Genomic DNA, 273,985 nt, shown 5'->3' with positions numbered 1-273,985 from the left:
TTGGGGTGACAGATCAGAGGTGTGGGCTGAGGTCGGCGGATCGGATCGCAGCTCTGACACTGAGCACTCAGGGTGTGAGATGGGTTAGGCTTGTACGCCACGCCTCCTCTGCCCGGGCAGCCTATAGCGGGCAGGGAAGAGTGCCACGTGACCGAGGGAAGGTTCTAAAATGTAGCAAAATGTGAATGGGAAATAGGTGAGGAGTTTGTAGCTGCAGAAGCCCGGAGAGAGCAGACAGCGGGTCAGCCGGGACAGAAACTGGACACAGCCGTGACAGAGCCGGGACAGAGCCGGGACAGAGCCGGGACAGAGCCGGGACAGAGCCGGGACTCAGCACTCAGGGATCCCCAGGAGAAGTGCCAGCAGACTATCGGTGACTCCCTGCAGCCGTTCAGCCAGCGATCCCCGGAGTGATGGCAGCGAGTATGAGGATCTGAGTGTCCGGTGTTGTATCGGTGTGTGCCCGGTCAGGGTGTGATCTTCTCCCGGTGTGAGTCCCCTCCGGTAGCTTATATGAGTGCAGCCTTCCAGCCTCCTCTCATGATGATGCAGCGTCCCCTGGGCAGCAGTACAGCGTTCAGCATAGACTCTCTGATAGGAAGCCCTCCTCAGCCCAGTCCCGGCCACTTCGTCTATACAGGGTACCCAATGTTCATGCCATACAGGCCTGTGGTCCTGCCACCTCCACCCCCTCCCCCTCCTGCCCTACAACCTACCCTCCCTTCTACCCATCCCCACCACCAGATCCCCAGCCTGCCCAGCGGATTCTGCTCCAGCCTGGCACAAGGCATGGCACTTACCTCCACCCTCATGGCCACCCTGCCAGGCAGCTTCTCAGCCTCCACACAGCACCAAGAAGCAGCCAGGAAGTTTGGAGCCCAGAGCCTGCAGGGGGGCTACAAGAGTGATGGGGGCCAATCTGATGGGGAGGACACCGGCAAAACTTATGTCACCAAAGAGGGAACCTTATTGCCTTTTTCTGCTTCAGAAGCTTCTCTGGGTAAGTGGCAGCTGTACCATGCTACATGTCAGACATTTCTTTTATGGGGAACTAATCCCTAAATATCACTTACCTCTTATTACCCATCACTTATTGTTTGGGGGATTGTTACATTTGTACAAGTCAGAATTTATTATAAGGTAATAGGACGATCGGTGTATAACTTTATATTCATCGCTTAGCAATCATTTATTTCCTACAAATAATAAACTAGAAAAAGAGGAAACTAGAAAGCAAAATAGCAATAATATAAATGATAATCTACGAAATAATAATAATGATTTCTACACGGATTCCTATTAATTCCACAACTAGCGGCAATTATTTATTACAGAACATTTCCTCCGGGACTGCAGGGATCTATAGGGACTGTTATGTCTACAATTCACGAATACTTACAATTTATTCGCACTTTAATCCGATCTTCCCTCCGGCGAGGTCACACATACACCAACATCTTACCAATTCAAGCTCCGAGTGTTTGATTCGGGGAAATAGAAGTTTGCTTCCTAAATGTTTTTATGGGTAACTTTTTAATGAAGTCCAGGACTTATTCACCCGATATTTATCCATATATTTATTTATCTGTTTAGATATTGCTTTTTATATATTTATGTATAGTTTTTGTGTTAAGGATTTACAGACATTTTATGTAATTCTTTCTTTTTGATAAATATATATAGAAAAAGTAAGAAGCAGTTTATAATAATAGAGATAGAAGAGATAATATGAAAAGAAAGAAATAATAGAAGAATAAAGAAAGAAGCAGTTTATAATAATAGAAATAGAAGAGATAATAGGAAAAAATGAAGAATATTGAAAGAAGCAGATGATAGATAAATAATAATAGATGAACGGATGGATGAAAAAAGAATTATAGAATGAAGAAGAGAGAAAGAAATAAAAAGAGAAAACAGGGAGAAAGAAACAGATGAGAGATAAATAATAATAGACTGATAGATACACGGATGGTTGAAAGAAATAGAAAAATAAAGAACAGGGAGAAAGAAAAATAAGTATACAAAGGAAGAAAATAAATTATAGATAATTAATAATGGATTGAGGAATGAATAGATGAAAGAAAGAAAAGAATGCAGATAATAGATACATAGTAACAGATGGATAGATGAATAGATATTTGGATATAAATATAAATGGATGGATAGGTGAATAGAGATATAAATGAATAGATAGGTGAACATATAGATATTTGGATAGAGATATAAATTGATGAATAGGTGAATAGATCTTTGGATAAATATATAAATGGATAGATAGGTGAATATATATTTCAATAGATATATAAATGAATAGGTGAATATATATTTGGATAGAGATATAATGAATGGATAGGTGAATTGATATTTGGATAGAGATATAAATGGATAGGTAGGTGAATAGATATTTGGATGGATATATAAATGGACAGATAAGTAAATAGATATTTGGATGAATAAATAAATGGGCAGATAAGTGAATAGATATTTGGATGAATATATAAATGGACAGATAAGTGAATAGATATTTGGATGGAGATATAAAGGAATAGATAGGTGAACATATAGATATTTGGATAGAGATATAAATAGATGGATAGGTGAATAGATATTTGGATGGATATATAAATGAATAGGTAGGTGAATAGATATTTGGATGAATATATTAATGGACAGATAAGTGAATAGATATTTGGATGGAGATATAAAGGAATAGATAGGTGAACATATAGATATTTGGATAGAGATATAAATAGATGGATAGGTGAATAGATATTTAGATGGATATATTAATGGATAGGTAGGTGAATAGATATTTGGATGGATATATAATTGGACAGATAAGTGAATAGATATTTAGATGAATGGATATATATTGTTTGTCACATGATGACACGCAGCTCAGCACACAATAATTCTAGTAATAATTTTGTACAATATTTGCATATCCTTAGACTTTACACTTTTGATTATAAGTTATTAATAAAAGATCTGATAATTATGGGCCCCATGAGGGTCGGTGTTGTCTCAACCCGTTGCATGGTTTGTAAGTTTGATGTATCTCTCATTGGACAGGTGCTGTCCGGGGACAGGGAAAAGACGATCCGGGGAAAGATGAGGACGTGAAGGGGAAGGAAGACTCGTACCTGATGGACAGTGACCTGGACTACAGTTCAGATGACAACATCTCCTGCCAGGCAGCCCACAAAGAGGAGGACACTCCAGAGGAGAGCCCCCAGAACCCCAACCCTTCCAGTAACAACACTTCTACCGGGAAGAACCGGAGGCGGAGGACGGCCTTCACCAGCGAGCAGCTCCTGGAACTGGAGAAGGAGTTCCACTGCAAGAAGTACCTCTCCCTCACCGAGCGCTCCCAGATCGCACATGCCCTCAAACTCAGCGAAGTGCAGGTGAAAATCTGGTTCCAGAACCGCAGAGCCAAGTGGAAGAGGGTCAAGGCAGGCAATGCAAACTCCAAAACAGGGGAACCCTCCAGGAACCCCAAAATCGTGGTGCCCATCCCAGTCCATGTCAGCAGGTTCGCCATCAGGAGCCAACACCAGCAGATGGAACAAGCTAGACCCTGAACTAAGACTGCAGGTTTGTGGTTCCCATACACACTGTATAGACTGAAAGCCAGAAGCTGTACTATTTATTATTGTGGCAGGACAGCTGTGTGGACAGAGGGACCCCATGGCAGGTCTGAACGTCCTGGCAGGCTCTGGGACATTGAGTGGCCTCCAGCCATGATGGGACAAGTTTGGGGCACTTACCTTCTAATGGGGGACTAAAGTCCCTCCTGGAGAAACTGATAGTCCTCATTTAGCTCCCTGGAGCTTCAAAAATTATGTTGTGATTAATTTATTAAGTGTCGCATATTTCTCTTAACTTATCCTTTTTATTTTATTTTATTTTTTTCAAACAAAAAATCAGTCTTGTGAAATCTGAAAATGTCACTAATAAACAAACCCACTCGGCCAGTTTAGAAGATGTGGGGTCATTTAAAAAAAAGGGTACATGGCCAGGTCCTAGCTAATCTTCCTTCATCCCCTCCGAGACTCATTTTGTCAAATCTGATCTGTGTGATGAGGACGAGAGCGGTCGACAAATGAGGGGCTGTGTGGGATTTAATAGGGCAGGACATGTGGGGTCTGTTGGACGCGAAATAAATGAATGTACATTTTTTTTCTTTCGAGACATTATTTAATTGTGGAAGGTTGGAAGTGTCATCTGTGCAGTAAATGTGTCTGCCACCCAGGGGACCAAGTCCTGGCTTCATAATTAGGACATGTTTCCTACACTCAGGTTTGGAAGTTTGCAATATATGCATTATATATATATAAATAAATAGTTTTACACACACATATTTAGCTATATATATATATATATATATATATATAAATTTATCCTGGGTAATTTGCTGAACCCGGCAGATCAGACCCTAGAACAAAGCCTTTGGATGTTGAGGCCTGGGATCTGTCAGGTTATTTGTGGCAATTGTACAAAGTGAGCTGGGATCCCAGCAAGAAGCGGGCAGGGTCATCTCTCTCCATGTCACTTCATGCCATTGCTTGGATGTGTTGCTAACCAGCTGAATGGCAGATAAAGAGAGGAGAGAATGAGCTCTAGTGTGGAGTCTATTTTATAACCATGTTGTTAGGGGCTTTCTTCTTACGAGTTCTGCAGGAAATCCTCTGTGCAGGATCTTTCATTTTAGTAATTAAATAACAGGAGCAGAATACGATAAAAGAAAAGTCACGGTTTCATATATATATATATATATATATATATATATATATAAATCTCGAGAGGAGCAAGACAGTTGACACCCACCTAATATAAATTATTCTCATGGGAAATCATATGCACAAAATGGAATATTTACAAACCACACAGGTACATATGTGATTATGTACATGAATTAGTTAATGATTTTAACAGCAGTGTTAATGAAACTGCATCATATACATTGTGTGTCAATATATTTTTACTATGCAACATTTGGTGTCTTTCTAACAATGTTGTGCTGAAATCGGAGAAAATTGGTGGAGTATATGGTAAAAATAATTTGGACATCACGCAATGCTCTTTCGTACTGATTCCTCCATGATCTTCATCCAACTGCTTTATGTGAATAATATATATCCAAGTATTTTAAAAAAGTCATAACTTACTAATATTTAAAAAACAGGCAGCAATGATTTTGGTTAATGGGCAGTTTGGTTTAGGTTTTGCCTTGTATATTGTTTTAAATTTACAAGGAAGAAGAAAGAACAAGCCAGGCAGATGCACATATATAGCTAAAAGTTCATATTCACATACCAACCACAGGTTATTCCTGAAGATTTCTTGAACATAAGATGTTCACTCGCATACCCTTAACTCTTTTAGTTGTTATTTACAATAATACCTAATAATTTCATCCTTGGAAATGTGCCTGGAGGTAATAATCCCATTATAACACAAAATTATACCTAGCACACAAATCTTGGAATAAATACATCATGGTGAAAAAAATGTTTTACAACTTTTAAAATAAAATTGTAAAATAGTGACTAACCATTATATCTTGCATGGTAATCCCAAAGTTCTGTGTTTTAGGAAGGATATAGGGGATAAAAAGTGAATTGATAGAAGATTTTCAGAGAAACATATAAAATGAATGTAATAACATGTATATACATGCTATGCTCCATAAATAACTGTTTATACTCACAGATGTTAAGAACAGTCAGAACCTTCATTTCACAGCCTATCCTAACTTGAACAATTAGCGCACATTTGTTAGCGCAAGTCGTTCAGACTTCAACAGACATATTTTTTGTTTTATACCGTATTAGCTTTAGGCAGCACAGATATTCGTTCACTTTCTTCGAATAGATTTTATATAGAAACAGCTCTGTGATTTTAGTTAAGCAAGGAAAGCCGAAGTAAGTTTTTACGTTTTTCACTTTTTTCCCCTCTTTTAGGCACTTATATTACAACAATACAGGCTGTGGAACATTTCATACATGGTTTCAAATCATATTACTTAATTAAACAAAAACTTTTTTTTATATTTCCTAGCAACGCAGACATCTGGGAATTGTATACATTTTAGTAGGTATGATCTGGCTAGGAATAAATTATAGACATATTATAAGGACTGATATATATTCTATAAATGGTTTCGTAATTAAATATTTGTGCTGGTAGAAGAAAAACCACAGTTACCACTTAGTCCAAGCACTGCTTTACTCAGAGGTATAGCTGTACACAGAAAAATGTGTGTTCATGTATGTATATACAATCCCATGCACAATACTAAGTTCTTATACAGAGAGCCACAAAAGTACAAACAGGTGTCACCGCTTTAGAATTAAATTGCAGAGTCAAAACATTGATTGGTTAATATCGCTAAATACGGGCTTATTGCAAGTCTCATCTTTATTATTAAGAAATATCTTTCACTATCCAATTTCCTGCCTGCAAGAGGCAGCAGCAATACTTTGAATTTACCAAGTGATAGATACAGAGATCATTTCAGCAGATGAAATGTAATATCATAGACAACATAATGAAATAAACTGACTTATCACACAGGTCAAGGAGATCTTCAATTATGTCAAAATTTGTGTTGAACTTGAGGATGGAAGCAGCCATTTATAATTACCAAGTATTATATTTCTGCAAACCTAAGTAAATTTTAGTAAAAGGGGGAAACAGATATGTGTGTTCTATATATGAATACATGTAAGTGTGTGTGCTGTGTGTATGTGTTCAGTAACAGTATGCATATATACACGGTGTACATACATAAAGGCTTTTGTGGTACACAAATCTGAAATTCTAAAGTGGTTTGTAAAACAGCTGAAAGGAGGGTAAATGGTAATATAAAAAAAAAATCGAATTGTGTAATGATATAACAATGAGCCGCAGAAGTGGTACTGGTGGGAAATTTCAGAACACTCAGAAACCATTGGAAAAGGCCATTCCATGGGAGGCTGGTCTTACTAAAAGTTTGAATGCACTTTGACTTTGAGCAATAAAAATTAGGAAAAAAAGAACATGTTGGTTATCCCATCTAAAAACATTTCAGTTTTAAGTGGGTTAAAGAAAATTTGTATTCCTTGGGGAAGACGAAGTATCCGCACTCTACATTCTCAGCTTTGCTCAAATATTTATTCTTATAATGAGAATACAGCAAAGAAGTGAGGCTCCACCGAGAGGGGATCCAAGCCAAAACTATGACTGGAAAGATCTCATACATTGAGTTTGTAAGGGATGAATGAAGACAGTGAATGATTCAACATCCTGACCGAAAGTGAAACACCAGCTGACTATCCCTTAATGAAGCCGTGAAACACCCTCAGGTAAATACGTGTAAAGGGAAAACCACACAAAATTCATGGGTAGATTAATTTTACTTTATTTGATCAGCATAAGGTGGCATATCTACTCCACATTTCTTGTATGTGCATGATGGAGCGCCCTGTATGAGAAGCAGTTCTTGCAGAGAAAGTAGCCGCTCTGTCCAGGGCAGGACTGATGCCAACTTCCAGAAAGAAACATGAAGATGTGCACAGAGACAGTATGTGTGAAAAATTTGGGTTTTGTTTGATGATAGATTGCCACATGGGGCTGCACTGGGTTATAATTCCCCTCTAAAAGAGAGAACTGAAGAGCAGCAAGGTGTTAGGGGAGAAGCAGCGGGAGAGGGGGCAGGGAGTGGGTGCTGGAGAGGGCCTTGATCCTGCACTGGAGAGGCAGGGAGAAGATAAACAAGTGGAGGGGTTTGATTGCAGCCATCATCACAGCTTTCATTTGGCTGCCTAATGAGTCACATCACAGGCAAAGAGAAAAATTGTCACTGGCCCAGGCGCTAATGAATTTTTTTGCAAATTGTAATCAAGGCAGGGCCGTCTGAGGCTGCTGATTAATGGGACTCGGGGGGTTTGGGCTCTCCCCATCCCGTCCTCCCCGCACTAAATTAACAGCAACTTGTCTGAGCTTCAAATTAACTCTCAATGATTAATCCTGATGGGAGCTGTGAAGAATAGCGCCTGCTAATAGCTCCTGGCCCCTGGTGCTGCTTTCTATTAATTCCCATCCCTTTAGCTGCTCCAGCCCAGGACTGGGGCTGCCTGCACTGCACCATATTTGTTGCTCCCATAAATTATTATTTACATCTGCAGATCAAATCAAGTAGGGGGGTCGAGGGCAGCTGCTGATCCCCCCATAAGAGCCTTAAGCTTTTTTTATGACCAAGAACTCATTTCAATGAAAAGGTCATGCATTTTTTTTTTTTTTTGCAAATTTGCTTTGGTCTTTACAGTGTCAAAATGTGACCTATATAAATATGAATTCTGTAGATCTGAGAATTCAATATATACAGAACATATTAACTTACACATTACTGAATTGGTCTGTAGAAACCAATTACATACAGGCGGACGTAGTTTGTCTGCAGCTCTTTCTATGGCTTTTCATAGACAAGCAGATGTCTCAGCAACATCAATGTGCAGTGAGAATGTGAACACCCCACTAAGTCTATCAGTCCCACTATTCTGATGGTGTTAGTGGGTGATGAATGATTTATTCACTTTCCTTCACAAAGTGGAAGTTGTAGTGACACTGGGTAAGGGGGAAGCTGAGGAAGAGTTTGAGGTTGGAGTGGACATTACAAACTTTCAATGAGCAAAAAACAGTCAAAAACTACAAGTGAGATTCTCTAAACATAATCTGAAAATCTGTAATTAGTCACATCATAATTTAAAGTTTAGTTTGCTAATATTTTGCCTCCCCTAGTTCCCCCGTATCAAAATGCTAATCCTTTCCAATTTTTTTTAAATCTTTATTTTACACCCAATGGCATCATTACTTTTTCTGTGCAATACAGGAAGATCCTGACTGCTAGAAGAGACCAGTGGGATGTTATATAAAGTTTCTGAAAGCATGAAGGTCAGGCTGGAGTTCAGCTTTAATGACCTCTCATAAAAGTCAACCTGAACATTGGACATGGCAGACCACTGGGCAAACAAACATTTTTTACATAACAGGGTCAATAACCAAGACCACTAGGCAGTTATGCAGCTCTCTAATCATTAATACATATTTAAATGCATTTTTAGATGCAAACAGTGCATGCACCTACTTTTTACCTGGTGTTAGCCTTATGTAGAACAGGGCTGGAGTGTAAGAAGAGGAAGCAGCACAGGGATCCAATCAGTTCATGTTCTGCATAAGAATAATGACTGGTAAACAGAGCAGACAGACATCAATATGCTGCTTGTCTTCTTATTGTCCATTCACATGCCAAGACCGGTCTAGGCTAACCTGGGTTCAGAGGAGGAGAGTTGAATGTTGCTGGCTACCAGGCTGTGGACATCTAGAGGCAGAAAAATGTATCGCAGAGTAATCTCTGAAATGAAGGTGAGTTTTTTGGCAAGTTATTAATATTTTTCTATGAAATCCAAATGAATCTATTAATTGATATCTAGTTATTTTGCACTGGAGTTATGCTTTTAAAACTACCATATGACAGAGTTATAATTTTAGAGAGGCTGTGACCATTTCATGTGGTTGTAGCAGCCAGGTACATGTAAGTAAATCAGAGTGTAATACTAAAGCTACGTACACACTTCCAATTATTATCGTTGGAAAACGAACGACGAACGATCCTGCACGATATATATGAACGATCGTATAGCACCGATCCTGCACATAGAGATAACGACACGATTGTTCGTAGATATTGTACACACAATAGATACGATCGTTTGAGCGATAGAGGAACTATGTGCACGACAGGAAAGTGAACGAACGTTCGTTCATTAAGCATGCTCAGATCATGGACGATCAACGAACGATCGTACACACGAACGATGTTCAACGATCGTCGTCCAATCCGATCCGCCGGTCCGGTCGTTCGTTTCCAACGACTTTCCTCGTTCGTCGGCGTCGTTGGTTACTTTTTTTACGAACGATTTTTGCCCAATCGATCGTTCGTCGTTCGTTTTGAACGATAAAAATTGGAAGTGTGTACGCACCTTAACACGGTGAAATCTACAGAAGTGTGCACTCTTATCTCTTCCATAGAGTAAGAATGAAGGATTAGTGTTCTAGTATAATCCCCCTTCACTGCTCCACATAGAGCCATGGATATCATGAAGGATTATGGTATTAGAAGTCACCTCTGAGTTTAGTGAATTACCCTCATCTTATTGTTGCTTCATGGTCAAGAAACTCCCATGGAACCTTTAATGTTCATGCAACAGGGAGACCTCTTATGACCCTGTGACCTCTGGATTTCTACATAAATGCCTCCAACAATTAAATATCATCCGAATTTCATATATACCAAAATAATAAATGTAGCCTATTAGAAAAACAATGCAAGCAACAAATTGAACACATTCAGGTTGGGCAGTAAATGTTAACCTGTATTGCCAGTAATAGGTGAGGCTTAGTTTATCAGAAAAAACCTTAAGCCAGGGCAAGATTTATATTATGGATACCAACAACAGGCAGAGACAAAGGGGTTTCCATGGATAGTTATTGGCTCATTTTCTATCACCAGCTGAAATAAAAATGAACAGGCACATGTCCATATGTCAAAGAGGTGGATTTCCCTTTGTAATCATTGGCTGTTTTCTATCATCACTTTAAATAGTCCTCTCCTATAAAGTTTTTTACAAGTTATCACTGTATTCCTAGCCAGATCAGAACACAAGGAACCTTGGGGAGTAAAATAGGTGGGCTGGTGCTTAGAGTGATACAAATCCAGTCTTGAATTATCTGATCTGTTCTAGAGTTTCTTCTTTTTTAGATATCTTCCTTGAACAGTCTTCAGCTCATTCTACAACATTTTAATGGCGTTTGGGTAGGACATTTGATTTGCCCATTTTTAAGCAAAGCATTTATTTTGTTCAATCTACTTGTTTTGTTGATTTAATGTTGCAATATGAACTACAGTAATGTTGCATTACCCAACTTGATTGAGTTTTAGATTGCAGATGCTTAGACCAATGCTGTATAAATGCTGCTATAACATTTCATGAGGTTTTGGGGTCAGTATGTAAAGTTTTGTACATCTATCCACAAAACATTTTTTCAATACTAGTGTGGAACAAGTGTTTTCTCCTTGGTAATCTCCCACCTACACCTCTCTTGTTCTGAGTTTTATGTAATATAGACATGCAGATCTAAACAGATATTCAGCTGTAACCTTAGTGTTCATTCTCCTCTGTCTGGCATGCCTTGCACTGTTCATTGCACGGTGATCACCAACATTTCATTTCTTGTAACCATACATACCAGACTGTGGACTAGTGGAGGTCCTTGTAGTTAGAAATATTTTTTCACCTTAATAGTCTGATCAGCTCAAACAATTCTTCCTTTTAAATCCTCTGGAATCCCTATTTATAGGACCATGCTGCCATATGTACATTATCAGAATAGGTATTAAAAGCAGGTACTATAATCATTATTGTTTTTTATTAAATACAACAGGTGAAGCCTATATCTAAATTGTCTGGATCACCTGGTCCAATGTCTGCAAAACCTGACTGTAAGCTGTAATTACTCTATCTAAAAAAATCACTTTTTTGCATCAATTACCCTGATTGTTTAACAGTTCAGTTAAGAAAGAAGAAAAAGCTTGTATGCATAAAACTGAGATAAAGCTACATCCCCTATCGTGACTTAGATGAAGAGAGGATCATTTTAGGACCTTTTATGTGGAAGCCAAAGAAGCGTATTCTTCTGGCTGTACATACAGTCATTGTATATCTATACATTAATCCTATGACATGCTTTACTTTAGCAGCAAAATCAGGAATAATGAAGATTCCAGGGAAAAAATAAATGCTTATTTGGCACTGTGTTGTCTGAAAGTTTACTGCACCTTCCATACAAAAACTGTTAATGGGCAGTGAAGGTCTGCCATACATATTATTATTATTTTTATCTTATGTTTATAGAGCGAACATATTACACAGCACTTTACGTAGTACACAGTCATGTTACATACAAAGGGAACCTATCATGACACATATAGGAGCTGCCATTGCTGAGATAGTGGCCCATATAAGAATCATAGTAGCTTCTCTTTAAAAAATATTACAAAATGAAATATTACAAGAAGACAATGAAATGCCTGGAACTCAAAGCATTATATAGAAGAGGAAGATATTGTTTTATTTGTCTGGGTCTGCAGGTGGTATTGGTCTCAGACAATTTCCTATATTTTGGGTAGTACCCCAGCTCACAATTAGAAAATGGCATCTAAAGCCAATGTGAAGCTGACTGGTGACGTTTTGTCCTGATGTGCATTCTCCTTTAATACCCGCCATCTAGCAGCATTGAATGTATGTGGATGGCCTCTGGCACAATGTCAGGGTTTTATTAGAACAAACTCATAAATGGAGGAGTACCAGCATCGTACAGCTGATCAATGCTATGTGCTACACGTTTTACATGAAGACATTGTGCCTTCACTTCTGTTCCCCTTTTTTTTTACAATTTATCTGAAGAATGGAGACAGCGCAGCCTCTAGAGAGACAAAAAACATCATTTATGAACCATAGTAAAAAACATGTACAGCACACAGAGTCTCATTTAGCACAATTTCACATGGATCAGCTCCTTTGCAATTTCTTGGTCACAGCCCAGTGAACAATACATTAGCCAATTTGTTTTGCCTGTTCACTGAGCTTTGCAGTATGCAGCTTAAATGTTTGCATGGTTGCAGATGTAAAAATATCATGAAAGCATTACTACAGATTGGCCCAGTTTGAGTGGCCCCCAACCAATTTTTATGTACCGTGCTATGCAGGAGTTAAAAAGATGTTTATTAAAAACCCCAATGTCCCCAATTCTCCTCATTTCCTGTCAATGAGATGCAACAGGAAATAAGGTTAACTCCCTCCAAAATGAGCAGAATCTTCTCTAAGGGCCTATTTACACCAATGCTGGGTTGTAGCTGCACAAAGACAACCAAATTATCTAAATGGGCTGAGATTGTACAAAAACTGTTATGCATCCTTTTTCCAAATGTTCACTGCAGTGCATGGGCACAAACTATGGTAAATGGCTGTTACCACAACACATACGTGTGAATAGTACGTTGTCCCCATTGGAGAATTTCCTCCCTCTTCCTGTTTCAGATATGCAGAATGGAAGAAATGCGATAGTAGTAAAATAAATTGGGGACACAGAAATAAAAACATGATAAAGGGTCCACTCATTCCCATTCTATCCAAGTTTAAAGCTGATCCATACGCAGTGTAAAAAAAAGCATACAAATTTCCGAGTAGCCAATTAGAATCTACCCATAATTTCCTAGTGATGCTTACTGAGAATAAATATAATTGGTCCTTGTGGCAAACAAAAATCTCCTTTCTCCAATCTCTGTTAATGACACCTTGGAGCCTATTTATAAAGCATTGAAGCTGACATTCACTGAAACATTTCCTGGTGGGGAATCAATTGGTGCCATTAAATCACATGGACCTGAAGGATTCTCCACCAGGGAATGTTTCTGTGAATGTCAGAGTCATTGCTTTATAAATAAACCCACTTGCTGGAAAGAATTAGATGATTTTGGCTGGTTTTGGATATTGCCTGGAATTGCTCTACAAGAAACAAAAAAAAAAGTATAATTTTTCTATTATGTTTAAATGATTGCTACCTTACATTGGACATCATGTTATAACATATACACAGAGCAATTAATTAATAGGTTTATATTAGGAAATAAAAACTTTCACAAGGAAGAAATTCATCCAATAACATCAATAGAAGTGACTTCCTGAAATGAAGTGCCAGCAGAGATCTAACCTTTATTTAGGTGTTCCAGTAATATTAAACACCAGCTACACACTCTTACAATGGGCCTGATTTATTAAAGCTCTTCAAGGCTAGAGAAGATACACTTTAATCAGTGAAGCTGGGTGATCCACAAAACCTGGAATTAATCTGATACAAGTTTTAAAACATTTGTTAGCAAACTGCAAATTACGTTGAAGAAATCCATTTTTCAGGTTTGCTGGATCACACAGCTTCACTGATGAAAGTGTATCCTCTCCAGTCTTGAGGAGCTTTAATAAATCAGACCCAATGAGTTGGTATAGATGGTATCGTGATGATCAGTTGATAGACATTATATACAGAATGAATGGGCTTTGTATAATATTCCAGTATATTATAGACATCTTATTTCATGGCATAATAAATTAATTACTACAAAATGTTGCTGTCCAAGTATATGCATGCGTTTTACCCAATCCTGATGTTTTCTACATACAAATGATAATGCGGTATGTAGAGGGGGGTCAGGGTAGGGATTCTTCATTGTTAGTAGCTGGGGTGAGAGGGAAGGAGAGTGAAGGGGGGAGGAACTTTTTTTTTGTTTTTATGGATATGTCTGCTGGTCTGTGGTGCAGGGCCCCATCCATTAACCCTGTCCTGTTCTAGCACCAGTATCATTAGTTGGGTGGGACAAGTTAGAAATGTTTTGGATAAAAGAGCTTGTTTTTTAAATATTGGATACAGTTGTATTTTGTTATCCCTTTACCAGATACAACCTATCAAAAATAACAATCAAACATTCAAGAAGTTCATAAAGTTATAAACCCAATTCTTTAAAACATGCAGAAAGTTTCATATCTACAGATTTCCCTTCTAATCACATTCTGTAAACATTAATCTTGGTAACTAATCATATGCTTAATAAATGTAGCGATGTAACAATCTTGTAATATATTCACCAGTGACACGGCAATAATCTGGCTATTTGTTAACAGAGCCAGAAGTGAGTTGTACAGTAATTTGTGAAGTCTGATTGTTTCACAAATCAGACGCAGACCGGACCAATCAAACTTAATTACTGATTGCTTGCTGTAAGCTACTATATGTATTCCATCTTTTCCAACAAATTATTATTAATAAGTGAGTGCATTCTTCTTTTACCAAACTGTTATTTTCAGAATGTCACCTTGATCATGGAAAGTGGCTGTAGAAAGAGGCTTCAAATTACTTTGTGGGACATCTTCAAATTCAAGGATGAAAGGTACATTATAGTAAACTAAAGCTGCCTGTGGGGGAGAGTTATTTGATGATTGATATTTGTCACCCACGATCATTGAGTTTGGAAAATCTGGTGTTAATACATTTGTAACCCGATTTCTATTCGTGATCTGCGGTATGGGGTCACTAAACATCCAACAAGAGTGACAGGTATTGTAATAGGGAGGATGGGACATGGGGTGCTTTCTGTTCCCCCTGCCATCATAGAACAGACAGGCTGCCAGGCCAAGAAACATTGTAGTGAACCTTCCACCCAACTCCTAAAACTCTATACCATGGTTATCGTATGGTGATGAAAAGATGTTCCCAAACACAGCCATACTGTCTCCTATGTCTGAAAAGCTTGATATAAATGAATCGCATTCATTAAAATATTCCCTGGCGGAGAAATAATTAATGCTATTTAAACACGGAAGATTCTCCACCAATGAATGTCAGGTTCACTGCTTTATAAATAAACCCACTTATATGGTTGCTGGATAGTATTAGCTGGTTTTGTGTATTGCCTGGAGCTGTTCTATATATATTGGAAATCGACACTTTGAAATATTATTGTGAAATCGCATTTCCTGTTCTAATGACACCAGTGCAAGAAATAGCAATAATGGGTGTCAGGTGGACAGAAATGTAATGCCACCTACTATAAAACATAGGTGCACTTTAAAAGTAGTAACGTTTTCAGAATATTACTATGGATTGGCTGCTAAAATAAAATCAGTTATAAGGTAGGTCAGTGCTGTATGGAGTTTGTATGTTCTCCCTGTGTCTGCATGGGTTTCCTCCGGGTACTTTGTTTTCCTCCCACAATCTCAAAAAAACAAGCAGTTAGATTAACTGGCTTTTCCTTAAAAATTGACCTTAGTCTGTGGTAATGACATATGATTATGGTAGGGACATTAGAATGTGAGCCCCTTTGAGGGACAGCTAGTGACATGACTATGGACTTTGTACAGCGCTGTGTAATATGTTAGCGCTATATAAATACTGTGTAATAATATTGTTAGGCCAACTATAGATTCAATGTGAAGTCGTCCTGTAAGTGGGGAATCTGCTGATAAAATTGGGTTGTATCACATTAAAGGTTGCCTCTGTTGGCCCTTCACATGAATACTTTGGGCAGAGTTCTCCCTTTTTCCTGAGAAAGGATAATACCTCCCAAATGTATGTCATAAAAACCAATATATATTGTGTCATGCTACTTATTTAGTAACTGACACGCAATGTATCCTCAGGGGGTAGTAATGATCATAAAATGATACAAATACAACTAATCATTAAATTTTATTGAAGATTTCCTAAAATGTCTTATCATAAAAAAAAACTGGATCTTGCCAAAAGATTACGCAGAATCCATAAAATGTTCATAAACTGAGAGTTTTACAGAAAATATTACAACGATATAAGCGACATCCCAGTGTGGTTATTAAATGAACGCTTTATTATTTCTGTAACAGTATGCAGTCATTTGGGACGTGTTATGGAAAAGGAAACAGTTTCAAACCGCTTATTTAACCAATTTGCACCTTTTGATGTTAAATTAGCACCAAATCAGCTGCAATCTAGGTGGATGGAAATATATGGGGGAGCTGCACTATAGTATGCTGCTTCATTCTCTACATGTTCAGACAGCTAGGAAGTCCATGGAAGCCGGGGTGACCACTTTATAAGTGTGCATTACCCAGATGAATATATAATATTGGCACATCAGCAGCAGAAAAGCTTTCATAAGATAGATATTCATATAACTTATTTTGTACATATGTATTTCTTTAGTGCTAAATAGATGATGGGAATTATGGTAAAGGAGATTCAATCTGTAACTGAATGGCATTAGGGCCCCTTGCACACTTGTGGTGGAAAACGGCGCGGTTAGCTGCTCCCAAGCAAATTTTGTCAAACCGCACCACAGGTCATCTTGTTTGCACATTACATAGGCAGTGCTGTTCTCACACCAGAGAAAGGAAAAGGCATCTGCACAACCAGCCGCTACACGTTATTCCAGAAACCGCATTACAACCTCACCACAACCGCATGCAAACTTGTGCAGTTGGGAGCATCGTGCAGCCTACATTACAATGCTGTATAAAGTTAGTTCGATTAGTTTGATTTCCAACTGGGGATTCTAACATCTGGGGCCACTATTGGCCCTGTTCAAGCAAGAGTTCATAAAACCCTTCTTTATGTAGTCTTTAATAGAGTGGGTTAGAGTCAGAATATCTGACATTGCTGATTATCTCATTCATTGTATATCCATTGTATATTCATTGTATATCCATTGAAACAATTACCAAACATATCCTGTACTGAAGGGACACCAAGGGACATCTTTGTAGTGACAATAAAACATTACCACTTTAACCCTTCCTTAAACTTTTTGGCTATCTGTAAGAGTGACATTCTTCCCACTGACCACCATATTTATGCACTGTGAGCTGTGGATATAGTAATTGTGGAAGGGGTTCCCTAAAGACATGAAAGTGATTTCAAGGGGTTCCCCTATGATAAAAAGGTGCACTAGACATTCTTCTGTAAATGGATGTGTGGACCCATGTTGCATTATCCCATTTCTGGGGGAGTGAGGAACGGTTGCTGTACCCCCTAGGTACATGATGGCCCTGTATTTGGGGATGATTACTAGAGAGAGAACAGTAATGTGCAGATGTGTGATAGATACCCCATATCCTTGTGTTTATTCCATTGGTACTGATTTGTTTCATGAATCTTAAAAGAACTTCATCCTTCAATTTAGATGTTTATTTTTAAATTTAGCTGGATGGATATTCTCTTATAATAATCTGGGCTAAATTATGTTTCCTGTGGAAGATCCTTCTAATGCTAATAAAGCTCTGGCAAATTTAACTCCGAAGTGAGTTTCAAACTGGCATATGGGACTGCCGTGGTCCAAAATCTGCAGTAGCTTGGAGATTGTCTGATCCCTCAGAAACCAATTTGCTGGATATTAAAGAAATGCAAACAGGTGAGTTTGACCTGTAGACCCTGAGCCTGATGTGGAGGACCCTGAAAGACATAAAGTCTGCACAGATATCATGTGATTGTCACTGGAAATTATTATTTGTGATCCAACGACAGATGAACAAATAAGTGCTGTTCTATGTAAAGGGGGAAGGAGGTGGCACCCCACTGTGCTCCCTGCCATAGGAATGCACAATCAATGGTTCAATAATCCACCACTGAACATCCCGAGGATCACTGTACACATGGTAGATTTCCTTCCAAAACAAGCAAGACCGGTTACCCTTGGCCTTCTCCCTATTTGTTTAGGGTTATGGAGATATGTTTGTAATATGTTTCCTGTAGCCTATTCTTTAGAGCCAGTATACTGCCTATGCAGGCAGCTAGGAGATGTTACATTGCCATCACAATAATATTTGTTTGTTTTGCCCTGTTGGACACTTTGTTTTTCACTGTGAAGAAACCCACAGGATGACTGTTTATATTTGTATATTGTGAGAAGGTTCTCTTTATACTGTATATGCCTGCTTACGATTTTCTGTACCATCTCTTTTTTTGGCAAAATTTAATAAAAACCTATTGAAAGCAAAACAAGCAGGACTGTTTGTCTTTGGTGATAATCATCTGAAATGTGTATCAAGGTTTATTCTAGTATGGTGGTCTTTGCCAACTTGTCCTGGGAGCACTATGTTGTATCGTTTCTTATATGTTTTGCTGTTGAAGAAATCCATTCCCTTCACTCCACTATTACTATGAATAAATTAATGTAATAATATAATTTATTATTATTGATTATTTAAAAAAAATACCTGAACAAAAAATCTCAGGTAAAAAGAATAAAAAAATGAATATAATAGACCCTGCAAAAAATTAATGTTCCTAGTCTAACACAATATAAACATAAATATTGGCCAACACACCATAATCTATCCTTCGTCTTTGGAATACAAATGTCTAATTCCACATCTTTTTGGGACATTCATGTTCCATACAAAGGTTAGTAGCTGTTCTTATAACACACAACTGACTCATTTGCTCATCATAAAGTGTCTGTGTTTGGTCTGTGCACCATTTGCAGATAATTTCTCCCAGCAATGTCTAGGGAGAGCTGGTTGTACAGAAGGAGGTGCCAGCATGCCTGATGTCCTGTCACCGAGAAGCATGTTGGAACACAAACGTGCATAATTGAGTAATCAGCAGCATATAATTGGGTGCCATAATTAATTTATTGTTGTGTAAGCAGGAACCATTCCTGAGCGATTCTCTGCTCAGCTCTTGACACCTTTCTCCTGCAGATAGGAATCTGAATGTCACACATGTAGGGGAAACACATTAGCACTGGATTTTGTATATGTATATGTAGGGCAAATGCTACTGTAAATTAGCCTGCGAGGTGCAAAAAAAAAAAAATGTACAAAATAAGACTTGGTGAAAAGATAAAATCATGGGAGATTTTCAACATTAAGTTGAGTTTAAAGGGGTCCAATTCATCTCTACTTTAATGCAACATTAAAGGCATGAATATAATTTAAAAAAAAGAAAAATGTGAAGGTATTAAGGTGTACACATTTTTTTTTTACAATCAGAATGGGCTGCCAAATACCCACAAATTAAAAACCACACATAACCATTTTTAAGAATGCTGTGCAGCGCAGCATGCTGCATTGTGTTTGTGTTGTCCTATACTGTAGAGCAGCAGTCGCTAACCTTTTGGAGCTCACGGACCACTAAATTTACAGACTCGGGACCGTGCATGCCCAGGAAGCCATGTGAAACTCAAAGGGGAAGAAACTTCCCCCAGAGTGAGGTCATGATGCCAGAACCCATCCACTTGCTTATTCCAGGTCTTAGCCAGTGTACAGACACACAACCCACCCACTGCCCTTAGCCTGCAATGCATACGGGAGACAAGGTCTGCAGCTTTGGCCGGTGAGCCGCCCCAGCGGGGTCCTTCTCCTGAACTTGCTGGAGGGCGCACCGTCCAGAGCGGTGGACCAATCGTTTGGTGACCAGACCACTAGTTGGTGACTGCTGCTGTAGAATGCATTGGGGTGTCATTAAAATACATTGGCACCATGAACCGCACGTAGAGTAGTTGTATTGTGTTCATGCAACAATGCATGAACAGGAGATCTTCATTTTTATCTTTTCGTTTTTTTTTCTTACAGCCTGATGGCGACTGGTGGGTGCTGTGAACACATGGACACCTTTCATTGCTTCCATCACCTAATCTGTGTGGATATGATAAGATGGGTGCTCCATACAACTAAATACAGGCATATACTGGCATATAACCATCAGAAGGGTCTCATCTTCTTCATTGGGACTTAAAGGATCTTTGGTGCTCAACCCCCTCTTCTAGGGCCGCCCAGGACACTGGTCCTAACCAAGCTTAAATATTTGTGATAATATGTAAGTAGGGTTATTATAAATGGATCAATTTCTGCTGATGATGGAGAAAACTGTATGATGGAAAACTATTGGTACTACTTTGTCTCTGTTGCCTGTACACGTCTACTCTACAGGTATCAAAATGCCCGGGAGTCAACAGTTATTAGTTAGTAAGGTCATTCGCTTTACTACAAGAACAGCCATTATACCTTTAGTAAATCAATTCCAAACACTGCATTCACATAGGCAAAATATTTATGCCTCAGACTAATATTGTTTGCACATATATAAATTTCTTGAGTCCAAATTTTTTACCGTCTACCACAGGATGTCCGCAGTCAAAAGACTTTTTTATTAGTGAATAAGGGATAGCAAATGGTAAATTGAATACTTAATATGTGATTGATACTTAGGTAGACTACTGTGCCATCACAATGTAGTTATTTGAGTAGCAGTATAGACTTGTAACAATACAATATATTCATGTTATATATTAGCATATAGAACATACCAAGAATTAAAATACACAGGATTTCTTTTTTAAATGTTAAACTGTTCTTATAAATAGCAGAGGTAAATCTCCTAAACCCAATATAGACAATACTTTAACACTGTGTTAAATGCAGGATAATGGAGAAAACAGTATTTGAAATCCATGTTTGTCTTCTGTCATCTTTAATATTGATATTATATATTATTGATACTGTAAATTCATATTACTGCACAAAAAGGGCTTTCTTTATATGCAAAGAACTTTTATAGACATGTCTGCACACCTTCAAAGCATGAAATCGTATAAATACTCAGCTGACATGTTTTAATGTATGTGTTTGTTGAATAAATGAGTTTTTATTATTTGGGGTCTGATTGTGTCCTTCGCCTGTCCCTCCCTTCTTCCCTGCCTGGGGGGAAGCCACAAAGATCTCTGTCAGGGATATGCAGATGCTCTTTCTCCATCCAATTACATGAACTCTATTGTGAAGGAAAACTGGGATAAAAGGCAAACTGGTCACTTTCTACAACTGGGGAGGGCAGAGTTTTTGTTATGGAAGGGTGTGAAAGGGGGAGGGGGGGGGGTCCTGGGGCTGTTTTGAATTATTTTACAATTATTGTCTTAGTAGATAGCTGGGGAGGGATCCTGAATGAAGTATTAGCTTGGATACTGGTCCTACCTTGACTATAAATCAAATCCTTCACTGCAAATTTTCCTGCCTTTCTTACAAGAAACCTAATATATGATTTGTGTGAATAAATACTTTTAAGAAGCACAGTGATCTACAAAACAAAGTAGTACACATATCTTCCAATGCAGAGTACCTAAGCCAGCTCAACTCTACAAATTTGATTTGATTGATATTTTACAATTGACTTTTAGAAATGATCAGACATTTTGTTTGTTATTTTGACTTTTTGTATTACAAATATGATGATAAACACAGCGTATGGTACATGGAGTACTTGTGATTGATTGGATTAATAAAAATAATTGGTAATTGCAATATAGATGGAAAATGACCAAAATAAAATATAGTGATAGCAATATAGTGATTTAAGATATTGATATATTTCTTAGGAGAGGCCAGCAAATGTAAATCTACCTTTGAAAACACAGAAAAAACCTAGGAAATGTTATCTCCAAATATTGGTCCAGAGTAAAAGAAAACACTTTCATGGATATTTCCTGTTCCCCTTCAGTAGTAAGTCTTTGCACTTTTAGTTTTGTTTTTTTTTTAATGTGTTTTAAGCAGGTAAATAAACTCTGATTTGTTCAATGATCTTCAGTGATCAAATCCTAAGATCTGAAGTTAAGAGCAATTAGGTCAAATTAAAGCATTTAAGGCTGGGTCCTTTAATTGGATTAGCATCTAAACTATTCCCAGATCAAAGGGGGCATTATCAGCAAGGGGTCAGTTACAGTGCAAAGGATAGGACATCACCTGTCACTTCAGTCAATGCAGCATTTAAAGCCCAACTCCAGCCAAAAAAGATGTTGTGTGTGTCCTCATTGGAGACATAGGGAGTTCTGCTCATCCGTCCTGTACTTTGTATATTTGGTGGACCTGGACCAAAGTAGGGGAAGATATACAACCTTTCCAAGGTTATGACTGCTTTCTATTTTATGTTGTGGACACGTACCTTCATTTCCTTTATGGATGTTAGAACAGAGCGGTTTTAGACAAAATGGGGCCCTGGGCAAATATGAAGTAGGGACCCCAAATGCCCAGAATTCCAGCTTGCTGCATCCCACCAATAGTATCGCTCCTTCTGCTTCTTGTGTGAACACCAAATAGGAAATAAGGATAAATCCCCCCAGTGGGATCAAAGGCGGGCTCCCACTTGCACATTGTGAAACCTGTGCATTAGTGTAATGCTGGGAATAAAAATCTTGAACAAGCTTTTACTGCTCTATAGAAATTTCTCTTCACTTCTTGCATGGTCATTGAAAAAGGAATTGAGGCCTCATCTCATCTATGGAGAAACCACAGGAACAACTATAGTTCTTACATTTGGGCATCCTAAGGAGAATGGTGCCAGCACAAACCAAGGCTTCTAAAGCTTCCTCCTCTAACTATCATCATTGTCCTGAATATAACATGGAGATATTTTTTCTGTATCTCCATTGATCTATATGGCCAATCACTAAAAGCACCATGCATTCTGCTACCCATACTAGCAGGGTATTTTAACAAGAACCCCCACAAGTAGAGGTGCAGTTTTCAAGGTGGCAACCCACTGTTTTACCCCAATCAGTAGCTGATTGGGGTTACCCCTAAACATGGGCATGGTCTGGGCAGGCTTTATCAGACATTACCAAGTTATCAGAGCAGGCAGGTAAATAATGAAAAGCCGATTCAAGAAGACTGGCGCAGTAACCAGTATATCAGCGGAGGTTGATGACACCCGGGCACCTCAACGTATCAGGTGGCACCTCAGGTGGCAACAGCTTGGTCACTGTTACAGGGCAATTAATATTTACCGCCTGTCTTATGGCATGTTTGGGCAGGTTGTGTGTGATATCTTTTATTTAGCTCAGTGTCCCACAGTGCTAAACTCCAAATAATAGCAGTTTCAACTAGAGATAAGAAATGGTCGCTATGGAGATGAGCTTTATATGTAAAATTTAAAACAAGGCCAGAATTAACTTGCAGGTAACTTGGGCCTAGTTCATGGAGACCTCAATTTGAGACATCTAACCTGAAGAGCAATGTGAACAGCAACATCTTTTTTGCTTGGCAAACTTCTAGAAAACAGAAAAGCTTCCATTTTACAAGTATTTCCATGTAGAAGGTTGGGCCTAAAGCAGGTCTTTGCCTTCTCACTTATTTCAACAGCCCATTGTTTTTGTTGTTACCCTGACCCAATGGAAATTATAAATACCCAGCTAGTATTATTATATACAGTATATATATTATGTATTGTAAAAGAGAGCCCAGTCAGTAGCTTAGACATTGTATATGCCCCTGAATTCCAAACATTCTAACCAAATGACAGCTGCAGAGGAGTCCTCATCAGACTGCAGGGACAGATGCAAATCAGTTTAATTGAGAGAAGCAATGCTATCATGGTTGTTTGTAATTAGTGAAATGAGGATGTGGTGCCTGGGTGTGTGATAAAAATGTGCACACTGGAGGAATCACAGATTTTTCCCGTTTCCATAACAACTAGTACCTGTTCCAAGCTCATCCTCTAACCCCACAGGATCTGTTTTTTGGTGCCTTCAAAAGGAGCGAGAAGGCTGTGGAGTAAGGTGCCGAAAATGTGTGCGGTGCTGCGGAGTATTCCTGGAAAGAAAGTGCAATGAGTAAACCCGTTGGTGTCCTCGCTTAGAAGACAGTGTCAATAAACAGCTGGGATTGGTTCCAATGTCTTAATATTAATTCCCAGAGCTTCAATGGGATCTGTCAAACAGACAGAAAGGATTAGGACTGTGGGAAGCAATTTATTTGAATTCTTTTACTGCCAGAGGGGCAAAAAGAACTACTCAGTGACTCTGCCTACTGCTGATCTGCAAGTGACATTTTAGCGGATTAACCCCTATATGCCCGTTCATTAGTAGCAGTGTCCAGCCCAGGTATTTGAAGATTTTAAACCTCAGTTGAAGTTTTGTGTTTATGAATTACCTCCTACCCCCAAAGCAGAAAGAGAAAGCTAAGTACCCCTGGGGCAATAACTGACCCTCTGTAGGCCCTTCAGGGGACATGCAAATTGACATCTTCTTTGGAATTTTCCCAGATTGTCACTTTGATTCCTAATTGCAAAGAAAACTACCGCTAGAGCTTTCCTAATCTGATTTATTGTGCAAATCCTTTGGCTGTTTGTTTGCCCTGCATAGGTGGTAGCTCAGAAGTGAAATGGGATTATAGGGAGGCAGAAAAGCATTCTAGGGTCAAATGGAGGGTAAATTTCATAGTAAACTTACAGAGGATCCAACTGGAATTACTTGATGGAGGAGAGTAAATGTTGGACCTAAAAGAAAGTCTTTTGTAGCTGACCAGTCCACCATTTCTGTCGCTATGGTCAACTGCATTCTCCCAAATGTATTTTTTACCTTTAAAGCAAACGTATGTGCCCAGCCGAAGCCAACAACCCCGTTCTCTGTTAGGTTTGGGTTCCTCGGCCAGCTTGATTGGCCAGGATGGAATGTGATAACTCCAGCATGCTAGGATCATTTTATAATAGTACTGATCTTTTTACTTGGTGAACTTCACTTTTTTTCATTTGGAGTCTTGGAACTTATTGTTGGTTGGGCCAGGTATGATACCCTCTAAACATCATAATGACTCCTTAAATATAATCTAAAGCAGCCATTCTCTGCCAGGGTCTTCCAGAGGTTGCTGGGGGTTCATTAAGCTGTAGTTGAATGACCCCCTATATGATGATGTATGCATAGTTTTTGGGCCAACACCACATGTTAGAGCCAGCTGTATGGCACTTATGATCTGTATATTGGTCTATAAGGGTGGTATTCTAGCCATTAGTGTTTACACCTGTATTCTTCATGCTTGCTACCAATATAAAAAGCTTTCTCCCCCAGCAACCTCCAAAAAATACATTTTGGCAGGGGCTCACAGTCCTCAAAAAATGGGTTTTAGTAGGTTTAGTGGGTTTTATTATATCAAAGGTTCCTCATGGTTGAAAAGCCTGCTATACAGTGATTCTAAGAAATCTGAAAACCTTCCAGGTTCTTTACAACTAAAAACAAAAATGCCCTCTAAACTTTTTCACCACAAAGGCCATTAATACTCTTGGAACAGACTTGGGATGTTCGAAACTTGTGTATAACCCAGTTTTATTCTTTAAATGTTATCCCAAATACATAATATCATTAGTAGGAAACTGAAATTGTCTTGCTTTACAATGCTACAGACATGAAAAATTTCCCATGACTTCCCAGCCATAAAAATATTGCACGAGCCAAGTTGAATGTATTGTTCTTTAAAGTTGAGATACTTTGAATAGACGGTAAAGTAGAAGGCATGATCCGAGCAGGAACTAGGGAGGAAGGAAGACAGAATTTAGATGGGGCATGGCTGGGAGGAGGGTGAAGCCCAATCTGTGATATCTGGATGCTCTCTTTCCTGCTGGATTTTGGCCCAGAAGAGGATTCTTTTTAATTGATTTTCTGCCACTTGATGCCTTTTGTTGTCCCTGCCCCCTGAGCGGATAAAAGTCTCTTTCCTCTGGTTTTCCGTCTCCTTGGCTGCCTGAATTACAATGGATAAAACAGGATTACACTGAGCTGATCCTATTAAACTCACCCAATCCTCACACACTGCCCTCCCTAGTGAGCAATCTGCAAACTCACTTAGACTTCTCCTTTTCTCTTCACTGAGACTTCCCAGAGACGCCTTCTCCATGAGCAGGGACTACTGCACCCCTTCCCTACCAGAGCCAACAGTAACTGTGGCCGGACCTATTATACATAGGTCAATGATTAATTATTACTATCACACAATCACATGTTAAAGTAGAACACCACGAAGATATTTAAATAAAAAGTCTTGGAAATGATAAAATGTATTTACAGATACAGCTAGTACAATTATTTTGTCTTGATATCAGCCTGTTGTGATTCCCCAGCAGAATTCCAGGCAAATACAGGCTCTGGCTGAGATTTAAACTTGGTACCGCAGTGGTGTAAAGGCAAAAGTGCGAGGTACTGGGCCAATGTGCTGCCCATATACCGTAATATTCAATTGCAGGAAAGACGGGTGCCTTCCCATCACAGTGGACAATTTAGGTAAATGATATAGAACACTATTTAGTATTTCCCTTGGTCCAGTGACTTTGCCTGTTTACAGGGTTTCACAAGCCCCATGTGACATTTGTAAAGAAGTATACTTGGGGTCTGACATTTTTGGGCTCCTTCTAATAAATTCTATTTGCTAGGTAGTGTCATACTCAAATTTCTAAATCAAAAAAGGAAGAAGCATTCAGCAAATTACAAATAAAACGTCTAAATTGCTTATCTCTATTTTTTTCCAGATTAGTGGAAAGTATTGAAACCATGTAAATGGAATTCATATTCATTATTATAAGGAGAGCCAGAAAAATCTAATCTTATATTAAAAACCTTCCCACCAGAATCATTTACACATCCGTAATACAGTATATGTAAAGGTTTTAATTAATTATGTCCAGGGCAGACGTAAGCAATTTTTTTTAAAGGTAAACTCTTTCCAAATAGCTTTTTTTTCTGTTCCCCATTTGTGTTGGGGGAACAGGGGGTCTATAGAAAAGCCGACCTTTTGTTTGTCCTGGAACATCCTGCTTTAACTCTCTCATGCTTTAAATGAACATATAATGGTTGAGTTTTCATTTTATTAGAACAGTATTTAAACATCTAATTAAACTATCCAAAAAGGAATTCTGAATTTCTACATTTGACCTCAATAAGTCATCAATTTTACTTATTTTTAGACGAATCTTGGTTAGTTGGATGGGAATATTTCCATAGATCCAAGGCAGCTTCTTGGCTAAAGAGAAAAAAGGTTTATGTTGATCATCCATATCCTGATCATGGCAGTGCTGAGGGGCTGTGGCTGTTTGGCATGGAAGCAACATGTTGGGCAGCCATAGGGAGCGATCCTAAAGGACACACATTGGCCCCTAGTGTACTTCGGGGCCCCCTACTGGACCTGGTGGCTCAGGCGGTCCCTCACCCAGTCTTAGAAATGGCTTTCCAACAATTGCCTGAAATGTTTTTGTGACTTCTGAATTTTAGAGCGTGGGGAAAATGCTTATCCACACTTCTCTTATGTACAATTAACCCCTAGTTTGTACACCCATCTGTATTGCACCAAAATCCACTGCACTGACTGTCACAGATAGAAACCAGTGCTAAGTTCTCATAATTTGACTTAAGTTGAGGACAGCTGAGGGAAACATTCACACTGATTTACTTAAGTAGCACAGAATATTCACATAGTTGTGTGAATTTTCAGTACAATTACCCAACTATATGAAAATAAATTTCCCTATGAACATAGTTGATCCAGGGGAAGGCAAAAAAAAAAAACCCCGGTACAATTTACTCCTACAGGGGAAAAAAGTCCTTTCTGATTCCATGAGGAAATCAGATGTTCCCTGTTATCTTTATCTGTTGAATATTGTTAATAATAATGTGTACATATATATAAAACAGCTATTTGGTTTAAACATGAAAAATTGCATATTTGGACTGCAATAAAGAAGTTATTAAACGATTACTATCTCCAAAGATTTTTTTCCCCTGATTCCAACAGGGGTGAAAATATTCTTTTTACTTGTCTCGTGGCAACACCATAACAGATTAAGGCATTTTTTTTCAATAAAATACACTCATATCTGGGTATACTCTTTGGCCTTTCAAAAAATCATGTGTGTAACAATATGTATGGCATAGTACATAAAACTAGTTAATAAATGTGCGATGAAAGAGTATAGGATCTTTTCCAAAAGCTACCAATTACATATTTCAATTAACATGGATGCCACATCCCTGAATAGTAGTGGAAGAAAGGAAAAAACTTTGGGTGTCTTAGGAAAAAACTTAGGGTGTCTGAGCAGTACATATATGAAATATCTCATACAGATACAAATTTTATATAGTTAAAATGGCAGCAACTTTATTTCAACAAGTTAAAATGTGAAAAACAGGCATATACCATAAAAACATGACATTACCCAGATTTACATCAATGGTATTACAACATTTTCCGTAGTGTGTCTTTCTAACATTTTGACCCATTTCGTGAATAACATTGTTCACTCTTCTAGGAAACAAGAAAAGACCTATACAATGAATACAATGAATGGCATCAAACACCAAGAGAAGCAGCCGGGCGGAGACTATCCACAGACTAATTCCATGGATAGGGTATGGAATGGTGAATCACTTCCATCTAAACATGATATATAAGTGTATAAATATACTGTTACCCTTTGCAATGGAGCATTACAGAATCTTTAATTATTTGTAAGGTATAGTAAAAGTAAAGGTAACTCCCAAATCCCCTTTCCTTTCTCAAAGTTAAGCTTGGGTCAGGTGCAATATTGCTGCATAAATTTGAGACAGCACATGTCCTGCTGGGCTACACATTCTCTGGTTGATAGAGGATGGCTGAAGCACACTGGATTTACAAGTGTAGTCAAAAATGGCAGAGCTGCTAAAGTCTGTAGAGGCCCAAAGACTCATTCATCATCTCCAAAATGGAGGCCAACAAAAAAAGTCACACGAAGCACCCTGATCCCCAAATACTTGGAAAAATTTGTCCAAAAAGAGGGGTTACCAGTTATTGGAAATATTGGAGAATGTGAAATAGTTATCACCATAGTATATCACAAGAATGAAAGAAAGTGAACAACTGCATAGTATAGAGACATACCTGGGACGCTAAAAACATGATTTCTCATCTGCATGCTTGCACGTCAGAGGCCGTTAAGCCGAACCAATAAGTACAATATTTTAAATGATGGCATATTATCAAGTGTATGTACACCCTAACAATAAACATCTTTTTCTCTGTTAAATCAACAGCATAATCAACAGCATAACATTCCAAGTTATATTTTGAAGAAGAGAAGGTTTTTTGCAGTTCTGTCCTAGGGCGACTGCTGCTCCTCCATTGATACAGAACAGCGAGTGAGCAATGGCAGATAAATCCCCCTCATATAAGGACTGACATACTATATATATATATATATATATATATATATTTATATATACATATATACATACATACATTTTTTTGGTTATTGCATTTAGGTATATTTTAAATTTGAATAGTTTATTGTGTATCAGCTGATTTTGCAGGTTTTTCATCTGAGAGAAGCATACAAGTCGTTAATGATACAAACTTTGTGAAATGACATTTTGTATTTGTGTGTAAGTTCTTTGTGTTTGCTGAATATCATTCGGTTTTATTCGTTAAAGGCCTTGTTTCTAAATCCTCCTCCTTTCCACTGATATTGTTTGTATTTACACATTTACAGACTGTTTGTCAATGTCTTCATTTTCAAAATTAATACATTGGTTAGGAAATGTAATTGTTCCCAAATTAGCTGTGATTCAATAGCTAAAAGCAAAATATATTACTGTCAGCGTAATTGTTCTCACATACCTCATCCAGTACAAAGGATCTTTGTGGACCCTACATTATGAATGAAAGTAGCTTCTAGCCAGTTTACATGGCAGATGAGTTGTCTTGTGTGGGTGACAATAATTGATGTGTAGACAAAAATAGGATTTTGTTACTGTAAATCCTTTTGTTTGAGTCTATTGAATGAATTGGAAAATACTCCTCTTGGGGTTATACAGGAACACTGGACACCGGCAAACAATAACATTGTAGCCAAGTGAAGGATCACCTCCTACTACCAGCATGTCTCAATTTTGTAACAAAGCAGCACCAAGGACATGATCTCAAACACATATTAGAGGGATCAGTTCCCTCAATGTACTACAAGAAAAGATTTTTTTTTTTTAATATGCACAAAAAATAATTTCTTTGTCAATTGAAGGATCTGAAAACTTGAAAGTGTTTCACAGCTACCTTAGCCACCATGCATAGAACCTGGTGCCCCAGACGGTTACTTCCAAGCAATTCCCACCACTTCCAGTTCAAGATCAAGATATGGAACTCTAAAAACCAGGCTGAGTTTGGCTGCATGGGGCAGAAACAACCAGATGCCACCTCCAGAGGACATATAGGACAAAGTGTTGATATAAAAATTAAGATTAAAAAAGGACCTTGGCTACAATTAAAAACACATTCTGGGAAAAAGGATTCTTTTTGGTAGTAGGAGGGATTATCCTAGGCTTGCCTACATTAGATCTGCATTAGAACCCAAATGTCATAGACTTCTTGTGCCCTTTATGAGACCAGAAAAGTAAAATCAGCTTGGTATATCGAAAACAAAAGCTCAGATTAGTGTTTAGTGACCAATTATTGGAAATTTACATGATGCTAAAGAATTTATTGCTTTAAAAGGTTTGAACAAGACTAAATAAATATTTTTATTATTGTGTTAGCTTTGTGAATTGAGTTCCCTAGGTTGGTGGTAGTTCTCAGTAGAATCCTCCATGGTCAAGTTATGACTGTTATCATTCCTGAATCCTCACTATCTAGGTGATTTTAGAACGGACAAGTCACAATAAGTTATGTGAGTTACTAAATACCTCTATGGTCTATTCTATACTTTTGTAGCAGCTATAGCAAGAACTGAACTTTACACAAAATGCTAAAAATTTAGTTGTGATAAAGTCATTATCTGCAGATAAAGGTGATATATCTGAATAATAACAACACAAGGAGTTTGTATGTTCAGCTATTTATTCAACAAAAAAATCAATAGATGCAATGTGTACTGTGAAAAAAGTAAGGACATCCCTGGGCTCATACGCTGGTTTAGCCTTGTTTCTGATATTGACATTTGTGACTACTCCTCTATGTAACATTCCTTCATATCCATCATATTCCATCATATACATTTCAATAGGGTGTACATCTGGGCTTTGACTATCTATACCTGTCTACTACCCTTCAATTTATTTTACATTTATTTTAGTAATACTTTGGTGGGTTTGTTAGTGTTAGAAGATCCACTTAGGATTCAACTTCAGTTTTTGAAGAACTAGCCTCGCCTTCTGATGAACACAAATTTATATCATGCAAAATTGATTGATTACTCCAAGGTGCTCAGCCACTGAAGAAGCAAAGCAAACATAGCACTGCCATCAGAATTATTTAAATTTATTGGTATGCGATTTTTTTTTTAAATGTAGTCTTTGGTTTATACTAATGTCAGTTGTTCTTTTGCCTCTATATTTCTCAGCAAACTGTAGTCTTGCTCTAATGCTCCTTCTGGACAGCAAAAGCCATTTTCTGACACATCCCCATATGTATATATATATTTTTTGCTAATTTATGAAATCTTTTAAAAATTTTATACACAGGCACTAACTATAGCAGGAGCTGTCCCCAAATATCCCATTATAATTTTGTGGTTCATGGATACAACCTTTAAACCTGGACAAATCAACAAGTCAATTAAATGTATGCCACTTGTGGAGAATTTCCTTACAGTGGAATAATTTAGTTGAAATAATTTTGTGATCATTATAAATCCTTTACTAGGTTCATCAGCATCCTTAACTTCCCTTCTGAGGACACTAAAGAGGATTTCTTTAGATCCTGGCATGAAGACAAAATAAACATGAATAGCAATGAGAACCCAAGACCCTCCATATCTGAGTTTCCAGCAGAGTTCTACCTAAGGAGGTTTTTGTCATTTGCACCAAATCTGTAACACCTGATTCTACTTTCATTGATTTTATGACCCTGATTTATGAAAGCTCTCCAAGGCTGGGGAAAATACACTTTCATCAGTGAACCTGGGTGATCCAGCAAACCTGGAAAAGATCTGGTCCAGGATTCAAAACATTTGCTAGCAAATAGCAAAATATTTTTAAAAATCCATTTCATGTTTTCTGGATCACCCAGTTCACTTCTGAAAGTGTATTCTCTCCAGCATTGGAGTGCTTTCATAATTCAGGGCCTATGTGCTGATAAATGTAGGGCTGTATTTTTTCTATGTGGCAAATTTGCATTTTAATTGATAATGAATAAATAAGGTGAATATTATGTGTCATTTGTTTAAGTTCCTCTACTTAATCAATAGGCAATTTAAGAATAAACGTAACAATCTCTAGTCAAGTATGTTTGAATGTTGTCAGTTCCCATGGCATGAACATACTTTTCATATAGAGCGGTTTTACCTGCCAAAAGATTGTAATTCTGTCCAACCAGTCTGGAGTTTGGAGCAAAGCGTACTGACCTGACTTTTCTTTTTGGACGCTTTTTTGTTATTTTAAAGATTTCCCCCACTCCCTGTCCTGTCTTAGACAGCTGTAATGAAAATATTTTAATACTTTCCTGGTCTATCCAAAACTAAAATAAGTCCTTAGAGAACTCATAGGTCCTTGCCAGCAGATGGAAGTCACAAGGAACCCAACCATTGAATCATATCAATAATGTAAGCACATTACATACATACTCTGTCCTCTCTTCTCTACTGTGTCATGAGTGGAGCAGAAATCTGCACTTTCACATAAATGATGAACTGTCATTCCTATTTAATAGAGAGAGGAACAACAGTTCATATATGACCGTGCTTCAGCGATCTGCAATGGAGTAAGGAGAGGAATATTTTGTGAATTGTAAATGAACTGCTGCACTGTCAGTATGAAAAAGCAGATTTTGTCTTTCCATGATTTCAGTTTTAGGATTATTAAATCTTTATTATCAAAAAGTGGCACTGATATTTTATCACTTCACTATAGTCAGTAATAAAACTAAAATACCATGTACTTCTGCAAAATATCACATTTTTATTAAATATGTGTTTAAAAAACTCTCATACAAAGCTTCCCTTAAAATTAGGACTGCACTTTTATTACAGGAGTCTTACCTTGAGTTTTATGGCTATATGGAAAATATAACAAAATCTGGCGCTAAATATTTATTATATTTATAGAAAAAAATCTACGTGCAAGGATTGTGCTTATTTAAATTTATGCAAATGAAAAGCATCTATGCAAACTAACTAACTATCAAAGTTATACATGATCGCCTCTATTCTTTAATTAGTGTTAACGTGCTGGACAGCACAAGCCATGTTAGATTTACATTTGCTGGATGTTACACAAAAGTATGTGCACTGAGAAGAAGCTGTTTGCTTTTAGAACCTTTGGGCATGATTTATTAAATCTCTACAAGACTGTAGAAAATACACTTTCATCTGTGAACCTGGGTGATTCAGCAAACCTGGAATGGATTTCTTAAAAAGTATTTTGCTATTTGATTCCACATGGTTTCAATCCTGGACCAGATCTATTCCAGGTTTGCTGGATTATACAAGTTCACTGATGAAAGTGTATCCTCTCCTCTTGGAGAGCCTTAATACATCAAGCCCCTGGTCTCTGATTAAAACTTCTTCCACTCCAACAGGCCACACAGAGAGGAAGTTCAGCAGCAATAAAGGCCTCCTCTGACTACTTCAGTTCTTTGCATTTTAGAGCTTCAGCTTTTGAACAACAGGCTTTTCAACAAAGCAGATAAGAAAACACGGTAAAAAGTTGGGAAAATAACAAAAGAATTATTGGATCTTATTTTTTACCTGTATTGTAATGACGGTCATTTTATATCTGGCTAGAAGCACCTCAGTCTTTCTATATCACTATTTTACTGTGAAGTTATATTATTAAGAAATTATAAAGGATTAGTCTTTAAAATGATGAAAAGTGTTGGGACAGCGGCTACAGGAACATGAAATGACATTACTGCTCTTGTTTAGATTTCACTGGTTATATTCAATTTTTTTCCTTCTAAAGGCCACAATCAGGACCTAAAAGTTACCAGGCCCATAAACAATTCTAAATGTAAATGTGTTTTTACTTTTTATTAAATGTTTCCTTGCCATTTCCCAGAATAACCAAAAACGAATATAATGCAAAACAGTGTTTCCTAACCAGGGTTCCTACAGAGGTTGTGGGGGTTCTTGAGCAAAGAGCAGTTTGTGAGTTTAAATGGCACCAATTATCTTTTTGGTGATCTGTAATAATGATTCTTTTTCCCACAATCAATGTAAGAGGCATTCTACTGACCAGACCACCAATGTACTGTGAGCTGTGAATATAGTAATTATAGAACGGAATTCCTTAAGACCTGAAAGTTATTTCAATGGTTGATGCATGTTATACAAAAGTTGAGAAATACTGAACTAAAATAATTTAGGGATCTGTTCATTATATTCTACCCTAACTAAATGGTATTTAATTAGCTAAAGAACCAAGTATCAAACTTATTGTCATGCTTTGTTGCATCTCAATGCTACCAATCACCCGCAGTCTCTTCTTGTCTATATGCATGCACTCCAGGGCTGGCTGCATGGCATTTCTCAGGTTGGTGGTTATGTGTTTGAAACGGCTACTTACTGTAGTGTCTACTGGCAGCCATTGTGATTGGATGACAAAGCAGAAACACAATAGGGTTATCACCCCGTAATAGAAAATTCATAATCAAAAACCGGGCCCTGTTTTAATAAATCCTACAGATTTAAAATGATTTTAAAAGTTTTGACATGACATATTAGAAGATTTTAGTGATTGGGTTTACATCTTCTGCAATAAACTCAAGACCATAATTAGGACATCGCTACTATGTTTTTGTTTCCAATATTCTGGCCAGTTAGTGGCCACCTTTTCTCTGGCGAGTAGACAAGAAACACTGACTTGTAAATTTTGCACCATGACCATGAAATAATTGATCCAGCTGTGATTTTCTGCCCTCTCTCATGAGAGGGGCGCTCAGTGGGCTAAGCTGACTTCACACAGCCGGCCTCATTTCATGTAACGTGTGGAGAATGGCGGCACTAAAGACAGGCAGATAAATGTGGGAGCAGTGACTCAGTTCCCACCTTCCCCGAGCACTGTATTTTACAAGGAGAATCGATGTCTGCAGAGGATCCGTCATTTCCACCATTAAGCTGCTGTTAGTTTTTAATGCACTCGTCAATAGTGCATTTAATGGACAGGACGAGCAGCTGCAATTCCTCCGATAACTCATAACGCTGCAGTTGAGCGGTCGCAAGGGAAGAAGAATCACCTCAGATTTAAAAGAGAAAATTGTTAATTTGGGATTGATAAAGGACTTTTCTAAATGAGGAATAGCGAAGATAAATGGACTTGTCTTTCGCTCTCATTTTGCAAAGTAACATTTGTGAAGTCAGAGCATTTAAATGATTTCCCCGACATCACTCTTGTTTCCTCTCTATCTTCGAGACTGCTGGTACTCTCTTCTCTTTTTTCTCACTGTATATTCATCCTAAAATAATCTCTCCCGTCACCTCTCTCATGGTCCTGCTGTCTCCTTCCAGCCCTTTCGCTCGCACCATCTTCATCTTGTTCCCTTGCTCTTCTCTTTCATATTTTGTCCTCTAGTATTTCCATTCTCCACTTTTATCTGAGCATTGTTCTGTCAGCCCCCGGCTTCTCTAGAAGATTAGAGAGCAAGCTGTTAGGATCAGTGATCCCCAGCCTTGGTCAGGAATAACCGTGTTTTACACTCGTTGCCTCCTGACTAATGTAAACGTGTGGACAGACTGCAAGCAGGCCTAAAAACTGGCAGAACAATCTTAAAGTGTTCAGTCATTAAAATCAATTTATAGAGGGAAAATCATTAAAAGGTGTACATGGTCCAGGATAAAAAAGAACAGCAAATGAACCAAAAGAGGGAAATTGGTTTTGCTGGTCTTTTAGTAGATAAACACCAATCAGCCAAAATATTCAACACGCTGACAGGTAAAGACAAAAGCATTGATTATTTTGTTAGACTGGCACCAGACAATGGGATGGGCAGCATTGGGCAGCATGTGTTGGAAGAAGGAAAAATTATAATATGGAAATATCTGATCAACTTCAAGGAGGGCCAAATTGTGATGAATAGATGACAGATGGTTTTGAGTTTGTCAGTGTAACCCAAAGAACTAAAACTTGAAATAAACTTTGTATATAATATTGTTTTTTTTATAAATCTGGGGCTTTTATTAAAATTTACAACTGGAGATCTTGTCATGGTCTTTATGGAGTGGCAACTCCACTGTCATTCTGTCACATGGTGTACTACTGTCATTCTGATGAAGCAGGTTCAGTGCAACAAAGTACAGAAGAGAGTGCAAACAAAAAATAAATACATTTATATAAAATTATAATTATATAGTTATATATAATAAAAATTATTTGTTAAACATAGAAATAAAATAAAAACTGCAAAATAATTGTTAAGGGAAATAAATTATTTAGGATTGCTTAGGGTATTTATGAGTTAATAAAACCACATTTTAATATATTTTTTTCAGGTTGTTTTCCTTGACATTACATGCAGATGGAAGATCATCCTGTAGATTTGTAATTCTGTGCAGAGATTCCACAGATGTGGATCCATTTTTAACACTTTAATCAGACAAGTGTTGTTTCTAAAGAAGTAATGCATCTTCCTAGTTCAGAAAAGCTCCTGCCTCCGGCTTTCTTTTTTGGACAATAAATTTGCATCATCACCTTTTGGTCACGTTTTTACATTTTACTTCTGAACAGTTCCCTCACAAGAATAATGTTAGATTGCTGCTTCTCAACAATATCTGTGAACAATTAGAACAAAATGTTGATTTCTTTGGTTCAGTTATTCTCGGAAATGGTAAATTATTATTAGACTCCTGGGGCCAAACCTGCAACTTCTTGCAAACAATCTTGTTGCATTATTAAGGCAAGAACACAAATATTCTAAGGTGACTTCTATGGTTTATTTAATTTACACCATTATCTTTTTTTTCTGTGCTGTCAATCCCTTTTTTCTTTACATGCTTTTTTTTTTACCTATTCTTTTAAAATGGATCCTGTTGAAATGAAATATATAAAATATAGCACAAGTGAATTGTAAGCAGTCGTAGAGATGTGGAAGAACTAATTTGTAAACGCACTTTAATAGCGGTGATATCCAAATATAACATATCCCAAAGTCTTCAACATCTCCCATGTTTATGGTCTCTGACTACCTACCATAGTATCTCTTCATCATAACAGCATTATATTATCTAAATCAGAGTTTCTCAACCAGGGTTCTACCAGAGGTTGCTAGGGGTTCCTTGAGCAATTTGTGCCTCTCAAGTCAGTTTAACTGGCACCAATGATCTTTTTGGATATCCATAAGGGTGACATTCTTCCCATTGTGGGTTGTGAATATAGTAATTATAGCTGAGGTTCCTTAAGACCTGACAGTTATTTCAAGGGTTCCTTGTTAAAAATATTGGGAAAAGTGGCTTTAAATAATGTGTGTCTCTTTGATAATATCAGTGTCACATGTAAGGCATGTGTGTATTTGTGCTAACATATGAAATCTGGTAGGAACTGATCAACATGTATACAAGCTATTATGCTGTCTTGCAGGTCTTCTCTCCAGCTCTCCAAGACTGGAGAGAATAAACTTTCAGAAGTGAAAATGGGTGATCCCAAAAACATGGAATGGATTCTTAAAAATCATTTGCTATTTGCTAGCAAATGTTTTGAATCCTGGACCAGATCCATTCCAGGTTTGCTGGATCACCCAGCTTCACTGATGAAAGTGTATTCTCTCCAGCCTTGGAGAGCTTTCATAAATCCGGGTCAAAGAGTAATCTTTCTTGGTTGTGCATTGTGGCAGGAGCGTGAACAAACTTCAAAGGTAAAACGTGTGTGTGTAACTCTCTATATAAATTTCAGCTACTTATTTAGAAGTTTGCCTGGATGCCTTTTTGAAAGATACTTTGTCACTTCTTTACCAGTTCAGGGCAAAATGACATGGAGAGTGCAGTAAGTTTGTATAATTGGTTGGAGAATAAACCTCTGACTTTGCCCTGACTGAATATCTTCCAGGCAATGGTTTGGTTATCCACAATTGTCCTTAGCACCTTAAAATGACAGCTGGTACAAGGGACAGTGGATGTAACAAAGTAACAAATCGAAATGTTGGCTGTCACAAGATTACAATAAAAAAATTTCTAAAAATGTCTGTAAAGAAATTGTGACGCTTTGTTATTCCAAAAGTCAAACAACACAAGATTTTCTTTCTATTCAAATATTTTTTGTCCTTTTTTATTTTACATACATTTTGCATCCTCTAATAAGACACGATACAAAAGAATTCTGTATAACTTAGACAACATAATCAATAGACACCGAAAAATAAAAACGAGAACTCCGCAAAGTCCACCTTGGGAACACAGGTGGTACAGAGTGGTGATCGGAAATAAGATACACTACTCAACTGGGCAGGATCTGGCTCCACATCCGGTCAGGACATAAAAAAAAATTAAATAAACGTGCCCCTGTCCAAAGTTCATGGGGTGGATGTTTTGAAGCTGGAATCTCTGCCGGAGGAAGATGGCAACATACTGTACCCATCTTGTAAGTCTTCTAAATGTCAGGACACACATTCCCTTTTACTGTAGTACTCGCACACTCCATTCAGAAAAACGTTAGCACTCAGGCTTCATGGCGATAGGCATCTCTGTGCCACAATTTGGAAGCGCTGGTTAGACTGGAAAGGGCTGCAGGCAAACATTTCTTTGATAAATAGAAATGTAGACTCTTCTTTTTTTTCTGTAGTGTAGAATTTCTCCTTGCAGAATGATACTTGTGAGCCAGGTACCCCATCATAATATCAATGGCGGACATGTTTCTTGAGGAAAGTCCATTAGGTCCTTGGATGTCATGCTTTAAATGGCTAGTTGGTCCCACCCCTTCTGAAGACTGGTCTCTCTTTGTATTGATCACCGATATAACCTAGCATGCTTTGTACAATATGTCTGTTCACATTGGGATGGTTTCTCATGTGATAGTCAGGAGACAATCTTTACTTGTAATGCCACCTTTGGATGGTGTGAATGCTCTTTAAATGATAAAAGTGCTAATGTCAGCTGAATACAGCTGAAACACAGTGGGGAAAGAGAGAAGTGTAGATATTTTGTATTGGGCTGTGTAGCGCAAAGAACTGCTTCCCTTGAGCCCTACCCCTTTACATTCTACACAATTTTGCTGACCCTAGACCGCAAATTCTACCTGTTGCATGTCATGACTACTGATGTAGTTATTAATTATTTGGGGGATTTCATTCTTTGTATATACTTATCAGGGCACTTTGTAATCCAGTTATAGACCAGCATTCCTGCTCAGTGTTTCAGGCCTAGCTCTTGCTTCATTCGTGCCTCACTATTGGCCATAAACTCTGCCTATCACAGTGATAGGTCGATACTAAATCAAATGTGGGAGCATGGTCAGGGCCGAGGCCAGGACCAATGACCAGGAAGTTCTGCTGGTAACTGGATTATAAAGTGTCCCAAACAGGATATTTTGGGGCTCAGGACATCCTAAATAGGAGAAGATATGGCAGTTTACTGATGTTTACTGTGAATGCCACTTTAAATATTTTCCATCTCTCAGGTTTGCATGAGATTTTTCTATTTATTCCATTTGATATGTAGTGTTAATTGTGTTAAAGATATTTGAGAACATGTCAAATATTTGGAAGAATGTAGTGTCAAAACTACAGAGACAAAATATAGCCCAACACTGAGCTCAGTTACTATTTACAAGTCTACCAACTATTTTAAGACAGTGTAGGAGCAATCTGCAGACTACACTACAACCAAAAATCCTTTCTTTTATAGAGGACCTAAACTGCACACTAGTAGACATTTCACTGTAAGACTGAATGAAGAGCAGTGGAGACATACAAAGTGGATTTGTCCAGAGGAACCAACCAATCTTTATTCTATGAACAAAAGAGCACATAAAGTCGCTGGATTTTTGCTGCCCAAGACAATCTATTGTTGACATCTTGGGTGAAAATCTAATGTCAGTACAAGTGTCCTACAAAATTGATTAGCAATTCACTGTGCCACTAGTTTAGCCCCCACAGTAGGGTGTTTACTGCCTCTACTCCCTCCACTGTTTGGCAGTGGCGACCATGCTTAAAAATGTCATTTGGAACAGTCCTTACCAAACAATAGTGTACTTTGTACATCATCATTGCTCTTCATGCTGTTCTACTGAAAAATGTCCAAAAAGTACTGAAAACCAGTGGTTGATTGGCGAGTGCCTTTATTCCAGCTCCCCAGCCCACTGGCCCTTTTGATTCAGCAAGATAAGTGTACAATCATAAAGAATGTCAACTCTTTATTCCCAGAATAATGATGACATAACTGATGATTTGGGGCACCCAGACTGAAGTCTCGACTGACTTTCCGCAATTCAGCTTTCCTAAAAGGACAAACTGCAGTGAACTATGAGCTGAGAAGCTAAAAGACATATGGTAAAATGGCAGGTCTGATGTTCCTTGTATTATTATTATTATTACTAGAGTTAATGATTTTTAAATCTTAAAAGAAAACCAAACCCAGGAACAAAAATATAGAAAATTGCTTCTTACCAGACCTTATATGTGGTGGCCACTTTAGTTTTTATTTCTCAGGCAAAAAACACTTTCAGCAAGTACACTGAATAGCAGATGATCTAACTGGAAATGCATTATACAAAATAAAATTAATGCAGCCACCTCATCTAAGAAGTAGTAAACTGCAATGTATTATATGTTTGATATTTGGTTTTATTGCTCTTTTGTAGTTTTAGTACTAATTGCACACTAGAAGATTTTCTGCATAACACATACACAGCAATGATTTAGGAAGTACAGGGTATGATTTAGGTACATTTACAACAGGTATGATGAGGTCTGCCTTGAGAACTACTGGCAGGAATAAGGCTGCAGCATCAAAGAAGCCAAACTCTATAAATTAATGTTTTATTAAATTGGCTTTGCTATCTGTATTATTTGGAAACATCATACAATGGCTGTGGGTCACATTTTGGGAAAGTACTTTCAGAGCTCCCTATAGGTGCCTTCGACCTGCTTGAAACCTAAATATTTTATTAATATTCCTATAGATAACAATTCTAGAACAAATATAACCCCTCAACAGCTAGCAGCCACAGAATAGTTTGAGGGGTAGTCAGTCTTCATATCCCATTCCTGGGAACTTTGTTTCTACTAATTCTATGTTCAGAATATGGCAGACCCATATGCTCTAACGAGTAGAAGAGATCTGTTCCCTTTTGATATGCTAGTAAAGTTAAACAACAGTTACATGTTAAAAGTTTACTGAAGTCCAGATTTATAATCATTTTTTTTGGACTGAACAGAAAATTCACACTGTTCCACTGACCTGTTACTAGATATGTTTACTTGTGGGGAAAGTACTATACATGATAGTTCATCCCCTTGTTTTCAGGGGATGTGTGCCGGTAATAAATATTTAATCAGATCCCCCCATTGGCATATTTACACAACTCAGGCAATTTAGAAGAACGTAGTGCATTTCTTCTACAGCCCCCGATCACATGAAATGTTCTCTTAATCAGTCTATTCAGAAAAGTTGTAGAGTGCATGGTGAAGTGACCCCCTATTGGGGCTATACCCACCAACAGTCACAAGTTATACAAATTCAATAAGACAGTGTTCTGTACAATACTATGTGCAGTGTGCATTGCACATGAATATACACAGCTCTGTACATGCATATACACCCAGCTCTTATCTAGATGCCCCAATCTTTAGAGGAGGCATTCTGTATACAGAGCTCTCCCTGAAAAATATGTTCCCTCTCCCATAGTGCAGTAACTAATCCTAATTAGTGTCTCTTATGTAAGCTTTTTAGGAAAAAAAAATAAATGCACTCAACCATATAACCACCTCAATTATGATGATTTTTTTTTTTTATCTTTTGCATATCAGCTAGTTGAAATGACCCAGATGCACAGTTGTACGAAGGAGGGGAAGGGGTGCACAGAGCAGTGTGTGTATTCATTATAGGAATGGAGTCAAGTGACAGAGGTGACTCGGGTGGCTGGCAATAGTTTCATAAAATAAATAATTTCTGTAAATTAAAAAAAAAAAAAAATATGTATATATATTTATATATAAAATCTCACAATGCATGATGCAGCAAACAGCTGGTCAAACTCACCCTGAAAATGCATTTATGGAATATTTTTGTTCCTATATTTTTTGGGGGTTACATTTAGAGGAACATACGCTTTAAAGCGCAGCAAGATTATGACAAGGAGTCTGAAGATGGGGCCTAGAATGTCTCTCCTAATATGATTCTTGTAAGAATATTGCAATCACATCCCTGTAATCAGCGGAGCGTGGAGAGAGCTTCCTCCTCAGCTAATATGCTCCCTTCTACATGATGAGTAATCATGTCCTATTAAACAGCGGTACAGGCTGAGGGAACTCAACTATACAAGTGTAATGAAGCCAGCATTCTCTGAGGACAGATTAGCTCCAAGTGATTTGACACATAGCATCATTGGAGCCTCAAACCTGACAAACTCAGTGCCTGCGTGTGATTTATGTGGAGCAGTGCTTGTCAGATGAGAGCAGAGCCTAAGTGTTCTGCTGGGGTAGAGGTGAAATGTGCACATAACTGACAGCTCTCTACCTCCCTTTTTTTTTTTTCTTCCTGCCTCCCAAAATGCGAGTGAAGGCTCAGTCTTCTCCCCCTTGTTCTGCACTCAGTGCTTTTACACCTCCCATGTCATTCCTGACTCCTCCCCTTGCGGTGCGAAGAGTGAGCGGTGCTCGAGTCTGTCTCCTTTCCATATGATTTTTTTTAGATTAGGGTGGGCATGAGACCTCCACCACCTGCATTGCTGTTGTTGTTGCGGTTGTTTTTTCGGGAGAGGTTTGGCGTGGCCATAAGCACAAACTGTTCGTCAGGGCAGCCATATTGCAACAGGAGTTCTCGCACCTCTGATGTGACAGCTTGTTTAGCATACGCTAATGCCGTGTTCCCATGGAAGTCCCGTGCCATCACATCCACACCGTACTGGAGAGAGAGGGGGAAAAAAAAATTAGGGACAAGCACCCAGATCAATATTGATATTAATATTTCACAATGTATGTGTTCATCTGGTACACTATGCAATATAGTTGTTGTATACATAAAATATAAAGACTGCAAATTTGTGATAGGTTGGGTAGTTATCGCAAACATTTTTGACATTGTTGAGGACAGTATGTTTATGAACACAAAAGAAACCCCAAAAACTGGCTGATTAAACATTATTTATTAAATTATTATTTTTAGAAGTATGCAGAACATGGTCCTTCATATTTAGATTTGGACAACATAGTCTTGTAAGGCTTTGATTATATGGAGACGGCATGGTTACATTGTAAGACTGTACAACCAAACTGCAATGTCTATGGTCGGTTTCAGTATTAAAGTATCTAAAGGGAACTTAGAAAGGCTTTATAATCTAATGGTTAGATATTATGTATCTATGGCAAATGGATCTGTGTGTGGACATTTTTAGATCAAGTTCAATTGATTTTCTTGATGTTGAATTGTAAAGGAAGCAATCATGGTGGAAACTATTTGCGTGTATTACATGGCATTTTAGCTTGAGTAATACATCAGACATTTCATTTTAATAGGATCTCGCATGGAATGAAAATAATAATAATACAAAAAAAAAAAAAAAATGTATTTGAAAATAGTCACAACTAAGACTGTAATTTCCATCAAACTGGAAAAAACAGCAAGCAAAGCCAGTCAAATAGAAATATTCCTCATACAGAAAAAAAGCATATTTGATTTGTGCATGGCCAGCTTAAGGAAACAATAGTAATCAGCTGTCATCAGACTATTTCTTGCCAAGAATGTGCACCCGAGAGTGACCACAGGCATGACAACCCTCATCTGAAAAGCCTTTACCTAATGCCTTCATGCTATTTAACCATCAAATGTTAGATTTACCATCACTTTTTGTCCTAGCAAATGGTCACCATCACAAATGAAGAGGATGAATCTTTTCAATGTGGGGACATCAACAATACAAACCTGACAGAGGCTGTATCTCTCGGTGGCCACTCCTTGTCCAATCCTTTTTGTATAACTACAGCTAGTTTAGTCTATTCTCTTCATCCAGCACTCCGGAGATGAAGGGTGATTTACATGATTTAGGGAAAATGCTTACAGCTTAGGTTTCTGAATTTTTGCAGAATTCGGTGCTCTTCAGACTGCCTCTCCTTAAAGAAATGTAGACAGCTATCCCTTTCCCCATTTCTTCACCTAAACTAATCCACCCTCTTCATCCACAAAGTCATACATACCAAGATCCAATGACCCCGTTTACGTCCAGAGTTGCACTCTTCTAGGTCCTGGTCATGCCTACACATTAAAGCACAATAGACATCTATAGGGCTTTGTCTTGAGGTTGGATAAGGTTCTGAAGAAGTTTTTGGGTCAATGAAGTGCTGATGTGACCAGGACAGTAATGGTTGGGGATTGAATGTAAACAAAACAGTTGAACTGTGGCCATCAGCTCTTGATGAGCATCCATCTATGGAGCAGGAGGGTGGGTTTAGCTCAGGAAAAATGGAAAAACGGCATAACTGCACTTTCTATCAAATCTCTTAACCTTCAAATTGGTTGTAATTCTTTTGGTGTAGACTAGAAAATCATAAGGAGCATCTTCCTGGCTGGTATAGGCAACATCCTATTTGCTCACAAATACGGTTTTCATATACAATAGGAAAATGCTATTTAACACCTCTCTGTTCACTTATGTTGCCATGATAATGCGGCCTTCTACATAACAAGTATAGTCTGTATAGCGTGCTGATGATCATCCTAACCCCCTAGCAGTAATCCAGAGTGTGACTTGGGGTGGATTTTATCTGCAAAAAGAATTTCTAAGTTACACTCAGGGTTGCTTGAAACCTAAAAAAAACCCCATTTACCTTGCTCCGTCAGCGCCCCCCGGCGTCTTGCTGGTCCCTCGCAGGTCCTGGGGACACATAACCCTCCTCGGATCTCCAGATGCGAACTGCAGATGTCAACCCCGGTTGACATCGATTCATGCATTGGTGCGGGCGGGAGGAGCAGCGGGAAATTAAAATAACTTTGAATTGGATTTAAGACAAAATAGCTGTATTGAGTTCAATACAAAGAAATCTTCATATAAGATATATATATATATTTATATATATTAATTATAAATATATTAGATGTGCTTCTGTACAGTTATGTTTCACAATTTTTTTTTTTTTTTTTTAACAGATTTTTGTGTTTTTTTTAATTTAACCTTTGTTATTAAATTTAATAAATATTGGACATATTTTGTTGAGTTATGCCTAAGAATATAGCCTACAATGTAAAAAAAAATTCCATGCAAAAAAAAAAAAAAAATGTAACACTTTTTCAATGGAAATACGGACAGAATTAGAACGCTAGGGGGTTAATGGCAATACATGAGAAACTTTTCTTTTCTGTACTCACCCATATAAGCAGCTGCACAAGTACCACGTTGCCCTTGCGACATGCTAGATGCAAGGATGTACGTCTGTCCCCTTCGCCACAGGTTTCATTCACCTCCTCACGGGAACCATGAGCAAGGAGCAGAATTACTGTTCGCAGGTCCTCCTCCGCTGTGGCTCGCAGTAACTGTTGTCCTAAGGGCAGGTCTCGACAGGGCAGAGGAGCCAAAAACAGCTTCTGTTCGTATTTTGCACGAATCCAGCGTTCCTTCTCTTCCCTGAATAAAGGACAACAGAAAAAATTAAATAAAACTATAATATTGAATATCAGTGATGCAAATACTGAAGTGATACAAGCAGTGAAAGGTTAGACACTCTTTAAGGTTTTACTGTTGTGAAATTCTCTGATCTATTTGTCCTGGTGACCATTGTCAAGGGAAAAGCCAAAACATAAAAGTTGTCACAAGAGCAATTAGAGAGAGGGGAAATCTTCCATTGGATACATTTGTTCCGGTGACAATGAAGGTGGCAATCCCCTTTCTTTGGAAAGAGTTCCTGTAATTTCCTGTTGCGTCACCAAGGCAAAACAAGACACGTCTCTGCTCTATTGAAAAAATTGTTTGGCTAGAAATCACTTTGAAAGTTCCAAATACATTTTAAAAGGAAGCCATAATTGTTGAACATATACACTGATCATTTATTGTAAAAGATGTTTTACCACAATCAGTATAATCCCGTACTAATAATATGAAATGGCCCTGTTCCTGTGCTCCATTGACTCTCAGTTTATCAAATGGTTGTTTGGAGTATTGCTTTTCCAATGGTAAAGGGTTGTTTTGGCCTTTAATTTTGCAAAACTGATAATGGAGATTTTTCACACAACATAATGGGTAGCCACAGATATGAGATGACAGTTGACTGATTAGGCCAAGTTGGAGTGGCAGTCAAAGGTCTGTGAATGGCCACAAATCTTCTAAGGGAGGGATGACAATCAACCAGTGGGATATAGGAAACTTCAGGAATGGCTGTTATTCCCCCCAGATAATTTGGTGCCACCTTCTTGTTCCCTGCTCCACTCACTGTTCACTGAAACAACTAGTAAACTCAACAAAGGTGACCAGAAAAATTAATTAGGTATCCTGGCATGAGCTTGCTTCCATTGGTAGGAACAAATCTCAGCAGATCCAAGTGTTTCCAGCAGCCGAGGGCAGTCAGATGTTGCCCATTACCTATGTTTGACTAAAAATAATACGAAGATCTAAAAAAATATCTTTAAACTGTAGGGATATACAGGAATTCGAACCAGAATACCATTGGACATGTTTTGGCTCCAGGACAAACACTTTTTACCAATCTGATCATACATTTTTTCAGTTCCTAACTGCAGAATTAAATTACAGACAAACTTTCAATAATTGAACCTATGTAAATTTTAGCAATCTATTGTGCAAACCCCAGATCTATGAATTGCAGAAAAAAGTTTGTCCTCATTCATCATGTCATTTTAAATCCCTCATGGCTGAGCCTTACACTTTGCAGTATTTGGGTTAAATAAAATAGTGCTGCCTGCAGACTTCTAAACATTTTCGAAACTTTTCCTACCATCAAGCTCAGTTCTTTGTTTTAGAACTACAATTCCTGCCGTGTATCAATACTGGCAGTTTCCTTGTCACTATTTCTGCCTTCTACCATTCAATTACCCATTTCTGTTCTAACAGTAGTCCATGGGCTAATCCTTTTCTCTGTTATTAGTGAAGCTCCTGCTGAGAAGGGAAGGCCTCTATGTCAAGACCCCTGGCTGTGTTTACACTTCTGGAGGTAATCTAGTGTCAGGTTAGCTTTAATCTGCTTCTAATCCTTCTGTGTAAACAGTTTCTCCAGAGAGTAAATCTGGATTATCCTTACATGGTTTCCTGTACATACAGAGTGACCCAGGAGCGACCCCACAACTCCCCTGGCAAGGAATCACAATGAGCTGTTAGCACATGAGATAGGAGCTATGGATACATTACAGACCACTGCAGGTGGGAAGGCCTGTAGAACAATCCATTAAAGACCATCAAAGCATTTCAAGTGTGTTCTTTCAAACTTTTACCTAAGTGAGCTGAATGAGCTGCCAGTCTTCCCTTAATCACAGGTCATTAGCCAATCAATTGCACAGGTAGATTGAAAAAACATTTGTTCAATTGTAAAGCTTTTTTTCTTCTTATTCACAAAATGAAATTAGAGAAGGCGAACAGGACAGCTAAGCAAAGAAAACTGGAAGACCCCTTCCCCCCAGGGTAGAAGCACCCAGTTTTACAGCTCTACCTTATAATTACCTTTAATGTAACAGAATTAGTATCCTTACTAGTGAATAGGGTAAAGCATTTCTGTGACTACAGGGGCGGGTGTAGATAAATGGCTTGGCTTGCATCAAAATATTTATACACCTCGCCAAACGCCTGAAGCCATTACTGAGGGCTCAATCACAACATAACGCAGATGGTAACCTGCTGTGTGTGTTGCCATTCAGTCTAAATTTCAGCTAAAAAAAAAGTACCTAGATCAGACCGCACAGATATAAATACTGTGTGTTCAGTACAATGGCAAAATAAAAGCAGTACAATTTTGCTTGTGATTGTGAGGTACTCAGATGTCCCATTCAAAATAAATTGGCTGCCTTACCTCAGCTTGGGTAAACTCAGAAAGACATTTGCACGTTATAGTACAACAATAATAATACCTGCTTTCATGCCAATTAGGCACGGATATTCACCAAATGATTTGATTGTATTTATTCACAAAGGTTTTTGCCTTCTGTAAAAGTCAACCTACAATTAGCTGCAAGGTAATGGATACAAAAAGTCATCCTGGCAGTCTATGATCGAGGTACAGGCACACCAAATGCTTTACAGCATTTACCGTATTTTTTGCAGTATAAGACGCACTTTTTCTTCCCCAAAACTGGGGGGGAAAAGTTAGTGCGTCCTATACGACAAAGGTGTGATAAAATAACTAAAATAATATACTCACCCGATACCCGATCCTGCGTGTGTCTCTGGCTGCAGCAGCGTCTGTCTCCTCTTCTCACTGGCAGCAGCACGTGTCTTCTCCTGTCTGTAAAGCAGAGCGAAAGAAGCTGGCACAGCGCCACCTGCTGTTCCCTGTCCTAACTGCCGTACAGTGGAAAAAAAGCACAGAGTGATCAGAAGGGGAATTTGAATGACAGAGTGATCAGAAAGGAATTTTGAATGACAGAGTGATCAGAAAGGGAATTTGAAAGGCATAGAGTGATCAGAAAGGGAATTTGAATGGCACATGAGTGATTGGAAGGGGAATACCGGTATGAATGGCACATGAGTGATCAGAAGGGGAATAATTTTTCAGAATCTTTTTTTTCTAGATTATCCTCCTTTAAAATTGGGTGCGTCTTATATTCCGGAGCATCTTATAGGGCGAATAATACGGTAAATAGGCTGCATTTTTGGATGGCATTTGGTCCTATTGTTTAAAAATGGTGTTAATCCAGCATTATTTTAATTCATTTGCATTTAATTCATTTGCAGTAGCACTAAAGTCATATTGGTTCCATACTATCGTGTGGTTGATCATTTAATCAGTTCAAATGACTTTTTGGCATTTTAAGAAAATTATGGATGGAAGCAAATGACTACATCTAAGGTAAAGGCTATTCGATTTATTCAAAAAAGAAAAAAATCTTGTGTGGTAACCCTTAGCAAATAAACACAGCAGATTACATTAATGTTTACTGTAGAAAGAAAAATAAAAGCAGGCTGAAGTCTTTAAGTGTGATTTTTACTGTACACGTGAACAAATTTATTATACTGTACATATCTGATGATTGATAGGCCCAATTTATAAACCGTCAGACTGAATATGACTACATTACATATAGAAGTATCTCAAACACTTCCGTCACATAATTTATTTTACTAGTTTTAGATAAAATATTTAGAGGGAAAATGGAGTGAAAGACTGAGGCAAGAATAGGATACCTAATCTCTCAACTCGGTCTATGAGGGAAGAGATAATTTCTTATGGGTCAACACAATTTGATCAAATTTTAATAAGCAATACATAATATCTGTATCTATGAAGGCTTCACCTGTGACTGTTCACAGGAGAGGGTTGGTGGTCCTAGCTGCAAGGAATGTGGCCCCAGACCCATCCTGTCTACAGCACAGTGGAAGTGGAGCAGGAAGAACAGATGAAGACAATGTATACAGAGAAATCTTTCTCTGCAGGGGGAGACCCTAGTCTATGGCACAGGAAGTGCTTTAGCAGCTGGCTGACTGGGGACTGCATGCTTTCTGAACTGGGTTAGGTTGCTAAGGGTGGAAGAAGCAGAGAAGCAATAGCTTTGACATGGGGGTGTACACGCTACACTGAGCAGAAAGAAATTTAAAGTCTGGTAGGAAAAGTGTGTGTAGTGTGTGTATATATACACACACACACATATATATATATATATATATATATATATATAAAACACACACACACACATACACACACAAATAAAAATTTATCAAATATGTAACACAATGAGGAACTGTAAATGAAAACCTTTTCAGCTTACTGATCTGTGCAGACAGTATCTAAACCAAAAAGTTGTCATAGGCAGAATGATGGCATGTAAGAGAAGTACAGGAGCAGTGTAATATTGATGTGTTGCTGACTCCACTCAGCCGCTTGCCCCGCAGCAGTGCAAAGCTCACTGACAGAGCACGCAGGAAGGTGGGAGGTATCGGTGGATTTATGTACTAACAGGGGTTCTGCACATAAATATCCCAGAGGTGCCTGATCAATAGGATCAGTGTTTTGCCAACCTGCGGAATGTTTTATGGAGCACAGAGAACAGCAGAATCATTGATGATTAAATAAAGCCAATCTATTAGCCTTATTATGTGATAGTCGGGGTCTTCTGACACATGCTTACGCTCAATGACTGCTACAGATCACAGACAATGAGATGAAGAAGCCACTCCGCACACCAAAGGATAGCACTTCATACAGGCCTGGAACACACAATACACAAAGCAGATGCATTTAAAATGTGTAAAATACTGATAGTGTGTCCTCCAAGCTAGTTTAAGTAGAAAAATGCTTTTAAAAAAAAATTATTTTTTTTAAATGGAGACTTGTGCACATGGTAAAAAATATACTGGAACAGTCGATATGACAAGATTTATATAAAATGACAACTCCCACATTATGTAAAAAACATCTTTCACATAGTCCACTCATACCAAAAAACAAAAATATACTTGTCTTTTCTAGCTTTTTTCCATCATCTTTTCAGCCTGAATGAACAGTTAAACCAGAAAACTGGTCATAAAAAAAATCATAGACTACCATTCAGAAAATGGGCTTCAGTACACATGACTTCCAGGTCTTTAAATCTCAGATTTCTATGGAAATCCAACTGCTGCCCACATTCTCAAACTTCAAGCCTTTGACAGTTCTTTGAGACAGCTTCATTTTGAGAAGCCTTAAAATTGCAGGAACACTGCCCGTGCAGTGTGTATGTATATATATATATATATATATATATACATATACATACATACACACACACAGTACTGTTTCAGCCTAATGCTCATTTTTGTGTTGGCCTCACATGCTGGCAATGAGCCTAATTTACTAAAGTTTAACATGATGTGAAATGGAGTGAACCTGTGTGCACTTCAAGCATCCAATTACATGAAGCAGAGGCTCTATTAGTGTTTGAACTTCCCTGTTTGAATGAATGTTTGCAGAGAACCACTTTGCCTTACTTCACTAAATCAAGTCCAATGTGTCAGGTCCATTGAAGTCATTGGGTTAGTAAAGATTAGTATAGCTCAGAAAGACATATGCCAGTTATGAATGAAATTATTGTATGAGGTGCTGAAAAGAATCATTAAAGAAGTATAGTGATAACTATGTAACATTAAAAGCCCCCTCAACACCCTTTCATTTCATTGTGGTACGTTGGTGTTTTTTTTTGTATGTTGTGTTAAACCAGCACCTTAATTTAGACTTTGGTGCCAACAAGCACAGCAGCAGCATGCACATCTTGTGTATTGTGGCTATCTTGTGCATCTGTCATTGGTCATGAGGTGCCATTCTTTATGTCTGTATTGTAACCTAGTTTCTATAACTGGACAGCATTGCCAGCAGATGCATTTTCTTATTTTACAGCTATAGATGGGCAGAGGGGTAGGCAGATGAGGCAGCCACATTGGGTGCTTCAGCAAGAGGAAAGCACAAAATGAGCCAAACCTGCAACCTATGCAGTAAGGTAGTTTACCGCTCGTCTTATAGCTTCCACCTAGGGTGCTAAAGGAGCTATCCCCAAAACAGTAACTTCTATTTGTTTTGTTTCAGCTGACCAGCAATGCACCTTTTTACTACTCTAAACCAATATACCTCTCCAACACCTGCCTGAATGAAGGGGCTCATTTATGTCCAGACATTTCTCTGCTGCCCACTCCCCCCCTTCCCCTGGTAATAACAGTGCGAGAGGCTGCAAGGAATCTCTGCGGCATTATCGAGAGAGCGCAGGAAATTGGGCAGCTCGTTAGAGAAGCACAGAACCAATCAGGACAAAATTATGCAGTCATGTAAGAAATAATATCTATTAGGCTAATTTAATCAGTGCATACTTTACAGATGGATTAGAATGCAGAATCCAATTATATCAGACATTGCGGCTACACTGGACTTGCAGCTCCTAATATGGGAGAAGGGGACAAAGGTAGGGGGGAGACAACAATCGAGAGGTCTGGAACGCACAGTCAGGAGTACAACATGCAGTAGATGCATATTAACCCCATACATTGTGAAGAATCTTCAGTTATAGCACTGAACTGCTCCACAGAGCCCCACAACTTTGTGTTCTGTTTTCAAAGCAAAAAACAAAAAAAAAAAAAGAAAATAACAGCAACTGAAAGATTTAATCTCAACAAATGGTGTTGTAATCACTGAATGGGCAAAAACTTCAAAATAATGCTATTATCCCAAAAATAGGTCAAATAAGATGAGATTAAAGTGCTAATACACAATATAAATTATGTCATCTATAATAATGTTTCATTAGACATTAGCTGCATATACTATAATAATTGTAACAGCTTATCATGTCCGATGACAGTGATCACATCTGTAGACTTTTTAGCATAGACACTGCTGTACTGGAGTGAAGTGAAGCTGATTGCATATTCTGAAACTTGCAAAGTATAGATGGACAAAACAAATATTATTTGAGGGTCAAAGTGACCGAATTTTAAAAATTGGAGGAAAGAGGTATCATGCTATCATGCTCTCCAGAACCTCTTCCAGAAGTTATTTTATCAGCAATGGTGGCCTATCATACCTCAACAATTGCATTTAAAAGTCCCACCTACCATTAACTGGAGTACAGCATACATTCAGGCTGCTAAATATTCTTGTGGACAGCATACCAACAGGGGAACAGCAAATTATCTCTTCGATACTGATTTCTCAATCACATCTAAAACAATGATTTGAAGTTGGAGCACAAGGCAGGATTGCCTTCTCAAACTGAATTTACTATTTGTGCATGTATAAGAAGACTGATGTATATTTGGTGAGAATTGATTCAAAAGGAAAAGAATTAGAATAATGTGTTTTATCTTTCTATTATTCTGACACATCTCCTTTGATCATTGCCATTTTCATAGCGACAAATCTAATTCATATAAGCACAGATGTCGATTCCAACACCATGAAAAAGTTTACAGTGACAAAGTTGTCATTTTAAAATGTTTCATTAGGTAACAACTTTCAAAGCTCTGAAGTGAATTTATAAAACTGTCACCTGTGAATAAACCACAATGATAGGAAATGTTTTTCCTGTCCTTGTAAAGTTATGTACCAAAGAGAGGGAACAAATATCCAAAGAGAACTGTCAGCCTGCTGTAGTGTCACTAGAAAATGTAGAACTTGGAGAACTAATTGTGGCCACCAGATGGCTCCTTCCTATTCTTCCCTAAAATGAAGCCTTACTATTTTAATCTGTAAACTTCTAAGAATGAAAAAAATAGGTTTCTTATCTGTTTTCCTTTTTTTTTGTTTTCATTCTTTTCCAGGATTTTTTCTTATAAAATATCAATATTTCCTGTTTTTAACATGACTAAAACCGAAGATGAGGGCACATTAAAGCAATGAGCTTGCAAAATACTGAATAACTTGTAATTGCTTTCTAAAAGTTATTCCAATCTTCAAGGAGGGTAAAATTACTTTTTTTTATTACATGTTTATGGGTTGTAGTTTCTGCACATATTCCTGGCATAAAGTATGTTTATTGATAAAGATTAAATCTGTTTAAGAAGAAATGAAATGGAACTTGAGAGACATGCTTTTTGTACAGTGTTTTGGGTGGGGATTTAATCTATTTGGGGTGGAGGAAAATAAGAGTAGATGAAGAAATATAAAACATTCATCTCACCAAAACAGCAAGGTTTACACCAGCCACGTGCAGTATTGAAGTAGAATGGTATTTAAAATGGAACTCCAGATAAACTGCAAAATAAACTGTATATATTATACTGTGGACTACAATAACACCCCCTCCTCATGTACCAAAACACTTCTCCAGCCTATCCAAGGTATCCACAGTTCTACAGGACTCCCCAAGCTCCACCTACTGCAACCACAATGTTGATTTTGCCATAATGTTCTCCAATGTAGCATAGTACTAGAAACACTAGAATATGTTGATATTTTAACTTGGGTGTGCACCCATCAACTAGTGCATAACCAGATTCTGTTGTATTGCAGCCTACGCAATGTTTGTACATTTTTCCCCCAATGTGTATTACAGTAGAGTCCCCATTAAGAAAAAATAATCTACATTAATTATTTATAATTCACATATCCCATTTAAGAAAATTATTTTATAAAGAAGGATAGTTAATGGAACCCCACCCATCATTCCAATGGAACATTCAGAACCAGTGGAGTATAGCACAGTAGTCTAATATTATTTAGCCATTTATCCCAAACTACATGCAGCTGTTTCACGCTTGTTGGCCATTATTAGTGCAGTGGATATAAACAATGGCTTCTGTATAGTAGGGCTTGGGGACAGCGCATAAAGGAAAGACATGCGTAACTCTAACCACTATCCTAAAATACTTATAATTAATACTAATTATCTTTTGGATACATGATGAAAGAAGACCTGTGAATACCACTTGTCTTAAAAAAGCTCAGCTGTGCATTGGTATGTTATGTGGAAAGATGGGATTTTATGTGGTTATCTATTCCTCACCTTAGGGTTGTACAGACACTACATTGTGGATACAAATCAGATGGCACACTGAGTCCTATGTACTGATGTCTTCAGATACATCCAGAACCAGCTGTTATACATCGACAGCCCTTTCCACTCACTGAGTTCTGTACAAACTGTTCACATCTATCTATTGACTGTACGTCTCAACCATTTGATTTTGAAAGAAAAGCAAGAACAAATGCCAAATTAGTCGCTGATGTGTAAAACTTTAAAAGTCGTATAAAAGTTAAGCAAAATATTAGGATCTATGCATCTTTGTAGTGCTGATCTCCAACGGCCACTGTAGCCACGTGCTTCCTTTCTTGTCTGCATGCACTTGTTTCAATATATGCTGCATGTCATTGCTAATGTACCCAGGAGAAGACGGTTACAATTACTTTAATTTTAAACTCCTATAAATGCCCATACAGCTTTTAAATGAGTTTTTAAGCTTTTATAAAAAAGACGTTTTAAACCAAGATACATGGCAGAGAAGAGGGGGGAACAACTCCCAAATGCCCCAGCATGTGTTTTCTTTACAGTGCATCAAGAAAATGGTGGCCAGTCCTGGTTTGGACTGGCCCATTGGAATGAATGTGGATTTCAAACATTTATGTTATTGCTCAGGGTAAAGACTGATGTAACAAACCGTGTGGACTTAACTTAAGGAAGGTTTCCTGATAGCGACAACATAAGTATAGGCCACACTAGTATTCATGTACACCGACACTGAAATTCTTCACTGAAAGTGCAGGAAAGAGAATTGGGAGACAGACACAAACCATATCCTATAAGAAGTAAATGCACAAGGGCCTTTACAGCTAAATCACAAGACTGTATTTTAAAAGAAAGCCACAGATTTATATTGATTGAAAATTACATTTAAAATCACAATAACATATTAAAGTTAGTATGAGATATTAGTGACTATGTGTATATCTACTTTAGTGTTTCAGCAATATATAGCTATATGTCTGATGATGGAATCCTTCCAATGCACTGGTACACAGTTTGCTGTACACAGTCAGTAAAAATTATGACAACAAATATTCATAAAAGTGTCAGTCATATTATAGTACAGAATAAAGAATTGTGTGCAAGGCTGGTTGTGTACAGAGTGAAGGAAGGCCCCTTAGAGCAGATTCCAGCTCCTGGTTAAAGTACCTCTTTCTGTGCTATATACACATCGATATCTTAACCTGAAAATAACAGTATTGTGTTACAAGTGGTGGAGTGAGGAGTTAAGTATTCCAGGCATTGGCCCTCACACATCAGGACAAAAAGCTTCTCGCACACAGGGGCATTTCTCATTACGGACACTGTGTAGGAATTAATCAAGGTGAAAATTGCAATCAATCTCCTGCTGAGAGGAATGGCTGGCAAACTGTGCCCACGTGATGCACAGATTTGACTGTATAGGCCAGTGAATCAAGGAGAAGCTGAGAGCAGAAGCGGGCAAGTTATGTCTTGTAAATGGTGCCTCTGAGGGCACAGGTGAGGAGACTAACATATCATACTGTTTCCTGCGGTGACCTGTATATATCATACTGACACTTCACTACTCTGCACTATTACCAGCCCTGTGCTGTAGCATCCCATACACAGAAGCTGCAAGAAATTCATGTGGCATCTAATGAGTGCTTTATAATTAGTCATTAAGACAACCATTTATGACTAGGACAATGAAAAGCTCCCAAAATTAATTCTCACATAATAACAACCGTGTAGGGTTATATATTAAAGATGTATATGTGTGTGCCTATTTAATGTCTCTTCAGCTTCAGTCAGGGGGAGAAAGTCAACCTAAAGTCTAACAAATGCTGGTGTCCCCTTGCTCCTGATACTGAATAATATTTGATTCCTACCTTCTACCCCTCATACTGATGGCACACTAGGAACACGTGGGTGTTTTATGGCAAACCACAGCACTACAAGGAGGTGTTGGAGCTGAAGGTACCTGTACCTTATACTGGAAGCAATTTTAACCCTTTGTGAAAGGGTCTTTTTAAGCAGAATGCCATTTTTTGTTCATTTTCCTTTTTTTTTAGTTTTGAATACAGCGGGAGAGGTTTAGAACTCCTTTTAGATTTTACTGCAGTCTGTTTGTCCATTGGAAAAAAACCCTCACTTTCTGCCTCTTAAAATTATTATCCCTAGGATAGAAAGTGAGGTAAAGATACACTTTATATACCATTATTTTTACATAGTAATTCTATGAACTTTCCCAGGGTGACTTTATTTACCTAAAGAACTGTAACTTTAAAGAAAACCCTCCATCCTTTCTGTAAGGCTACGTACACACATGCAATAATTGCCATTGTACGACTAACGACTCCACGATGCTGAACAAGTGCTGTACATACAGCACCGTTCTATGGAGAGGGGAGGGGGAGAACGACAAAGCGCCACTCCACTGCGCCTTCCCCCTTCATTTCCATTACGATTGTTTGTCGTCCACCGTCCGTGGATCCGCCAGGACGGTCGTTTGGACGATGAGCACTGTACACATGCAAGATTTTCACTAAATATCAGCCCTGAGAACCATTGCATGTGTGTACCTAGCCTAAGATATAGGGAAGGCATTTATTTTTCCACAGCAATAGCTGACAACAATGTACCTGATAAGACTGGTGCATAAGCAGAGAACACAGTTCATATGTTTTGCATCTATTAAATGGATTTGAAAAAAAACTTTCCCTTAAATTTGTATTAGACCAAAGGAGGTAAAGAGGAAAAGTTCAACATCAGGGTTGACATACACTTTAAAGTTATGACTATCATAAGTCATCATTGTTTTTGAATTCGGCACAAAATTAAAAAACTTACAAAAGAGTCCCAAGAGATGGGTGAATAAGATGGCCTAATAGGTAAAGCCTAGTTTAGATCTTGCAGCAAAAATAAATAAGTGTCTCTTACCCTGGTTAGGCTAAGGGGATGTAAAAGGGACAAATACTTATCTTACACCTTGATGTTGCAGCAACTGGCGCTCAAGTTTGCAAGTCTTGTACCTGTAATGTGGGCAGGTCATTGTGCAAAATAGCAGTCCTGAATTGTGATGATGCAGGTAAAGGTAAAGAAAGGCTGCATTTTGATGGAGCAATATATCTATAATTTTTTATATTTTGCTAAAAGTGTACAATTTAGGAAGGGCACAAATGTAATACCCATATCAACCGTATGAAACCTTAATAAAACAAAATTAAAGTGATTGGACAAAGCAGAGGTGCACCCTTTGATCCCAGACTCCAGTAATAACAAATCAGATTAGTTGGATAGGAATGATGCAATAAATAAAGGATCTGTTTTCAGTACTTTAAGTGACACATTCTCTACACCCTGATGGCACTCTGACCCCTGTCAATGAAAGCGTTAATACAGAATGAGTGTTTGCATCCCATCCCCACACAAACACAGCATCTGCTGCCCCTAGACAATCCAGCTGTCCAAACTTTATTGGCAGCAAAATGTCAGATTCGTGCGACAAGCGCACGGGCAACAATCACATGTAATCACTCCAACACGCATGACACACAGCACAGGCAATGCTTCCTAGTCTGAGCACAGTAACGGGGGCACGCTGATCCGGCGCAGCCCGTCTGACTCTAATACACCTTGAGTTGCAATTAGTGGCCCTGTCATTTTCGGCCGCTGCTGCCAATTAATTAAGCCTGTCAAACGGAAAAACAGCGGCACTCACAAGATAATTAATATCGGGAGAGACGCGGCAGCTCGGAGCTGCAAGAATGTACCCTGGAGAAGAGAAGAGAGAAAGAGGAAAGACAAATAGAAACCAGAGGAGAGACAGTGAGAGACACAGAGACTGTTGCAAGACAGAGATAGTTTAGGGAGCAATAGGAGACTACAGAAGGTAGGAACAAATCCAAGTAAGGAAAAATTGGTGCAAATAACCAAACACTAAAAGCAAAAATTGTGAATAAAGGTATTTGTATGGTTATTGGAGAGTCAGAATAGCTAAGGAAAGCCAGCATGAGAACAGATATTATTCCAATAAATATATATCATGGCAGAAACCAACTTTTACACACAGTGGGACTGAGGATAGGGAATAAAATCCAAGAAAGCATTGAACAGGGTATGACTGAGCAGACTGTGCAAAGGAAGAACAGGATAGCAGGATGCGAGAGGAGTGATTGGTACCAGCAAACTGGCAGAGAAGAAAGTTAAACTGCCCTTGTTCTAATTGTTAAATTTGATGGTCCGTGGAGGGGGAAGGGGGAACCGCTCTGATTAAAAGCTCCCCACGAGCCCGGCAGCTTCTCGCAGCCTGGGCAGCTGCTGTGTCAGAGCTGGGGAGCTTATTCATATCATTAAGCCCCAGAGAACTTAATTGAAAGAAGAGCCAGGCCTGGACCTTGACACGCAGGAGGTCAGAGTAATTGCTGCCGGACATATTTAACATTAAGATAATCAGCCTATTAATTACCCTTCGGATCATTAAATCAGCCAGTTGCAAAATGAAATTCCTGCCTCTATTACTCAGCTGAGAGACCACAGGGCCTCCACTCACCATCTATCAGTTTGAGGCTGAGCCAGAGAGAGAGAGAGGGGGGGGAGAGGAGAGACGGCTGGAAGGAGAGAAGACACAGGTGAGTAAGGATATTGGAAGAGAATGGTGCCAGGGGAAAGGTGACCGACGACTCGGTGATGAGACTGTACAAGAGGGATGTCAGGTGGGTGGCAAAAACAGAAAAGATGGTAAGAGTACAACTTATAACCTGGGGCTTTCAAAAATACCTGTCTCAGTTTAGCCTTTCTATTTTCAGCTTTGGAAATATGAGACCTGATGCCACGGCGATGTGAAATTCAAAGGGTTAAAGCGCACATCAAGACTAGAGATGGCCCCTTGGACCAAAGTGTGGGGATCACAGCCAGCCATGAGGTCCTGATTACAGCAAGTTAACGAGGTGAGGTGACCCTGGCTGGCAGAGACAGGAGCCAGGGTAAGTAAATAGGGGAGGGCAGGCGTGGAGAGGACTGGGGGGGGGGGGGCTGCCTGCTCTCCACTTAGCAGGATAATAAAGGAAATCATCCTTGATTATCAGTGCTAATTTGGACACTGCCGGTAGCTTGTTATGCGAGCTCTGAGTAGCATTTAATTAATTCAATTGCTTGTTAATGGGGGAAGTGACATGTGGGGAGCAGATGGGTCTATGGGTCAGTGTAGGAAGAGTATTGTCCTGTCACACAGCCTCCTGCTCCTCTCCCAAAGCATGAGTTATATCCATGTGTGATGTGTCCCCAGCATCCTACGATCTGTGATTATCCTTACCTATATTCTATAATGTTACACATATCAACAATACCGCAAACATTTTAACACACTACCATAGGTCTATTACATATTTGTAAACACAATATTATATATATATATATATATATATATATATATATATATATATATACATACACACACACACACACACACACATGTATAGCTTCAATAATTTTTTCCTAACCTGTATAAACAATTAAATGTATTTGCATTATTCGTGATTTCATTTTGTGGCAAAGTAAAAACCCTAGAATAATCTTTTAGAACTAGCTTTTACTATGAAGGAAAATGTATTACAATTTTTTTTTTTTTGCCTTTTCATCAGTAAATTGAAACCTTACTAGATGCAACACGTTGCTTTACACAGTTGTATGTTATACGTCTTCACTGGAGAAGCCTGACTGTGAAAGAAATATACTAAGATTTTTCTTCAAGGTCTACTACTTCTGTATATATGGATGCTTACATTTTAATCTTTCTTTCTTTTGTACCTTCTGGGGGAAAAAAGTATGATCACATGAGAGGGAGGTGTTCTGCTTTGCAGATATTTTTACTGTTGGAGTTATGAGGGATGAGATGAAATAACAAAAGATGAGGAGAGGGAATTCTTTTTCAATTTGGTCCCAAAGACAATCTGTAGCACTGTGTTTTAGAATCAAAATCAAAAGACAGAAGTGTTTTTGGTGAGATGAGTTGGTTAATGTGTTCAGATTGACCAGTTCTAGACCTGTTCAGTCACTTTGCAATATTAGATGACGTGATATTGATCCATCCCTAATTGGTATACTAAGCAGTAAAAAGGAGATTAGAGACAAATTAGATAGCTTTGTACAAATGAATAAAAACATTGCACACTGTAGTGCAATTAAAATTCCTATGGATAGTACAGAATCTGCTAAATGAGGCATTAATCAGTAAACATTTGACACAGCATTAGCATTCAAAATCAAAATATTTAGGTGTAATTATAAACACAAACACAACAAAAGTGGAGTATTCATGCATTAAAATAATTTTTGAATGCATTTAATACAAATATCTGAATGTGCCTGTGTCCTGTAATCCCACTATCAGCCTATATGCTAGCCACCGAGCATACACGTGTTTCGAGCGTCAGAAGGACAAAATAAAGTTAGAGAGATGACCTCTTCAGTCTGCTGCTTCAACGCCAAATGTTCTATTAACTGAATGAGGATATATTTTACCACAGTGTTTTTTATCAACCTGGGCTGCAGTTGCATTGAACCAAAAGAATAGCTACACCGACGTAAATCATATGGCAGGTAAATAGTCTAAATGTAAGTTTTTCTACCCGCTGGCCTGGAATTCAGTTTTAAACATAGAAACCTGATTGCTGAGTGTTCCTTTTTTTATACTTTATAACTACAGCTCCCTCATCCTCTGCATTAAAAATCATACACATGCTACATAAATTGTTTCTAATGCAAACTTCACAGCCTTAACAAGTGCTGCACCTTTCATCTGTAAATACTGTATCAATGTGTTGCACATGCACTGCTGGTAATAGACTTTGATATTATAGAAGATAATGAGTTTCCTTTTCAGATCGGTCAGCTAAGGCTGTCTGCTGGGATTGTCACCCAAGCCATATGAAAATAACCACTAAGCAGCAGCAAAAGCTTGCTTGCTTGCTTGGGATCCCACTAGTGCTTTGCTGGAAATCTGCACAAACTACTGTTTAAAATAAAAGTTGAAATAAAAATTTTAAAAATGCCTACAAACCTATACATAAGTTTGGTGAAAACCAATAAGTGTACATTTCATTGTAAAAAAAATAGTTCATACGTTACTATAAAAATTATACGTAACTAATAATACTAAGTACTATCAGATTGTGGCAGCAACATCTAATACTGACCTGGGACTCTCTGAACATGGCTTCACATGCCCTTGACTGCTTCCTTCCCACACACTATTGGCCAACTCATTCCCAATGGCTGACATGACTTTTATGAGCTCAGGCGGCCAGTCATCAAGGTCTAAGGAACGGACACGGGATAGATGAGTCCCCAAGTTGCGATGAATTCCAGAACACTCTATGCACATCAGGGCTCCCAGGTTCAGGCTAGCCCAATCTGGACCTGGAAAGATGAAGAAAAGAAAAATAACAGTGATTACACAGTTTATCTATATCTCAGTGGGATAGCATGAGGAATGCCATATTTTACTGCTGCAGGATGCCCAGTTAGAGGGATTTCTTTACATACAAGCACCAATCATTCCATTCTACTCTATTATTGTAAGATGGGTTGAAGAGGTTAAAAAATAATGTGCATCAAGTCTAAGGCTACATACACACGTTTATTAATTGCGGTTGGACACGCTGCTGCTCTCTCTCCCTTTCACGTGTATTACAATTGTTCTTTGTTCCCCCAGGACAGATCCACGAATAACGTGGGATGAGCGCTGTACACACATCAGATTCTCGTCCCATACAAGCCCTGAGGCGATTATCAGAGAATCATCTGAAGTGTTTACGTAGCTTAACTTCTCACAACTCTGTTTTGGTCCAGAAAAAGGTAAAACAAAAAGATCCTTGGAGAATTGCACTAATTTGCCAACAGAAGTAGAGAATCCCTGTTTACCCCCACCACCAAGGGCAGTTCAATCAATTTCCTGGAAAAAAATACTTCTTTTTAAGCCTTTATATGACAAATACAAATATAATCTATAGAACATACTTGTGAGGTCTGTTATAGGTGAGGTCTAGATAAGTTGCCTTGTATCTGCAGTGCAGAACTTTGACCCATCCTGCTACAGTTAGTTGTTGTACTTATGATGTGGATGGTGTTGTGTGTTCTGAAAAAGGACTTTATTATACAATCATCAACTAAAACAACCTAATAGCTAGAAATACCAAAAGAGCTTTGACCTATCAAGGCATGGACTCCCTGAAGGTGTCCTGCAGTGCATCTAACAGAAAGACATTAGCAGTAGATGCTACCTCAGCTACACTACCTCACTACCCTAACTGGCCTGCCTTCTTTCTATAGTGCTTTCAGTAATATTCCATTATGTGTGAAATTTGTTCATGTATCCTTGCATAAAATCCAGTCTCAATTAAAAAAAGGGCCCCAAGCTAGAATATTTCTGGAAATCAGCATGACAACTTTGTTAATTTCTGTAAAACATGTCCAATATTTATCCATTTTGGTAATAAGTATTTAATATTTGTTCCTTGTCTTTATGTTTATTTGGGAACAGCAAATGCTGCTAAGATAACAGTGTTTTAAATCCCAGGTACAACAGTGCCCTCTAGGGACCAACTCACCATGAAATCAATGAAAAATGACTAAAGAAGGCATCTAAAATGCATCTGAAGAGACCTTCACATCTATGTATACTATATATACTTAGGAATATGGGAGGTGTTAATCTTTGATGACTTTGTACTTGGAGAATGTGAGGTTAAGAATCCTGGCAGTCTGCTTATCCGGAGGAGGCCTGCTAATGTTTGTCTATTTGTAGGAGAGCAGGGAGATAGTTCATTGTGCGGTCTCTGGGGATCTATACTTACTTGGTGCATCACAGTCCACGCAATGAGAATTTCCTGGCAAATTACGAATTGACTGTAGAGCTAAAGCTTCATTCTGGCTGGTGAGACGAGACTGAAGGGGAAAAGGAGAACAAAAAGGGTAAGGTGGTGGAAAGTGAGAACTCAGCAAAGCAACAATATTTTCTAATATCAAAGCTGAAAATTTAAAGTGATTGCAAGTGATTAGTGTGTTAACCAAGAAGAACCAACTAAGACGGCACATGTCAGAACAATGCACTTCTTCCATCCTTTTATCATGTGAATAAAATGTATTTAGGAAGCTATGTGGTTCCAGCTACAAGAAACATTTCTTTTAGACTGTGCTTGTAATGGTGCATTAAACACATCCACATACTTTACCAATAATGTATAGCGCTGCGTAATATGTTGGCGCTATATAAATACTGTCCAATAATATTAATAATTACAGAAGCAGCTCTATACAAAGAACAAAAACCAATACAATTGGTCCTGCACACATATTCCACTCAGTGTTAATACATAATAACACTAGAGCAAATCTAGTAAGATAGGAGTCCAGATAGAATACAATGTAATTAACTAGAACACACCGTATAAATGGCAATCCTATTTGCCAATCAATCAACTGAGAGGATTGTCAATTTTTCCTATAAATCCCATTTAAAAGAACAGCAAATCTGGTGAATAGGAGCAGTACTTCCCAATAAAAAGCCTTTAATACAACATCAAAATAAGTGCTTATAAGTGGAATCCTGGTAAGAGCAGTGGGCTATATAGGCTATAGAGAGAAGTATGCAGAAAACATTGCAGTTGTTTATCATATGCAAATGATTTAATACATAATAACAATAATGGTTTACGACTGTACTTCTATTCAGATGATTTTTGAACCCTCCAGTAGACCAATTAATTCTGAAATGTCAGAGCAGGCCAAATCCACATCTATTATGTGTACACAAGGCATAAAAGTAATATTAACCACCCCCGACCGTTAAACCCGACCTTGGTTCGGGTTTAAAAATTTTGCTAAAATCGATAAACCCGAACTTTGTTGGGTGGTTAAATCTCATCACTTACCTGGTCCCCGCTGTGATGATCCGTTCTGTTCCAGCGTCAATCCCTAAAAAAAATACTCACCTTCTCCCCGCAGCTACTCCGGACAAGTCCGTCCTCTTCTGTCTTCATCCGGCGAGTGCAGTGACGATCACCGGGATTTCCCGGTGACGTTGCTTCATGCGTCGGTGCGGGCGGGAGGCGGGAAATTCAAATCGCTTTGCATTGAACTCAATACAAAAAAGATGTATTGAGTCCAATACAAAGAAATCCTTATATAATATATATATAATTGTATTATATATTATATAAGCTACTGTACAGGTACATTACATTATACACTTTTTTTTTTAAAGATTTTTTTTATATTTTATAAAAAAAATGTTATTATTAAATTTATAAAATTTTGGACATATTTCGGTGAGTTATGCGGTAATTCGGGGAATTATAAGTAATTATTGAGTAATTCGGTGAATTGTAGCCTACAATCTAAAATAAATTTCCATGCAAAAAAATTAACACTTTTTGCATGGAAGTTTGGAAAGAATTAGAACACCCGGCGTTCGTGTACGAGTCCCTCGGTGATTCCTGATGTCCGTGCATGCGCCCGTCGATGGGGGTCGTAGCGGGAAGTTCAAATATTTTGTATTGGATTCAATACAAAGTCCTGTATCGAATCCAATACAAAATAATACAAAATATATTTACGTGGTTTTGTCTATAGGTATGTGACGTTGGACTCTGTTTTAAAATTTACCACACTAGGGAGGTGTTTTAGAAAAATATATTACTATACAGTATACCGAATTATTGCATTTTCAGTATTTTTCATTTATTTATATATTCTTGTTTAAGCTGATTTTTGTGTCTTTTATTTATTTATTTATTTTTTTTTTTTACATGATTGTGTGTTTCAAACATTTTTTATATTCATGATATCTACTAGAACCCTGTTCGGACATATTTCTGTAAGTTACAGGTCTACAATTAAAAAAAAAAATTTCTTAAAAAACAGTGTACCGCTTTTGGTACAGAAATCTAGACATCAGTGTAACGCCCGGGTGGTTAAGTTCTATATAGGTTTTAGCTATATTATCCATATCTATATCTGCTTATTTCATATTGGTCCCTCGCAAAATGAGTCAGCTGACTGACTGAAATCAATGCACTCGCAGTGGGGATAATATTTTACATTAATGATTAAAAACACCAAAACAAAGTGTATATCCATTTACTATGTAACCTACATATCTCTAAGTCTCTATTAACCCCCCTAGCGGTATGCCCGAGTCTGACTAGGGGTCGATTTTACATGCAATAAACGGTTTTCCCGAGTCAGACTCAGGGTACCTAAAAGCAGAATAAAAACCCACTTACCTTGTTCCGTTGCTGTATCCCAGCGTCTTGCTGGTCCTCGCAGGTCCTGGGGACATGTCTGCCTCCCATGATGTCCAGCCGCTAAGTGCAGAGACGTCCTACGGGGTTTCCCGGTGACGTCAGTGCATGTGTCAGGGCGGCTGGGACTTAGCGGCGGGAAATCAAACAGTTTTGTATTAGATTCAATACAAAATAGCTGCATTGAGTCCAATACAAAGAAATATTTATATATATATATATATATATATATATATATGCTGCTGTACAGTTTTATTACATTATACATTATTTTTTTATTAACAGATTCTTGTGTTTTTTTTGTAAGGTTTAATATTAAATTTAATAACTATTAGACATGTGTCGGTGAGTTATGCCTAAGAATTATAGGTTTACAATGTAAAATAAATTTCCATGCAAAAAATTGGTACGCTTTTTGTATGGAAATACGGTCAGAATCAGACTGCTAGGGGGGTTAAGGTTAAAATGTGATGCAGGCGAATATAGGATCTAGCAAAACAAACAAGTATAAAGGATCTGTTCAATAGGCGAAAAATGAAATGACCTCCATTTTGACAACCATTTATGCTCTCCAGATACATTTTAACTAAACTATGGCATGATGAATGCTCACCTTGTTTTTGCTACTTTCACAAGACTGCAGACTGGCAAGAATCTGGCTCTCTATGGCCTGTACCCAGGCGTCCCGTTCTTCATAACTTGTAGCTTCAAAATGCCAACTCTGGCCAGTAAGAGACACAATGATGAACTCAAAGTTCTCCTCTTGTTCTGAAACAAAGAAAGGTTGAACAAAAAAAAAACTTTGTCAAATGTCAAATCTTTTGTTATGCCACTGAATATCACACCACACTTCAATGATTATTGTAAAGCTGAGTGTCCCCCAGTGAGGCTTATACTAAACAAGCAGTATAACAAAAAAAGGTGCTACTCATAGAAGCCATTTGTTTAATTTTTCCTAATCCACACTCAAAACATGACCGGTTGTTAAAGGCTTTATTTCATTGTTTGGATATTTGCCCTAATCAAGTTCTTCTAATGTAGCTCAGGATATTTGTAAATTAGTAGTATTAATTAATTAATTAAGTAGTAAAATGCATTTATAAATACATGTAAAGGGAGCAGCTTGAAGGTAATAAACTTTTTTTTATGGGTCAGCCATATTTTCACGTTATATTTACAGGCCCCTTCTTCATATTCTACAGTGTCCCACAGTGGATGTGAATTTAAAACTTTGGGTCTGACATCCACACTTACCACAGAAGCAGAAGGTTGTACAGAAGAATCCCCCCTCATAAATAAAACACTTCTGTCCATCAGTATCTGTCCAGTAGCAAGCATAACAGTAGAATGAATGCAATAGAGGGCAGAGCAAATGGTGCACAGAAAACCCAAACACTGGTAAAGGCAACAGCAAACAGCCAAATAAAGTGGCACCACCTTACAGCCATCAGACCATCACTTAATCCAGCCAAAAAAGTCAGGAATGGAAGGCTAATATGGAATATTTATTAGCCTATACATCTGTGGACTGTGGCTGACATGTATCAGGGGTAAAAGATTGGACAGCTTAGAAAACCTTGCCAGTTAGATAAAAATTCCCCAAAAATGTGATGTCAAGTATTCAAGATTATGCCCTCAGCATCCTAGTATATAGTGTTTTTTAAACAGTTCCTACATATATGATTTTTCCTTAAATCAGCTGCACAAGAACCATCTGCAGGATATATAGGTATTATTGAAATCAAAGCTGCAGGTTTAGAAATACTAAATATTTTTTAAATGTAATTAACATCTTAGCACTAATATGAGATTTTAGCGTCTAGTTTACATCTACGCATCTGCTTATTTAACAGAGATATTACAGTGTACTAAGTGAATATATATGAGGTGAAAATGAATGCAAGTGCTCCCCTTTTCATGAGGCGGGGTGCATGTGTGTAAAGGAATGTGCAATACTACAGCAAGCTTTACACAGTCAATGACTTTCAGGGAACTTCATTCCTTTTATTAGTGCTAAATAAGTTTTATATTTATACTTGAGGGTGTGTATATATTTTGTGCTAAGCAAATTTTTAAGTATTGAATATAATTTTTTAATTTTATAATGTAATTTTTTGTTAATGATTTTATATATTTACATTATTAGCTCTCTTGAAATGGATGCAGATACAGAAAAATGTTGGATTTCCTGAAACCTTAAAAATAAAATAATAATAAGTGTACAGTGTTCTACCCAAACACTTTTAGCAGGTGCACCACACAGCACTTTTCAATTTACACCCAGCTATTCTTGGGTGGTTACTGAAAAGTTGGGTCATAGTATCATAGTGCCACCCACCTACAGCTACCTCCCTCCCAAAATGTCTGGGGAGAACATTCTGAGTGTAAAACAATTATGGTACATCACTTTAGATATAGGCTACCGTCCCTTCATACATTTGTTGTAGGAATATATATATATATATATATATATATATATATAAATATAAATATAAATATAAGTTATACTAATATTTCACTTACCCCAATATAAAATAAAAATCACATAAAGACTGTTGGGTGGTCTAATGAATTAATATTGTTTTAAAGACTTTGTGTTATGCTAATATGTTGCATGATTTTCATCACTTGCTACTGAGACCTTTAACATCGTTTTGCTAATGGCGGTATTTTAGCACATTTAGCTTTTTAGCACAAAGCTGCCAGATGACTATTAGAAAGTTGTTGCTTTCATGTGATTAAATTGTCCATGTAGCATAGGAGTGTGTGTGTGTGTGTGTGTGTGTGTGTGTGTAACTGCTCTACACAAAATAGATGTAAAAGAACACGTTAAACCATTCATTATTGGAATTCATAAATGAATAAAGCAAACATATTCATGTACACACAAGGTCCACGCTGCAGAATGAATTTACAGTTGAGCTTCAGCCATTATGAAAACACATACACAGCACACAGAATATAGAGCCATGTATACTTCAAATATCAAACATGAAACACAGTAAGAAACAAAAGATCCACACAGCATACAGAATACAAAGCAATGGAAAGCAATGCAGAGGATGACAGGTTTGCATACATTTCTCAAAGAACATCTAGGAGGAAATTAATATGGGAAGTGCCATCTTGTTTTAAAGATGCTGGCTTCGGGTAACTTATCTGGAACAAGCATGCATTCAGTGAAGTCTGCATTTCATGCTTGTATCAGGTCAGCAGACTCGAGAAGGCAGTTTCAGAAATTAAACCCTTTACAAAAGACAATAATGACAACTCCCAAATGTTTACTCACTAATAAGTTACACACTGTTTTACCATAATCTTGATCACTGCTGGAATACTCCTGAAAACATTTACAGGATTTACACATGCCTCTGCTCCCGGACATTCCCAAATAGGCATACAAGCACCTAAATTACTGATCTATTTGAACATAGCTGCTTTTATAGGAGAACTGGTAACTTACAAAGTATGGAAGGCTAACACAAGCAACTGGCCTTTTCATAGCAGGGACCGTATTCTGGTTATCTGTCTATATTATGTTGACAGATAGATGTTGTCTTAGCAGATGTAGTTTATTTTAACATACCTTTTCTAAAGGTTTAATACTCTCTTTAGTCCAGTAAAGCACTGTGTAATATGTGGGTGCTATATAAATACTGGCTAATAATATTAATAATGAAAGTGGTGGGACTGTAATTGTTCATAAACCATTTATAAACCATAAACATATCAGTGTCAAAACAGAGTTGCTTTTCTTTTGCCGTTGAGGTTTTTCCACTAAGATGCTGCAAGCTAAGTTCAAAGTAGATACTTATTCAGCCCCTGATTTCACCTATAATGTCACTTGTGGAAGAACCGATTGTTAAAACCCAAATATATATATATATATATATATATATATATATATATATATATATATATATATATAGTAGCTTTGGCTTAATTTAGGAGTAATTTGCCTTTATTCCTAATTAGCAATTTATGATTTCTCAATCCAGGAGGATTTGATAGATTCATTATTAAATATTTTGTCATTTAATATTTGCCTTATTCCATCCTAAGAAACATAGTTCACTTGCAGATTTTCTTTTTAGATGTGGAATGAGCAACACAAAGTTTCTGTTTCTGGAACATACTCTTTTCTGTCCTCCACGCTTTTCTCTTATAGTCTGGCTTTGCAGTGTGGCTTTTCACTTCCCTATAGCAATCGGTATTATAGGTAAGCTAACTCTGCTGTCTTGACATGAAACACAGAGGATTTGGTGTCTAATTAAAAGGTGGATCCCCAGGGCTACATTATTTTCTGGAGTCAATGATGACACCATGTTGTGGCTGTAGTATCCAGCCAGAAAACTCACTATTGTGTCAAGTAGATCTTAGTAATAACTATAACAGCTCTGGGGCAAATAAAGCCAGCCTCAAGAGTATGCAGAAGGCCACCCCCTAATCATATCGAATTATGGCACAGAGAGTGTTAAGTCAAAGGGAGGCAGAGCTGGAAATCTTAAATAAATAAAATCCAATCTTTTATTAACCAAAAGCCAGCATGACGCGTCCCCCAGTCGGGATCCAGCAAGTCAATTTGTGACCCCTGACCTCCCTGACCTTTAAAAAAACGGCAGCCTGCGCATGCAAATGGCGTCCGCCATAAGATCGGCGGGGGAGAGACGGGGGGGAGGGAGTTGAGTCTCGGGAACGAGAAAAAGACGCGGGAGAGTGGAGAAGGGAGAGGGGGGGAAAAAAACAAAAAACAAATTAAAAAGCTGTTACTTAAATGTCACAGAACACAATTGTTTTTGGCTACAGATCATTACACCTGATACGAACACATTACACATACAACCACATTATGTGTGTATATATATATATATATATATATATATATATATATATATATATGTGTGTGTGTGTGTGTGTGTGTGTGTGTGTGTATATACACATACGTTACATATATTCTCATCTGTCTCTCTCTCTCTAAACACAGATCAATATAAATCTGTGTTTATATGTATAAACACATTTATACTCATACCTATTTTGTGCCTATTTTTTTGTCTTTCTACAATAATAAAAAAAAAAGACTTGATATCTTTAAACAGCCATGAATGTCTACATAAAATCTGTTACAATGACAAGTGTTAAGACGTTTGACATTTTATGTAACCTTGTCATCTATGTCACAACAAACTATTGTCTCTTTTTATTATTGTTATCTGATTTTTAAGGCTCCAAAAGGTTCCATACAGAGTGAATTGAAAAAGATACATTGTCAAGAAGTCAGGTACAGAAAAGGAAATATCTCCAGCAAGATCAAACCATTCCAATAAATATCTTTACTTGTGATGAGACCATGACACTTATATGCAGAGCCTGTTCAATGCAATTCAATGCAGCAAGCATCAATAGTTTGTGATATGCACATAATGACGCTTGACATGACATCTTATAAACAGCTGTCATTTTTCCTGGTGCACAAGTCCAAACTCTAGTTAGAGGCAACCTAATTCAATAAAGATAACCAACTAAAAGGTTCAGTAACCAATGGTCAGGTTATTCTACAGGGTTTTACAGACAACCTCCCCCCACACCCCACACCCCCATCAACCTTTTTCCTACGTTTTTTTTTTTCTTCTTATCTTCCCTTTTTGTTATCTTTTTCTCCTTACTTCTTTCTCTTGTTGCCATCTCCCACTACATCCATGTTCTCCTATTCTTTTTATAATTTTTTTCTCCAAGATTCCTATTTTTACAGTTCTCCAACGCCCATGAAAGGTAAAAGGGTTTGAGCCCAACTAACCTGGGCTTAACTTTATCCTCCAGACATCTCATTTCTTAGATGTTGATCAATTTAGGACACAATGTATTGTTAAATACCTACAGCAGGTATAATCTGACATGACCACATTTTCCATGCTATGCTGTGTCAATGAATACCAATACAAGCCTATTTAAAGGCCAGCTGGTTAGGGCATGTGAATAAAAGTTACATATCAGATATGCATTCTTTTTGACGGAGGTATACGGTACTCAGTAGAGTTGGATATGCTTTTAAAACCTTCCTGCTGAAAGGATAACTTCAAACAAACTTTTTTTAAATATAGTTTTAGATTTGGTTAGAGAAAGGGTTGGAACCTCAAGTCTGTTATTCACTGTTGTCTCTATCACCATTGGGAAGACCTTATCTGCCTAATACCTGTCCTGATTACCATTATCAGGGAAAATCCTAAATGTAATTGTCACCAGAATTGAGTGGATATTTTTTTTAATGTAGACAATTTTTCCTTAGAGAGATTTGTTCTTTCTCCTATGTCTCTGCAACAGTAAGTGCAGCAAAAGCTGCCCTATAGGGACAGAAAAAAAAAAGCAAAAAAAACAAAAAACACCAAAAAGTTCTATTTCTTGCATCACTCTACTGTTCAGTACTAAGAAAATGTTTTTTTTAATGCAGCAAAATGGTAATGGTGTTACACAGTCTGTTAATCAGATTCTTTATTACACCAATATGTTCAGTCTGAAAAGAATGGCTAATTAAAAAGGTTTCAAGAGTCAATAAAAGTGTACAGAGGCTTTTGGTAGCCTATATTTTGCTACACACGTTCCTAATAAAACATTGTACAACGAAACACACCTGAAAATTCAAGGCATAATGTACTATGGTAGTAACATTTCTCAGTAACTCAGATCTAAATATTTTAAAAATATGAAGTAAGTATGAGTTTAGCTAAACTAATCACAAAATGTCTGAGAAAATTCTCATACATCATGGTATATCTAGTAGAAGAATTTTTTAACTCAACTTATATTTTTACCATTGAAACATTACTTTGATTGTCCAAGGTCTTCAAATCTTATGATTGCCAGGAAAATCCCCCAGCATTTTTTTAAACAAGGTAAGACACCCTAATTCAATGGAAACTGGCAAGACAAATGTTGGTTGTCCAAGAATAGAATGGGAGATTGCATAAATCTGTAAGGATGTTTGCATAGGTGTTGGTCATTCAATTTTTCTGAAGGTATGAATTTATGTTATATTACTAGGGAAGAGATGGTAAAACAGCACAATATGAAACAAATTTGGTATTAATGATATTAAGGATACATTTATTTAGGATTTTATGCAACAAGTAGTTGCATAAGTGTGCTACTGTCCATTGTGATGCTGACCATATTCATTATATTGAATAAAGGAAACACACAGAAACAAAAAGAAATATGTGCAGCAGTCTGTGGAAAACACACACTGCACTACATTAAATATAGTAAAGACGTAAAACATTATTTTCTATGCAATATCTGATGTTCCTGCATGTCTGACACTATATATAAAGCAGTGTATGCAGACTTCTTGCCACACTTTTTTTATTTAGTTAACACGGGAGAACCAATTGAAATAACTTGAAAACCCCTGGAATAATTAATATAGTACAGTACATTTACTGTTGTGGTGAATGGGCAGAATGCTGCGTACAATACTGCTCAGTAGAATGTCTCCCTTACTGATAGCCAAAAAGATCATTGGTGTCAGGTAAATTGACCTGAGAGAGAAGCACCAATTGCTCATCATACAAGGAACCCCTAGGAACCTCTGGAGAAACAGATTATAACAGGTTCACTCTAAACACTGACTCAGGAAAAAAGCACTAAGAGCATTTCACAAGTATGGAAAAACTCCTTAAGAACTAATAGGTTCATTATATTACATTCAAATTGTATCATATATTTAAAAGCTACACAAAACATGCATTTTTCATGCATTCTGAAAGAATAAATGGAAATGTCTGCATGAATGCACATATAACAACAATACAATGCACAACATGGTCAGTGTGATTCATTTACTCAATCTAGGTCTTACGTTAAAAAAAACAAAACAGGAAAAAAAAACAATGCAATTAGGCTCTTCCTTGCTTTTAGTATTCTGAAGTAAGAAATGGAAGCATTTAACTGTGTACTATGACCAACAAAAACAGCTCTTCCTGTAAATCAAATGACGGGTGACCTCCAGAGGTTGCAAGCAGCCGACAAGGTATATAAGGGTTCACGATTTGAATGTGTATCAGCATGGTCTCTTATATTTACCACTCTGAGCATCAGGAATACAGTTTAAACACCCAATTTAAATTATCCATTAGAAAGAATCGAAAATCCAGCAAGGGTGTCCATAAACCTTGGTCAATAAAGAAAGCAAAAAGGTGTGAGAGGTGGGACAGCTGCATTTGACTATCAGCATCTTGGATGGTTAGATGCTACTTGGAAAGGTCCCATCTGCCAATACAGCTTAAACCTGCAAGACCAATGACTGAATAGACTCTGTAAGCATACAGCACGTAGAAATGAACTTTAGTTATTAATAGTTACGCCAGTATTAGTTATAAACTTTGTATTTCGAAAAGCCACATTCGTTAACAATGTATGAAATAGCAAGTATTTTCCTGGAAATGAGAGTAGCAGAAGAACAAGGACATAAAACACAGACAGAGGAAGCAGTGCGATCAGTGGGAAAGACATGCAAATAAAGTAGAGGGAGCACATGCAGAGAAAAGCAAGAACAGAGGAGGGCTCAGTGAGGGGCACGTGTTACCTTCTGTGTTGGCGTTGCCGCTGTAAACATTTCGCAGGCTGCCAACACGGTTAAGTTTCCATGCTTTGCGTTTAGCTGCATCCAGAGAGCAAAAGGGAAGGAGAAACGGAGAAAAAGAAAATAAATGGGGAAAAAAAGAAAGGAGAAAGGGAGAGAAAGACAGATGGCCTAAAGGGTAGGAAGGAGGTCCTGTATACGAAAGCGTGTTTCCAGTGATTTTTACATAAAATATTTTGTTTTAAAATCTCACCATTACATTCACTTAGAGCAAGCTAGCCGTATGCACTTCACCAGGTGCATTGGTTTAACAGGTATAAAACAAAAGCAGGCAAAACTACTCAATTTACATGGAAAATACAAGCAAAAATTGGTCTGTAGTCCTGTTCTAGGGTAACTAAGCAGCTCCACAATAAGTAAAGTATGGTGCCTAAGCATTGTCACTATTGAACAGGAACTGTGCTACTGGAAGAATCACCAGGTAAACTTTAGGAAAAAAGAAAGATAGAAAGATAATCCTGCTAAACACTGAAAAGATATGAATATTTATTTTTTGTGGTTTGTTGGGTTTGATACCCTTTATTGTGAGAAGGTGGGTAGGGCATCATCTAAGCAACAAAACAGTGCTGCCAGATGAGTAAACAAAGTCATGGGACTAGGCAAAACTTATCCAAGAAAAGAAGAACCATTAGTGATAAGTGAAGGAGATGGAGTGACAGATGAAGGGGATCATTTTTGAAGAAAGATAAAAGAAAAGGATGAAAAGTTGAAGAAGGAAACATCTGATAACAGAGAGGGCTGTAAACTTTCCCATCCACCTTCATTCCTTGCTAGCACCCTGATTGACCTTTATCTTCTTCTTTAAATGTCAAAACAGTTTATGAAATATATGAAAACTTTTAAAGCCAGAATAAAAACCTTGTAAATAGAGTTTTGTATAGATTCATGTATTGTCTGGCTAAAATGAGAAATAAACTGAAGGCAATCTAATAGAAAAACAACAGCTCACACATATGAACACCTGCTGCATGTTGCTCCTAGAACTGCCAAAGCTCCCCAGAAAAAAAAATGAAAATGAAAATAAAAAGTGGTAGAAGAGAAAAAAGAAGTATGGGAATTGACAGCACTTGGGGGGATGGTAGGGAATGGATTTGTGAAGTAAATAGAAATTCAAAGCGTGTTTAAGGCAAAGTAAAAATATAAATATTTAGTACATAAATGGAATGGAACTGGAATGCATGCATACGTCCCCAAGTTTTATCTCTAACATGCTGCAAGTACAGAAAAATACCAGTTGCTGCGCCAGAATTACAGAATGCTAATACTTTCTGTTTTGACAGAACAACCCTGCATATTCCATTTATGACAGATTCCAAAAAGAGCACAGAGGGCACAGAACGCTCCACATCTTGTCCCCCCACACCCATCTCCATGACCCATCCTTGCACACAGGCAGAAAGCATTGGAAGTTATCAGCTCATGAGATTTCTGGCAACACCAAGAGATATTTTTGCAATAAACAAGTATGACAAAAACACTTTCAATTTTATAATTAGCAGACCAAATTACAGCAAGTAAGATGATGTCATTATTGGGGTTCACACTTCATGAAATCAGCAATGTCAATGGAAAACTGTGGTGTAGGAAGGGGAAGAAAAGACAGTGGTAATGGTGGAGGTGAGTGAGAGATTACCACATGGAACACATATATATGAGAGGGAAGAAGACTGGAGCCAGAAAGAGTGAAAAAAAGAAACAAAACATTTGTGAAACAAAGAAAAATAAACAGATGAGAGAGTAGTAAAAGGTAAGCTAAGTATCTTGCAGATGGAAAAAAAGAACATTTATCCCATTTACATAAGGGAGTAGCACTCTGAACCAATTGTGTTTTGCACAATGCTGTCAATCACATTGTGGATGAGCCTTATAAAGGGGGAAAAAAGAAATAATTTCATCATTGTGTCGTTGCTCTTGCACTGTTCAGGGTGGGCCCTTGGACCAGAATGTATTGCTTAAATGCAGTGCAAAAAACTAGCTTTCTTGTACTTAGATCATAACATTAGGTAAACAAAATAAAAAAATCTTTGGTCAGGTAAAACATTTGTCATATATGCACTTCCACTGTGTATTCAGTGGTTCAGCTTTAGTTGGGTTTTGCCCAGGTTTCAGATGCCATATAGAATTATATTCATTAATCAGATGCTGCTTTCATGTGAAGTAGCTGTTTGGGGAATCAGAACATGCATCACGCCATCTTTATTTCAATTGATGAAATGCAGTACTTTTCACGTTGCATAAAACTGAAATAATGGCAGACAACATGGCAGGAACATATAAACATGGAACTTAACACAATAAACGCACTTGGTAATTCTTGCCTATGGTAAAGTACACCTTCAAAATACTCACACTGTCCTTTGTATGCAGTAGAGACACAAAAACCTTCTGAGTATAATACAGATGCATCTTGATTGATCTTTAAAAACTAAAAGAACACAATGTCCTCTGCATAATACACAGAGACTGTGCTCTAGGTATAATTCAGATAGACATGCTGGTTGGTGTACAATAGATGTAAGACCCCTTTGTGTATGATACAGATACACCAGGGGAGTGCAACTGCTTAAAAAAGGATTGAAAAACTGTCCATTTTAAGATTTTTCTTTTTCACACAGATGTTCCAGTCACCGGTTCATTCATTTTGTTTATATCATTTGTATTAAAACTGAAACCGATTTGGCCCTTAAAAATGAAGCTGACATTCTCGAATTCCATTATCAGTATTCTGTATAATCTAATTACATATATCGTTTTGGTAGAGTTCACGTTTGTCCCTCGGTGCGCACAGAGAAATCAATGAGTATCATACTACTATTGCTGTGATCTCTCTGCTCATATGTAATTAAGGGGGAAAGTGTACGCTCCCATACAGGTGCACAGAATGACCACACAGGATGTCCAGGTGCAGAAAGTTAAGAACATAAGACCCTGCACATCCTATGGTCACCCAACAGAACTTTAGCTAAGATCATATTTCAAAAGGGTTAATTAGAGCTCTCCAAGTTTAATAAGTAACTGTGATCAGTGATGCACCAAATCTTCTACAGAATTTGTGTCTGGAACAGGAAGGGTGCCAGGAAAGATAAACAGGAGCATTTACGAGGAACTTATAGGAATTCAACAGCCAATGTTGCATAGAGTATCTGCTTAAAAAAACGGATTCTAGGAGAGACTTGGTTTTGTACTCAACAATCATGTTTGGAGAGGAATATGTACCTGAGAGCAAAACTGTGCTAAATGTTACTATAAATGATGATAGGAACCACTACAATATTAAGCTCTGTGTGCTGGGCTAGTATATTTTTGTAAATCTATTTAATAGTAACGCGAATATAAACCCCACAGGTGTTAGAGATCTACTCAATATTGTACACATAATCCAGCACAAAGCCAACTTTGCATTGCCTGTAAATCCCTGTGCTATATACTAAATACATATTTCAAACCTCACCAAGTCTAGTTATGATTGGCTACTGCCCATGGGTAGCCTTGTCCCATTTGGCCAAAGTAAATGTACATTCACAACAGAATATATGATCTAGAGAGAATATGGAATGCATCCTGCCGAATGAGATTTCACCATGGATTTCCTAATGCCTTCATGTAATAACAAACATAGATCTAGGATTTGAAAATGCACATGACTATAAACCATTCATGAAATGGACAGGAAACATATATGGAAGTTCTATAAATACATTCAACTGTACTGTATAAATTTAATCAGTTTGGTGTAGGATACATTTATACAAAGTATGAAAAAAGATTGATGAATTATCTAATGAAATAGGCTGATGAATAACACTGACGTTATAGTGTGTAAATGCACACCTGTACAACACGAGTCAATCAGAATATCGGTTTATGTTCCAAAATGGTTGTGGGCAGAAAGTGTCCTCAACATTTGTTATCAGCTTCTGTTTTGAGCCCTGTATGTACACAATCGGCCTAATATATTAAAGTCATTAAAGATGGACTATCATGGGAGAACATGGGTGATCCGGCAAACCTGGACTGGATTTTTTTAAAATTATTTGCTATTAAATAGCAAATGATTTCAACCCTGGACCAGATCACACAGATTATCCACCTTCTCCAGTCTTGGAGGGCTTTAATAAATCAGGCCCAAGGAGTGTGTTGGCCATAGGGTTTAATGACTTGAAACTGCTGCAGAGAACTAGAAGTCTGCTTAGTTCAAAGACTGGCAAGAGGGGCATGAACACACTGAATGCCCATCTACATCCGGTCCATTAGTATGTGCATATGTTACCATGGAAAAGTTCTAACTGCATTTTTTTTAATGTCAAAACATGAGATGTATTTTATAATAAGATTTTGAAAATTAGGAATTAGGCTATAAAAGTGAGACTACAGTGGAAAAAAGGAACAAGCAACCTGGCTGCATCACACTACAATAAACTGTAATGTTTTGCGCGATTTCTTTTTTTGCCAGGGTACACTGACACCATCTATAAGCATTTTTATTATTCCCTTGCATTTTGGATGTGTTGATGAATACAGTTCAGCCAAGGTTTGTGGTGTGAATGAGACCTTACGATGAAAACTGGTAGGTTCCACTTTTGCTCCAGTTTTAGAAAGCATGGAGATATCTCATATCACTGCTACATGGGAGGACATAACAAATCCTTTAGAAGAACATAAAGATACAATCACTACACACACTATGTTGATTTAAGCCTCAAACGGGCATAGAACAGGTGTCACATTATTAAAGTTCTCTAAACGCTTTGCAAAGTCAGTGCCTTTATTTTACATGGGGAGCAACCTGTGTGGTAAACCTGTAAAATTTGCAGGGTAACTTTATTGTGTTACATTGTATCTGTACTGCAATGTATGGCAGATGTTGGCAACTCCCAAAGCCTGCCAAAATCCTCAACAGAAGTAAAAGGAAGTGCAACATAAACGCATCCAAAGTTTTTTTAATGCATTTAGGGAGCACTAGGGACAAACTGCAAGATGGGCAGAGAAGGGTGTTTGCAGAGCTTCAGGTAACACCTCACCAGATTCAAAACAAGAGTAAAATGCAGTCCCTTTACCTGCAGAATGAATGACATTAACTCAGACACTATGATACACATTAGAGGTGGGAAGGTCTCACCTTCAGCTGTGCTGGAGAGTCCATCAGCTTTAAAGTTGCTCGTACTTTTCTTCCGACGGTGTTTCTTACGGTTAGCATGTGGCGATGGTGGTGGATCCATTTTGGGACTTGTAGTACTAGAGATGCTGGGACTGGAACACACTGAGTCACCCAGCCCAGTGTCTGCAATTAGAACACAGGAATAGCAAGATCAAAACAACACTGCTATTATGACAAAAAAAAAAGAAAACAAGAGCACCACACCAGTGAGAACATTACTGTACAATACGGGAAATATAATATTATATTATGTTCCTTTTCCCTTATTATATATAATAAGGGAAAACCTTTATTCTTTCATTGGGCCCCTTTCCCCACTACAGGGGTTAAGTGATTGTTTTTCCTAGGGGATATTAAAAAAGGAGATTTACTTTCCTAATTCTTCACCCTCAGAGACATAATCTGCTTCACAAGAAAGACCTCCAAGTATAATTTTACTGCCAGGCCAATTGCAGTTCTAATATCAACCCGCTCATCAACACTCCAAGGTTTTGGGCAGCAGAGAACGAAAAATAAAATTATTTTATCTGGTCATTTTATCATTCTTTAGACAAAAACAACACTTGGCTCTTGTAGCTGGGTAAGGGATCCCCTGTAATGATAAAATGTTTTTCCTTCCCTGGAGTTAAGCTTTAAAGAGTAAGTAAAACATAACAATGAACTTCTCTTATTTTCTCGTGTGTGTGTATGTGATTATCAAAAAGGATTTATATAGTGCCAACATATTACGCAGCACTGTACATCAAAGAGGTTGAAAATGACAGACAGTTACAGACAGTGACACAGGAGGAGGAGACAACCCTGCCCTGAAAAGCTTAAATATATTTTTATTTATATTCTTTTCTACCAGCTTTTGGGAGAAAGCCAAATGGATAAATATCTCGAAGCTCTTATTGCTGGTTCTTTAAAGTTGTCACTTACTTTACCATTAAAATCAAATTACAACACCTGAACTGCTTGTTTGTGCTGGTTCAAGGTACTAAAGATTTGCATGGCAACCAGGTAACGTGACAATTTTTTAGAAAAGCTCAGCAAGACAGCCTATTTGTCTCTCTATAAGATTTCCTTTGAAAAGACACTGTTGTCAGGATCCACGAATGCTAACATCAGTGTCTCTTTAAAACACATGTACACATGACAGACATACATTTAATGTACATAAAGATGCATCTATTCTTTAAGTCCTTACAATAGTGATAAAACAGACTGCAGGGTCAGCCTGATTCTTTAACAAGAGAAGACACAATATGGACAGCAGAAGAATGAAACAGCGTGTTCATAAAACAATGAGAGACCAAAACAGAAGAATAGGAAGAAGCTGACAATATAAAACACTGAGAGAGTCGATTACATCACATACAGACAGCCCGAGTATTAACAGTCCCGATGGAGAGAGAAATTTTTTTTTTATTTTTTTTTATGGAGATCACTTCACACCCTCGGTCCTGTTTTACTGCCACTGTAAGAATGTGTCCCACCCTCTACCAAAATATACCCCTCTCCTGTGGGCAGCAGCTTCAGACAGCTCCGTTTTTGTGATGAGCGAGAATAAAATAAAATGCTCATAAATATCAGCAGGGAAATGACCCCTCGCTGCCGTCACTGGCCTGTTCTCAAGGACACACATAACTTATTGTACAATCATTTAGTTTCAGCGAAAGTTGGAGATGTGGTAACTTATCTCCGATGACAGATTACCACATGTCCTGGCAGTCCACAAATACCGAATGCTGTTTTCTATTCCATGTTGGCAAATAACCCAATTATGAAATGACTTACAATTTAAATCTCCAGGAACACTGCTTTTAACCACTTATAAGCGTCCTCTGGCCAAGCAAGACCATTTTGCTTTTAATCTGATTTAATGCGCTGCTTGGACCAGAGAAGTGTGGGTGACCCACGAAAGCATGTCCTGAAAATCAAACACAAAAAAAAAAACACAGTACCTAGCTCTGTTATTGCTGCAAGTGCACCAATATGGTTACAACCATCTTATGCCTGACTGGCAGGACAACTGAAAACTGGCTGAAATTTTGTTCTTAACATTCATTTTGTGTAACTGATTGAAGCTGAACAGCAGTCCACATCACTTGTGATCATTAACATGAAACAGTTTTTCAAAAACATAGAAAGGTCAAATCCGATAAATATTGTCCCATTCATGGCTGGACAAACAGCACAAAATATTGTCACAATAAATGGCAGTCCTGGCCAGAAGCCCTGTAAGAAACTTGCTTAAATCTAACTGAGCTTTTAGCAACTGACAGACCTACTCTACTCAAAAAAAATGCTTCTGTTGGAAAAGAATTCCTAACTTTTCCCCATGAATTTCTCATCACTTACTGTCCTCGTGACAAATAAGACAAGAAGTGAGACAAGAAATAAAAAAGGAAGTTCTAACATCGTGATTTATTAATAAAAACAAAAAAAAATCACACACTGGACCTTAAAGCATGTGTAAGCACACATCAGTTGTCAGTCAAGTCCTGATGAATCATATCTATGTGGCCATTAATACTGAAATCACCAAGTTAAGGAAAAGACAACCAAATGCCTCTCCTATGATGGAAAGGAAGACACATTGAAACCTGCAGGAGTTATTTAGATGTCTCATGGACAGATGTGGTGTACGCATCTTTAACACCTTTTCTTCCACTCTTCTTTAAGAGGATTTTTTTTTCCAAGTTGTACTGAAACAACTTAAAATTTAAAAAAAAGAAAATTTCCAAAAGTCCTAGGGGCCTCTGACACCAACCAGTTACATTTTTGGGTTGAAAATTCTTCACTGTTGCCCCAATTACCTACCCATTTTACTCTGGAATTCACAGACATTTCTCACAATCTGCATTTATGTTCTGTTGTTTTATTGTGACTAAAGCGAGACAGAGGCATGAGAAAGAAAACTGTTTGCATGAAATGGATACATTTAGTCAGATAGTATGACAATGGCTTGCATAAAGTTGCTTATGCACATGAGATAATTGTCATATTTTTTTTTTTTGTTTGTTTAAAATTTAAAAATGACTTTGGGAACTTTATACAAAAGGATCAGTGCCGATTTATATAAAAGAAACAGCAGCTATACCACATTAGCCTATAGCCTTTGAATAAATAGGCAAAAATGCATATTATTTAAAACTTTATTCTGTGATTATAAAAAGAGTTTGTATTTTGCAGATGCAGTAAGCCATGCCAAGTATATAGCAATTTGTTACTTGCTTGCTGTTATCCCAGGTATTTTACTTCACACTTTTCTCCTAATTCAGCGTTTACCTTCCACAGACACTGAACACTACAATGTCCACTATGTTCCCCTTTGTTGCTTGGTATTGGATGCCCTTTGACAAAAGTCTCTACCACCCTGTGAGAAACCTAAGAGAGGCTAGTTTAGATTCCCTCCAGGTGACCATGGGGACAGACAGAGCACTTATTGTGCCAATAATATAAGGTATATGCTCTCTGAATCATCTTTCACAATGTTCAAGGGACCTCTGCCTGCCCACAGGTTGCAGGTGCTTTGGTAGTTAAGGGGTTATTACACTTAAGAATCATTTCAATGCCTGGAGTTGGTTGAGAGCTTCACTGCTTCACAGACAAATCGTACAAGACAGCTAATTTTACAAGTCAGGTAGCAGATACCACACAGCCGGCAAAAAGCGGGAAGAAGCTGACATCAGACCCTCTTAACTCCTTCCTCCTCCCCCCGATACCCCTCCCAGACCTCACTTTGACATTCTTTCCCTTTACCAGCACCTCCTGTTTTGTGGTCCTTCACATAAAGTAATTTATCTAATTAGGAAACGTTCAGAGCGGCTTTCAAAGGCAGGAGCCACAGGGAAACATAGGCTGCTTAAAAAAATAAGATCCTTTTACTCTGCCCCCCATGCATGCCGTTAATTGAAGGCTAGGAGGGGGGAAGAGAGCATTGAAATCAGAAAATAAAATGAAGACCCAATGTGTGTTATTTTGTCTTGGACAAAAAGCAGGGACAATAAGCAGCATATTCACTAGCAAGAAGAACATTTAAATCCCAAAGATAGAGAAGAACAAGACGAAACAAGAGAGAAAAACTTGTGTCTACAGCCCCGCTGATATCACACGCACATTAACACAGCGCTTTTAAATTCGGAACCTTTAAATAAAAGGGAAGAGAGAAAGTTTAAATTAAAAGGATATTTCTTGTTTGAAGTAAATGACAAAAATAGGAAATAAAAAACCTAAAAGTATAAAACGATGAGCCAGAAAGTGGGGGGGCCGAGACAGTGAATTCACAGTCTGAAGGAGGAGGGAAGGGTGTCAGGGGAGGGGGGGTCTTTGGGGGGGAAAAAAAGTTTTATTACAAGGGAATATCAGAAGCATTTATCATTTTTCTCGCATTGCCAAGTACCTGATTATTCCTCATTTCCCTTTTGTCATGTTCCTGATGAGTTTTTTACGCTGGTGCAGTTAACTGCTTGCTGGTTTACTTTAGACTGCAGTAGACTTTAAATCTGCAGTAGAGGGGTTAACATTGAGGTTTTAGCAGTCATCAGAGACAGATCATAGACCCACTTAAGCAGATGTCCTACAAAGCTGCAAGTCCGCAAGCTGCCAGTCTTACAATGCAGGTCACATACTTACTTGTATTTGTAATATCAGGGACTTCCACAACACAAAACTGAAAAGCCAACAAATGTTTCTCTGGTCTGGTCAACTATTGATCACTTGATACAAACCTACAAAGCACTTACTAATGTATGACTTACATCTCTCACCTTGATTAGGTAAAACAATTACTCTGTCATTGAGTGACAAAACAATTGCTTTATCCCCATATTTGTCACAATGAGGTCAGTCCACAATCAAAGCTTAAGCATATTTTTAACCATACATTTTTGGACTCTAGAATGTCATCACATTATAGAAGGGCCAGAAAAATTAATTAATCCGAACTTTAATGAGTTTAAACTAGCTAAATACAAGTGCGTCAAAAAGAGTTCAAAGTCTTACAGGTCATGTTCTTCAAAAAAAGCCTTGGCTTCGGCCTAATAAAATTTGTCACTTGCCAGCATGCTGCAGCGAAGAGCCTCTGTGTGGAGGAAATGGCCTCTCTTTAGAAGCTATAGGTTTAATTTAGCAGAGGGGTGTCGGACCTCTGTAGAGAGACCACGGTTTTCACATAGAAAGTGATGTCCTTCCTTACAGAATACTAGCACACAATAGACTTTTTCTTCATGTTGTGCCTTCGTTTTTACATAACAAACTGTAAGGCCTTGCACACCTTTTAATAAGGCATGTTAACTGCCAATTTAGACACATACTTAATTTAGAAGATTATCAGGTGGGAGAGTTAAGTTTAGTGGGGGTAAGTTTCCGGTGGGGCGGGGAGCTTTAACTAACTGTAATTATATGTGGAGCTCTTACCTTCAAGTTTACTAGGCAAGGTATGTTTGACTAACTACAATGTCACCTTGAAATCTATGATTTAGAATTCTACATGGACATGCTTTTACTATCTGAATTCTGCACAAGGAGGTATTCCCCCCATATAGAGCCCCAATAAAGAGCCCCCAAATTCTTTTCTGTGCTCACTGCTGTGGAATTAACAGGAGAGAAGGTTACCGTTCCTTTAAAGGTTCCTGATCTAGATGAATAAAAACACATACAGCCGTTTTCTGGGCTCTCTGCAGACTGTATTGTTCCTCTGTGACAATGCTCACAAATAGCGTCTCTCACAGGAGACATCTTCAAACCCTCCCCCCTCCCTTGAACGTATGGCTGTCTTTTTTTGGCTGCACGAATCCTTGTTATTATTTCTTGCGCCTCTGAAGACATCTCTCTTCTCGCTTTCCCTCTGTTCCGTTTCCCCCGTCACAAGATTGTCACTCGGAGGAATCTTTCCCTTTCTAGTGCCTTTCTCTTGGAAAAAGCTTAAAGCCTCGTCCCCGACAGTCACTTCAATGGGGTTACGGCCACGTTCCTACCTCTGCTGTCTGCATCACCTGAATTCCCGAATAAATCTTTGCTCCGGAACCAGACTAGCTTTGCAAATTACAACTGAATGTCGCTACCTTCTACTAACAACCTCAATGCCAGATATTTAAAGGGAATAATAGCAGAAGAGGGCAAATTATTCATACATACAATATGTAAAGCTATAATCATCTCTGTAACATCTGTCATTCTGTGTCTTGAATAGAATCTATGGCAGTTTCTTTTTTAGTTAGTCACACTGCTGTATATTCTGCTTGAATGAATACCTATAATCAGGGCTGGACCTGGACCAAATGGCAGCCTATCTACAAAGTAAATAAGTACGATTGGAATAAATGTAAAGTTTACTTAACCTAATCAAAAATAGTCATTGAGCACAGATCATAGGAGCCTATCTATTGGAACCACTTCAAATTTAGTACATTATTAGTAAATATAGGTGCTGCTTGAAGTTTTTAGCCACAATGGCCAATATGGAATGGTTTCTGAAAGGCAACTGTCTAGCAGTTTCTTTCAAAGTGTGAAATGTGTTCACTGCAAGACACACACATTGGCCAAAACACGGCATTGGACAGCTTTGATGTACATGACATTATTGTCGTGGCTTGTAATATAGGAGATACACCGGCTTATATTAGATTTAGGCCAGTTTAGAGAGGATTAAGTATTCAAGGTATATCTAAAGCCTATTTTTTTCCAGTTTTAGACAAAGTAAGGAATGGTAAAGCCAAACATTTTTTGCTTCCTGTGTCCCAATGAGGATAGTTGGTATTGTTTAAAAAGTAAAATACACATAGGAAAGCATCTCAGTTGTCACCTGAACAAGGTTCTAAACCTTTTCCTAAAATAAAATGGACAATGTGAAGTAGGGAGAAAAGTTTATGAGGTTTTAGCCAAGATTAATGAGTGGAAGTTAAACAAAGGCTTTTGGAAAATGTAGTCATTTATAACAGAGCTAGTATAATCTAGACTCTATAAAGGTTATGAGGATGGTAAGTATTGACCAGACTGACAGAAACAGATTACTAGACCAACATCTGAATATCATTGCCAGTTGAGTGGCCTGGTCTGTATGTACTGGGTCCTGTATATACCACAGAAAGATATTTTCATTTTCCTGTAAACCTTTCTTAGCATTAGATTTAAATGTCCTAATACGCAGCACTGACTCAAAGCAACAGTGGTTATTGACTCACGTGTATAAGGTTTGTTCCTGGAGCACAGTGCTATCTTAAAATGTTATACATGTTTTTCAGGAGGAAAAAAAAAATCATTATTTATACTAATAAACCTAAGTACTAAAACATCAAAATAAATTTAACTCATTTTTTAATAAAATATTCCCTGATGATCCTAAATTAAAGATCACTGTTATAGGTTGACTTTAGCACCATTACTCTGTTACATGCAGCCCTGCCGATAGTACTAGCCGCCATTCTGAAACACTGCACAGACATTATTAGGCTAGTTCAGAGCAACAATATGCAGATTACACCAGAGAGGATGCTTGTAGTTGAAGTGGCAGAGATCAACTGAGATGTAAAAAAGTGGAAAAAGAGTATTTCTTTTACAGTGTAGTAAAGAAATTTTTTAATGTATCCAGTAAGGATCAAATTATATATATGCTGCACTACACTCACAATGTGCAACACATGATAAAAACTCCACCAAAGAGACCATGCATTAGGGGAATAAAAGCCGGTCAAAATAGCAAGACTCTTCTGGTTATGGACAGCTAATTTAACCAATATTATTTGCCTTATGATGCTAACATATCATAAATAACCATGTTAAAAAAAAAATGACTAGGATTTTACCCGTACTTTATGTATAAACACATTTGATGGTTTGATTTCAGTCTATTGAAACAAATTATACAAAAATTATCACGTGAATTCACGGTAAAAATAAGGTATTACTTATTTTTGTTTGTTTTTTTTATGACCTTAACCATGCTGTAAATGTATGTCTAAATGTGTCCGAACTTCTAAGCTGAATACTTGTTGCAGAACAATGATTTAGGAATAAAATATCTTTCTAAGGTATAAATATTCAATTCTCTTGGTCTTACTTACAGTAGGTTACAGAATTACATAAGTATTAGCCTGCTCACTAGCTTGTACTTACCACTGCTGATGGCAGAGTTTGCTAAGACAGCACTTTCACTCCATTGATCAGCACTGGACACAGAGTATGACCGCTGATGCATCCCATCTAAGCGACTGAAAGAACCTAGGCTAATGCCGCTAGGACCACTGGCCATCTGGGTAACCGACGTACTAGTTGTCACATTTCCTGCAATGAAGATAGAAGATGATACATAGAATATTAGGATATCTGCTGCAAAGTACAGGAGCTGCACAGAGGTTTCAACTCTGTGTGTTTACCTAATAGAAAAAAGGACGGTTACCGAAATTGTGGAGTCCGAATCATCAAGCCTAAACAGACAAAACTTTATAGGGTTCTCTTGGAAATCTCTTTTTTTTATTTATTTTACGGGATTACATGTAAATGTTTAGGCAACATGTCATCACAAATGAGGTCTTAAAAATACAAATCTGTGTTTACAATGGAAGTAGCCTAGGTGAGATCCAACTGAAATTCAGTCTTTTTTTAAGACCAGCTTTGTAAAGAGATGTATAACATTTCAGTGCTATATAAAACATAATGCAAAGTGTTATAATAAGACAATTTTTTTTTTAACAGACTACATTTATTCTACTAGGCATGAAGTATTGCTACGTGATACACAGGTAAAATATGACAAAGCCATCAGCTCTAACTGAACTAAATAAAACGTATAACATAAGTTGTATAGATAACTATAATTGGTAACTCTGTATTAAACAGAAGGGTGAACTACCCACCAATCTCGAAAATTACAAAATGGCATATTCTAATTTATTCCAATAGGTTTGTTTAATGTTGTTCTCTGTATGATTGATAAAAGCAGTTTTCAAACTGAAAGTCAATAGGAAGTACAGAAGATTTAGTCTGGTTGTGCTAGGAGAATGATAATGGTGGCCATGTACAGGTATTATGATGTGATGTAAATATTTGTAATTCTCTCATCTATGATGAATGATGTTAATTTACACTTACTAATTTTCATGGCATACACATATAGTGTAGAAACATGATTCAGGTCCTGCCCTCTAAGGAATTTCCATGTCCTTCACAAAGACACATTAGGCGAACCAGTGGAATCCAATTTCATTCTTGTATAACTAGTCTTATTGTACATAACCAGTCTACTGTACATAACATAAACCTCCTGTTCTTGAAACTGGGACATTTGTCCAGGGTGTAACATCATAGGTGTACTATAACTAGAGTCTAGTCTGCATTAAATTGGTTTGTATGTTTGGTAAATAAGGGTTGTCAGGAGGCTGATAACTTAACATTCCTTAATGTGCCTGTGGGTAGTTACAACGTTTTACTTTTACTGCTGAGCATGAACAGTAATATGAAGGTAAAGGCATGGAACAGAAATACATTTAGGAAGGTATAAAGGCAATCAATTGCCAGTGAAGTTTAAGAAAAGCACAGTCTTTAGAGGTGCACATGGTTCAAAAGGAAACCTACACTGGGAAAAAAGCATAGGAAGACATTTCTAAACTCTCTGTCAAAAAATGCCAATTTCCTGTCTGTTATGCAGAAGACATTCATTGTTTAAGAAACGTCTCTAAACTTACAATGTTACATCGCAAAGTAAAAAAACAGCAACTCACCAGTTGTATGTGCAGTGCACTGCAGTGAACTGCACCCCAACGCACTGTACTATACCAAGCTATGCACCGCAAAGTACTGCACATTATATTTCCATTGTAATATCATGTTTGCCCTGCGCAAACAAAAAATTTGGTCCTTTGTATCCATTGTGGCACATTGGCAGCCTTTTGCTTATAAATGGGATATTTTAGCATGACCTAATGCATTGCCAGAGACAGCAAGGAAACAGGCTTGTTATCGCTTTACATAAAATTTCCTTTAAAATAAATATAAAAAAGTCAGAACCATGAAGCCCAAATTTAGACACTGGTATAGTTGAGCCTGCATTACTCCACTTTAAGCCTCTCTGACATGCATAGGCCTATTTAACTCAGATATTTTTTTTTTTTTTTATTTGTTCCCTGCCTCTTTTTTATTTTTATTCTCACATTTACTTGCTCCTGCCACAGCAAGAGAAGCGTCAGTTGGCGCCTGTCGGCTGCGAGAGGCGTTCTGATAAACAGCCTCTGCAGGACACACAACAGGGATAATGTACACTTAAGTACTAGCAATGTGCTACCATTCTGCACAGCCGATTACTTCCCGCGCCTGTCACTCAAAGAGGAAATGGCTGAACCCATTAGATAGAAACCTTTGCAATGTATCCTAAATGCTTCCTGCAATGCTATTAATCTAAGAGCGGAGGATGCCTAGAGAGGAGCTCCCCTCAGTGACAGGAGTGGGGGGGCTTCTGGAGGGGTGCACATGACTGCATTGCTGACACCCTGTCCCCCCCTACTGTCTCGTTAATCAAGATCTGGTTATTACCCCTACCACAGAAACAGAGGACACAGCTCGATCTTAAACACTCATTAGAAACATCTTCAGAGCACAGCTGAGTGGAAAGTGTGACAGAACGGGTGAGAAATAAGAAGAGAGGTGATGAAAGAAAATACAGGGTGGGTGGGAGAGGTAAAACAAAGAAAAAGACACCGGCTGATTGTATAGGAAAGTAATGTGGAAAATGTACATGATACAGATACACAGAACAGGAGGCGGGGGTAATGATGGGTTAAGTATTGGAAAGAATAGGTACAAGTTTACATAACTTAACCGGACAGAGAAAACAGACATGCTGTAAACTGAGAAAAGTCCACACGACTAAATGTGTGCAGGAGTGAGGCAGACGATGGGGAGGAGGAAGAGGGGGATCAAAGCAAGTCCGATGGCATTAATATTCATGACAATAATTAGTATTCTAGGTCACTGAATATTCATTGCTATTAGTTTGGATTTTATGGGTTTACGAGATGTTCTGATTGTTGGAGTGTGGAGGGCGCCGCACGATGAGGACTTTTAAGATGTCATCAGCAGTTCAACGCTGAAAACACATTAGTGGTTTTGGGTAAAAATCAGCCCCTTGTCTCTTGATGGATTTAACATTATGAGAGAGACCTGGGGCTAGTGAAGAGGGCAGGAATAACAGGGGGAGGGGGTTTACTAGTGCTTTTCAGTAAGGAAAGATAACAGCATACTGGGTTTTACTTTATAAAAAAAAAAAAAAGAACACAATTCTCAGACAAGCAAGTGTGTATTATAGAGTGCAATGATCTGACAATGCAATCCACTATATTTAGCCACTGCCAAAGAACAACGTGTGAGCACATTCCCGGGATAAGGGCACAGACATGCACCTGCTTTGATAGGACCTTTAGGTTTTGGGAGATTAGAATCCCTGTCCAGTGGTTGAGTAATCCAAAATATATTCTGTGCTTTCCAAAATGTCATCTATTGTTTTTGCAAAACATCACAAGCACAGTTATTTTAGCTACAAACAGATTTATATTTATTATTTAAAGACATAAACAAATAAGACCCAGTGCAGCAGCTGTAAAGACAAATTTGGTGGAATTTTTTTTATCCAGGCTTATGCACTACAGCAGTTTTTCTTGACCTTTTAACACGGTGAACCCTTAAAATAACTTTTAGGTCTTCAAAGAACCCCTTCTAAAATGACTAAATCCACAACACAGTATATAAGCTTGGTGGTCAGTGTGAAGAATGCCTCTAATATTGCTGGCCAGTGGAAGGAATGTGTCCTTGTAAAACGATCATTGGAGTCACCTAAACTGACCTGAGAGGCACAAATAGCTCATTGCTCAATGAACCCCTAGCAACTTCTGGAGGAACCCTGGTTGGGAAACATTGCACTACAGAGTATGGCAGACTATAAAACCGCCCAAAAAGGTCACTTATTATTATTATTATTATTATTAAACAGGATTTATATAGCGCCAACATATTACGCAGCGCTGTACATTAAATAGGGATTGCAAATGACAGACTAATACAGACTGATACAGGAGGAGAGGACCCTGCCCCACTTAGGAAGACAAGTTAATCGGACTGGTTAGGAAAATCTCCCCCAATTGCCAAAATCTCCTATGTAAAAAAAAAAAAATGGTGCCACATTCTTCTCTGCCATATCCTCTCCCAATATTCAGCCTGAAGGCAGCTGTAATGACTGTATTACTGTTAGCTCTTTAAGTCTATGAATAGTCTTTCTGACAGATCAAATCTAATGCTATGTAGCTTTAAGGTTGCAGTAATTAGTTTTTTTTCAACTGGCAGAACAGACATGCTAAAAATGCTTCTTTGTGTTTAGGGATTCTCAGTAAAAGTAGATAGAAGTAGCCATTTTTGTTTAAGATAATGCTTCTGATATGTATTAGCCTTTATTTTCATACTATGTATGATTTGTTTATTCAGATTATTTTCATCTACTATTAATCAAATGTATATAACACTGTAGGATGTGTTTGCACTATAAAAACCAATAGTAGTAAATGACCACACACAGTAGTACACTGGTATATTCTAATTTCAAATAATAAACTAGTTCTGTACATATAATACAATTAATATACAGCAGCTGTAAAGTGTGTATAGTGCTGCTGGGTTATAGTACAAATTTACATTGGGCATCTTTCAGGCTTTTAAAATTCAGGATTGAAGTGAATTATTAGGCAGCTCACGTAGGAAAGATACAATGAGTGGGTTGTAATGGGTCATACTGAGCATGGGGTTAACATAGTAACACTTATCTATAAAAACTGAAAGTGGAAGGAGTGCAAATAGCAGCTAATCAGGCATTTGCCTTCATTTCCTAATCTGAACTTTAAGGGTGACAGCTGGAATATGACTGGTTTCTTGATGTAGCACCTGCACTATTCATGTATGATACCCAGTGCAAGGATGGGGCATTTAGTCAATGACCATCACACAGAAACAGAGGGAGACAAAAAGCAGTGCAGCATTTTCATGGGCTAATTGATAATATTAATAAGTGTGACTGATAACTGGTAGAAGTTTACATTGTAGAAGATGAGTGCTCACACAAAGTGAGTTCTGATTTACACAGACAGTGATGAGGGCAGGCACAAACAGAATTAAAAAAATTGTGTTTATGGTGAGAATGGCAAAAGAGAGAGAATTGCTTACATTATAAGAAAACCTCTAAATACACTCAGAGCTGAATACATTACCTGCAACTGAGAAAAGTATGAAACGAAGATGATGTTATAAACTTATACCTAGACTTAGAAGTTCTTTATGTGGTGTTCTCCATAGTCCCTTTTAGCTGAGGGGAAACCACCCGGCACTTTTCAGTAGCCACTCGGCTGTTTTTGGGTGGTTATTAATGAGTTGGGTCACAATACAGGGGCTGCCACTGAAAGGGTCTGATAGACTCTATTTTGTGGCCTGAGACACTCCATTTTGTTTCAGTATTTAACCATGAGAACTTAGTTATGAGAACTGAATATATTCCTTGGTTGTTTAGACTATATATGTATAAACATGATGTTCTGCCAGGACAAGTGTCCTTGTTAATTCTGCTAAAATCAGATAATGTTGATTGTTTATTAAACAAGGTGTTTTGTATGTGTCTAAAATTATGTTTGCTGAATAATCTTTTAGAATACATATACTTTAGTGGATTTCCAGTAATTTCCATTAGATCTAATAAATGAAAATGAGCATGCGCGACGCCATATTGTTGTGGTATATAAACTAATGTTTGTTATAATAAAATTGGAGATTGCTTGATACCGTACAAGTGTGTGTCAGTGATTCTTCCCGGGCGCCTGTTCTGATGCACTGAGGGATACTGGGATGTGAGAGATCTGAGAGGAATAAGAGCCAAGAAACCTGCAGATCCTTTCAGCCACCAGCCTACAATTTCTTCCCACCTGCTTAAAACAAATTCTGGGTTGAATGCTGTCTTTACGGATACACACCTGTATTAGGGGAGATCTGAAGCCCGCTGACTTCCTTGGTTAGTCCATTGGTCTTGGGGCTGGCAATCGGTGCACAGGAGGATGTGGCTCGTGGAGGCCTTTTCCCTGGAACCTTTACTGTAGTTCTGAGAAGGTCGATCTCCTTCCCATGGACGTTCTGCATGTAATCCTACAAAACAAGTATACTTTATTATTTTAGAAAGATAATCCCTGCACAAAAAATATCATTAATAAAACAACTGCTACAAACTTTCACAGTGAAGATGGGCTAGTCACAGTGATTAGCCTCCTTTTTATAAATAATCTGCATTGCCAATAATCCCAGATTCCATCTGTACTTCTAAAGCACAAACAATCCAGAGGGATACTGTAGCTGAAGAAAACTGAAGCCTGAGTGGAACTGTTGCTTACTGAGACTACATGTTTCATCAATTTTGTAGGAATACAAGAATGGATGGAATGGAATGGCCAAGAATCTAGATATACTGCATCACAGACAATCACTGGTGCCCGTATTTCCCGTATGGAAATAGAATAATATTAGCAATATAAGGTGTACTTTTATATTTTTATCTAGTTGCAGTAGGTTAGGCTTGTAATTTGTAAATCAGGCCTTATCTGACTTAGTCCTAAATTCTTAATGGAAAGTTAAAAGGCAAAAATATTTTATTTTATACTGTGCTTTGTTTTATAACAATTATTTATGAAATAAAGATGTTTCTTGAATAAATCCTTTTATATATCTTTTCATGTTTTGCTCTGGTATATGAAACCTATGTTTATTACTGGTTTCTTTGTGTTTTTCTAACATTTACAGTCTTCAAGTTCCAATGTTTATACAAAAACAAAAATAAAATCAAATATTGACACAGAATAAAGATGCTCCTTAGGACAGTTGAAGCCATATTTAAAGATAAAGCCAAAGAAAGAATGAATCAGATAGTCCTGGTTCCTACCAAAACAGACCGGCTAGCTGGCTTCTACCCAAAACTGGTTGAAGTATGCCTGTCTGAGGTAAGTATGGTGAATTGAAGGTTTTGTTATTTTGATGGACTTTTTTGGTTGAAAAAAAACAAAAAACAGTAATATTTTATTAATCTGACTTGTCATGTGCCCCAAAAGCAAAACCAGTCTCCCCCTACATATGTATTGTTTATAAAAGCACAGCGAGGGGGAGCACCTTTGTCAAACTGGCCTCGTTTCACCATGCAAATGCTGAGAACAGGCTATGTGCCCTGGTTCACTAATGCAGATTTCTCCCCCAGCCACCATCAATACAAAATCACTGATCAGAGGCAAACAGCACAAGATCAAGGTAGACGGCCACTTAACAAGGCTTGAGAAGGAGGCATCTTAGACACTTGTGAGATTAAGAACATTTAACAAGTCTCTGGGGTCCACACAAAGCCCCTATCCTGCCCCTGTAAAACCTGAAAAAAGCTGTAATTGCAAAGCTATTAGCATGTTCTGCTCACTCCGTCGCTAATCTCTTAACATAGGAAACAAATAAAGCCACAAGAGTGGAGAGATTATCCGCGAGAGGGGATCTGGCCCTGGTCCTGCATAACACATGTGTATTCAGACCTCCAGCACTGCCTGAACCTCAGAATTCGTGTTCTCTTTATCATCATGTTTTCTGAGAAACGTTTCATAGTTTTAGGGAAATAAAATTCTGTTTAAAATTAACATTATTTTTTTACTTTGTACATAACATTTTCCTTACCTCTGATTAGTGTAATGCACATTAACCAGAAAATGTATTTGTACCACTAGGTATTTCTAAGAGTTTCAGAATTTCACTACATGAAAACCTCTGTCGGTATAACACCAGGCAGACTGAATTGTTTTTATTTCTTTCTGTGATATGTTATGGTAGAAAATTATGATCATTTGATACACAAAAGCTGCCAGCATACTGAGCAATAGGTGTCATTTTATTTAAATGCATACAAATGTTGACTTGGTCACCGGACTGATGTTAGTTTGTGGTTTCTGTTCTTTCTACTAGTGGTCAAAAGGACCATTAAAAACTCTACATTGTTTTTTTAAAAAAACAAAATAATAAAAAAATTACTACCATATGCAAATATTTTCCAGACAGCTTTCTAAATCTTAAGATGGCACGATAATGAGGCATAGACAATCAGTGAAAAACAATGTAAAATTGTTTTCAGGATACTGCTCTTATTTTAACTGGACAGCACTAATGTTTAAACTAGCAGATTAAAATTAGCTTTATCATCGGATGCGATCTGATGGTTGATCATGCTTTCTGAGCCAGGCAAGCTATAATTTCTTTGTAAGAACACTAGAAGGATTGTTCCCTCTCCTGTGGAGAGAAGCTGCACAGATTCCTCAACAGGAGATCGGTTGCACTAAACAGTTGTTAACATTACCTACAACACCTTTTGTAGAAAATCTCAGGTCAATCACAGTGCTTCGATAGAGAAAATCAGGACTTGTATTGGCTGACCTAAAACATACAGCAACTGCTGAATTCATCTATTTCCTGTGCACGCCAATATGAGAGATGAGATAAAGATTAGGTTTTAGATATATTTATTATTAAAAAACAATGACATACAATAAACACTCAGCGGGACAGGAGAGCACTACCTATATTCTATAATAAATACATAAAACACCTACGGATTAGCTGTGACACATTCAATAAAAATACACAGCAATGTATATATATTTTACAAATTGTATATATGTCTGATCTCAAAATACATTGGCTGCGTTGACTGTTCCAGGGTAATATTTTTCAGAGCACTTGGGTCATCCTTGAGATCAGAATCGAAGGAATGACTCCAAAAGAAGAAGCTTGCCTTCTCCGGTATCCACAGTCCTCTCATTAACTCATGTGCTGTAGGAAGAGTGCTGCACAGTGTTGCCGAGACAGATGTGTACACTGTTCCGCAATGCACTGCTATTGCCCACACAGTGTGAAAAGGGTTAACGTTGCTTTCCCTAATTATGTTGCATCTTATTGCCATACACTTAATTAGCTGCATTAATGTGATTTCTTTTTACATAGGCAAGCAATTAAGGGCTATGATTGAGTTTCATTCAATTAGCCTCAACAAACATGCTAATTGATGTCCCAGATGCAAATGAGATGTGGTGAGATAGAGAGGCGCACACTGCGCAGTGGGAGGGGGGATCTTTGCTGGGAGAGTGGGGTCTCCGCGGGGTCTGGCTGCGGTATTGAACCCCATGACTGTCAGCACAGGGGGTGCTCTGCTCTGGGACCGGCAGGGAATAAGAAGCTTAGTTTCAAGGTAAGGAGGGGCAGGCAAGAGACAAGATCAGACCCCTAGGGCAGCTTTTTAAAGTGGCAACAATTAGCTAGTGCAGACGGCAGAAGTGAGGCACATGAGACAATATCATCCTGCAGTCTGGTGCATCCCTGTCAACTTGGGGTCACGTCCTAGTGCTCCCCAGGGTATGGTCTATGAGCACTCGGATTATCCCAGCTTTAAACTGGATAGACAGGAGGGTGCCCAAATGAATGCACAAATTATGCAATACCCTACTCTTTGTGTTGCAAGAATAATATTGTCATTGTGGATATGTGCCCAAATCTGACTGACAGGGAATCCATCCAATCGCCTGCAGTAACTGAACAGCATGGTAAATAAATGGCAAATAAAATGCATTAAGTACTTCAACTGTCAGAGGTAAATCTTCTTATGCTGTTGACTCACTAAAAAGCAATTTTTTTCCTCCCGTCTTTTGAACGCCGTCAGTGCCAGTCGCTTCCAGAATGATTTCTAATGGGTTTGTATGCTAACGACATCTGATGATCATGATCTGATACACAGTGGTAAATGCCTGCACTTGGACATATTTCGCATACATTACTAATATCAAGTTTGTAATACAAAGTGCAGGTGTGGTATGACAATTGCCTTATTCTGTGTAATGTGTACTGGGTAGTGATACCACTGCCCCAGACAGGAGACTCATCTGGGAAAGGAAAAAAAAAAAATAACCTCTTGGCAGAGAAGGAGAAAAACGCAGGGAGCGGGGGCTCACTCGCCTTTTGCTTATTGAGTTTAAGGCATTACACGCAGCAGCACAGAGGGAAGCAACACTAATTTTAATGCCATAAAATGCTCTAAAAGTGCCCCAGGCCCCAGCTACGTAGGAGCTACTTGCACCTAAATAAGACACGGTTCATTTCCTCTGCAGCTTAGCCTAATGTAATCAGCAGCCTGGAGACGTGAGCGCCACCGCGCAGATAGAGAGGGGGGACACTGCCAGCGGTCCGGGGGGCTGCGGACAGATTGCTGTTGATTAGAGAATTTTTCAGTTTTGACAAGGATGTAATGAAGAGCTTGTGAAGTTGTTCACCTGAGGAGAGGGCAGTCTGGATAAACGTCATTTCTTAATAGACCTATTACACAGCTAGCACAATACACTGACCTGATACAAATTAACACTTAAACTCTGAAAAACTCATTCCTAAACACAGGACGACACACAAATACTAAAGCAAGGGCATACTCCAACCTCAGACAAATACTCACTTGCACATAAATATCAGGCTTACATATTTCAAGGTGATATTGTAATATCACAAGCTTCGTTTACCATATGTTCATTACTTTATTTCATATACCAACATGTAAATTCTCCCTCTAGTGGTCATTATTAGATTGGGGACTGTGGTCATTTTTATATGTGGGATAGTGATTAGCAACTCCATGTGCTAATTAGAAAACACTGTCTGAATGACCTATCAGGTAGACTTGAGTGTAAATGCCAGGACAACCTATAGATGCAAATGAGCAAAAATACAAAATACATTTACACTAAGAAATTTGCCATTTTTTTTCCTTTATCAATTAACATTAAAGAGAGTTTGGATGGACCGCAAACATAAAATGATCTACTGGAAAGGTTTAGATTGCGATTGTCGAGCATTTTATCACACTGTTTATTTATTTGCAAATACCTAAAATACCAATTTTATTCCTAAAATGAACATGTTATGCTAAATAATAATTCAAATGGTACATACAAAGTCTGATTTGTTCCACAAGCTCTTCTCAAGGGGATACGGGATGTCTTGTGGCCAAATGATCACAGTACAGGTGTTCAATAAGCTAATAACTACAGGGAAATTATGTAATTAGCGCTGACTAATCAGGATACATAATTAATTCGTCTACTGTATTTCAATGGATTTACAGGAAACAGTTATGGAGACATCTACAGCTGATATAATACCCTTCCCTTGATTCATGTTCTCCAAGAAGACCTCAATGTATTACTTTTGTTTTGGATGGGGGTTGTGTATAAAGTTACAACATGCTTTTTCCCCCTAAAAAACTGAATGGCTCTAAGTGGGGTGAGTTTCCTCTCACATGTGCTCATCATGTTGCAGAACAAGAACTTACATAGAAAAAATACATAAGCTGCCATTTCTGAACTTTCCTCCTGAAAATGCTATTTGCTTGACTGTCATTCAATGAGTTTAACATTTTCTGGGAACCTAAAGCTGTATGTAGATCAGACGTTCTGCCTCTACTGGCCGCATACTTGTTATGGGTCAGTCAGAGCCAGGTAACTAGCATTATTAGAAAGAGGGCAGCAGCAGAAGCCTATTAACCCCCCAAACTCAGGTTTTCTATACACGCTGAACATACAGGGATCACAGTCTGAAAAACAGTTTTCCAAGCAGTACAAAAAGCAGCAGCCAGGTGGTTGCTTTCTAGAGTGCCTTGGGAGGTGAGGAATGTTATATAATACACAACACACAATAATACACAAATAAAAAGGATGATTTACATTTTTATCAGAAATATACTTTAAACCAGGGACTTACTGAGTGTATTGCAGCAATGGGAAGGTAATTACACTGAAGCTAGAGGGCATCACATTTATTCACACTGTGGCAATAGCTCAGGAATCCCAAATAGCCGGGTGTATGGTTACTTTTCAGATTTCACTTACGTGTAAACTAGGGTGATAGGTGAGGACTCCATTGTCACTTAGCGTTACATATTTCTTCTTCCATTCTTTATTTAGAGACTTCCCACTTCTCTTTAGTAGCATGCCCTATTAAAAATGAAGAAACAAAATTAGAAACAAACAGAAATGCCTATTTTTTATACTGATAGGGTAATTTTTAGTTATTCATAAATGGCAGTTTATCAGCTCACATGGGTACCTCCAGGAAAATTTTGTTTATATAAATTACAGGTCAGGCTGCTGAGCTTGTTTTCAGTTTTACCACCCATTCACGTATAGCTGATTTCGATGTAATCATACACACATATCCCTGATAAGTGGAAAGGATCATTTTTTTTTTTTAGGTAGCAGTGTGATATTTTGAGCAGCCATGGATACAATAAGTGAATACAATCGCAATCATATTATCCCTGTTGTAGATTCTTTTGCTTTGAAGCAAAGTAAAGTATATAGAAACTCAGACACTATGTGACATATCCCTAAAAATTAATAATATATGTCATTCAGTTAGGATTTACATCTACTTTAAGGAATTTCCCCCAATCCGTCTAAAACATTATCAAGAGAAATATGTAAATCCCCTAAAGTATTATATTACCAGATAAAATATATGAAAAACAGCAACTTACATTCTAGTTTCGAGTTGCCATTAATTGGGCTTAAAGTTTCAATATATGGGAAAACAGTGCCACCTTATGGATAGATTTTCAAGAAGCATCAGTAGGTTTTAAAAAATAACGCAACTTTACAGAGAAGTAAGACCCCAGAGACAAAAATACATTTTCATCTCAATTGTTTTAAAATATATATGCAATATATTTCATCTGCAAACATAAAAAAACAAAATGTTAAAAATGTATATGGTAATATGATATTATTCCTACAAAAGCTTTCAATATAGTAATAACCCAGCATGGCAGAATAACAGTTGCATTATTGTACCAATTTCCCATGAGCCCAGCCTGTGGTTTAAATACCTCTGGTCTCATCTTACTCCATTACTGAAGAACATTATAATTATTAAACTTTATATATGAACCGCCAACATATAATGCAGTGCTGTGCATTAGAGGTTGCAAATGACAGACAGGTACAAATAAAGACACAGGAAGAGTAGAGGACCCTGCCAGAAAGAGCTTACAATCCAAGGTTAATCTCCCCTCCTACCACCAAGGTGGAAGAGTAACCTCCTGAGGTGTCACCTAGATCACATCAGAAGACTGTAGACTGTATATTCAAACGTATTCAAAAAACAAAAACAAAACTGGGCACACTTGTTGCGCATGGGGTGGGTTTTGGTGGTGATGTAAATGCTGTGTTATACAAATATATTGGAGTTTAGTTTTCAGTGGTGATGTTATTGTACAGGACTCTTCACATAATAGCTTCACATACATAGGAAGCCACTAATGGAAGATAAAACTTTAAAAGTCAGATGTGCATAGCAAGGAGTGAAGACTTTGCCCCTCTTCTGTATCCTTCCCAGTGTGAAGTCAGGCAATTGATATAGAAGGGAGATGTTCCCCTCCAGGCTGTCACAACAGAACGCTCACACTTCTGCATGGGAACACAGCTCAATAGCAATTATTTACCGGCAAAGATTTATTGATCCGTCTCTGCCTGCAGAAGGAAAGGTTGGTGAGGTTGAGACTAACCAGAGGCGGGGAGGCACTGGCAAAATGAGAGACAGACGAGAGAGACATGAGCCAAACACTGCCAGCATATAGCATGTCACCCCAACCATAATCAGTCATGAGTACATTTTAAATGTCTATCCAACCCAAATGACACATAGATCTAGGCAGAAAATGATGGACAAAGGTGGCCCCTTTTGTTACGTGTTTTGGATAGTACAGTTGGTGTTTCTGCCGGGTCAGAGGCATTCTTAAATATGACCACATCAGGCATGCAGATGCAGCAGCCTAGAGATCTCAGAGGAATGCTGGTGTTACTTGGTGCTAAGGGATTGTGCCGCGGTCTCTGGGGAAATCTTGCCAGTAATAGGATCCCTAAAACTCCAAAGAAAATGCTCTCCTATCATGCTTTTCCCTGTACAGTGATGCCCAACACATTGTAAGAAACCTCATAGAGACGCAACTTTTCATGGAAATAGATAACATTACAAGCCTAAGCAAAACAATCTTGATGCACTTTTTTTATCACCATTTTATGTTTTTGGCACATTCAAGAAGAAAGGGTAGAAACATAAAGGCATCTGCACAAAGGAAATATAATATAGATTATATAAACATTATATATTATATTAAACTCTTATCAGGAAGCACATGGTTTTCTTATGTGTACATTATTGCAAAATATCATTAGATGTATTTTTTTTATTACAATATAAAATACTTATATTTAAAATACATCAAACGATCCTAATTACAAAAAAAAGTAGTGCGTGAGGGTGACAAAGACAAATGAAAGGAAGGATTGATGAAAACATAGATGAGTCAGTGTAGGTTATTGACTTCCAGCCATTACTGAAGAGGTTAATTTATGCCTCGCAAACAAGGTGGCTATACCTTCAATCTGGGTATGGTATGGAGCTCCAGTTGCACTGTGACTAATCAGCGTACCCTTAATCAGACCCCCTCCACCTTCAGTTGGAAATATTTATGTCAGTGTGTAGGAAGGGGGTGCTGAACATTACACTTTAATAGAGCTGTCAGTGGCTCCCACAGGCCCATGCTGGGTGCAGAAAGGAAACTTGTTATTGTCAATGTTCTATTTGCTAAACCTGGGAAACAAAAAAAAAAAAGAAAGAAAAAAAAAACAATAAAAGAATGTTGGTGGCGGGGTCACATCACCCCAGTGACCCCTCTGTCATTACCAACATCTCACCGCTGGTAGGACATCACACAGGAGCCGGCTTCAAAGAGCCCAGCACAGGAGCACAGCTAATGACAAGCAAATCCAACTCAAATGCCACTAATTGGCTAAACCGCTCACCTCTCCAGAGCTCAGCAGTAATTTACAATAATAAAGAGAGGGGGGATAAAGACGGGAGAATCTCACTGCCCTGTGACTGCATCCCTTTCCACACACACAATGCACATTTTATTAATGATAGATACATTCCAATTTGGGCTAGCTGCGGAAATAGAAACACAGAGGAGGGAAGAGGTGAGCGGAGAGAGCGGAAAAAGAAGAAAAGGAAAGAAGAACGGGCAGAGGTGGAAGATGGGTTCTTTCTTTATTTTGAAATTGATTCATATGACATCCTGCGGCATCTGAGTTATACCTTGTACAACCAGTGCCACCTGACACCCAGCAAAGCAAGTGCTGCTTTAATATGCAATAGAAAGGTCTAAATGGTGGTAGAAGAGACAATTTAAACAAAGTTTCAGTAATGAAGTTTGACTGAAGATCTGCCAGCTTTTCTTAGGAAAAAAAGTAAGCTGCAAATATACAAGGCCCAGCCATGACCCTAATGCTCCCACACATAAAATGACATGAACATTTTTAGAATTGTTATGTGACAATTTCACAAACTAATGGGTACAAGTGATTGCTCCTTACAACCTAAGGAGCCCAGCAACAGAAATCATTTGTAAAAAAAAAAAAAAAAAAAAAAAAGAGCCAGCTGGAAAAGAACTTACTTAATAGGCGTTAGCATTTAAAAAAAAAAAAACATCCAGAAACCCTAAAACACTTTCACAGAACATTTTGATGATGACCACAAAAAAAGTGGATTTTGAATTTGCATATTAGCATCAAGCAAGGAAGCATGCATTACATAAGTCGTAAATTCAAACTCCAAAGGTATAAATGACACAGTGCACAGGAAATTGTATGTGGAACGTGTACCTATACCCAATTACATCCTTCACTTCTGTATTAGGAAGACTTTTGTAAAGTCCCTTTGGGCAAATCCAAAAGAATCCAAAGTTTAGCACATTGACAGTCCTAAGCATTTAGATTTTCCTGTACAAACGGCTGGCAAAGCATTTCTACTGCATATTGCTACACCTTTATACTCAGAATAAAGCAATAATGAACAGTAAAATCCCCAGCAGAAGGTAAAACTGGAACCTTGGGGAGGTCATTACCACCCACCCGTGTCAACAATCATTCGAACCTGGGGTCCATTACTACAATGCTTCATCACCTGCCCCTCCTGCTGTCCCCTTCTTATCTCTCCCAAGGCCAACAATTAAAAGAACCATTTTCTCCCAGCTTGAGACCCACAGGCCTGCTGAAGCAATCCCTGCATAAAAACTGTGTGTCATTTTGTGCACCACTCTACCAATATAAAACTGCACCACAGCAGCAAAGGCTGTGGCTATTGTGGTAGTCTGGGCTGTGTCACAGACCACCTTTTGTTTAAAAAAAAATGTAAAATATATGTAAAACTTTTAATCTCAAGTAAGTGCAATTTAAAAAAAAAAAAAAAGTATTTCCAATATTTTTAAATCTGGAGCTTTATGGGAAGCTGTTATGGGAATGTTGGGATAAAATGAGGATATTTGAAAAGTTCTATCAGTGATAATATAAGTTCATTTAGGGCTTGTGAGGATAAATAATGTTATTAAATGCTGCCATTCCCTTTTAAAAACTTTCTAAACAAAAGTGCAAAATTACTGCTTTTTCTACAATTCAAATACATTTTAATAGAATCAAAAAACCCAAAAAGCAAGTCAAGCACAGTGTCAGAACTGTCATCCACACTGTAACATTAAAGTCACTGCCAGACCACTAACATGTGACGTGCATATATTTTCAATTATTTTTATTCCATTTCATAACAATCTATAAATACTATAAAATAATAAGTGAGACAAAAAATAAGTACAATGTGGTAGCTGAGGTTAATGCATTTCCATGCTGTAATTTTGACTCATCCTGACATCTAGAAAGCACATAAATGTATGCAAGAGGCCAACTAGGTACAACAAATCGAGAGATGTAAAATCCATTTATGATATTAATACTATAAAAAGTGAACAAAAAAAAGAGTGGTATATGTGTTTTGTGAGAAGAGGGAAAAAAAGACCTCCTGATGTCTAAATTAATCATGCGTCTCTATTGTTTAGTGTATGTCATGTTGTAATGCACACTAGGTCCACAAATCATTCTATCCAAATTGGCTCCATAGGTTGGAAGAGTCATGGTAATCCTAAGGCTGAAACCATTTAGGTTATTTAATGTGGAGCAAAACTAAAATGTTTTACTTAACCTAAAAGGGTAGACAATCCTTTTATGTAATGTGAAAATTACCCTTTTTTTTTTTTTTTTTTTTTTCAATCAATCTCAGGCATGCGCAGAAGGAGCTTTTCCTTCAATAGTGGTATCTCACAGGCATGCACAGTTCTTTTCCCATTTACAGTGGGCTAGATCATCTGATCTCACACCTACACAGTGAAGAATGAAGATGGTGTTGCCCGGCGAGAATACAGATTACAGGGCAGTGTGGGACCCAAAACAAACTCCTGAGGAATTGAGAAAGTAATGTCAGTCAAATTTTTTTCTTTTTTAGTTTGGTTCTGGTTTCAAGAGGCAGGGATACCTCCTGCAAAAGGAGTTTACAGTATTGTATCTTAAATCAGATTAAAAGAATCTCAATCTTAAAGTGACCCTAGGTAAAAAACCAAACAAGCCAAAAAGCTGCCCACAAAGTAGATTTGTTTTTCAAAGTCTACAGAGAAACAAACAATTTTGGGAAGGTCAATCCCTTAAGGAACAGATTCACCCACCAACCTCCGTGGGATCACTGTGTTCTTTAGCAAGTCAGGGAAGGGACAATTAAGTGGAGCCGTGCTTAGGAGACTGACACTCCTGGAAGTGTCAATTTAATGGCTCAGCATTCTGAAGCATGAGAAGTATTTACTCTCTTCTTTTCATGGCACAGAATTTTTGCAGTTAAATTTTATTGACAGGGTTGCCTAAACCAAATTTTACCTTTCAGTAGCGTTATCCTTTATTTGATTTCTTTTACCCTTGAATACAAACCACCCAGTAATGTACTTACCTTCATGCATGATATTCGCTGTGGGGCCCCTGCCACCACTTCAAAGCCTTAGAAAACAAAACTTCTGCCCAGCTTCACCTTCACCTTCCTCAAGGGCGCTGGGACACCATTATTTTTATGGCATGTCCATATTCTTAATGACATGTAAAGGCCACCATGATTATGACTGCCTTGTAGTGGCTGCAGTCTGTTGAGGAGCCAGCTAGTTACTTTCCACTATATTTGTGATCCAAGGCTGTGCCACACAGCAAACATTGCCAGATCAGGGCTAAATGTAAGTACATCACCAGGTGGAGGAAATACATTCATGGATATTTTTCATTTATATATTCTAATTCAGTGGATTCCTTGAGACACTGGCGACCTGAAGAGTCTTGAAGCCCAACTGTATAATAACTGTATAGTGTTCTCAGACTTAAGGTGGGAAGAATCCCCTTACAATCAGTTATCCTCTCTGAACTACAGAACACCTCGCCTATGTTACAGACATGAGGAGTAGGTATCTTGTGGTACAAGAAGGATGACAAGATAACTAGGTAAAAAAAAAAGGAAAAAAGTGTAGCCACCATACCTAAAGAGGGGCAATATATTTTATTTTTGTTTTGTTCTTGGGTTCAGATGTACTTATAAATGGTTTCCAGGTCAGTGAAGGGGACTATATTGTACTTTGCAAGCTGTATATGCAGTTATCTATCCAATATTTATTTTATATGACTATAACCCATACTGATTAAACTTTTATCATTACCGTTAAAAGCAAAAACAGTAGTCCACCTCAAAATATTACAATAAAAAACACAGCTTATCCATTCTTGGGGGTTCTTCTTGCATATCTACAAGAACCTCTCGCTATTCTCCAACCCCAAAAGGTTAAAACACTGTCCAAGGTCCTGATTTTTTATCCCTGTATCTCTGTTGTGGCTGTGTGTGAGATCGCAGCCCAGCTTCTGCTTCCCTCATCATTAATTCTCTGTCTCCTCTTTCCCAGCTATCTGCCTCTTGTCATGAAGATGAAAGTGACATTATGCTTCTAACATTAAAATCATTTGATACACAATGTTTTACGAGAAGGACATTTAATGGCTCATTTAGCACAACAGTTATTAGATTTTAGTCAACAATTAAAGGGTGGCAGGATAAAAAGCAGGGTCTGCTCTTTTTTCGCTCTTCAAAATATACATCTTCACAGCTCCTTACACATGACAGCTCCGGCGCCTAGAACATGAACATTATACTGGAGCTCAGATTGATACCACGCAGCTCAGGAGGCTGCGGCATGCAATCTATAACAGCAACCGCTCGTGCGCTTGTTAACTATATGCTGCCAAGAAAACAGGAAAGTTACTGCAATCCTGAATTCCCTACTTATCGCTAACGCAATCACTGCCGCGAATGGTAGTAAATCAAATATATTATTATAATTCACTATGTACATTATTATGTGAATCGCTGACCAACTGGGGTCTGAATGCTCACCCCAGAGGTGGCTGCATCCTCTGTATCACTTAGCCCCCCCCTTCACTCTGACACAATGAGTCTGATACTGTCATTCATCTCTCTCCACATCTCCGCGGTGCGCACATTATCTCACATTGTTATTAGCAAATACAAATGGAAAACAAGGACAGCCGCATTTATAAGTAAGTGGAGGGGCTTCGTGCTCTCTCTAGAGGTGTCTTGTGGACGACTAGAAGAGCACCCTGTGATTTTTCTTGTCTTTTTCAATCTAACCTGGATTTCGTATTCAACATCTAATGCCGAGCGGAGTGCCAGACCCAATTTGTTTCCCCGTCTTCTGGCCTGGCGCATTTACGTGCGCTTATTTCTGCACCGATAACTGTTGGGCAGCAATTAACACAAGCAAATAAACACAAAACTCCCACGTTCCTCTAATGAGCATTTTTAACTTCAGTGATTCTCCTTGAGAGTGCGTGATACAATTTATTTACAGGCAGCAATGTATTACCAGGGGATCATTGCTAACTCCAGCTTTTAAAACCACCACACCAATTAAAACCACTTGATAAAAGGCATAAAGGGTTATTAACAATTTCTTTGCCAGAGTTTAGGCCTTTTAAAAGTGAATAAACAAATATATATATGTATGTATATATATATATATATATATATTTTTTTTTTTATACACATACATACACACACACACACATACACACTCACAAGTATATTTTGTTAACGGAGGATATACAAGATATAAAGGTAAAATAGATTCTCTTCCGGCCCTTCCATCCGCAGGGCAGAGCCCCATGTACTCCCCCCTTGTAGACTGCCAGCGACAGGAGCTACCCAGAGAGCAACTAATGGGATTAAACGCCGGCTTTAATTTTAATGAACAAAGTTGCCCGTAGCAACATAAGCGGCAGCGGAGGCTCCGTTATCATTAATAAAGCCCAGACAACATTAGAGGCCCGACAAGAGCACAAAATAAAAACGAGAAGGAGCCCCCGGCCCCCCACCTCCCGCTGGGCTAAATTGGCTGCCCAATTTTTCTTAAGTGTCCGCGCTATTTAGAAGGCAATTTATTAATTTTTGTCATCCATTGTCACTTTGACAGGCCATCACTTCCCCATCCCGAACTTTACAGAAAACTAATTGAAGGACTGGCAGTATTTATGAGGGATATTATTTATCAATTACGCCTGATAATGATACTCTGCCCTGCTACCTTCTTCAGCCCTCCCCCGCCCTCTCCTCCCCCCGCAGGCCTGGAACGTCACATTGCACAATGACAGACATATTGTATCTCGGAGGGCAGCACGCATAGGGAGAACACCAATCTTTGTGACACACCAAATCCCTTACCTGACCCACAAAACCTGGGATTACTAACTTGTCTGCACATCTCTGGGGCAAGGGCTACAACTTCATGACCAAGCCTGGCAATGCAATCATACCATGTATAATAATAAAGGTTTGTGTCTGGGGAGATATATAAATATATTAAATACATTTTACTACCTTTAAAAGAGATGTAGATTACAAAATTAGGAGAGCAGAAAAATGTAAAATTGGGTAAAACGTGACTAACTTCATGACACTAAAGTATAAGAGTTAGGAATGATCATGGCGAATTCTACAAAACCAAAATCTTTTGGCTTGAAAAGTGTCAGTGGATCTTTCCCCATGGTACATAACATATAATCATGTCAGTAAGAAGTGTGTATGTACTTTGGATTCCCAATAACCTAACAATATTTAATCAACGGTTATGTATCCACCAACCCACACACACAAGTACAACATCTTTTTGTTCTTTTTTTAGTAAAAATGATAATACGTACACAAAATTAGGCATGAGTAGGATAACGTGTGAAACATAAAGAACATTTGAGGTAGTAAGGCTTGCAACCTGTACACATCAAGGTGTTACAAAATATTTGAATAGAAATAAACAACTTCCACCCAGTGTAAGTAATTCCAGCTTTCCAACAGCGGAAATAAAATACGAGACTGCCAAGCACATTGCTATAGCACTATCCTCACCCCAGTGTGATCGTTTGAGGAACAATGATGACAGCCTCCCCACACACTTCATTAGAGCAAAAAGACAGCAGGTATACAGATGGCTGACTGAGGACATGTACAGACACAAATTTTACTCCTGCTGTATACACCAACTTCATAGTCCACCGACACTCACCAGGTAAGATTTTCAACAATACAGTAGCACCGATACATCTCTGGAGTAAGTGCTGGGATATATCTCTTAGGTTGCTGTTTAAACACAGATTGTAGGTTAAAAGAAACTGAGTTTGCTACAGTGCATCCTGACAAACACAGTGCTGCTGACCAAACCGCTAATTACGCACTGTGATAAAAGTTCAAAAATTGGAGCTGACCTTTAAAAACGCTATTTAATACATTATACGCAATAAGCTACTAGGGTATTTTTACCCTGCAAAAAAAATCATGACTGACCTGAAGCTGGTGTGTTGCTGATCAGCCAAACACAGATCTGCATGGCTACAAACTACGGTGTAATTTGCTCCTCTACAAATCTGGTGGTCGTGAGAGAAGGAAGATTAAATAGCATTTTTTCTAAAAAGTATAAAATCATGGTTACATTATACAAAATAGAGCAGAGAAAACAGACCCAAAAGCCACCCATTACCAGTTGCTATGGGACATAACCACAAAAATATTTTTTTCTAAAACAATCCTAAAAATAAACAGCTTTGCTACTCTTTTACAAGCTAATATTCTAGCAATGTAGAGAATGATTCTATGGACTGTACACCCAATCCCCTGAGGAATATGATCAGCAGTGAACAGACTGACTTATGAAGGACCCTTTACCCCAGCAAAGAATGAGGAGGGGAAGGACTGTGCACAGACAGAGTTGGGTGACAAGGTACTGTCAGAAGTGGATCTGAGAAAGATACAAGAAAATAAAGGCAGACAGAAGGTGAGGGCAAGATAGATAATGAAAAAAACAAATTGTGCCGTGAAGATTAGGGAATAGAGCAAAGTGCAGAAGAATGTGTGGATAGAGTGAAGGGAGGGAGCAAAGTGTTCAGAGATAAACTTCCTCCTAATCACAGAGGAATCAATCAAAGCACAGGATTCTCTCCCCAGTCTATGAGTGATAAGACCCATAGCAGACACACTCTGAATGCCGCTCATTTGCAGCTGTATTGTTGGTGGGAATGAAGCAGGAGATGGGACCATGGGTGGCCTTTGTGCTGGGGGTATCCTGATTCTGTGAGGTGTGGGCCTGATGGACTCTACACTTCCCAGGTCTTTGTTGCAAGATGTCAGAAAAACATCAGCCTGGTACATGAGTGACAAAGGGGGACAGTGCTAGGAAATCTATCGCTGCAATGAATCGCAGCATCATCCAGCAGTCCACTCCTTCAACTCATCCATCATCACCCCGGGGACACAGGGAGGACTAGTGGCCAGACTTGGCCAAAGATAAAGTACACACAGTAGCCAGGACAAGGACAGAGAAGGGCAGGCCCTGGGGACACAGAAAGACAGAGATTGTGATAAAAAAAAAGTCTTCTCTACAAGCGTGTTATCTGATGAGGGTTCTGGGTAATTAATTATAAACTCAATTACCTTACGCTTACTTCAGCACTCTCTATTCATTAAGAGATAAAGCCTGACTGGCTGATAAGTTTCGCTTTCCACACAGCAGAGGGCTCCGAGTCTCTATATAACCTGGAACTTGGCAGACTCAGAAGCTGTGCAATACCAGTGAAGGCGGATGAGATGCCATCAGCAGCACATACATGAAGTCAGACAGACAGGCAATTTAACCCATACTGGATTCAAATTAGACTGACCAATTTGTTAGACCATAAAACAAATCGCAGCAGATAAGCTAATTCCTGACAAATTATCAAGTGGGTGGGGTGGAAAATTTTGTCTTATGGTTCTCTGTGAATTGTAGGGATAAGCTAGCATTGTTTTTACAACCTATAGAGAGTTTGACTTCCATACTAAAGAATTGGTAAAAGGTCACAGCTAAACGTATGCCATGCTAAAGGTATTACCCAACATAGTGAATTTGGTGTGTTTAATTTGCACTGCACTTCATACACACAGCCTCCCAATAACATGAAATGAAAGACGCAAGAAGCATTGACTTTTCTAGAAGTCCTACAAAAGTCCCTTAGTTATGCCCACCCCATGCACAGGCAACCGATGTAAATACAGAATGTCTGATGAACACAATAAACAACTACATCCAGCTATATGCTGCTTATCCTTGGACAAGTTTTGTAAGATACCCTGAGATTTTTTTAATGGATAAGAACTCTGAATAATGTACAGAAGAATAAAATTAACCATTACATTTTAAATAGCAACGTCTGGTTTTATAGGAAGTTTTTATCTGATTGACCATGGTTTTCAGTTATTGCCACCATTACATGACACACAATTACAAGTGTCATAGGAACAAAGAAAAATAGGCTTGATGGATATGCAGCAAATCATGGCCATTCATTGTATATAGATACCATTACTGAGGATGAGGCATAAGACATTTGTCTTATCTCACAATAAAGAGATGATAAATCATTCTTGTGTGCCATTTAGTACATCCTATTTGTCACCATAAAACCTGTCTGTTTACATTTACCAGGCGGCATACATTCTATAAGCATTCCTGGTCACTGCTCTAAAAGGTGTTTGTCGAGTGGCAAGAAAATAGCATCTTGTCCCCAAAAGTCCGACCTCAGTTACTTGCACACGATGCAGCAGGCGGGATTCTAGTGTCCTTCTCGCAGGGAGTCGTGACGGCGGGTCGTTAGTATTCACGGGAATAATTAGGACTGCAGTTAATTTCATTAGAGGCTCCGCTGCTAAATGAAGCAGATTATGAGACACCTTTTTATTACAAGCCGTGAAATTACAGCCTGTCAGCTGCCAATTGCAGAGTAAAACAAATGAATTACAGTGTAAATAACACGGGGAGGAAGGAGGCGTCTGCAGTGTGCCCCTGATGTGGGCAGGTGGAGTCATAAACACCTGAAGCTCTACAGGAGATAGGTTACCTCTCCAGAACACTTAATGAACAGAGACTTGCCCTGTGAACTGCTACATGAGCAACCTGGAATTGTAAGAGCTTAAATCTTTCCACTGCAACAAGTGAAAATAAAATTGCAATTAGAAATCTGATTTAGCCGTTTCAGTGAAAGCACTGAAGTGCTGGCTTTCCAAGTGGGAATCAAAATGATTTATTCACTGTAGGTTTTGTAGAGACATATTTGTGTGGCTCTTCCTCTCCCCTTCAGCCAGTGTGGCTCTGTGCTTGACATGATAATAGCCATTATTACTGGTAATCAGTCATTACAGGGAGGAATGGTCTCTACAGGTGAGGTACTCCGCTCTATTTGCATGATTACATTTACGCCCCTGAGCTCTGCACCTCCATCGTCAGTATGTCATCTGGCAGTGCTGCTTTTAATTTAATTCTTGGGGTGAGCAGAAAATGACCACCAAGCTCTTTAGAAATAAGGACTTTTCGTGTTTTACATTTTTCAGAATGTTCTGAGCAGTTTCCTTTTTTTTTTTTCGTTTTTTTTTTTTTAGAGGGATCTTACAGTCCCCCCAAGTCTTTTTTTTAAACCCAGGGTTGGGATCTGAGATTTCTGGATACACATCATCTTTAAAAAAATGTCAGATCTTATCTTAAATAGGCATGGGATTATTTTTAAATGTAACACTTGCATCATTTAACATTTAACAGTAAATTCCCATTTTAACTTTGCCATGGAACAGAGATGACCAGTGCTTTTGTAAGGTGAAATAATGCTGCCAAGTGTAAGGTGGCAGTGCTAATGTGTTGTAGATTAACAGCAATAAAAAACACAAAGGTGTAAAAATGCCTATATTTGGAGTCAACAGTTCTCTGAAGAAGAAACTGATTTAGGTACAGTCATATATTGGCTTTTGATAAATTATATAAAATTTAATTCAAATTCCTGAAATTGGGGCAGGTTAGGTTTAGAACTGTACTCTGACATCACATGTTTATGATACGATGGCTGTTCTGTCTTACACAACAGATCTTCTCTAATCCCCTAAATTCCTGAATTATTCAAACGCTGCCCGGGTGCCATCCTTAGCAAGATATCAGAAAGATTTATAGAGAGGCTCAGTGGCGGGCACCATTACCCGCAGGGCATGTAAAGACATGTGGGTAATTATAAGCAGGCCAAGTTCCAGAAATGGCACAGTGAAAGGGAGGAAAAAGGAGTCTTGGGACTACAGGGGGTTAATCAGCGCCAAACTCCTGGTCTCCTGTAATTACATAATGAGAAAATAAAGTAAACATGTAATAACTAAATGGGAATAAAAGGCTGTTTGTGGGGTATATTAATAACAGCAGTATGCAATCTTTCTTTCTACTAATACCGCTGTACACCTCCTGTTACAATGAAAGGGCCAGATCACTGTCGTAGTAATCACTTGTCAGAAGCTCAAGGGGCAATTTTAGTGGAAAACTAATGCGGTAAACTCAGATTACAAAGTATTTCAAGCCTCCAGGCTGCAAAGGGATTAATTTTACAGCAATCTGACTGCCGCTAATAATTAATTTCCTGTCTGCATAGAAATGTTCCAGCTATGTGTAGCTCTCTCTACACCTGGGTAAATATTCCCAATATACAAAGGTGCACAATATAGATTCATGATGATCACAACAGACATCACACAAGATAAGAAAATAGTTCTTTTGTACACTAAAATCTGTAATATTTTATAGTTAAAGGATAAAGATGGACAAAGAACATATTGCCATCAGATTGGTCTGACTGCTGAGAGCATAAGAACAAGTTTAAAACAAAACACAAATGATGAATTGTGGAGACAATATTTTAATTCACAACCAATGCACTTCAGCTGGGTACTGCCATGCAGGCTCTAATATATAGTGTTATCCCTGGCAGCATGCAGGGTTCCAGAACTGGGAGCACTGCACCGCTTATCTCACCACCTTGCACCTAACCTGACCCTAGCAATTCATTTATTCTTTAACCTAATACAGAAAGCTAAGACAATCTAAGACTTATCGTAACCATGCCTAAAAGCTTAACCTTTAATATTCACATAACCAGATGTTAAAGCTCAAAAGTAGATTGAAAGCGGAGTACAAAGCTGTATCATATATACAGTGACAACAAGCCATGTGCATGGTAAAAGTTAAACTTCATATCTACGGCAACTGCTATGCAATTGGTAATGTTTATGTACACTTAAAAATTGGAATAAAGGTTTTATTGTCAAACAAATCCAGTTGCCATGGGACCTCCCTTTATTCACCATATGCACCATTTTTTTTTTTAATAAATAAGACCCATCACACGCCCAATTTCTTCTCATATAAAACCTTGCTGGCTGTATAAACCACCATAAGGGACACTGTTGTCACCATGAATGAAGTGCAAACAATTGTACTGACAACTGGGTGGCATTGGAAATTATCTGCACAATCTTCTATTTATCTCTTTGAAAACAAACTTAAATGTCATGTTTCTAAGAAGGCCTTTGTTAAAGATCACACAATATTAACTAAAAGATTAGATTGCATTCTTGGTAACAATAAACTTGTGCGAGGATCTAAACATGAAACACAGAATGATCAGATTTCCTTGGCTGTGGTCATCCTAATACACTTTTGGAGAATTTCTAGAAAGAATAAAGAACAGATGCAGATCTCCCATCATGATAACAGGTGTGGTATTGATATATGTGAACATCTCCTAAATAGATATGGAGGTAAAGAAGTATAAGAAAAGTTGCAGCACCGAAAACACAGCATTTGGGAAATAGTTGCCTGTTAGGGTAACTCTCATCATGCAGTAATCACAGTCTTCCCATGGTCCTCACGAGGCCTTTGCCCTGCAAATCAATTTATTCACATTCCCTACAAAAAGAACCAGCCCGTTACAATGACAAACACACAAAGCTCGTTCGTAATTAGCACTTAATTAGTACCAGGGAACAGATGTTGTTAGAGCTTCAGCAGCTACACAGGTTCTGTAAACAATGCTTATAAATCTAAATGAACGTATTAAGCATGATGCGCCTGTCAGCGGCGCCCAGAATAAATATGGAGGGGAATGAACAGCAATGTGCAGATAAACTGCAGCGCATGTCAAGAGAGCAGTGTGTCTCCCTGCAACATCAGCACCACAATGCAACCTAATGAAAGTAACAAGCCATACCAGAAGATACATGCACAACGCATGTATGAAATGTGCAAGATATCTGATAAAAACAAAGAGTTTGATGCTTTACCAGCAATACCAGGCACTATAATCACTGCCATTATCCTGTATTGGTACATGTAAAGCATCTAGTAGTAGTTAGTCAGATTCAGCTCGACTTGTTCTTGTAAGGTTGACATTTTACAGTTTTCCAAACCACTTCATCAGTGTTACCAGTGCAAAGAAAACCCCAGGGCCAAGGTATTTTCCTACATTGGCAGAACTAATGAAGTGGCTTGGAAAGCTGCAAAATGTCTCCAACATTACATGAACAGTCCAGCTGAATGTAACTATTAGAAATAGAATGACCTGGATAAGTGAGAACTTGTAAAGAACCTAAGGAGAACCGGAACTGTGGAAACATAGCCCAAAAGAGACAGAATGTAGTCATAGATAGCATGTGTTGCCATTTTGAATGTGTGGGTAACACAACAGATGTGTAGAAGCTGTGCATACTATGCTTTTTTTAAAGTGCAACTCACAACAATGCACAGCTATGGGTTGCATTGAAGTGCGCAGATAATCTACATGTTTACGCATGTAAATACATGTAATAATAGAATCACTAAAATGCTATTTTCTGTTTGTCTGTGTGAAGGATAGATTGAGGACCAGGTCTGTGCTTGCTTATGTCAGAGCTGACCCTGTAATGTCTAGTGATAGGATGACGGGTGGGGATAATAATCTAGCAGCAACAGGAGAGGTGCAGAAAGGCATAGATCATAAGAATGAATGAATCTCATGGGACTAGCAGTCAGAATGCCTTAGCTGATCTAACCCTGCCCATAAACAGCTATGAAGCTTTTATGTTCCTAAACATTTGTATGTAATGAAAAAATATCATTATCACTGGATTTTAAAAACATAGCTTGCCGATTAGTCTTCTAAAAAGTTATAGTGAATATCTTGCTTTCAAATTGCCATACACAGCAAAGAAAAAAATAATGTGCATAGGAAGCCACATGTAGAACACTGGAGTTGTTATTTCTCATTTCTGCATGTACTATGGACACAGCTAATATTTTAATCATAATCTGTATGATAAAGTAATGAAAACCATGCTAATTGCTTTTCATACAAAAAATGGTATATTTTAGCTTGATGATACTTCCAGTGGCTGGTCAACCAAATCCATGCAATTTTGTAATATATTTAATACATATACTGCATTATAACCCACTATTAAGGTAGACAAGGAACCTGAAATGTGGGTCAGATAAGAGTTTCTCTTTGCACCAGCATCTGAGAACTGGTAGTGTTTGGTAATGAAATGGAAGCTTTAAGGCCAGGACAAGTCAGTAATATCAACCCAGCAGAAGATAGGTCGAGATCTGCAGGCCTAAACATTGTGTCTGAAGGGTAACCTTGGCATAAAAGTAAGGTTCATATTTAAGGGCTTGAAGGGAAAGCATATAGTAATTTCTGCCAATACATTTAAGTGCAGTATTTACCCTAATTTTTTTTTATATCAGTAATCCGTTTTTTAGGTTACATTTTTACTTGCTTGTTTTTTTAATATTGTAATAATTATACAATGTAGTATTTAGCCACTAGAGGGAGCTGTCAGTGTTAGGACTCTCATTCAATAACTATTGAGATGAAATATCGATAGATAGGGAGTGCAGTTTTTAATTTTGATTTTGCAGATTTTCAGCCTTGCATTATAAGAGAAGCAAAGTGCAACCACTGTGTAGAAAATCCAAAGCAGGATGCACAACCAGATTATGTAGTGTGAAAATGCTTCTGAATACAAATTATACAGAGACAATAGTTTTTGTTTAAAAAAAAAAAAATCAATGTATTACACGTTGATCTAAAAAACTAAAATAACTGCTATATTAAAATAGTTCATTTTAGGTTATAATAAAGGCTACATTTTTTGTTAGGTTCATAGTGAGCGGTCGGATGCTGATTTTAGGGCTGAAGTGGGGTATGGCTCATGTGAGAGAAGGTTTAAGTGATAAGGTCATCCTAATGCTGACCATGTATTAACTTGGAAACTGGAAAAGGAGGAAGCCATGACTGACAGATTACTGTTGTTGAATGCCAATAGAAAATAAAAATTGTCCATACATCGATGCTAAAAGATTCAATGTCCTGGAAGGCTGAAAATGTTTGAAGCAAAAAATATTTATGCTTGGTTTTCTGGGAAAAAACTAAAAGATCACAAATGGGGCAATGGACAATTTCACATGATTTTATTAACAGAGAAACGCAATGAATTTTCTCCACTTTGAGCTGTGGAGCAGCTTAACATAGGTATAAGAATCCCACAACTGTACAGCGTGCTACCCATGTATATCTTATACAATATATTCTGACCATGCTAATTTATTGTGAATCCCTTGATGTAGTTCCTAGCACTGTCCCTGCCATCCTTCAGAGGGTAGGGGTATCCCACCTATCCATAATGTTTCTTAATATAATCAAAGTGATATCTAGATATAACAGATGGAGTGCAGAATAAAGTGCAGAGATCCTGGGCTATGTACACACATCAGATAATTTGCGTCCGATAATCGGCCACGGGCTATCAGACAAGAATCTGACGTGTGTGCAGGGCTAGTCGTTCATGGATCTGTCCTGGCAGGTCCACGGGTGACAAACAATCGTAAAAGGAAGTGAAGGGGAGCAAGCGCAGCGGGGTGCCGCTTCGCCGCTCTCCCCCCTCCATGGAGCAGAACGGCGATATATGTACAGCACTCATTCAGTCTTTTGTTGTTGGAAAGGATTGTGAAAGATCTTTTACAAGGATATTTTTTGAACATGTGTACGTAGCCTTACCACCAGAAGCTTCTGAGAGTCTATGAAATAGTTAGGAGACATGGATGCCCAAGGACTGAAAATTCGTTTTGGCAGAAAAATCTCATACTAAACTGAATAAATAATATAAAAGTTTAGACATTTTAAAATTTACCTATTGCAGACAAAGTGCCATGTAGGCTGTGGAATGACTGCAGCTCTTTGTACATATAGCAATATTTGGTCTGATTTTATATAGGATATGAGCAGAAGTGTAGGCATAGTTGCAGCGTCAATGATTACTCGCATTTTAATCATTATCTATAATGGGTAAACAACATTTATAAATGACCACTACAATGTTTCCAATAACAAGCTGTTGACACTGCCTGAAACCTCCTACTCGTTACTTGGACACCTCTTAATTCTAGCTGGTAACGACTCTTATGTCACAAAATCTTCATTAAATGTTATTATTTAGCCATTATAAGCTTCTTCTGCCCACAAGCTGCAAACATGGTCCGGCGTATGCCCACTATCGGGTAGGGAAGATGGACACCATAGTAGTACCAAGATGATCAGGAGCTGCATAAGACAAATTGACCTAATTACATTTTACTCTTTTATGACCAATTCCGGTCATTTCACATCTTTGTCAACAGAACAAATGCTGCCATTTTGTGGTGTGCAAAAAAAAAAAAAAAAAAATAATAATTTTCTAATAATTTTATAAGCGCTGGGGTCAGATTTGCCCCTCGTAAGATAGCTCATAGCTTAAAATCGAAATATTAATGCATATTTAATTTTAAATTACAATTTAAAGGAATACTACTTTAAAAATGTTGCTACATGTTCTAAATACCCAGCACTTGTTATTCCATATGTGTTTATTAGATAAATATGCACATTTACCTATGCAGGGGTTAGTTTATGATCAGCGGCCTTGCATTAGGAAAGTGACCATAGTAAGTAAGCTGGTGATCATTCAGTGGAAGTACGCTGGCAGATTTTCTACACACAGTTAAATAGACTTGTGATCAGCCAGGTCATCCCTGATCAATACAACTGTAACAGATGCCTGTCCTTTGTCACGGGACGCAGAGCACTGAAAAAAACAAAGCATATCACTATTTATGTAAACTCTAGAATAGAGCTGTTATACGTGCAAGTCAGGTGTTTAATAGCACCATGAAAAATATTCAGTGTATTTTTATATAAAATTACTATAAATGCATACATAAGTCTTTATATTTAAACACTTTTCTTTTAATGTAATCTTCCTTTTTCCTCAAACATCAGTTTAAAAAATGCATTGTTGCCACACATTAGGGCTGTACTGTTGTCCAGTGCCAGTTCTCCTCTGGTATAAATGACATTCAGAGTCCTTTAGCTCACTTCTGGTGAGATTAGGGAGTCAGGGACACACCCTTGGGGAGGCTTATTTTGGCCTGGGTTAAAAAAAAAGCCCAATTTTCCAGATAATTGTGAAGATGGCATACCATCTTCAGCATTCTCTGCTGCAGCAACTGACCACTAAGGCACTGGAGAAGAGGTAGAATTGTGGGTTGTAAAACCAACCAGAAGACAGCAAGTAAAAGGGTATTTATACTAAAAACTGAGGTAAAGACAAAATCATGGAAAACCTACAAGATGGGCTGCTTCGTAAACAAAATATGCCTGCTGTGCCAATGGATAAGCCATTCCCAGACACCACTAGAGGGCGCTCTAGTGAGACAAGAGATGCCCACAAATTTGAACCATTGAAGTCCAGTAAAGCTCTTGGGAGAGCTGAAAGGGAAAAAAAAACCTTGCTTGATGCATGCTGAATGAAATAAAGGAATATATATATACCACAGTCTTTGCAAGGGCCTAAAAGGCTGGGACACACTAAGGCAAACATTTAGGGGGTAACTACCTTCCCTTTCCATTATTTTAATAAATGTATGCAAAGTGTGTAAACCTGTGTTCCCAACTATAGTCTGTGGATTGTACAGCGAAAAGATCTCAGTAAAGCTGTGTACACACTTCCAATTTTTGTCGTTGGAAAGGATCTTTCACGATCCTTTCCAACGACAAGGGAGTGCACGATGCATGAACGATGCTGTACATACAGCACCGTTCATGCTCTATGGAGAGGGGAGGGGGAGAGCGACGGAGCGGCACCCTGCTGCGCGCTCTCCCCTTCCCTTTCATTAGGATTGGCTGTCGTCCATCGTCCGTGGATCCGGCAGGTCGGTCGTCCGGACGATGGACGACACCGACTGTACACACGGCAGATTTTCGCCCGATAATTGGCCGATGCCGATTATCGGGCGATAAAAATCTGACGTGTGTACGTAGCTTAAGTGATTTGTCCTGCACAACCAAGATCATTTAGAGGGTTAGTCTACCAAATATTGATATTTTAGCTATAGGTGGTGTCTCCTTTTCATCATGTGTTGGTTTTCCTAAATCTTTTGGCCATTCCAATAGCAAGGTTTTTCCATTTTCCATTTTCTTCCAATATTTAATAAAACTACTACCAGAAACGTTATCATAGCAACAGAAGGTGTTCCGACCTGAAAACTTAGGTACAGGGATCTGGTTAACCTAGTCTCTTATGATAGCAAAATCTAATCTATGGTCTTGCCACATTTTTCTTAAAATCAAGTGACCCTGTTAAATAAAATGAGCCTTTAATGAGACAAAAACGATAAACTGATCAACATCTCTTCTTTCAATTAATCCAGCGTTGTAAAATAATAAAGGTACAATTTGCTTTGTTTTGATGGGTAACAGCTCATCATTGCACCTTGTAAGATTTTAATAAGTAAGTGTAAATGTTCATTATTTTATTTAGCTTATACAAACAAAGCATCTAGCACCCACTCCACAAAACAAGCTGTGAAGCAAAGCGCAGGAAAATACACACACATACTGCATCTAGCTCCCCGCACACACAAACACACATTGCATCCAGCTCACATCCCCACATTGTTCCTATCATTACATCTAATTGGTAAACATGATTGTGGAGCTGGGAGAACAGACACTTAACGAAAAGCAACAAAAAGGGAAAAAATGAAGTGAGAGAGAGTGTGCAGACCCCAGGGAATTACCAAATCAATTAACAACTAATTCAGGATGTAATTTCCGGATTGCCTCTTAGCACAAAACTGTATCTTTAATTTCTCAAGCAATAAGCATCATCCAGAGAGAGGGCTCTAACACACACTGACGCTTCAAATGAGTTTACAAGTATCTCTTTTTGATTGGCTATATAACATTATTTTCTTCACAGTTCGTTGACACTGCTGCCGAGTGCTTGGAAAGATTTAATTATACTGGTACAATCGTTAGCAGCTTTCAGTCCCATCCACAAGGACTCGTAATGAGTCTCTGTGACTCAACCAACGCTGGGTGACCAAATTATATGCGGCAAAGTGATACAATTCCGCTCCTAATGGGAAACTGTTTATGGGCCCCATTTAATAAAGATTTGTCCCAGAGGCTCTGGCGCGAGGCGCTGGAAAGAGACGTACAAACTTCTGACCAGAGATCTGATCTATCTCCTGTGACAGCAGGCGGGGAGCGGAGGTCTGTGTAGGGTCCTGTATCACGGGTTTAAAGTGGAGCTGTCACAAAGTACAATCGCTCAACAATAATAATTCAGCTTGGAACAATTTTCTCAGCAGTTGTGTAGATTTATAGGCTCCCTATATCACTGGATTACAATGTCACATATGATTGTAGATAGCAACACACGTAGGGATTCAGCTTCTGCAAAGATTAAAAGCATGCTGCCGTTTTTGACATCCTTTAGGAGTATGTAATAACACCTGTAAACCCAGCACACAGGAAGGCATGGTACTATTTAGGTTCTACATTGCTGAGAAGAACAATTAGGTGACATATGACAAAAACCCTGCAATGCAGTGATGAAATGGAAGAACTGGTCACTAAGTGGCATGAACGTGTGGATTGCAAGCTCTGTGATCAAACGCACCATAGAAAATGTCCACAGCATCGCAGGGCATCTGTGGTGGTGAGTGGACACAAACATTAACACCCTGGCAGCGGATACCCCTTGAGCCCCCTCGCATCTGCCAGCATGGATCTGCATGTCACCTTCCTTGTCTCATTTGTACCTCATTAACTGCCTCTGACTTAACAAGATTTATGCAAATGGCACCAGAGGAGCCTCTGCCTCCCATTGCAATCAAGCGTTTTGTATGTACGGCACTCTGCAGCCAAAAGAAGAGCAATATGGGAGAGGAGTGAGGCGCTAATACAAATATTGCACTCATAATACATTGTATGTGTGCCCAATTCCAGGTGCATTAAATATGTATTTATATATGAAGAAAGTCATGCAATTACAGAGAATAAAAATAAGTTACACGTGCTTAGTGGAGCAGTGTTACATTTAATCTACATTGGAAAACTGATGCTCTGAATTTAACTGGTTGCTAAAGGCAACACCTCATCTGTGTTTGGTTTTTCCTAAACGATTGCATTATTGTTGCATATATGGAAAGGGTTTAGTGATGTGCTTAGGCTGCACCCCAACAATTACACAGAGCTAATTGTCACAGTCATTTAATATAGGAATCATTAAAAAAACATGGCTGTGTACTCAACAGGGTCCATTTTTAAAGCAGAGAATCTGACATTCACAGAAACATTCCATGGTGGGGAATTTTCCAGGTCCATATGTTTCAATGTCAGTAATTGATTCTCTATCAGGTAATTCAGGGAATGTTGAAATCACTGCTTTTAAAATGGAGCTCAGCAGGGTTTGCTCTATTTATACATTCTGTCAGTATTTGGCACCCTTAGATAATGGTTCTTACCAACTTATATACTTGGAGAGCTTTTGGGGAAATATGGAATGTTTGGGTACTCAATGGTCATCTTCACAGCAGCATAAACCTATTCAAAACGTAAAACTATTGTAGAACCCTTAAAGACTCCCTGATGTCTGTGGAGGCAGAAATCACAAGTTGTATATGTGTTCCCAGACTCGTTATATGGCTCTTGCACGCAATCTGGATTCACACCAAAGCATTTCTTCCTCGTTAGGCTACTAACGGCCTCTTATGGGCTAACGTTTCCAAGCCGCAGCTCCTGCTGACTCTACCTCGCCCCCCTTTTCCCTGAGCGTCACCAGAAAGGATTAATTAAGCCCGTTCATTAGGGCTGTAAACGCTCACTCGGGTAATGGAGGCCTAAATGAAACTGAACCTAATCAAAAGGTACAAGTACTTCATTAGCAAATTACAAACAGGGTCTTGCAGCTGACACGTTCAGTGTGGCTAATTGCCCATCGGCCTTCAGAGGGGGGCTTAGATTACCAGCCAAATCAAGCCCGTACGTGGTTATCAGAGGGGGGCTCCCAATCCCCCAGCAGACAGGCGCAGAGAGGCCCAATCAAAGCATTCTGCACAAAGGCGTCACTTTGAAGCTGCCTGGGCCTGGCTGCCTCCCCCTGAACAGCTCACTTCATTAGGGCCTGTTGTCACATGGCAGATCCCCTCCCCCTCTCACACCACCTCTTTATCCTAATGATCCCATTTTAATGTGCGCAGGATTCGTGCCTAATTGATGTCAAGTGAGCAACTCTTCCACATTCAGGGAGGGGGGCATCAAACGCAGTGCAGAGAGCGGGGGGCTTGGAGACGAGACCCCGAGCGTGGGCTCCTCTAATTACACACTGGAGCCTGGCGGAGGGAGGCGGAGGCAGGGAGGAAGCTTACCTGTTTAATTGGTATTGCTCGCCCGCTGCCGATGCTGTCTGCTCTGCTCTCTAGACCTTTCTTATCTTTGTCTGGGTCGCTCCCTTTTCGAGACTGAAAAGCAAAAGTTCACATCCCGTTAAAACCTCCACAAACACAGAGCGTCCGCTCTCCAGGCGCGCCTCCCGCCCCCCGCCACAGCAGTCTGCTTCATTTAATCTGCTGTGGACACAGAAATTAGAACAGCAAGGTTAGATTGCAAGCTCCTGCAGAAAAATAATGTCTTACCGTCAGACTGCTCCTCAGTCAGCAGACTATTAATACACCTTTTACTGAATACCTAGAATAATCCATTCATTAGATGTTGTATGCTGATTCACACGCTTCCAGGTAATTTACTCTAATTATTTTTTTTAAAAAGGACCGAATGCTGGAACCCATTACTCTGCAGCAAGGGTAAAACTGAATGTTACCATGGATAGAAAACCCAATCCGCTTAATGTTGGCTGCATGGGGTAGTATGTCTATGTAAACCAACTCACAAATCCAAAAACCCCAATCAAGCCTATCACTGTCAGGGGGAACAAAATGATTGGTTGGATGGGTTTTCTCACAGCGACATAAGAGATCAACCTGGGTATTAGCTTCTATATTCTCGATCTGGGTATTAGCTTCTATATTCTACCATGTACGACAGCTAAAGAGCAATGGGTTCCTATAGGTACTACCTTCAATTGTAAAAGATGGAATCTACATGCTATGACCAAAACCAGTATAAAGATATATTTCTTAGAGCACACTACACAGACAGAGTAGCTGGGCAGATTTCAAGAGCCAAGCTGCACATATAGGATGCCTAAGTATACACACATTTGAGATACATTTACCATGCACACCTAAGAATTTGCATGGAGGAATAAAACAATTAGTTTGTGATTTGCTGTAATGCTGGATTTTAAAAGTCTGTCTGTGTGCAAGCCATAAGCCATGTCTGCAGCTCTCATTCATAACCCCTTGTGATCTGTAGCCATTTTGAAGCCCTAGGTACAGATGAGTTTGTACACAGGCTATTATTGACCATTTGGATCAGTTTGATAATTAAATTCAACTCCAAAATCTCAAGATGGTGCATACATTGGAGAAAAAGTAGTTGTAAATGGACAACAATTTGATGCTCTTTCTTTCAGATGATTCTTTGGTATAGCTACAGCCAGTATTGCCAATGCCAATGATAGAAGACTTGGGTGCAGCTAGGGAACAAATCCATAGTTTGGGTGGGTATTGCTTGTAACTTTGCTTCCATAGGTGTGTGGTGTCAGTTTTAGTTGTCTGTCCCTAGAGATAATAAAGATGCATTAGTAAAACTAATGGATACACTAAAATGACCTTCAATGTAGCAATTAGATTAGACTTTTTCTACAACCCTCCTGGACAACTCTTCTCATCCTCTAACCTCATGGAAGTACCATACAGGATTTGGGAGAGCCAAAACACTACTCCGTTCAGTGTGTTATCAGCATACAACACATACCGCATACAGATTTGGTTTGGGAATAAATCAGGAACTTTTACTTTAATTGCACTTTCTTTAATCTGGCATATATGCAAAACAGCATAGAAGGTTTGTTAAATTCTGCTGAAAAAGCGCTGATGCTGAAGAACACAGGGTGTTTATTATTTGCTGAAGTTAGAAAAATAAATACATCATTATGATTGCATCGACGTGTCACCTACACACAGGGGAGACAGCCATTTTGCCAGATGAACCAATATGCATGACAGAGAAGCCTATCAATTTACTAGAGAAATAGTGACATCACTGATCATGGAGGCACAAGACACAAAGGGGCTTATTCAGTATGGCACAACAAAGGGCAGTGATGATATGTAAAAAACAAAACCCATAACAAGCAGAGAAGAACCATTTTTCTATGACCTTAATTTTAATTAAATGGGAATTGACTGGTTGCTATGGGTTACTACATTCCAGGTATTGATCTAACAATGTGTTATATTATAGAAGTGTTTTTATATTATATAAGGTTTAAATTATAGAGCTGAAGGAATTTCTTTTAATAAGAATACATGTTCTAAAGAAAACTGTCCAAAAAGGCAGTCCTCTCGAGAGAGATTTTCTACTACTTCACCTTGTGTCTCTGGGATAGGAATTGAAGAGAAATCTCTCCAATTGAAAAGATGACAAAGAATAGACAAATAAGTTTTGTACCACTTTCCTGCACCTTGTAACTTCACCTACTGCTGGTGGTTAATGGTACATCTTCTGCCTATGTGTGTTCATGCAAGAATCAGTGCGTCTATTCTGCTAGAATCGCTCTCATTGTCACTTTTTGTGAGATGAAATTATAGCACATTGGCGTCTTGGGTAAACTAACAATGCCATGATCCCCAACACAGTAGGGATTAACAAAGACCAACTTGTTTCATGTCCAGCCTGGGTGGTAGCCATAGCTTCTTCTATAGAAACAGTAGAGTGAGCGTAGCCACTCTGGGACAGGAAAAATATTATTTGCAGTATCACCTGGTGATAATAAGAACTGGTGAGTGCCAATATATTAGATTTTTATTGGGTTTAAATATGCTGCAGAACTAAGCCTCAATTCTGTATTTTGTTCAGCAAGATAACATTTGAGAATAAATATATTTGGTGCCCTAGTGATCAATATTAATGGAATGGAAGTATATTAGAGATTCAACAGTTCTTCAACAGTTATTCTACACAACTGGAAGTAACCTTGTTTAAAATTGAGGTTTAAAGAGCAACTCTGCTCAAAATATACTGTCTGTTTTGGGTGGGCAATAATCTGTTACTGGTCTTATACCTCTAACAAGCGACAGAATGACTTAGCTGGCTGTTATTAGGAAAAAATAGCTCTAAGTGCTGTGTGACCAGTATCTGCCAGCCTCACTTCTCTCCTCCATCTTCCATTACATAAGAGGAATATTCTACCAAGGAATTGGTTCCAGGTCAAAGAGGTCCTGCCAGATGATCCACCTATGTGAGAGTAGCTGGGTCCTGCATGCACCATTTTCACCATCTAATGGAAACTTCATGAACACAGTGCAACACTGTTGCCAAACTACTGGCAATAGTGAAGACCTGTTGGTGATTCAATCTCTGTCCTCTGCACCCACTACAGAGCTATTTTGTGAGAGAAAATTTTTATATATAAACACATACACCTTATGCTGTGCTCTTTTTTAATTATATATTTCTTTTTGGAGTTATACGTTTTTACGCTATCTATACAAAGAGGTAATGGTTTGTATTAGACCCCTGGAGAAGCCTCCTTTCATCCAATGTGTACATACATATTTAAATCACAATGCTCAATCTTACTGCCCCTCTCTACATAAGTGTCAACTCACATCTATTTAATGAACAGATTATCTACGGCCAATAATTTGTAAAGTGGGTTTTCAGTGGAGAATTGTTTTAAACCCTACATTTTTTTTAACACAGACTATCTTTCTATTTTGGTAAAAATGTCTTACATCAACTATGCCAACCTTTAGGCTGCTACAGCAAAAAAACACAATTATTTAAAGATGTTAAAATTGGTTTAAATTTTTATTGTCCTAGACCTTCAATTCCAATGCTTAGTGAAAAGAAAAACAAAGCTAGGCTCTGTCATTCTAAATCTCCCTAAGCCTATGGAATAAAAATGCCTTGATCTCTCCTGCCACCTGGTGGAAATAAGAAGAAATAAAGCAACAGATTAAGGCTGAGCACACATAGGCGATTTTAGTACAATCACGCCATAAAAATCGGTCGTGATTGCCTGTGGTTAATCACAAGGGGTTGCTAGAATTAGCACTGCACTATCATTAGCAAAGAAGCCTTGGTATGTTCTACACTCACACATTTTTGCATATGCATGGAGATCGCAAGCAATAAATTATGAGGCTATCATGGATAATGAACACACTATTTTTAATTGGCCATATGTGTCCAGCCTTAGGGACTTTACACACAAGTGCATTGCAGTGAGGCATAGAATGCATGGTAATAAACGTAAAAAGTGCAGTGCCATTCTTTTTAAAATGCCCCATCACAAATGCATCTTAACAGCACAATACACAGGTACTGCACTGATAAAATTGTGAACGTCCATGTATGTTGGTGGCCATTTAAAATAAGTGAGCTGTTTAATGCAAAGCGCATTAATGAGCAAACACCACACGTTAAACATAATTGTGTGAATTACCATATGGCATAGTATAAACGGGCCCTTAACTTCAAAGTTTCAGTAGGAAAAGTGTTTGAATTGATAAGTTAGGTCCTGCTTTTTAAATACAGATGAAAGGATCAGCTCAAATACTGGCAAAATGGCAGTCTCTGCTGCGTTATTCACAGAATCATCAGAGATCAGGGGTAGAAGGAAACACACACTGAGCTGAACTCACCGTGAACAGGTTTGATCTTCGCTTGGACTGTTTGCGCACTGGAGTTGGGGTACTGGCAGTAGGAGGCACGTCAATCCTCAGCTCTTTCTGGCTTGTGCTGGGAGTGGATGGAACGGATGAAGAATAGTCACTTAGACTGCCTCCTCCATTACTTGTCTGTAAACAAAGGACATAGAAAAATGTTACACTGTTGTGCATGAATCAAAGGGCACATCATTATTTTAAATATTTGATAAACAGCTGGTGAATCTCTTACACTAAAGTCTGTTTCAATAGATGATATTGGGGGAAAAAATTAGGTCCAAGCAAGTAAAAACCTGAACTAGAGGCTTGTATATACTAACTTTCATCTTAGTGTCCCTTTAGCATTTCTTTATTCAGATATTTGCAATAACTCAATACAAAACAACTCTGTGGTAGAGATCTGTCACTTCTGATCACTTAACTTGGGCAAGGTGATCCTGCATGCATTCATCCTGTAGTATTCCGACGGCCTGTGGTGGCTAGGCCTGCTCGGTACTTTTCACGGTTATATTTTCTGAACAAGCTACCTTTAGCCCAGTAATTATGCCATTGTTGGTTTACAAGGTAATATCTGGATTTGCAAAGGCTTTATTTAGGGGTACACAAAGCAAATTTAATGTGCCTATCTAAAAAGAGATGAAAGGTTTTTGTATTGGAGTTCAGCTTTAAAACTTTCATGTCTCAACTGTGTTGCGTATAAGCTAAAAGCAGATTGATTTAGAAATCCACCACTGTTCACTCCTAAATATGTAAACACATTTCAGGGACTCTCAACCAGCATCTGAGCAGAGGGCTTAAGCCCTGGCAACTGTCGTAAAACAACACTGGCTTATTTAACAGTTTCCTTCCCTTATACTGGGGCAAAGGAATTGGAATCTATCAGATTTTTACTGATATATTTAGGCCCCATTAGACAGATTTTCCCTTAACTTAATGTCTCATTGACAACAGTATTATATGTCAAGTGAAATCTACAAGTCAGGTGAAATCTATAACTGCACCATAGAGAAAAAACAATTGCATTGACATTTATTGTTAGACAAGGAAAGCAATTTCCCTCATAAAAATGCACAGCTTCCTGTTGGTCTAGCTGGAGCAGTGTTTCTCAACTGGAGGTTGCGAAGAGTTGAAAAAGCAATGAGCCTCTCGGGTTGATTTAACCAGCACCAATCATCTTTTTGCCTATCTGTAAGGGTGACATTCATTCTACTGGCCAGCAATGCAGGTTGCATTCTTTCCACTTACTACCAAGCTAATGTACTGTGAGCCAAGAATATAGAAAAATGCAACGGTTCCCCTGAAGACATGAAAGTTCACAGATATATACAGTTTGGCTGTTTGCAGCTGGATCAGGTGAAAAACTCATTTTTATGGGTCAAGCAAATGCCTGCCTATACATTTGAAGTGGGAGACGTGATAGTTTGAAAATAATTTCATTGCACCATTGGTAAAACTGTGGTGTTGGAGGAAGTCCGGCCACACCCTAAACACCAACACCCTAAACTTTGGTACAGTCTTAGCTGGAAAGCCACTTATTATCTAGTCATGTAAGAAAAATGTATGGTGCAGCAGCAGCTAGAAGGATATTTCATCCATATGGTTTATAAAGAACCTACCTGGCTGATATGTACAGCTGACACCTGCGCTGAGCACACAGATGTGTGGCTGGGGGAGTTTGGCAGAGACTTGCAGGGTCCAATGGAAAGCTGTTGCTTCTTCCGGGTTGCCACGATCTTCTGGGCCACTGAAAACAAAACAGAACAAAAATGCTGAGTCAGATGAAAAGAGAAAGCACATGAAATAGTGAGGAAAACCAATACAAAGGAGAGACTGGGACAGAAGAAAAAAAACAAAAAATGTACACACGAAATTATTAAAGGGATGAAAGAGTGTTAATACATTTTGCACACACAATATTATGTTCTTTTATTGTACTGCCGGCCAAGTTTAAAAACACAAGACTCCACCACCCAACAACACATACCAAATCACTCTGATACCTAAAACAAAAGCTGTATAGCTTATTTTAAATGATCATTATAATAATTATAATATTGTAAAAGAAACAGCGCAGATTCATTTCTCTCCAGAGCCATTCTATGCAATTATCTTTTCAACTCATTATTTAACAGAAAGTAAATTAATTGGTTAAAATGTCAATATTTTAAAATAGCACATGCTGAAGAAAGCGATGTAAAAGGACACCAGCATCTGTGGATGCTCACAATCCTGTGAACGGAGCCATATATACACATACATAGATTTTACACAAAACCTGACACATTGCGGTATGGGTGAGATGAGCACGTACCTTTGATTCTGACATTAAACACTTCTGGATTTGGAGAGGAGAACCCCCCAACACCCCCCGCCCCCCAATGCCCCTTAAGCTCTGCTCGGCCAGAGCAATGAATCCTACATTAGCCATAAAACATCCCCCCCCTCCCAAAACCTGACACTGTCTCCTGGCCTCCCTCCCTTTCTCGCAACATTAAAACAAATTTATCTTCATTTATGTCGCAATTACCTCTCCGGGTTGTTAATTTGCTGGAAATGGAGCTATTCTTTAATTGCTCCTATTAATGGGGGGATTTAAATGTGCTTGTAATAAGCTGTTACCTTCAAAACGGGACAAAGTCACCCACGACGTATCAATAGAGAACACAATTCTCTCTGGGACTGGGGCAATCTTTGCAACCCCTCCCAAAAAGAAAAAGAAAAAAAAAGAAGAAGGCTTCATGCCTGTCCTTCTAGGATACATATAGGGTACAACATAATATTGATTTAAAGCACGCCAAATATAATGCTAAAAGCTGTGAAGCGTGCCAGCCACCAACAATCAGATGCATTGTGAGGTTAACCAATATATCAAAACACAAAACAATTCCTATTAAACCATTCTAAAGGAAAAAAATGTGTGTATATATATATACATACACATATGCATGTAGAGACTCCGTGCTAGTACAGAGATATCCGCATCACTTGATCCTAGCACTGTCATCTTCACTTCCAGTGAAGTGTTAATTTACAATACAATTATATTAAAAAATTGTAAGCTGCCTTTTCTCAGAGTGATTCTGCTGCTAAACGTCTGTTTCCAGGGGACAGATCGTGGAAATGAAGCTTAGCTTGCACAAGAGATTTATAGCGGGAGAATAAAGTCCTCCTACCCCTGATCTGGAGAGCTGATCCTAATGGTCCTACGTTTATGGATTTATAAGACACTTAATGGCAAATTGTAGCAAAATAGAAGCCGAGTCAGCTGGAGACAGAGTGTCATACAAATATGCAATTAATATACTAGCTACATATCCAGGCAAGTTTTTCCTTTAGAATATTTTAGATATATATGAATGTGTAAATGTATATATACATATTCATGGGTGTGTTGTCCAAAATGTAGCAATACAAATTTTGCTGACTAATATATGATTCTCTGCAGACAGACAAATCTGTATTCAGACTTTAAAGGATTTAGGGGTTTTACAAAAGTGATTGGCCAATTCCATTTATCTACATAACTATTCCTGTAATGTCTGTAAATTAAAGTGTACTGTACTATTTACAAATCAATGGAAACAGCATATGGTTAATATATCACATAAGGTCACATTATCTTAGTTAGGTAAACAGTAAAACTTCCTTATATTTACTATACAAGGCATATTGCATTGAGTGTCCTTTGCAGGGTAAACACAAAACAGAAAAGCCTTTCTCAATCAAGGTTTCACTGTGATACTGTAGTAATGATATTTCATTGTGCCCATTACTGCCATTGTATTCCCTACCATAATAATAATAATTGTTCAACAAAGAAAAAGCAGCTCTTCTGCCATGAAGTTTTTACCAACTGGTAAACTGTTGGCTATAGACAGTGGGCCAAGTTCAGTGATCTCCCCAGCCCGTTTTAGCCGGGCGCACCACCCAGCACTTTTCAGTAACCACCCGACTGTTTTTGGGTGGTTACTGAAGAGTTGGGTCACAATACAGAGGCTGCCACCATCCTAGAGCTTCTTCCCACCAGACTTAACAAAATTTCTGCATTAAATGCTGAAGTTACCCTGAAGAGTGATGTAAAGGATAGACAGACTGGGATTCTAGCTGCGGGTGAATGTCAGGCTAATTGACCCTGGCTGCATGAAATAAGTGGGCATGGTGGATAAGTTACAATGGCAAACCATTAGTGGAACTAAGTTGTGCTATACAATGACACCTTGCACTGCTCTATCCACCTGCGGATTCATACACCACATGTAAGGAGAGGGGCATTTCCCGCCTAATAATCAATTGGGAAGGGGGCTTCTCCACTAACTACTAACGTGAGTGATCATTGTTCATCGCCTGCTTTTTCAACATTCTTATTTTTGAATAATCTTAATTTCATGATTAAACAAAAAAGAAAGGTTTGTTAAAATGATTCACATTGGCTGTCAAATAGGCTCAGTATACCAAAATCTTTATTAATTTACTGTAATTTGTGGCCAAATATGCAACCTACTTGTCACACTATGTACAAAATCTGTAGGTTTTTTCTGTGTGAATGATCAGCTTAAGGTACAGAGCTATTTAGCCAAGCTATACAGACCCAGATTAAAAGGAAATTCAGAATTTCATATGGGGATTCCTGTTATTACAGCATTGGGTTATATTTCTAAAGTATTCTATATACATTGACCTATATAGCTCAGAGCACATGACAGCCTATAACTGTTAAATTATTAGTAAGATTGCTATATACAAAAAAATGTATGGGAATATTCTATCCATATGTAGCAACCCTATCTATCTTCTCTGTCTATATTAAAAATTCTCAAATTGACTGCTGTTCTTTAGCCAGGACATGCTGAGAATTGCTGCTCCTAAGCAGCTAGAAGGGTGCCTGGCGGCTGCTCCAGTCCTCTTCTTCCCTGTTCACAGTAAGAGACACTTAGCAAGATTCCAAGGCTGAAAGTTTGCACTGTGGTGTCTCCTGTGAAAGCAGACAGAAGCCTTCTCATCAAAACATGGTTGGAATATTTATAGGTTTCGGATTATGCCAGATTCGCCATTAACATCTTGTTTTGAAGCTTCATTTTGCAGCTCACTCACCCTTGCACAGCTCAAAGCTCATCCAGACAGACAAGGAATGCTCGGAGGGCACATTAATATACCTCAAAGGTTACAAGACATGGCCTGCTAGCTCCTGCCTACTTATTTCATGGGTTATTACCAAGCTCAGCATATCCATGTATAATCAATTGTGGTACAATAGCACCATCAGCTGTACATTACAGGAACTGCAATACAATGTAAAAAGGACCATAGTATACAATGTTTTTAACCTTTTGCAGCATTGCAAAGATGAAGTAAAACAAATAGTAATACTACAAACTCAGTGTTCTGCTGTTTGGAGTAATATGATCATCCATCAATTACTAAAACGCACAGGTGCTTACTTTTGTAAATAAATACTATTTTTTTGTTCAGATCAGTAAAGTTTAACCACTGGAATCACTTTAGGTTCTTAATGAGGTAAATATTACCAGTCCAATTACATGGGCTTTAGCAACCCTAATCTTTGACAGCACAGTATCTTCCAAAGTGATAACAATCCATAATCAAAGGCAAGAAATAGGAGGATGAAACAAAAGCCAGCAATCACAGCCAGGTCATCTGCCACAGAAAAGAATAATATGTATACCGTTTTTTAAGAATTATGTTATGACATTGATTATGTTAAATGCTGGCCATTTGGAATAAAGTCAGGAGTGTTCTTTCTGCTGACCAGTTACCCGAAAATGTGCCTTTTGCCTAAAATCCCTGTCCAATTCCTTCAGCCTCAAAGCTGTGCAGGGTGATCAAAAACACTGCTGCCTGAAACTGCTAGATTTCCTAGATTTGGTTAGAACTGTGTTGCTCAGTGATTTTCTTGCCGTAGAAAGGATGAATCTGGAGACATGCAGTGCAAGGAACTACCTGCTTCTGGTATAATCTAAAAGTGAATTTGGACTTTTTGAACCCTTGTTGCTTCTGGGATAATACCCCACCGTTCATCAAGGGGGAAGGAGAAGGGGGCTCAGATAGAGTGAAGCAAAAATGCTTTTCTACGAATAAAGCCAAATCCACACTGAGACACAGCGTACAACCAGGTGTGCTAAATCAGTAAGGAGTAAAAGATCGGCTGTTCTGATTGCCTTTTTTGGGGGCACAACCACCACAGATCAGGTTCCCTTAACGAAAGAGAAACAGAGTGGAGTGTGACAGCAGAAAGCAGAAATAATAGAGCAGTGTACCTCCACCTATAAACTGAAAACAATGCATAAAATAATATCAAACAAAGTGAAAGTATATGAAATTAGACCTACTATAGGCTCTGTAAAACCTACAATATGCTAAAGGAGATGTCCCAGTCACACAGCAGTGACAGCAACCAAAACATTAATAGTATTGTCCAAAGTATGATATGGGTACAAACAATAATGCATCCCAGAAGCTTTCATGTATACCCTCTGGAACTCTCCTAATCTGCTTCTATACAGTGTCAGGAACTTCCAATAGTGCTAAATTTTCTCCATGTGTTTGTATTTCTATTGACTTACTGATAGATTTACTTTAATATGTTTTTGACTACAATAAAACATATTTCTTTTAGTAAAGTAAATATATATGTATAAGTGTATGAAAATGCCGTTTAGAATTGTAGCTGCTTGACAGCCACTTTGAATGTATCTGCAGAATGATTTACTGCAATGTTGGGAATAGCTTGGAATGGTTGAGATGTACATGGATCTGCATTAGGAAAAGCTTGAATTTTACATACAATGCCTAATGATTAAGAAGAATTCCATTCCTCCTCATCACCTAGACCTGGGGTGTCGAACTCAAATCACATAATGGGCCGAAATCTAGAACACAGGCTAAGTGGCTGCTGAACTTTTTATTAAGATACATAATCTTAGTAGAAGTAGAGGTCCTTCCTCACCTGATCATGTTCTGAAAATAAGAACATGCTTGTCTTCGTGAAGAATGAACATATATACTCGCTTTCTCATCTTTTATTAAATTGTCTCCCTTCTGCATTAACTTTTCTCTTGTTGGACATTTTGGGAGTGAATGCTTTTTTGTTCTTAGCAGCTTTTTCTTAAGTCGAAGTACCTGACTGCCCTGCTTCTACCTAGCTTTTTGGGACTGGGTTCTCCTGCCTGCAAATGTCAGGTGCTTGGATACAGCACAGTCACCGCGGGCCACATAAAACGGAAAGAAGGGCCACATTCAGCCCGTGGGCCTGGTGTCTGACACCTGTGACCTAGACTATCAGAGGTTGTTAATTAAAAGCTACTAAGTGAGCAACCAGTTTGAAGATTTTATTTTAAAAAAAAATCCACTATTCTGTACAAACCATCTACACTTACACTACTTTCCAAACATTTTTTTTGCAACATAGAAAAAGGACATGTACAAAAGACATTGTATTTCCTTTAAAAGTTGTTCCTAACACAGTACATTGGGGGAAATATGATTGCTTTTGAGCTGTAGCTCGGGAGCAAATACAGGCTGGTGTAGGCAAGCCCTGCAAGTTCCAGCAAGGTCTCTCAGTGTCGGTTTAACAACACAAATATGGGATTAGTATTGTGTGTCCATTATGCTTTCTTTTACATACAAAGCCATAAGTGCATTTAGCATATAGACATTGCAAACAACAACTATAATGGTTTTAGATAGAAGCTGATAAAACATATATCTGTATTTTTTAAAACAAGGCTGGTATGTCACCCACAAAAACTTAAATGTACAACATAGGCACTGAAATATCTTTTTCTTATTACTTCTTAGTGTACTGGAATCTTGGCACACTGTCAGCCCTCAGATATAAACAACCAGCAGGGGCTTCTAAGCTGTTAGAAACCGAATGTTGCTACATTCTCTGACATGGTTTAAAGATATTTTACAGTAGGACTTCAATTCTAACAAATTCTGAATTTTCTGTAAACTTATATTGTGTTAGCTCTCCCTTAGTGGCTTTCCAAGGAGAATAATTCTTACTTGGAACATAAAAATTCTTAGCATTGCAGAACCAGTATGAATTCTACAAAAAAGCAATTGAGAAGTCATAATGGATATTTAGGACTGTATCTTTTAACTACAAACGGACCCCACTGTAACTAATTAGGAATGTGTAACAAAAAGGAATAAGGCAGCTGCCTTTTTTCAGCAAGCCCTTCTAGAAAATGTCCTAAAACCCAGATTTTAAAATTAGTTTTGGACATGTTTAAAAAGATTATATACTTTTATCTCTATATACATTTTTATCTCAATTTGTAACCCCGTTGATTAAATTTCACCTCACATTTTGTCTTTGTGACAGAAGGAGGAGAGCGCTAGCCCTTGGAACAGATTCTAATCCTTTTCCATCATACTTGAATGGAAATCAATTAAGGTGAAATTGAAATTAAACTGTAACTGCCACTAGAGGGAGCCATTTGATTACTAATGTGCAGGTTAGAAGTATTTTAACCATCAAGAGCAATAAAAGGTGATCTATGAAAGATGTACCACAAAAATAATAATAATAAAAAAGGTGTTATAAAATATTTCCCAATAACTACAAACAATATATATCCACTTTGTGTACAGTAAATGCCTAAAAACCCAGCTGTTCTGTTGGAAAAGTATCGGTGACATAGCCACAGAGCCACCCAGCTGGACCCAAAAGGCTGCCTACAGAAAAACTACAGGACAGGGGCAAATATTAGACCAGTCATTCTGCACAAGGAGAGAGAAATGTTTGATCAAAAAACAAATGTTTGATCAAAAAACAAAGTTTCACACTAGATTATTGCACAGATCTACAAGAAATACACAAAGTGCACCAGGATTCAAATAAAAATATGTAGACAATTCTTGCTTTTCTTAGAGTTTAGCTTCATTTACTACTAATATGCCCAGAGTAGAAGAGTCCTGGTCAAATAATTCCTTTATTAGCACACAGGAATGGAGTATTAGTATACAGCAAGGAATACTTTATATCAAAGCTACCTTTGTAAACATTAATACTAGAGCAGTCAAAACACTATTCACCAAGCTTTGATAAAGCTTTAATAATTTATTTGCCTAAGCCAGGTATATGATACCAGTAAATGCCATTATCCATGCAACCACATATTTAAGGTATAGACTTGCTAAGTTATTAGACAGCAGTAACTCACCATCTTGGAAGACGCGTTCCACGTTAAGCCCATAGGTGGCACATGTTTCATAGTATGTGCATCGCTTGAGGTCATTGGAAAGCTTTCGTGCACGGGAATCGTCTATTACACGAGGGTTAGTGCAGCTGATGGCATCTGGAAATACAGACCGATAGTGATTATGAAACTATTGTATTAAAAAAAAAAAAAAAAAACTAAGATAACCTACAGCTCCCCGTTCATAAATGAATTCTATAGTGTCCAACATTTCCAGAAAATATACAGTAAAAGGAACCTTTGCAGATAAAAAGAAACTTTCACTGCTGATCTCATTCTGAAATTTGATTTTTGCTGTTGCAATAGCTGCAAAACTAACTCCTGATCTAAAACAGGCATTCCTGTTAGCCCAGCACACTTGTTCAATGTCAGAGGCCCCGAAATACCAAATCCAAAACCATTAGCAAGAAAGTTTCTGAAGTTTCCTTCAATTGATCCAAAAATCGCTAGTATATCTCTGGTGTTTTTGTGGATCTACAAAAACTGCTTACCAACACTTTGCTAGAAACATAAATTAAAGTGTACCTTTAGTTCACCTGTCCTTTCTGCAATCAAGAACCTGTCTGGCCACAATTTTTTATTTTTGACTTTCAGTTTTGCATTGAGTTAACACAATAAGAAGAAAGGTACATTCCGTGCCAATGACAGAAGAAAGTGCTGACATTTGCATCCATAAAACAGGTGGAGAGACTTTGTGCTGGACATATCAACACATTCACCAAACTAATTACACATTTATAATACAGTTACAGTTTTGTATATGTAAGTATTTGTAATTCTTTACCACAAGTCTTTTTAAATTAAATACATTTTCCACATTGCAAGGAAAGTGACATCTATTTTATTTTCCTGGATTAGCAGCACAGTTTATGTTACCACTTCACTTGGACAAAGTATCGGCGTCTTCCAATCCAATGAGAAGTAGCTGACTGAGGACGCCTTAAAGCTAACAATTAGTGTTGGTCGAATAGCTCACTATTCGATTCCACAGCTATTCGGCCGAATATAGCAAAAAAATTTGGGTGGTCGAATTCGAATCCCATTAAAGTCAATGGGAGAAAAATTCGGGTTTGTTTCAGCACTGTGTAGAGCTTCTACAGCCTCCAAACAGATGTAAAAAGATACATTATAAAAGGATACATAAAAAGATACATTGTAAAGAGATACATTGTAAAAAGATACATTATAAAAAGATACATAATGCTATTACATACCCCTGTACTTCACATGAATATTAAAGTGCACCTGTCACATCAATTTTAGGCTAAAGCTAGGTATACACTTCCAATAATTATTGTTAGAAAATGAACGATTGTGACCGATCAACGATTATACACGATTATACTTGAACAATCATATTGTGCACAATTCTGCACATGCAGTAACAATATGATCGTTCATATATAACCCACCAACAGTGTCCACACACTAGATACAATCGTTTGAACGATGCAGGGAGGGACATGTAAAGGAGAAAGTGTACCGCAGAAACACGCACAATCACTGAACTACCGTACACGCGATAGATAGTGAAAGATGGTTGGCCAATCAGATCCACCGTGGCGGTCGTTCATTTCCAACGACAATCCTCGTTCGTCTATGTCCTTGGTCCCTTTTTTTGGCCAATCGGTTGTTCATCGGTTGTTTCTAACGATAATTATTGGACGTGTGTATGCAGCTTTAGTCTACACGGACTGCATTCCCATGGGCTAATAATCTACACCAGGACGTTTCCTTCAGGCACATTTTTGAGCGTTATCTTAAACGTTGCTTGCAACATTTAAAAAATTAAAACGCTGGATAAACGCGGGAAAACGCTTCTATTGAACTCAATGGAGGCTTTTTCAAGCGTTTTTAAGCTTTTATGAAAGCTTTCATTGAAAACAATGGGGGCTTTTATAAACATTTTTAGCAGGACTTTGGAATCCCCCTTTAATAAGGAGACTCCCAGCTCTCCACCGCCCCATCCCTGGGGAATGAGTACAGGGGTACATAAATCCCCTTACTCATTCCCTGAAAGGGTTAAAATATAAGTAAAAAATAGGACAAGGCTTTAATTTAAAATTATATTATTAATGTGTGTGTAATTTAACTTTTTTTTTTCTTAAATTATTTATTTCGGATCTGTTTTTTATTTTAAACTTGTTTTTTTAATTTTTTACAGGTTATCCTACAATGATATTATGAATCATAATGTCATTGTGGGATTCCTGGACCGTGGGAACTGTGCGGTCACAGTTAATTGAAAGCAGGTGCCCTCAATTAGCTGTAACCGCAGGCAATAGGAGGGCAATGAATGGAAATACTATGTCCATTCATACCTCTACTGCTCTGTGATTGGCTGAGAAATAGACCAATCACAGAACAGTAGAGGTATGAATGGACATGGTATTTCCATTCAACCTCTATTGCCCTCGTATTGCCTCCAGGATCAGGGGAGCAGAGCTGTCAGCATAAAGCTCCGCTGATTGCTCTGCTCCCTGAGGAAAGGGAAAGCCTGATCAGGATTTCCCTTTCCTCAGCAACTCAGGGAGCAGAGCAATCAGCGGAGCTTTATGCTGACAGCTCTGCTCCCCTGATCCTGGAACCAAACAGCAAAATTATGTGCATCACAAATATAACAGAAAAATTAACAAATCCTTTAGGAGGCAAAGATGTAAACATGCAAACTATTAGGAATATTTTTTTTATTAAGGATAAAAAATGAACAGGAACATATTGATATTAGTGTTTTACATGTGAATCCCCCTCCTTCTAAAACATCACAAAGATATACTTCTGGATTCTAATCTAGTGACTGGCCTACTAGCTCTGTACCTCAGACCAGGCTACCTTTTTTCAAACTTCAGCTGTCCAGTTTTGGTGATCCTGTGACCACTTACAATTCTGTCAGATGTCAGAAAAGGAACTCACCAGGGTCTTGTGCTTCTGTAGACCATCCACCTCACTGTATGATGCATCTAAGATGCTTTTACTGTTCATCACAGTGGTAAAGACGGTGATCTGAGTTATCACAGTTTTCTGTCACCTCAAACAAGTCAAGGTCTTTCACTGTTTTGTGTTTATTGCCCCATTCTGAGTCAACTATACTATCTGTTACACGTGTAAACCTCAAGAAATCAGCAGCATACATAATGTCATTATCAAAATCATTGGGATCACATTCTGATGTGAAAACTAAGCGAGGTTCGTGGTGCATGACTTTATGCTTTGTACCATTCATATCCTCCCTCCTATGTATATGTAGCAGGTATACAGATGTTTCTGAAAAAGTGCAATTACCATGGCTGTATTTAGGCAGTGTGTGTTCCAAACAAGGATGGGGGCGGGATAGCCACCTCTGCAGAAAGCCAATTTCCAAATGTCTTCTCTTCTGTGTACTAATGTTAGGACTTATTTATATGGCTTTTTAGGCAAGGAGACATTTATGGGTCAACGTGTAAAGCAGAGGTTCGGCCTTACTGTGGCCATTCAACTGCATAAAAAATGCACATCTATACAGCAAGAACATTTCAGGTCTATAAACCTGAAACCCTTACAATTAAATAGGTGAAAAACTGGAAAAACTCTTTATTACTTTCGGTTTAATAAATGTAATCAGTTTATAAGCACACCTCTAGTATTTTGTTTGTATAGGGATTAGTATGTAAATAGAGAATGTGATGCAGTTAGTTGTATGTCCAGTAGATGGAGCTATGCTCACACATTTAGTACACACTGCACACACACAGCTGATTTTGGGTGCTGGCTTTACTCACCCTGAGTTCCCACCAGGACCATGGGGATTTCATTGGTGTTGCGGTAGTTGGCAAGGCGGCTATAGTAGTGATAGACTGTCTGGAAACTGATCTCATCCTCCAGGCTGAAGACAAAGATCACAGCATCCACCCACATAGCAAACTAAAGGAAAGAAAACGTCAAGCACAAGAAAACAAAATAAGAAATAGAACTATAAATGGAAATATTTATAAAATGGCTTTATAAGATAAGACAATTCATCACAAGGAATAATGAGGACAAAATAGGTTAAATGAGGACTACTCTAAAGAAGTTTTATAAAATCTGATGATGCTTTCCAGGAATTGTATCAAATTCAGCTCATTCTTTCTGACCTAAAGACAACATGTTGTGCTTTTTGAGCAGGACATTGTTTCCAGCAACATTTTTGTATTTGAATATTCAGAAATATTCATTTGTACAAGATGGTGTTTTGCACGGTGTTTCCTATACATTTCTGACATTCACACACAAGGGCACACATTTATTCACCCAAAACCTACTGGTAATACTAGACTATCACAAAACCTGAACATTCACCCTAAACCCTTAATTGCTTCCATTTGTTTCATGTTTACTAACAGCAAGTACAGCTCTAAAGTTTTCTGCAGTTCTTTACTTTATTGCTGTGGAGTTATGTTGTGAATGAAACAGAGTAGAGCAAAACCTCCCTATTACTGTCAATAGTTCACACAGTTCTGGATGGAGTCTCATTTAGAGACACAGGGCCTGATTTATTAAAGCCCTTCCAAGGCTGAAGAGGATACACTTTCATCAGTGAACCTGGGTGATCCAGCAAACCTAGAATGGATTTCCTCAAAGTCATTAGCTATTTGCTAGTAAACATTTAGAATCCTGGACCAGATCCATTCCACTCATCCTCACTGATAAACATGTATCCTCACCAGCCTTGGAGAGCTTTAATAAATTAGGCCTATTGAGTAGCTACTGCCGAATTGTCCTACTAGAAGGTCCAGATTGCCCTGAAAATGAAGTGACCTAGAAGCAATGTGTGATAAATTGGTAATTTTTAAAATGAAAGTATGAGACATGGAGTAAAAAATAGTGACAAAAGAACAGTTTATAAAAAATTAACACTTTGGAATTTGTTAGCCGTTTCGGCACTACTTGGCTTCCAGTCAGAAGGTTGCCTGGTGTAATCAAGCTCAAAAAAGGATTTCCAAGACCAAAAACAAGTGTCTTGGCCAGGTATGTTATGGCACTGCATTTAATCAAGTTGAGTTTGTGATAAACAGGGAATATTGTATATATAGCGATACAGAAAGAAAAACAAGGATAAAAGTTCACTTGGCATCTTACTTGTGCTTCTGGCGGTCCACCTTCATCACGGATGAGTAGGAGGTAGCTCTGTCCATCAACTACAATCTCCTTCTTGAACCTCCCACCTGTCACAGATATGTAATTGTTAGCCATTGTCACAAACCCTCAAACATAGAAGGGAGGATATGAATGGAAGGAAAGACGGAAGGAAACCGTGGATCTTGCTTGTAAAAGACTTGAATGCACAGGAGCTGGCCAAACACATGGCGAGGGCAAGTACTAAATCCATCTGGGGTGGTACCAGCAGGGACGCCCCATTCACCTCCAGTTGAAGGATCCCTAAAACTTATTAGGCACCCAGATCATGTAAAGGTTTTTCTAATAATTCATGTATGAAGAATGTTTTTATAGGAGTACATGTAAAAAATAAAAATTGTATGGCGAGGGAAAAATGTTTTCCCAATACAAAACGATATTGTATGGTGAGGGAAATATGTTTTCCTACCAATCGCCATGGAAGATATCCAAGTGTCATTGTTGTGTAACAAAATGGACATATGTCCTAATATTAGTACTTCTACATAGCTATGAATATTACTAGCATTACTTCTATTTACTATAACCTTTTGTTTTAGTTTAATGGCCCTTTAACTTGGTGTGGGCAATTTATTCAGTGCAGATCTCGGATAGGTTTCAGGAGGAATTGTTGCAGATTTTTAGCTATTCACACATTGATCGGTAAAGTTTTACTCTCTATCAGTGAAAATACTGGGTATACACTGGGGCCATACAGTAGCTATCAGATGTGCTCTCCTGTAGCAGAATATCTTTTCACAAACAATATCCATGTGGTTAGTGTTCTACAATATAGATGAATAAACGGTGCCAGAGCCCGACAAACAGAGCAGAGCTGCATGTTAGAACCAGACCTTTGATATTTGGTAAAATGCCGAATAAAAAGTATGATTTATACCGCAAGAGAATGCTTTATTTTTCTTAATAGTCTGCAGCACTGCTCTGGACAGGCAACTCATACAACACGTACAGGATGAAGGAGGCACCACAGGACAATGTGAATATTGATGAATGAGAGGATGGTGCAAAAGTAAAACAAACCCCAAACCTTTATACCAAAAAACAAACCTCATCTGAAGACGACACAAAGACACACAACACTACATATAAAAGCCTTATATAAATACCATACCCTATCCTCCTCCACACAAACCACTAATAAAAAGAATACACACTTTTTTTTTTATTCAAGTTACATCTATTTAATGAATAGTGCCAGCATACACTAATAAGGCGTACAAAGTTGTTCTCCATACATTTTTAATACAAAAGTGATAGCAAAGTAGAAAAATGACCAGTTTATGGACAATCACATTTTTACAGATTTTCAAAAAACAGTAATAAAAACCTTACAACAAGCCCTGCCTGACACTACACCCTTAAGGTTTAAAGCGAATGTACTTTTATTTCTCCCCATGTCAGCAATGACACAGAAGCCTGACAGATTCTATACTTAGAACACAAGATGAGGACAGAGAGGAGAAACTAGACCCTGCTTAAAAATGTCACTGCTGCTCTTTGAGGATGAAGAGCTCCAAAGCATCTACAGCTAAAATGGTCAGTGAAGACTTTTTTAACCTTATTTACTGCTCGTTAATATATCTATAAATGAAAACAAAAGCCTGCGCGCAGTTCTACTATGGGAATAAATAACTGCAGAGGAAGGGTTAAAGCTACCCAATCATGTCCCAATGTACTTCATGGTGATAACTTGCTGAAATGAATTTGCAGGTTTACATGATGATACTCAAAATGCTGCTTCACTTAAGTAAGGGCTATAAGGCACACGTGAACAAATGTTACAGGAAGGACCTTTGTACAGTGAAGAAGAGATGTTGGCAAAACTCCATAGAATGCTCTTTCAATTGGCAGATGTGCTTTTATAAATTAGGAAATGGTTATCTGAGAATGTGCAGAGCCAAAGTACACCGGCTCAGAAACAAAAGATTTTAAGATGCTGGCAAAAATGTTTGTAAAGAAGTTTTCATTTAAACTTTGGCCTTTTACAAGAGAAGTATTTGTGGCTACAGAAAGTGAAGAAATAGGGACAGATTTATAGATCTAGTGCTGGCTGTATTTAACAAGCTGCCTGGCTGTACAAAACATATGTTGTAAATATCCTAATTTAGGGAAAAAGCTGTGGACCTTCTGGACTGCATTGTGCTCCATAAACTACAATGTGCTGCTGGAAAAGTATATTCCTGTGGGTACAAGTGAGATCTGTACATGGAAAATGTGCATCATTTAGAAATTCCCTTCATGGTGAATCCTGTGTGGGAGAGACATTGATGTAGCCACCTACACAGAAGTCATGACACATCTGCTGTATATAATGATAAATACTATAGGCCAGCTATGATTATCATAAAAAGAAATAAAAGACAGACAATAAGAAAAATAAAAACTAATTGAATAATTGGATATGAGGGTGGCTGAAGGCAGCAGCTGCATCCATACACAAATGCTAAATAAGCACAAAGAGCAGAAGAGAAAGGCAACACAAATCAATAATAGCAGATAATTAAAATTATGTTTAATACGGGCTCATCTATACCACAAACTGTGAATTGCAATGCATTGTTAAACCACATAGAAAATGGTTGTTCCTATGTGCTGCAGCATTTTGTTATGTAGGACAGCACTTCAGAACACACTGTGCAAACAATGCCAACTTTTTTCGTTGCACACCAGTGTATTGGTGGGTAGACCAATGGGAATATATGAAGATGGAGAGTAGCAGAAACCACCGAATCTTTGCCTGTCAACTGTAAACGAAGGTTCTTAAAAGTCCGCAGAAAGTATGTGGACACACTAAAAAGTAACATTTTTTTTTAATGACAGGGTCTCTTTTTTCAGTATCTTCTGTATTTCTGGTTGTCGTGATGGAAGTATCAGTACATGGAAATGGGTGGAAGCATTTAAAAAGACATTCAGTCACATGCAGCTAGCCAATGGTAAAGGGAATTCTACCCAATGGGCAGTGCATGTAGACTGCACTTAGTTGTATAAATTATTAGAAAAAGACAATAAGCAAAATGATTTTTCTTCTAAAAAGAAGGGAAATCCTCTTCTAGAGGGACCATGCTATTGATAAAAGTAGTTCAACACAACATGGAGGTCACACCTACATGCACAACTTGTGTCAAAAAATTTCACTTCTGTATCATAAAAAAAAGAATAAAAAAATCTTGTGTTAATAAAAATCATAATGATTTTTTTTCATATAGGTAACACACTAACAATTTTTTTTGACATATATATATATATATATATATATATGCCAGTTACATGGATTTTGTGTTTCCAAATATGTGCAGCTTCACCCCTTGAGGTGTAGGAAATAAGCACAGTGCTGGCTATGCAAGACTGCTATTTACATTTAGGTAATGAATTCCAGCAGCTGATAAGGGAGCTTGCAAGTCATTCATGGCAGGCATGGCCAAAACCATAACCCAGAGTTAGGAAATTGGGAAAACAGTGTTAAATCGTAATAAAAAGACGAGACGTTTAAAAGAGTGAATCAAACAGCGTTGCAACACCAATAATCGTCCAAAAAAAGATCATTCACAACTGGGGTGACACAAGAAATTACATTCCAGGCATTTCAAAGGTTGAAATATTCCCCCCTTCATTAGAGATTAGGATGATGTGTGCAAATGGGCGTCAGGAGTTCACAAGATAAGTGTTGAGTTAGGAGTCTTAGCAGCTAATGATAAAAATCAGAATATTTGATTTGAAATAAGAGGGAATCTGAATTTTCCACATTTAAGTGTGAGATAATTGTTTTCCATTTAGTGCTTTCTAAAGACCTTTCAGTAAGTATCATCTCTATAAAAGAAAACGTCTGCATCTTACAAAGAACAATAACTGAAGTGATAAGGTTGGAGAAAAGCTGGAATCAGACACTAAACAGGAGGATGGGAACCTGCACTTTATTGTGAGGACATCACTTAAATCACAATAAAAAAACTCATGCTTTTGCTGCAATATTCTTCAATAGTCTGAGCTGTTTCCCACAGTATTCCTTTTCTGCCGCTAGATGTCCTCAGTGCTCCAGAAAAAATGACAGCCAGCAGAACTCAACCCACTTACTCTTTGAGCCCAGGTCAGGCCAGGAACCCCATCTCATTCTGTGCCTGAACAGTGAAGGAGAAGCAGCACAGTGATGAGATCATCCCTTTGTTACTCTGCAGTCTCCTCCTAACAACATTCAGGAACACATTACCTCCTGATTTCTAATACTGAGGCTGGGGATTATAACAAACAGGATCAAAAATGTTGGAACTTTGTTTAAAAGAAAAAAAGAAAGGAATTTGCCATCAGTAATATCTAAACAACTATAAGGCCTATGGCAGACTAAAAATCCCTTTGCTGATGACAACGGAGAACAAAAAAGGGTGGTTTCTTTCTTTGCTACTCTATAGAAATCCAATTTACACTTATGCGTTACAAGCCAGGCTGTGGCAGGTTTAAAATCCATTTCAGTGGGAACAGGAAGACATGCATGATATTATGCAATGCACAGTAAGGGAATAAAATGTTGTGCATGTTTTGCAAATATTTGTTTTGACAAAGACTAACAAAGATCATTCATTTAGGCAGCATAACAGCTTGTTTGAGAAATAATACTAACAAAAAGCTTTATTATTGGTATGATTCAATAGTAAAGTTACTTGTTGTTCCAAGCAGCAAACCAACGTGACAGGTTCTCATGTAAACAGCCAAGCAGTGACTGCAATAACCGTCCTGCTGTATGTAAAAGATCGCTATGTACACTTCTCTAGACATACATTCCCCAATGACAGCGCAGGCTCCCCTCAGCATCTCTGCCCACGTTTTGTCATGTGCTCCCAGAGTACTTCTGCTGTCAGAATAAGTGACATGGAGCTAGCTAAAAGGATGCAGAAACACTTCATAATCCCATGAGAAATAGCAGTTCTGTACAGAAGAGCTGCCACCTTCTGCAAGAAAGAATCACAAGAGGATGTCTCCCCAGCTAAGCGATGCCATTACCTTACAGCAGGGCCGAAACTGAACAGAGGTACCAAGATATAGAGAACATATCCCAACTGTTCAAACCTCTTACACCGACACTTAATCTCTGCCTATATAAAAGCTAAATCTAACTTAAAGAGGACCAGTCATGCCTCACTACCAGTGGAAATATATCTTATCAGCAGAAATTTAAACATGACCATGATCAGTTAGTACACATTATTGTCCCCAGGAAAGGGGGAGACATCATTGGCATGTATATATGCGTGTACCTCACACAAAAATTGCATACACCCATACCTACATAGTTCAATACTATACACCAGTGTTTCTCAACCAAGGTTCTGTAGTACCCCGGGATTCCTCCAGACTTACTTATCCCTTTTGCTTTCAGTTATCTAGTCTAATGGAATTCTGTTCAGATGATTCCGAGATTATATAGACCATAGATGTTTGATTGTCAAACTCTATCCATGCTTTAAAACAAAGAGCGGTGTTTCTCAACCAGGGTTCCTCCTGAGGTTACAAAGGGTTCCTTAAGGTATAAGACATTTGTGTCTATCAGATCAGTTTACCTGACACTAATGGTCTTTTTGGCTATCTGCAAGGGTGGCATTCTTCACACTGGACAGCAATTTAGGGAACATTCGTCCCGTCCCACTGTCCACCACATCTATGTACTGTGAGTTGTGGGTATAGTAATTATAGCAGGGGTTATCTGAAGACCTGAAAGTTATATCAATTTTAAAAAGGTTGAGAAACAACCGTTTTTTATTATTTTTTTAAATTACACAGTCACATATTGTTAAGACATCCAAATAATGACAAGGTAAGCAGAAAGATGATTTAGAACGAAAAGGTATTTGTGAGGAGCCGGAGACAACCAAAACAGATAAACATGAAAGGAGAGTAGACAGCAAGTCAAAGCCAGAAAATGCAGAAATGGCAAAATATTGACATTGAAATACCCAAATAGTAAACATAGCATGAAACTGACAAAGGCAAACATATAGAGGAAAGAGTAATAAAAAGTAAAGGGGCACACAAAACATAGAAATGAAGTAGCCAGATACAAAAGGTGACAAGTAGGGAAGACAGCCTGGCACAGGCAGGGACAATTGACCACAACCTGGAACAAGGGAAACAGACAACATTTGTATACATAATGCAAAAAAGTAACAAAAAAGAGATAATAAGTCAGGGGAAAAAAAAACATTTAGAAACAGCTCTGGTATTGCCAGCAAGAAACCTATTAGAAAAGGAAAATAAAAAGGGGAAGAATGTAACAGAAAGCATGGAACAATGATAGACAGACAAACACTGAGATAAAAGGCCAAATTGTGCCATACAAAAAGGAAATAACACAGAGATGGAGCCTCTGGCTATGCAGGACATATGTGAATCAGAGTATTCTGTATTGTTACTACAGAGATAAGAAGATCTGCACACTGCTAAGGAGTCACTTCCAATTTGCCACAATGTCACACATTATTGATGCTGGTAAGAACCTCTTGTGATGGTGATTTTCACATCCACAAACTTATTACTAGAAGGGTGGAAAGTGACTGCTCACAACCAATGCTTCAACAGTACATCTACAACAACATGTAACACAGACATTCAAAACTCTGCTCATTAAACTTTTTTTTTTTTTACAATACTTCTTCACAACCTCTCCATTGTAAAGTTAGGCTTCAAGACGTCGGACAATTCCCAAGTACACTTTGTAACATTAGACAAATGATGCTTCTACATGACACAACGTCTAGTGGGCAACACCAGGAAAACACAGAGAGTGTGATGAAAGTAACCCAAACTAGGAGATGCAAAGGAAAACAAAGAAGAGGGATGAAGAAACACAGAAAAGGAGTTAACTCTACGTCAGATATCTCAGCGGCCTCTCAGTCTCCTCAGCTTGTAGAGAATGTATATTTACCTGCATCCATATCTGCAAAGAACCAATGGGACAGGCAGTGAGGTAAAGAAGGAGCTTAGACAGTCAAAGACCAGGCATGGATGCACCATATACAAGAAAAAGAGGCAGGAAGCGTCCTGGTACACCTCTTATATGACAGGAAGTAAATAAACTCAAGACAGTAAGGAAAAACTAGAAACATTCTATTATATTACAAAGGGAAAAGCAGCCTAATCTAACAAACTCTGACCAGCATTGTTATAAGGCAAGAAGAAGGGTGCACAATAATGAAATTATATTTGTGTTTGATTATTTTATTAGTGCATATACAGTCTATATAGTATTTTTATCAAATTTTTGTTTTAAATTTAAATTATACAATTGCTGCATCCCGACCTCATCTCAGGCCAAAAAAGCATTTGGAAGACAATGAATATGGGCTTTAAATGTGTCGATGAGCTGGTCGTGAAAGTTTCTTGTGTATACAAATGTATCACTTTTTTTTTTTTACATAGCAATATCTTATCTCAATATCTAAAAAACATAAAATATGGTGAAGTGTTAAGACTGAACATACCTTCTGGGGATTCCTCCTGAACATAAGTACCCGTCAGGTACCGATGTACCAAAGCTGACTTCCCACTGGCTAGATTGCCCACAATGCCCTAATAAAGGAAAAATTGATACGATTGTAAGAAAATGTTCTCATATTGCATCAGGAAATGGTAAAGGTGAACTCTGGGCAGAAATTTAAAGCACACTTCTTGTAGATTTGTATTCATTAGTAAAATAAATGTACCAGTAAATGCAAATGGTATCTACCTAATGCAATCTCCTATATAACAGGACTGAAACTGGATAAGGTGTCACTGGCAAAGTGCATGTCACGGTGGGACAAGAAAATGAGCAAAGGGATTAAAATCATCAGTCTTCCAGTAACCCTTAATTTTTAGGCATCAGGCAGAAGGTGGGGAGAGGACACTACCATATTTTAACACAAGCTTTAAAAATGAAACAGGACTGTGTCTATAGCAGAATTTCCCCATTTGTGGCTTTTGTGTACTAAGCTTTCATTTTATAGGAGATCAGAGATAAATACATTGCCCTTTACTAATAACTGTGTCATGTATTATATCCAAGAGCCTTCTCGCCTCCTGAGAGGTAATTTAGTGTCACTAACTAGGAAGAATACAGTGCATGAGCAGCAATCAATGCTCAAACCAAGCAAAAGACTTTCAGATAACACTAAACAAACCTCTACAGGCACACATCCAATGCCTAAAATCACAAGACGACGACAGCTAGGATCCAGAGCCTGGGAGCAATAGAACAAAGATATGACAGCTCACACATAATGTAAATGTCTAAGAGGCAGGTTGTGTGTTGCACATAACAAGCAATTAGTACTTTTATATATAATAGGTTAAAATGGAGCTTTCATTAATATAAAGTTGTGACATTGGGAGAAATATGTCAATCCCTGAAATTCTATTGGTTGTTCATACTGGTAAAGGTCCTTTTCTGAATTATGCAAAAAAGACATGCAGTCATTTGTGACATACCAGTCTTCCTAACCCTGGCTGCACTAACTCTTACATTGCTGACCTGGAACAGGACGAAAGCCCCTAAATTTACACCTTAAAATATATCTAACGTCAAAACATTCCTATTTTGGATAAAGAAGGAAATGGATAATTTTCTTTTTTTGCAGGGCAACTGTGCCCATATTAAAAACACCTCTTCTCCAATGTGCACCTTATTATAAATCAATTCTATTACTTTCAAAAGCCTGTTCGGGCTATTTTGAAGCTGCTCAGGAATTTTTGGCTAGGTTAGTGACTGAGGATGAAATCTGGCTCCACATCTATGATCCTGAAACCAAGAAACAGTCAAAGGAATGGCACCACAGCGTGTCCCCAAGGCCGAAGAAGTTCCAAACCCAGAAATCGGCCAAAAAAGTCATGGCCTTTGTTTTTTGGGACAAAGACGGTATTCTACCGGTGGACTACCTACGTCAGGGCTGTAATATCACGGGACAGTATTATGCTAACCTCTTGGACCAGCTGAAGGAAGCAATAAAAGACGAAACGCCGTGGAAAGTTGACCAAAGGGATCCTTTTTTTGCAGGACAATGCACCTGTGCACACGTCCAACACTGTGGCTGGCAATTTGAACACCCTGGGTTTCCAATTGGTCCACCATCCCCCCTACTCACCTGACCTGGCCCCTTTGGACCATTATCTCTTCCCAAATTTGAGGAAACACCTGAAGGGACATTTTGAGGACATTTCTGACGTCAAAGATGCTGCTGAGAGCTGGCTTGCGGCCCAACGAAAGGAATTTTATTTGAATGGTCTAGAAAAGCTGCAACTACGCTGTACCAAGTGTATCAGTATGTTGAATAGATGTGTTATTTCATAACTGTGGCTCTCTTCTTTCTGGGCAAGACCAGGAACTTCTCAGCACCCCCTCGTAACAGTAAAAAGATGACAACATCCAAAAATGAAGTGGAAGACCTGTCCACACCCTCTGCCCCACGGACTAGGAAAGGGTGAAAAGGCTCAGAACAACCCCCCCCCCCTCCCCCGTGCCACTGAAGAACTGTACGAACAGTAACTAAGTGCCTATCAACTACTTGGAAAGCAACTCATCTGCAAAGGACAGACCTTGAAATTTACATTGGTCCAGCTGTTCTTGCCACAGGCCTCTATAGAATTAGCTTTTTCTCTGGCTTGAAGACTGTATGATTGCCTCTAAAATCCTGCAACATTATGTCAGGCTTTCCGACTACAAGTCATGAAATAGCACGACACCGTGCAACAGCGAGAATATGTAATTATTTACAGATGTAACAAGGGAACGTGTTGCAAAAAGCCCACAGAAATAAAATTAAATAAACTGCTGGAAGCCTGACAAAAGGTTTCAACAATTCTGAAACACAACAGCCTCCAACAAGGTTAAGAAATGTTTCTTCAACATTAACAGTTACAAGACAAAGGACCAAGATTTATGAAAAGAAAGTGGTTTTCTAACATGTAGTATACCCAAGTTAAATGTCCACATCTATGTATAAGTTAACCTTGGTGGACCAGATAGATAGCTAAACTTCTAGGATTAAATGGTCTTAAATTCATAGTTTGATTTTTATCATCTATTGACATAGGGAATGTACACATACAATACATGTCTGCCTTTGGTAAGGGTCTTGGTTGTTGGTGAATTATATACATTGGTCATATAGTCATATGTTTGTGATCATCACACCTATATGAGTTTGTTGGGCCTCCCATAACAATTAATGGGCATTTAAACTTTTCCACAATCTCTTTTCACAAGATTTTGGTGTGCTTGTTTTTGTAAAGTTGAATGCATTTAGCTTATGAAGCACTTGTGATGTCAAGTACAGATGATGGGCGAGGATCTCTGGATCACAATGGGTATTCCAATTCTCTTACTTTTTGCACAGGAGCACAGTTGTTCTGGAAAAGAAATTCCCTTTCCTTTCAAATGTTATCACAAGTTAGAAATTATACAATTGTCTAAAATGTCCTTATGTGCTGCAGCAATACCAATATCCTTTCTTGGAAACACCTGAATATTTGCTGCCCATGTACTTTTGGCCATACAACATAGGTGTGGTCAGATGTCTACGAACTTTTGTATAAGCTAATGGAGAGAGAACAGACCATGTAGATGAAGGTGAGATCTCGATCTCACAATGGTATTTGGTATACATTTGGTATTTATTGCACATGCAGGAATTTAGGTACTTACCACTTTGAGCTCCGGCACAGCTCGGCTTAGTGTCCATTCCTGACTATTTACAAAGGCATCTGAAAAACAATATAATATATACAAACCATTAGAAAGACAGTTCCATGTACCAAATAGGTTACATATAAACAAAACTATAAATGTCATTGAAGAAAAACTACAAATGGCACATACAGCAAAAATATATGTAAAATTCCTTGCACAATCAAATGCATAAAAAGCCCTGCAGTCCCAAATAAGTGGACATTTAATAGATTTTTCTTCCATTTCATGCCCTAGTTTTGCTCCCATGTTTCCTTTAGAAACACACCAAATCAGCACCAACCCTTTTTGTGGTATGTATGAAAATATGCAGTAATTCAAGAGCCTTGGGGTACAGAGACATCAGAGAGATTCTTTAATCTAGAACATCAAGGTGAACTTTAAGTTATGCTGAATATTAAATACTAAACCATACAAAACCCCATGCTCAGTAGTTAAACATTTAACACCCCCCCCCCCCCCCCCCCCAAAAAAAAAAAAAAAAACATTCATGTTTGTTGTAAATGTGAACAGAATAGAGGACTGAGGAATACACATGTTGTGGCTCATCAAGAAAACCAGCTTCACTTACTTTAAAACTCAGTGCAACATTTTTCCAGAACCTCCAATTGCCAGTGTGACCTGTTGTGGGACTGAGAACTATGGCACCCAGCTTGTCCTGACGTACATACAAGGGACTCTGATTGGTAACATTGGGAGTTCAAAAAGACTTCCATTTGGTAGTGCAGCTGAAACCTGCTTCATCACATCTTGTATTCCCAATGCCTGGCATCCTCCTGCTGAAGCAATTGGAGTATACAAGACAGGGCATTGGATTCTCAGCTCAAGTATTTTTTTTTCTTTTTTAGTCAATAATAGGAAATCCTATGTCAGAAATAACTAAACCTGATCAGATGAAAATGCTGGATAACCATGTTATTAACATTGGTTATAGTGAGACACAGCATGCAGCTGTCACTCAGTTATCCTCAGGGTAAATTGGATCATTGCCAAAAAACATGGTTTTATTATTAGGTCATGTAAGAAATAACAGGAGGCTAAAGACGTTGAAATAATTTCCATTGTCAAATTTTTGATTTTAGTAAATGTGTCATAGAAGCATGACAACACAGAATCCAGCCACCATGGGCAACACACTTTTCTTCTTTTTAAGTAGTTTGTGCCGTGCATTTTAAGGAATTAAAGCTTTCATGTACCCAATATTAGCCAAAATCTGGATACAAAATATATTTTCTTGGTCATTCCATACACACCCACAAGGGAGAGCAAACTCTGCCAGGACCCAAATCCACAGCTGGAGTAGCCATAGACTTGAATATATCCAAGCTGTCCAAGATAGCATCATAGCATCCTTCTTATTGGCTCCAACGCACTTTTCCCATTAACTAGCTCAGCAACAAACGCTAAACAAAACAACTCTGCAGCTTTTTTCACAGCACATCTGTAATGCAGTTAATCAAAAAAAGATGTACCATTTGACTAAGTGATAAATTATCTGAACATGTTAGTATGCGGTGACAATGGTTTTAACACACGTTTTATTGAAAAGAAAAAAAACTTTTTGGTTGAGTAAGAAATTCAGCCCCATTTGACAGATCATTTATTGTCTTTGGGTCAGGCAGCAGCAGGCTCTTGTTCTGTAAAGTCTGACCCAGATACGGATGTGATATGATCATATTTTGGAGAGCATACAAAGCATCCGCTACAAGAACATTCTGGCAGTGCAATAGATACTGTCCTACTCAACGCTCATCAGAAGAAAATCCTGGGAACCACAAAATCCTAATCTTGTGAATTAATACTCTAGAAAACAAGAGAGACATTGAAGCCTTGCACCAGCACCTAGTCAGTACAAGCTAATCTTGGAGAGCAGCAAGCAAGCTGAAACAAAGGGAACAACAGACATGGCAATCCCAAACATAACAGGAACACAACAAAAAAAAAGAGATGGATGAGTAGCATGCAATGATCAAAAGCCAAGCCAAGTCATACTGGATTGGCATGAGCACATTACAAGATTCTGGTGAGATATCTGCTACTTTAGTCCACTATGGAGCCCATTAAAAGAGGAATACTCTCTCCCATCTAAATTTAATAGTTACCAACTCTTGAGATTGTGATTCCAACTTTTGGTTTATAGTGGTCACATTGAGGCACTAGAGAGGACATGAAGACCTTTGGGGGGGAAAACCTAAATCTCTGGTAGTAGACAATTCGATTTACATTACTGGTTAAAGAATATAGAACAACCAATTGTTACAGTTTTATTAAAATTTGGAGTTAATTGTCTTAACATACTCTGCTTTGATTGACAAACTTGTGTCCAGTTTGTCTCTGTGGACATCTGAAGGATCTAAGTCAGCAGTTGATAAATGCAGCAGCCTATGTAAAGTCACATCATTGAACACTCATTCATTTCAATATTATAGCATATTGGTGGCAGGAGATCTACGGGTGGTTGTCAGAATCCCTGTAACTCTAGCCTAGGACTGAAGAAATAGCTGGCTGGATCAGCTCTTATTGGGGCTATAAACACACCATTAGATGTCAGGGCAAAGAAGGAATAAAGTTCCTTTGTAGTAGTAGTTCTTGTGATGGAATGAGTACATTGTTCCCTTCAGACGACAGTACTGCACAATCACCTATTACTAATGATAAGAACAAAATATGAATAATATGAAATACGGATCATGAAAAAGGTAACACAAATGTACAAAACAATAATAAGTACTTTGGTTTAGCTTTCGGTCTGGGCAGTGCTTACTATTTCATGGTTTTGTGTTAAGCCCTGCCAATTTACCTTTGTACCTTTTAAAGTTTACAGGACATGAACTGACTACATTTCGATGACAAGAACTGAAAAATGTTGCTGTTCCAAAACCTGTGACTGGTAAGCTTTTATCAGCCTAAAACAGAAGTTTCAGATTTGGGTGGATTCTTGCCTAGGGGGGGAGAAAAAACCTGCACTACATCACTCCCCAAACTTTCAACAAGTAACTAAAGGACACTAACATTTTAGCCTCAACTGGCCAAAGTGCAAATAATGTTGGGAAAAAAAGCCCTAACATGTTTCTAAACCTAAAACGTAATGTATAAAAGCTTAGGCTAAATAGTGAAACCAAACTCACCACAAATAAATCATTTTCCGCAAGTGCCAGACAATACCAGCTGATCTTGCCAGTTATTCATGGTCAGTGTCACTTCCGTGTTGTGTGAACTACTAGTCCCATCAGTTCACCTTGCAATTTCATAAACCAAAGAAGTCAAGCCTGAGTCAACCCCCAAAAAACATAGTACAGAAATGAAAGGAAGTAGGTCATTTACTGGAATACCAGATTTTGATCACTGTTACTTTTTGAAGGTACACAGAGGATTTTAAACCAGTACATAAACTAATATTTGATTGTAGCCCACAAAGCATTGCGATTTTCTGCCCTGTAAAATAGGAAGTGACTTAATTTGCTTTCATGAACCCCTAGTGCATCAAAGTTAAGCCTCAAATCCCTGCATACAAAGCTTTCCCTTCACCAAATGCAGTCAGGGCCGGGTAACTCAAGAGACCAAAGAAAGAAAATACAACAGAATACAGAGATAAACCCTAATGGGTAGCCCCTTTATAATTCCATTCCTTATCATGCTGTACACTGGTAAAGGTAAAAAAACAGCTAAAAACAAATTCCATCTTCTAAAATGTGTAGGGTGGCTGAATTCCCAACATCTGAAGATAAAATAAAATGTGGCCATGTTTTGTGGAAAACAGAGGTCTGATGGGAGACAAGCAGGCAAAAGTTAGTGGAACAAAAAGTTCCCTTTGATCCGTTTATAGGATGGTTGAGCAATATAAACATGCACTAATTATCAAACATCAATGAGGTGTTTGACACACAGCACTACTCAAACCATCTGGGGGGGACACAGATCCAGATTACTGGGATCAAAATGTAAATATGGGACCAATTCCAGACATGCTGCTAAGAGCAGAAAAACAGAGACATACAAACACTGAGCAAAGAATAGAAATCAGCAGAATCCATCTAGGTTAACAGCATAAAACAATAGAGCCGTGCCATGTTCTTCTGTCTGCTATACACACCTTGCTTTCATTGCCGTATAGAATCAGTCTTGTTTATGAAAACTGCAGCAAAAATGGAACAATTTTGCTTGAAGCAACAAATCACTTCTAGGTTTAATTTTACAGTACATGCCAGAAAAATTGCATTCAGCAATCGACCTATTTTTGTCTTGTACTATTTTCAAAATGAGCTTCAAGGACTTCGGGAATATTGTATATATGTATAGGGAAAAAAAGTCAATTTCAACTTTTTAGGTCTCCTAATGGAATGGATAAGATACAAAGAAAGACTTACAGGCTCCTTCCACTTGTGTTCACATAGCCAATCCTTGATGTTTGGTCACATGGTCTTTATTAAAAGCATAAATGTCTCTATAGTGGTGATCAGGTGACCAAATACCTATGGTTCTGGTCATGTGACCAACACTAGCAGGATCTAGAATTAGATTGCATTTTTTACCACTACTCTGGTACACTCATTTTCCAAAATCTTCCAGAAGCCTACAAAAGCCTGCTTGCAGTTTGTTTACTCTTTTTACAGTAATGCCCTGGACTTCTAACGGGATCTATGTTCAATATGTTTAACATGTTTAATATGTCCAACCTGGAGCCAAAAATTGCTGTACAGTCTTTAAGAAAGCAGTTTTTAAGAAACTAAAGCTAAACAAATTACAAGTTTGCTGTGCAGATGTTATGACATCAGTGCCCCTCTCTGCATCAATAACAGAGTCCAGGATACTGAGGGGTCCATGACACCCTGAACTCATAGTACTTCCTGAGAGGAACTGAGGATTGCTGCTGCTTTTGTTTTAAAGGTAGGTAGAAAAGACAAAGTATTCACACTACAATTTCCTATTAAATCACTTTCACATAAAACTTTTTCTTCTTCTTCATTCTTATCCGCCAGATCATCTGATAACATTTCCACTACTAAATGATTCAGTTTCACTGAAGAAAAAGGTGTTATGGGAAGGATTCTCTTTTTACCGCACAAAAAAAATATTGTATTAAATTTGAACAGTAATCAGCTTGCTAGTGTTGGATGGTTACTTCTGAAATTCCTATGTAGCTTTGTTACCAAGAAAAGCATTTCCTTGCATTGCACAGACCAGTGATTCTCCAAGTCTCATGATCCAGGGATCCCTTTTTAGGGAGTCACAGGTACTAAAGGCCACCTAGCCCTTAATCTGTACAGACTTTTCAAACTTCTTCTCAGCTGTTTTCAAACCAATTTTAGCTTGTTTTAACGAGACAAAGGTTTCTTCCAATGCAGATAAAACACAACAAAATGGCACTTGGTACCCACTGTAATGCAGATTTTGCTTGAGTTTTCCCTAGTAGGTAAAATCTCTATCAGAAGAATGGTGTCCCAAACACATGGGGAGCAATCAATGAAAAAAAAACTACATATCACACATATGCAGTAACATCAGAACACTTGGCAGTGATGGTAAAGGATGTTGTTACCCATCCCGCTCTCTTACTCCAGAATAATGTGGGTTACAGCTGGGCCACCTAATGCTTATGCCAGCTGAAGACCACAGCTTGAGAACCACTGTCACAAACCCATGACAAAGGAGACAAGGTCAAGACTGCATTTGTGCCATTCATCACATACCCCTGCACAATGAAGTGTAACCACATTTCATTTTTTTCAATGTTGTAATTCTTGCTCTGTAGTGGATGGTAAACTTACTTGAACTTGTTGCATTCAAATTGTTCTACAATAGAGAAAAGTTGTACAAATAACTGAAAATTATAATAGTCAGGTGTATAAAAGTGTCAGGGTCATCCTAAACACTGATTGCAAGCAGATGAGTCTAGACCCCAGAACTATTGCTCCACAATAAAAACAGCCAACAGGCAGGATTTTTGTTGCAGAATGGATCAGTCTGCAATCTTATTTTTATTTTTTATTTTTTAACAAGTACACTGAGCTGCACATGCACAGCTAAGTGTGCAATGCTGGACATCCTGGGATCTCCAGTGCTGTCATTAATGAATAAACGCCATTCTGGCCTGGCAAAATCAAGATGGCCAAAGATCCAACACCCAGAAGAGGAGCTGATGAATATTGATGTGTATTGCTTCACATGTAAAGCTGAGCTTGGAATGCCAAGCTATGCTAAACTGAATCTGAAACACCCACTGAATAGACTCCTACGTGCCAATCACTATGGCGAAGATCTGACACATGGAAAAAGACCCAAGGAAGATAGCAGTGCCAATGATAAAGCATAGAAAAGTGAGTGTAAATAAAACATTTTGATCAGGCGGGTACTTTTATTTTATTGGAGAAGGGACATTGTCCGTCCCTATTGCAATTAAAAGACAGTCTGATCTCAGTTTTTTTTCAACATCTAGTTAACAGCATAGGAAAAGTAGTGCAGCTGAAACTAATTTAAAATGTTACATGGTGGGGGCATTGACATCTATGAATTTTGGTGGACCGAGTTTGCCATGCCTTAAAAAAAATAAATAAAAAAATGTCTGCATGTTGCAATGGTAATGCTGACCAGTACTAGTAATACAAACACAAAGTATCACACACACAGAACTGCACCACTAATCCAGAATTGTGAATGTAGCTAGATCATGAAACTTATGATTTTTGAAGTGCTAAAGGGGGCCTTAATAACAAGCTACACAGGGAAAAGAATACCATAAGAAGGGGTTAACTACAGCAATATCTACTACAAATTACAAAGACAAATACCAGCAGGTTACACTGGGTTTGTTCAATCTCTAGCGGCTCTCCTGTATTTACACAGCAAATACTGGAAGGGAGAATAACCAAGGCCATGCTTGGGTCCAGTTTATGGACCAGTTTTTGACCCAGCCTAAATGGAGCGCAGGTAAAGCAGATTATAATTGCTGCAGAAACCTTTGAACAATGACACAGTAATGTGACTGACCTTTACTGACTGGGTGCTGCGTGATGTGGAAACATATGGTGCTGCTTCTCGTCACACGTGGGTCAATAAATGGTGTGACATGGGCTGGGAACGTACAAAACAATTTGGACAGTAGAAATCTCTGAGGGGACACAGGAAATGCAGGGATGAGAACTGATTCCAATAAAACAGGCTCAGATTTTCCATAGCATTTGCTAAGTATCCCCTCATGTTGACACAAAGGTCTGCAATGTGGACCCTGTGGCAGCAAACTGCATTATGCAAAACATACATTTGTTTTTTTTACTATACAACCAATGAATAAAAAACCGGCCCAGGCATGTAAAACAGTTCCAACTGTACAAATTAAACAAAAATAACCTCTCTATAGGAATAGGGTGAGGAAACCTGGAAAAAAAGAGAAAAAAAGGAGCAGCCAAACAATTTATCAGTAATTCTTTTGAAACATTAGAAGATACAGATGATGTCTAATGGAAATTTGATACCAAGGTTTCTTGCTTCTGTTTTTAGATATCGAGACCCTTGAGGGCTATATACACTTGTCTATTTTTATATAGCAAAAATCACCCATTTAGCAGTAAAAAAAAATGCATTTCATGTAAAAAAAAAAAAGTAAATAGAGATTTACCCTAATGAATTTTCTACGTCATTATGAACTAAGAGGCTATATGCTGATAATTTTCAGCCAATCTATAAAATAGCAGGATCCTCAGAACTTGAGACTAACAGTGCTATAAAGAGGACAACAAAAAAAAAGCAAACAGCACATTTTTTACATTCTCTTGCACATGATGTGTAAATATAATTCTCACATTTCCACAATGAGCTCTGCAACAAAAAACCTAAGCTGCCATAATAAAAAGTTGTAGGCTATAAAATGTTTCAAGGTTCATAAAATAAAACAAAACCAAATGCTGACCTAGGATATGGTACCACCAATGTTCTAAACATATGGCTGCATCTCTGATGATCATGAAGGCTGCAATACAAAGACTTACAGGCTCAGACTACCTACAAGCAAAATATATTGCAAACCTAACTTTTCACAAATTTGTAACATACTTCTTGATGACTCAAATTAGGAAAGCAGAGGAAAGGGACAAAATTATTTTTTAGACAAGTGTTATCTTACTTTATGTATGTGAACCCTTATCTTGTGCTCAATAGAAAGTGTTCAGCTTTGGTTTACTAACAGACTGTAAAACTGTAGCCACAAAGAGATAATAATTCTCTCAATGAGAACTACAACCTGCAGTTCCAGCAAATAATAATACATAATATTACACAAGCACATACGTGAATAACAAAACCGATAACTTGGCAAAGTTTTGCCTTGTCATGCTGCACACCGACACATCTGGCAAAAAAAGGAGGACACTAATTACTCCACGTGCACTAAAAATAACCAAATTATAATACAAAATTCCAATGACAAGCAGGAGGACAAAACAGATGATGTTCAGTGTCAAAGCTACACAATGAAATCTACAGTCTCCTTTTGTGGCTCTAATCGATGTTAACCCTGTGGGTACAAACACAGCTTAAGTGCCTTACTGGGATGCAATATCATATCACATAGACAGGTACTTGGAACTGAAAGAGTTATTGTTCAGTTTGTCAGCCCTCACCAGGAGGGGGAACAGAGCTGCCCCCTGTGACCTGTCTGACAGGAGGGGCAATAATCTAGAGCTGTCACTTGCAAACACTGAGCTCCATGTGTTGCCCAGACAAAAGCCAGAAGCAGAAAATATTAGAATGGAAACACATTGAGTTACCACACCCCCCCTGTCTCTCATTCCTCACCACCACCCCCTCTGGGGTATATGCAGTTATAAGCAAGATCTGACAATGCTTGCAGCTGCAGCATCCAACCTAGGGACACTCATTAATTACCCTCCTGCACTATTCCCAGGGGCAAACCCTGTCAGAACAGCACATGTGCAGATCACCATGACATCAGCTGATCTCCATGACATCAACAGAGGAGAGATTGCATCAAGTCCCACACAAGAAGGAGACAACAGAGTTGTACGAATGTGTCTAAAGACAGCAAAGAACTAAAGGGGCAAAAACAATTCAACAGACCGAGACAATTTACTGCTATCTAATGCAAGAAAAATAGAAGCCACATAAATACAATGTGATATAGGTGGAATGCAGACATGGAAATAATCTTATAAATAGATGCACACCTAGGAAAAAAGATGCCATAATCAACCAAATAGAATGACTGACTGTGCGGCTGTATGTATTATACAACAGCAGGCAATAGATGCTCACCATTTAGTATTATCATGCAGGGTAAGTAATCTGAGGGACTGGTGGACATCCCTGTCACTGACATATATACCACCCTCAGAAGGCAGGGATGGGTCATGAAGGTACCATCAAATAGTCCATCACTTGCATCACCAGCATGATGATTTTATGTCTCCTTGTGTTGGCCTACAATGGAGTAGTATGCAAATTTACCTATGGTACAGGTGTGAGCAATTCTATTGATAAATTCAGCAGTACAGCCGGCTGTTGGTAAAAATCAGGTAAAGGTACAAATAAACTGCAGAGATTTACAGAAGCATTTACAAAACACAAATCTACAGAACAGCAAGCAGAGGATTAGGAGCTACCAATGCATCAGGTTACTGGGAAAGTTTATACAATCTGGTGGTTTGATGTACTCCTACATGTTTGAGAAGAAAAAATAAAACTTCAGGCAGGTAGGTGCATCCTTTTTTATATTTCTACAAGAATCTTCTGCATTACCAAAGCATACCGCTAAAGCAGAAATCGATTTCTCAGGTAAACTAGGACCAAAATGAGCATTTTTCTCCTTGCAATACAAAAGAAGCCCCACCACAATCGTAACCCTGTGATTTTACCAGGATTCTGCTGTAAGCTTAGCAGTCACCCTGATAACTTGGGATAAAAAAGCGACTAGGCCAAATATGCACCAGGTAAAGTCTAGGCTGACAGACTGTATATAGAAGCAGTCTAGACAAAGTCAAAACTTAAACTGGAGAAACAAGGGGCAAATTGTTTAATTCCAGACAAATGAATAAACTATGTTATAAGAAAATAGAAAGTAAACCATACACATATGCAGACTATAACACAGATGTGCAGATGTCCTTTTAACTGTGATTTTTAGACTTTTCATACATTAAAGTTGCACACACTGCCATACAGTAACATACACAGGGCATGTGTGTGACGTCAGTAGGCAGCTGGGAGTGTTGTGCACATACAATGCATTCCTGAAATAGTTTAGCGGGATTGGCAGAGCCAAGAATCCACCTTGTCCAGATACAGGCACCTGATTCTTCACCCCTAGGAGAAAGCATTTTGGACCTGCAGCTCTGGACCAAACAATAGATACTAATGTGTTTACGTTAAGATTGTTAGGTTGTGGCATTGGTAAAATCACTATGTGCAAAAAAAAAAAAAAGTGGACGCACTAAGTGCTTTAAGGTATTTAAAGCTGTTGAACACACACCTTTGTCTTTGTACATTGTTTTTTAGAAGACCATTACTGGAGGGGGGAGGGGCAAAGGAAAAGGGTAAAGGAGTGAATTTAAAGATGGGACACAAGATCAAGATTAACTGATCTGTCACAAGAAAATTATAGAAGTTCTGCCATTTGTGGCCTCCTAAAGAAAATTCTAGCTGACGGGCTGTGTGCGACTGAAAATTGATCTTTTTGAAATGAAATACAAGCAGAAAGTTTGTTACTGCAGACGTACTATGTTTCTCCTGCAGACGTACTATGTTTCTCCTGCAGTAAAACCTTCTTACCTTCCTGCTTTTAGTATGAGCACCGAGTTGCACATCTGTTGGATGACGTGTAAATTAGATGAAAATGTTGGTGCTGCGAAAGGACCTCAAGAACATCAAATCACTGGAGCAAAAGTAAAGCAGAGTTTAGTTTAGATACATTTGAGTCATGAACCTAGAACTAAGATTCCTAAAAACTGGTACAATTCTTTTGTTTTCTATATTGGTCTCAGGTAAAAGACTCAAAGCATCAGCATGACACCTAAAGAACCGATATTTTCAAAGCGCTCAGCAATGACCGCCTACATGATTCTCACATGACAGTGTCCCTTTAATCACATTTTCACTATCAGAGAGGAAAGTAGTGCATCTCTCCTTTTTCTCTCTTTTCATAGATTATTTCCAGGAAGTATGAAATTAGAAAATTGTATACTAGAGTAGTAAAACTGTACATTCCATGTAACAAGCACTATTCTAGGAATTTACTAAACAGAAGTAGTATTCTGTCACAGACAGGACAGTCACAAGTAAAGTATGCACGACATGCACAACATGACAGTGATTACATTTCATTAAACAAATAACGAGATCTGAGGCATTCTATAGATCCAGTTGATGGGTGTTTAGTAGAAAGACTTCATTTGAACGTCTGTGTTTAAAAATATCTTAATTACACGCAGTGATCCATGTATGATGAGTTTTGTAAAGCAGTTTGGTGCACTTTTTATGGCTTGTGGTAAGTTTTCCATGTATCTCAATAAAATTTTAATGTAAATTTTAATATGCACTTGCACATTAATGACAGTGAACCTGTCAGCCATATTAAACATTTAAAGGTGAAGATCTGCCTAACCAAGGTGCGAAAAAGTGTATACAGTTATTTGTATCGGCCAGGAAACCCTCAGCCACACACAATCTGCACAAGCCTGGGAGATGATTGCAGTGGAACCTATAGAAGGGATCGATAACAAGAACTGCTCATCTAGGATAAATATGTTGCCAACAGCTTGCAATCTAGTTTGGGAATGTCAAACATTCAGACTGTAAAATACGATACAGAAGAATGTTTGCTATATCAGTGAATGATTACTGCTTATATAACCTGATACTTCCTAAACAATTCAGCTGAATCCAAGCAAGCGCTGTACATTGTACAAAAGGGATTAAATGAAAGGAAAGGAGGGGGGACTAAAGTGATAGGGAGTAACTGCTATTGACTTGAATGTCAGTTGATGCAAATTGAGCTTCTACCTGACTCTTTCCTAGTTTTCCACAAAACTCTCCCTCAGGACACTAAACAGCCTTCTATTTGTATTGTTACATTCAAGGAGATAACTGCCATTTGGCAGTCTAATTCAAGAAAGTCCTCAATGGTTGGACGGTCTGCAGGGACAACAGTCCATCGAATATAACTGATTAGTTATTACACAATATCACTAGGTGATATATGGAATAATAATATGGAATGCTGTAACCAAACAAAATCACTCATATTTACATGGGAACTGTTTTTTTATGGACCCTATTTTTTCAGCAGGTTTGTAAATATTACCAAATTTCAGGACACTTCTACCTAGCAATATAACCCATACAATAATGAGGTTCTATATGTCATCAGCTCATGGTGGTTTATACTGAAACAAGGATGACATCCTATAGCAAAGGTGTGTATTTAACGTGGAAATAAAGCTCCACTTTTAAAAAATGTGTTATCAGGCAGCTCATTATTGCAGAAAGGAACAGGCAATGTCACTTCTGCAATAACCCCTCTTACCTGCCGGACTGCTTCATGAACTGTCAAAATAATCTGAGCTGCCCATGCTTTAGTTGCCAGGATATCCGGCAATTCTGGCTTCCCTTGCACTGCTGCGACTAAATGAACTCACAGAATCCTGAAAGGTGTTTTGTATTCCCAGCCAATCAAGATGGCTGAAAATAGCAAGAAGGAAAATGGTGGCACCCTGTGACAGTACTGGGACAGGCAAGTATGTTGGTGTTTAGTTTTGCTTTAACAAGGCATGCCACAATTGTATGGTGGGTTTGTAGTTTGGGATAAGGTAGGATAAGGGTAAAACCCCTGCCAATTCATATTTTAGTGTCATGTAACACTGGAGAAATGTTCCTTCATTTCCTGTTGCAAAAACAGTATGTTAGAGGAAATCCCCCAAAATGAAGGGAATTACACAGTTGTCCCTAGAACAGAGGCCCTCAATGAAAACGTTGCTGCTTTCTCGGAGGACAATTTTTGGATTTCCTTTCAGTTACTTTCTTAATGACAATGGGCCCAACCTTTCCCCACCCTATGCAAAATTAAAATGTGGTCACTTTCACATCTATTTGTACAGACTTAAACTAAAATCTTAACAATATTCAACCTAAATGTCAACTTGTTTTCTACCTATATAATTGCGCAGCCAGTTACAATGGAATATACTTTTATGAATTCTTTTTACACTCTTATCTTATTGCATTTCTATAAGAAAAACGTCATACCCCTTTTTCAAACTGATGTCACACCAAGAAAATCACCATGATGAGCTCGATAAATTGTTTACTTCAAATTAGTTATAACGCTAACATGTAAATATGACCACCTTGGCTGGTATAAAAATCCTGGAAGAAATGTGCAGCCATACTACCCATCACCATTGAAAAACCTCCATTTTTCCTTTTCCCAAGTATTTATATATTCATACCGCTGCCACCATTAGCCACCTGCCTGTCAATTATGGATGAATTGTTGTTCTGAAGACTTATAGTATTCAAACCGACAAAGCATAATGCATTAACGTGTTAAAGCAAAGGACATAATTCTGGAGGGGGCTGGGGGTTATTATGTATTTATAATGTATGGAACTGGTTTGTGACTAGACTTGAGCAGCTTGGCAGCTTGAAAAAGCATCCTGCGGTCTTGACACAGGTCAGTGCAAACTGTAAACAGGCAGTCACTCATCACGCTGACAATGAGAGTTATATATAAACTTTTCTATATCTGTACTCCACAGTGACTATGTGCAAATCCATTGCCTGTGGAGGTGTCAGGAAGGGATATTATCAGCAAAATGTGGCACCTCATGTGTCAAATTCAGACACCTCTTCAAAGTGCAAGCAAGTGGTATAATCTGCGAGCTACTGTCCTTCCTACACCACCAAAGCGGGGCAGACACATGGATATGACAAGGTAAGTATATGAATTATGAATCCTGCATGTTAGAGCCATCAAGTCCAACACCAATATAACTGCATTCTTCTTATGCAAGCTTAAGCCTTGGAGATTCTCAAGGAAGAGTTCTACAGAAAATGTAAAACAAAAAAAGAAAACTGTTTACAACTAACATTGTAACATTGATATATTCTTCATTGTGAACCAAATACTCTCTTAATTAAACACAATGCCTATCTCCTAACTGTAACTAGAGACATTTTTTTCCAGAATGAATATAGTGATGTCCACAGAAGCCCTCCAGACATTTTATTGTGCATTACTACAGAGGAAGTGGGTTCCCAATTATAAAATAGATGTCCCAAACAGTATACAATTCTCTCTGCCATTTTGGGGGAAAATGCCACAATTGCAACCCTCTCACACAAAATACAGCATTACTTTTATCTCAAAAATACAAACAGTTTTGCATTAGGTAAAAATGCCTCAACTCCTGAGCACAATTTTGTAATCCCAGCTAAAGAATGCTGCAGCAACTGGAATGATTAGTTTTTGTTCAACAACTTCTCTACACAGAGAAGAAACATTGAGACATTAGATACAGACCCTTAGTGCTTGAATGATCAAAAGACTGACAACATGTTTTTTAATCTTAGAAGTTGCAAATAATAAACATTCATACCATGTAGCAGCAGTCCCATCAGTTAAAAACACACAACAATATTTTACTTGTATTATTGTATGTCATTTATATTATGGTTTCCCAGGGGGTTCTACAAGAATAGTTAAGGAAAGTCAAGAGGTAATTAAAACTAAGGGTCCTAATCCTTGACCATTGCTGAAGAGTCTTCAGGAAATATTGTGCAAGTCATCCCTAGTCATGTGCTGAAAGTTAATATAGAACAGACCATTGTCTGACAACCGTGCATTGAACAAATCTAAACAAGGTGTTGTGGATTAGAATGACAATATTTAAGATAAAGGCCAAGGATTAGATTATAATGAATTAAATATATAGTCTCAGAAGGCCTTCTTCAATCTTCAGATTGTCTATGAATTTATCTCCATATAAATGTTCTTGTCTTCAGCACAGAAAATTCCTCTCAAGCCATCAAAAGGGGATTTGCTTGATAAATACAAATGGGGAATAAAGATGGCCCTGCACATGTGGCTTAGGTCTCTGGCTCACAAATGATCATACAAAAATGTATCTGTCTTGTATAGAATAAGGAAGGAGATTTGTTTTTTATTGCTGCCTGTGTCAATCGGAGTAAATTCACCCATTCTACGTTTCTTGGTGAGCAGCGCTACTACACTGAAAGTGAGGGAAAATCCAAAATTAGGAATTGTCACTAAAACAGCAATGGGGGGGGGGGGGGGGTAGAGATGGGAAAATCTGTTTAGGTGGCACTTGTCTAATAGGGGATCTTGCTTGCTTTCAGGAAATTCCTTATTTTGTGGTTATGGGACAGAATATTAGAGTAATCACCCTCCCTTGGGAAGCAGATAGTAAAAAAAAAAATAGGATATTACCTCTACCTAATCCATTTATAAGTTGAAAAGTTTAATTTTTATACTTTCAGTTACAAGCTCACAATGATAATATCATCTAGTCAGATGAACGACTATTCAAGGGACAGAATATAATCAAATCCACAAGTAATACTACTGACCCTACGATGTCAGCTAGCTCAAAGTTTATCAATACAATTACAGGTATAATCCAGGTATCCAAAACAAAGTGCATGCAAATGAAGAGGGGTCTATTTTGAGTAAACAATGATCAGGTTACATGGAAACTAGTGGAGGCAGAACATGGAACACCAACAAAAAATGAAACAAAATAACAGCTCATAATAGTGAAGAAAAAAACAAAAACAAAATGTACAGCTTTTTTATGAATACCATACTTTCTAGACAACATAACATAAAAAAGCCAAATTTAGGCTGTTTCCTAGGAGCTGAAAAAGTAGTGTATAAATGGGTGTATGTAACCAAAAAAGCTTACACGTGCCGGGCATCCATTTTATCACATGCTGGACAAATGTTGTAAGATCTTTGCATCCATAGCTTAAGACAAGAAGTGAAATAGGTTACTTAGAGGTCACCGTATCTCTTTTTATGAGTTATTGTTCCACTATATTGTGGAAGACATTTATGCGTAGTGAAGGTGTAAATGAGCCAATTGTCAGGATTTATGGTTTCACATCTTGCACAACAAGCTATATTGGGTGAAGGAACTTACATTTGTAGAAGGTGAGTGAAAACAGACAATGTAATTGTATTATAGCAGATTATGTTTTGCCTTGTTTCTGGCATTTCAGCTAGAAACACAGCTAAACCACATGACTTCACAGACAAGGTATTCTCTATTCTATATTTACATGAAGAAACTGCTGCCAGGTATAAACCTTTAAGCACTTAAAAGTGTCTGCATATACACAGCTAGGGCAAGAGCCTAAAGGTGCCTTCTCCAATGCAAAGACATTCTTCAGGGCAAAAAATCCACATTTTGGAGAAGTATTGGGCTCGTCTGCTGCTTTAGGTGATCCACACATTACTGTGATGGACAGTCACACCAACCAACAAAGATGTGCAGGAGGCACAAAAACGTGGGCAAGCTTCAGTACCTTCAGGAAGTATCAGAGTTTTGCCTGATGCCTCAGAACGGCCTGACATTCAAGCGTTAACAGCAGCATATGCATGCTTATCTCACCATAGGACATGTGAGACCTCTACACAAGTATGCCCAAACTGGTGCAAACACCATTTTTAAGAACAGTAATATTTACAGAAGGTCATCAAAGTGCTCCCACCATTCTTCAGGAAGATTACAAGCACTGTGACTTTTTCACCTTATGCTGCCTACTGCATACCAAATTCAGGTTGACTTTCCCAGATTTATTAAGTTCAATCACATATTCTCAGTATTCCTAACAAAGTAAAGAACCTCAGGCTTACAACTAGGGGAGAACAGATATTGTCTTTTCCATTAATAAGATTGGAGGCACCAGGTGTATCCAGCGAAGACCCCATGTACCTCCACTCAATGAGGGAGAAGGGAGTTTGATTGTAAAATACAGGTCATTTGACCGGGCAAGCTTTTTGATCTTACCCTAAAACTACAGGGCCCAGGAGAACAGCACATACATTCTCACCATTGTGCTTAATAAATGTGCAGTGTTTTTCCTTTTTTAATGAAGGTATTGTATGGCTGCCATTGAAATGAGCTACAAAATGTCACACTTTATTACAGAGTTGTCCAGTTGGCTGTTAGCTCAGGTATTTTAAATCAACCAATTTTAGAAGCCTGTGCATGTTTTTCAGTATAGGACACATAGTTATGTGCATATTGTGTATACAGTTTAGGAATGACATTACAAATGTAACCAAGGTCAAAGTACAAAAATACTACTGCGGTACTGTCCCTTTGCAAACAAAGACATTTGCTGGCAGTGAAATGGTTATCCTGGAACTGTAAGAAAACCTAGAAAGACTTCAGTACTGAATATGAAAAAAAATTGGCTACAATGTATTTTCTTTAAAAGCTAAATTCCAGGAAAAAACACAACTTCTCTTGTCCTCCCCTGTACTGCAAGGATTAAATTCTCATTTATGCCTTGGGGGACCATAACAAAGGAAATAACTTACCTCATCTCTCACTCTCCGGTAGTTGGCCCACCCCTTTCTGGTTATGATGGTTGCATTGCGGGCAAACACTTGGCGGCCCTGCGCTGACGTCAATGCCTGCGACCACATCCCATAGCAGCTTATGGAGCAGACAGTGGTGGACCGGCCACACACTTAACCCTTGCAATGGGACTGTCCACTGGAGTACGAGTACCCGTTCAGATGCTACCATAGTTGCAATGCGTAAAATGTTCATTTTTGTCTAGGGGGGTGTTAAAGACCATCTTTTCTTGTAGCTTCTATTCCAGAGCACTCTAAGCTGCAAGTCGGATGTCATCCCCTACAACACAGGGCCCTGGAGAGTGAATTGTAATTGAGTTGACAAAGTTTGACAACACCCTACAACCCCAAGTGTCTGGGTTCCAGCTTCAGGTATTGCATATAGCACTTTGCATGACATCAACACTTTATCAGACAACAAAGTCATTTCACTAACATGCAAGCTATTTTACCTACGATCATTATACTATTTCAGAACATTTTCCCACCGAAACACTAATGTCACATATTAATAGTGGTCCTTATTCTGTTAGGTCCGAATTAATGGGATGTAACTATTGAAAGGCTTTATGATTTATAGAGGGTTTTAATCTCTACTTGTAACAGCACTTTGTTTCTGCCTTCCCTAGTAGGCACCAATTCACAAGTCTTATGTGAACAAAATGCTGTGAAATCCAATAATTAAGCAAGCTTGCAAAGAAATCAGATTCCCTTCATTGTATTACACTCATCATCCAACATTCAAACAACAACAACGTGTATGTTCTTATCAGTTGTAGGGTTACCGACACCAATTTCAATGGCTACCTTTATCTCCGCTCCTTACAATCCCCCCAGCTTTCTAACAGAAGTGGTTTCCAACAAAATATTTCAGAAATTTCAGCATTAATATTTAACAAGACCATTTTTATGCCACATATTGAATCATAAATTCCTGCATCCCCAGAGGCACCATAACTCTCTGCCTGGTGCCTTGACTGCTACAAGGCTGAGGCTCCTGCAAGGCATCTGGAGCTTCATCTACACAACACGGATTTCTGCAAGAGCAGAGGTTTAGAGGAAAGTATGCTTTGCATTATTCCATTATTGCATTCCATGGAACCAGGGCCATGTAAGTCACAATGATGACTGCAGGTTATTAATAAAAAATACATTGTGGTCACAGCAAACCATAAGATGTCTTATTTCTAGTGCATATTAGAAAATGAATCACAGTATTTAGTTGCTATAGGCAACACAATATCAATATTGTATTTTATTTGTACACAAAGCTTGCATTATTCTAGTAAATCACATCCTTCAGGTTTGGAGCAGCACCCTGCAACATATAAACATAAGAGCCCGGCACTGCCAGTGAACAAGTGCTGTCAGTACATGCCAGGTTTACAAGATGTTATGCCCGATACCAAATACACAAATGTTTCTAAATGATACAATGACTTTCTATAAACATCAGATGGGATCTGCCTGTGTGTGCACACAATAGATGAAATATGTGTATTCAACAGTCTGGAGAAGAACACAATCTATGATCATGTCAGCTCAATGAAGGCTCAGCCACGCTGCTAACAAAAATCTATTTATTTAGCTGCATGGAGCAACTAGGTCTGTATTTTTGTAGATGTCATTCGAATAAATAAATCAGCATAGTTATCATCAGAAAACACCCAACAAGTACATTTATTCCTCTAAATCAGCCTCTCTCTGTCTTTTTAACATGGAGGAAAACCTAACATTACCTTTTCGATTTTTAGGGAACCCCGGCTATAATTACTATATCCACAGCTCACAGTACATTAGTGTGATAGTCAGTGGGAAGAATTCCTCTTACATTGATGACCAGTGAGAAGAATGTCATTCTTACAGATAACCAAACAGATCATTGGTGTCACTTATACTGACCTGAGAATCACCAAACTGCCTATTGTAAGAACCCCCAGCAACCTCAGGAGGAACCCTGGTTGGGAAACACTGGTCTAGATGATTAATGTTTGGCATTATTGGATTATTATTATTATTGGATTATGTAACAGTCTGAGCACCATTCCCTCTCTCACTATCAGCACAAAAAGTCCCCCCAATATCAGGATGTCATTATATGTTTTCAGTTTACCCTCAGGATGGATTATTTCCAAAATTATAATCTAGAAGTCCAGGGGTCCTATCAAGTAAATCAACAGCAAAAATAGAGGAGATAGATATATCAGTTCCTAAAATGGCAATTTTTTTGAAGCTTGTATACAAAAGTTTGCTGTACTGGGGAAGAGGAAGAAAAATCCAGAAAGGTCTCCATGTAAACTCAGCACAAAATCATTTTCTGCTTGTCAATCATTTTCAAGTCACGCTTGTCAGAATAGTACTGCGTGTCAACATTCCAACAGAGTTCTTAAAAATGAGCAACTGACAGGTTCCCTTTCTTTAAAAAAGATTCTCTAGTTGGGCCCTCACCTGAAAGATTCCATCAAATGCCCTGGCATGGCCCTTGGTATCTTCAGCACAGGTGCACTTAGATATGTGTAACATTTTGCCTCATACCTTGCAATGTATACAGTCGCCCTTAACAGATTGTTTTTCACCCCTTCAGTGAATTTACATCTAGAGCCTACTGTGATACCATCACTGAACCAGAAGCCCAATTATACATTGAGTAGACATAGTTCTTGTAGTACCACTGAATGGGGCAGCTGGTAGAGAAGCCGGTGAGCCCATCTGGTGTGTAATTATAGCAGGAAGGCATTTATGGTTTATAGGGAACTCAGCTGGCTGCTACAAAATTATGCACATATAGTAACAAGTAGAGGAAACATATCCAGCAGGTGCTAGATGTTAGATACACAATGTAATAAAATACTGGTCATTTGGGCAGATGGTCGTAAGGTAATCAGTAGGTATGTGCATGCCGTTGTAGTACTTTTTGTTGTAGTACTTTTACTTTATACCAAACTACTGAACACCGTCAAAAACAAACAAAGCAGAAAAGCAGATGTATACCCTAACTGAATAAGAAACAACAGCAAAGTTTTTCAATTCATAAAATGCTTCCAACCATTTTTCATTGAATTGCATTTTTCTTGGCTACTTGCTCAATCATTGGCTGCGCATCATTGTTTAGGACCTGTATCCTCCTGGATACTTTGTAAAAGCAAAGTAATATAAACACTTCGTATCAAGTCTCTTGCACACCTTGAAGAGCCGGAGTTTGAAAAGAAGAAACAGCACAGGGAGCCAATTAGTTCACATATTGCATGTATGTTAGGAGGAAAATGCAGAGCAATGAGCTAATGGCTGCTGCTTTTGCTTTTATTGTCCAGGTGGAGGCTTGAGAGGGTCCTGGAAACCCTGGACTCAGAGTAAGCGGGTTAAATGATGCTGGCTATCAGACTAAGGGATACACTGGTGGAAAAATATAATAAGCTCTGGAATAAAAGTATTTTTAAAGTGGGTTTCAACTGTGTCCCTTTTGGGGAGATTTTGCTTACTGTAGTGGTAATACGCTGTGATTAAACAGCTTACATATGTTACCAGGATGGGACCAGAAGGAGAAACAATCCAACCAGATAACAGGGCATAAAACCAGACAGAGGTTCTAACAATTCCACATTTAATCCAAAATGAAGTCAAAATTTGGCTTTAGTTGGACCTCAAGTTCTTTTTTCAGCCAGCAGTTATAACATTAGCACCGCCCTTACACTGGGGACGGCTTCTCATTATGTGGACTTTATCCCAACATCCAAAAGTCTTCCAGTTAGCAAATTAGCAGAGGTCACACAGGATGTTTTCCACCAATATTAAACCTCAGTGCCCATTCCTCAGGAATTCTTAGAATTACAGAGCCATATGCATGCATATGTTTTTATTTTTCAGCTCCATGATTCTCATATAATGTATACATTGTGTGGGCTCACAGCACAGAGTCAGAATACATGACATCTGAATATGGGACAAGGAAACTATGTCAAGCAAGACAACACATGCTGCACAGAGCATAATCCTAATAAAACCATAGAACATATTGACCTAAAACAACTAATAGAAAGCAAAGTATGTGCACTCACATGTCGTGTCAATATACGCACTGAACGTGTTTGCTTAACGCAGTTGTCCAATAGCCATTACTCATTAATCTTTCCCCAGAATAGGATGCTGGAATCTGCTCATACAAGATATGGCAAGATCATATAGACATGAGAGAGCCGGATATTAGAATTGCCAGTTATAGTAAATGTATTCCTTGCAACCCATAACAGTAGAATAATTCAGAAACTGCTTTTTTTTTGTTTATATTTCTTTCCCTCTCATCATATTTATATAAATGATCTGCTTATGCACCCTTACCGCCCAGCCATCCTACAGCTGGACAAGGATTATAAACCCCAACACCAACACACAGTTGCAGCTGTCATCTGCGTCAGCATCTGGTAATCTAACCTTAACAGAAGTCCATTACATTCACATCCTCCAACTCTTAGATTGTAAGCTCTTCCGGCAGGGTCCTCTCCTCTTCCTGCATCATTGTTTGTACCTATCTGGTATTTGCACCCCCTATTTAATGTACAGGGCTGCCTAATATGTTGGCTGTTTATAAATACTATTGAATAACAACAATATTCTGCAAAGGAGCAGAAAATGTTTAGTCAAAGGCTTTCTTTACCAGGGCAGTATAAAGCAAGATATTGAAAGGTTCAACCACTACGGTTGTTGGAGTTATAGATGTATACGATTGTAAAGCTAATAATGACGACAGCTCTGGGTGAATGTGGGAGCTGGAACATAAGAACAGCCCAATAAATCAGCTTAGTATGCCTGTGGCAGCCCAGACAGTAAGGTGCATGGGGGGTGGGAAAGGTATTGGTATTTTGGACTGCTGGTGGAGTGGCTCCCATCAGAAGCATTTGACCCATCTGTTCTGCAACAGATTACTTACAAGTGTAGTAGATGCATTATAATGTTTTATTTGCAGCAGAATGGCTGTATACCAGCTTCTGTTCTCTGGCATCAGCACCTAACAAAGGCAGATAAAACATACCGGGTGCAGTACCCTTCTGCATTGTTCAGCTGAAATTGATGGTCTGCATATGAACCAATTATCTCACTGCATGATACCTTTCCTCAAGCAGAATTATTTCAGGGATTTTTTTTAATGGAAATTAGAATTTGCTATTACAATAAACTGAGCCATCAGCTTACTTTGAAAGTTCTGGTGGTATTTTAAACTCAAACTAAAAATGTGCATGAAATCGCTATAGTATCCAGACGCAAAGATAAGTTTAATGTTAACCAGTCAAGACAAAATTTCAGGAACTGCCTTTGTAAGTTTCTTTTTTCAAGCTGTACCGAGCCAATGATCATGAACAGAGATGAAATTGGCATTAAAGGGGAACTCCAGACTAACCCGTGAATTTGGCTGAAATATTTGTGTATTGTTTAGAGAGAGAGTCATTATATTATTACATGCACCTTTCCTAGGTTTAGCTTTCTATGTGAGCTCATACACACCGGACAGAGGTGATGATTATAATTTACTGTCCAAACAGAAGGCAGAGAAGTGACAAAGGAAGCTACATTTCTGAACCAAGATAACCGATATCAATACCCGCGTGTCACCTGTCTGGCGTGTAGTGTGCACAATACATGTGAATCACAAGAATGGCTGCACAGAATTACAAATTCTTTGGAAGGTAAAAAAGGCAAATGTGGATGTATTTTAGCTGTGCATTTATATGTTTGCCCAGAATCTACCTGCTTGCTAGGTGCCCATGCTGTCTCTGCAATGTCCATACATCTATACGCAACAAAGAGATAGTAATAAAGTTTATAGTCAGATGTTCAGTTAGAACTCAATTCCACTTGTGTGTTAATAAAAGTGTTTCCATGTGTTAACACAACACGTGGCAATGTACATGACGCGTGCTGGTTGACATTCTCTGCAACACACCTTACCAGTGTCATGCATGGTACAGCATTGCTGTGTGTTTCCCTGGGCTGTGATTTTAGTAGCACAGAATGCTCCAGATTTCTGTATAGTGTGGTGTAGTGTAGTAAATGCCGTAGTGTGTATGGTGCCCCTTAGCCTAAGCCTGCAATCATCATATCAGGAACACATAATAAGAGATAACAATAAGTCAGTATCCTGTGCATGGCAGTGGCTGGTAAGTGGTACAATTCACTTCATATTATCCACAGACCTGCTTGTGAACTTCAAGAAGATAAACATTTTCCCTGCACACCAGCAGTGAGATTTCAAGGAATTCCACAAGCACCTGGAGCTCAGCTAATTAATCCCAGGCTGCCTGAACTCTGAAAACCAAGCCCCAACCATTCCCAGGGCTGTCACATCTCACCCAAGCATGTACCTTCACGTCAAATCACCACCTAATCTTTCCATGTCTCTCCAAACCTTGGCCAGAACAAGGAATTATATGGGAAGGTTTGAAATGCATGTCTGGGTTTAGGAATAGAAAACGCACCTCAGTAAATATATCCACAAGCATTTCAGCTAAATAAACATGTGATAAGTGTGCTAGAGCTAGGAATGGCTGAGTCTAGTAAAGAAGAACTCTGACTTGGCTACTTAAATCACATTAAGTACATTACCATTTTAAACTTGCATGCTTGCAAATGATTTTTTGGTGATGTGATACCTAAATACTGTTTGAGCTTACCATTCTCCATCCTAAATGTTATGGACTGACACTGACTAACTTATGTAAGGCAGGGAAGAGCTATGTGGATCTTTAAAGCCCAATGGCTACACGCTACCAACATAAAGAACAAGTCTTAGATTCCCACAAGAAACCTGCACCATGCAGCTTCCTATAAAAGTATAAAACAGCTACCGTACTGTATATATGACACGGCAGAAAAAACAAAATCATTCCATTGTACATGGCTTCACACGAGTATCAGACCGTCCTTATGTCTGGAGTATCAGGCTGAACGGTAAATCACCAGCTGTACACAACTTGCAAAAATTCAAACTGATGCAGAAATTACTCTAAAATAAATTCCCATATTAGTGACAATAAATCAGACTGTAAGTGGGACATGTGCACTGGGAAGAAGCCAGGCTCTGTTGTGTTGCATAGTTTGATTGTGCCAACCTGTGGAAGGTACGGAGACCTGGAGGAGGGGGAGCTCTTTTATAAGGGGTAAAACAAATAGAAAATATTTCCAGTATATTGAATGCTTATTTAAAATCAAAGCATCATGATTTAGGAAGAGAGGTGACAGGGGTATGGAAATCATTAAAAATTAAAGGTGCTTAAATGTTTGGCTGGAGTTACACTTTAAGTCATTTAAAGGAAATCTGTTGAGTGAGAAAAACAGAAGCTGCCATCGCGGAGCTGAAAATGTTTGTTGCCTGGCTGTTTTTCTTCTCCCCTGCCTTCAATACTTTCTGAGTCACTGAATATATAGATCAGAAAATCTGAACCCTTTTATGCATACTGCTCGTTGACTCCCCATAATAAAACAACAGGGTCAGCATGATAGCCAGGCAACCGGCTGCAAAGCAGAAGTAATTGTGTCCTTTATGCTTTTCACATTGAGACCTAATTGGAATACAGTTCAGATTCCCAAAGCCAAACAAGTCTGGATGTTGACCAGGGAGGACAGAATCGGATACCTGCATGTAGCCCATGAGTCTTCTGACCCTAAAGGATCAACAAACCCCATGCTAATGTGTATGATCACTTTGGTGTCTGGGTAATACCAGCATGTCAATTCTAGACATCACAGCTAACAAAACCTAAATGACTGAAGAGGATTTATAAACTGTGACAAGCTGAACACCCTGCACTATATTGTAAAGGACAGTGTTTCCTGGTTTCAGATCTGTCTATTACTGCACCCTGCTATTCCTAAGTGTAGGCCGTGTAATGAAACCGTAACATCCAGGCCAAAAATTGTTAATATACAAACCCCCTTACCCACACCTTATGTCAAATCTGGCCTAAGTTATTAAACATGAATGTTTTATTTTACAGGGCCAATGAGCGGGCTTATAGGCAGCACAATGTAGATGTCACATAACAATGGTGGAGTATTGCTATGACCAGGCCATGACATTGCGTGACTCAGTCTAGGAGTCCAGCAAGAACATACACGACAAAGAGTGGTCCAAGTGTCCCAGTAACCCACATTATAACACAATAGCAGCCTTCCATGCCAGGGGGGACATAGAAATAAGACAAGGCAGCCTGCAACATCTAGACTATGCCAAAGCTCCGGGATGAGACAAATACCTGCATTGCACAACCGGCCAAACATCCAAATTGTATAAACATTTCAAATTCCTCAAAACAAATCCACATCACGCACTGCTATCGCTAACAAACATATCATTATCCACCAACTACCATGATATGCGTATACTGCCCAAAAATGCTGTGTGATAACAATAAATGCAATATCACCATTCTCCAAAAATCAATGACACCTGTCATAAATGGAGGAATGACGGTGCAATGTAAGTATTGATCAAGCTGCAGGTAATACACTGAGCAGTGTACAGAAATCATCAATAGACATTGTGAATCTTTTTATCTATGCTTAGAATGTATATATATGATTATGTCACTTATTTAATCTAATCGGGCTCATCCAATAAGCAGTAACCTATAGCAACCAATCACAATTTGTCAATGACTTCATTGAACGATTGGTAGCAATAGTTGTCTACACAAGATCCCAAGTTGTGATGATTTGTGCCATGACATGAAATGTACAGGCATTGCTCAGGCCATGTGTTCCCCCAATTCTTGTACACCAGGCTTCCACAGTCCTTCATCGCCTGTCAAGGCATGGATTTCACAATCATGGAAGACACCTGGCTATATTACCCAACTGCAAACCATCACACTGACAACACATCTCGGGCGCTTTGTTCCATCACACGCCATGACACATTTAGGACATGCCATTGGCGTGACACCTTTGATGCCGCATTGACCGATCGCTGAGATCAATAGAGGAGGAAAGCACCTTTGTATGGGGATCCATTGACACTCTCAGAGCTGGACTGGATATTATCGGCGGCGGGTCTCTTCAGGCTGCTGAAGTAACCCCTGGACCTGGAGTGAGTGGTCCTAGGTGAGCGGCCACCGGGGCTCACGAATGACACGGGGGCGCCGTCCTTTCGGGAGAAGATGCCACTGAAGAACCTGAGCAGCCTCCTCTCCTGGCCTCTCCTGTCCATCTCCATCTGTTCGGAGAGCTTGTGCAGATCACTATTATCCAGCGTGCGGTTCTTGCTCTTGCTCCTCTCCCACCTCTCCAGGTCAGTCAGGGGGTCGGTTTTGTTCAGCACTTCCCCCACATCCAAGGTGTTCCTCTTGTCCCCAGGACATGGGTCCCCCCCAGCACACATTTGTTCCCTGGCCTCTGCCCTTTGCTGGCTCAGGCAGCTGGAGCTGCTGTGGTGTTTGTCCCTGGTCAGGCTCCGGATTTTCAGCAGTTCTCCATTCCAGTGTCTGAAGCTAAAGCTTCTCCTGAGCAGGCTGGGGTGTCTCTTCTCCCAGGCCTGAGCATGGGGCTCATTGTAATCCGGGGCTGCAGGGATGGGGGCAGGCTGCTGGGGGGGGCTGCATGCCGGGGGGCTCTGCTCAGCATCCCCCGGTCCGGTCTCTGGGGTCCGGGTCAGCCGGAGCCGGCCCAGTTCTAGCTGTCCGGTGCTGCGGGTCCTGAAATTCCTGAGCCCCGGGTGTGGGGGGAACGTGTCGTGCTCCTCCTCCTCCTCCGGACACCTCTCCAGCCGGCTGTCCCCCACCAGCTCCTTCTTCACCAGGGTCAGGGAGATCCGGTACACCGTCTTCCTCTGAGGGGTCCCCCGCTCCATCTGTGGGGGCGCCGGGTCCAGCAGATACATGGCCGGGAGGGCTGGCGCAGCTTGTGCTGCAGGAGAATGGGGGGTGCGGGGAGACTCACCCCCTCTCTGCGCTTCTCAGCACCCCGCACTGCCGGCTGTACCCCGCCAACACAGCCGGGGACAGCACCGACGGGAACGGCATGAGGAGCCGGGAGAGCAGCGAGCTGAGCCCGCAGGAAACTCACACAGGGGCAGACACCCGGAGCCTGGGAGGGGGCGGGTACACTGCGCGGGGTGGGCGGGGATACGGGAATAAGGGAGGGGCGGGGGAGGAGTCACAGGGAGGGAGAAAAGCAAAGCCCGGAGCCGGGAACATCACAATCACATCGCAGCGACCGTGCGCCTCCTCGGATCACACGTGTGGGAGATCGGCCTCACCAATACATACACAATATATTCACCATTATAGCTCCAACATATTCCACAGCGGTGTACAAGGGAAAGACATGCCTGGAATATCACCTCCATTACATTGCACCCATAGCGCCAACATATTCCACAGCGGTGTACAAGGAAAGGATATGCCTGGAATATCACCCCCATTACACTGCACCCATAGCGCCAACATATTCCACAGCCATGTACCATGTAAAGCTATGCAGACATTACCTGCTCCATCCCCATTGTACTCTATGATCATCACAACATCCCCCCCATGTCTGTGCAGTGTAAGATCTGCAGGGGATACAACACCACACAAGGTACAACAAAAGACACAAGAACCCTAACACACATTTCAATCATTTGTATAATAGAGTGAGGAATCTTACCACCATCACCTGGGTATAGGGAGGGCAAAGTGTGGGCATGGGGTGCAGATCTTACACTGATTAATTTTTTAAATGGGAACATTGGAAGCACTTCAGCCTGCTAAGGTTATTGAATAATATTATTATTATGCAGTCTTTATATTGCGCCAACATATTACTCAGCGCTGTACAAAGTCCATTATCATGTCACTAGCTGTCCTCAAAGGAGCTCATAATCTAATGTCACTACCTCAATCGTTGTGTTTCATACACTCAACCAACTCAGGACAATTAACCTCACTGCATGTTTTTGGAATGTTGGAGGAAACCGGAGTACCTGGAGGAAACCCACACAAACACAGGGTGAACCCGCAAACTCCATGCAGATAGAGCCCTGACCGGGATTCAAACCTGGGACCCAGAGTGCTGACCACCGAGCCATGGTTATGTCTGTAGCAACTTATTTAATGGGAAACCAAAGCATAATGGTTAAAAACAAAACTCAACACAACGAAATACTAATTCCCATGAATAATGATTGGTCAGATACTAGGCAGGTGGGTCAGACATTGGTATTATCCTTCTGGGTCAGCAGCAAATATAGGCTGAGATTGGGTAAAAAAAAAAAATAAATAAAGACCACCTGACCTTGCTAAAGACAACTTGATTTGTATTTAGGACAAGCAGCTCAAAGGATCTATTTTTACCATTGTATTGTTCAACAGAAAGGTTTGCATTGTAGACAGTAAAACTACAGTAACATCCCACCACCACTATAGTTCGACTTTAAAAAGTTGTGATCAGGCAGGAAGAGGGGACAGTGATATCCCCTGTGCATTAAATCATACATGTCTGCCTGAGCACTTTCTTCTTTTAGAGAAACACTGAGCTGGGTGTGCACATGATGCTTGGATATGCTGGGCAAAATCTGGAAGCTAGAAGAGGAGCAGAAGAAGATAGAACAGGTAAGTGTATGTTAAAAGATGGGATCGGGCAAGTAAGGTCTTTATTTTTTCCTGTCCCTTCTGCAAAAAAGGACTGATCGTACATTCCTCTATGTTTCCATTTAGTTCTGCTGCAATGATCCTAAACATTAAATGGTAATAAAGCCGATATATACCCAAACAACCTGCAGGATTTCAGGCCTTTGTCACAACAGCAGCATCATCTAAGCTTTCCAGGTAACCTGGCAAGTCTCTTGTTATTCTTATTTTCCACAATAGCATGGAAGGCCCACTTCTGTGGCACTGTGATGTGCTGCTGTGCACAGGAATCTCAAAAGACAAATGTAACAGCCCTACATTTTAAAGAATTATATTAATTTCAAAGCCCCTTCACTTCTTTGTCATGTGCCACTAAAATCTATGCCAGGTTTTCCATACAATGGATAAGAAGTCTTTTCTCCATCCTCAATTGACTTGTAGATTGCTGCTCTTTGCCAGTGACACACATTGCCATTGGGCTTATTTAATAAGCACATGAAAGTTAAACTACCTATTAATGAAATGCAATGAAGAACAGAGTGAGATTTAATAAACCTTTACACCTTATAATTGTCCCCGGGACAAGGCTGAACTATCATATGGGTATTCTGTATATGTTTAGCCTGCACAATTGTCTGTTATGGATAAAAAAAACAAATCTTATGACTCTTAGCATTACATATACTGTTTTATCTTATTATGGTCCCAAACATTACTTCTTACTAAAAATATACTATTTCATTGTACATCTTCCATTTACTATTTCTATACTTCACATGTTCAGAGATAAAGACAATGCAATCTACCTAAAAGTTTCAATAAATTCAGCTACACAAGAGGTAATGCAAGAGCAAAAGAATGCTAACTGCTTAGAGAATTTACAAACCTCAGTAAACAGCATATGGATGAAATAAACTGTGGGTGCAGCTTGTGACAAACTATACAAACACATCACACATGCTACAATGTATTCCAGGACTGATGCGGTTAAGTTACCAATGTGTCTCAGATGCAGTGACAGCCATTCTGACATCAGGGAGGTAGCTTGGCCTCTGCATGGTGTTCTGCCATTGTAAATTAGCAGCCATCCTGCCCATTACTGCATCTGCAAGGACTGAAAACACTAACTGCACCTGAGCTCCCTACCTTACATCCCCCGTCCCTGAACATTACCTTACACACAGCAGAATATTGCACAGAAGCTTTTCTCTGTCCTAAACAGGCACCTAGTTTGAGGTCAGACATCTCCATCATACACAGAACAGCTGCCTTCTCCTATCAACATGTTCCAATTGCTAATTTGTCAGTGAAGAATACACAATATAAAAACAATACAAACTCCAGTGCAGTACCTGGGTGCCATATTTGCAGGAAAAATACCAAAAAAATGTATTTGTTAAAGATATACCAATCATGCAGATTTAGTGCATTTTCTACATTTATGGCAAACACACACAATTCCTTGATAATTCTTCCAGAGGGGCTTATTTAGTGGTTCTGTGATTATGGCATGGTAAGGTACACCTGAGTACTTCTTTACAATGCACCGATGGTTTAGCATTTGTGTCATGGCGCACTGGCAAGGCACATTGAGGTTCCGTTTAAAATAAATTGGCACATGTCTCAGTAAATCTATATGTAGTTAGAGAAATACCATGGCTCCCATTGCTGACCATCTTCTGACAATGCCATGTTTCCTGACTGCCCAGCCGATATTTAAACATTTTCTTTTATGCCTTCAAAACAGCATCCTATAAAGTGTTGAGCTGATGGATCCCCTATTTAATGTACAGCACTGCGTAATATGTTGGAGCTATATAAATCCTGTGTAGTAATAATAATAGGACACCAGCATTATGAGAAGTGACTCTTCTCAGCCTGCCTATGTACAGGCATCTTTTGGTCCAACTAAATACATCCCAATATGACAAATACTAGAAATATTGGCAATTTGCTCCAGAGCTTAGAATACATTAGACAGGAGACTGAAGTCAGAGTCTTCAGCATCACTTGATGAAATGCTCCAGCATGACTCCCTTGCCTCGGAGAAAAAGGAATGATCATCTCAATGTAAATCTATCAATCTGACTTTAATTACAGTTTATAAATGCATACTAGCACATGTAGCTTTCCGGCAACATTTAAAGGCCAGCTTCAAGGGAGATTCCCCTGTCTGTAGAAAGGAGACATAATGCCTTTATAAAAGTTTACATTTGTGGAAAAAATCAATGCATCCCTGCAAAACATGCACGTTTCCCTACATTTGTCTCTAAAAAATGCTGCAAGCACAAAGGAAAATAACCATCGATTCTGCCAGAATGGCACCGAGCTTCTAACCATGTAGTCAGCCAAAACATTTTCTTGGTTGCACTAAACCCTAAGAAGCATTCTTCTTGTTCAGGTAGTTACAACAAAGGCCGAACCTCTTTTTTGGCAAATGAAAGAAAAACACAGTAAGGCTAAAATTGTTGTGCCAATCTTTGCATTGTACATATTTCCCTGGTTGGGTTTTTTTGGTGATGGCACAAACATTTCTCTCTTTTCTAAAGATCGGATTTGTCATGCCCTTGAATAGCTTTCCAGTGGAGATCAGCATTGTATACCTCCTACTATCTTTAGTAGGGATTAGGCTGTTCCCTTGCTACATCTTGTCATCGCAGGTGACCTACCCTCAGAGGTGACTTCTATCATTCATACAGAAGGGCTATCATTGTCTACAGCAGCCAACCATTCGTTTGATGAAATGACAATTTCCCATTGAAAACTCAATCTGAGCAATGTTCATACTTCTTCAATTCTGTTCTAAATTGGGATTACAGACAGAAATACCCCTCTGCTAAAATTTAAAAAAATAGGTGACTATAAATTGGTGTTGTACAATCTGGGACAGTTTGCTTCATCAAGCAAAAGGAAACCAAGCGTAATGGATTCATTAGATACAATCTAAACCTGAATTACAACTTGGGTTATTTAAATCAATGAGTAATATTAATATTTACATATATATTTCAAGTGCTCATCAGATCTGATAATATGGTAAAAGGGGAGGAAGAATTGTTCACCTACTCGTGGTAGGCTGTCTGCCCATTGAACTCAAAAGGATTGTTGGCACCTCTGCTTAACCTTCCATGGCCCAAAATGTCTGAAAACACTGAATGCACAGCTCAGGTTGGTTATGAGGATCAGGACTGAATGAACTCCTGCAAGGCTGTGTGGGAATTACATCATCCCAGCCTGATCGAAGATCTAAACAAGGAAGAGAAGGAAGAAGATGGCAGCACCCACAAGGGAAATGGAATAGGCGACTACACATTGGGTTTATTCCACTTTAACTTTATTTTTTTAACATTTTTATTCTTCTACTAACAGAACCAAGAAGTGTTTTTAGCACTTACTAATCCAATATACCAAAAATTGTGTATACAAGCGATTCAAGACAAACATATTTTCTGCTGCAGATTGTAGGACTGACTGACTCCTTTCACAATACATCGAGAGCTCAAACTTTACTTTTCTTTACTGTTTTCTAAGATGTTAGTTCCTGGCCCCTGATGGAGTGAATACTTACATTTTTTTCTGTTTAAACATTTCTTTGAACTTTTCTTATACATTTTTTCCATGATACTGGTACATGCAAAAATGGGTATAATATGTGCCAGCCTTAAAATGAAACACCAAGATTCTAATTCTCCACCCAAGAATATGAAACTATTCCCTGACCTCTTATCTCATTAAGGACAAGATTCTGAATTGGCCATTTTCCTTTCCTAAATCTGGATACAGAAATACCATGAATGCATGCCAATTTATGATTCCTGCTCTACACAGAGAACTATGCTACAAACACTGCAGTTATTTATTACAGTGTCAGCCAGTAAACAGGGAAAGGTAGGACAAGATCCACACGTTTAGCAACCTGCAGCACCACTAAAGCCCAACTTACTGCATTACATTATACAGTAATCCCAGCTCAGGTGGTAGTTGGAGCTAAATCCCATATTTCATACAGCATTGTGCTGGCTTACAAAATAAACACATGCAGGATGTAAAACAAAGCTGCTTTTAATTAATGCAGCCAAGATATGCCACCCGCCTAAAGTCACACTGGAGAAATCTAACATTTTCTTTTACATATGGGAAAATATGCTTAAAGTCAATCTAGGGCAGCAATGCTTAAGACATAACAAAATCATCGAAGACCGTTTCTATTAAAAAGCATCTAGGAGTAACTAAAATAAAACCCCTGAAGAAGCTACAAGGCGAACCGTGTCGGTTAAGAGACGAGCATCCTAAATTCTACACATTTTACTTGAGCTGTGTGATGTCTAGCACAAATATTACTTTCCAAATGTATTTGGTAACTTTCAGATGTAAAAACCTATTTTTTTTTTCCAAAAAGACCCTTCTCGTGCCTCTATCCGCTACATGTTGTAATGAAAAAGCATCAGTGTAATGTGCATTTTAAGCCTATAGAATAAAGACATTTCCATTCTTCCAAGTATTTGGCATCCTGCACATATAGTGCTAAAACCTCCCTTATATTTGCCTAAACACAGACAAGCATCAGATAATGTGGATATGTAAAGATCTCTCATCATATCACTAGAAATCAGTTTGAAATAAGTAAACAGATGGATGATAAATAGGAAACCCCCTCCTCCCCACTTTGCTATAGCATACGGGAAGTAAAAGTATAAAATGTATTCAATAATTATCCGATGGATTAAGGATGTTACTGGAAAGGTATCTCCAGAAGTGAGAGAGATTTCTGACTTTAGGAGGAGGGGAAATGTCAGACTGATGTCATAGATTTTGTGTTATCTAAGAAAAACAATCTGCGATACAAATACCATCCTACAAATCTGCTTAATATGCTCAATTGTTGTCCCAATTTAAAAAGAGCTTCATAAAGTAAGTCATAATGAAATCTATTTAAGGGCAGCTATGGATTAAAGATTTTTCATATATATGTTTAGATGACTCTCTCCCTTCTACATAACATCTGCTGAATTCTAATATTCTCAGTAACATTTACCACGCCAAGTGGATATGTTGTCCCTTTAAAACATGACATAGATCAGAGGGCAAACAAGACAGATGCCAGAGAACTATACACCCCTATCATTAATCAGATTAAAGGAAGACAGCAAGAAGACTAGCAGAGAGGTAAATAAAACATTCCTGAATGTCAGGGAAATACCCATTACTTAGAATTCCTGGATTATTGGGCAAATATGTAGCAAGTGAACCATAAGAAGCACACAGCATTGTGTCACTTTTATTACTAAAATTAGTAATTGCAAAGAAACTTGGAAGAGGAACCAGAAATAAAATATATTGCTTTGGGTAAGATTTTATTAAACAGTATTTATATAGCGCCAACATATTGCACAGCTCTGTACAATAAATAGGCGTTTCAAATGACAGACAGACGCAGACAGTGACACGGGAGGATGTACATCTATTGGTAAAATTCACAGTTTAGATGAATGAATAGGACAGCTGTCAGCAATAATAGATTAACACTATAATATGAAAACTGAGGATTTCTTTTTTGCCATTTTAATAATGACAAGCTCCATAAGCAGCCTAGATCACAGATTTTATATTTAGCAGGGGAATCATGAGTTTTTTTATGTCACTAGAGACTGCAGATAGCCTTTTATCTTTATTCATAGAGTCCTTGTAAGATAAACCTTGCAATAAAATTAGGAGTTTGAGTTTAGGAGTGTTTCTATTGAAAGGAAAGCAAAGTGATCAATATTGTCAGGCACCCTGCAGTTGAACTAATCTATATAGCTCCTAAATGATTGGGAATCTTCACTTTTCATGCCTGCATTACACTGCCTGATCTGAGAAGCTAACTTTGTCCTTACATGCCCTTGTCTCAATAGGTTTGTCCACATTTGCCTAATCTCTGCCATTTGTGTCCTATCACTGAATCTTGAAGGATGTATGAAATGTTGGATTGGTCATATATAAAATTTTATTCAAACACAGGTACTTTGTTTTCTGCATAGGTCCTACGTGATGAGCAACATGTGAAAAGGCAACACTGCATGCCTCATTCTGCACTGGTTTCATCATTTTAAAAGGATGCTGTAACAACCCACAATAGGAAGGAAAAAAGATGCAAACATTACAAGTGAGGACTGGCTGCACTGTCTGCCCTGAAAACAAGAAGAAAATGGCACAACGGGAGAATCTGCTTCTATTCTCAGTGTCGTTTTGGCTCCTGGGTTAAGCAGACCCAGCTGTCCAGGAAATACCATTGTAATGAACACATTATTGAACACGGAGGAATCAATCAGAGTTTTTCTGAGAAGCCTTCCTAAACTCTGCATGTGCCAATTGCCCAAACAAAACACGCGCCACCCCTGAAAATGGAGTGGCAGTCATTATTAGGCATATAGCTGCAGTCCAGAAATAGACCCAACACTGTAAGCGTGGAGGAGAAGGCACATTGTATTTAATTTGGAAAATGAATGTTTTCGATAGTCTGTATGCCGCAGGAAGCAATCCTTCTTTTGTTGTATGAGAGTAAAGGAAAAATTGGATTGGATGCTATCCTATCATTCCCACAGACACTATCATAAAAGAGGTCTTTTGTGTGCATTTGTGGCATATGTTACTGTATGCATATTCACATGTGCTAATGTGTACTCCATGTACATTTTAAATGCGATTTATGCAGTTTTGTTCATGTGCTATGCATGTTTAATTTTATTCTATGTACACAGTTCTAAATATATTTTCTCTAAAAGATATGAACAAAACAACCCTAAGAATAGTGATGCTTACAACTCACCCATAGTGTATCAGGATACACACTGGAAAGTCACAAATGAACACAAAACTGAGAACATTTTGGCATGTAAACAAAGGTGTGTTCACTAAGCACTTGGATTGTAAAGAAAAGGTAAGAGGAAATATTGTCACCTTTCTCTGTGAATGAGAACAGCTCAGGAGACCAAAGTGGCCACATCAATAAACTTTACTTGAGCTGCCAAACATGACTAGGATTTCTTTCCCTGGCACATGACAAATGGTGGCAGACACACAACAGCCAAGTCTCTTAGGGAGTGATTTATAGACCAGAAATGCAATTAAAGGACATATTTTTCCATTTACCAATTACTCACATCAGCTCCCAAACTGCCCTTTATGGGTCTACTAAGGTGTCTGCATTCGCCATAGCTTTTCTCCGACACTCCAGAAAACGGGTAAGCAGACGCATTAAAACTAATGTAATTTTCTGATTTATAAGACTCAATACATGTCTGGCAATCACAGAATGGGTGTGGGAATGTTTTTTTTCAGTGTCTCCATTACAGAAGAGCTCTGTCTTTTATTGCAGACACTGACAACAGCAGTCACATCTAACTAGAAGTTACATTTATTCATGTTTATCTGCACTCCAGATGTGTTGTGTGTGTGTGAACATTCTCTGCATCAATATTTGCTATACTTTGTGATTCAGTACAACTATCAAAGTAACGTAATGACACCAGATTACCTTGGACAGAATCCAAAAACATCTTTATCAATACTACTACCTTAATCATAAAGGGTTTTCAGGTGACAATGTTTACTGTACTGTAGAGGAGCGTCCTAGGACAGAAACTGGTAGTTCAGGACACCTCACCGTTCCCCACCTTCGTAACTGTTCACCCAGATGAACCATAGAACTGCTTAAAATGGACATATACCAAGACATGATATAATTTGCAGTTGCTTGACTCATTCTGGATCAGCAATTCATAAGGTATTAAAGGCAGAATCTCACAACACCAAGCCGCTCAGATAATATCTCAGTAAAGGTCCACATTAAGATTTGTACAGGAAGGTAAATCCTCATTGACTTTGTAAAAGAATTGGTAGGTGTTTTTTTCTATTTATTGAAAAAGAAAAACTTAAAGAAAAAAACTCTCACAGTTCTACTTACCGAGACAAATAAAATATGGAAACTGATTACTTGGTTATGTATTTTTCCCTTTATGTTATTTTTTTTAAGCATTTACTAAAATATTGCTAATAAGGAAAGTCACAGTGCAAACTAGAGATAGGACTAAAAGAAATGAGAGAAAGGAGGATTCAACTAGAATGCTCTCATTTGATAGTGGCCCAATATTAATGACCAGAGCTTAGGACATTAAGTGATCTTTGGCATGCGAGGACAGGGTGGAGTACTGAAACATCTGTCTTTGCACAGGACAGTCCAGTCATTTCCAACACTATAACTTAGTTGTATGTTGACAAAGCAGATTTTTAGCAGAATAGAAGTATCAGATTTACTATAGGTCAACATAAAGGTGTGATATCACCAGAACACACAGAATTACCAGGTATCCCTGGTGATATTAGTCCATGTCACACAATGATATCCTCCATTTGTTTAGTGAAAAGCCCCCAGTAAGTAAAACAAGCTGAGTTGAGAAACAACTTGTTCCTGACAGGTTGAAAGGAAAGAAAATATTTCCACCAGTTAATAGATAACCAGGTTCTCTGAAGTCTCTGAATTAAGCCAGATAACAGACAAATCATACCAGTGCTTTTTCATACAAAGGTAAGAAAATCCTCCCATTGAAGTCATTATATTGAGTGTGAAGTATAGGCAGACATGCAGCAATGAAAGGGTTATATATTAGTACTTCCCAGCCCATTGCAAACTCAGGGCAAGATGTACCCACAACAGGACAATTTTAAACAGGAATGCTTCCAGGGAAAGGAAGTCCTCCATATACGCTCGGTAATTATTGGTTTCCTGTGTTTGCCTTCTATGAATATCTTGCTTTCCAAAATAATTTTTTTCCGTTTATGTTTTATATCAAACGCAATACAACACCAAATTCTGTCGAAGATTTCAGTTCAATTAAATCACTCATACCACGTGTGGACAACTCTACTTTCAGATGATACAAATAAAGATTGTAATATACAATTTACTATTGTGGCAAAATTCAAATCACACTCCGTAGAGCAATAGGAAGCAAATGGAATGAAGTATCAGGAGCACAACCACTGTCATTTTCTTATAGATCTTTTCATATGTGCTGGTAAACATGTACTTCTGGGTGAGAAAAATTAGAATAAATTGATGAAAAGGTTCTTCTACCATGTAGGCAAATTTCTGCAGCTCAAAATTTTCAGACGCAAATTATCTGCTAAAAACACCTTAAGTTCATCTTAAATTCAAAAAGGCAGATGTGATCTAAAAAAATCGTTGCATTACATGTACCACTTTGATTTAGTCACATACTGCACATCAGCCCTGGTTAGTAAAGTCTGTGAATAGTATACACTAGCAGACCACTGTCCCTGGATTTAAAGTCACCATTTTTCCTATGCAAATGGAAAAATGTATTTATTTAGTTTTAAATAAAAGCAGTAAAAATCTCTGACACCACAGAAGCTGGAGGTAGTTTAGACAGAGTAAGTGTAATTGGAGCAGATGTTTAGCGAAAGTTTCCCAAGTAGATACCAAGGGAGACTTTGTGTTCCAAAGTATCCAAAGATCAGGAAGTTTCCCAGAGATGTGTCTTCCCCAAGCGAGAGCATGATCTGTGCGAGATGGTGTACAATCCGGATACACACCACTAAGCTTTCTACTTGCATATTGCTCTATGAATGGATCCACAGGTACGCTGTCTGGTTAATGCAGTGTTGCTTCCAGCTGGTAGGAATAAGTCAGGCAAGCAATGAATGTTTGGGACTGACCTCTGGACCAAACACGGTTTCAGGTCTGCATTACTCTCGATGATGAGAAAGCATTTCCAGAGATTTATTTTAAATTTCAGGTTCACTTTAAACTATAATTGTTAATATTTGTTGGAAAAAGGGTTCCCCCACCCAAACTGCCCCTTCTAATCCTGTATTTTTTAAGCCTCTTGAAAAAAATTAATTTACATGATCCACAAAAGCTATGATGGGTGATTTGAAGCAGTCCATGCTTAGACAGTCAATTTGTTCCCCACCATGACACTTCACTGGAAGACTTTAGGTCCAGGTGGTGGATACCTCAGCCATGCACAGTGCATACCAGATCTTAGACTGCCATGTGACCCAAATATTAGGGTATTATATAGGGATTTTAGATAGATATAAAAAAATAGGTACATGGTAGGTCAAGGGGTAAAGGGTATTTTGTTTTTCTTGGGAGATGAGCTTTACTTCGAACACTTGAAAGGTGAGTTAGCTATGGGGACTGAGACAAACAGTTGTGCTTGTGTTGGGCAAAAACCTGGCATGTGTACAGAGATTCACCAATGTCGATTATCAATCCACCCTGGTGGACTGATGAACGACCGATCAGGAACACCATTGTGTTTCATATAATGGAAAGTAGAGTAAGGTGCTCCACTCATCCTTATCCCTCCACCTTTCTATAGAACAGCACTGTATGTACATTGCTAAGTCGTTTGTCACTTTGTCACTAGAAAAAAATCATACTAGATCATTTCCAGTAACAGTGGTCAGACATTGGGCTTTATAGTTTTCTTTCAAAAACACACAAGAAGACTGTAGGGGGTAAAGCACTGACTGAAACTGTCACATATATGAATAAAATTCTCATTGCTTTACTGCAAGGTAAAATGCATACACAGTCATATACACCCATCTACAAATGTTTGTGATCCTTCAGCTTTTCTATCCATTGCTATAATCAGGACAAGACGGTTTTATTAAGATTTGCTCTATTTGTTATAAACTTCACTTTCAAGCCAAAACAGCTTCAGCAATAGTGAATATGGCAATATTGTGCTCATACAGCCATTCAAGGATCATGGAGAGACCTGAGGTGATTTATATTCAACACTAATGGAGTTGATCAATGACAGCGAACCTTGACCCATTGATTTTATAACAAGCTACGCCAGGACAATTTGCAAGAAAATGGAAAAGAAAGAATAATAAAAATATTGGTCAGGTTGCAGGGTTACATGATAAATGATGGTCTTCCCAACCCTCAGAAAAGATTCTCACATTGTTTGTTTGCAAAGATGTGGTCACACGGTTACCGGCAATCTAGCCGACTTCTGACCTTGTGCAGATAATTGTAACTTATCTATAGGTACTTCAGGGCACAGACTACTTGTTCTGATCCCAAATCCCAACACCCTGTCACCTTCCTTATCTTAGAGTTATATTTACAGCACTAATATATTAATGTTACTCTTCATGCCTTACAGTTCAGATATTTATCTTCCCTTTTAGTCTCCTAAAATATGCCATTAAACTTTTAATAAAAAAAAAAAGCTGTTGATCCTCCTACTCCTAACCTCATGCAGTGTTGTTAATCCTGCTCAGCTCACCTCTGTGTGTGGACTACAGAACATCTTCCCCTATGTTATGGATAAGGTGAACACATATAGAGCTCATCAGTGCCCCCCCCCCCCAGCTCCCTATAGTTGGGTGCACCACCCCGCACTTTTCATTGGCCACCCGGCTATTTTTGGATGGTACTGAAAAGTTGAGGGCCACCACAGGTCTACAGCTTCTTCCCATCCAGCTTGGGGAGAACAATGGTTGAGCTTCTGGAAATCCTAACTGCCCGGATATGTCCAGCTTCAATATGTCCTATTAAATAAATACATATGAAGGTCTGAAAAGGTCTAAATAACTTATCACCTTTTTTATAAGAATAGTGATCTTATATGCTCTTATATTTGTGATCCCCAATAAAATCCACGTCACACAGGGGCAACATGGTGGCTCAAAGGTTAGCACTCCGGCCTTTGCAGCGCTAGGTCTCAGTTTCTAATCTCAGCCAGGACACTATATGTATGGAGTTTGCTGTTTTCACTGTCTCTGCGTGGGTTTCTGGGTACTCCAGTTTCCTTCCACATCCCAACAAAGGGTAGTTAGGTTAATTGGCTGCCCCCCAAAATTGACCTAAGACTGTATTATTGGCATATGACTATGGTGGGGACATTAGTGAGCTCCTTTCAGGGACAGTTAGTGACATGACTATGGACTTCATACAGCGCTCCGTGATATGAAGGCGCTATAGAAATACTGTGTAATAAAATTATTACATACACTACAGAATTTAGAAATTTAGCATTTTCCATGTCTTTTCCATATCTAGACAAATCTTGTGAGTGTTGCACACTTCCTCCAGTATATCCCGGTGTATTGTGCTTCCATGCATAGCTCGATACTGTGCACGTTTCTGCTCTGGAGAGAATTCAGAGATTCATTTCAAATAATTAAGAGATCGGCTAACGGTAGAGGAGGGGGATGGGTCGTGTGAGGCTGTTGCCATGGCAACATCTGCAAAGAGCGAGGGGCTTCAAAAGCTGGTCAAGAACAACAAATACTCCTGGAAGAGATGCCGCTGTTGGCTGTATGATAAGAGGAGGGATTAGAGAAATAATGGCTGCATGGCCCAGGTTAGGAGGCCAGCATACTACACATTACATGATGCTCTTTGTGTAGGAAATCTTGCTGGTCTTATACTATTACCCCCGGGAGCGCTTTATCTAGAGGAACCTCTATTGTCTTGTCCAAATAAGACTTCTTCTGTAATCTGTAAATGTTCATTATTATTATTACAGCTCTGATCAGCGGCACTAAAACATGACACTGCCATACATACGCTAATAACTGGTCATTAAATTGTGTTTAATTCAATTATACATTCTCAAGGGTTTTAACACGGGGGAACTCTTGGAATAACTTTTAGGTCTTAGGGAACTCCTGATATCAAAATATCTACAGCTCACTGTACATGTGTAGTGTGTTGGTCAGTAGGAAGAATGCCTCCAACATTGGAAAAACATTACCCTTACAAATAGCCAAAGATGTCATTGGTGTGAGTAGTAACGGACCGGAGCACAAACTTCCCCCAGCAATCTCTAGAGGAACCCTGGTTCAGAAACACTGCAATAAACAAAGGTTTACAGTTAGGGCAGGTACATACGTACACACACGTACAAACGACTAACGACAGATCAACAGTTATTGATAATTCTTTTAAACGATCGTATAGTGCACGATTCTGTACATGCTGTAATAATACAATCATTCAAATATAAGCCACCAATAATGTACACACACTAGATACGATCGTTGGAATGATGCAGGAAGTGACGTGTACAGGAGAAAGTGTACCGCAGAACCATCCACGATCACTGACCGACCGTACACACAATAGATAACGAACGGTCATCGCCCAAACAGATCCACCAGGACAGCTGTTAGTTTCCAGCGACATTCTTCGTTTATCATCGTTGTTGGCCTGACGTTGTGCACTTATTTTGTTAACGATTATCAAACGATCAGTCCTTAATCGTTCGTTTCCAACAACAATTATAGTATGTAGCCTAAGATTGAGCCTTGGGAAATCTGCGAGTAACCTTGCTCCAATCCTTACCATTGGGTTAACAGAGTATGGTGTTGACAAATATTACAGTTATATGGCTTGTCAGATAAATTATCCATACCACCCAATGAAATATCTGTGGATCTCTTATAAAGAATTTGCATCAGACTAACCAAACTTTAAAATCTTTGGGCATGGTGCAAGATTGAAACACCTTCAATATCATTCTTGGCAGGAGATCCTTGCGTCTCTTACAATGCATGGTGCCCATAATAAAAAGGATGTGCACAGTCAGATGCATATTTGAGATCGGACCACATGTGGTATTTCTGTAGTGCACCATGTACCTGAACATATTTTCATAGTTTTTCTTCTTTACAACCATCTACAGACAGTAGATGGTAAAAGAAAGCAAAATCCTCAAACATTCTGTTAAATGATCTTACCATTAACATGTATGATCATATCACCCACGAGAGCTATGAAACATGGGAGGAACAAAAACATACCAGATTGATTGATTGAAAAAACAATTGACAAGTCATGCAGACATAATTATTAAGTCTCTGAAAAGCTTGAAATCACCTACGATCAGCTTGAAATGGCTACTCTGCATTTTGGCACTGATTTTACATGTCAAATCTGAGCATAGGTACCATCACTGCAAAAGTCACCCTATTCATAAGTGAAAGAAAAAAAAATTTGGCAATATACCAACATATTACATAAACATATTACAAACTATCTTTTAATAGATGATTTTGTTATTTTCCTTTCAGGTGCTCATTAAGGGATGTATCTAAAAATAATACACATGCTCTTATAGCTAATTTAATATAAATCTCATATACAGCTGTCCGGAATGTGGCTTTTGCACAGAATTTTCCATGAACAAGAAATAGATAAGATGTTCCACGAACCCCATGGACAGACAGGAACCAGAAAACAGGCTTTGGCAGCCTGTCCCCAGGGCCAGTTAATACATTTAGGTTTCAGGATACGAGACTGTCTGCTGTCTAATCATCTGTCTCTGTATCCCTCAATCAACGCAGATCTGCAAAGGAAGTAGGACAATGCAGAATTAGCACAAATACTGGGAAGCCAGAAAGCCTAGTGTAGCAGATATGTACTGTATATCAGCACGGCGGATACTAACAAAATATGTAAAAGGTAAGATGATAACTGCTTTACTACCTACATTCTTCAGGAAATAAAATGGGAAGTAGTCAAAAAGGAAGGCAATCACTGAAGAGTCCCTATTGCTTGTTACCGGGAAAATGAAGACAAAAAAAAAAAAAAAAAAATATGTGTTGCCCCCAGAACCCTGAATGACTACTGAATGACAGCTGGCAATAACAGCTCCATTTTGCTTACTCCCTTTTTTCATAGATGGGTTTCTCCATGGACAAAAGCAAATTGCAGTAGAGACTTGAAATTGATAATATGACTGTATGGAACACGACTCGAGACTCCGACAACCCTCCTTTACCTCCCCATCTGCCTTAGCAAATGAATAAGATGAACTGCAAATGAAAGTGCTAATAGTGGTGTATTCAAGATTTAAAAAAAAGTGAGAGTAAGGCACATTCATAATAGATGAAAAGATTTGTTTATGCAAATGTGGAATACATCTTGGATCAAGCCCCTAATGCAGCTACAAGGGAGGCATCTGTCAGGGAGAAAGTAGGTCAGCTCCCACCGTCCGCAAATCACGCAGATCCAGATGAACATGAGCGCAGGATGCTCAGAGTCCCATGCGAGAATGATTCCTGCATCGGGTCACATAAGGTAACATGGCACATCAGCAGTTAGGTTATCCATCCTTGATACTGCAGCTCAAAAGCTCTAATGATGATTAAACTGGCCTGGCCATAATCCTGATTAAGGCGATGCAGCATAGTAGTATATTATCCAATGTGAGTATTATAAATAATACATAAAATGGAGATGTTAATTGCACCGCATAGTAGAATAAGATCCAGTGTTAGCACTATAAATAATACATCTTTGAAAATATAAAACCTAAAAAAACAACTGTGAACATTTGAAAAATTAAGGGGCAGATCTATTGGCCATTTTGTCCATGGCTGCAAGATTCCTACTTTAAGAAGTACTATTTTTATCTAAAATGACAAACCAACAAAATACATAATTTCAACAAAAAAAACCCTGCAGTCCTTTGATTGCTAGACACTTTTCATGGTTTATCAATGTCACCTACACCTGCAGGGATTTAGGGAATTTCTCTGCAATGGTATAGGATTCTGTCATTACTTGCCTTTCTTATCGCCCCCTAGAGGAGACCTCTAAATTGCATAATCCAAGCCAAAGCATCTCTTGCAGCTGCCAGAATGCTGGAGGGATGCAGCTCATGTGTGCTCAACCTAATTGTGCCATCAATCTGTAAATTTTAAAGGGAAATTTTTTAAATGCAAAGTATGAAAATGTCATACATTGGATTGTGAATTGGCTATTATACACAGTATATATATTGCTCTTGAACAGCCTATTTTCTTAAAGAAGTACATCTACAGAAAGTAGGAGGTGTTGGTGCTTATATTCTAAACAAAGTCTTCACTCACCCAAAATAATGCAACCAACAAAGTCAGAGTTAAATTGCAATGTTTGATCTGTGTTCCAGGTCAGTAACTCTAAGAATTGAAGCCAAATATTACAAGCCTGGAAAATAGCAATTTCAGAAGTGAATGATGCCAAGACATTCTGTTAAAACAATATCCTGCTTTTACAGCAAACGTGTTAAGCTAATTTTACTGGGTAATTGAGGTCCTAAAATTTCTTCACAAGGTCCCTGCTATTATCCATGGTAGACATTTGTGCCCCTCTGACCTTGATTTATTTTTTTATACAGTAAGAAATTAGTGCTCTTGGACATTAAGTCATACCCATCTGCCAATCTCTGCCCAAAGAGTATGCAATATGACAAGGTGGCCTTCAACAGATAGTGATGATCTACAAAGCAAAACTAACACTATCTTTAGGGGGAAATTTTAAAAATAGCAAACAGATTGTGAATAATTGTTACCAAGATAGAAAAATCAAATGAAGAATGACACCAGAAAACCTATTTTTTTCCATTAAACATATGGTTAAAATTCTATAATTAATTAGTGATTATCTCTCAGACAGAATTGGACTGACAGTAGGACGACACCATCTCAATCCTAGACAAGCAGACTTTAAATATACTACATTTGTTCCATCCATCCGAACAGCTCACAGAGGGAGGGTGAGTGAAAGTGTCTAGAACTTAGAATAATATAGGGCAGGACAGCTAATTAAATGCAGCCGTTCATTAATCAGCTCTCATGAGGTGGATGCTAAAGAAAGCTCAGAGCCATCCATAGACATGCTTGCTTACATTGATCACACTTATATAGGTCTTATATTTTGACGGCAGCAGATCTTACTGCTAAGGAAACTGCCAGAATACCCTTCCTGAAAATAGGAACTGAAATGATAAGGTCCCCTATTAAGAGTCTCCTGAAAATTGTATTTGCCAGGTCATCACAATTTGATTAATTTAAAAAACATACTGTTGCAGTGTTTTACCTTTCTATAAATTATTATTACTAGCTAGCAATGTGTCCTAGAGTTTTCTATAAAATATGACTCTTACTGAAGTATCAACTTCCTAGCATTTCAAGGTTCAGTCATAACACTCTTCTTCTGTGAGTGTCTAATTATTCTCTATGCCAAACTAACATCCCTCCCTTCACCTCCTGACTTTTACTGGTAAATACCATGAAAACAATACATTAAATGCACATATAGTGTTATATATATTTTGATTGAAATGATCTGGTCCCTTAGGAGCACCCCCTCTACCTGTAAGGTTCACTACATATGGGGCCATGCAAGAAAGCCCAACTATAAGCTTTTCATTCTTTAATCACCAAATGTATTCCAGCTGAATTAAAAATTAAAGAGTTGAAAGCTTTTAACTTGGCTTTAAGTAAAGCAATGCAAGAATGTTATATATCTACACATTTGATATTTTCATTATTATTTGACTGTTCCAAGCAACATGCATTTAACATTTAGTGTGGGTAAAATGAAACAGTAATACTGACAATAAAAGATAAACATCAGAACTTGAAAACAAAAGGACAAATGTAATAATACAAAAACCTGTTTGAATCCATGTGTACGACATTGGCTTTTGAACAGTTTCTGCGATTAACCAAAACCTTTTACACTTAAAACATGAAGCTTTACACACAGGATGAGGGGACAGGCCACATCAGAAGACAGGGACCGGGGGGTCCTCATTTTGCCTGCCTCGTGAGACCTCATTACTGAAGCTGCACATCCCAAGATGCTATGAATAATTCACAGGCTCCCCAGGCCTGTCATTACCAACATGGAGCAAGAGACACAGCTGAGCCTCTGCTGCTGCATGCAAGCAGTCAGTGCAGATAAAGGTGGCTAAACACATTCATCTAAATTACTGTCAGACATGTTAAGCACTCTCCCAATAATCAATGACAGAAAAGAAATATGAATAATAAATAAGTATTAATTGTATTCACTTGCAGGGGGCATGTTTTGTAAAAATTCTGTTCACAAAAACAAAGTTGCTTACATACAGATGCTGTGTTTCTGTTCCTAAGTACCACATGTACAGTGAATGAGTGTTGCTGGGAGGGAATGTGTTACCAAAGACCACCGATATGCCTAGCCTCCTTCTTATAATGCTAAAAACTAAAGTGGAACTATTCCAAATCAAAACTTGTGAGCAGGCAGGTTGTTTTGCAGGGACTGGTGATGATAAAACAAACGTACCTGCCTGTTCACGATCCTGTCTGTAAAGTACACTGAGCTGTGCAGAGAAGTTGCAAGGAAAGTCTCCTGCTGTGTGTGACAGATATTATTAGTACAAATTGTTCATTTTTTAGTTATTAAAAAAATTCCTACTATTAAACAGTATTTTTTTAGCACCAACATATTATACAGCACTTTACATTAAATAGGGAAAGAAAATGACAGATACAATCAATGACACAGGAGGAGGAGAGGACCCAGCCCAGAAGAGATTACAATCTAAGAGGAGAGGATAAAATTGAATTCTATTTGTGACTCTGGCCATAGATTAGGTTTCAGGATTTTTAATAAGGACCGCCATTTTTGCAGACTGCTGTGATCCCAGCTTTACCATAATCTAAATAATATATTATGGCAAATCCGAATGAGAAAACCTCAAACTATTATATCCAGAATGTCAGCATGTGGCATAACACATGGCTGTGTATTGTGACACTTATTGTTATTGCTTATGGGACAGGTAAGGTGACAGATTTCATGATTTATTCAGAGCTGCCCCAGCCTGTCAAACGCAGTTACACCCATCTGACACCTCGGTGCAATACATGTAACTACATGGGAAAATGTACAGCACACAGAATTGGAAATCACGCTGTACATATTCATCACAGCAAAGTAAAGCCAGCCGAACCAACTTGTCGCTAGGTATCTATACAAAATCTCAATGATAATGTAATAAGGTAAATAATTAGGATTAACAGATATGTAAGTTTATTCATTTTTTTTCATTATTGATGTCAGAAATAAAAAAATATATATAAATATAAAACAATGAATGGTAATTCTTTGAATTTTGCTTTTGAGTCAATGCGAAGAGCTTTAGGCTCTTTTTTTCACATTTTCCAATCTATTTAAAAACCAAATGGTTTACAGAATTCAATAGCTCAATGTGATATCGATGTGCAAATTTATGCAAAAAAAAGTGAATCTGTGCCCATCACTTGGAGAGATCAGTCTGAAGTTAAATCACAGCTAACTCATTGCACTGTGGGAATCATTTGTTATAAATAGCCACATACCTATATATACGGTATATATATTATACACACACCGGACATCCGAAAGCTCAGAATGATTGATATACACGACACATCTGAGACATTTATTTATATACACATCATCTGCAAGACTTGTACTAAATACTAATAATTATTCATCATTCTGTTATACTTGCTTTGTTCTCATGACATTCTTGATAATAATAGTTTATGACTCATATCATTGCTCTATGTTATCCAATACATTGTTTACGCTAATAGTGTAACCTAATTACGATGTTGTCACCAATGAAAATGATTAGCAAGTACAGATCCTGTCTGTATTCCTGACAGTAGCACAAAGCCTGCCACTGTCACTGAGAATAAAGGGACAGCTGTCACCGTACTCATCAGAGATACCATTCTTGTGTCACCCACGAAAGGAATTTATTGAGGAGACTTTTATAAAGGTTTGGAGATCTGGCTGTCCCAGAATTTTAAAGTTAAGGACACTGAACCAATGTCAGTTCATTATTTTCATCAGTGTGAAAGAAATGGCATAATAGATGAATATCAACAAACAGAGGACTTCTGACCTTCAGAGGTCATCACTGTGACAATTGTATTGTACAAATCAAGGGGTGAGGGGGCACAGGAGCCAAATTTATTCAAGCACTCCATGCGGCATTAAGCCATCTAAACAACATAGCCCACCAAAACATGTGCCTGTATGACATTTTTGTTTATATTGCTCCACAAATAAATAAAACTATATATATATTTGCTTTTTAAACATGATGCAATACAGTACTACTGTTGAGTACATAAAATAAATGTTAATACAGTTACCAGAGTCATAAAAAGAAGAACAGAATTGACGAATTTGCCTATTTAGTACAAAATGAAGATGTTCATTACAAAGTATCTGCAACTCAGATTTTTAGGAATGTAAACTGTTTTGTATTGTTTTTGGGATAGGTGGGATTGGAGGGGGATGATTAGAGAAAGGAAAGGAACAGGAAGAGGAAAGGAAGGAAAGTATAAGCAATAAAGTAAGAATGGGAGAAAATAAAGAAGAAGGGAGTAAGCATCTTTTAAAGCTTTGTGTCCAAATATTTTAGATATGCAAGGAAGTAAAGAATAATTCCATATAATGTCCTATCCTAAAGTATTTGGTTTATCATTAAGTATTTCTGAAATCTATTGTAATTCTGTGTGAAGGAAGTACATACAGAAACTACACCACCACCCCTGTAACTAATATATGAAATACAGTGAATGTGAATTCATGAAAGAGATAATCGTTTAAAGAGGTGAAGGACTGGCAACAAAAGAGAATGGGAACAAGAATCAGATAGAGGTAGATTCTTGTTATTCAGGTTAAGTCGACCTATGGTAAGAGATTATGGAAGCTGCCATTCCTGAACTTATTCTAAAGAATGATAATTGGCCTGGAAGTAAAGCAGACTTTCAGTAGTTTCAGTCACACAACTGAAGAAAGCTAAAATTAAATCTGCTTAAAATTGCCTTCCCTCGTTCCACTTTTCTTCCTCCTCCAATAACAGTCTAATGATTTTTTTTAAATATTTATTCCTTTTTTTTTTAGAGCTAGTAATACCATCACTACATCTTGGTGCTTCTCTCTGCAATGCAAGCAGATCATGCCCCATGAGGGGGGGAAATATGGTGCTGTACATAGCTTCCTAAAAACATTACAACACACTGTCTCAGTAGCCCTCAGGACTGGTGCATGTAGAAGACTGATTCTTTAGAAGCAGTTTTGTAAATATAATTAACTAAAACTTAAAAACTATTCTTTGCTGAGAGGATATCAGTTTTGAGGCATACGCGTTCTAAGGTGGCCTGGAAAAAACCCCTGCGTGATACTGAGCCTCAATTATTGAAATCAAATGAATATCTAATAACTTCTAATGCACCTTTGAGGATCACACAAATGAAAAAAATGTCTTCATACCCACAGCAATAAATAACCTGCCTTTATTTTCACTTTAAACAAAGGTTGATTAGTTGATATAAACTACAAGGAATGTCCCCTTTAGCGGGATCTCAAACCCCCGATGCCGACAAACACAAGCAAAAAGCTGCAATTTTATAGATGCAGCCTTACACGTGCTGATACCCATGTCTGACCGCCAGGAACCTCTAAGTCAGCCATTCTTTAACCAAGCCTCCATGGAACCCCCAGGTTCTTACGGAGGTTGCTACGGGTTCATCAAACGCTAACTGACTTCCTCCAATTGATGATAACAGTATAGTTCTGGGCCTAATATCTCTTGGCAGAGTAAGCTGCATGGCTACTTGATGTTTTTAGAAGTCTATAAAGGTTTGATTCTAGCTACTGCTGCAAGGTTGACATTCTTTCTATTGGCCACTAATTCAATTTTTTACACTGACCCCAGTAAATTTGTTTTAGCAGGGTCCCCTGAGATCTAGAATATATTTTAGGGGTTCATTGAGAGTAAAAAAAAGTTGAGAAATGCTGCTCTAAGTTGCCTTGACATGCAGTAAATGTCAAAGCAGCTTAGCAGACACAAGCCGCATTTGCAGTCTTGTTTCCAGCAAAGTGACATACAGATGTGGAGTATGTATCACATAGCTTCCATCCTTCATAAATGAGGGTGTAGAGTAATGCTCCAACTCACCCCAGAGCACCTGTAACCAGCTGCATTTGCCTTTAGGTAATGTCTTTCACTATAAAGCTTCAGACATTACATAGCTTAGCAGTGATTAAATGGCTTAAAAATTATCCTGCATTAAGATTAAACCTATGCCACCGCCCTAAAAGAGTGGCAAGTCACCTCGTAACTGGGCAATCTGTCAGTTTTCCCTGAGATCACTGGAGCAGAGTCATACAGAAAACTTGCTGCAGCTCTTGCAGGAGAGTGGTTGTTCTACAGCTCGCTGTCATCCGGTAGTGACTTATTTCATATTATGTGATGGAACTGCTCTGAAGAATAACACAGCCTGGCGTACAGTTATATCACCTTGCACAAAATAAAATAACACCACTTGCCGAATGTACGCCAATGTATCTTCCAAGTCTGCGGCGATGCTCTGACAACCTGGGAAAATATGAAACTTACAACTCCAGGCTACATCCACATATGGGTTATATTAAGACACACAATGATGAGATTTCTTCCTCAACACTAGGCCAGCACCAAATGTATAACACAATGTAAAGCATAATGCAAACTAATACAGAATCAACCAGTAGCATGCACAGCAACTAGTAATGGACAACTAAGCAATTCAAAGGGTAAATTTACCAAAAATATCATTCCTGGAGTTACATTCCCTATGATTTTGGAATGTATGTAAATTGCCATATTTAATCCAGCACACAAGCTACCGGTAGCTAGCAAGAATTAAAAATGCATTAGTGAATACAGGTTTGAAAATAGAAAAAGCTACAGAAAGGAATATTGGGATCTGGCCCCAGGTATCTATCGAGCTCGACAACTATAAAAATGTAATAATTGTTGCATCATTGCAACACAGAAGAAGCATTTTTAGATTGATTTTTGTTATCAGAACACCTAAAAGGCCTGATTTACCTCCCATTTATTGCACCTGCATAGATTTGTAATCACTTGGTGAAGAGAGCGGTATGGCAGAAATCTTTATCTGTCCATAAGGGTGGCATTCTGACTACCATTGTTAGTGCCACATATTTCCTACACCACAATAGGGATTTTGCAGAATCCAAAACTTTTTACGCCTTCCTCTGGCAGCAAGATCTGAAAGTCCTTTAACAGTGTCACCTGCTGAAATTTTTGATCCTGGTAAGGAATTATTTCTTGGGAATCTTGTCTGAAAAATAGGGAATCAGGGAACATATTGGGTTTAAAAACTCAGAAGCTCTCAGCCAAATGGGTGCTAAAATGTTTGAATGTCAAGTTAATCTAAGAATAATTTTTTGAACAATTCATCACTGTTGAGCAAAGATAGCAACACCACCTATCTGGAGACCAAGTAACATTCCTTACTGTGGAGGCATTACATGGCCAAGATAAGACCAGGAAAGCTGCAGAAAGGTGTTCTCATTTTTAGCACAATGTACCTGCTCGCTCAATTTCCTGTTTCCAAAAAAAAAAAAAAAATTTGAGGGGGTAATTTTTACATGAGTTGTGGTGATAGAAGCAACCACACATCAAAGAATATTCCAAATTGATTGAACTGTGAAAAGTTTATGTGGAACGGTATGCAAGTTTTATAGCTTTAGGTCATTACTGTATTCATTTTATATTTTAGGTTTATCTGTGAATGTATTTGGATTGATTAATTAATTGTGGCCAGCATTGGGTCCCAGGTTCGAATCCCGAACAGGACATTATCTGCATGGAGTTTGCAGGTTCTCCCTGTGTTTGTGTTTTCTCTGGGTATTCCAGTTTCCTCCTCCATTTCAAAAACATGCCGTTAGGTTAATTGGCTTCCCCCAAAATTGACCTTAAACTGTATTAAAGACATATGACTATGGTAGGGACAGCTAGTGACTTGACCATGGACTTATGATATGAGAATATGATGGTACTATATTAATACAGTGTAATAATAAATGATCCCCATGTAACATTACTAACAAAAATAACAAAAGGCTCTATTAAATGTAATGTAATTCAAGTCCTATCTACTAATAAATAGAAATATTTAGTGTTTTTTATTGTAGTTTTACTAGGAATTTGCAGGAATTTAAAGTGTGTCTTTCTGTTTGTTGTTTCTATGAGAAGGTCTGTGATAAGGAAGCTATGGGAAAAAAGAAAATTCATTAAGTGCCAGAACATCCTACACAGCCTTTCTGTAAAGACCAAATAAGCACAAAGATTTGTGTGTCACTATGCATCCCTAGAGCCAGGTGCAGCGAGCGCCTTCCAACCGGAAATGCAGATGCAAAGATTGTAAAGAGCACAAGCTAAAAAAGAGGATGTAAAAGTCAATTTTCCCATGTCCTGTGCATTTCCCCGCTCGGGATAAAAGAGGCTTCTGTCACCAGATCCACACAACACACAAAGATAGGCTGGCTCCTGTCCATACCGCCGGATCTGCACTTCCTATCACCAGCAAAGGAGCATTCCAGCTGTATCTTCTCCCTGAGATTCCAGGCATGGAATAGGCTCATTCACATTCTGCCTGTGTCACTATGACATGACATGGCTTCACAAGAAACCCTTGTATGTGTTATTCTAAAGACGGACATCTCTCACGGATGGTGCTGCCAGAGCTGTCACCTTCACACAAAGCAGGGAGCCATTTTGGAGGCTGAGCCTAAATTCATGGCAGCAAAGTGCCTTTAATGATTTGGAAGTAGTGGCATTTCCTTCTATTCTGCATCTTGGCTCTGATCTGTCCTTAACAGGTGCATTCTCATGTTTATGCACAAAATGGATGCCTAAATGGTTTTAAAAATAGGATGAAAATTAGGACCAGACACAAAGAACAGCAAGTAATGATGTCACTAATTCTGTGCATCCCTGGGGTAGACTTTAATATAGTTGTCCCTCATAGTCTGTTTTTGGAAACAACAAGATCAAAGCACACAGATGATACACAACCCACAGCTCTGTCACTTAACATGTCACCAAACCAGACAAAATGAAGGGGAGGGAGTGATTACCCACAATCCTTTGTTTATTTTCCAGATCTGAGCAAGAGAGTGTGTATTATGCAATGTGTAGCAGCTGTCATCGCTCCCTCCCCGAACACAAACACATTCACGCTAATTACTACTAAACAAAGGGGGCATCACCGCAAAAAGATAGATCATGTTCACACCATAATTTCCATTGCTTGGCTTTTGAAGTGATGGAGGTAGTAACCCAATGAAATGGTCCACAAACACACAATTTGGTAAATATTCAATGCATTTCAATGCAGTCCTGTACTGACATTTATATCAGTCTGCTTTATGTCACCAAACAAGCTTACTGTATGATCCACGATATACTCCAATGCAAAACGTCATACAATACCTGTACAGAAATGAGTGCACTTGGAACTATTTTTTGGAAAGATTTTGGAAAGCGCAAAAATAAAAGTACCACTGGAGTTACTCAACTGTGAGAAATACAAACCAGGAAAATAAAAAGTCACCTTTATGGCAGAAGTAAAAGATAACACATGTAACCACATCAGAAAGAATAAGTAAGATGTGATGTTACATTGTGGTGAAGCCACAACCCATGTCTGAAGTCGTGCCATATTCACAAAATCAGAGAAGAGAGCTGCCTATGCTGTGTTCAACCCAGAATATTTTTTTAACCTGGTGGGAAGAAATTGTAGGCAGGTGGTGGCCCTGTATTGTGAGCCAACCCTTCAGTAACCACACAAAAACAGCCGGATGGTTAATGAAAAGTGTCGGGTAATGCTCACAGCTAAAATGGGCTGGGGAGATCACACATATGGTACCAACCAATAGGATGTATGCACAGCCAAGAGATCTATTCATGGATTCACCTACAAACATAGGTGTTCATATTAGATATGTGTGCTTGTGCATCATTCCATAAGCAAACCCCCTGGTGCAAGCCTTGTATTAGACAATATATCAGCAAAGAAATCCATCCCAATCTTCTGATTCTTACCCAACACCATTTGACCAGGGAGTACCCACAATAGCTCAATGGACATACAAAAGTTTCTCCTATAATTATAATCAACCAGTGCTAGGGAGCAATTTCACAATACAAAGAAAAGATTGCTGATGTAATTACTACAAACACTCACAGAAGGCAATATCCTAACTTCATGTAGATCATTTTTTGCATAACTTACTAAATAAAATATTAAAACATACATTCTCCTCTATACTGATATCCCAGAGCAGCCTACAGAAAGTTATAGAATCATTGGATGACATAAGTCTATATGTATGTATGTATACTCATGCAATGACTTATAAATATTTTGAAATAATGCTAAGAACAGGTTCCAATAATCGTTCAGTAATTTTATGTATTGTTTGCAAACCGATCTCTGCAGGGGAATACCAATATCAATATTGGATAATATACTGGAATATAACCCCAAAGTTGTGTTAGAATAAAAGAAAATCCCCCTTCACCGAACACATTATGCATACAGTGTGCACATGTGTGATCAATACATCTCCACAGCACTTGTGGCAGACACAACATGCTTATCTGAAATGATCTTAAAGCAGCGAGTGCAGAAGTACAATATTCTGGGTGAGTAAAATAATTCCTAAAATCCTCGTCACTCTACATGAATGAATTATATATCTGTATAAAATGCTATAGTGAAAGCAAATACACATATTAGGCAGCAAGGTGAGCACTAAAGCAACAATTGCCATGCTGAAGCCAGGAAAGCACAAGGACAATAACAGAGATTACAGATCAAGCAGAGTTTAATGAGCCATTGGAGAGTGAACCTGCAGCCAATCAGATGGCGAGGAGACAACAAGACACAATCCCAGCTCCTGACTGGCTCTTGTCTTCCCTTGTTTCTATACTCCTCAGGCAGCTCTTATAGGAGGGTGACTCACGCCCGCCACCTGCTGGACATCATTCAAACTGCATGACTGATAATATTTTAATAGACCTAAGGTTGTACATGAACAAACTCATTTTACAATCTTATTTCCAACAATTCTTTTAATAATTAAACAACAAAAAAAACTCTTTTTAAGTATGTATTTGTTCTTGAAATTTAATCAAATTCTTATGGTCATTGCAGACATCTCATGAAAATGCATTACCCAGCTGTAATATTACCCTAATTATTTCAAATATGAGTAACTAGTTAGTGTGTCATAAAGCATTGGAACACCGATATACTAAATATGCAGTGGGACAGCACCTATCCAGCAGGTCTGGGTATGATGAGATGCGGTTTTGCAATTAGCCTTTTATTGCCATGCAAATGACTGCACTACAGCTTATACAGAGCTATAGAACAGACCCCCATTGTACCAAGCATGTATCAGTAGTCATATAAAAGGTCTTCATTATTAAATTTTACTATATAGTTAATTGGACGTTTTTTTTATATATCAACAAAGTTTCTGAAAATTAACTATTAGTGATGTGCTGGACCAATGCAAACATTTTTTCAGTGGATGTCTCTACTAGCATGCGCCTGTAGTAATGTAAATGTAGTACCCTGGGCCTACACATATTAGGGAGGTCACCCTTTATTATTCCTGTATAGCCCCCAAGGAAGCCTAAAACACTGGAATTTTATATGCAAGAGCAACCAGTGTCACGATTGCTGCCCCCTACCAAACTCTTTCCAAGTATTGCAAATCAGTGTTAGTTGACTACTGTGATAGGTAATCTGTGTGACACATGGGGAGGCAACAGAAAATATCCACAGATAGGACAATGTTGCCATTTGCATTATTAGATATATTTATCTGCATCATTTTGCACAGGACTTTGAGCTAGTGAACAATGGCATTTGAGATGAATGTTTATCTGAGAATAGATCAAGCTTTGCCTACGTTCCCCACTGCAATACTCTCCTTCAATCTGATGCTGTGCCCCAGCTACAATGCAATGCTGTTCACCTGGGGTGTCCTTGTGCCATTTTAGGCTCCCAGGGCTGTATATACAGTGCTCAACCATCATTACATGCGCACACCACCCAGTAGAACCGATCAGTGCCACAGCGAGACGAAGGACCAAACTGGCCAGAATAATGCTGGATTTTAGCCATGCTTAGCGTTTATAATTATTTTAAATGATGTGCAGTGTCTCCAACCAAGAACAAAAATACAACATATTTCAATGTACCATACAGTTGCCACATTGCCTTCCTGTCAATTTCTTTAATACTATAAGGCCAGAATTGTCAAATTTTCTTAATACCATAAAGCCAGAACATTTTCTAAGTAAAGGTGACATCCCTAGCTCAGCAATTCATAGATATGGTGGCTGCATTCATTACCCCCCCCCCCCCATTATTTTACCTGGTGATACTGCGGCTACAAAAATCTGTCAGTGCACATTGTATTGTCTCTGTGGAAGATCAGTGATGTTACCCTAAGGCAGGACTACAGAACACCGGTCCATTTTGTCTATAACATATAGAGGTAATGTCCTGTAGTCCTCATAGATAGCTGAGAACAATGTGACCGATTTGAAAGCAGTACAGAGAGAACTGCTCACAACCTTTCTGCCAGATTCACCCATAATGTTATTGCACTTTATATTCAGATAGAACAAAGAGCCTTTATTAGTATTAGTATCAGTAACAGCTCAAAAGGTCACCTAATAATGATTGGAGTTTAAAAGCATTTTAAGAAATTAGAGACATGTATTGTACAATCCAAGGTATAGATCACTCTCTTGTGTCCCAGAGAAGTTTATAGACCACCTGGGGAAACAACATTCTATTCTGCTTAGACCCCCCCCCCCCTCTTCACACCAGGGCTGTGCACTGGCTTTCCAAAATACACGGACATTGGCATGCATTGTAATTTGCACCTCGTTCATTTAAATGTGCAGCCACTCACACCACCCTGCACAGAAATGTAGGGGATGCTGCGCTTCCTAAATTACAAGGAGTAACAGGTGGCAGTGCTTTGGTGTGCATTAGGTGTCATTCAAATCCAACTAGTGGGAACAAATCTTTACTATAGTGTAAAAAAAAAAAAAGTTTACAACAAAGAAACAGTGCAATGAAATATTTCACTGTAGAGTTTACACCTGCATATATGCATGTGACCACAAGAGGGCAGCAGCAGAACAAGCCATGTTAAATTGAAGGGTTCTATACAGTAACACAGGCAGGTAATCAACCAATATACACATCATATGCTTTTTTGATGGGTTTTATTAATTTAATGTTTCAACAATTTAAGTGTATGTCTTCAAAAACGTGCAGTTAAGTAGGATTCTCCTTTTACAAAAATGTAAAAATACAATTCTCCAGAGCAGAATTTTAGCAGTCATTGCAGATTGTGACCTTAAGCCTCCACCACCCTATGTATCAAGTGCCATATAAAATTAATACCATACTAGACTGATAATGCACAAAGCCAATTAAGTCGCCATTAGAAAATGCCAGGTGCTGCAGGTTGACATACATAGGTTTAGCACAGTATATATTGCATATTGGTGCAGACCGACCGAGGAATGTCATACGCCTGGCTCTAGCTGGACTGAGACACCTAAACTACTATTGCTGGCTATTGACTTGTCTAGTTTTCCTGTAATTATCTCACTTAAACCAATAAAGACAGATTTATGGGAGTCACTAGCGATAATATCCAGAGTTGTCTTCAAAATCTTGACCCATCACCTGGTGAAAAAAGTTACTTGGAACAATTCCAATCATATATGTCCTAAATCTGGATATTTGTAGTCTGACCTGTGACTGTGCCACTGAAGGTGTAATCACCTCCTAATCAACCACTGGTGGTCACCACATGTAATGATAAAATCCATTATATAAATTGCTTTTTAATAAGTTTATTTATACTTTACAATATATCTGTATGCAGACAAAGCCGTGCAGTGACTGTTACACGAGAAAGACCATGGACCAACTATACCATGGTGAGGGGTGCTTGTACTTTTATATTATTTTTCTCTTTCTGTAATTTTAATGTATTTGTCAAGTCAATACTATTTAAGGTTTTTAAAAGGAGAAGGATCAGAACACCTGATGGTTTTTACTACTACTATGGTAATCCACATTTTAGCAGACGTGGTCAGATTAACAGGAAGTCAGGAAAAACGGAACCCCTGCATTGTAAAAAAAAAAAAAAAGTGTTTTAGTTCTTCCCCACACTAACCAAAACTGATAAAAATTGACTTGACCCATGTTTTACCTGTAAACCATGTGAATTACAAAACTCCACCCTGTCTGTGTTAAAGTTTACAAACACCTATTCCTGTCTCTTGGTTCCACATGTAGAAGTAATATAAAACCTGTAAAGTAAAAAATAAATCATGATACTGTCATTACATGGTATATGGATACAATAGTTTTGTTTCTTGCCATAGTCTTTATTAGAAGAAAAGGAAAAATAACTCTTGTGAAACTCAATAGTTTTTATGACGTTAAACACAATTGGCTCTTCTCCTCACCAGACAGTCTCAGGTCAGCACATTCACCAACTCCCTTTTATATGAGAAATCATTGCCGTGACCTCAGCCGTCTTCAATCACCTAACCTGAACCAGAATAAAAGGACACATGCTGCAAAAGGAAACCATGCTGGAGGCAAAACCTTTCCAAAGCACACAGATCAATGGCCATATCCTGTGAATACACTCATATCACTACAGAGATAGCCACTGATCATGTCTGGTTATGTGTGTTTACCTTCCATGTGTCCCTCCAAGGCCAGGTCACTGCAGCTACAAATATTTGAGATACACAGATCCATTTCCCACACTGTTCACTATATAAAATAGTCCTGCTTATTTCCACTTCATGATAGAAGTAAATAGCCCAGCACCAAATGAAGGCTATCATGCTATCAGAGCTTCTGGAATCTCTTCTCATCCACTATCGTATGGTAATAACTAATAGAAAGAACCCAACCACTTGCATATTTGATATTCAGAGTAATACTGCATCGTTTACACCCTAATATGTATACATTCATTTTTGTTTATAATATATATTGCAGCTTACCAGCTCTAGATGCACTGCCTGCATTCATTTTCTGGCTTTTTTTACCCCCCCTTAATTTTCAACAACACATTTCTTGTCCCTTTATAACAATACTTGCTCACTCCTATAAATCTGTTAGGAGATTATCAGGTGGTCCCCTTAAGGGATGACGATATTCTCTCGGGGGAGTCTTTAGGAGCAATTGACTTTCCTTGCGCTGATGGGCTGAGTTTATGACCCCTAACATATGTATGGGGGATGCCATGGTTGTCATATAGGCTGGATTTCAAATACATCTGCCTTTGTTCATTTTCCAATGCATGGTGGTTGGTGGGATTAGTGGTGTACACAATACAGATAAGGTTCTTTACTATTAATGACACAGCATTTCTACAAAGATCTGCAGGTATTTTCTGTACTTCGTAAAAACTTTTCTAAAGAATTACATGATAAAACACTGCCTGACCAAAGACCGGTCAAACTCTAATAATTTGTTGGAACGCCTTTATGATTCTGAGATTCATTCGTCATGGTATTGGTTCAGTAGGCCTATGCAACGTCACAACATTTATTTCTGCAGAGGTTGCATTCATTTTTCTCCAACATCTTGTATTTATAGTCCAGTCTTCTCCAGCAAATCCCAAAGATTTAGGGTCTGGACTATGTGGTGACCAATCTATGTGTGAAAATCATGTCTCATGCTCCCTTAACTTTTACAATTTGCGCCCCATGAGACCTGGCATGGTCATCATGGAATGAGCCATTAAGGAAGAAAAAAATCCACTGAAAGAAAATCCTGGTCATTCGGTATATTCAAATAGTCAGCAGATCTCATTTTATGTGCAGGTAATGTTGCTGAACCCAGACCTGACCAACTGAAGCAACCCCAGGTCATAATCCTGTACAGACTTGGGGACTTTTTTGGCCAGGCAATGTATGTATTACAGTCCTGAATATTTATTTGTAGTCCTGATCATAAAATTATGTACAGAATCATCAGACATTCCCTTGCAGATGTGAATAGAGCAGGCAAAGAATAGAATCTCTGCTTTATTGAATTAATATTGAGATTATCACTATACTAAAATATGTGGTAGGCAGGATTGCAATTGCCACCACCTGTAAATGCTGACTTGTTTTGCAAGATGTTGGCGGCAGCTCATGAGTGAATGGCAGGCCGTGAGCTGCCCGCTGCCTGACCTAGGTACGATCTCTGTGTGAACCTACATAAGTATAGACACAATCAGCCTGGACAAGGAGATTCTGGCTGGTTCAGGTATAGATAATATTTTGGATTAAAACAGTTTATTGTGAAATGCATTAGTTGCTATGAGAAACACAACAACCCAGACATCTTTACTTACTGCTGATGTTATGCGTGACATACATTTCAATGGAAAGAAGACTAAATATTTATCTACCCAGTAGCCTGATCCACATTCAGGGGTCACAGACAGGCACACAGTAAATGAGGGCTGCTCTATACACAATCTCCCTCCTTGGTATTGCACTTCCCAGGCCTGGCACCTTGCCAAGGCATAAACAAGCAGTCAAGTTCCCACAGCAGATCTTTTGCTGGTGGTCGGATCACATCTGCTTTAATGAGAAACTTCCTGCTGAAGTCACCCCAGCTTCCTGTTTGTTGGAACATGAATCTATGTGCTAATTACAAGTAACATACTCAGGGGACCCCAACAAGTATCTAAGCAATGCCAATTTATAATACCCACACATAAATAGTGGCGGATTTAAAAAAAAAAAAAAAAATGCGTGGTATTCACATTTCTGGTTTCCTTTAAAGATCTCAGTGGATGCAGACATTTTCCCACCTTTGTTTCTTTTCATTACTCAGCTATAAGTTTCAGCAGCAAGTTATCTATTTTCTGGCCTATGGCCTAGATTGGTATGACATCCCTGTTTTATATATATATCAATAAATAAAACTAAAAGACTGAAACCACAATAATCTCCACAAAGCAGAGCCATGCTGTGTCCTGGTCACAGTATGGATTAGCTCTAGCTCTTTGGGTTGGGGTAACATGTAAAACTATTGCAGGAAACCAGAGTTATATTATAAATATAATGACAGGCCCTCTAAGAGAAAATTATCTACCTAGATTGTAGATATATCAAAAAGGTTCACGGAGCAATAACAGATCCTTCCAGCCTAAGCTGTACCACACATGTTCATAAAGAAAGCTCAGAGCAAAGTTTTCCTTTCCTTTAAATAAGCATTTTAATTATCAATAGACAAGAAAAAGATTTGGGCACAGACTCGTTCTGATTTTTTTTTGCAGCAGTTAACACTTGGCAATAGGAGACAAGAGTGTTCCTGGCAGAGTGGGCACTGACACCTGCTGCAGCCTGGCACTCGTTCCTTCTGGGTCCTCGGAGTCTGCCAAACACTAACAGGGCATATACCAGGTCAGTGGGGAGCTTACTTTAATGAAAGCGGATATAGTAGAGAAATGTTCCCACGATAACAGGCTGCAGCACCCACAGCATATTTACACATTTCTAAGATATTTGTCACCAGTCTAGCATTTTCACAGTAACCTCGGGGTGACAGAACCCTTCTTTGTATACATGGGGTCAGACCTGGACATTAACAAGGCTTTATAATCCATAAAGCATAAAAAAAATTTATATCCATCCTAGGCATCAATATAATAAAAATGGCTAAAGTGCTTACCATACCGACAGCAACACAATTACAGAAAAATATAACCAGCTTTATTTAGTTATTCCACGTTTTATAACAAGTTTTCTATTAAACTGGAAGAGTTTTTTTTGTTAAACTCCAATTATTTCACAGCCCTAATGTATTAAACCACCTGAAATCAATAGCAGCTGTTTCATTAAAGTGAATGAGGGCAGAAAGCCATATTCACTACCTGAGAATGAATAGTGAAAGTCTGATCATGCCACTACAAGTTCCTATGTGCCTACAGAAACATGCCCTGATGGTGACTATATACATGTCTGATACCTTCACAGGCAAACAAAACACGCAGCAACTCCTACACAGAATCACAAATGCTAGCAGAGAATATCATCAGCTCTAAATAAAAGTAAATATATATACAGAATTTATGGTTATTAAAAAAAAATACATTTTTAATGCCCACTATAAAAAGTCCTATTTTTGTATATTTACTATGGTATAGGGAACAACTTGGGTTGTAAACTCTGCATCAGCAGTACCTCCAAAAATGAACACAACACCATGTGAATGCATAATTGGGCATGCTTGTGTAAATCTCTCATTGAATCAATCACATCACTGTAGATTTTTTGTATGCTGCAATGTATTATGCTTTGTAGGATATATACATATTAACCTACAATGATAATGAATGGGTGTCAGTGTGTTCACATGAGTTGCAATGGAGGTTGCATTGATTTCAACGGAAAATTGACAAGTATGGTTCCATCCTTAGTAAGCTAACGATACACAAAAACAGTAAACCCGACACACACACAAAAGAAACAGCAGATGGACCAGACTGACCCCCCACTGCAAGCACCTATCCCCAGAGGGATGTGTATCCATATAAACATCAATGACCACACACATCTATGGACAGGCAGACACACAAATGGCATTAAAAACTATGCAAATACCGTACAACACATAATTATGGAGAGCAGAAGTAGAAAAAATTCTACAGCAAAAGTAGCAAAATAGTACAGGATTCTAACACCATGTTCCCCAGCCATCAGACACATACATACAGATGATATCCTAGTATGTAGACAGCATTCACAGGAATGATGAACATAGGATTCAGCAAAGTTCAGCAGATTTAGTCTCCCCTCTGTCCAGACTGTGTCCACAAACTACTTACCTCCTCAATGTATGACATGCTGTGTTCTCAGGGGACCCAATACTAATATTAAAGTTCCATCTGCCCCTTGCCATTCTGATATACCACCATAGAAAAAGATAGTCCATATACCTGCCTGCATTTCTAGCACATTACATTCTTCATTCATAGGTCATATTTTAGGGCTTGTTCACTATATTGCATTTCAGAATTGCATGTTCGTGCAATGCACTGCACCTCAAATGCACTGCAGGTACTCTCTGCAGTGTGGGCACAATACCATTGATCTTTATAATACAGGTCTCACTGTGCAGTGTGGATGGTTTAGATGTGTTAAAAAGAAAAAAAAAAAACTGCCAAGAGCAAGTGCTGCTGGGGAGAGAGGCATTCAGAGCCCATTTATACTTCAGAGCTGCATTTCATAAATGAACATGCATTGTGTCGCATGTTTAGGCAGCTCTGTTATATTAATGGGTGGCTAACACAGACATGCATCATTTTCTCAAAACTAGCACACTACAATGAACATGCACTGAATTGAGGTGCACTACAGTGTGAATTCATAGTTTGCTACACTATTTATGTGTATTAAATAAATGGCACTGAGACTGTAATGCAACAAGAAGGTGAGGACGGCCTTAAAGAGACCCTGTTACCAAAATAACAAGTATTGAAAAAAACTAGAGCTCAGGGGAACACTGTACAGATTGTCACTTAAGTGTACTTCTGATAATTCAACTGAAATTGCAGTACCGAACAGAAGTCTCAGAGCTGTTGAACACATAGAAGGCATTTACAGGTCATGTAAAAAATGTATATACATATATTCTTGTAATAATAATAATATATGTTATAGTTAATATTGCCGGAGACAGGGTCTCTTTAAAAAGAATTTGTTGCTTGTCCAAGACAGGACAAAGAGGAAGTGCTAAGAAGTCCCCTTCCCAAAAGTTACACACCAACTGGAAGGCCATGGTTCACACCTCTGAACTTTAACATACCTAAAAGTTTACAGAAAAGTCCCTGTGTTTTTTTTCTTTTTAATAATATGTGAGATAAATATTTTAGTTTTATAAGGCTGCAAAACAAGTTTCTGCTCTTTCAAAATAGTCTGTTAAAACAATTAAAAAACGTTTTAGAAATGCACCACAAGGCATGAACTAGTCTATGCACTTTCCAGTTTAGGCATATTTGCAGGAATTTGCCTAGAGGTCTATACAGGATCTTAACCACACCGTCTACCAGACTTTGGCCAGCTCTGTTACCCAGAAATGTGAGAAACAGGACTCTTGTGAATACATAAAATAAGGGTTTGTAACCTTAATTTCCAGCACATGACATGGAAGGCCAAGGAGGAACTGATCACAATATTTGGAGTCATTCGGGTATTCTTTTGGCATTTGGATCCAGACTAGAATCTTTTCAGCAGGTTGTTTGTCTCAGTAATACAGCGACAGGCTATTGCACTAATTGTTCAAGAATTGTGTACTTAGGAGTTAATCATTAGCAGCAGGCAGGCTACTAATTGAAGGGACAGAAGGATAGGAAGGACTTCTGCTAAACCAGTGCTTTTATTTGCTTATATCTTTCTGTTTTTTCAAACACTATTTTATTATCTTGTATGATCTCAGCTATGAGTGAATTTTATTATAAATAATACTTTGTAAAGCACCAATCTACAATTTTCTAATCAAGTCCCTGCACATGTTTTGTCCAATCAGTTTTGATATTTATAGCTCAGCCAAACATATTAGTCTGCCCAAGAGTAAATTGATCCTTCTCTACTAAAATTTAACTTTTGTTTTTTTTCCTATCACCACCAACAGAGAAATGAGCAGCAAAAACCCTGATAGGCTCATCCCTTCATCACTATGCGCTCTCCCATCTCCCTGCTGCAACAGAGGCTACAGGAGACTGATACCAAGCCAAATTCTGGCACTTACACTGCTTGCATTTTAAAAATGCTTTTATTTATTACAGAGCTATTATATTTCCTCTAAATCCTGTCTGGAGTGAAGGGTTAGGCTACACATGTGCAATAATTATCATTGGAAACGAATGACTAACGACCGTTCATTCGATAATCGTTAACTAAACAAAGTGCACAACTGCTGGCCAACGACACGCCAATGAACGAGGAATATCGCTGGGAACGAACGACCTTCCCGGCGGATCTGATTGTTCGCTATCTATTGTGTGTATGATTTTGGATGTTTCTGTGGTACACTTTTCTCTCCTTTGCATGTCACTTCCTGCACCGTTCAAACGATCGTATCTAGCGTGTGTACACTTATTGGTGGATTATATTTGAACGATCGTATCGTTACAGCATCAAAATAATCGAGCATAATCATTGATCTGTTGTTAGTCGTTCGTTTTCTAACGACAATTATTGCATGTGTGTACCTAGCCTTAAGCACCTGTTATCAAGGCTGCAACAACTGATTGTAAATATTTTACTGCTAACCTAATATTTAACCTATCAACTGCAGTTTATAAATGCAACAAAAATTATTTCCCAATGGCTATCTGAAGTGCTGCCATCTTGCTATCGGCATGGAGAGTTTAGATTGAAGCTTGGCTGTACATCACTCACACAGGTTATCCTGTGCTATCCTATGTGTCATAGTTGTACACACAACAAAGCAGTGTCAAAAGATTTCAAAGCAAAATTGTAAATTGTTCATGTATACATTTAGAGCTTTTATCTGTGCAGCATCATAACCTAACCAATGATTAGATGGTTCCATGGAATACTCGGGGAATCATGAAGCAATATTATTTGCAAGTTAATGGAGACAGGTACCCCTATGATTGTGTTAAAAGAAAATGAATCCTGGCAGACATGGTACTTATTTAGTGGCACTTCACATACTATACCTCAGAAGCTAGAATACTATAATTCAATATATCACTGCAAAGCTGCAACATACATTTAAGGCGAATTTACTTTGAGAGCTATGCAACCGTGCCATCTTGAAGCACTTGAATTCAATTACCATGAAGGTAGGAGGTGTACACACTGCTGCAGGTAGGTAGATGTACACTCTGCTGCAGGTAGGTAGGAGGAGTACAGGGTGCTGCAGGTAGGTAGGAGGAGTACAGGCTTCTGTGTGTAGGTAGGAGGTGTACACGCGGCTGCGGGTAGTTAGGAGGTGTACACACGGCTGCAGGAAGGAGGAGCACTGCATTGAACTGGGATTATAAAGCATGAGCCGATGCTTTGTTCTTCACTGTTCTGCTTTGGGCTGCACCACAGTGACAGAAAAGGGTCTTCACCAAACAATATTGGGTAGTTATGTAAAAACACAGGGTTTAATACTCTATATTTATTGACAACACTAAAATGTACCCACATTTGGAGCAAATAACAATTCTTATCCCTTTAACTGAAGAGGGGACTGCAGAGGCTACCAGGACAGATTGATAAACCCAAACTGACAGTAGGAGCAGATGCCACTTTTTATCACACACCAGCTGCTCATTCTCCAGACACTACAAAACAATAGTAACAACATCACTACACTGTGTGTTCCAGGGTACACACAATGTGCTGCTAAAACTTCAATCTGGATGCGGAATACACACAGCCTTGAGCAAGCTTGCAACATGGCTTTTTTTGTCAGAACACAATATAACCCATAAAAAAATTCCCATAAATGTAAGTGGAGCTGTCACAATCCTGGCAAACCAACTCAAAGTACAAAAAGGTCATACTAGCAATGAGGATAATTGGATATACCTTTAGCCCCTAAGAAAAACTGTTGTCCACAGCAACCATAATCTTTATTTGCACGTTATTTTCTGACCAGCCACATAGTTTGCCATATCAGTCTTACCATATATTCTTCAGTAATAAAGTTTATTATTATAATTATTATTGCACTGTGTCTGTTCACATATGGGCATCTAATGAGCACCATAACAATGAATCGGAACAGGAATTTGTTTTATAAGAACTATATGAAGAATCACCTATGGGTGTGAACAGCTGACATCAGACAATAATAAAGGAAACAGGGAAAACTGACAGCTCAGCTGTCCTTTTTACATCTGCTGCCTGAGGCAATCCAAAGAGTGGAAGATCCTGAACTGAAACAACCGAGGCCGAGAGCTATAGAAAGCACACAAAAAACTATCATGACATAAACACAAGGCCATGACATGGAACTGGTGCTGCAGGTGGGTGGCCACAAAGGCACAGGATCACCCAGGCGAATGGATTCATTATAAGAACTATATTAGAAGACAGCACAGAGTTCAGACGCTACATTTCTGCCACTTAACATGCATGTCATTGTGCCAGTATCTGCAGACAATATCAAACTGCTCCCACCTGTCTTGCCATGCATGTCCTACACCATACTGGCACTCCTCCATTATTAGTTACGCAGTCTGTCACCCACATAAGCCAATTCATTAGCGGAAAATGACACATTTTATCCACACAAAGGGGGCGGCTGGACAGATCACACTGAGCTGTCACATTCTTCCGGCAGCACAGCATCAAATGGCTCAAGTACAAATTCTCCAACAACCCACTGGGATCAAACATGCCACTGAGAGAACAAAAATACTAATTATAGTAAGCAAATTTAGAAAGAATCCAGCCAGTTCTAACCATTCGGCATGGAACCCAACTCTGTTAGTGGAGGTCTCAGCGGTAGAATTCCAAGCTTTTCATTGTGCACATTGAGGTCTAACACAGACTTCACTGAAACACAAAGCCCAAATGTACTTAAATTGCAAGTGAAAGAAAACCACTTACGAGAAAATTATACCCTCCTGCTTTACCTTGGTAAAAGACAATGAATGGTAAAGGTCTGACAATACAATGAAAGTGATGAAGGTAAGGAGAACTAGCATCATGGATCAAGGAATGGATGGGAAGAAAAAAAAATTATATATATATTATTCTACAGGACAGAGACTGACCGCATGAATATAACAGGCAGGCCCTTCCAGAATTTTGGTGGGATTGCCTGTTTAAGAATTTTATGTTAAAGAAAAATGCAAGAAAATGAAATAAAGTTTTTGAAGAATCATTTCAATGAATATGGTTTACTGCTTTCATTTTCTACCTTTATAACATGGGGGACCCTTAAAAAACTTTCAGGTATTCAACCCAAAAAGATCACTGGTGTCAGGTAAACTGATCCAAAAACCCAAGAGGGACAAATTTATCATTGCTTAAGGAATCCCTTGCAACCTCTGGAGCAACCCTAAGGTTTTATGGAACACTGGATGAGAAATACTGCTTTATGTTTTCAAACATGGGTAAAGTTTGACAATCAAATGTCCGTGGTCTATAAAACCTCAAGACCATCTAAACAGAATTCTAAAAGACTAGATAACTGGTAATAAAAAGGATAAGTAAAGTGGTTTGACTCACAGACAATTAAAATTAGAAACATGTAAGGTGTCGGGAAACCCAAAAGTAATTTCTGTACAATGGGTTTTCAATAAAAATTGTCTATTGGGACGCTGTTTGGTTTATGTAAAAGCTTTGCAGGAAAGGAAAAATATTTGGTGATCCTGTCAGTGGCTTGGACTTCCTCATTCCCCATGGCAATGTTCTTAGCCCCAATCTCAGATCAGACAGGTCAAAGCACAAGATCGGTCATGTGATCCTGACTGAAAACGTTTTTTAGGTGGTACTTCTAAAAGTTAGGTAAGAGCAAAATATGGGAGAATTGATTGCTGCGAATATTCACATTTAGAGAGGTACGAATAGGTTTACATAAACTTTAAGCCATGCATGGCACATAAATCTAGACTCTTTGCAAGTCATGAAATTCCACCATATGAAAAGACATGAAGTGATCTAAGCCAATGATATATTAAATATTCTAGCCAAACACATGGCAAAGATAGGTGATACTAAGAGCTGAGTCAATGGACATGTCAGCAAGTCTCATCTCTTCTAACTAGCAAACAAAAAACAGTTAACAAATGTACACTATGTCCTGATCTCCTACAATCTGAAACAGTAACAGTAATCACTAATGAAAGACGTCAGGATTTACTGTAAAATTTCTTACTCTGCGCAAAATAAAAAAGTTGGTTGTGCATAAATTTTAAAGGAGTTTAAAGGATTAGAACACTAGTATATGGATACCTGGCCTTGAGAAGCCTTAGAGAAATTCCAGCCGAGACCTTTACAGCTCTAATTTACACCCTAGCTTTTGTGTACAGACCTCCCAGAACACACCAGAGTATTCATTTGGCCAAGATAGCAAGCAATTCTGCAGCACATCCTCAGAATTTTACAAATAAACAATTTAAAGCCACCAGCAACAGGAGATGTGACTTGTTCAAGGTCAAATGACCTTGCAATTCACTACTTCAAAGGCTGTGCCTCAAGGCTTCGGTCTGGTCTGGTTTAGCTGCAATGTAAATTGTGAACTTTCTCTTGTTTCTGTTGCATGCAAAAGCCAGACAGAACTTTGAGATAAGAAGTTTCTGGTTAACTTTCCAAGTTTCCAGTTAGGAATTCTTGCGGATTAGAAATAATCATCATCAGGACTAATTAGAGTTAACCAATGTTTGAGCGTGGGCGAGAGGATTCCCAGTCAGGTTCCTCCTCCTTAGAGCTGCCCAACAAGAATCAGACATGAAGCCATTGTGTGAGAGGACCACAGATGGGACATTAGCCTGATGGAACTGTGATTAAGTTATGAGCTTGCCTCCTCCCAGCTGTGCCTGCCATGCAAGCAGTCCAGATTAATAGCTTAGAAGGGGAACAAATGTAATTATGTCGTCTAAGCAGGTTTTAGGGAATGGCTAATCAAGAATAAGACTTGGAAATTAGTGCAGCCCAAAGTGACAAAATCACTGCATTAAAAGTGGGTGGTGAGATAAGATAAGATGTTGTTTGTCCCACTATAGCACTAGTCATAAAAAATATTGAACACAACACTGTAACTCTGAGAAAAGGACTAACTCTGAAGCATATAGGAATCAAAGATTAAATGAAGAAGAAAGGAGAAGAAGGGTGTTACAGGTTATTTAAAACACAAGCAACATCCAGTAAAGGACACACGAATGACCTCTTGCACCTTCCAAAATGCCAAAGGCATGTCCAATGGCACAAGACTTCTATATGTTTCTATAGTGGCTTGCTTCTTTACTGAGCTTGACTTGTGTGCTTAGTCATGAGTGGCAGATATATGTTCACTAACCTACTGAAAATGTCTCAATGTCCCACTGTCAACATTACATTTCTTTACTGAAGACAATGCAGTTTGCATATTCCTAAAGTAATACTAATGAATATTCATGTAGGGGGTAAGCAAACACCATAAGGTGGCAGCCGAAAATGTTTACATTAACAGCTCCCCAACCTCCTTATTTCAATAAACAAGGTCCTTCCAATGTGCTTTTGGGTTCATGGTTGGAGAGAGGAAAGCATCCAACAATGCAGCAAGCAAGCTGATTGAAGGTCCCACCACAACAATGACCTAAAAGTGCACCTGTACTGAAAGAAACATTTTATCACTGCTAAATTACTTGGTGGCAGGGTGTCTGGTTATCTGTGGCTTTAAAGTTATTGACAAATTGACAAGAACAGCCATGCAACGGATATGTTCAAAGCAAAAGGTGAACTGCACACTTGCATTGTTGCATTGTGGTACAAGGTTAGTGATGACATATTACTGCACTAATTAGATCTGCATGGAAGCCAAGCAACGAATACCTTTCGAAGTGCAGATCAGTAACAGCAGGCACACTATCTTAGTTTGAGTTTGCCCTAGGAAACCATTATTTGAATAGCAAACTTGCTTATCCCTAGAGTACCAAAAGGTGGCCTGAAACATAGGAATTCCATCTTATAATGAACGCTTTTCATGTAATTTTTTTCAATGAATTTGAAATTATTTTAATGCATTTTTTCTTCCATAAAGTTGCACTTTAATCACAAGTTTTTTTGTGAAAATAAATTTCAAGAGGATGTGGTTATAAAATGACCAGTTGTACAGTAATAATGCAAAGCCAAACCTAAATATAGCCAAACACACGTTTACTTACTTAATGGGAAAACAGGAAACATGCAGTTCTATTTCATCCTGACTCCCACAAAAATTGTGCTGTGCCCCACTCAAAGCAAAGCAAAAAAAAAAAAAAAAAACCTACATTGCCCACAGTACAAAACACAATCTGTAGGCGTGGAAATACGGTGAAAAAATATTACCTAGTGAAAAAAAAACGTAAGTTAAAACGTAGAAATGTGGCCCATTACAGATGCAACAAATCATTCTTAATAATGCTGCAACACTAAAGCAAAAACCATCCACAGTGACAGGAAGGGAAGTTTGTGGCAATTTCAAGAACATTGCTATAATTAGCATCCTTTCAACTGCGCAAATGTCCCCCAGAACAATCGTGATGAGAACTTTCCATGATTTTGTCTGACAAACTCTCTTTATTGAGTCAAATAAAGAACACATTGAGCCAGTTTCCAATCTGTAAATAGCTAGTGTTTCTAGTGTCTATTGATTTGGACATACTGGAGTCTGAGGACAAGAACACGAAATTCAGGCACCTGTCCTGATATTATGCACATGCATGAGGAATCGATGCATTGACATAACTGGCTATGATTACTTACTGCTATATTCACCTCCTATTAATATTCATGTTCCATTTAATCATCTAAAAGAAGAAATGATATAATTTATTACAACGACAGAAGACATGACTACTGTAAATAAAAGCATATTTAGTCCTGACACGATAATCATGTTGGTAATAAAAGAGATTTATTAAGCTAATCTTCGTCATAATTGTCAGGAAAAGCATTTTTATGTCTGTCTACTTGCTGAGAAGCAACTTATACTTACAAGAACCTAGGAGGAAAACTACACCACAGGGTTCAGGGTAAAATCTCAGAACAACAAAACATGGAAACCATGACAGGCTGGCTCATATACCGACCTCTTGTAATTTTTGGGGCCATTGAGAACAAGTTGGCTGCTATACAGGTAAACCGATCTGCATTCTACCAAGCAAACCATGACATAAACTGTCTAATTTATGACATAGGTTGAATTTTTACAAAAATAAAACACCAAAACAAAATGTATGGATTCTTAGAGACTTTGCATATTTGTGCCCTATGTTTCAACAAACCCAGAAGAGCTTTGCAGTGACTAGACCATTGGTTTATTGTGTCTCTAAAAGGTTCATATGCACGTTCTGTACTGTGCCATCTTCCTCTCCAGGCGACTAAGGTATTAGTTCCTTAGGCTGGGTTCACACGTTCAATAAATGTAGTTGGAAAGGATCTTTCACAATCCTTTCCAACAACAAAAGACTGAACAATCGATGTACATACAGCACTGTTCTGCTCTATGGAGAGGGAAGGGAAAGAAACAAGGGAGCAGCACCCTGCTGCGCTCTCTCTTCTTTACTTCCATTACGATCACTCGTCGTTAATGGATCCGCCAGGATCAATCCATGAATGACATTGGATGTGCACTGTACACACGCCAGATTCTCGTCCATAACTAGCCCTGTACGTAGCCTAGAATTCTGATTAATAGATTGATTACCTAATAACCATATCTGGTAAAATACAGCCCAGGTATACCTCTATACTACAAACACAAACAAACAAAACAAAGCCCAGCACCAGATGTTTGGATAAGCAATATAAAGGAGTACAACTCTATGATCAAATGTGACAGGAGCCCATGTAAACTGTAACAGAACAAAGCTTAATAAATCGGAACTTAAGTTCCACTTTTAGAGATACATGATCAGCCAGGTGATGTGCATCCTGGGAATTAATGAACTCCAGTATGTCTGTGCAGGACTTATGTCATCCCAGCCCAGCCAATCATGGTGGCAGAAGATTGCAAGGAGGAAGTAAAGAAAGAAAAAGATGGTGGTGCCCTATGAGAGGTTTAGTACGGATTTAAATCTTTATATATGGAGCCACTTAACACCCTTATTCCAAGTACCAGTTTTTAGCCCGTTTCGTGACAGGGTTTTGTTGTAGCACAATATATGCCACATTACAAATTTTTTTTTACATAGTACACTTCCTTTAGCACATCTGCTTTTTGTAGTGTATTAATGCCTTTGTAGATAAAATCTGTTGTTTCACAGTGAGTCACACAATTCTGTATCTTTAAAGTTAATAACTATGTAGTATTATTCAAAAAAGAAAACACAGACACCATTGATCATTTCCAGTGAACACACAGAGACCCCCACACTGTACACTTTTTCTTGGCAGCAATATAGGAAAGGAAGGAAGAGAACACCAAAAAATAGGAAAATTAAAAAGAGGAAACCTGGTTTATGTTTCAATGGCACAGAGCTGCCCTTCTCTGCAGCTACTGAGTGTCCAACAAAAGGCAATTGTCATAGACACAAGTGCATAAGTGAATCACAGACCTAGAGGAGTGAAGGATGCATTGGGTAAAGAGAAAACCTTTCAACAAGACATGAAAAAGAAGTTGTTAGAAATCACACATCAGGTCCCAGTCAATCAGGAGCAGTTTGAAGACACTAGTGGGGATCAGATGACAGATCAAAAGAAAGATCAGTCTAAAGAGGAGAAAGGACTTGAGAAAACTGCTTTACCTAAAACTAAAAAAAAAACTCTATTAAAGTTTAATATCTTTACCTTGCAGACAAAACAGCGAAATAGGCAAATCTGAACATAGGATTTACCTAACCTTGTGTACAAGAGCTTTTGCATATTTAAAAAAAACTGCTCCCCACTGCTTTCCTCATGCAAGAAATGTAAAAGCAGCTTGATATAGTTTATTGGAAACCAAAGTTCAAAAGTGGGAGACCGCAGGTCTACAAACTGGTTTTAAAAAACGCATGTAAACGTTCCTACTGCATTTATATGTGTTTTTACGCACTTTTATTAGCGTTTTAAAGCTTGCCTGGAAAACATCCATGCCGCGGTTTCCCACGTTTTTAACGCGTTTTTGTTTCAAGTGCTTAAAAACGCAGGAAAACGCCCAATTGAAATCAATGGAAGAGTTTACCCGAGTTTTTTGGCATTTGGGCATTGAAGCATTGCAAGCAACGTTATAGGTAACGTTCCTAAACGGTGTAGATTAGCCCATTGGAATGCATGGGAATTTCAAACATGGGCTTTTTAAGGCTCTGGTTAAACACTGGGGAAATGTCCGTGTAGACTAAGCCTAAATGCACCTAGAATTATCTCAGACACATAATAAACTGATCTCAAATGCAAGAAGAATGCCGTGTTTGCCCTGTAGAAATGGTATATCCTTTCTTTACCCGTTGAGCAAACACAAGCAGACGGCCTTTTCCCAGATAAGGGTTCATATAAAGGCTATATTGTGATACAGAAGAATATTCAGTACCTGTGTTTTCACAAGTTGAAGAAATCATAAAAAAAATCTGTGAAAAAAAAAACACATGATGCTGGCACTTTTTGCTGAGCAACTGTTGAAATACAGAATTTTTAGTAGTGTTTAGTAGGGGTCAGCACAGAAACACATTCTACACAATGTGCGCATAAAATCCCTGACATCTTTATAGAAAGCAGACATTGGAAAACACAAGGAAGAGGGGAGGGAGGAAACGGATTAGCTCATAGAGGAAATTATAACATCACACAAATACCAAATAAGAAAGAGAGGAAGCCAAACAACACAAATAGTAAGTGCTGGGGCAGAGCAGTGACACACTGGTGATGTTTGTCTGGGAGCAGGTGTTACATGGCACACATTATTAGACTAAGTGCACCAGACAGAAGAGCCGGATAGTAGTAGTAACAACGAGTGACATCATCCAAACATCGCCTTCTATGTCTCATCACATGAGAAAAAACAAAGTACCACCTCGTGGTCTCTTTCCAGTCTCAGATTAAGATTGTGAAAAGAAAACAAAAATCAGCATTGTTGTTGTAAAATATAAAGAGGACTTTTAAGGATTCCGTCCGCAGTGAAATTATAATCTACTTCTATTTCAGCTGTTCAATGCACTATGACCTCAATCAGTAGAATGGGACTGCTGCATTCTAGCACTACAGTGCTAATAACATTGCTGCTGTATTTAGTTATGTTTGAAATAAACTTTCCATTTTTTGGGATTGTATTAACATGTAGATGTTTATATTGCATATTTACCTTTATTGCTAATCCTCACCTGTTTGTGTTCTACAGACACTGTCATGCCAGGACACTTGTTAAAGTAAAAAGCAGATTTAAGGCAATACCAATTATAATCACATCATCAGTTCCGGTATTGTTATAAGAATATGATATCACTCTGCTTTGGAAATTTGTGATTGGACAGGTCTTTATTGCATGGTACAGGCAATGTCCATTCTGCAATAAAACATACTTACCTGCCTGAAAGTTAAAGCTGAGCATGTCGGATACCCAGCCCTAGTCATTCCGCAGGGCCGTCACAACTGAATGAACTATTGCGAGTGAAAGGTACGTTATCCTAGCCTGGCCAAACTATATAGCAGAAGATCAAAACCCAGAGGAGGAAAAGAAGATGGCAGCTATAGACACACAAATGCTAAATTTTAAAAAATGCGATCAGGCAGGTAGGTTTTTCTATTTTTATGGCAGAAGAGTCATTGTCTGCAATTAAGGAGCTTCCTGGTAGCAATTTCTTGGTATTCGTTCTTAGTTCTGCTTTAAAGGTCAAGTACAGGTACAACCCTACTAATCTGGACTAACCAGCACAGCCACAGCCATATATCAAGGATTCAGATCCTTACACATGGCCCTTTCAAGGGTAAGTGAACTTTATTGCGGAGGATATAAACATCAAACTAGGCCATGGCTGTGCGATAGGGATAAAGAAGAAGTTGAGGTTAATCTAATTTAATTTAGCAGGGCTGAGAGGTAGGTTAGCTGTAATTTAGGTAAACTTAGACTTTTAAGCTGAACTCCAAGTAAACAGCTATATGCAAATTTTAAGTAAAAAAACGCTGCCAGTGGTTGCTTGAGTAGATGAAGCCACAATTTATTTTCAAGATGTCTAATACCATAGTGTCCCAACATTAAAATTAACCACCCCTGGAAGTTTTACAGCTTATCCAAACCCCTATTGCTATTAGTTTTGCTGAACAGCTTGATCTGTAGGTAAATGCGGGGGAAAAAATAAAAGCATGTGGGGAACAAAAAATATACAAAGAACATATCACATTTATCTTCTGGCTTGAATGTTTTGTGTCAATGGCCTAAACAGATCAGCAGTTCTATTATTGTAGTTTGGGATTCCAAAGTTATATGCCAGATACAGATATTTGCAGGACTTCAGCTATAATATTCACTGAAATGCTTCCTTTAAATTCCACTCACTAATGATGGTATGCAGATTAGGTATTGTATAAGGGGAGCTCCAGTAACACAACTACTTGTTACAAGAAGGAAAGACTGTTATTATGAAAGCTACTTTAGTGGCCCAATTACAGAGTTACAGATGCTCCTTTTGTGTAATTAAGCCATGTGGCTTCACATTAAGGAAGTAACTTCTCCCAAAAGATGTCCCTATATATAGAGACATAATGAGAAATAAAGCTACTACTAAAATTAAAATCAGGCAAATCACCTTTTTCCCCCCCATTTCCCTTTTTTTTCAACTCATAAGAAACAAACTGTGTATGGGCCCACTAACAGCACATTTAACAAAAGCAAGTTTTTCCAAAACCGTTTTCTAAAAAATGACATGCTTTTGACTATGGTCACGTAAAAGTCTCTTGAATAATTCCATTTTATTATGCTTTCCAAAGGCTAAACAAATCACTTTGTGATGTGTACTGTATACACGGAGTGGAGGATGCTGGAGGAATGTGTTATGAGATGGAGGGAACCCAACACCCAATGACCTTCTGTACACGGTGCCAAGAATCCACACAAACTATGAGCTGTACAATGCAACATTATGCCACCAAAAGCCTCAATCCCCAAGTCAGTAAGTGTAAGAAATGTACAAGATCCCAATCTGCAAAAAAATTCACAAATAAACAGACTCTACCTATTGAAAGTCTATAAATATCACCGTACAACACCGTTTACCAGAAACCATGTATAATAGATGTGATTATTCCAGCTTGATCCACCACAAAAATAAATGAAAATAGAAATACATATTTCATTAGCACAGTTTCCTTACATTACATGGAAACTATGATCTATCAAACCTAGAAGTATGGTGTTAAAGCAGAACTCAAACAATCTCCAGATTCAAACTATATTTCAATTTCTATGTGGTTTCTAACTAATATAGCAGCAAACATGTATGTGTATAGTTCAACACCCCCTTCCTTCCCCAGTTTGCACAGTATGAAATTGACACGCCAGAAATGTTTTGTTTTTTTTACCTCCAGCTGTCAAAAGGAGCTTCCAAGAGGTTCCAAGCAGAAGCAGAATACACCAAACATCAAGCTGTCCATCTATACAGTGGTGCACGATGGTTACCCCTATCTGATGGGTGACTTTATAGTAAAAATGGATTCTGAAGTTTACCTTTCTTAGGTCTAGTACACAATTGGATCTAAAGTGAAAGTTAGCAGCCAGCCAATTAAAAAAGACTAGATCTAGTGAAAATAGAAAGTAGGGACAGAATCTTGTACAGATGTGCACAGTATATTTAGACTTCTAAATGGAATATTGATCGAATAGTCAAGCCAAAACTTGCAGTGGATCCACTTGTATGTGGTAGGCCTTAGTCACTTCTCGGCTCCCAGCCTCATGAATGTGTTCTCCCCTTCTGAAAACATATTTAAGCACAAACCAGAACAACTGGGTCCTTATAACACAGATTATTGCATCTCTCTGCCAGTCTTCGTAGGGGGCTAATATAAAGGAAGATTAAGGTACACATTCTGTTTGTTAAAATACATTAAAGCTTTTAAACTATTGCATGCTGTGTATGCATGTGTTTTCTTCAATATTTGCATGAAGGTCAGCTTTCTACTCTTCCATCACACGAGTTCATGTAAGGCTACGTACACACATGCAATAATTGTCATTGAAAACAAACGATTGGCGACAGATTGGCAGATAATCTTTAACAAAAAAAGAGCACAACGACTGGCCAATAACACAGAGGAACGAGGAAAGTCGCTGGAAACCAATGACCATTCCGGCGGATCTGATTGGGCGACGATCATTCGCAATCTATTGTGTGTACGGTTGTTTAGTGTTCATGGATGGTTCTGCAGTACACTTCCTACAGTACACGTCACTTCCTGCATTGTTCAAACGATCATATCTAGTGTGTGCACAATATTGATGAATATTTGAACAATCGTTTTGTTACAGCATGTACAGAATCATGCACTAAATGATTGTTCAAAATAATCGTGCGAAATCGTGGATCGGTCCTCAATCGTCTTTTTTGCACAAATATTGACAAATATTGCATTGTGTACCTGGCCTAACTCCAGGTGGGTCAGACTACAGAAATCAGATATCAACGATTGTCCTAAATGCTGAAAGTTAATCTAAAAAATGAAGAGAGGGAACTGCTGTGAAGTGCCTTGCACTTCCCCTTTCCAGTTCTTTTTCTGCATGATCACATCTATTTCTAGAACAATGCCCCCTGTGAAATCTAAGGCTCAATACACACAAGTTTCAAAAAGGCAGTGCAGTCTATAACTCATTAATTGAACCAAGTGCCATTATATGTTATATTTGGCTGTATGGCTTGGCACCTCAGTTAAATGTAGGCTGCAGTTACTGTCAACATTCCTGTTGGGTCCTGAACCATTAAGTGCCCTCATGAATGCCAGGTGCATGCTACACTTGTACGAATCTCCCACCACCTATCAACATGGAGGAGAACTAGACTACAGCAGGCCATAAACAACCTACACAGTAAATAAAACAAAGTACAACGTCTATTTTCACAAACTCCTACCTAAAAGCAATAGGTCTACCACAAAATTACAGATAAACTTCAAAAAGTTGAACCCTTAGTACTAAGCTGTTCCCTTGGGTTTCAAGTTGAGTAGATGACCTAGATATAGGATAGAAGAAACATTCCGATTGTGTACACATGTGTACTAAAAATATTATATATGAGTTTAGGGAAGAAAGCTCAGCATGCATCATATGTTCCCTAAACTTGTCTCTATGGAAATACTGGACTGGAAGTGACACATAAAACACCAACCCTGTGTCCCCGAACCAGGCGGAGCACTGATTAACCTCTGCATATACAGAATCATATAGGACTATATTCTCCTCTTTCCAGCATGCAGCTGCTGTACAAGCTTAGCTTGCCAAGAAGGTGCAGCGGTAAAATGTGAGCCAGATATTGGGCTAGTACCAGCTCTGAGAATGATGTGATGTCTGCACAGGACACAGACACAGACTAACGACCAAAACACTCCTTCGAGCACATGTGGCCAGCTCTTTACTAGCTGCACTTAATTTTGTTTTTTAACAATAGAGAACCTCATATATATATATATATATATATATATATATATATATATATATAAACAAAGGGCCCGAAAAAGAAAGTATATTGCCCATAGCAACAAATTCCAATGGCCAAGTTTTTCAGAGCAGACTTGAAGATGTTAAAAAAAGAACCTTGCTGCAACATAGGCAGTTTCTATTTCAGATATGTTCATACATGTAGGGATCGGGAATGTCCAAGTGCAAATCTATCTGAAAAGTAAAGGTTGCCATAGATGGCGAGATACCTGTGAGAAATGTTAGAGGAACAAGTTACACTCTCCTCCTCCTGTGATAATGAGGGCCTTCGCCCCAAAGGGCAGAAAAGCCTGCCAGTTATTGGAAACAGGAACATAACTTGCTACGTTCCAAGCTGGTTATATAGCCACCTGTAATCACCGAAGGAAGTGGAGTATTTTCTTTGAAGTTCTTTGAAGTTGGAAACCCTCTTCAACACTTTTGTATATAACTCCTTCCATACACATTGTAAATCTAGTTAGATAAACACATTTTGAAAACACACATCACTACCTTTAGCCTCCAGAGGGATGAAGGTTAAACAACTTAGGGAGGTATAATAAAGCCCAAAAAAAAGGTACTGGTTATTGAAAGAAATAGTCCATGAATGGCTTCGGCAATGGAAGGAACCTGTCCAGAAGGGGCACTGTTTATGTCTCCGCTATATTTTTCGCTATGTCCCCTCTTTTTCACTAGCACATTAAACGTGAAGTTGGTGGCCTGAGGATATAGTGTTTTTGCTGTGGTTCCCCTCTCATTAGGCTGGATGACAGTGCGGTATGCTGCTGTTTGTTTTGTACAGTATCGGCAGAAGTTGCTTAGAGAGATCAAGTTGAGACAGAGCATCCCATGGTCAAGTTTGTGAATCTCTTTTCTTCCTCTTTCTTTTATGACTGTCATTCTGGTGAAACCATTACACAAAGATCAAATAGAGAACAGTCTAAAACACTGCACGTTTCCTTAGTGAGTGTGAAAACAATTACTCCTTCAGTGCACGGACATGATTTTGTGTATTTTCCAAATGGCTTGAAATAAATTAAAATAGTCCAATAAGCAAACAGGAGACATTTTTTAATGAGATGGTTATTGTGATTTGTGTTTACAGTTAGATGCAGTATGAGAAACAATAACTGTACCTTGTAACTCTGCTTTTCCTCAAATAGAAGGAATGCAAATGGACACAATGAAATTTCTCCAAACATTAAACCTGACCACATTACAAAAGAGCAAACTATGAAGTATTGACCAGGAAAGAACACTAAGTGGAACAGAGCCACCTAACAGTCATCAAGGGAGCTGTACATTCAATTAGCCAGACTCAAAGTATGGAAATATTAGAAAGATCAAAGTCATTTATTATTATAATATATAATTTAGGACCATAAATGCATCTGTGGAACCATCAATTGAGAGACACATAAAACCTACTAAAATTTAGTTGATTGCAAAAAAAAACATAACCAAAACTCCTAGGAAACAGTCCATAAATGTGCTAGAAAAAAAACTTCTAACTTTTAGATTATGTACATGATAAAAGAAAAGGTGCATAGATTCAATCCATTAATCTGCCAGAATAAATTGGTTTTGTGAAACTTTCATGTACCAAGTTGTTATATAAACCTCAAATGATAATCAAGACATGATCAGATGGAAGTTTGTGATAGCTAAAATACCAGAACTAAAAATGTTCCGTCCAAAAAAGAAAATCAAATGGAAAAGGACTAGTGAGCAATATTTATCATGGACTTCCTGCAGCTGATCTTTTGCCCATACTCAGCTTGACATGACTTGTTTAGTCCTGTATCTTTGTGTGGGAGAAGTCATCTTCGTAGAGGAGAAGGACTTCATAATAACGCTGACCCCTGATGACTGTTAATCTGCAAATTGTAAGGCAACTAATCAGGAAACATCAAGAAAAGTTGGAGAAATCAGAGATTTACAGACTAAATGAAGCAATAGCAAGAATAGCCTTGCATTGTAGCTTCCTTTCCCGCAAAGAACAAAAAGCAAAAAGGGGGCTGCCTAACAAAAATTACCGATTACATTACATTATCGATATTCCTTATGAGACAGCAAATCTTCACCTGAAGCACATTTTAGCAGACCGCTGTTTTTAATGTATTTACTTATTTTTGGCAGACACAGCACAAATAGTTCCTAACTATATAAACACAATTTTACAGAAGGCCCAGCCCAAATAATAGGTGCATGTATACCATCCTGTAATTTCCCTTACTGTATACACAGCACAGGTAAGCCCTACAGGGAAATTCAGCAATCACCAAGACACATCTTCAGTGTCATACTAGGTGAAAAACATAAATAATAGTTAAAGTGGCAGAACAATAACAAACATACATGCTTCCATTAGAAAATACTGAATATAGCCACAGAATTGCCATCTGCTTGCACTGTACCACCCACACAGGTAAAATGGGTCTTTGTGCCAAGATTACTTATAGGGGAAAACATTAAACAGAAAGAAGAGCCAAATTCTATTCTTCCATAAAAGGTGACAATGCTAAACTTTAAATATGACACTGCTTTTAAATCTAAATGTTTGTGAGAAAATTTGTCAGAATTCAAAGGCGACATTGAGTTTGTAGAGGCCAAAAACAACACCGAACAATACACAAATGGCTTCTGCACACATTTCACCTAGCTGTTCCAATGCAAAGTATTTTAGGTCTACAGCAGGAAAGCCAGATGTGTCAATGATAAGGAATGTCACTGCCTCACTAGCTGAGCCCACTTATCTTTACATCAAGGTATGGCTGAGAGGCAGGAAAACCAGCAGCAGGTTACAGTAGTACCACCGAGATGAAAGAAGGGCAAGCAGTATCTTGGTTTATGGATAGAAAAACAAAAAAGATTTGTGGTGAATCACTAGAAAAAAAGAGAAGACAGATACAAATGTGGGCCCTTCAGTGAACTATGCATTGTCTACTAAATCCAACTTCTCCCTTTTATTTATTCTAAAAACATTGAAGAACTGTTTTTTTTTTAAAAAATAAATAAAAAGGGAGCGAGAATAAATGCTAAGAAACACAGACAGTTTCTCTTTCAGAATGAAAGGTTTTGTAAGAAGGATAGGGTATTACAGACAGTTTTCATGTAGGCTCTGAATACAGCGCACAGAGAAGACCTCAGTCAGATCACGTTGTGGCCCCAATAAATAGAGCTGTCAGATGAAATAAAGATATACCTGAGCGGCACACAACAAAGAGGATGCGATAAGGCTCTGAATTTTATACAAGGACATGGACAAACAGAATAAAATCATTTGAAGGTGGATAATCCATTTAAATGATTGTTTAGCCTGTACAACCTGTGACATTGCATATGATAACAGACAAAAGATCCAATTTTGTATTTGCACATCAAAAAATTATACTACGAGGAGCACAAGATCTCCACAGTCCCCAAAGTTCTAAGGTGTTTCTAGTATATTCAAATAACCATTTATGAGATCTGTAACAATCATGAAACTACCAAGCCCCTAGAAAATTGAGAAAGAGGAAAAAAACAGAAATCATGATGCATTAGGCAATGCACAATGGTCTCATTTATGAAGACATCTATAAAGGAACAACAGCCAGGTTCTTCATTTTATCTTCTAGATTGCTGTGGGCAGACTTAGGCAAAGGAGAACAGTTCAGTAGTTGTGCATTCAGCCTAGCTATCCAGGGAACTCTATGAACAATTCATTTTTTTTTCAGACCCTAAAAAATAATTTACCATATTTATTATAATGTTCACCAAGCACATGTGAAACGTGACATAAGTCCTGTATTCTAGAAGTATTGAAGCTGTATTCGAATCCTGGAGAAGTAAGGATGCACCTAATTAGAGATACACTGCTTCAGCATTATAATGTAGACCATAAGTTTTTCTACAAAATACCTTTTCAAACAGGTATGTGGCCCATTGGCTTGAATACTGGAAATAAAACTTTGCTCATTTTATGCTTAGGAGCCATCTAATCAACACCACAAAGTCAATGATTTTGGCTCTCTTATGAAGGCGAGAGCCTGAGATTGCAGAGGAGTCTCAGGATAAGGAAATCTGCCTGCTCTTAAATAATATCTCACACAGTAGAGCCTTTATGAAGGGTCTCTTGGATGGATTTCAAGCACAGAACTATGGCCAAACAGCCACAGGCTGATACAGATTTCCCCTCAATAAAGAGCCTGCCTGCCATTTCACACAACCTCAAAATAGCCTTCTGGAAAATACAATATGGGTTTTATGTTTTTCTCATTATAATCCTCACTAGATATGCACATACATTACAGCACAATAATAAAGAGACATGCAGAGTACAGAATCATTAGTATTACCACTAAAATCCTATGAATTAAAGTATGTTATCCACAAACAATGGCTGAATACAAGCAAACAAAGGAGACAGGCTGCTATTATTGACCTCTCTTCTTTAAAAATGCCCATTGCGTGACTTATAGGCTGATTCTATTGCTCAAATCTTTTCAGTCACCCACCCAGATCAAGTAGATAGAACTTTTCATGATCCTCTGACCTCTACAACACTACACACAGGGTAGTGTTGTAGATTCAGCACACAAGGTTTTAGGCTTATGAAAAAAACAAACACAGGCATGTTTTTAATGCACAATACCACAATAGACTGATATATGGTAGTGGGCACAATTTTTTATATTTACAATCTGTGCCTAAAAATGCACAAAAATAGTTAGGTTAGAGGAAAACTTCTAGACCAAAATGAAGAAGGAAAAGAAATGACATTTTAGCGGGTATATGACTCAAACTTTGGCTGGGTGATATAGCTGCTTTATTACCTAAGAGGCAAACAATAAATCCTGTAAGGATATCACTACAATTTGTTTTGCTTAGAACTATAGACTGACAAATATCTCTTAAAAATAATAAGCAAGAAATTATCTGAAGCAAACCATCGGAGTGCAAAGACCTACGACTATTTAGGGTTATGAAAGTGCCCACGTGGCACCCCTTGCTGCCGTTTGCTATACAGAGAAACTAGATAACTTATCGTTATCACTGACAACAAAAATGGACAAATTATCTTAAACAATGCTCAAAGAAAGAAGCACTACTTTCAGTTACCAAGTTTTCATTACACTAAAATCGTTCCTTTCACCAAACTACAGCAGAAGAAGCAAAGCTGTGTTTTTAATATTCAAAACAGAGGAATGCTGTCTGCAATATGGCAAGATTTGTTCTTGTAAACACTGTTCAGCTCCACAAAATGACCTCCATTATATGCATGTAACAATACAATGCTCCGTGTAAGAAATACTATATGTTAGCAGTCAAACTGAACAATTGTTCTTTGTTCACAATGCCTTTATGGGAGTTGAAATGCAGGGGGCGATTGATGCAGAATATTTTACACCACCCAGGTCCTATGCATGCTTAAATGTTATAGCGTCTTTAGTACGATTGTTGTATGATTATTGTATGATTGATTTCTTATTAAGAACACAAATCTGAAAATTAAAATCATGCCAATGTATTTAAATATCAACATTGTGTCAACCAATTACATCTCATTGTGATCTGGATAATTTTTGAACTTTACCACCAGCCAAGCAGTGGGCCCTGTTGATTTGATCATTTCATGGGTGACAGAGCAGCAAAGCAGAGACGCTCCCGCGTACTGCACAGGCAGCTGCTGTAATATATACACAAGGCTCTGCTTACTGCTCTAGAAACACAAAATTTGTTTACACGCGGTTTGCTCAGCACAATGAACACCAGTCGCATTGCTGCTGACATTATCACAAGGTCTGCTGGGTAACAGCTCACGGAGCACCATATCCCTTACAAAAGTAAAAAATCCTAACTCTGCAAAAATGAACCATTTTTATTCTAGATGAAAATGAGGAGGATTAAACGCTTCCAGAAAGTTTTATGATGGGCTATACAAATAAAAAATAACTATGCAGTGGTGCATAATTGAAAACAATTAAAGTAATTACATTTTCTACAGTAAACCGCTATATTCTAGTTTTTTATTTTTTTCATCTTATTGATATCTTTTAACTTTTTCTCCATTTCTCCTTTTCTCCTCTAAAGACTTCTGGTAAGGAATTCAGTCTGGTTTCTGGAATTTAACTAGTGACTGGATAATGAAGGAGCAGCAGAAAACTGAGAAGGTCTTTCCTCACCTCCTGTCCACCAGACCAACAGTACTGTGTAATACAGAGAAGTCCAGCTGGCTGAGAATGCTGATATTAAGTAGATTAGACTAGGAATGAATTAGACAAATTCAGGTACTTGTTCTGTGAAATATCATTTAATATTTATTAAGTACATGATTCAATACATTTTTTTCTCAGCTTTGAATGAAACCTGAATTGCAAACAGGATTATATCAGAGCACGATTTTTTGAGTAAGTGTTAACGTTTGTAAAATTTCTAATTTGAATCACCAAGCGGGCTGTGGAATTTTATTGTGAGCACAAGGAAACAATTAAACTGTTGTGACTTCCAGGCTTTATTTGCATGAAAAATGCATAGAATGCGCTCAGTTTTTCTCTTTTTTTAAAAAAAAAGCATGGGGAGCCTCTGATGACACAATCTATAGAGCTATTATAAAAATGAAATAGCATTCACACATAAAGTCAAGGCAAACAGGAATTTAGCTGTTTTTTTTTACCAAAAGAAATACTGCAGTGCATATCCATAAAATTGAATAAAAATATTTTAATACATACAATCATAATAAATGATGAAAATTTTATATTTAACAATTTCATCTAGCCATTAAACGTGAAAAAGTGCAAAACCACAAACATTATTTAAAAAATCTTTTCCATCTTTAAAACTAAAATACCCCTTATTTTTTTTTTTTATTCTGCACTGAAAGTGGAAAGCACCACTTTGCAATTGGTGATCAGACAAGCTTATTAAAGAAAGGGCCAGGCGATGAATGTGCAGCTCAGAGTTTGCTGCCAGGAATACCTAGCAATCCTGGCTTCCTTTGCAGGTGCCGGAACTGGAGGGACACCCGCAGACCTGTGCGAAAGTTAGGTTATCCCGGTCTGACCAAATAAGATAGCAGAAGATCGGAATGCAGAAAAGTAAATGGTGGCACTCTGCAATGGAACAGGGACAGTCGAGAATAGAGTGAGTTCTGTTTCAATTTAATGGGTATAAATGGTATGAAAAAATCAAATTTGAATATTGTCAAACAGTAATGTATGTCTATGTACTAGACCAGTTTATGTGTCATGTTTTTTTTTTCTTGTCTATAATACAGTCAAAGATTGTAAGAAAAGACTGACCAGCCCTAGGTTGCATAATACACCAGTGGTGACATGTCTTTACAAAAAAATGTTGATATAATTTGCTGCACTGAGTGACCCATTACGTGTTTTTGCATTGAGGAATAAGATTTGAGTTAGTTAGGTTGGCTGACAACCATCAAGGCAAGTGAATGTGAGCCAGAGGACTTTAGACCACCAAGGGTATAGGGTACAAATGAATTTAATATCTTAAGTGTCCATTGGCAGAGGTGTTGCTTATCAACCTACTTTGTCAGACCAGGAACAACCCCCCCATCAAATTTCTTGTAAAAACTTACTGTATCACTACACAAGCTACCAATACATTGTAATGCATAAAAAACTTGGCATTATTTTTCTTCAAAACACGATTTGTAAATACCGTAGAACAAAGAAAAAAGCATGTGGAAAGAGCACTTTGATGGATAGAATGTCCTATAAATGCTGGCGACCTGTCAAATATGCTACAAACGGGTGTGTTTGGCACCACACCACTGACAGCTGGTAGCAGATTATAAAATAAAAGACTGTGAAAGCAGAAGCTGGAGGCTGCGTGGGGAATAGGAGAACTGTGCAAACTTATTGAGAAGCCTCCATTAGTTATGGGAAGAGGGAGATAACAGAATCTATACCTATGCAAACAAAGACATCTAAAAGTTCCTGCTGGATGAACTTAAGAATATTAACAAAAAAAATATTTATTTACAATCTATTCCATGATAACAGCCCCTGATTCACTCCACTCAGCGTTATGACAATCCCCTCCTTTCTCTGGACTGATGATTCAATGTATATAATTCTAATAAATAAAGACAATTCAATGGTTAAATAAAAAGTAGACGAGTGTTTTATGTCAAGGATATGCTAAAGTGATCAAATGTCACAAATTCACACTTCATTTTTTTCTACTTTGCAGGTGAACACATGACAACATGTGCAATGCTAGGCAAAGCCATATGTTTAATTTGATGTTCCCCTCCCCTGCGGAGCATCCTCACAATTTTAAAAACATTTAAATACAGAGGACTATGTGACTCAATCCCTTTCCTTCTATGTAATACGGCTGGTACTTAGAGATTCATCCAGCGCTGTCACACGGGGAAAGAGTCCTAAGTCGTGTGTGAATACAGACTACAGTCCTGGAATCCAAGCCTAGACAGAGCTGCTATTTCTGATTCCTAGCAGGTTATGTCTGCAGTAGGGGGACATATAAATTGTGAATATGTCTTTCTGAAGAGGGGACAGGAAAGTAAATTTGTTGATTTGCCTTAAAGCACACAACTGCTTTAAGAACTTTTTTAATATTTTTTTTTCCATTTTCATTCAAGGGCAACAAGAAGACTGATAAACAATGTAACTGCACGATATACCAAACATTTTCGAAAAATCTACTGACTAGATTGGATTTTACCAGGTGACCACATTCCTTTTCAAAGAAGTCAGCACCTAGCAATGTTGGGTCTTCTGCATGTTTTGACGAACCCTGTAAATATTTATGAAAGCTCCTGGGTCATATATTTTTTAGCTACATCCATCTCACTTTAGAATTACCATCTCAGCTCTACAGCCAGCTTTACAAAATACAAATATTACAAACTGGCACTATGAACAGGAACATTGGAAGAAATATCGAGCCTCCATGTGTTCTTGACTTATACACCTCTGCTTTATCTATTCTGTGCACGACACTTTACTCATTATCAGAAACAGAAATCTGAAAAGTTCAACATGCTTGTTAGCAGCCACAGTCAACCATTACGTGATGGTCAGCTGCCTTAAAATAGAATCCTAGCCAAATTTTGCTATTGTTTCTTTTAGCTTACAGTTGGATAAAATGGGATCAGTAAAAACCTGGATTAAATCGTTAATCTTGCATTTCTGTTGGCATAGTGCAATATCCCCTCCTAGGAAAGGTAAGAACTCCATAAGTAGGGTGGTGTCATGGTAAATATGAATATTACCAATAGGTTCTTCCTAACCTTTCTAACAGCAAATATAAGGAGTATACAGCAGAAATACAAACACCAAAACAATAAAACTAGTTTACACATTGTATGATGTGCTGCCATTGAAGGCACACTATTTCTTACTTAGACATGTCAATTTACCATTATCGTTCCACAACTCACTTCACTGGACAGTTTGAAATTTAAATGCCTAAGTCACTGTGAAAAAGACATCAAAGCCCACGACTTAGCAAATGTTCCACAATATTGGGGAACAATAAAAGACAGCAGGAAGCAACTGGCAAAAGACGACTAACCATCAAGAATATATGCAATTTGTCAACAAGTGTCATTGGGTAACTAGACGTGCTTTGGATTGTGGTCAGGATCTCAAAAAGAAGGACTGTTAAGAGGAACACGCTTGCTGCCACTGCTAGATCATGAGGAACCTGTATATACATGAAAGATCAGCAGTCTACATACCATTGTATGCCACTACATTGAACAAGGCAGAAAGGTTTGATGTTGCACCTGTGATAAGGGCCCAGTTGGTGACAAAAATCTCTATGAATTAGGCTGGCAATAATCTAGGTTTCTTCGCTGGTAAATTGGAAATCAGACTGGCCACTACCTCTCATCACTGAGGCTAGTGAGGAAAGTGGATTACCACATGTTTATTGGGTGAGTTGAATGACAAACCAGGTCCTAGGACAACAAATGCCAGGCAGATATTGCATATATGTCTATCCAAAGGACTAAATAGAGTTACCAGTACAAAACAGTACCATCTCACTAAAATGCACCAAGACCACAGGGTCTTTATCTGGTGGTCTTAAAAGAGACATATCTGTTTAAAGAGAATCTGTCACTTTGCTTAGTAACAGCAAACAGAGAGATTATCATGGAAGCTCAAATCTTCACCCAACAGGCACGGAGATCCAACTTCCACCCCACCTCTAAATGACAGTATTTGGTGTTTGGACCCATAGATTGTTCACTTAGACCCAAGCACTGTATTATAGGAAGAGGAGCTGGTCACATATTCCCCCATGCCTGGAAGCACTTCGTATTTCTAAGAGATAACAGAATGGTCAGGGAAGGAAATGGTCATGGAATGGTCAATGAAGGAAAGTATCTGTGGATAGAGGGAAGTTGTGGTTTCTAGAAAATCTGTCATCATACACAAAATGGGAAAAGAGGCAAATTCTTATTTGATATTCTTCATATTATATACACACATACACACACACACACACACAATGTAGTTCTGTATTGTGTGAATGCAGAAGAGTTTGAGTCTCTCTTTAAATCCTGGTCACGAGCAGAGTATATTTTCTCTTTAAACATTGCCTTAGAGGAACTAATTGGAAGCGGATTGCAGTGTATGGTAAATTTTCACTCCCCCCACCTGTCTAAGGCAGAGACAGGGATGTGAAAAGCGAACACTGCTGATCATACAGATTTCTCAGGGAAGACTCCCTTTCTCTGCTCTCCTGCAGCTGTCCCTGCTGATCTCTGACCCACCCTTAAAAAAACCTATCTGCTTTAATTTGGGGACCTCAAGGTCAAAAAGTGAAAAAATTACTAAATTACAATGCATGGGAGGAAAACAGAGGTCAGTTAATGTGATTATCCCTAACCAAGATCATCAGTACCCCACGCTGCTGAATGTGGACTGCTGACAGTGCTGAAGATATAAGAATGTAATCTGTGTGTCTAGAGCACGGGCATGGCAATATTTATACATACTTACTTTCCTCTGCACACACACTGGGATATATATATATATATATATATATATATATATATATATATATATATATATATATATATATATATATATATATATATACATACAAACACTGCATAAACACCTCAGGGGGAACATTTATATAAGAATAGTGGACTTACATAGGCTAAAATACCTGGATACTTCCGGTCACAGAAATGTATTCTTATAAAAAGAAAAACATGGATCCATACACCACACACACATTCTATGTATATAAAGATATATGATGTAAAATATTATTTACTATAAAAAGTTACAAATTGAAAGAGATTTATATATTATATAAAAAAAATATTTCTATACACCTCTTCAAAAACACATTTGGAAACTAGAATCTATAACTTGTTCTAGTGTAAAGTATTTGTCTTTCTGCCGTAAGAAAGTAATGCAGTAATGCTTGCAGCTAAGTACATTGGTTCTATTAAACATTCAGAAAAACAATAATCCTGATGTTTATTCCAGGAGGCTGTTTAGGATGAATTGTATTTAAATGTTTGTCATCTTTGAGTTACACTATTATTTGGTAAGAAAGGATGTGGGTTTGATTTGCGCTCGTCTCTCTATCTCTCATCACACATATACCACAAAGCTCATTGTTGTATACCACAATAAAACACACCAACCTCTGAATTGATGCTCAACCATAAAAAATATTTTGTGCTGAATAACTCAAAAAATATCAGGCAGAGCACCAAAAACTATTTATACAGCACAATGTTGTATTTTATTTTGTAGCCATGTAGCCACAATAGGATTATATCACTGTTTTTTACACTGGGTCCCACACATTTTCTTGATCGTGAAAGCTTTTAACTATATTCATCTCAAAAGGTCTCTTCGTGCTAAGAACTACAGCCAACACACAGGTAAGTTTGTGGTCCTAGGGCAGTCTCTCCCAATTATAATTAGGTGTAATTTTATAGCACCAATGTTTATCATGAAGAAATTCATCACTCTTCTCAAAACATTACCTTGTGTAATGTAGGGAACCTTTTTATTATGAAAACATATGGGACCTGTCATTGTTCTTTTTGATGCAACCAGTTTCTGAAGGTAAACTTCCAAGACCTGAAATATCACAGGGTACCACACACTTGAAAAAAAACTATATCTGTGGTCTGGGTTAACAAACGCAGTCCCTGTAACACTAATTAGGTATGGCATAGGTCTGGTTAACCTAAGCTTGTGGTCACATTTGCAGATGAATAAAGTACAAAAACAAGTGAATGAATAACGTCTACATGTCCTCCTTCCTAGCTCAATAAAATTCTCTCTGGTGGACAGGACAAGATGGGTAATAGGTGGCTTTCTTCACTTTAAAGCTGATAGAACTCCAGAGACCCATCAATGCCAGACTTTCAGAGGACAGAAATCCATTTAAATATTCACAATGCAAGGTCCTTAAAATGTTAAGTGTGCCATAAAAAATGACATTTATCTGATTACATTTAGACATAGGTCAGCTTGAATGTGTGGTCATCTCCAAAAAAGTAATAAAAGAACCACATGTTGCCCTGTCTGCCCATGAATGAAACACAAGGTGAAAAATGACCACTAACATTCAAATTCTAACTAGGCCCGATGAATAAAAGAAATGGCCAGGGAGTGGACAAAGCAATGGTATATCCCCAGCATTGTACCATGGCTTCAAATGCAAAATACAATAAAAGAATACTTAAAACTATTACAACTACAGAGCCTTAAAAAACAGACATTTCATATAACAAGCAGAAGACAATGTCATGAATACAAAACACCATTTCTCAGCTACCTGCCTTGGCAGCCTGGTCACATGTTCTCCTATTACAATCATTCCTGCAAGTCTAAAGCTGCGTACACACCTCAGATTTTTCTCGCCCGATATTCGGCATCGGCCAGATATCGGGCGAGAATCTGGCGTGTGTACAGTCGGCGTCGTTCATCGTCCGTGGATCCGTCCTGGCGGATCCACGAATGACGAGCGATCCTAATGCAAGGGAAGGGTGCCGCTCCGTCGCTCTCCCCCTCCCCTCTCCATAGAGCAGAACGCTGCTGTATGTACAGCACCGTTCATGCATCGTATAGTCCTTTGTTGTTGGAAAGGATCGTGAAAGATCCTTTCCAATGACAAAAATTGCACGTGTGTACGCAGCTTAAAGCTTTTTAATCATCAGCAAGAAAAAGAATTAAAAAATGTTCATTGTGTTAATATAGTTACAAAATAAACTGTTTATATCACAATAATATCTAAATACTGAAGAACAATGAACCTAAAATTAAATACTGATTCACTGTAAATCCTTTGCATGTAAAGTTTTAGGCTACTGGAAGATATTTATTACTTTCCTTAATGTATAATATTAGAACGGTTTATCTACAATGTGCCCAGCGAAGACACTGAAGTTGCAGAGACGGTACATAAAAGCAATCTTTATAATACATGTGTAGCAAAGTGTCAGCAGATAAAAGGAAAGGCATTCTAAGGTGACAACTTCAAGTCTCACAGTACTGCCTATCCAGGTCAGTAATAGGTGGGGATCCGGCTTTTGGCTTTCACTGTAAGAAATTGCAGAGCTTGCAAGGACATGGCCCGGAGCTCAGTCTGACCCAGTGTTCACAGATAGCATCACTACATCTGTAGTTTCTCTGCATATAACCCTCTGAGTTTAACTACAGTTCTGCCTTAATCTGCAGATTTTCTGATAATAGCTTTCATATCCTGCCCTGAAGCCAATTAGGCAGTATGAAAATGTAACAGAAGCCAAATTTCCTGGCAATATTTGGAATCTAAAATGCATATCCGGCAAGCAAATGGCGTGGTATATTTACGAGGAACGTAAACAGTAAACTGGCTTGATTTCTCACCTGATTGTTCAATATATTGACACTGGATTACACACCACCAGCTCACCAAAAAGGCCCTGATATTATTGTAAAAATCACCAGCTGAAACAATTAGTGGGACAGAGCCAAGGGGACACTGAAAAATGGTTGCTTCTACTTTATGTTTTATGTGGATTAAAGATTGATTTGTTCTGCTGGTGATAAAAAAAAACTATTGCACTAGGTTCACTGCAGTAGGTAAGTAAGGATAATGATAAATATTAGGGACTCTACCACAAAATAACATTCACTCAGACAGGAGAATATTGTAGAAAGAACATTTACCTGTTTTTAAGTACCACTCCCCTGCTAGCTTCAGCAAGACATCCCTACCTTGCTACAAAAAGTACTATGAGGTAGCATTCAATATTATTTTTCTGTATCAATTAACCACCTACACGGTGCATAAGGAACAACATAAATCAAACCAATTCATAGGGTTTCAATACTTTAATTGACCTTTTTAGACTGCACTTAATATAAAGATTGCTGAACATATGGATTGGAGTAAGAAGGTGTAAAATGCACATTTTTACACACCTTACGGCAATGCATGGCACTCTATACTTGGCTGCTGAGTTGTCCGACACATCTCACTTTAATGTCATGAGACTGCACTGCAATCGGATAGAAAAGCATGAGGCAAATCAATGCCGCCCTCCTGAAAATACCACTTTTACTGGCTGTCTATGGTTTCAATACTCTTGCATACCCGTTCCAAGTCTTCAGCAGCGAAAGTACTGAAGACATTGGATAAGCAAAACAAGCAGGTATCTAGGAGCTGCACAACTAAGGTTAGCAAAGGCATGCTCCACACTTCTTCACTGCAGGTTTTCTGGAAGGTGGATTCTTCAGCTTAAGTGTCAGAGGCCAAGTGAAGCCATACAGCTCCTGCTACATACATTAGGTAAGGGCACCGTCCTAAATAATAATGGCTAAATAACAGAACTTAATAGTTGAAGTAACTTGGTCAACACAGGGTTACTTAGAATCAGCATAGTCTGTAAAATCACAGCATGTGTACTTAACTTACTGGTGAAATTTTTAAACTCCGGGGCTTTGTTGCTCACCAGCCAGTGCAGGTATTCAACACTTCTGAGTATGTCAGTACAAGGCTTATTTGATACTATAATGCACACTCAGAAGTTGGGAGAATCCATGAGGTCAGACAGTTGTCAAAGCAGTTAGTCTTTAGTGACCTATGACCCCTAACATACAAGTGTCAGGCTCGGACAACAGAAGTATTCCTAAATACCAGAGCAAATATATCCCAATCATAAGAAGCCTGCACAAACATAAAAAGCATTATGACTGATTTTATTTATCCTAATCATTCCACAAAAGAAAATACTTTTCAAGAGTACATAAAATTTATATACAATGACCTCTAAATTAATGGGAACCTACAGTCAATTTTCTCCAGTCTCTCAACTTTAATTCAGTTCTGCAAACTTGATTGGAATATGGAACAATTTAACATTTCAGTACAGAGTGTGATGGATGAAGGTCTAGAATCTAAAACGGTATCAGCGGTGCATAAAGAGAAGAAAATTTCATCAGCCGTGTATAGAAAATTCTGACCGGCTAGATGGGCTTTGATTAATCCAAACTAAAAATAGTCTGTCGCAGGGCTACACTCACAGGCTGTTCCTGCATCCTACCATTTTCTGCTATATTAAGCCCCACACATTTGTGTTTTCTCAGCAGACAAATCTCACAGGATTCTCGTCTCCAACACTTTCCCAACAGACCAGCAGCTGCCTTTCTATGAACAACATGTATGACTAGCTCAGCACTAATTGTTTTATTCTGCAAACTTCAGGGCCAGATTTAAACCAATGGTGCCTACAGGAACAGAGGTTTTGGCTTTGAAAGTAACACTTCTCTGTCAAGATCACCATTTTTGAATATTTTTGTTGTTTAGCTGGTTCTAATCCCACTTAGAAGATTGCGAGAGTGTATAACTATGCAACTTTACTGTCCTGTAAATATCGTCTCTGTCTCCACACAAGCCTACTGCACCTTATGGTGAATACAGTCCTTAAAAGAATTCTACATTGCTCCTGTTTACAATATGGCTTCCTACAGAGTTGTATTCTTGATCACAGAAATGAGCACATGTTCCAGGCCCTGAACACAAATTGTGCATATAGAACAAGTTAAACAATGGAGTGAAAGATAAACAATAGTGTAAATACCGACTATACTCTGCCTTATGAGGACATTTCTCTTGAATTCTTCTTAGGACATGAAGTGGCTGAAAACATCTACCAAATGGGTCATAGAAAAATGATTTAAATTGAGCAGGAAAAGGTTAGAATCACTGACAAGGTTCCGATTGCAGTTTGTGTATTCCTATTGCAGTAACAACCTATTCCCCTGTACTAGCCATGGTCTAGTATGAAAGCTGGTATTTCAGGTGATCAGTAGCAGACCACATACTGCTCACATGAAAGTGTTTTCTTTGCATTGCTATTTTCATTCTCAACCTGTTAGTAGTTGTAGACTCTAATAAATGACACTTCTGAAGTGGGCACGTTGAGTAAATGTATCATTAACCATAAAAAAAAAGTTAATATGTTTAATATATTAACAGCGGCATGTCCAAATTTTCCAAATTACAGAGCTACCGGCTAAAAAAAAAAAGTCACTTGCGGACAAGACGGTCTGTTATTATGCAAAGGAAAGATGTTTTTAGACTTTTATTCATTTTAATCAAAAGGATATAAAAAAATCTCCAATTTTGCCTGTAAACTGTATAGGATATTCTAGGTAATTTAGCTGCCATCCTGCCTCCCCTATAATCTGAACAGATGCAATGAGGAGACAGCAGGTGCTTCATAGTCAGGATCAGAGAAGCAGAACAAGATAAGAGATTGAAGATCAGACACCAGTGTTATATAATGTCAAGGTCAAATAGAGGAATAGGTGCTTAATCCTCTTACTTGTTATGTTGTCCCCAGCCAGAGCATCCCCCTAACTATATAACAGAAGCAGAATTCAGTGATAAAAGGTTCCCCTATCTGCTTCAACCCCCTAGTAAAAGACTTAAACCTGTACTACATGTGAAATGGAATTTAGTGACAAAGGTCAAGATCATATTCCCTCTCTACTTTTACAGTGTGTATCCTGGCTGAAATAACCCATACATTATTCAGTACTGAAAACCAAACCGGCTTTGATTTTCAGTGCAAACAAGTTGTGTGTTTGAGAAGAAAAACAATCTGCTCCATGTATGTGAAAATGAAAAGAAAGAAGCAATTTATTTAGTTTAAAGTTGATCACATTGACAATGCCCCTGTTTTATCCGCTTTACTTTTAAAGAACAAGACATACATGGTGAACCTGGCAGTTTGTCCTTGCTTTCTTCTGCATATTGACCACACTATTGATGGTTTCACACCCATGGTAATGTGGTCAGATTGTGCAGTTGAGCCAACAGAGGGAACATCAGAGTGCCATACAAAAGCACAAAGAGCCTGCAGTTCTAGAGTCACCTTGTGATATCACTGGCTCATTTTCCCCTCCGAGTAACAGTCACATGACTGCTTTATACAACGTACATTATAGGGTAATAATGGGAACTTTTTAATTTATAAAAAAGGAATTATATCATACCATGTCGTTTTCTTAGCTTTCTAAATGATTTGGGTCATTACCATACACACTGGCCATGCAAGAAAAGTATTCTTTACTGTGCAGTAAAAAGCGTTCTTCATTCATTAGTTCTGTAAACAAAGAGTATACCGTTACAGCCTGACATGTGGACCCTATGACATGTGGTGGCCATATAGTGACAACTGCATACTGTTTCATTCATTAGGCACTACATGAACTGCACGCATATATACCGGTATATCATATACAGCAGGAGGCAAATGGACAACATTAATTGTACCTTGTATTGGAGTCCATGCTAAAACAAGTCAAGTAAGTTTTAAAGCTCAACTCTCAAACAAATATTGAGGTTCCAATCCCACATGTGCACTGCTGTAAAACACAGTAAAAGGGTATATATTTATGGGTATTGTGAATATGTAGTACAGCAAAATCAACTCCTGCTCCATCACATCTCTGTGAACAGAGCTCAGATTTTCCCCATGTACAAGTACCGTAGAGTTAGATTGCAAACAAGAAGATGGAAGTCACATCAACCTTAACCTAATCTCCAAGCACATGAACCTTCATTTAAATACTGTACATTCTTCAATAGTAGAAACAATTCACTTTGGTTGTACCAAACACCTTACCAAACCCAGATTTTACCACAAATGTAGCAATGCAATCATCACTGTGTTGCACATACCCATGCAGAGAGTAAAGCTATGTACACACGTCAAATATTTCTCGTTGATATTCGGCTTCGGCCGGATATCGGGTGAGAATCTGGCGTGTGTAGAGCCCGCGTCGTTCATCGTCCGTGGATCTGTCCTGGCGGATCCACGAACGATGAATGACGAGCGATCCTAATGTAGGGAAGGGGGAGAGCACACAGCAGGGTGCCACTCCGTCGCTCTCCCCCTCTCCATAGAGCAGAACGGTTCTGTATGTACAGCTCTCGTTCATGCATCGTGCGGTTCTTATCGTTGGAAAGGATCGTGAAAGATCCTTTCCAACGACAAGAATTGCAAGTGTGTATGCGGCTTAAAGCTGTGGAAATTTATCAACCTCCCCACTACTACAGGCTGCCTGCACAAGGACAGAGAGAGCAGCACTGGCTGGTATTTATTACTGCAGAGTAAAGGCTTCTAAATGCACAGATCTGGAAGCAACACACAAAGCACACCAAAATATAAGTAATAAACACACGACTTCTAAATTCAACTAATATCTTGTAGTTCAAGGGCATGAAAGCAAAGACCTTTGATTGAGAATGGTGGGAGAAAGTGGTGGTACTACAGTCACATTTATACTCCAGTCTGTGACCCCAATGTGTCTCCCTACTACTCCAGGTGACCATTGTCCACAGGAAAGAAAGTGAAGGGAAATTCAGAGCAGTGAGCAGGACTTCTATTTAGGTCTCTTAGATTTCCTCCTACTTCCTGTAGTATCTTCAGAACATGAAGATAAGGACATTTCTAAAAAGAGTCATGCAAAATTCAACTTTTCAAAAAAAATTCAGCACTATCCCTCCCCCACACTATTACTGCTACTCATATTTGTGTTATTATTAAAATTCATTGGCAGCAAATAGCAATTATTATTATTGTGTAGGAAAGGTACATATGCAGTACATTTATCTCTGGACACAGCTGCTCTGTACATCTATCCCAAAACAACACACACCAGGAGGGACTCTATCAGACCTTCCCAGCGCTACACACCCTGGAAAATAGCAGATACAGCAAACTGAAAACAAACAGTAAGAAATATTACAGAGAGCCATTGTTATGACTAGTAATGAGCACAACTAATAAAAGGGATTATAGCATGACTATGGGGAACTAGTGGTGGGACTCCTGACCCCCTTCTTTGCTTTTTCCATGTGACCATTCTGGGTTTAAAAGGCAGTAAATAACTGCTGCTAAAGAGTATGAGATGTATCTAAGGTGTCAACACAATGTTATTACCATTTCTCAAATGTAATACTGTAATACATATTATGAAGAGGTTGCATAATGATGGCATTTCCCATCATGTGGTTTTTATCAACATTCCTGAACACTTCTCTGGAATCTTTACAGATGCATCTCAAAAGTATCTAAACCCAACAAAGAAAAGTATTCTATATTGCAGCTTACTAGTCTTTGGTTGTGGTTTACTCACTGTACTGGGCAGCATTGTCTCCCTAGGACAAGAAATGTGTTAGGACTACAAAACATCTCCCCTCCTCATCTATATAACACAGGGTAAGGTAACTGGAAAGGATGTCTGCTATGACTTTAGCTGGATCACTGGTAACCTCTTCGATCACAGAAATTGAAGACAATGGATCACCAAACATACCACTATTTTTTAATCTTGTGATTTCAGTTTTTACAGATGCTACATCATTTAGTGGATTTACTAAAAGCAAAAATGACTGAATCATTAAATTTTAAAACAATTATACCAGACCATAATGTTCAACCAAGACTTAATTAAACTGCATTTTTTACAGCAACCCAGCTTTTTTCCTGGCATGTACAATAAATGTTTATGTGAGGACCAGGAAATTCTCCTGTAACATGGAAACACTAATGTTATCTGCATTAAACAGAATGGCTGACCTTCTGGAGGCTAATAAAACAGAACAGCAGCCGAGACAGAATCCATATATTTAGATGGCTGGCCACATACACTCTGATTGATTCACCTGCTGACCTTCTTTTCCATTATGTGAGGGACATGGATAACAGCACTGGAAAACACCGGTCCCTGCCAGGACTAAGCTGTGATCTTCGGCAGCCTTCCTTGATAATGTTTCATCTCCTATACTGAGCTGTCTACACGTTAATGAGACAAGCTGATCAGATAAACATGCTGTAGGTCAAGACTTCTAGCAGGCCATATTGTTGAACACAACACATGATATTCATACAATGGCTGGGAATACAGATGTTTTAAGATGATGTCTTTGAATTTTAATTCTCCAACAACAGTTTTAGACATCCAAACCACAAAAATGTATACAAAGTAATGGAACCCAAAATAATATTTCAAAATAATGACTAAAGACTGCAAAATCCACTCTATTTCACTTCCATGCTTCCTCCAGATGATATAAAATATATTTCGTATTGGGTTAAAGGATGAGTCAAGGCAAAATAAACTCTACAACAGTGTTTCTCAAACTTTTAAACAATGCTCAGAACTTGGGGAACCCCTTACAATAATAACAAAATCCACAGCTTACAGTACATTAGAATGGTGGTTAAGGGGAGAAATTCCTCTTACATTGATGGCCAGTGTGAAAAACATCACCCTTACAGATAGCCAAACAAATAATTGGTGTCAGTTATACTGACCTGAGAGTCACAAATTGCTCATTGATCAAGAAGCCTCAGAAAACCTCTGGAAGAGCACTAGGGTTACACAGAACCCTGGTTTAAAAACACTGCTCAACATGGTGCTGCAAACCAGTCCAATCTCTCCTATGAGGCCTCTTGCCAGTTATGTTTCCACCCCTCATTGGGTACAATAAAAGCTAGTGATCTCCACTGCTTCTATAGTGTATACGGTGCCTTTGTGCTAGTGTCCAGAGATCAGTTTGACAGCCAGGCAATTAATATTTTTAAGATTGTGTTCAGTAATGGCAGCTTACATACCAGGAATTTCTCAGAATTGGTCTGCTTTACTGTGAGTACTCTAAACTGTAGTAAGGTGAAATATCAGTTTAGAAAATTCAGCAAAGTTTTCTCTAAACCTATACTAAAGTTATGCATTTTCATTTACTATTCATGCCATTAAAAGCTACTTAAATTGGACATATACTGAGCTAATGAAAGCTGTCATTTCTAAATTCATTTGAAAAACACTAAATTGCCTGGATGCAAAGTCGGTCTTTTGGTTCCAGTAGTTTCAGTCATGAACAAGGGCCTGTGAAGTCAGAAGCAATTATTGTGTACTTGAAGTCGTAAAAAATGTGCTGACTACAGGACCAACCTCCACACCCCTGGAATAAGCATCCAGAGGACTGTTATTAAACAGTTATTTATACATTTAAATAGCACCAACATATTACCCAGCGCTGTACAATAAATAGGGGTTGCAAAAGACAAACAGGCATAGACAGTGACACAGGAGGAGCAGAGGACCCTGCCCCGAAGAGCTAACAATCTAAGAGGTGGGGAAGCAGCAAACAATAGGAGGGGGATATGGAACGGCGGGTGAATAGTGAGAGTTTTAAGAAACAGCAGAAGGTGGGTAGCCAAAGTTGGAAAGATGGGTTTTAGGGCTCTTTCTAAAGGAACAGAAAGTAGGAGCAAGCCGAATAGGACGAGGAAGACCATTCTAGAGAGTCGGGCAGCTGCAGCTCTGGAAAAGTCTTGGAGCCGTGTGTGTGATAAGGTTATGAGTGAGGAAGTCATTAGTAGGACATTGGAGGAGTGAAGAGAGCGGCTAGGGGTGTATTTTTCTATCAGGTTAGAAAGGTAAGAGGAACAAAGAACTGTGGAGGGATTTGAAGGCTATACTGATTCTTCATTTTTGTTATTCAGAAAATAATAAAGCTGCTGATTAGACCAAAAACCAGGCAAGCTGTATTTTTTTCAGATAGGTTTGGTTTAACCTGGATTAAGTCATCCATGGCCATAAGTGCTTGTGTAAATTCACCTGTGTGTGACCCTAATCAACACAACTTCCATCTTTGTAATGGAAAAATGCCTGCTGTGTAATATTTATTAACCTTGATATTTGTGACACACAACAAGCCCAAGGGCCAAGGGGGCCCAGGTGCAATAAGTTTTTAGGATATTTTTATAAATCACAATTTGTTAATCCTTGCCCTATGAAATTGTTCTGCAGGCAATAATCTACACATGACTTCACTCACCTTAGTGACTTATAAAACCTTCAAAATAAACAATAGCAGTGAACTGTACCAGATTGAGGTTGCTACACAGAATTAAAGCCAAGGCTGCCACAATTTCCTGTCATAGGAAATTTTAAAATGGAATTCAGTTTGTTACACTATACGAGAAAACATTAGGCGAAACATTGCCGCAGTAAGTTATAGAGTACACATGCACAGCTGTGCTCAGGAAGTATTGAGGGCCATTGTTTGTTTGGTTTAATGCACATACCAACAACCACACTAACAATAATTCCCGTAAACTAAAATTAGCCTATCAGGAGAAGAGGCAGGAAAAGCCAGCTTCACACCCTTGTCATCACATAATGGTACAACACGACCATAAATCTTGATAGGCTAACAATAGACCAAAAACAATGGGCCACATGTATACAAATTTGAGTATTGTAAAAAGTATATTTGTTGCCTGTTGTCATCAGAGAATCTTTCACTGATGGTGATGATAAAAAAAGAATTTAAGTCACCTAGGGAGTGCAAAATCGGGATGGGAAATATTCTCAATGTCCACACTAGATGTATAACTTTCAGAGGATGCCATGGCAAAGGAAGATTGAGAAGGAAAACACTGCCTCAGTCCTGGCCAGGCAGTTAAAACTTTGCTGACTCCAAGGTCTTTGCTTGTTTTTGTGAATCTGGGAAGAAAGCATGAAAAATGCAGAGGTGTTAGCACAACCTCAAGGCAATATTACATCTCCAGAAGGTTGACTTGCAAGATGGAAACTCAACATTTGTGTTCCATTAGTTTGTAAGAAAATGAATTATTATTTTAAGTAAAAAAGTATTTTCCCAGCAAGCAGAAAAAGATTTTGTTTTTCACCACCTATTCAAAAACCACAACAGATGCTGTTCCTGGCAAGCAGCAGGAGGATACTGGGAAAGACCCATTACATACTCTATACAAGAGGAAGATTGCAGAATGAGAAGACTAAAAACACAGCACTCTGCTAAAAGATAATAAAAACAGTATAAATGGGCACCACAGAGTGAAAAATGTTTTTAGAAGCAACAGGAAGGAAAGGGGATTTCCTGGACACGGTAACTGGGTTACAATCTTGGGAAATGCGCAGTGGGACCAAAGTTTTTTGGCATTAAAGCCAATTTATCAGTGAGGGATAAATAATAATTCATAGTTTGTCAAGTTGCTCTGGGCAGAAATAATAGTTCTTCATTCATCCATAATAACAAACAGGCCAGAGAGAGACCAGGCCAAGTTTGAAAATTAAATGAGTTAGGACTTGCATATATTAATATAACATATGTTTGCATAAGCTGAATCTTCTAATTATTTGGACATGTGGTTCCCCTAAACTGGATACTATGTATGTATTTTGCCCTAATACATGCTGCATAACTGCACAATTTTACTTCAAAGGTGTCACAAAATAGATCTCTCTATACTTTAATAATTATATCTCCAGTCCTAAGAAATTGTCCCCCACTTCCACTGAAAAACTAACACTGGGAACGTCCATCTTCTGGGTCTGCTCTCACAGGTTTCTCCTGCTGACCTCTACATCATTACAGGACATGTTGGTGGCATGGAGGTCAGCAGGAGTAACCTGTGAGGGGGAGTTCAGGGGACAAATTCTGAGGAATGGTGTTGAGTTGAGTATTACAGGTATACCATAAATGTTAATGTTTAGTATAGGGTCAGTGTGGAAACTGGCAGTGTCAGTTAATTTTATGTGGCATCATATGGCTCAAAATAATCATACTATATAATTTTTATCTTTTCATGACGATCTATCTATACTGTAAAAATACTAAACCGTTCAGCCCAAAAACTACAAATCAGCCTTTATACAACAACCTTGAAAGTCATGCAATTTGTCCATTAATTATTTTCCCAGATTGAAAAGGTGGATTACCTTTATTTGATCTTGCAGATTTGTTATTTCTATTTTTTGTAACATCTTTCTTTCTATAAAATATAGTAAGAGAATCCAGTGGATGAGCAGCGCAGCCAGCACCAGCCTCTCACCTTCTCCCCCCTTACCCTGCCAGTGTTGTTGCTAGGTTTTCTCAATTTCTTGTGTCCTGGAATCACCTTGACTTAAAGTGGAAGCATCACAGAGTTTTACGATAAAACTCCAGTACCTAAGAACACCATTCAATTCCTTAATCATAAAATTCTACTAAAAAAAGACGTAATTAGTGTGGGTGGCTTTTCTCTTTGTTTGCTCTTGTACGTTAGGCAAAGTAAAAAGGAGGCCTAAAATGTTTGTGACAACCAATATTTTCTAAAAACTGCAGACCCATAACAGGAAGCCAGTAAATGCTAAGTGGTTCTCTGCAGGACTCTTACCTCCTTTGGATACTTTACAATTTTAGTGGTGTTTATTGTTGATTATGAACAAGGGTAGACATAGCACTGTGCAATGTGTGTCAATGCACAAGGGGCACATGCACACCTTAGCGTTGTTGTCGGAGACCCTACACATCTTGGCTTCTCCTCCGGTTGCTGAGATTAAATGAACTAATTATGTCATCATGGCCTGGCCAATCAAGATGGCCAAAGAAAGCAACAAGGAGGAAAAGAAGATGACGGCAAGGAAACAGGGGCAGACGAGTATAACAGGATTTAGGTTCGCTTTAGGTTCTGTTCCCTTGCCAACCTCGAACTGAACAGTGAAACAAGAAAAGCCCATAATGAATTTGGCTCTCTAATATTCCCTCCTATGAGCATGTCACATGTTAGCAAAACTTCCTTCCTTCAGCTTGGTTGACATTTAGGTAGTGATTTTACTTTTTAAACTAAACAAAAAAAGACAATTGGAAATAGAACAATCATTATTATCCAAATTATCTAGCATCTGTAAAATGGTAACAAGCTTTAAGTCAAATTTGCCTGTCTTTTGAAACCGTCACTACTTTCCACCACTACATATCTCCCCTCCCATTGTGCCTGATTTATTAAAGCTCTCTAAAGCTACGTACACACTTCCAATTATTATCGTTGGAAAAGGAACGACGAACGATCCTGCACGATATATACGAACGATCGTATAGCACCGATCCTGCACATAGAGATAACGACACGATCGTTCGTAGATATTGTACACACAATAGATACGATCGTTTGAGCGATAGAGGAACTATGTGAACGACAGGAAAGTGAACGAACGTTCGTTCATTACGCATGCTCAGACCATGGACGATCAACGAACGATCGTACACACGAACGATGGTCAACGATCGTCGTCCAATCCGATCCGCCGGTCCGGTCGTTCGTTTCCAACGACTTTCCTCGTTCGTCGGCGTCGTAGGTTACTTTTTTTACGAACGATTTTTGCCCAATCGATCGTTCGTCCGTCGTTCGTCGTTCATTTTGAACGATAAAAATTGGAAGTGTGTACGCACCTTAAGGCTGGAGAGGATACACTTTTATCAGTAAAGCTGAGTGAACCAGCAAACCTGGAATAGATCTGGTCCTGGATTCAAAACATTTGCAAACAATCCATTGCAGGTTTGCAGGATCACCCAGCTTTACTGAAGAAAGTGTATCCTCTCCAGCTTTGGAGAGCTTTATTAAATAAGGCCCATTTTGTGTTACTCCCCCCACCTTCTAGATTGTAAGCTCTTCGGGGCAGGGTCCTCTCCTCCTGTGTCAATGTCTGTATTTGTATGTCATTTGCAACCCCTGTTTATTGTACAGCGCTGCGTAATATATTGGGGCTATATAAATCCACTTTAGTATAAATAATAATAATAATAATATTAATAAATTCAAGGTATGAATTAAGCTACACATACACAAAAAGATCAAACTGCTCAGAAATAACCCACCAACTATACCCATCCATCATATACCACCAATACACTTTTTGGACAATCCCCCATTGTCACCAATAAAACAATACTGAATAATCCCAATTAGTTTTTAAATTATCAGCAGATGAAGTCAGTTTTTAACCCATTCAGGTTATATTAACAAAAATCCCAGCATGTCCCCCAACTGTGATGAACACAACTGTCACACAATCAACCATATACTGCAACAGTCTCTAACCTTTACATTTCAGTGTTAAGGGTCAGTCATTTACTAAATACACATATAGTGTTCATAGATTCAATAACACATATAGTGATGTCATTATGTGATAGGACTGAAAGAGGGCAAGGTAATCGGAGACGATGAATGCAGCTAAAACAAGCAGCGTTAAGCAGTAGCTGACATTTGCAGTTCTGAATAACAGCCTTGGGATAGGAGCTTGCACATGGCAGCCTCGTCGCAACAAATGTCTTGGTGCACAGGAGAGGCTTTAACTGTCTCCTTTCAGCAGTAGGAGGATACAGTGTTTAGAAGTGCCTGGAAGCACTATGGTCATCTTCACAGAATAGTTCTCAGCTGTCACATATAATCTGTCAGATTCCCTCAGCACTCTGTTGGTTACAGCTGTGAAGCAAAAGACTGGAATGGGGACTGGCACACTGTGACCCTGTTCAAATTCCACAATGGAAAGAAGCCCCAGAGCCTATATGTATCACTGGCCAGCTCACTAAAGTATGTGACAAGTCTGCCTTACAAAGAATTCAACTGAAACTCCCCCACAATCACAACATGACAGCTAATACATTGCTATTTTAGAAAGCACACCTTTATGTTGATGGTAAATGCTAAATATATGACATTTATTTTGCTAAAGTATTGTGCTTTATACAAATAGTATTTTTCCCACAAAATATCATTTTGACCTTTTTCTCCTATTTGCTGTATCTATATGTAAGTCACCAATTATCAGCTGCTTTGGACCTGGCTTATATTCGTGACAACACATGCCTAGGCAATGCAAGTGAAAGTGGCCACTCCACCAGGATTGCATTGTGACAGGGTGCCAATACAGGAAAACAGCCGGGAGGCAAATGTCTACCTAACAGAGCCTGGAACAAAGACAATACAAATAAATATTCCTAAGCATTTCCCAATCAACGCCAAATTAAACATTTTGGATGGTGCTGCAATTTAGTACCCACCACTCCTCCAGCCTCCTCTAGATGGAGGGGACTCCCATCTGCTGCTGGGGGTTGCCATTTTTGAACCAACAAAAGTGGCCCCATATGGCGTTGTATAAAGAGGAAGCCTATAACTATCACATGGCTGAGCACAGTAAATGCCAATCTGACAGTATCACTCCCCAAGTGCTGTACAACGGCTTATGCCAGTCAGAATGGGCGCAGGAGCTGCAGACCACATAACCTTTGGAGAGGGAAAATTTGACACTTCTAGAAGTGTTGGAATCCTAGTAGCCTTTTCACCGCTTGTAAGTAAAGCCTGTAAGTGCCCAGCATTTAGTAGGCCAACTGCCTTATTGAAAGATCCCTTTAGTTTAAAATGTGATGCCAAGATCTCTAGAACAAAAGGTTGTTCTTTTCTGAATAAAATGTAATATGTGCAGAATCCTAGTAAATGAAAGAGAATATCTGTCATATAAGTTTCGCATTATCTGGTAAGGGAATGTCAGATATAAAGTAAAATGTAAAAAAGACACAAAACTTAAAGCAGTATTTACGAATGATTAAGAGTTAACCAATACTTTCAGCAGAAAAACCTGGTAATGTTTATAGAGCTGCCACGTGTGAGCTCCTTTATTCCCTACAGGGATATATTCCTGGAGGTGTATACACACCCCTGTCTACACACACCCCATGCCGTTACTAAACGGCTTACTGGAAATGAGTTAGCCACTCATAAACCATAACTAAGCCAAAGGAGGAAGAGGTGTTATATGGAGCCGTCCAGTTTTTTTCTGCACCCAAATTACAGACAGAATGTCAATCACATGCTTAGTTCAAATCCGTTAATAACTTGTAATCTCTTCATTATTACAAGAAAGCAGAGTTTCTCTTGATTGTCTACAATTATCCATTAGACACATTTGTTTAGCAGTTCCAGCATAAGACTGTAAAACTGCAGCTTGCAAGGCAGCAGCTAAACACAAGTACATATGTACATCAGATCTGAGATCATCTCATTAATCCCTCTGCTCATCCAAGAATATGTTTATAAATGTGATAATTTTATAAATTGCTGAGTCAGGCATCTGTTTGTCATACCATCTGTGCTCATGGAGTGAAGGTTACAGGATGAGGTACGTCGTGGTCTTATTTAAACACAGAAACTCAGTGAATGAAGCTGCAATTTACAGAAAGAAAAGTTTGCAGAACCTGTTTCCGCCTTTGGTGAACCCAGGTGCATCAATCATCTGTACTAGACGGAGAAATCTGATACAGGTTGACAGAACTCCAGTCATGAGTAAACCTGTAACCCGACTTTTCAAAGGTACCGGTTGTACCTTTACAGACCCATGCCGTGTCGCTGGAGGTATTCAAAAATCCAAGGCAAATGATGCCTTTGTGAAAGTCTTTGCAACCCCACCGTATAAGGGTGTGAAGATGGTTCACTGCATGGTACTTGATTGTGGGAGGGATGAAGGTGCCCAATTAGCCCAAACAAAGTTTTGGTCACTAAATAGGCCAATAGGCCTAAAAGGAACATCTGGCAGGAGTGTTGCTACAGTAATAGGTAGGATGTGGCACCTTAGAATGATTATTTTTGTATACTAAACCCCACACCACTATTTAGACTGCAGTGTTGAACCCAGAAACATTTTTGAGCCGGGTCGGATGAAACTGTAGGTGAGTGGCAGCCCCTGCATTGTGACCCAACTCATCAGCCACCACACTAAAACAGCCGGGTGGTTACTGATAAGTGCCGGGTGTTGAACCTAGCTAAAAGGGGCTGGGGAGAACACTGGACAGTAAGCTCTATTGGGCATGGGCTTCTTTATCCCGTAAGCCATTTTTTTTGTACTTGCCAAGCATCTGCAGACCCTACTTAAAATATGTTTGCACTTTATAAGATAAAAATTATTAATAAAAATACTACATAGCTTGACCTTGCATTCTGTGTAGATATTGCACATATGATTTAAAACGCAGGACAGTGTGTTCCAATAAGACCTAGCCAAGTAATCATCCTATTGTTCTGTGGTAGTGCAATAAATATTTTCTATCCATAAACAGCCAGCCTTTTCACTGCATTTTCTAAAATTCTATAAAATATATACAATGCACATAAAAGGCAGTACGGTGGCTCAGAGGTTAGCACTCTGGCCTTTGCAGCGCTAGGTCCCAGGTTCGAAACTCGGCCAGGACATTATCTGCATGGAGTTTCCAGGTTCTCCCTTTGTTTGCATGGGTTTCCTCCCACATTCCAAAAACATGTACTTAGGTTGATTGGCTTCACCCCAAAATTGACCTTAGACTGTGGTAATGACATATGACTATGGTATGGACATTAGACTGTGAGCTCCTTTGAGGGACAGCTAGTGACATAACTATGGACTTTGTACAGCGCTCCGTAATATGATGGCGTTATATAAATACTGTGTAATAGTAATAATGCACAAACAACACAATTTCTTAAAAACATCATGATCATGCAATAGGGTCTTTTCAGACAAAAAATAATGCTGAAGCAAAAAATTACCTTTTAAAAAAAGGTACCTGAACACCACACACAAATTAAACTATACTTGGAAAACCAGACCCACTGATCATATGGTATGTTACACATACAACCGTTGGGTTTCGTCAATAAACACCTTCAGATTTCTATTTGTCTTTGTCATTCTAGGCAAATACAAGCATTCAGAAATTGTTATCACTTCTGTGATCGTTGAGCTTCCAAGAATCGGACAAGGCCTAGAATGTACCTAACACTCAATGAAAAAAGAATCAGAAAGAGGAAATTCACTTTTGTTGGAAAATAACTTTTCTAAGTAAGATGAGTACATTCAAGGATTTAATAAAGGTACTTTTAAAAATTCTTAGATAACTAGTAACCGCTTCAAACTCACTTGTTAGAGGGCAAACCCCCAATGATCACTACTCAGTTTACATCACAGTGTGTGATACACAAGGACATCAAACATTTCATAGAAAGCAATGCTTGATGTTGCCACAAAAGACAATTTTTCCACAACACACTGTTGCGCTAATTTCTGTCCATTTTGTGCACTTTTTTTTTTTTTTTCGAGTTGTCATGGGTATTGCTCTTTCTTATAGTTGGTATGAAGCCTTTTAGAGTTGTAAGAAAAGAAACATTGCGCCTTCAGTACCTAAATACTTAATGCAGAACACCTGAAAGAAGGCCAAAAAACATGCAATGCCTCATTGTAGTTCGATTTATTCTCACGCTTGGGTTGTGAGGTGCTGCAATGTATTGTAATGCACAGAATCATAGATCCCCATGTTTTTACAACAGCTAGCATGCCATGTCAGGCTCTAGGTTCAACATACTGAGTCAGTGACCCAGACAAGTATGCAGATATGACTTAATGACTTTCCTGACCTGTAAGAAAATCTGAAAGCACCGAATACAGAAACAGCTTAACAACCAGGTAATAAATTCCTCATATACTGAGATGTGTTATCTCCCAGTTTGTACCTAAGCATTGGTTGTTAGAAATGTCCGTCCAGAACAACAAACATGAAATCTTAAACATGCTGGATAGTATGTAGTGTACATAGGAAGCTGAGGAGCCACTCTACCAGCAAATGACGTATAATAAAGAGTGCAGGCCCTGAGGTTATTGTTCAGATTCATGGAAGTCTCTGCTAAGTCATCAATTGCAGGATTTTAGTTATGACCTCACGCAAAAGCAGATAGAATCTCACAACCATCAAGGCTTGAAACCGAATATACACCAGAATAAATCACATGAATTTAGTACATGAAATTTAAGCTTCCCATTGAAAAGAAAACTTGTACGTGCGGAGCTCGACATCCACATCAAATAATGCTATAAACATCATTAATTCTATATCAGGATAGCTACACAGAGACAGCTTTGAGTAATACATGAGTTGTAGGGTGAAAATAATAAATGCATATCATTTCAATTCCAAATAAGATCAGTTCTCAATCAATAATGGTGGTGAATGAGAAACAGTTCGAGTTGCCCAAAGCGACGAATCACATAGTTGCGGTTAATTCTGAAATGTAAGCTAGAAAATTGAACATTTGACTAGCTGCTAGCAGAAACATGAAATGTTTGATTTGCAGAGTTTCGATAAATATGTTCTTGGCTTTTAGTGACTTGTAGCCCTGTGTGCATTATTACACTGGGCTGTTCACACAAAACACACAGCCCGGCTACCACTAAGCCTTACATACATAAATGTTCAAGGAGCAGCTGTGTAATATATCCAAATATCAACAAACAAAATCTGAACATATAAAGTGAAGTTAAAATGACAGAATCTCAAGTTATTCATTTACTGGTGTGAGCCCAAAATTCTGAAGCAGTATGCAGTTGTACAAATATTGTATATGTGTATATTTTCCTACTTTTGTATAATGGTAAACTTGTTTCATGAGCCATTCATGGGCATACAGAAACCCAGAAGAGGTGTGTGGTTCTTTGCCCATTTTGTCAGGCAGACGCTATGAGATATGGTGACAGCAATTACACAGAGAACTACGGGAGGGAGTCAACAATACATACACCATAACATCTGACAAAATAATTCCAGGCCAGGAATATCCCCCTTATACAGATGTGGGGAAACCTTCTGACACCATTCGTTCATGTGGTATACATGCAGCTACACACATTCATAATGCTGCTGACTCACAGCGAAGTACTGCATCCTGGTTGCATGTATTGCATTCTGCTGACCTTTGAAAAAGTAAAGCTATATCTAATATTCTCAGAACAGGAAAAACAACTAGTGTAAAATCAGGGTACAAAGGTGAATAAAACCATTCTATAAATAGCTGAAAGATTTTCCATCATAACCATAATCACTGCAATTAAAATGGACCAAGGAGATTATGTAAACTGTCATTTCTGAACTGGATCCCAACCATACAGCTTGTCAGGTTGGTGTTCCGATACTCAGACTTTAATGCCTTCTGAATCCCTTACCCAGAATGAGGATGTACAGCTAATTCACCACAGTTATCTGCATGCTTATTTTAAGTGTGTGACAGACACTATTGAATTTAAAAAAAATCAGCTTTACATCTAGACAATTTGCAAGCTTTATAAGAGGTTCAGGAATGGCAGTTTAGGGTCGGGTTCAGAGCAGATTCAGGATCAAGCAATCCTGCGTGGCGGCTGACACAGCTATAAAGAACCACAGTCTGCTCATTTGACATTTGGTGACAGGTAGCGGTACTGGCATTTTCCTTGGTCACAAAGAAAGTGAGGATAAAAGTCTGTAGTAAACCCCAATGAGACAGTAACACAACAGAAGTGTGAATACTTCCTCACTATCATAAACTAAAAAAAAAGTTTTTGGCTTGACATGCACGTCAACAGAATATGTTAAGACCCCCGCCTACCTGCATCAATCCAACACATGCAATTTAGAAATGTATGAATTATAAATATAGGAAATGGGAAAATAAGAAATAATTGTATTTAACAAGTCAGGTCCCTATGAGCCAGATAGATAAATAGCAAATGACAAGCTTCATGTGTTAAAGGATAAGTCTCTGGTTTCACACCTCGGCCAAGGCTCAGATTTACAGAACAGAGGCCAGGTGTTCTGTACAGTTACCATGTCAGCAGAACTGTCATCACAAGTGAAAATGAATTAAATATCGGGTAAGACCTTGGTTACACTAAGTACCTGTCAGTACAACACCACTAGTGATTTCACCATATTCGTCAATGTAAACACATGCAATCTGAAGTCCAGGCTTCTACAAATTATCTGGAATACATTTACAACCAGAGAAAATGTTTATTAAAAGGATAATGAACCTGTTTGCACATTGTCAGCTCAGCACTACACACCAGATCAAACACAGACCTTCAAAGTGGCATTGATCTATTTCTAATATTATAGATACTGCTAGAGATTATTCTATACCTGTATCATAAAAAAACATTCACTGGTGCTGCCAAAAGTGATAAAATCACTTGAAGAAAAAAAAAAACTTAATCCCTAAAATTTCCCCTGCATGTTAACTGCCGGTCCACTGGAGACAAACTGCTATTCATTGTGCATTTGTTACTCATTCACACTACACAGAATAGGTTAAGGCACGGTGCGTTGATGTGCATGTTGGAGGACTATATATTTATTTTACTATGAAGGGCATAGCTTCAGTTCACACACTTAGTGTTATTTAGCCCTCAAAATGCAAAGCTTGGCTTCTAAAAGAGTTGACGCTAATACTAATACCCTATGATGGGTAATGTCAGCCGGCTTAGACAGTACAGCCCCTGGCAAAGTCTTAGCCACTGGACACTCCTATGACTGAATGTTGAATACCTGCCTTGGCCATGATGTTGGCAGCCATTACGTCCTATAGTGATATAAAGGACAGAAGGATGACCAACCAGCAGGGCAGACTTAGGCTATGTACACACGTCAGATAGTTCTCCTTTGATAATTGCCTCAGGGCAGATATCGGCTGAGAATCTGATGGGTGTACAGGGCTCATGGTTCATGGATCCATCCTGGCGGATCCACAAACGATGGCCGATTGTATTACAAGTGAAGGGGAGAGAGAACAGTGGGGTGCTGCTCTGTCATACTCCCCCCTCTCCATAGAGTAGAACAGTGCTGTATGTACACTGCTCATTCATGCATCGTTCAGTCTTTTGTTGTTGGAAAGGATTGTGAAAGATCCTTTCCAATGACAATTATTGAACATGTGTGTACACAGCCTTGGGCATTCAACACTTCCTGAAGTGTCAAGTGCTGGAGACTTTGTACCCAGAAAAGCTTACTGTGCTGCCCTGACCTGCACTTTTTGTGTGTTAATAATGTCATGTGATACACATGCCCACTGCTTGCACTATCTATGCCTACAGATGGGGAGGTACTCCTATAAATGGCTTCCAATGATTTGACTGGAACTTCCCTGAGTGGGGCTAAAGCAAAACATAAAACACCACTAGATATACTGTGGGAGGCTATACCAAACAAAAATGAACTACAAATCTCTAAATGGAGAATGTTCCGTCACTTACAGCAATACTGTGAAGTGAAACCTGTAAACTACTGTATCAAATGATTACCCAGTTTATGGAGAATCTTCAGAAACACTGATCAATAGTTAGACTGGGCCCTGTGGGGTGGAAGATCATTCAAATTCTACTGAATGATTAATGATGCTTCTGTGACCCGCCAGAGGTTGGGCAGAAAAAAAATGAAGATTAGAGCCTAGCCTACTTTTGTGCACCATTATCCACCTGAATTCTGATAATTGTTGAATGTATAAACATCATATATGTAATATCACCAGCAATAAACCAGTTAACATGCCCTCATGCATTTTGCAACAAAGCCAGAATGAGCAAACATAAGGAGACGATGTTCCCAATAAGATCAACTTCAACCAATGCATTAAATGACTTTTGTAGATGTCCATAAGGCTGCATTGTTGGTGCACTGCCCTGCATTTTAAGGGAATTGTTCAAACACAAGACAACACATGTGGAAGTGCTTGGAAACATAAGCCATATATCATATAAAAATTTTAGTACCGCTTGAAGCAAATTCAGGCATTACAACCCATCTCTGCTCCTGTATCTCATAGTAATTAGGTAAGGAGGCTGATCACTGGACATGTATAGGGCATGGAGGATATTGATAGATTTTGCCAATTTATTTCTGTCACCTGTTTTACAAAGCCAGTTGTCCACCGAAGTCTTAGAATACACACATCTAGATCATCTGTTACCTGTCAAAGAAGGAATCCAGGATAACCAGATACAAATGACTCCAGACTTCACATTGCTTTAGTAAAGGTCTTACAAGTTACAGGGTATGCAAATAATGTTAATAATGTACCGTGCATGCCTCCTGTTCTGTATGGTAAAATGGCTGAAATTATTAAGGCCTGACCATAGCCCTTAGTGGTATGAATGGCACTTTCACAACACACAAATTCTCATCTGCTCATTTGTAATCCACATACTGAGCAATATTATTACCCGTTCATACAAAAATGAAAAATCGATTTACAATGCTAGTAAACACATCTGTAATATGTTTAATCTATGCATGCCCATGCCCAGAATAATGTGAGTTTACAGAAAATATTTACAGCAATCTGCATTCCTCTGCACTCAGTGCAGCATACAAAGGATTGTTCACACACTTACTACTTTTTATGGAATTGTTCTTCAAACAATGACTTGATGGGGATGTCTTTTTGAGAAAACCCAGGGGATACTTGCATATCCCCCCTCCTTCCTTATACACACACACACACACACACACACACACACACACACACACACAACAGTCCAAACCCAAAATCAGAAGAAAAGCATGTCAATGGAGAGGTTTTATTGCTGCAGAATTAGCAAAGTGCAGGCGGCTTCAGTAGAGAGGTATCATAGAACATCTTATGACAACCCTTCCAACAATATACTGTACACACAATACTGTGCAGTATAAATAATAGTTCCTATAAAGCGGTGGGGGTCACCTGCAAAGGTAAGCGGGCCAAATGCTAGAAGGTTGCACTGCAGCACGGTGATGTGTTTAGAGCACGGTGATGTGTTTAGAGCACATCTTGCAGTCAGAGTTAAAATTGGCAAGGGACATCTGCAATGACAAACCCATGTATTCCAACAAAATATTAAAGCCAAAATTTGATTTAAAAAAAAAAAAAAAAAGCATGGTTTGAACCAGTATAGATTATTCTATATAGCAGCACGGAAGACAAAGCACCATGAAGTTCCCTCTTACCTTCTATGGCTATGACATGTTCTCTGATCTGGTTCTGTAGCGCCGGTTCATCGAGACGCTCCAAGAGTTCATATATAGAGTAGATATTGGGGTGCACAGACTCAAAACGCTGGATTTCAGCCCGGATGGCCGCCGAGTTCGCCAGCTGCTGCTGGTAGTTCATCCTTTCAGGCTGGGGAGGGCCTCACATATCCAGCCTGGGGGGTGCAATGTGATATAGATGGGAAAGATATAAGGAGAAAAGGTCCAGGATGATAGGCAGGGGGGGCAATTTACTAATGATCAAGAAAGAAATAATCCCAGTTCAAAAGGTTAGAAATTAGGCAGAGAGAACAATGCCTAATTCTATATTACAAAAAGGAAACATCACATATTAGCATTAGGAATAAAAGTGATCATAATGGATCAAGCTGGCACAGAAGCAGGGACTTCATTAATAAAAATGGTTCTGTTTGCCATCACAGGGAACATGCTCCATACACTATGAAGGGGGAACATCAGCTGTGGGATGGATCTGCAATGGCAGGATTCTAATTGTTTGTACGTACAGAGCAGATCATGGAAGTCATGCACATGGGATAAGCATTACCTGGCAGTAAGGCAGAGGTGAAGATGTGGCTCACAATATTTGGACTGCTACTGCAGAATGACAAAATAATGGGGCACAGAAAGAGAGAGAAGGATTCTGAATGAAAGGAATCAAATGGGACTTCTCATAGCCAGCAGACTGAAGACAGGGGGCTCAATGAATATGTATGGGGGGGATGATGGAGGAGGGCAGGCTGAGTGCAGTGGGGTCATCTGATGGAGGGCATCACACAGACTGGTATATGGAGAGGGGGTGAAGGGGGCTAATGGAAGGACAAGGGGTACAGGGGGCAGGCTGCAGCACTTTCTCCTGGGCTGTCACTATCCTCCGGTAGTCTGTGCGATGACTGTGTGAGTGGCCGAACCTCCGATCCTCCGGCTGTCCCTTTCTATTCCCTGCAAGACGGTGTCCTGATCGTGCTGTGTTTTCCTCTCTTCCTCCAGAGTCTCTTCCCTTCTCTCCTCCTCTCTGCCTCTCCTTCCTGTCTCCTCCCCCCCTCCTGCATCACACTCTTCCCTCGGATGGCTCCTGCAGCACTGACACCCTGGATCGGGGATAGGGGGAGAGGGGTCACCCAACACATAGGTGCCATATATAGGGGGAGAGGGGTCACCCAACACATAGGTGCCAAGTATATCCCCCAATCTGCAGGACATTCATCTACTTACCTAGATATTTCTGATATAATAAAGTATATTTGGATTAATACCTGTACTGCTAATTGTGTATAAATGTTTATTATTAAGTGATTAATATTTCATTATCATTTTATTAAATATGATTTCATTATTATTTGCCAAGAGGGCACAATTCAGGCTGGATCTGCACTTTTGCATTTTTTTCTGGACATTTTCCATTTGTGTCAATGCACATCATAACACAAATGCATTATGGCGCATCTCATCGCATCATAATATGTTTTTATTTGGACATTGCAATGTGTGGTAATGATATGTGACAACGCACATTGATAGGTTTTCATGTCTTTGTATTGATTTCAGTGGGAAAATATAAGGTGTATATTGGCCCTTGGTGTATATATAAACCCAATTAGGAAAATCTCATAAAAGTGTAATTATAGACTTTTTTTATATTACCTGTTCCTGCCTTGGCACTTTCTGTTATGTGGTGGCAACGCTCTGTCCTGTGTTGTGTTTACCCTGTCACATGGAAAAGATTTTGTACCCCTTTTACCGCACATTACACAAGCATGGTCCACTGTCACCTTCAGCAAATCCGCACTGAGAAATGGAGTGTGTACAGGCTGCGTAGATTCACATTAGGGGCCATTTAGAAATAAATGAGTGCCACCCACAATATATGTACCATATGTGGACGCACAATACAAGGGGTGTACAGAACTTTAAGGGCCCATTCAGATTTTGTTTTTTTGTGTACTGCAGTTTTTTAAGCATTAATATGCCTTGTGTTATGGAAACCTATTCTAATAAGTCTCCTGGCACCAAAACAAGAAAGCACTCAATACATTATTTTCATATGGCGCACCACAACACACTATAGTGTGTTACTATGTGTTGTGCTGTACTATATCAGTGCATAGGGGGGCTACTTTAAAAAATGTCAGCACAACACACAGACAGACACACCTTACCAGATATTTTTTTTTTATTATGGCTTCAAGGGCTTATTCACCACAGCATGTTGTGGTAATGTATAGAAATCGCACACATATTATGCGTTACAATAGCATGCACATTAGTGTGTTACAGTGCCATTTATTCTGAATGAATAATTCTGCAATACTGAAGTACACTCAATGGTTGTGTGATGGTGATGTGTTGTGTAGTAAATAAATCCAGTTGGACCTGAAGGTTTTTGCTACAGCCCACTCCCACCACAGTACCACAATCACACGTTTACTATGACTTCTAGTGAAATGGGGCCTACAAATAACGCTTTTGTTCAATACTGCAGGCATATGGTATACTATGTAAATCAGCCCATGGCACTTTACATTTCAAATAAACACACAAAAAGTCTTACAATGCTGCATATGGCGCCGTTCATACCACATCTGCATGTTGCCGCACGATGCAGAAGACTTTATGCAGAACTTTGTCAGCTTTGTCTAAGTCAACAAAAGTACAGGAGAAATGTGAAAACACAGGTGAAATAGTTACTTTTTTCACACTAGCTTTTTGAACAAATACAAAATCCACCAATTTATAAATGTAAATGCTGCCCACACCTAAATGATTTTGTGTTTTTTTATTTATTGTGACTCCAGAAAGGAGTCGCATTACCAACTGCCACAAGCACAGACTATACTTTGCCTTTTCTTGATCTTTAATGGAAACCTGGAGTATAAAGGCTGTCATTGTCAGAGAATTTTGCGGATCAAATTGTCTATATCACTAAATGAGTCCCCAAACAAATATACAAGATCCAGGTCTGACCTGATTCACCTAAACCATTAAAGCCAGAGACAGCAAGGCACCTAGCTCTCTTATAGGAAGGTCAGTGATTACATCCCAAATACTATTCAGTACAGGTTTCTTAGGATACTGTAGCTCTGTCTGGTATTACAAGGGCCCCTAGATGTATATAGTAGATGTGACAGTGGATCCCACACCTGGTACCTCCCAGCCTAATTCTGCATGGCTGTCAATAAAATGCAAACATTTTATTGTGGCCAATAAAGATCTACTGCTCAGGGATCTCTCTTTCTATTTATATACACATACTGTATATACATACTCATTGTTATTTTATTATGTATTTTCCATGACACCCTCCTGATGTGGCCAAATGTGGCTAATGATAGAAAAATGTGGACACTTCCAGACGAAATTCATTGGAGGAATTAGCTATCCATAGGGCTCCATACCCCTATTACGATAAAAAAAAATTACAAAGCATGGTCGCCTTGGAAAAATAAATATAGTATTCTCATTTAATATTTACTAAGCTTCTATCTGTTTGACACCATTTAGTACTGGGTTTTAATTTTAAGAATGTATATATTATTACTTCAATTCTTTATTTTATTATTTATTTTAACTATGCTTATATGTTTTGTAACAAGATGGTATAAATTTTGTTTTTTATGTAAAGTATTTTATTGTAAGTTGTGAAAAATTATTGAAAAATTATAAATAAAAAAAAAAACTGTTACCTTTTGTTAGTGTCATAAAAGCGAGCCGGTTTTATTCTTTTTTTCTCCCCTAGACCAGGAGCTTGGGCCTCTACAGCATAA

The 273,985-nt window shown here is 38.5% G+C and overlaps 2 protein-coding genes across 6 annotated transcripts; one reads left to right on the top strand and one right to left on the bottom strand.

The window, feature by feature from the left end:
* The first annotated feature begins 209 nt into the window (after positions 1-209).
* Positions 210-4,410, top strand: GBX2 (gastrulation brain homeobox 2). The gene is made up of 2 exons (XM_072418505.1): positions 210-1,000; positions 3,073-4,410. The coding sequence occupies exons 1-2, from the start codon at positions 514-516 to the stop codon at positions 3,582-3,584; spliced, it is 999 nt and encodes a 332-aa protein (XP_072274606.1). The 5' UTR covers positions 210-513; the 3' UTR covers positions 3,585-4,410.
* A 34,150-nt stretch (positions 4,411-38,560) lies between these two features.
* On the bottom strand, positions 38,561-271,210 carry AGAP1 (ArfGAP with GTPase domain, ankyrin repeat and PH domain 1). 5 transcript variants are annotated; one of them, XM_072418503.1, is made up of 20 exons: positions 270,769-271,210; positions 270,180-270,376; positions 153,798-153,856; positions 150,601-150,688; positions 143,078-143,163; positions 141,739-141,880; positions 137,945-138,079; positions 130,373-130,500; positions 128,733-128,888; positions 124,329-124,421; positions 100,123-100,227; positions 94,159-94,327; positions 88,277-88,444; positions 80,138-80,299; positions 74,962-75,036; positions 66,994-67,148; positions 63,933-64,023; positions 62,274-62,496; positions 45,844-46,099; positions 38,561-43,386 (listed from the first exon to the last, which is right to left on the bottom strand). In XM_072418503.1, exons 2-20 carry the CDS (start codon positions 270,340-270,342, stop codon positions 43,171-43,173), a joined length of 2,670 nt encoding a protein of 889 aa, XP_072274604.1. In that variant the 5' UTR covers positions 270,343-270,376; positions 270,769-271,210; the 3' UTR covers positions 38,561-43,170. The 5 variants fall into 5 exon arrangements, with proteins under 5 accessions (XP_072274604.1, XP_072274603.1, XP_072274601.1 ...); XM_072418502.1 differs by having other exon boundaries at positions 270,180-271,210; XM_072418500.1 differs by lacking the exons at positions 270,180-270,376; positions 270,769-271,210 and adding an exon at positions 180,433-181,519.
* Between the last annotated feature and the right edge of the window lie 2,775 nt (positions 271,211-273,985).

This window comes from Pyxicephalus adspersus, chromosome 7, assembly GCF_032062135.1.
Source record: "Pyxicephalus adspersus chromosome 7, UCB_Pads_2.0, whole genome shotgun sequence".
NCBI classification, from domain to species: Eukaryota; Metazoa; Chordata; class Amphibia; order Anura; family Pyxicephalidae; genus Pyxicephalus; species Pyxicephalus adspersus.
This window is presented reverse-complemented; position numbering and strand designations above follow the sequence as displayed.

Coding starts and splice junctions, on each gene's coding strand:
- GBX2 (XM_072418505.1), top strand. CDS start 514: ATGAGTGCAGCCTTCCAGCCTCCTCTCATGATGATGCAGCGTCCCCTG. Junction 1,001..3,072: donor TGCTTCAGAAGCTTCTCTGG/GTAAGTGGCAGC, acceptor CTCATTGGACAG/GTGCTGTCCGGGGACAGGGA.
- AGAP1 (XM_072418500.1), bottom strand. CDS start 181,315: ATGTATCTGCTGGACCCGGCGCCCCCACAGATGGAGCGGGGGACCCCT. Junction 62,497..63,932: donor CGTGGACTGTGATGCACCAA/GTAAGTATAGAT, acceptor TCATCTTTCCAG/GTCCAGATTGGGCTAGCCTG. Junction 43,387..45,843: donor TTGTGCAGCTGCTTATATGG/GTGAGTACAGAA, acceptor CTCTCTCTCCAG/TACGGTGTGGATGTGATGGC.